This window comes from Scatophagus argus, chromosome 18, assembly GCF_020382885.2.
Source record: "Scatophagus argus isolate fScaArg1 chromosome 18, fScaArg1.pri, whole genome shotgun sequence".
Lineage (NCBI taxonomy): Eukaryota > Metazoa > Chordata > Actinopteri > Scatophagidae > Scatophagus > Scatophagus argus.
The window spans coordinates 16,131,689-16,405,650 of record NC_058510.1 but is presented as its reverse complement, the minus strand read 5'-3'; the positions used below and the strand labels follow the sequence as shown (position 1 = coordinate 16,405,650).

The 273,962-nt window shown below is 41.3% G+C and overlaps 4 protein-coding genes and 15 non-coding genes across 35 annotated transcripts; 17 read left to right on the top strand and 2 right to left on the bottom strand.

The window, feature by feature from the left end:
• Positions 1-30,408: 30,408 nt before the first annotated feature.
• svila (supervillin a) lies at positions 30,409-105,141 on the bottom strand. Of its 15 annotated transcripts, XM_046370691.1 has the most exons (42): positions 105,105-105,141; positions 104,996-105,025; positions 72,084-72,147; positions 70,128-70,219; positions 68,896-68,959; positions 68,645-68,787; positions 67,836-68,553; positions 62,660-63,529; positions 62,026-62,193; positions 61,264-61,298; positions 59,271-59,335; positions 58,579-58,715; positions 57,366-57,461; positions 56,592-56,901; positions 54,654-55,146; positions 52,928-53,111; positions 49,801-49,933; positions 47,503-47,556; positions 46,088-46,168; positions 45,527-45,583; positions 44,607-44,772; positions 43,818-43,901; positions 42,483-42,569; positions 41,059-41,236; positions 40,779-40,951; positions 39,788-39,943; positions 38,686-38,822; positions 37,949-38,093; positions 37,715-37,860; positions 37,368-37,543; positions 36,844-36,997; positions 36,447-36,726; positions 35,201-35,355; positions 34,961-35,066; positions 34,311-34,518; positions 34,053-34,186; positions 33,670-33,825; positions 33,009-33,152; positions 32,600-32,721; positions 32,217-32,372; positions 31,681-31,701; positions 30,409-31,320 (listed from the first exon to the last, which is right to left on the bottom strand). In XM_046370691.1, the coding sequence occupies exons 5-42, from the start codon at positions 68,901-68,903 to the stop codon at positions 31,234-31,236; spliced, it is 6,723 nt and encodes a 2,240-aa protein (XP_046226647.1). In that variant the 5' UTR covers positions 68,904-68,959; positions 70,128-70,219; positions 72,084-72,147; positions 104,996-105,025; positions 105,105-105,141; the 3' UTR covers positions 30,409-31,233. The 15 variants fall into 15 exon arrangements, with proteins under 15 accessions (XP_046226647.1, XP_046226648.1, XP_046226650.1 ...); XM_046370692.1 differs by lacking the exons at positions 104,996-105,025; positions 105,105-105,141 and adding an exon at positions 104,748-104,975; XM_046370694.1 differs by lacking the exons at positions 104,996-105,025; positions 105,105-105,141 and adding an exon at positions 104,490-104,605.
• Positions 105,142-119,882: 14,741 nt separating this feature from the next.
• On the top strand, positions 119,883-119,954 carry trnag-ucc. Its single transcript has one exon. It is a non-coding gene; the product is annotated as a tRNA-Gly (tRNA).
• Positions 119,955-120,426: 472 nt separating this feature from the next.
• trnas-aga lies at positions 120,427-120,508 on the top strand. Its single transcript has one exon. It is a non-coding gene; the product is annotated as a tRNA-Ser (tRNA).
• A 1,200-nt stretch (positions 120,509-121,708) lies between these two features.
• trnaa-ugc lies at positions 121,709-121,780 on the top strand. The gene has a single exon. It is a non-coding gene; the product is annotated as a tRNA-Ala (tRNA).
• Positions 121,781-122,425: 645 nt separating this feature from the next.
• On the top strand, positions 122,426-122,497 carry trnag-ucc. The gene has a single exon. It is a non-coding gene; the product is annotated as a tRNA-Gly (tRNA).
• A 472-nt stretch (positions 122,498-122,969) lies between these two features.
• trnas-aga lies at positions 122,970-123,051 on the top strand. Its single transcript has one exon. It is a non-coding gene; the product is annotated as a tRNA-Ser (tRNA).
• Positions 123,052-123,863: 812 nt separating this feature from the next.
• On the top strand, positions 123,864-123,935 carry trnaa-ugc. Its single transcript has one exon. It is a non-coding gene; the product is annotated as a tRNA-Ala (tRNA).
• Positions 123,936-124,580: 645 nt separating this feature from the next.
• Positions 124,581-124,652, top strand: trnag-ucc. Its single transcript has one exon. It is a non-coding gene; the product is annotated as a tRNA-Gly (tRNA).
• A 473-nt stretch (positions 124,653-125,125) lies between these two features.
• On the top strand, positions 125,126-125,207 carry trnas-aga. The gene has a single exon. It is a non-coding gene; the product is annotated as a tRNA-Ser (tRNA).
• A 1,016-nt stretch (positions 125,208-126,223) lies between these two features.
• Positions 126,224-126,295, top strand: trnag-ucc. The gene has a single exon. It is a non-coding gene; the product is annotated as a tRNA-Gly (tRNA).
• A 462-nt stretch (positions 126,296-126,757) lies between these two features.
• On the top strand, positions 126,758-126,839 carry trnas-aga. Its single transcript has one exon. It is a non-coding gene; the product is annotated as a tRNA-Ser (tRNA).
• Positions 126,840-127,681: 842 nt separating this feature from the next.
• trnaa-ugc lies at positions 127,682-127,753 on the top strand. Its single transcript has one exon. It is a non-coding gene; the product is annotated as a tRNA-Ala (tRNA).
• A 645-nt stretch (positions 127,754-128,398) lies between these two features.
• On the top strand, positions 128,399-128,470 carry trnag-ucc. Its single transcript has one exon. It is a non-coding gene; the product is annotated as a tRNA-Gly (tRNA).
• A 462-nt stretch (positions 128,471-128,932) lies between these two features.
• trnas-aga lies at positions 128,933-129,014 on the top strand. The gene has a single exon. It is a non-coding gene; the product is annotated as a tRNA-Ser (tRNA).
• An 842-nt stretch (positions 129,015-129,856) lies between these two features.
• trnaa-ugc lies at positions 129,857-129,928 on the top strand. The gene has a single exon. It is a non-coding gene; the product is annotated as a tRNA-Ala (tRNA).
• Positions 129,929-130,935: 1,007 nt separating this feature from the next.
• trnag-ucc lies at positions 130,936-131,007 on the top strand. The gene has a single exon. It is a non-coding gene; the product is annotated as a tRNA-Gly (tRNA).
• A 3,360-nt stretch (positions 131,008-134,367) lies between these two features.
• On the bottom strand, positions 134,368-141,957 carry map3k8 (mitogen-activated protein kinase kinase kinase 8). Its single transcript, XM_046371518.1, has 8 exons — positions 141,547-141,957; positions 140,510-140,878; positions 140,219-140,389; positions 138,792-139,053; positions 137,800-137,906; positions 136,864-137,016; positions 135,359-135,605; positions 134,368-135,263 (listed from the first exon to the last, which is right to left on the bottom strand). The coding sequence occupies exons 2-8, from the start codon at positions 140,849-140,851 to the stop codon at positions 135,139-135,141; spliced, it is 1,407 nt and encodes a 468-aa protein (XP_046227474.1). The 5' UTR covers positions 140,852-140,878; positions 141,547-141,957; the 3' UTR covers positions 134,368-135,138.
• Positions 141,958-142,077: 120 nt separating this feature from the next.
• LOC124049633 (mitochondrial poly(A) polymerase) lies at positions 142,078-151,941 on the top strand. Its single transcript, XM_046371517.1, has 9 exons — positions 142,078-142,282; positions 142,907-143,073; positions 143,199-143,432; positions 143,587-143,811; positions 145,023-145,234; positions 146,720-146,946; positions 148,035-148,127; positions 148,209-148,282; positions 150,575-151,941. Exons 1-9 carry the CDS (start codon positions 142,105-142,107, stop codon positions 150,911-150,913), a joined length of 1,749 nt encoding a protein of 582 aa, XP_046227473.1. The 5' UTR covers positions 142,078-142,104; the 3' UTR covers positions 150,914-151,941.
• Positions 151,942-183,209: 31,268 nt separating this feature from the next.
• On the top strand, positions 183,210-202,819 carry jcada (junctional cadherin 5 associated a). Of its 3 annotated transcripts, none has more exons than XM_046371508.1 (5): positions 183,210-183,429; positions 191,892-192,443; positions 194,740-195,681; positions 196,026-199,582; positions 200,548-202,819. In XM_046371508.1, exons 2-5 carry the CDS (start codon positions 192,073-192,075, stop codon positions 200,580-200,582), a joined length of 4,905 nt encoding a protein of 1,634 aa, XP_046227464.1. In that variant the 5' UTR covers positions 183,210-183,429; positions 191,892-192,072; the 3' UTR covers positions 200,583-202,819. The 3 variants fall into 3 exon arrangements, with proteins under 3 accessions (XP_046227464.1, XP_046227465.1, XP_046227466.1); XM_046371509.1 differs by lacking the exon at positions 183,210-183,429 and adding an exon at positions 183,451-183,749; XM_046371510.1 differs by lacking the exon at positions 183,210-183,429 and adding an exon at positions 191,760-191,800.
• The last annotated feature ends 71,143 nt before the right edge of the window (positions 202,820-273,962 follow it).

Sequence of the window (273,962 nt, the reverse complement as noted above, 5' to 3'; positions counted from 1 at the left end):
ACATGTTTCTGTTCAAATCGTACCTGAAATACACTCCATGACTGTTTTTACTCACACTCACTGGCAGGATAGTTTAGCTTGCACCCACACTGGAACCACCTACCTAACAATTCATCAACTACAGTTCTCCCCTTTAGCCGCCAACCTCTCCTGCTGTCTGTGCTCCCTTCCTGGAGCTTGGCAGCGACTGATCAGCCTCTCTGGCCTGCAGCGAGCAGGAAATGGCCTATTGTTCTGAGATAATGTGAAATATAATGTTCCCCTGCACTCTTGGAAGCATTCTGCCCTGACAGCCTCATCACTGTGGGCAACAGTAGGCGCCAAGTATATGAGCACCTGCCAAACAGACGTCCATCAGCGGTGCGGTGATGCTGGTTTACAGCAGAGAGAGGAAAGGGGAATCCCCTGAAGACTTGTGGGAAAACAAGCACCTCTCACACGGCCGTTTCACGAAAACTCACCTCCGCCCACTCAATACAACCTGGGAGATTTTTTATCGTCTTTTGAAGCACACGTGAAAATACAACTCTGAGTGCAACTGAGGTGATGCAAAAAATGAGGGTGAAACTTAGAGCTTCTTCATTGTTCCCGCTGGAAGGAAACAGAGTCAAACACTTACATCACCGACGTGCCTAAGCTCGACAGATTCATTCCCTTAAAATCGGTTCATCAATCCACATGATAAAAGCTACGGCAGGCAAGCCAACCAGAATCACCGTTTGTGAATTCACACTCTCTGAGACACATGCAAGAAATTAGACTGTTTCCACATGCGACCACGCGAGCTGTGCTTCGGAGGGGCCTCGCAGCACAACTCAACATGACGAGGTCCTGCGTTCAGTCAGACATCGAAACTCTCATTGATCATTATAGTACACCGAGGAGCCACACTCTCCCTGCTGTGGAAACAGTGAGGACGTTTGTTTATTTGACTGAATCACAAGCCAAAAACTCATAAATATCCTTGGCAACGGTACAGATTAACAAAGCAGTGAACAGAAGAGCAGAGAAATAGTGAGGAGAGTTCAACATTTTGTAATGGAAACAGAGCAACATTTAAAGGCCTGCAGGCATAGGTTTACACACACAACATGAGTAACCCCAATTTGTCACTCTACTCCTTGCGAGTATAAAGTCAGTAAGGCTCATGCATTAGCAGGTTATTACTGTCATCTTACCTAAACTTAGTTCTTGTGAAGAATAATTGTAGAGCTTGTATTTCAAGTCCTGATGGAATAATAAATGTATCCAAGAAACTTTACTGTGGATTGCAGCTCAATGGCTTGCAGGGCCTAAAAGTTAAAAGGCCATGCTTGTACTTGAGCTAGTGTTTCACCCTTTTCCACAAAGTCTATTCAGCTGTTGTCTGAGATAACGTGTTCTCAGAAACCATGAAGAAATGCTCCTCCAACTTAAACATTTTCAAATAGGATTCTCCGTGAGGTGAAATATGTAGAGGGCGGCATATTCAGGTAATAAAAGGGTGTAAATCTGTCAGATTAGTGACAAAAATGAGAGTGTGTGGGATTAAGGTAAAGCGTGGATGTGGCTCCTTTTGCTTTATTACTCATCTTACATTCAAGGGATCTTTTTTGGAGGAGGTACGCACCTAAATGGATTAAAGTCACAATTCACTCCACGTACAAAACAGACATTTAGGCATATATCCTCTTCGCTGCATCTTTGTGACTATGCTTTGATGTTCAACCAGCCGCCCACTGTGACTTTCTTACAGCTGCTGAATTGTCTGTTCAGCAGCGCTTTGGCTCAGACATTTGGAGGTGCATAACACTGCCATCTATTGTTCTTCCTCTAAAGGCTTTTAGGTTGTGCTTCACACTTGGAATTGTATTGTTTTCAAAGATTAAAGAGGGCTGTCTGTGAGGATCCACTGCATAGGGTTTAAGTTTTTCAAAAGTACTTTCATGCAACAATGCATCTCACCTGGGCTTTATGATTTTGTTTTGGTTTTTTTTTGTTTGTTTTTTGTAATCATACTTTTCTAGGGGTTTATGGGACTTTAACTATTATTTTTTCCATTTTATATTAATTGTTTTTTGTATTTGGACAGGGTTCCATATGTGCAAGTCATTGTTTGTCACATCCTAATGAACCGAAACTTCTAGTTAGGTATCCTCTTTAAAGTTTTTTTAATGTTACTGATGACTTTGTTAATGATCAATAAATAATTTATTAATGTTTTTTCCATTAGTTATGAATTAGCAAAAGGACAATGATTATGTTCCAAGTTGTGAAACATCTGTTGCCTTCACCATGACACTTGTGCTGTCTTGTAGCTAGCTCTTTAGGTCATCAGGAAAACCACTCCAATGGATTGTCTGACTACTCACCTTCTGCAGAGAATCCAGGCCAAAAGCCACTTACAGTATGAACAACTCTGTGTGACAAACTGTGTCACAAACTGTGACTGCAGATGTGACAGAACATCATACAAACCCATTTAAAACAAACTTTGATTCAAGATTTAAAACGTCTATTGTCATATGCCCAGTAAAGAAACAAATTCAATGCACAATGAAATTCTTAGACTAACTTAAGAATAAAAGATAAATGATATTTACGTGATATGTACAAAGAGAATGCAGTGTAATGCAGAACATGTAACACAGAATGTGCAACACTGGTGCCTACTTACAAAACTGCAGACTTGATTCAATAATGGATTTAAAGGGCTGATTGATTCAGAACATGAGGTTTGAACAAATACAAACTAATCCCTCATTTAAACGCCACCTGAAATACATTGTAAGATTTTACTCTTCATTCACAGTGACCCTATTGCTACACTGCAGCAACAAGCCAACGTCTCAGCATTAGCTTTGCATGTGGATTTAACGGCAAAATGCAAAACACATTACTTTCCTGATGCTGTGGTGTAACCATTATTTGTAATGATGTAATGATTATACTGCTAGCAAATACAAATACAGGACACAGTACAGCCTAGTTTACTGCAGTACAATGAGCCCTTCGAAAGCACATTTCAATAATGTTCCCTTTGTGAGTAAGGCACAGACTGTGATATAGAAGACATTAGTAAGTGATTTATTAATCATCAATAAAACTATGGTCATAACTTGAACTAAATCTCGCAATATGGGGTGCCTTATTTAAAGTGTTTCTGTGGTTCACTTGTTAGCAGTCATGGTGAAATAAAAAAAATCACTGAATCCGATGTTTTCATAATGTTCACAAAACGTATTATTCTCACGCTTGCATCTTGAAGCAGAACAATATCACAATTCTCACTAGAATGGACGTAAAAAGGCCACATGTCAGCACACAGGAGCAGGTGAAAGCAAAAGCAGCTCTATAAACCTGTAAACAGACATAAACAACAAAGCCTTGCCTGTCGTAGACCTTCACCGCCTCACACGGTTAACTCGACTATAATTACTGCGTCGTGTACCAGGCTATCTGAGATTACAGAGTGAGTTACACCTGATGCCAAGGGAAAGTACTCCATACTTTAAATATTTAATCAGCCCCTTCACCATGAAGCAAATGAGGCAAGGCAAAAGTAGCTGAGGATTGTCGCGAGGGAGGGGGCTGCCCGTGCTATTTTGTGTACATGCGAACATGAGTGAACTCACACATGAACGTGCATGCACACACACCAGGGAGTTAAGCATGTCATTACCTCGTGATTTTTTTGTTGATAGATTTCTTACCAGTCTCTCATTTCAGGCGAACCTGAGAACCTCTATCACCGTGTGTGTGTTAGGTGTGTGAGTGTGTGTGTGTGTGGGAGGGGATGGGGGGGGATGGGAGTGGTCTCCCCACCTGCCCAGGGTCAGGGCCAGGGCCAAGACTCTGAGGCTCAGCCGCAGCGAGCTGCCGGCCTTGAGGACACAAAGAAGAAATTCTTCTCCACGCTAAGCCATTTAGAGCTCAAACTGCTTCACTTGAGCAACACGGGAAGTGACACAATCAGGCACTAAATCCTGCATGCCTTGTATGTTCAAGTGACCGTGAAATGAACCATCCCTGCAGGTATATTTAAAACAACACACAATATGGTCTGAAGTACAGCTCACAGAGAGGACTTGCCCGAGAGGTGCAACCTGATTTGGGCAGTAAATATAACGAGATGATGTACTGTTCACCTACTCACTTCGTTCACTCAGAAACCATTTCGATGTATTTCACATCTCTTAGAAGATGTCGCTTCAAGTAGCTGATACTAAGTAAAGTACTATGTTTATAATAATAACACACGAGCGAAGTTTTAAATCTACTCCAGCTCTTTCTTAAAATAAAATGAAAGACAGAATAATAGGATGATCCCATAATGTTTCAGGTATGATCCAGAAATGTTTAACAATAGTATTAAGACCCAAGCAAAACATTGTTTGAGATATATAAATCATCCAGTACACAAGTGCAATAGTATTTAATGTTTTTTATCTTGTTTAGTACCAAACATGTAAAATGTAATGTAAAATTATGGCAGTATGAATTTTAAAAGGTTTAGTATAATTACGTTGAGTTATTTATGTGCACACACACAGCAAGCACATGTCAAAATGTTGCTGAATTTGGTGGAATTATAAAAGCCAGACGTGGATCTGAATGAAGAACCGTTTGGGAGAAGAAACAGCCAGCGTTAGCCAGCTCAGCTCACAGAATAGAGCCAGAGTTTCCACCGCTATCACAGACTCTGACTCAAGGGCAGGGTCTGGCTCAGGTGGGCCACCCACTTCTGATCAGAAGGCATTAACATTAAAAAAAAAAGAAAAAAAGAGTATGATGTAGATAAGTCCCAAACAACTGACTCTATGTCAGCGCTGTTGCAAAGTTTAAAAAGGCTTAGTGCATAGTGCGTTAAGCCATTTTCAACCCACTAAATGGAAGGAAAGAAATGTCAGTATTCCACCATCACTGATACATTTCATCACAGTACACTAATTGAGTTCACACCTCAAAAACACATTTAAGTGTGCGTTACCTCTTAAAGTCTGACAGTTTTATGAATTCAAACTGCAACTGGTTGAGTCCCTGTTGTATTTTTTGAACTGTTAAACCTCGGCTGGGCACTGCCAGACCATTCATCTACACCAGGCCTGTGGTTATGTTTTGGGAAAAGATTGTAGTCATGACAAGTAAACTCAAAGCTGCCATCATCACAGCTTAATGCTAATAAATGGCCAAAATCCAAGGTTTCCATGGTGTCTCCCACCCAGATGACATTAAAATATGTGAGCAAAGAAAACTGATGGTGAGAACTCACGATATGTAATGGGTAAAAACACAAATAAGGTATTTACATCATGTATTTCCAGGTTTCTCCCCATTTTGAGTAACAGAGGGGAAATAGCTACACAGTGCTCAGTCATGCCAGGACTGTGCTGACATCACAGGCTGGAAGATGTGCCCGCATAATGATTTCATCACACGTTGACATCACCTCGCACTTCTGTCAGCCCAGAGTGATGTGTCCGATGTCTGACGCCATCCCTGCTGTGTTTACTGGACCACTCTATCTGTCAAGATGACATCAACACGCAGCTTCACTTCCCCGAAAGGTGTGAGTCAGCCGCTTCTGTTTGTTTGATGAGAGGAAAGAAAAAAAAATGTGGATGGCCAATTAAAAAGGCTGGAAATCGAAAAAGGTGGAGCGGTGGATGGTAGTAAATCATGATTACCACACCCTGATGTTTGGCATTTTCATTTTTAATTTTTTTTTTTTTTTTCAAAAAGTTTTGACAAGACTGTTTTATTCCCTCCTTGCCCTCTTGCCCTCTCCTTATTTTTGATCAAAGACAAGTACTGTGCAGCTGATCATCGAAGACTTGGGTAGGAGATCAAAAAGCCTGACCATAGGCCTGGGGGTCTCTGCATGGAACCACACCACCACTGTGAGAGAGGTAAGGGTAAAACATAAGACCATATAGAAAGAAATGCTTTAAAATTTTAATCAAAGGGACCTGTAGTGCTCTTTATCCATATAGATCATCCATCCATAAGAAGATGTATGTTTCCCTCTGCCTCTGTACTGCCCACAACAAGGTCTGTGAATTATCTTTTTTGTGCTCATTTAGTTCCATTATATCCAAGGGAAGGTCTCTTTAGCAAGTATCTCCGAAACTCAGCAACTTACACCAGAAATGATCTAAACAGAGCAGAAGGGGAAGGAAAAATTCAGGTATTTTCTTAGGCAGAACAAGAAAGGTTCAAGTTCGGCCGGTGTGGTCTGCGCAGGGGCTCGATGCCGTCATTAGGCAGTTTCCAATCTGCTGTTAGCACTATTTCTCCTGGCCCGTCCCTTGACAGAGTAAGAGGAGATGGCTGGAGGAGAGTGGTGCTCTTTATGCAGTGGATCAGTTATCGCTGAGCCGAAGAGGCAGAACCGGTGATAGATGCTGCTCCCCAGGAGAGCTGTGGAGCTGATCTTTATGGAGAGAGAGAGAAAGGTGAAGAGTTTAAAAGAAAGAAAGGTGATCTCTGAAGAGCTTAGTCTCTTGAGACTTTCCTCCGCTGGTTGTTTCAGAAGTCACTGTGGGTGGCTCTTTAATATGAGACAATTTATTCGCAGGCAACATGATGTCAAGTACAGTCTGATCAAACATAGAAGTCAGTACCATTGAACTCAGACAGGCCGACTCTTCTCCCATGTCTTCGCCTCTTTCCCTTTGTTTTCCTTAACGTTCTTATTTGTGCCAGTGTGTATGTCAAAAGGAAGAAAGGCGAAGGGTTTGTTTCCGTACAGAAACTCTCTATGATTCATGTTTCCTCTGCTTTGATCTGCGTGCTGTGCACAGCCCCGGGATAAACCATTTCAGGTTGTCTAAACAATTTCCAATCACTGTTTCCATATTTAGGTTCTTATATGGAGGAGAGAAGAGAGGGCCTCGCATGCTAACACACTCCTCTCTGAGCAGCAGGGAGGAGGGGAGAACCTGATTCTATCCATTAAGAGTGAAGGCAGACATTGATTTGTGCAGATGGAACATGTGTGCGCAAACAAACATGCATGTGACCACACAACACACACATCTGCACAACCATATGCCCCGTGAGGTCAGCTTACCGGCAGACCCAGAGCCCCCTGAAAGCACCCACCTCAAAATCTCTCATATCGCTCTCCTAGCACACACACATCTGCTCCCCAGTGCTCTCCTCCCCACCACCACCACCCCCACCACCCAAACCCTCTGTGAAATCAACCCAGGCTCTTATTATTAAACCCCACCCACCCTCTCTCCGTTCACCTTCCCAGTTATAAAGCATCCCACAAAACCCTCAAACAATTCAAAAACCGCAGAGCAAACTAGAACAACACTTCCACTGCACCTATACAGCTCGATCGTGCCGACCAACAGAAAATGCTTTGCGTATATATTTGTGTGTGCGTGTGAGTGTCTGTGTGCTGCATGACATCATTCAGCTGTTCCTCTGAGCAGGACTCCATCCAGCTAAATAATCCAGGCCAGCTCCATAAAGCAGGGAGTGCCGCCACATTCCCCCAGCCATGAAATATCAAGTGGTATTAAGTCACCATAACTGTCAGCCTCCTTCCTTCCTCATGCTTCCTCCTGCACTCACACATGCACAAAGCACTAACACACAATCATCCACACTTAATTTGTTTCAATTTAGCCGACATCCATCTTATGCAAAATGTAAAGGAATTGACAAAGAAACACTACCTGCTGACGTTTTATTCTCTTTCTGTTTGTGCGACAGTATCAGATGTGCAGCGTGCATGCAGCAGGTGGCTCCACATTAACCTTCGGACACAGTCTGAGCAGCACAGCAAAGCACAGCGTGGGGCAGGGATCTGGTTTCGACCCCTCACTCTTCCCTCATCCCTCCATCCCTGCGGACTCCCATTATACGTGACATCAGAGCCTCTCGACAGCTTTGCACAGCTGTGGCCTGACCAGAGCCGAGCAACACCCAGGATCCACCCACTGCATACATCCTCAAATAACAATGCAGGCCACTGGGATTTTGGCATAATGGAGATATTTAAACTTTTTTTTTTATTTTTTGTCATAGTCGTTCAATGCTTTCTTGTCAAAATGAGGCAAACAGGAAGGATTGCGATGATCTATTGAGGACAAGACAATCCAGAGCGAGTGTGGTTGTGAAGAGGTAGAAGAAGTTTGAAATTTTTTGTAAGACGTAGACAGTAACTTCACGTCTTAATACTTTTTTTCACTTCAACAGGTAATACATGCGTATAGAATTCCTTCTACGCACAAGAATTAAAAGAATTTTTCTGAGAATTTGAACTGAATTTGTGCGAGGTCAGTCCTTTCACCACAGTGTTTCTTCTTTTTCTCTTGCGTTTCTGTTTCTTTCACAACCACTGAGGAATGTTAACAGGTGCTGGCTCCACTTTCAATCTGCAAGGAGCGCGGTGGGACAAAGGAACAACTGGCGAGAGCACCTGTTTTCTACCAGGCTGGGAAACTGGATCCCATTCCCAAATCACACTTGAGAGTCAAAAACAAAGCAGCGCTGTCCCTGCCTTTCCTTTTGTCACAGCTGAAGATAAACACAAAGTTTTCATCCAGTTAACCCCTTGCGTTCACTTTGATGCGCAGCCTCTGAATGGTGATGAAGGAGGTTACAGTAGCAGTTCTCGCTTCACACCTTTCCGGGCTGCCCCACAGAGACACCATGTGGTGGCAAATCACAGAAAACATCCCAGCGGGAGCACCAAACACAATTCTTTGCTTAATTTACTGTCTTTTTGAACCATACATCTAACCAAAAACTCAAAAAGCTGCTTGTTAGCTTTAGGGGCACACATATGTTAGGTAAAACACAGTGAGTGAGCTTGAATATCATTCATTCAGAAGGCAGCAAGGACAGAAAATGCTGAAATTTGTCTCAGACATGGCAGAAAAATAAAAGGTTTGACTTAGTTATTGTGACCTTGTGTCATTACTTGTGTGCTTCTGTCCTCTTTGTCTACTTTAGGAAAGATTTTTTGAAAATACTGCTCAAGAGGTGATGCTAAATGCATGTAGTTAGCTCAGTGCTGTTGATCTTGACAATGTCAAGCAGGCCTGTTAGCACATCACGAAAATAATGGCTACGTGAGACTACTACAACCAACGCTTTGAAAACAGAATAAAACTTGTGTTTGGGTGCAGGAGGCCATTCAGAGAGAGCTGGAGTGTGCAGTTAGAAACCAAAAGGTACACGAAGATTTTTCAGAATTTGGAAAAATTGGGATATAACACAGTAAATCAGAGCAGTGAAAAGAATTCTAACAAGTTTCTAGAAAAAAAATGGACAACCACAATAGCCAATAAACTACACAGTGGTTTGAAGCACTGGACGGTCTGTTTTGGACCAACGGTTAGCCGACCCCGGCAGTGTGTTAAACACTGTGTTCACTTGAAAGAAAATCAGTGACATTTCACAACATGAGAAATGACACTGATCAAAATGTCTCCGTTTATAAAATACAGTCTGTATATGCTTATCTGAGCTAAAAGGTGACTGGGCTTGTCAGCTGTCATATGGATTGTCTCTGTTTTATCTCATTATATTGTGATCTTTTTTCTACTCATTATTGCAGTGTCTAAATGTTTGGAACTTTCTTTTTGAGAGGTACTATAAAAAAAGAGGTTTTATATTGTAACCCAGAGAAGTATTTGGGCTCAAATAAAGCGGCAAAGGGCTCACAGCTGGGCAGTGAAATAACTTGAATCAAATAATAATATTTCATGTTTCACAGGAGCCTGAAAAGTGCATTTTGTTGACTTTGAAAAGAAAAGAAAGAAACCTTGAGATCACCTGAGAAGCATAAGGTCAGTCATTCCCCAGAGAGCTATGCAGGAGACAGCTGTTACAGCTAATCTGTCCACACACACACACGTACACACACACACACACACACACACACACAGAAGAAGTCATGACAGGCTGGTTGGATGCTCTTCAGGGCCATAGGTGCTGTAGAGCCATATGGTTGTTCTGGGTCGCCACCTCCATTCAGGGTTCAGAGGTGCCTCATTTCTCATTGACATTAGATTAGACACATTACACTGGGTCTAAGCAGACACAGCCCACCATGACCCTCCCCCCATCCCACTTTCAGTATGCAGCATGCTTTGATTTGATTTGACTATTTACTGTAACCTTCAGCATAGAAGAGCGCATGTCAAAAGGGCTTTCGAAAAGGCTTGAAAAGCCTTCATTGCTGCAGTCCAGGAAATTTGACTTGCTGCAAAGGGAAAGGTAAAATCTCCCAGAAGAGGGATGTGCATAACACTGAGAAGCTCAAGCCCTTTAGTGTGTGCGTGCGTGTGTGTGGCTTGCATGCAGCGAGAACTGGCAGTACATCCTCCTCTGAGGTTAGACATGCTTGATGGAAAATACCCCTCAAACACCTCCAAAATAATTCAACAGTTTCTCCTTCTCCTTCTTCTCTTTTCCGCACTATCTTTGATCTCCCCAACCCAAGGCTTCTCCTGTTCCTGATTCATCTGCCTGTACCTGCTTCTTTACGGCACCACCCTCATGCTGACTCTGTCTCTTTTCACCAAAATTGGATTCAGAGGCCGCTTTATTCACAGAGGGATTGACTTCAATGCCTGTCTTTTTTTCCTCTTCCCCTTCTCCTTCTTTTCTCTCCTGGCAAATGCCACAGTGAGGGGAGAAAAGTGGAGAGAAGTAGCCGGAGGAGGAAGGAGAAGAGCCACTTCTGGATTGCATCTTCATCAGATGTGCCTAGAGATGCTGCTGCGGCTCAGGGCAGCTCTACTGGAAAGCCCTCATCACTTCTCCTCTTTTGAGTCTGCTCACTCCATGTGACCAGTATAAATATTAAAAACAAGTTTTGTGAATAAGATCCTTTTAATCGGAAAGACACATTACAACTCGGAAACACATATCATGCAAAGCAGGGACATGTTTCCTCTGAGGCCTCTTGGGGGTTTTCCTGATTGGAGATGATTGAATGGCACCCTTAGGCAACGCTTTGCATCTCCTGAAGTGGCCCCCATCTCCCTGCTCCTCACCTGAGTAAATAGCCTCTTGTCTGCTGCCAGCTCTTGATTACTACTCTTCTTCCAGGCTGGTGAAGAGAATGGATGGAGGGCAAAGAAGAGAGAACTGTGTGTGTGTGTGTGTGTGTGCATTTATTCCTGTAGTTGTGGGGACAGAAATCTGTTTACACAGTCACATTGTGAGGACCGAAGTTACTTATGGGGACAAAAGGCAAGTCCAACCAATGCAAATCACCAACTTTACCCTTTTTAACTTTATCCCTAACTTTATTGGGGTGAAGAGTTGCTTTAAGGTTAGGTTGAGGTTTGGGTTAGGATTGGGCAAGCAATGTTTATTGTTATGGCTAGATGGTGGTAAAGCCTTCATGAAATGAATGGAAGTCTATGGAATGTCCCCAGAAGTGATGGAACAAGCCTGTGTGTGTGTGTTTGTGTGTGTGGAATAATTAAAACCAGGAGGTGTAGAGAGGCGTCTGTTGCCAACACTCCATCCTTATGAGTGGTCTCCCTAAGCCAGGAGAACATGCTGTGTGTATGTGCTACGTGAGTCAATGAAAATAGTAACGAAAAACAGTTATGTTTTCACTGAACTAAATAAAAAAAAGCATTCCTTTACGCTAACAGTCTGCTTGGAAATGTAACATTATCAATGACTGTGAATGTGGAAATAACAATGACTGAACTTTTAGGTGTCTTTCTTTTGTGTTTTCCCTCAGTGTTCACCAAGGGTTATCACTGTGTGCCTGCTGGTCTCAGTCTAAACCAAAACTATACCTTAACTAAACCTTAGCTTGAAAACCTTAGCTTGAAAACTGAAAATAAAAGCAAGAAGAGTCTCTAAGAGTTTGTTATCTGAACATTCTCCTCATGCATTTTATGAGCAAATTTGTCACTAAAACATCTAAATTCAAGGATGTTATCCATGCTGAACTATTTTAGAATTACAGTGTTGAATAACAGCCAGAAAAGTGTTTTAGCAGAACATTATGATTTCAAAATGAGGATGACCTCTGACCTTTTGGATAGAAAATATCAACACTTTATTTGATCATATTAGACTTTTGTGTGAAAATCTGTCATAATGACCAAACCATCAAAATCTTATCAATTCACCCCTGAGTCCACATGGACATTTGTACCAAATTTGAAGGAATTTTCCTAGCGGTTCCTGAAATATCACGTTCATTAGAATGGGATGGATGAAAATGCATTCACAAGATTAAAATTCACTAATGACAAATTGACCAAAATGACATTTTTTGTTGATTTAAATAAACAATAATCAAATGACTACAATGTGACTATAATATTCAATTTTGTCAAAAGACTAAAACTCAACCAGGTGTCAAAATGAACACTGATTTCTGTGTGTGATAAGAGTTTTTGTGGATCCATCATTTCAAAAGTCAGGGTGGCACCTGAGCACTCCAATACAAGTTTTTGCCACCTGACAGCAGCTAAAATAAACCTCTAGCTTTCAGCTTTCATTTATCTCCCCCAACACTCACCCAGCGCCCAGCTTCCTTCCTCAGTTGTCTAATCACTCTGCACTTTGTTCCAAACTCCTGTAGAGATAAGTTATGCAGCAGCTGCTACATTTTCAGTCCAGAATCTGTATTCAAAACAGGAAAATTACAAAAAAAAAAAAAAAAAAGAAAAAAAAAACCTGTGAAAGACAGCACACACCTGGCCAGGCATCTTCCTTTGAGTATGGCTGAATAAGATCTGTGCTCTGTATAATGGATTCCTTGGCTACCTGTGTGTGCTGATAAACACCAGCAGACACAGGAAACACAGCGGCGGCGGACCGTCAACTCCAACCTGTTCACAACGCCGACCGGCCTCCATCTGTTGCCACTTTTGAAAAGAGCGGCTGAAAAAAAACGTTTGTGTAATTTGGCATGTTCTTTCAAATGGAAATAATCCGCCTGTTTCTCTCTGACGGGAGGCTCCCCTCTGTCGTGGCTTTCAAGGTAAGATTAAGAGGACGTTTTTATCGCGCGGGGTTTAGCTCTCTCTTCCTCTGGTGATTTCTCTGCCTTCATTCTGCCTGTTTGAAATACACAGACAGCCTTTCTGAGCTGCACTCCTTGCCCACTATCAACCTGTGAGGAGGGAACTGTTAAAGTAAAAGCTGTTTCATCTAAAGGAGAAATAAATGAATAAAATTAGATTACAAAGATGCAGCATAAAGAAAAAGAAAACAGCAAACTCCCTGACTATTTCTGCATCCAGTTTTCTGTATGACGTGAATGGAAGGCAGGCTGCAGCACTGCAACTTCAATTCATATTGTTAGAATTTGGATGTGTATATATTAGCGTATTTTCCACAATTTCTGATTCGAAGTTAGCTTCAAATCATTACTGCGAGACACAATGTTGCACCTTTAGAGCAAGAAATGTTGACCTGGAGACATTTTTTCCTCTTCCTGGCTTGAGAACGGGCTGAACAGATTGGAGCTCTGTTGTTTCGGCCAACATGACCAGCAGTGCAAACAAGTGTGACTCAGACAGGACCATATGATAAACACTCTGATCCCACTGATGAGGAAAGTAGAGGTCAAATTCTCTCTCTCTCTCTATGTGTGTGTGTGTAAGGATATATTCTCATTGAGCACACAGGGACACAAAGCGTCATGTCTGCACTAAGTGAACATCCCATCGGAGGCTCTCGGTGCTGACACCACATTAGCATGCCTTTGCCTAGAGCAGCCTCTTACAACAGCCCTGCTTCAGGAAGAGAATCTGTTGTAAGCATTTAATGTTACACTGGATTCTGTGAGCTGACTGAATTTTAACTTTAATATCACTGGAAATGTTCTGACTGTAGTCATGTAGTGTTTACTTGTACAGAAGCTTTTGTCAAAAAGACCCACATTGTAATTAATAGGGTGACAACTTTTAATAGCTGCAATGCCAGACCATAGATACATCACCTGTAAATATTAGATGAACCCATTATTCTGTTTTCTCGTCCATTATTTGAACAATCATTTATAAAAGTAATATATAGGGGCTTCTTTATGGACATTTGTAGTCTAATTGATAGTGCAAACAGAGTTCATCTGTACTGTATTGACAAAAACATATTTAATTTTTTTCAAAGAATACTCCAGCAATAAAGATTGGGAATTCACAACAGGTAGTTGGAAAATATGTTAAGGAAAAAGTTAAAGAATGCATTGCTAAGACAACAAAACAAGCAAAAAAAGTATAATGTCCTCTAGCGCTTTCAAGCTGTCAAGTCGGGATCCATTGATGCATTTTGTTTTTCAGTTGTCTACTGCATGAACATCTGAACCCAATTTTCAAAAAAGTTGGGAAACTGTGGAGAACGAGAGAATGTGATCATTTGCTGTTCCTTTCTGACATAAAATCACATAAAAACAGTACAAAGACAATATATTCAAAGTTTTACTTCATCAGCTTAACTGATTTCTGTAAATGTCTTCTGAAGTCGATACCATCAACATGTGGGACAGGGATGAAGACTGGGAAAGGTGCAACTGGTGTTTCAGAGTGGTGAAGAAGGATTGATTTACAGCAATTTAATGTAAATTTAGCCAAGGGCTTTACCCTGAGTCATATCAAATCTGTACTTGGAATCCAGAAGCGTGTTCCTACACTTTAAGTATGTTTTCTTTAAACGTATGCATGTTACTGAAGTCACAGCGTCTGAGCGCTTCCCAATACATGGTGAGTGTCAGCTCATCCCTGCCTGTCCCCTGGCTTGTGGAACAGGCTACAGTGTGTAATTTTCTCAGACTTGGCAAAGCTCGTCTACAGTCACAAGACATTTAGCTATTTAGTTAAACATTTAAAAGTTCTTAAATACCCGACTACAAGTTCTCTTTACAGCTATGGCCACATTTCTACTAGAACAATGTTATTTCAATAGTTTGACCCTCATCTCATGATATCTGAACATTCCAGAAGTCTGATGGTCAAATCAACAGCCAGCTGTACCTCTGCCAAACATATGGTTTGGAATGCAGGAGGTGCTCGCTGTCATTCACTCATGTCCATTTATCTGCCAGCTGCTGACATTTAGCGGCAAACATCACAGCTTACACTGTTCACACAAATGTAAACACACACAAGAAAGCATTCACACATAGACAAACACTCAAATCTCACACAGCCAAGTGTTCTGTGTGTGGGAGAGCACCGACGTGTCCTGACTCTGTATCACAACCACATGAACCCATAGCAGAACTGCAGCAAGACTGTGGCGGAACAACACACATTCACGCTATGCTTCTCAGAGATTTGGACGAGAACCTGGGCTCCAGCCTGACCCAGTCAGCCGGTTCTGACCGCGCTGCTGAAGCAGTTGGGAAATGGCAGCACTCTACTGTTGAAGCTCCAAGGTGAGACTGGATGCCCGGGAATGGTGATGAAAGGTATGCCTGTTTGTTACAGCTGCGACTTTTCCAAATCTTTTTGCTGTGTTTACTGTAACAATCACATGATGTTAACCCTGATACTTCCTTTTATTACTCAACCGACCAAGATATGCCTCTACTCTGATGAGACGCTCAAAGTCTTTTCTTTACATTTCTGCTTTTCTTTTTTTTATATTGGGAGCTGAAGAGAGAGAAGATGACATGCAGCAAAGGGACCAGGCTGGAAGGCAGGCCTCTGTCTTAATACACAGTACACGCTCGACCAGAGGAGCTAACAGTGCACCAGTCGGTATTTTTGCTCTGATGTGAGGTGATATCTCTGATCGGCCACTTAATTTCTTTCTCAAAAAACTTAAGATGCTTGAACGTCGTTATAAGTCACATTTCCCACCCCATGCAGGACACCATCAGTGCACTGAGCAGCTCCTTCAGCGACAGACTCCTTCACCCCAAATGTGTGAAGGAGAGATATCTTAGGTCCTTCCTTCCTGCTGCTGTCAGATCATTTAACGACCAGCACTGCCCCCAGTAGACCACACACACACACACACAAGCACCATTAAGGATTCATTCACTTTAATACGGTGAAAAACGTCTTAGTAGTATAATAGTAGTAATAATAATTATTATTGTTGTTTTTATCACTATCCACTTGCTGCTGTAACATTGTGAATTTCCATATTATGGGACAATAAAGGAAATCTTATCTTATCTGATCTGATCTATAATGTTTTATGATTGTTGATGTGGTGCATCAGAAAGCATTTTTGTGTGTTTTCTATATGTAGTGATAAAGCATTATGAATGGATTCTAAAATCACTGTGAATGCCCTCATAACTCTAACTCCCTAACTCCCTAACTCTCTATCGATGGCAACTAAATATACACACCAACATAACTTATTCATACAGTTTCATTCTGCACCTAACTGAACTGAAGGTGTTTATTTATGTTGTCTTAGTTTAAAAAGAATGCTAAGAAAAAGCTGATTAGGAACATTATTAGTTGAGACTGCAGCTACAGACAGAACCAGGATGGAAAAACAGGCTTCTTATGGTCTATTGTGTGGTGCCACATTTCACCTTCTGTTCACTGAACAGTTGTTTAACTAAGTGGATTTGGACAAGCATAACACAAAGGTGTATTAGCTCATATTTTGATTGATCAAAATCAAGCCCTGAACTTGTGTGTTCACTCACATATGTTTTCACATTAAAAACTACAGCTGGAACCAGACTTAGACCAACATTTCCAAGCAGTCCTGCCCTTTGGTCCAGCAGCAGTTTTCAAATGAGCCCAGACTAAAAGAACCAAGAAGGCAAAGGCCCCAGAGGTCAGATTCAGGAGAACCCTTAGTGGCCTAAATCTTACAGCTGCGACCCCTGCGTCATTTCATCTCCTTTTTTTATTCATCTCATTTATTTCACGAGATGAAATATCATGAGCAGATAAAATTATACTGAGTGTGATACGCAAAGATTCTCATCTTCAGATTCAGTTGCTGCCAGTTGTTCTTATGAAGATTTCTTTAAACATGTTTGCAATTGACATGAGCAGAAACTGGGCACCAGTCACATGCATTTGTCCAGTCTTTTGTAGGTTTCAGCTTGTCTTCAGGTTTGTCCAAGCTTTGGTGACTTTGAATACGCTGCTGAACTTACTGAACTGTGGCACATTGTTGGATGATATTCTCTGTGACCATGACCAGTGCTGAGGTTGTGGCTTGTAAACAGCTTATGAAAGTCAGTCAACGACAGAAACACAATTAGAATGAGTCTAAACATGCAAACAGACCTGTTCAAAATCAGACTTTTCTTTTTCTTCCTTTTTTCTTTGTTTTCCATCTGTTTCTTGAAAATCCATGGAGGCTTTACAAATGCTGGTTGACTCAGCCTCATGTTAGATGACAGCTTGTCAAGTTGAGTGACAGCAGTGGGTGTGATTTAACTGGTGGACACATGCTCAGAATACGTAAACAAATTGCAAACACACACACACACACACACACACACAATTGCATGCTCATCCTCACCTCTATTACTCCTCACCTTCTGGTCCCTGCAGGACAGTTGGATGTGAGCCTTCATCTTCATCTTGTAAACATACACTCTCACTGTCAGGATAACATGCTTTCCAAATCCATGCTGAGCCTGAACGAATGCACATGGCCTCACAAATGAACACTCACAACACCCCACAGACAGGCGTACAAGAGGACACACATGCGACCCCCACAGAGGAAGTGAGATTAGCTTTTTGCTGCTACTGTAATTCAGTTATCCCTCTCTGCCAGAGGCCAAATGGCGGGCAGGGAGTAGGATTCTGCTGTGTCTGTACTTTGTGCGGCCGGCGGCTTGTTTATCCGTCTCTTACACAGGTGAATGCATTTTTTTCCTGCCTGTCTACTCTACACCTTATCCCCCACTGTCTTCCCACAACCCGAGGACTTCATGGGTGCCCCCTCGCTGTTAAGTTGCCATCTCAAATCTACCATTGTGATGGGTACTTTCTGACATGGTTTCCCCTCAAGAATTTTACCATCAGCATGGTGTGTTCATTCATGCCAACTCTGCTCCCGAATAAGCATCGCAATTGCCGAAACATAAGTCTAAATTGGCAGAAGTGAGGGTTTTGGAGCTAAGGCAGTGGTGGCGACACTGTGACAAGCCCCACCAATGGCTCATAATAAAGTAATTGAGCCAGTGAGTGCCTGATGTGCCAGAGCCCACGTCAGTAATCTGTAACCGCACACGCAAACACACACATACCATCATGAAGTGAGTCATGAGCACACATATGCATGCATGCACACAGTGGGAGGCAGCTTTGGCGCAGTTTAGCCACAATCCAGGGCTTTTCCTCCCTCCGCCTTGGACCCCTTGCCAGGCCAGCATTGGAAAGAGGTCACATTCTCCAAGGTGTGTCTAAACAGAGATGACATGTGGATGTGCTGGCAGGAGCGCCGCTCTCGGCTCCCTACCACTGCATCTCACACCCCTGCCAGAAAAGCAGCCGTGGTTGTTTTCTTTCCTCTCTTTTTTCTTCTCTTTTTCTTCTCTCCCTCCGAAAAGCAGCCCTCTGCCAGTGAAAACAGAATCATTGTTTGTCTTAATGGTTGTTCCATTCCTCAGGTTTATCCTGACTTAAAAATACCAATAAAGTAGAAAACGGGCTTGACAACTGGAATGACGCTCATGTTAATTTGGGTACGCTATTGCTTCTATTGCCTGAGGAGTTCTCTCTGTCATCTTTGATTAAACAGTTTTTTCTACAGACTGACATGTTTGTTGAAATGTATCCCCGTGAATTATTCCCTTCATAACATGACAGCGTAGTATTTTCAGTATGTGATGTATCATTAGATCTTTTCTCGGGGCAAAAATCTAATTATACATTGACAGACAGTTTTAATAACAAATGCATGAATTAGGACAATGTGTTAAGAAAACACACACACACTATTGTGGTTTTCTTCACATAAAAGATTTTTTAAATAATGAGATAGATAAAAAATTTCTTTATGAGTGGATGTTGATACAGGCAAGATTCCTGGTTTCTTCGAGCAGTATGATTTGCGAGCGACAGCTTCCTGTAAAACAGGATGTCTCCATTTAGACTCACCCAAAATACAAGGTGAACAGCACACACTAAAGATTCCCTCCTGACATGCTTTCAGACCTTTAAAAATATTCTGCTTTGATCATGTTCGGCTTCCCAACGTAGTTGTGATGAAATCATGCTTGGGCGTATACGTCTTTAGCTCAGATTTGACTTTAATCTTCACTGAAAACAATTCTAATGGTGTGCTCACATGGAAGCCCTCATTACTTGTGAGTTTGATGGTGGGACATTAGGTGTGAGTTAGCAAACAACGTCACACGAGTGGATTGTCTTCACCAGAGACTCCTACTCACTCTCTTCTTTTCCCCTTCCTTCTCTGTACATTCATGAATTAAAGTAAAATTCCCCTCCAATCAGCAGTCACCAGTGCATAAACACCTACTGCTCGCTGCTGCAGACAGATTGATAGGAGAGAGTGAGGATAAATCTACTTTTTAATCCCAAAAGTTTAAAAGTAAACTCTCAGCTGTCCTCCCGTCGGTAAATGGCTCCAGATAAGAGCAGAATCCAAAGTGACTGCTGGTGTTTATTCCCCAGAAAGTCCGGCCGTCTCCAGAGCTTCCCGGGTCTTGGTAGCTGAGCAGTAGCTGAGCCCCTTGCTTCTGACTGGTCCTCACTACAAAACCCTTTGCAAAGCTCCCCAACACACAAGTTTTTCGCTGAAGTTAAACACTTTCCACTAGTGTGAATAATGCAGATTTTACATATCTGCGTCACAACATTCGCGCTATTCATGCAAACCAGTGAGAATAGGCACGAATTAACGTCTTCACTTTAAACACAACATTAACATACTGTCACCTTTTAAAGGTGATATAGCTAACACTTTAGCAAATAGTAGCGTGCTTATACATTCAGTAGAAATGGAGCAATTCCATTTATTTCGAGATTTATTTCTGTCCACCTGATGACTGTAAGTGCAATAACCACCCTCTCTTTAGCTCTGGTTGAGTCTACTCTAACTCCTAAGTATCAAGACCTGAGCTGCTAATTGTTCCGCTATGTTCACCAGCTAGTGCTTAACTTTACTCACTTAATTTAACTCAGCCGACTGTGCAGATGTTCAACGGATTTCTCATAACTTTTTCCCTAAAAACAACTACAAACTGCTGCTAGAAATCAGGTTAACAGGAGCTGTGAGTTGTGATTAGCTGAAAGATGATAAAGGCTGTCTGAGGGAAAGCGTAGAGTTGTGATAATTTACTGTGGGTTTCTCATTGTGAGGGAGACTTTGTCATGAAAATATTTTAATTATTTATTATTTAGCTTTATTTTGGGTAAAAATGTTGCAGCTTTTTTAATTGTAATAGGGTGAAAATGGCAGGAATATCAACTCATCCTAAATTTTGGGAAATCCTTAATTTCAGGGAGCAAATTAAGCGCTTGCATGGAGAAGTTTTATGACTGTTAAAATGAGTAACATCTTAATTTTTTGCATTTCAAGCTCAACAGTGTTTCTGTGCATCCCTGGCTGATGAGCTTTTTGAAGCTGGCAGTGCAGGATAACAGCTATCTGGTAAATGGAAGTGCGATGACAGATACCCACACTCAGCGGATTGCTCTGGCTTGCATCATTTCGTTTCTTTGGCTGAATTAGTGCTTACTAGGTGGTAATAAAACTGTGAGCTGTAACATTAAGCTCAGGATGAAGAAAGCACCCCTGAGGAATCTATAGTCCTTAAACCCATAGGTGTGTCTACAGGTTCTGGCCAAGACCTGGGTGGGTATCAAGTTCATCACAGGGCTCATCAGATTCGGACCTGGTTTTGATTTACTGCATCTCTGGAAGAGTGTGGGGAACATCACCTGCATATGGTTTACTCTGACAAATCAAACCCAGTTGGGGTGTAAGGGCACAGAGAAAACCAAAATAGGAGCTTTAATCATTTTTATGGTTGGAAGGAGTTTACAGGTTTTAAATGTATAAACTCATGTGGTCTGAACCTCAGGGACTGAGGATAAATCACAGCGGTGATCAGGCTGTGAGAAGGCCACAGCTACAGTTAGCACGACAGGACAGGTAGCATGCGAAGCAGAACACAGAGGTGTGGTCGAGAGGAGGTCACTGGGGACAGCATGAGAGCAGGCAGGCTTGAGTTTAAGTTAGAGTTACTGCACATCTTGCACAGAGCTGCAGTGAGTGGGAAAACTGAAAGATGGAGGATCATTTGATATCTTAACAGTCAATAACGTGGACGAAGTGTTTATGGACTGTCAGTACGCCAACATAAATTATCCGGTGATCGTTACTCTCCTCAGAACAAGATGTAATAAACACTGGAAAGTCAGTCTGGATGTGAAGGCTTCATTTGGCAAATTAAAATCTCAATGTAAAGCTTGTGAAGTAACATTTGTTCTTGGAACAGCTGTGTTATGGTCATGCAAAGTATAACATATGTGTTTTCCTCCAAACTTCCCTGTTATGTAGTATATATACCTGACACTGAGCAGCTTTAACTGAAGTGTTTGTGATGCTGAGCCTGTGGCCATATGTTTGTACATAGCAGCATACTGCACCAGTGTACTATAAGCACAGACATGACAAATTTTAAATTGATGTGAGAATATCAAAAAAGTTGTTGTAGGGAGCATTACAATCAAAACTAAGGCTTAGCTAAAGGCTGTGTCCTTAAATTCATCCTTTGAGCCTTCAGATACTTGGTGCCATAATACACTCAAATTTATGCAATTAAGCCATTAAGTATATGTTATTCCTCAAACTATTTGTTTTGACAAAGTTGTAGAGAACCCCTTTTGAGGGTTTTTTTTTTCTGTTTTTAATTTATAATATCATAGGAGACCAGAAGCAGGATGCAGTATGCAGATAATGATAAAGTTTTTCCTTTGTGTCACAGATGCCGTAAAGTTAAACAGACACAGTGATGAAAGGGACTAAAGGGTTCACTACAGAGAAACTCACTCTTTCATACTGGAGGCTTTTGACCACAGGATGCATTCAGGGTTGGACTCAAATTTGAAAATCATTTCAGCGACTGACTGAGAGAGAGGGGCTTACAGGTGGGTATCAGTACCCATTTGTAGGGAGAGGAAGACTAAGTCTACTAAGCGTACTGACATGACAATACCACAATGTTGATGTTTAGTAGGTAATGGTTACAATATTCGCCATCTTTGTTTAGGATGTTTGCTAATTAGCATTGAATGCAAAGTACAGCAGAGGCTGATAGGAATGTAATTTTGCAGTTATTTGATTGCTGAGATAGTTTATCCACTTGTGAATGTTACTCTCATGACGGAACAACAAGGAAGTGAAAGGATCCCCTTGAGGAACTCAAGAATTCATCCTCTAAGGTGTGTGCATGTCTGTAGAAATAACAGCGGTAACCCATCTGGAACGTGTTGTGATATTTCAGTCTGATCCAAAGTGCTGGGCTGACTGAATGACTGACTGACCTTGGCATCTCTAAAACCACAGCGAGGACGGGACAAAAAGGCGAGAATGAACTAACCTGTGTCTTATATCACATACGGAGCACAGAGCATCTATGAATGCTGATTGCATTCTACAATCTCTTACTTTCTGTAAGCACTTATGTTAACAGAGAAAACTTTGCTTGTCCTGGTAAAACAGTTTTGGAGGACAATTGCAGGTCACAAGCTGTATCAGTCCAGTCAGACTGTGTTGATCCTCCTCTCATCTCTGACTAATTTCATTTAACTATTGACTATTGAAGGTAAGTCCTTATTAGCCTCTTTTATTAACCACTAATTATGCTCCAGACAGCAGCCAGCTGTTTGCACACTGTTGGGGGGGGGGGTGGTGAACTGTGCTGCAACAGTGATGGGAATGTGCTGTTAGGGGCCCCAGGGTTTTCATATTGTCTCCTCATCAGTCTTCACTCTCAGTAAAGAGCAGTTTGGGGACTGGAGTTAAACTAAAGAGAGAAGGCCAGTGTTTTTGTTTCCCCGGCTTTGGGTTTTGGAGAGCACAACAGCGAGTCCTGAGGCTGAGTCACTCTCTCCTCTTGGTTACAGCTTTTTGTGTTTTTGTTTGGATCCCCGAGCGTCTCAAATTATACACCTGACCCTCCTCTTTTCCCCTGCAAACACACACCAAAAACGTTTGATGTCAAGCTCGTTTAAGTTCTGAGCGGCACATGTTTTCTGAATGACACAAGTAACCTCTTCCTGCTTTACAAATCCAAAAATCCACCTCTGGCCAGCTAGTCTAACAGAAATAACTTGTACAGTGAATGGAAAACAACCACAAGTATAACATATGTGAATGGAACTGCATCGCAATTCTCTACAGCTTCCCTACACGCCTCCACCACCACCCAGCAGGCTGTCTGCGGCTCCGCTCTCATCATCACCCACCTGGTTAGCTGCACCATCCCCCACCACCCAAAAAACATCCACTATACTCTGCTCTCCACAGCAGGCTATCAGACCTGGGGTGGGGCCGCAGGATGGAGAAGCGGAGGGGAGGATGGATGAAGGAGGAGGAGGGGGATGGAGGGGAGTGTGTTTGTTGGTGTTGATTAGAGGATCAGAGCCTCTAATGATGCCAGGTGGCAGTGGGAGGGCAGTCTCTTGACTCTGGTCCAAAGACCTCGATTTGGAGGTGTGCTGTGCACTTGGAAGTGTGTAAACACACACACACACACACACACACAGAGTGACACCTAATGGTGAAGTGCGTAGTAGGGGAGCTCCTCTAAAAGGCTACTAAGATACTTTTGACTGATTTGGTGATTGGCAGAATCTTCAAGTACTCAGTTCTTTGCCCTGGATGAAAAGAATAATGTGACTTCTGCTTTAAACTTTTACTCATATTTCACCATAAATACTCATCCTAACCAAGTTTAGAGGATGTAATGTGCTCACGCAATCAGCAAACATTAAGAACGTGATGCCAACATACAGGCCACTAAAATAATCAGCTCTCCCTCAGTACTTATGGTAAGTAAAAGTCAGTCTTGTTCAGCACTGAAACGATCAGCTGATGTTTCTCAGGAGAAAATGAATCACCAATTTTGAAACTCGCACACGAAAAGGTAAAATGTAACTTTATACCGTCTTCTCAATTTCCTTACACTGCTGCACCATACACACAGTCAAGAGCACCCTTACCAACTGCATCCTGGTAGAATAGTGTGTAACAGCTCTGTCCAGTTAAGCACTGCAGAGGGTGTAAAATAACTTACTGCTGCCATTACTTGTACTTACATTACAAATTAACATACTAGTGATACCAGTTTTAGTTTAATAAAAATAAGCATTTGAGCAATTTATAAGGTTCATATTTATAAGACATATGATTTATGAGGATCATTGTAAGTAATACGTTCATTCTTGATATTGAAATAAGCAGTTTTGAATAATCTCAACTCAACACTTTATTTCACTAGTCTGTCATTTCCTAATTACCACTGAAATTTCAAGGAGCGTCTCTTGGTTCTAGCCATAAGAGAAATGGGGACTGTGCTCAGTTGGAAACTTCAAGTTCATGGATTACATTATATTTTTTTGAATTTTTTTTTTGTTGTTGTTTTAGTCAGGGCACTGCAGGTTAGTTCAGCGCAATAACAAATGAATCAGTTAACATTTAACTGGCTTTTAATGAGGCAGTTCTTTAAATTTATGGTCTTTCTGATTTCATATTTTTCCCTATATATAATTAACACCAATTAAATAGTTCCATCGAGAAAAAATTGTAGGAGATAAGTATAAAACTTTGGAGAGTATAGACCTCCAAAATAAAGCACATTGTCTCTCTCTCTCTGTTGTCTCTCTTTGTGCAGTGTATCCATGTAGGTAACTAAGGTTCATCTGCCTATGCTCTGAAGCTGCCTGTTTTGTTTTTCCCCCCAAAGTATTTAATAATGGACCACTCTATGGCAAAAGGAGTAGTTTTACTGTTGAAACTTTGGATTCAAACTTCTCAAGTTACAGCATGAAATAGCATTTTTTTAAACATATCCATGGGTACAGAAGTAATATGTTTAGACTATTTGTGAGCAAAAAAGTAATAAATAATCCACATATTTGTCATAAGCTCAGAGTCTCATCTTGTAGATGCAATTAATAGCTTAAGTTACTAAGTCAACCTTGAGTTTAAGATTATTTTAACAAAAAAATAATTCTTAGTTGCAGTCGTGCCCATAAGTTATGTTTAACTATTATTTTCCATCTCGAGGTTAAGTCCTTCATAAACCTGTGGAATTAAGTCTCAATTTCTGTAGAGCTCACACTGTATTGTGTGGTCTGATGTGCCCCAGGTGGTGCAGAGTCCCCATCCAGCTTTAAAAAAATGACCGTCTGGGTCCACAGTGGACAGGAGACAAAGGAGAGACACAGCAAGTGAGGGGACCTGAGGCACGTGGCTGCGCTCCACATTACATAAATCCACACCACTTTTATGGGCTCCATCGAGGTAGGGATCTAAATCTGAGTTAACAAGCAGAGCTTACCACTAAGAGCCCAGGGCACCAGAAAAGAGGAAAAAAGTCCTCTTTCTGAAATTCATTTCCCATAAATCATCTCGGGCCGGACTCTTTGAAGTAGCTTTCTTAGACTTTGAACAGGAAGTGTGAGGCTTAGAGCTTTTTCCAACCCAAAATGGAAGAGGAGAGGAATCAGGAGTAAAGGAAGAGGAGGGTAAAGGACTCAGATGAGGAGATGAGGAAAGGAGAGGAGAGGAGAGAAAAACCCATATCTCCATTGTGATGCTTAGAGCAAGTGATAATCCACACATAAATAGAAACTCTGAACAAAAAGGAGACACAGCATGCAGAAGAATATGTGCTAAGCCTTCTTTGGACTCTCATTGTTCGCTGCTTGTCATCTTCAGTGGATTGAGGGGAGGAGGAGAGGGGAGGAGTGCTGCTGGGCAGGCACGCCGCCAAATGCAAATATTGTGGAATAAATGGTGCTAAAGCTCAACTGTGCCACTTTGCACCTAAGCCTGTGTTGAATTAACACTGTTATCATAAACAAAACATTATGTTAGTGTGGAAGTGGGCTGAGCGTCGACAGATGGTTAAGAGCATTAGGGAGATACCTGCCAAAGGGTGCCTTTCACCCCCGTTTGGGATATTAAAATTCACTGGCGAGCCATGGCTGCAAAAGCGCCCATGGCATATGGCCCAGTAAATATTGACTGATATTTTAATTACCCTTTGCATAATCTAATAATTAATCACAAACATTACAGTTTCACCTTTTGCTGCTGCTGCTTCAGAGGTGCAGACTCTCTGTGCAGACGCAGTATGATGTGCTGTCACGTACTGATCAAGCATGTAATGTTTTTGTGCAGCTTTATTTCTACTGGCACAGTTGAAGAATTCAGATCCTTCAGCATAAGGAGCAGTACTACAATACATACTACATTATAAAGGAACCTCTGGATTAGTAGTTATAATGCAAAATACCCCCCTTTATTGTGATGAATCATTGTATGCATTATTATTATTACTGGTTATTCAGCAGGATTTAAATGTTGCACATGGCTGAGGGAGAGCTATGTTTTATACACTGCCGGGCAGGTAAATCACAAGTCCATCCATTTTCTATACCGCTTATCCGTCAGGGTCGCGGGGGAGCTGGAGCCTATCCCAGCTGACTACGGGCGAGAGGCGGGGTTCACCCTGGACTGGTCGCCAGTCAATCGCAGGGCCAACACACAAAGACAGACAACCACACACTCTCACACTCACACCTAGGGGCAATTTAGAGTAGCCAATTAACCTAATGTGCATGTTTTTGGTATTGTGGGAGGAAGCCGGAGAACCCGGAGAAAACCCACGCAGGCACAGGGAGAACATGCAAACTCCAGTAAATCACAAGTATTTGGTAGAATTATTTTTCACTTTAAGGTGCACCTCACTAAATAAAACATCTGCAGTTGTAATTGCGACATATTTTATTAGCTTATCACATAATGTTGAATGTAAATCTTGATATCCGCAGTAACTAATAACTGTAAGTCGATTGCCAACGACTACCAAGACAGAATCAACTTCAGCAGTCGGTCTATAACTTTTAAAGCACTGTTGGCCCTTGGCTATATGTCTAACCTACTCTAATCTATTTTGGTGTATAAATGATTCATACTTACGAAAAGTTTTGGAATTGGTCCAGCTGAAATTGCTGTAACATAATCCTTTGTGGCTACTACAACCATCAAAGTTACGTCAACTAAGAGTGCTTTTTACGCCCGCTGAGGTGATCTACTTGACTAAAAACTTTTGGTAAGTATGAATCATGTACACAGAGTTTCTCTTTGACATCCTCTCTAAACAACGTCACCTTACGAAAAGGTTTCAGAGAAGTTAGAGAACTTAGAAGTCTGAGCTAAGAGGAACTCATTATGATTTCCCTATTCTAACAATTTAACTTTAGTCTTTGTTCAACTGTGTTTAACGTGACTCATAAAAGTTTACAAGGGGATTTTGAAATTATTTAAACTAAGGAGTAAAATTTCACGTCTCGCAGGAAATTGATGAGAAAATGGAAACATTTTCTACAAAATAGTCCCTTTGAAAACTGAGTGTTTAAATTTACTTTTAATCACTAGGTGAACTGTACTGAGGCGGAGACAGACATTTCAGTGGTTGAACTGACCCTTTAGCACTTGGCACCATCAGAATCCAAACTCTGAATTCTATTCTGGTAGGGCTTTCAGTGTATTTACTATACATATGAATATAACTACTAGCTTCTCTGTGTGTGAATTTACACACTGAACTGTACAGGCATGTGTGTGTGTGTGTCATGGTGTTTTGCATTCATGTCTTTGCATCCTGTAAAAGGATTGTATCAAAAGAAAAGCTGGCTGGAGCTCAGCAGAGAAACTGGGCTCAGGATCAAAATGGGCTCAGAGATACTACACACACCTGACTGTGTGCACAGCAACATACTGTACGTCCTACTGTCTTCCTGGAGACAGAGAAGGGAGGGATGGAGAGGGTTGCTGGGGGAGGGCTGAAACAAGTTGCACTGAGTGGGTGTGGAGGAGCGGGTGGGCGGATACGCACCGTGCCGCACATCAAACTCCTCACAGGCCAGAGGAGTTCAGAGGAGGCATGTGTAACAGAATAATCCAGCACAGACTCAGAATCCAACAACTTAGCATGCAAGAGAGGGCGAGGAGATGAAAAACAGCCAGAACCACGCAGAGCCCTGCCAAGCTTTTTGGAACAGGCAGCAGCTTCTTCTTCTTTTGTTGCTGTTTCGGGGCAGGCTGTCAGTAAGGCTGTTAAAATATTGAGCAACACTCTAGCAACAGTTGGATGAACAGAAACCTGCTGTGTATATTGTTCTACTGTGATTGCATGAAATTCCCCTCTAATTGCTCTTGTTCCTCAGCACAGGCCAGCGGCTGATATTGAGAACATCTGAGAGCTTTCAGTGCGTGTGTGTGTGTGTGTGTGTGTGTGTGTGTGTGTGTGTGTGTGTGTGAAGTTGGAGGACAGCCTGGAAAATGAGGCTGTGTGGTTTGACAGGTTGGATGGCTGATTGTAGCTTTCACCTGTGTGTATGTGCGAGGTAATTGAGCTTTAACAGAATCCATGCAGCTGCCATGAAGGAGCCATACAGACCTAATAGCAGGTTATTACTGCATATGAAAACCCTGAGGAGCAGTGGTGATCAGTGGTGTTAATAAGAGATACGTCTGCCATCATCTTCCATTCACGTGCTATTTCATGACTGAGCACCACCTTTGGCTTTGTTAGATGTTATCTATGGACCAGTGGTTCCCAAACTTTTTCTGTCACGTCCACTTTGGAAACAAGCCTAAAAATCAAAGGATCTGCACCTCATTCCCCTCCGAACTGACTGTATGCTTGCCAGTAGTGGGGAAACTAACAACTAAAGAAGCCATGTTTAATTTAACTGAAATATTATTATCGAAAACATGAACTGCATATTTTTCCTATAAGTTTCTCTTGAGTTTAAGCAAATGAAAATATAGAAGTTGAACTTTGCCCAAGAGTTTTTAGCAGTGGTGGACAAAGCATTCCGATCCCTTTACACAAGTAAAAACACCACACTGTCATGCTTCATTTAAAGTCCTGAATCAAAATGTTACTTGTGTAAAAGAATTATATATAAAAAAAATTACTTAAAGCATCAAAATTAAAAGTATTCAATTGAGAAAAACAGTTTCTTTAATTATCAGACTGCTAAGAAATTATTTACAGTTGCATCTCGTTGAAATGGAGCCAATTTGAGTTTAGTAGCTTAATTCTTAGTTTAAGTTATAGAGTAGTATGAAAGGGAAATATTCAAGTACAAGTAGCTCAAAACTGTACCCAAGTACTGTACTGAGAAATGTATTTTACATTTCTGAATGTTTATCTTTTAGATTGACATATTGACAGAGTTATGAATAATTAAAAACTAACATCTGAATACTTTTATTCATTTATTGTTCCCTGACTGGCCTTTTTCACAGAAGACATATTGAACTGTCACAGAGAAAAAAAAAAAAAAATCACATGTAAATAATTAAATGAATGATGCCTGAATTTTATTTAGGCGCTTCGGTTTCAGGGTCCTCGTATTGCTGGCTCGGCGTCAGGCCTTGCTGGGACATTTGAATAGAAAGGAGTCATTGTTAATGTTATTAGTAACACCTGTGATTTTCCTGCTATGACGAGTCTCTGCTGTGAAAGAGGATCGGATTTATTCAGCTTTTGTTTCTTGTCCTGCCTGCTAATGTGCACGTACGTTACAATGGCCGTTTGCCTGACAGTAGGGTCTGAGGCAGAATGCACCGTGTCAGGGACTGATGATCTTCCTTTTGGCAACGATACAAGCTACTCCTGTAGTTCCAAACTTATTTGGTTTATGACTCCTTAAATTCAGGCAATGTCTACTTTTGACCCTATTTTTTTTGTCAGTCTTTAACCAAAAATGTTCTTTTTTTCCTCCTGATTCATTTGAATGACAGATACAAATATATTACGTACTGAAATTAAATGCTAAGACAAGCAAAGACAAAAATGAAAAAGAAAGATAATTTGGTGCACTATTGTGTATTTGTGTACTACTAGTTATCTGTTGAGCTTTCAGATTTATGTTGCAGCATCTTGCAGGGGCACTGACCCCAGGTTGAGAACCACCCAGCTATTGTATGTCTTATATTTCTGATTACAATAAGTTCTATTTGTTTACCTCAGAAAAAGAATAGCATGAAAGTTTGACTAGACAATACAGCATATTTAGTGTTTGTGGTAGTGACAGTAATGTGTTGTATGTAATGTTAATGTAACACAGCTTAAAATGACTCTCCATGACTCCAACTGGCCATACGAGTTTCTGTACTATAACGATTCAAAGAGATTATATTTTACTGCCCTCTACTGGATGATGTGCTCATGCTGTGGTCACTATAGTAAATTAAGAAAGGCAACAAAAAATGTTTTGATATCTAACTTTCACGTTTTATTTCTCTAATATTTCTGTATATCACAAAAAGTCTTCAAAATGCAGACTAGGATCTGTATATAAACTGTACACAAAGCAAGGCACTATACACTGTAGGATTTAGAAATCAAATACATTTCGTCATCACTCTTCCTTTAATCTAGCCTGTGCCCTTTCTTCTGACTGAAACAATAATGATGCTAGATGCATCCAAATAAAGCTGCATCGTTTGATTTGTAAATGGCAAACGGTGAACTGTACAGGTGGAGGGAATTTCTAGGATATTTATTAACATAGGAAGAAAATCTCCTCAGCATTCAAGATACAGTTCGTTCCATCATTTTAATTCAGTGAATGTTCCTTTCTTTTTAAATTCATATATGTATTTGATATAAATATAATTTATTTGTAATGCACAAGCATACATGTAAGAATAGTCTGATGTGGAGTGTGCTCAACAGGCTGACAGACCTGCCCCACTCGAACACGTGGCTGCATGGGTTACAGCACTGGCTGTCCTGTATATGGTACAAATGTACAAACATTCACAGAGTGTGACTTTACAGAACTATTAACACTAAGATGTGCATCAGTCTATCTTAAACAAGCAACCACAACAGATAGGAATCAAGTCTGCAGCACGAGAAGCTGCAACACTCCCCCCGCTCCACACCTTCATTACTCCCCTCATCCGTCCTCAAGCCTCCATTACAGGAGAAGCAGCCCCTGAGCCTCCATTGTGTCCAGACGTAAACAAAGGAGGAGACAAAACAACCTGCTGGTGGCTTCTTCCATCAGCTCTGCTCTCTGTTTCCAACTTTCAGAAAAGTCCTTTGGCTTTCTTCAAGTTCACCTGCTTCCAGCCAGGCAAACCTCCGTAGTCCTCTCTGGTCATCTCCAAGGCTTTCTGTGGGAGCAGCCATGCACACCATCAGCACAAAGCAGTCACAATCACATCATAGTTTATCATTCAGAATTTCAAACCAACAAATCCTGGCCTGCTTGCACGGTGGAGAATAAGTAGCCTCTGAGAACACACTCATGCACTGTGAGAGCATAGACACCGTTCTTCACTTCACACCCCAAAATATAGTCTGTTCAGTACACTGTTCACATCGGCTCAGGGATTGTGACTGAACGGCATGCTAAACAAATGTTAGATGTTTTATCGGAGAGGAAAGAAAGTGGATTATGGTAAAGTTGAATGAAGATGCTGTGCAACAGCAGCACTAGTCCGGGTCATCCATGCTCAAGGCAGACGACTCACCTTCCCATAAGCACCTACACCCTGGGGGGGGGGTGGAATGAAGAAAATCAATAAGTTCATAAACAGATGGAGAGACGGCAGAACATGATGACAGAGATTGCGAAAAGAAAGAAGAGAGCAACGAAAATAAGTGAAATCTGAACAAGCTCAAAGATCAATACCTAGCCATACAGTCAGGAAGACCATAAAGCATTTCCCAACAGTAATTTGACTACTACAGGTTATAGGTTGGGGGGGGCACCTTTCAACACCTTTCACATTAAACATGATCAGTTAAGTCATTGTTAATGTAAAAATACTGTATAGTGCAGCATTAAAATCACATGGTTGGAAAATGCCATTCTAATATACCAGAAATAAAATATCACTCAAGTACTGAGATGTTTCATTCCTAAGTGAAACAATCCCTATTTCACAGATGTAATAGCAGTCATCAAGTTAAAATCTAAATGTAGTTGGTTGTGATTTATCAGCGTTAAAAAATAAGCAGGTAGCACCTTTAAAGTAACATCAGCGACATTACAGTGTGTTCTTACTTCAAAGTCCTCATCAGACAGGTAGACCTCCAGACGAAGAGGGTCAACGCCCTCAGGCAGCGGCCGGGCCAGGAGATCTGCCAGGGGGTACGTGGTCTTACACAGCCTGGCCAACACGTCCTCTACTAGGATAATCTGGTTGCACACCTCTGCCTCCTGATAACACACATACACACAAACAAAATGTTTTCAATGCAAAAAGCAGCCCGAGTTGGATGGTAGATATCAAATTTAATTATGGAAATTCAAAAAGGGATAATGTTCTACATCCTGTATCCACGAAAAAAGAAGTCTCTACTGATGTACATACATAAATACACACTAATGGCAGACATGGTGAGCAGCAGTGGTCCCTATCAGAAGATGTAATCAGATCCACACACCCTCTCAGTGATCTCAGCGATGTCCTCTCTGTGCTCCCAGCTGGGGAACATGTTGGTGAAGGTGAGGGGCTCCAGACCAGCGTGGATCAGGTACGCTTTGGGAGGCTTCTTCTCATTCTTTTCTGTGAAACCAAAACAGTAACACATGACCTGTTTTAAAGAAACGCCAAGTGATTTCCCTTTTTTTTTTCTTTAAACATTTTTTTTTGCTAAGCGGTCATTGCTGTAGTGATTTTACACTGCACTTCACATTCATCACTTTCAACAGTGTGAATAATACTCTTGCTTAATGATGTTGTCAACATAACATCAACTGGTTTTGAAAGAAACAGCTCAACACTCAAGCAATAGCAGAGTGGTAAAAGTATTTTATGTCTATAACGATAGAAGGGAGAATGAAGTGGAATACCTTTACAGTACTGCAGCACTGTCTCCATGGCACACTTCCTGTCTGAATCCCAGCGGATTCGGGCTGAGCCGGTGCTTTCGCTGTCCTGAGGCCACCAGCCCTGCCACAGATACACCTCATGGTGGTTGTCCACCAGGAAAAGGGCTGAACATCAGAGGGAGAAACCAAGATGAGGACATCATTTTGAGACTTTCAGCATGAGGACATTAAGTGACTGCTATTTTAGATAAGATAAGGTGAACTTTATTGATCCTGCAGTGGGGAAATTCACTTAAAATAAAGTTCATCTTTATGTGTAGGTGTTGGTTTCAGGTTCACAGGTTGAGGTTAAAAACATACTGGATCATAGATTGATACTCTTGCAGCAATAACAAACACCTTTACCTCCTTAGTAGTTCCAAAACTCTTTTAGATTTTCAAAATGGGCTTTCTAAACTTTTGCCTGCCAAACCCGGCTACAGGAAATACAGTTTACCAGTCCTTATAATATTGCTTTAGAGCTGCTGAGAGATGCTGATATATTGCATATATATTAAGAGAGCTTTACCAGAGCTTCCAATGCACAAATATCAATGTAAGACTAAAACTGGGTGCAGTCAAGGGAAGATAATTGAATATGACAGAAAGCACCCTGTTCACATGTACAGAAAGACGTGTGTACCTGGCTGGGAAGCTGCATAAAGGTCCTCCTGCAGGAAAGGCATCGAGTTGACCTTCGTGGGGTCTCTGGCAGGGTAGAGAAACTCCACGGCGGTAAAATCCCCTGAGCTGCTGCTCAGCTGGTACAGACGTGGTGTGAAGTTAAACCTTCCTGGGTCTGAGGGTCAGAGGTCAACAACACATTTAACCAAGGACACTAGTTATCAACACAATCCACAGCTTTAATTACAACAAATAAAAAAAAAGAGGACCCGTCAGATAGGAGGAACGTATGTGCTCAGCGATAATATTGTTGCTTATTGGGATGACGGCACAACTCCTATTGCAAAAAAAAACCAAAAACGATTTACTGGCCAGCATTGTCAGGCGCTTTGGTTCCCCTACCTTGCAGCATGCAGTCGTACGCTTTCCTGTCCCTCCTGCCGAGGGATTCCCAGAATCCTGCGGGCTCTGCTCCCTCATCACATTCGCGGATGGTCATTTTACTGCTGCTGTGGAGGCCTGTTTCCAGAGGACAGCTGCACAAAGGCAAAGGATGATAACGCAGCATTAGCACCAAGAAGTCACAGTAACACACGACTTTTTTCAATTTCATCTCTAATGTCACTTTAAGTTATGCAGACTGAGTAAGTTTCCACTTACTGCTCTTTTATTTTGTTGGCGGCGGTACGAGCCACCTCCCGTGTGTGTGCCTGAGACTTGCAGCCATGCCACAAGTAGATGAGGGCCTGGCTGACGCTCAGCAGCACCATCGAGACCCTGGAGCGCAGGCTGCTGCAGTGACAGGCCACCTCCAGCAGGTGTCCCTCCACCTCCACTTCTCCCCGTACACAGTACAGACGCCAATCATCTGAAGGGAACCAGAGTATAGCAAGGGATCAGGAAGACGCTCACAAGAGCAAAAGAGTGTGTATTACAGTCAAGAATATTCAGCAGATGCTCCTGTCCAGATAGCTGTGTTCCCCTTGATGTGCAGCTGAGGAAGAGGAGCTTTTTGAGGTGTGGGAACATACAGAGCTCTTAAAGTTCCCCGAGGATGGTTCCTATTCTTAAAATGAAATTCTACTCTAAGCTCCAACACAGGTCTCATATTTATGAGTTGTTATGGGCAGATGATGAGAAGTGATCACGGCTGTAAATAGGGTGTCATTCATTTAGAGCTGACAGGGATCAAGTATAATTCAGACAAATGATGGAGACCTGTTTGCTAATTCAGCCTGTGCAGAAAATGATGCAATAGCAGCAAGGAGCAAACACTGTTTGTGTTGATTGGAGCAGTGATGTGGCTTTACTCTGTGAGTTTTCCTCCTCCTCTTCTCTCTTCCCTGAGTGGACCACCATCCCTCCTTTGAAGCACTGCAGGAAACATGGCGGCTCCTTCCCCTGCTGGACCTGAACCTGCAGAACACAAAATCAAACAGGAGAGGACTGAAGCCTACACAACTCTATGTGCCAAAAATCTAAAAAAGGACGCAAAGTAGATGGTGTGTGTGTGTGTGTGTGTGTGTGTGTGTATGAGGTATTTCATGTACCTGTGCTCCTCGCTCCTCGTCCAGCTCCACCGTCATCAGGGCTGATGTTCCCTTCTCGCTGACGGTGGCATTGCGGCCCTGCCAGAAGAAGTAGCAGCATTTCTCCTTCCCAGCCCCCGCTGTCTTTAGCTGCTCTGGGTTCTGTCTCCTCCCCACTGATGCAAAGAGATTGTTAGACAGATACCCGTGTTTATCCAACATGTGACTCCCACTCACAAAATGTAAAACTGGTGCAACAAGAAACTAATATCTTAAATCAGTTTGCCCCCATTTAAAATGCAGAATGTAACGTTAACTAGACACATTTCTGACTAAACTTCTTAGAAAACCTCTCTGTGCAACTTCTCTTGTGGTTAACTACTCTGATCTGCAATATAGTCGAGCAGAGGCAGTTTAACCACATCTTGAAATAACTGTAAATACCACAGACTGGAGTCTATTCAATCAGTCAGAGGTATTTCAGAGAGGGATCGAAATCGACAGTAACCCACATTAAAAGCGGCATCAGGTTGTGTTGTAACTTGTGAGGAGGAGACAAACTGCAAACAATATTCTCAGTAACATATTCAGTGTGAAGTTTAGACTGATGATCTAAACATGTTCTCTGGAATCACCGATGGGAGAAAAATACCTGTTTTCTGACTGATGTGTCACTGTTCTGAAGCAAGAGACCAGGCAGTGTTAAGAAAATGATGCACTTGAATTAAGTCATCAATGTTTAACAAGTGATTGTGTTAAAAAATAAAAGAGTAAGCTCTAGTGCTGCTGAAATACTATTCATATATGAATAAAAATCACAATTATCCCCTCAAAGATCATCTTATTCTTCTTAGAATTTAAACAGAGGTGAAAGAAGAGCTCAGATGTTGTAGTTATGTAAAAGTACTGATACCACAGTGTAGAAAGACAAGACAAGGGAATGTCATACATTTAATTTAATTAATTTTAACTAAATCTGCAAAAGTAACTTCAGTTGACAAATATGTAACAGAAACTGGAAATACCAAATCAAAGCTCATCAAAAAATAGTGTGATTAGTTACTTTTGCTATCACAGCTGCACCTTGTGATTCACTTAATTACTGATTGCTGCTGTTTCTTTTTCCGATAAATCGATCAGTCAGTAAAATATCAGAGGAAAGTGGAAGAGGCCCGTTACAATAGCCTGGTGCAGAAGTGACATATTAATTACAGCCCAGTGTGTGTGTAAATGATGGTGTCTAGGTGAAAACAGATGACTAACTAACCTGCGGTGCTGACCATGTACTTCCACTTCATCACGTATGTGTCGCCCTCGTGAAACTGGCCGATGCTCTGGCGCGGCAGGCGGCTGTAGTCGAACTCCAGGATGTGCCACACCTCCACCGCCAGCGTGCTGATCTCATAGCTCCGCCACTCCTCTGCCTCCACCAGGCCGTAGCCTCGCCCCACATTGAAGCCGTCCAGTCTGGTGCAGACAGGCCCTTGGAGGACATGCAGCATGAGGGAGGCGTCGTACGCATGGGGCTGATCAGAAGTGGACTGATCCTGGGGTAAAGATTAAAATGAGGGACCTCAGTGTGAGTGATGTTGTTGATGCTGTTTATTATCCTCGGTGCCATGCAGATTCTAGCAATAAGACTTTTCTGAAGTACTTGTTGATACCTTTTGGTCAGTGATGTGGTCGTTGGTGTTTTTTGTGGGACTGGGTGTTTTCCTAGAGTCACTCCAGTCAAGGAACTTCTCTTTGAACAGGGTGGTTTCATTGTGTTGGGTCAGTCTGCCGAACACGGCCCAGTCAGGTCGGCCCTGACCTTTCCTACAGGTGAAGAGGATTCAGTATGTCAACGATATAACACCAATACACTGTATAATTTCTGTTTTTTAAAAAAACAAATTGTAAATACCCCTATGTTTTTACTTGACCCATCTGAACCTTTATTTTGCTATCCTTGTGCTGCTGTGACAATGAGAATTTCCCCACTGCGGGACTAATGAAGGCCTATGTTATCTATCTGAAGAGCATTCAGACCAACCTGACTCAACAGTAATGAGAACTACTGCATACTGTCCAAACTACAGTGTGTGCGAGTCCAGCATGATTTTCCAATGCACCTGTCTACTATGTGTCAATGCTCATCCTGTGAATGATCTGATGTACATGCGCACATGTGAGCATGTTTCCATACTTGGGTATGAGTGGGTTGCATTCTCCAGGGTCGAGCGGATTGATGTCACAGTTTGTGTAGTCGAAAGTGCCGTTCCACAGGTGCTTGGCCAGCTGGAAGGCCACCTTCCTCTGTGCCAGCGTCACTTCCTTTCCATGCCATATGTACATCTCGCTGCCAAAGTCAAACACCAAAACCTGCACACAAACACAGACTGAGATCGTTTTTGTTTTACCAGAAGGCACTACTGTCACCTACACATGGTGGTTTAAAATCCCTGCGTAAAAATAAACACTCTGAATGGTACTGTGACTGATTTAGAGCTTAGCGTTACTGGAGAAATGTTTAAACATGTCAGCTTGTCTGACCTCCTTTGGGTTGAGCAGGGAGCAACGAGGCATCTTAGCCCAAAAATCATCATCTGGAACCAGTTTGTCATCCATTAGGCGGTAAATACAGTTTGTCTCCACGATGGCACCCTCGTACAGCTCATCTTCATCTGGTGTCCCTGCGGCTACAAGAAGAAAGACAAGACACCGCCTTGCATTTCACTGCCTCAGGGACTCTTTCCTATAGGCTGACTTTATGTCAGGTATCCTTACACTGAAAACTTGATTGGCCTCCCAGAATCTTCCAGAAATCCTTGGCATGGCTATGCGTGCTCACACCCTCCTCGATGACTTGGACGTATTTAGCACGGCAACCCAAATCTCTCTTGCCCTGGATGAAGTTTGCCAACTCTGAAGCCTGAAAAAAATGACAGAGAAAATCTTTTGTGACATTACACCAATAAGCAGATGTTCTGTGCTTTGTAATTAATGGCAGACACCATTAGCATAGCTGCCACAATTAGCTGATTAATCAATTAATTGTCAACTATTAAATTAATCGCCAACTATTTTCATAACTGATTCTCTAGTCCTCTGTGACAGTAAACTGAATATATTCAGGTCATGGAATGAAATGAACTTAAATAAGCCCTCATAAATAATGTGGGCCATGGCTTTTTTTTCCACAAATGAGGTCACTGGCTCTTTTCAGTCAATCAAAGGTCATCACATCAGTCTAGCCTTTGAACAATAGCCTTGTTTTCTGTCCACTTCCTGCAACAACACACACACACACACACACACACACACACACACACACACACACACACACTATTTCCTGTGCTGTGTCAACCATTGCTTCCCTCCAGGCTGTGTTTACATCCTGCACATGAAGCCTGCCCTGTATATCATCACCCTTACGTCACCTGTGTTGACCCAAAACTCAAGTCTACCCAAACAAATTTGTTGTCTAACTTTTGGTGTCATTTTGCAGCACGCAAAAGCCGGACCTTGTTCTTCTCAATGACGTTGGCGAACTCTCCAATCCAGACAAAGCAGTGGTGTGGCGTGATGAGTAGGAAACAATCGCCACTGTTCAGCGAGGACGCTCTAGGTTCCACCAGCCTGGTCTGGACGTGCCGCCGGCCTGGTGACACATAAGGAGGGAAAAAATACACACACACACACAGACAGACAAGTGGCTTGTCAGTGACAGATCTGATTATCGCTGTCTGGTCATATGGATTATCATATGCATCATATGTGTTAGACCAGCCGTCACCATTTGAACCTGGACCTGCATCTGTCTTGTCAACTACCCACCTCCACTTCCTTTTAAAAACTTTGACATCTACAGTATTAGGGGCCACAATCCTATTGGCTCCTCAGGTGATCCAAGCAGAAACCAACAGGAGCGATTCTGTCACGGCTGGGACGACTAACCTCTGAATAAAGCAGCACCCCTACTGATGCAGCGAATACTCAGTGGATTACAGAAAGTGGAGGTGGATCAGCCCAGGATAGTGTGAGTTGACCTGAGTGATTTGGAGCCACAGCTGTCACCATCAGACCTGTGGAGGAGGTGCAAAGACCCCAAAATAGACCAACTCTCGTCTCCCGTTTTAGATATCCTTGAAGCAGCATCCTGCAAAGCGTTGTGTAAAGCAGCAGCTATTTTTTTCCCTTCCCTCTTAAACAATTGGATGTAGCTGTTCATAAAGACGCTTTTGGCTCTTTCCCCCCCCCCCCATAGGTGTCGCCAAAGAACAAATTTCAAAGACAGAGAAATGTTTTAAGACCCTTTGTGTCTGAACAGTTTGTTTGTGTACAAGCTGCATCCTTAAATGCTGCGCTCAAGTCCAGTCCAAAAAGTGCAAACTTTTAATATAGAGCAGAGTCAGTTTATTTTTATCTTTACTGTATAAAAATGTGATTACTCTCCATGTTGGACAAATACTGACGTCAAGATCGAGTACTCATACCCATTCCTGCTTGGCACCATTTTCCTCCCAGCACAATGTGCCTGGATGTAAATGCACTGACAAAAATAAGTGTTGTGAGTGCAGGTGCAGCTGTTTGCGCATGTCAGAGGTGCCTGTTTACTCAACTGACCTTTGACCTGTAAGAGCATGAGTTTCTTGTAAGGCACAGCGCTGTTATTGGACATCTGATCGGAGATGTTGACGCTGCGCAGGTTGACGTTGCCGAAGTTCTCCTTGCTGGCCAGACCAGCCAGAGCCACATCAGAGAAACCAGAGTTCTTATTCACTGCAGTGAAACAGACATAACACACAGCATTCAGTCATTACAGTGAGCCCCCATACACAGATGAGACAACAACCAGAGTGTAAATGACCTTTCAAGATCAGCGCTAAATACAGAACACTCCAGACAGTTTGTGTGTTTTTATTGCTATCAGAGGAGATGAAGGAGGAAGTTGTGGGAGTAGCATGACATCAACTTTGTGTCCAGCTTAAAAACAATTCTGAGCTTTTGAGGACTGCTCATTACAATGGCAGGAAACTGACTCCAGTCCAGATATGGGTCAGAAGAAGTCCCAAAGCTTGAGTTATTCACAGCATGAAGACACAGTTTATAGACACTATAATATTACCGACAACTCATTTTGTATCTGACATTGAGATGAAGGTTTTTCTCTCTCTTATTTTACAGTGGAAGCGGGAGCCTTTTGTTTCAAACACTGGTTGTGAACAGCTGAATACATCTTTTAGCCGAAATTACAAAGACAAAACAAAAGCAGACATTTATTGCACTTGATTACCAGTTGTGTTTGCAGGATCACATTTATGAGAGCTCATGCAACTTTTCATAACAAAGAACAGTCTGACACGAAAGTGAAAACAAAATGACAAAAATATGAAATTCCCATGTGACTGGCTAAGATTGGACACTGATTGATAGTTGATACACATTGAGCCAAATTCATGTACAGATTTCACTGTTTAATATTGCTACATCAAGAACTATATTTGGTTTTATTGTGCAAATTTCGAACAGTTTTTGACATGCAGCCTGCCACATGTTGAATCCCTGAGTCTTTCGGTCTCATGCATTTTCCAGGTTCTCATCCATCCTCACTCACTCTTCTCAGCCTTCATCCTCTTGCTCTCCAGCAGGCCGATGTTGAGCCTCTGCTCTGTGTACTCGTGTCTGATGTCCTCTCTGGCAGCCAGTGACTTCAGAGGGTTCCTAGATGCCTGGACGTTACGTGCCGGACGCACTGCTCGCTTATGCTGCACCATCTCTGAGGTCAGTCTGATGAGATTTCAGAGGAGAAGAGGAATGGTCAACGGGGAAAAAAGAAGAGTCTAACAATGGTGATTTAGTCGTGGATGTTAATTTAAAATGACCTGAGAACTTACTTTGGCACCTGGGGGCCGAAGATGGCATCAAAATCTTCGTCTATCTCCACCTTGTTGGTGTTGGTGGGGAGCTCCTCCACTTGGCGGTAGAACTTGGAAAAAGTTTCATCTTCGAGGGTCATTACTTCCTTCACCTTCTTCTCTGTGACTGTGATGGTCGCTTCCGGCAGTCTAGACACTGAGGAGGGACAAGAGGAGGCTGAATCAGGATCATGACAATATCCCAAATTGATCACTGGGCTCATGTGATGCAGAACGTATCTGTTTACTTATGGATAAACGTCAAATTCTGATTTCATTCATAAAGTACATTTTTCTGCCTCTCTAAATGGTAGGTTAGTGTGTTGATTTTGGGGTATGGGTAAATGGGTAAATGAGTCCTGAATCACAGGAGATGTACTGGATGCATTTACTGGACATGATGTATGAGACTAAATCTTACAGACATTTAATGTGATGTGGAAGATGTGTGAAAGCGGACAGAACAGATGTGACAGAAAGAGAGGGAGAGACAGACATGTAGAACAAAGGGCCTTGCAGAAACTGAACTGGAGATGTTGGTATAACAGAATATGCTCAGCATCTTAACCATGATGCTCCACTTGTGTTGCATTTCTGAGAGCACAGACACTCAAAGCATCACGGCTGCGATCCCTTTTTGTCATCCGGATGGTCTGTTACGTATGTGTTCCATAAAGGCTTTATTCAGATCTGATCTGACGGTCACCGCTGGAGAACAGCAGTTCAAATTCTATCACTAAACATCAAGACATTAAGCTGGGACTTTTGCTTCATCCCTGTTTGCTCACATTCTTTATGCAAAGTGTCTTGCTTAAAAAGTACTTGTTAAACATATTAGCAAGGTGATCACTGTGGTTGAATGTGGAAAAGCTGCAGGAAGGTTGCTGGGATCATTTTTGCCTCCAAGAGGAAAACACCTTTTATAGTGTGACCTCAACAACTTAAAACTGGTTCATTCACAGTGTTTAATGGTTTTAATTAATTAAGCTGATTTAGCATGTGGATTTAGTAAGAGATAAGCCATAAGCTATCTATTTACGACAGCACTCCATTTAATCTCTTTCTGCACATGTTTAACTTTGTGTTGCTGTAGTATTTATGTTAATTCAGACTTGTGCAGTGCTGAAAGTGACAAGAAATCTGACCCTCTCCTTACAAGACTGCTGTTGTGACTTTTTTAGTGACTCTGGCACTCAGACATGACATCAACACATGACATCAACACGTTAAATTGCTCTAACATTACATGATATCTGAGGGGGACCTTTTTAAAACACGGGTAACAGTGAGCACAGGTGTCGTTAAGTGCATGCAGTATCTGTCCAGAAAAGGCAACAGTAATTGATTCTCTCATCTGATTCTACATTTAGTGACTTGTAGACGGCATGCCGAACATGACTGACCTTTACTGTTGAGCTTGCCGAGAAAAGACTCCAGTTTATCCAGCTTCATGTCTGACTCCAGGTTCAGATCTGGTACAGCCTTGATCTCTGCACAATCACACACATACACACACACACACAAACACAGCTGTTAGAGCCATACATTTACTGTGTTTGATTTTGGCACAGATCACATTGCTGAACAGGAAGGCAGTTTGAGGTTCTGTTGTTCAGGGTCACACTTCACACAGGCTCACCACTGATGCTGCTGCTGTTGAATAATGACGCTGACAATGAAGTTGATCTGAACATATACAGTATGTTAATGGACACAGCTGTCAGTCACAAGCATTTTAACAGCCACTAAATATGAATTCTTGCAAACATCAGACTCATGCATATATGGCAACAACTGAATACTCTGTGGTTTAGATTCTATTAGGCTTCCATAGCATAATAGAAGACACATTGCAACATCAGCCACGTGACAATTGATGATATTTCTGGTTGGTGACGAAGATGATCAAAGCATTCAGTGCAACACTAAATTAAAAAAAAGGGAATACACCTTCAATATCAGACACCTCGTTCACGTCTTTTAAAAGAGAGGCAAAGACAGTAAGTTGCAAGGTGTTCAAATGAGATCTTACCCACAACACAGGTCAAAACTGTAAATTTATCAGAGTTTTAAATGGACCCACAGAAGAGAACGCACAAGTTTGTGCCATAATCCAAAAATATTATACATGTTTTGCAAAATCTACCTTTTTATTGGAGCTGTCATAACCACAAAAATACAAATGACACAAAGAACCTGATTTGCAAACACATAAATATCACTTTACATGTATTTGTTGTGGTGAAACTGTGTCACATTTGTAAAACATTTAACATTTCTCTGGAACTAAAATTTGTGGCTGCAAAGTAAGTAAACTACATATGATAAAATACATTTTTATGGACAGTAGAAATTTGCGGATTGAGGTACACATTTGTGAATTGTTTTGGGTTACATCTATTAAAGTTCATTAAAAACACAAATTTATAAAGGTCAGCCCAATGGCTCAGAATCAGAAATCATCTGATTCTGACCATCCATCTAAGTACAACATTTCAGTTAATTAACAGTATGCAGAATTTGTTTTGGAAAATGTGTGTCCGGTGACAGTTGGGGGTGTAACAAAGTCATGTCATCAAATCACTAAACCAGTTTGGAGCAGCAGCTGAGCCCTCCAGTCTTCATTAACTCTGCTAAATGAACTGAACGGCTCCGCATGACAGACGCGTGACATAACAGGTAAACAGGGGAAACAAGGCTGTAGTATGAAAAGTAGACATAAGAGGAATAAAACTGACCTTCCAGTGGTTTGGAGATGGCAGGGCTGCTGTTCTTGGGTTTGGATGACACTGGAGATTGGATCGCTGAGGGCGATGCCAGCCCTATGGTATGAGCACAGACAGGCATGAACTTCTAATAACACTGACAATGAAAACATTTTGTGTTGTTCCAGTCACAAGTTGTCAAAGCTGACTAGAGTAATGAAGAAATGCAACACTCTGAACAAAACTGACACGTTTTATTCATTTTTCAAGAACAGTTCTTTTTGAATTTACCAATGTTCCAATGTTACCAATGAGGAAATAATGTGCAGCTGTAGAACAGGTCTCCTTCTGTTGGAATTATGCAGCTAAAAAGAAGTAAACAATCACCAAAACTAGCCAATAACACTCATGTCAAAAGGTAGCTAAAGCCTTCTATGTCAGTCTCTGTTAGCCGTAATCAAAAACACAAACTGAACCTTCCAGCAGCTAGTCTGACCATCTGGCTCAGTTAATAGGAAAAGACTCCAACCATTAAATCACATTCTGCCTGAGCAGAGTCCTCTCACTGGTGTGTCCGGGCCTGATGGAGGGAAAAGTAGAGTCATTTTCCCCCAGACTGCTAACTGAGATGAGGTCCAAGGAGCTGAGACTGCTGTGAACTTAACTCTCTGTAGCTTAATGACTGAATGCAGTGAGAGATGAGGAGAGGGGAAGAGAGGAAGAGAGAGAGAGAGAGAGAGAGAGAGAGAGAGAGAGAGAGAGAGAGAGAGAGAGAGAGAGAGAGGATTGTAGAGAAAGTATTTGTGTTCACTTTCTCATCACCTTTCTTCACCATGCGTGCAGCCACAGTGAACTGGGTGGAGTCGTTGGCAGCTCCATGGCCTTTGGTCTTCCAGGCCTCCTCTTGGGCTACAATCAGCTGTTTCCTCTCCTGGATGGACATGTGAGCCTCAATGCTCTGGCACTCCATCTCAGCCTCAGCTATTCTCTAGGAAAGGAGAGAGAAGTTTCTGTCAATTACATTGAATGATGGACTGAAATTTAAAGGAATAATCCACCTTGAGGTACTTGTGCACTGTAATATATCATCAGGTTGTAACTGAATAACTTCTTGGAACAACTTCTAATCAAGCCCCAGCAGTATTTTTGTTCAAATTTTCATAGAATGACTTGGACTCTGAAAGAGGACAAAAAAATACTTTTTTAGCTCCATTATAGCTTATTTTAAAATATATGGTCACACGACAGCAAATGGAAAAATATACCTAACAGAAGAATAGAAACAGGACAACATCTTACACTGCCACTGGCCGTTTTTAAACACACACAGTGTGTGACAAAGTGCTTAAATGCGGATTTTCCTTTAACAGTGAGGATAACATCAAACAGACAAAGCAGCTGAGCAACACAAGTACACCAAAGTTTGGGTATCCAATACACAAGAAGCACATTAATCCCTGCCTCACATCAAAAACAAACCGTCTCCCAACATCCAAAGGAAAATTGTGATCTTCTTTTCTGCTGGATGCACAGGAGATTAGTGATATTTCAGTGTCACTCATTACGTTAAAATAAAAGAAATGTGTTATGAACAAGTGAGGACAAAGAACGCTGACAGACAAAGTCTTTTAGTGACCAAGGATAACATAAGCTGCTTTGACTGTGTGTGGTCAAAGGCTGCCACTAGGGAGTGGGAGTTGGGCGATTTGTAAGAACACTGCATACAGTATTGACAGGGTCACCTTCCGTCTCCAGGGGTGTCTCTCATCCACCTGCATAGGTCTGGGAGATCTGGTGGCCTTCGCAATCACGAGGGATGGATGAGGAGGGTAAGAAAGGATGAGGATTTAGAGATAAGGATGAAAAGATGGTAGAAACTGTCCAAGTTCTGCACAGGCATTAAAAGCTGCAGGGGCTGCCATGCTGACTTCAAAGTGGCAAAGCTTTTTTTGGATGTTTAGTGAGGATTAAATGGGAGCAGAGTGGCTGTGAAGGACTGCAAAGCACTACTGCTCATTACGTGCCCTTGCCATAATTGTTTAGCCAGCACAGGTGCAGTTGAGGGATAAATAGTGCAGTTTGGGGGTATGGCTGAAGAGCATTTTGGAAAAAGTGACTCCCAAGGTATTTAACAGATTCTCTCCATCAACAAGTGAGTTCAGATCAAATAATGAAGTTGCTTGTTAAAATAATGAGGTTTGTGATTCGTGTAGGCTTACGGAGCTAGATGAAGTAGGCCAGGACGTGGGTAAGCAAGCAAAGGCCAAGCAATGCACGCAGCAAGAGCTGATGCAACTTCCTACCTGGCTGGCTGAACCATCAGGGAAAGAAATATGGAAAGGAGGCTCAGGAGGAGGAGAGAAAGTAGAGGCAAAGACTGGCTCCTACAGAGGCGTGGCCATGGGAGGAGGAAGTAGACACACACATACACACAGAGATCATCAAGTGCACAGCAGGTGCAGGGCAACGGCCAGGATTTTAGAAACACCCAAGTCATGGGCTCCCAGATTTTACCTAAGTACCACTTACCTAAGAAAAGCACTGTGCTAGTATTTAAAGGAGCAAAGATCCAAAGATTTTACATCTGATCATTTTAATAGTGACACTGGGCAGCCTGTGAAAACTGTTGTATGTCATCATAGTAATGATCATTGTAATCTCAGCTGGGGCTTGAAGAGCACAAATTTATCACAGAAATCCAGTGGAACAAACAGGGGGTGTGGATTTAGAGAGAGGTGGGCAATAGATCTTAGGAACTGTGGGATTCAATGTTTTTGGAGCTTTACCCTCACTAGCACCTAAAAGTCATGATATCTAGCCCCCAGTTCCAATATCCACTCTTTATTTACCCACCAGCTCCAGAAAGAAATAGCTGGCTCCACTATCATCATGAGTGAGCTGCAAACTGTGTCATTTGTTGCTTAGTGTAGTGCAAACTGCATGGTGGGTTATTAGAGGAAAACTGCAGAGATGGTCAATGATTCGCAGTGGGTTTGTCGACATGACTGACCCCTTTCACATTTTAGTGTATATAGGAATTTTAACCATTGTTATTATAAAAATACCCATATGTGCAATTTTAATTTGTTTGGGTTTTTTTTTTTTGGTCTAAAAAGTCAAAATATCACACTAAATATCAGCCTTAAAAAATATATCATGTGTATTATGTGTATGTATGTAAGAGGCAGAACAGAGAAGTGTGACAAACAGTTCTGGATGTTCAGATTTTGGAACTGAAATAACATTATAATCCTACTCCAGTTTTTATAAACAGCTCTCATTACCAATAAATATCTCTAGCAAAGTTAGGTTGAAACAAACAAAGATTTAATTTCAGGACTGAATGAGAAACTTTAAACCTTCAGAAATTCCCAAAGGTGGGATTAACTGGAGAAACACACACCAGGAGTACAGCACCATCACCATGACTGTAAAGGGAAACACTCACAGAATACCACCACCAATACCGTCACATGTACACACACACACACTGAATACAAACAGATGTGTGCATGTGTGTTACATCCCATACAGCATGTATTTATCCAGTGAGTGTGTTAGCAGCCAGGAAATGTAGTTAAGGATGCAGAATTTAGATCACTAATCCAATTTAAACACACTTGATAAATACCCCCACAGAGTCTGTGTGTGTGTGTGTGTGTGTGTGTGTGTGTGTGTGTGTGTGTGTGTGATTTCCGCCCTTGCACGCTGGCCTTACCCACAGCTGGTCAGACACAGCAAACTCATCGATCATCATCAGTGCTTCACTGTCCTATAGACAAGCAGCCACAGGAGAGAAGGTACATGTTTTCTGAAGACTTTGTTGTGCCAAAAATAATATTATGGCCAAATGAAAAGACTGACTCTTTAATAGACACGTGTGACGCAGCATTTGGACTTTCTGAACTGATTCTTTCATTTCAAGGCCTTTTAAGCAGCCATGAAACCACTTGTGGAAGATAACTGCAGTATGTGATGTATATGGTGTATTGGTTGATACAGTGAGAGTCTTTATTTGCTCTACTGTGCTTTGTGTCTGCCTGATCTTCAGTATTGCTCTTCTTTGATCTACAATAAGAAACTGATTGAACTGCATTCATCATTTGAACTGGATTTTTCCCTTGATGTGATTAAAACATCATGTGGAAAACATTCAGAAAAGGCGGTTCATAACAGTGTATCAGAACATTCACATAACAGCATCGGAGCATTAACAGCTTCCTGACCTGAAATGAACTGAAAATCCAAAATCAAAAAAAAGTGTTCAGGCAGAGCCGTGGAACCAAGCTGAATAAACTGAGATAAGCAGCTGGAAACAAAAGCAGCCCAGCTGATGTGGATGGTGGCTATTGTGAATATGTCTAAACAGAGAGGTACCATCTCACTCCAAAGCTCCCTGCAAAAACAAACAGCAGATGCCAACACAGAAACCCAGTCAACATGCAGAGGATGATGCAAAGGTTTATTTTTTTAAAAGGACATGGACATGCAAACAGAGACAAAGGCAAACAGAAGAACGAAAGGTTACATGTAACATGCAGACAGTGGAAAGAAAAGCTGAAGCCAGATGAGACAAAATACATAGCCCAGGACAGTTAGTCGACAGTTGTTGTGCACATAAAGCGATCAACTTTTCTTTTAGTAAAAATATACTTTACATCTCAACATGTGTGTAATTTAGGCAAAATTAGTCTTTCAAATTCATCTACTCTGATATTCTCTAATCAAAACAGCTGTAACTAACATACTACAGATATTCCATAGACAAATCTACTGTTCAGATGTTTGGAAGTTTGTCTGAAAATATTCAGATAAAATAATTTGATTAAATTGAAAATTCCTTTTTTTTTTAATTTGCCTGCAAATTATGCATGACAAGTTTAGAATTTCAAATTCCAATTTCACAGTTAAAAATGCTACGATCAAAATGAAATTCAAATTAAACTAAGAATGAAATTGAAATGATAATAACATTAAAATTAAATTAAATAAGAAATTAAGATTTTCAAATTGACAGACAATATACAATTTAAACTTTTAAATTTAAAATTAAATTACAAGCTCAAGTTTAGCATTTTAATTATCTTTATTCCTTATTTGGGCTTTAATGGAATCTCTAAAATGTTTTTATTTGAAATTTGTGTCTTTAATTCTGCATTTTCAAACACAGAAATTATTGATTATCATGATTATGATTATAATCATTGATTAAAATGTTCCGTTATAATGCTTACAGTCAGGAATTATGTGTGCATAAATGAAAAGTTATTGTTCACTTATGCTGAATTCATTTGTTTTAATATTGGCAGTGATACACTTCCATATACATGGAATGGAAACAGTATGCACCATGAAATAATGTATGACCGATCCAGATACAGTATTTATTCTACCGCCATGACTGAAATAAATGCAGATTAACTCTCAATACAGTCCAAACACAAAAACATGCAACAGCAGTTTGACGAAAGAGATACAGACATGGACAATACACAACCTCTCTGTTTAGAGATATCCAAAACTGTTACCATGTGTCTTCGCAAGTTTCTTCTGCAAAACATGGCTGTCATCTTTCTGATATTCCTCAGAGAGTTACATATCACCAAACGAATATCAAAAACATCTCTACATGTTTACGAAGGTTCCTGCCCTCAGACACTGAAACAGGAAATTCTTGCTGCTATAATGTGACACCGTGGATCAAATGAAATTACTGAAGCCTCAGTGGCACATGACCGTCTTAGCACTGCATTCCATTCTCATGGGCTTAAAGTGGTGGTGGAGTGACAGTTAAAAGCAGTCTCCTGGAGGTGTTCATGTATTTGACTTGAAGTTCAGCAGAAAGTAGTTTAAACAACACTCTATAATGTTTGAAACGTGATGTGAATGGAGCACACAGTCCTAACTGCATGATAACTATAATGTAACAGATATGATCTGACATGACAGGCACAGGCCCACTGTCTCAGGCTTGTCTGTTCAGTCAGCAGTGAGTGTGCAGGGATCAGGTTGTTACCTTCGTCTGGAAGCTCTGCTCCACCTCCCAGAGCTGAGCCTGCTGTTCACCTGCGGCAACCTTCACCAGATCCTGCTTCTTATTGATCCTGTTCCTCCAGTCCTTCTCGCCGCTCTTCTTCAACAAAGCCACTCTGACGGAGGGAGAGATAGGGGAAAAACATACGCCATTTCATTACAGGGGAGAAGACATGGTTCAAATATACAACATGCTAAAGCAAGACAATGTGAGATGAATTGTAGGGCCAAACTCAAAAACTAGTTGCCATGACCCAACATAATAAAAACAAAAATGTTGATTTAAAATAACTAACTTGAAATATGCCAAATCCTAATTATTTTATGTGAACTCACCAGTACTCACAACACTGACACCGACATTCAGTCACATGAAGTCAATTTCATTTGTACAGAAGCACATCATGACATAGGTTCCCTCAGGAGGGAGCTGAGTCCATCCTGTACTGCCAAACACATTTTTTCTTAATGAAAAAATGAAATTTAATAAAGGGGTTTAAAAAAAACCAAAAAAAAAAAAAAACCTCTGCCTTATTTTTTCCTATTACTACATTATGTGGCTAATGTACACCCATCAACCACAACACCACAGGCAGGGGTGCAGATTAAACATCTGATTACAATGCAGTTTTACAATGCAGGGAAACCTTTCTGTTCCGTTCTGGCAATCAAATGGATGTTCTCTGACACACACCACCAACAGAAACTATATACATCCATCAATAGCAGCTCCCCTCCCTCCCCCAGCTGGACAAGATTACATTTGAAAAGAGCTGAGGAATGTCTCATGGACCACAACAAGGGCCTGCTGACTCCCGTGATCCCAACATGATTGAGAATCTGTGGGATGCACCAGAATAAGCCAAATCCACTCAGGTTGGAGCTATTTTGGTAGCACCTACAAAATATCAAGCAGGTGGTTTAGATGTTGCGGCTGAACGGTGTAGCTTTACATTTGAGAACAAGGTGTAATATAAGCCTTCTCTGTGCAAAAAAAATTTTATGTGCATGTGTGCTCCAGAATGGCAGTGTGGCAGAATCAGCGTTTCCAAGTCTTAGAAGTAATATGAAAGGTGATTTTTGATTGGCACAAAGTAATAGTAACTTCTATTTGTGCAGTCAGAATGGAGTCAAAGCTGGGAGTCGAAGAAGTTTAGTAGAAAGACTGAAAACAAGGGGAAACAGCCTTGCTCTAACCAAAATCTTACTAATTGACATCTATTTTCTTGATGTGCACAGAAACAGAGAAATAAAAATGACACAATTTCATGTGAAGTCGAATGCAGGAACTTCTGGTGGAGTGACTTCCTGGAGTCTTGGCATCTTTTTTGGATCTCATCAAGCTCTCAGCAAATAGCACATAAACATATTTCACTAAACTATTCCTTTAAGATTAGTAACTTGTATTAAATTTGACTTTTGCAAAGGTTTAACCAATAGGAAATGTTCAAAAAGTCATACTAATCAGTCCATACCATCATCAAATACACATATTAATGTGTAGAGCCGACATAACAGTGCATGAAAAGAAGACAGAGTGCGGGGTTACTGGAAGGGTAACGCTTGTTAAAACGTCAGCTTTGCTTCCCCTGAGCTTTAAAGTCAGCCTGTCACAACTCTGAAGCCAACACAAAACAGGGACGCTGCCACGCGCCCTTGTCTCATCTACAGGACTGTTTACAGTGAAGATAGCAGACACTAAGCAGAGGCAGACTGCATGAAACACAGCAGCTGCTGTTAGGAGGACTGTAAAACTCTGGATCACGGATAAACACACTGGTGACAGCTTAATTACAATTGGACATAAGCATCACTTAGAGATGTCAGTCAGCGTAACCGGAGCTGGGAGAGTGTTCGACACATTTTGGTTTACCAAAGAGTTGAAGCAACAAAAAAAAGGTGCTCCGTTTTAATTTAGCTAAAGTAAATGGTCAGGTTAAACAAAGAGGGAAGAGGGCTATAAGACAAATACTGACTTAAATGAGTTTTAAATGAGGATTACAATATAGTTTGACTAGAACAGACGTTCAATTATTGAGCTCTTGGTTCCAAGTGGGGAGCAGACAAGACCCATAATGGAGGGGTCAGGTTGTTGGCAGTGCCCTTTACCCCTCTCACAGCAGCCCCTCTATGACCCAGTGAGGGGAAGTCCTGTTCACCCCCAGGCGCTCCACATAACACTGACTAGATGTCGCCAGCTGCATATCTGTGATACAGTCTTTGGGAGAGACTCGCAGACATCCTGACACGGTGAAAGAGTGGGATGTGACAGAAAGACTGGAACAGGCAACATACACCCTTTCATACCAGCTTACATGTACGTGTGTGTCGAACCAGCAGATCGTGCTTGTTAACACAACGTGACATAACTGGACTTATGTAACCACTTCATCTGTCAGGGAATCCAATACTGAGCTTCCATGATGGACAAAAAGTACTGCAGTGATTTCATTCACAAAATCAATAACATAGCTCCTCCTCCCTGTAAGAAACACAGAATTTGAAAGTATAGAACTGACTATCACTGATCTGCTGGCTTGTGTTTACCTACAGTAAGAACCGACGGGCACTGTTATAAAAAGCTCCATCGTTATAATGAAATCAAGTTGTGTGGGCACACAAGATTCCTGGCAAAATTCTTATTCCAAAGAATTTTTTATATTTATTTATATATTACTAACTTTTGCAGACTTAAGTTTAGTAGAATTCAAGAGTTTCATGTAAATGTCAACTCTGTCTATTCCATATCCAACATAATGCTGTCAATATTCCACTCTTTGTCCTGGAGAGCATCCAGAACAGTGGATGGATATGAAGTTCTCTAACAACCCAATCTGTTTTGTCCTCATTATCTCATTTCCTGTCTCTGTCTAAACAACATTTCAAACACAGAATAAAAGGGAATCTTCTGTTCCTTCAGCCTTGCCTTTGCTGCCATTACTGATGCAAAAGGAAAGTACTTGAGATGAAACTGATGTAAAAGGCATCCTGAGTAAATGAAAAGACCACTTAAATGGAGGGGGAAAAACACATTCTTGATGCAAGGAAAGCAGAAAACAACCACTCTGCTCACTTAAACGAACACAAGCTAACCACATCAACAGACTCACCTCTCTTTGATGGACATATGTCTGGCCGTCATGATTTCGCTCAGCTCGTCTCCTTGCTCATGCTGGACCAGGCCTCCCGCGTGTCCACTGCCGTCTGGATGCGTGTCCGCCTCTGGAGGCTGACACGCACTCCTGGGCAAACCAGATGCTGCTCTGGATGTTACCGCAGTGGACTCTGGCAGCTCTGCGAGTACGAGCAGACAAGCACACAAAAAGTAGTAAGTAAAATCAATAACATGACGCCAACTACCTTAATGTTAACATGTTCCCACGGTGGATTACATTTTAAATGCCACCGTTTTTCTGCTTAGGAAGGGCTTATGTGAATAAAAAAAGAGGTGTGAAATAGGATTTAAAACACATTGTGTGAACTGATCCAATTATGAAACTCCCTGATGTTCCCTGTTTAAGATACACCCGTCTAAATAACACAATATGACTAAAAATCCAATGACTACCAGGTTTTGCATTACAGTCATCACCCTCGCTGTGGAAAAGTAAGCAGTACCAAAAAGCGTGAGAGTCTTTCATGCTTACCAAGCGGCTCTTATCCATCTGTGAGAAGCAGCACAGATGCTTTTTACAGCTTTAAACCTCGCTGCCACAGCTGTAATCAAATAACCCATGCTGTTTGGTAGGAACACTGAAGCTCACTTGTTGAGGCACTACAGACTGATTTTTGCCTGTGCATCCATACTGCTCCGCTCTGCTCCCACTCCACTGAACAACAACAATCGTCTGGCTGATTCCTGTACTCTCTCTGACAAGTTGCACACTGCTATAAAGCCAATCAAAGTGTTTGGCTCACAGTTACTGCTGCTCAGACACAGAGGAAACCACAGTGTAACATTTTCACAGACGCAGGAAGTGCGGTTGAACAAAAAAACGGTTGTTGACTGTGAAATGAAATTGACAGCATGTTTTTTTCAGGCTTCAAATTTGCTCTTTGAATATTTAAAGTCCTCTTCACTCTTTTCTAAAATTTTGTTCTGTTGAACCCCACGACCACTTACCAAAAATTCTTTGCTCCATATGGTTCATAAAATATAAAATGCATTTGAATAAAGCTTTAAATGCTACTATCTTCATGCTAACATGTTCACTATGCCGATACTAACATTGTAATGTGCACCACAATGTCTGGCATTTGAACGCTTAAAAAACCTGATTTTGTTACGGTATGGTACAAGCACAAAATTATTTGTACTCTTGTGAATAAAATACATGAAAACCTGTGTTTAGTAATAGTAGTATGGCATAACATATGAGTTAAATATTGTGGTATACTATACTACTATATGGTATACTATGCCACGATACAGTAATAGTATTAAAATAGTAATATGGTAAGTTATTGCAGGTATAATATTAACTATGTTCACCCTCTTAGTTTTGTATGTTAGCATGCTAAAATTTAAAGTCTGAAATTCACAGTGGTATCAATTTTAGTCCTAGTGTCTAATTATTTATAGTACACTTCCGTCCCGACTTCTTAAATCTTTTTATCGTATGAATGGGGAAAACCAAAAGTCATGTAAGTAAAGTGTTGTGCTAAACTTTTAAAGACATATTCAAAGTTCAGATGCAGTGCATGGCAAATAAGTAAACAAGACAGAAAGAAATGAAAAAACAATGTGACTCTTAAACAATCACACAGTTCTATAATATGAAGGAAGAAGCAGAAAGTCAGAAGCTCATACAGATCCTTTGTTTCTGCAGTTCTTACCCCCACTGATGGCCCTGCTCTTCTGACTGTCTGGGTACTGTCCTTCTTCCTGCCACTCCAGGGGCATGTGGCTCTCCGAGCTCTGCACAGCTCCCCCCTGTCTGGTCAGCTGCTGCTGCTCCTCCTCCTCCTCGTCCTGTCCCCTCCTCTCTCTTCCAGTCTGGGGCTGTGGCAGAGCGGCCTGCCTGACCGCTCCCTCAGGAGATGGCAGCTTCCGCTTCCCTCCGCCCACATCAGCAACATCAGCCTCCTGGGCAGCGATTCGGTACCTCTGGTGGTCCACGGAGTCCTGGGACCTCCAGGTTAGGCCGTCTGGGTGATGAGTGGGCAGAGACAAGTCAGAGTTGGACGGAAGGAGGGCTTCGACCTGTGCTGTTGCTCTGGTTAGGTGGATGTCTCCGGCGTGGTCAGTGGAGACAGTGCCTCCTGCTCTCAGAGCAGAGGATGATGAAGTAGGGAGCTGTCCAAACCGAGATCCAGTACCATTCTGAAGCTGAGTTGAAAGGAGATAGAAAGAGACAGACGAGGAAAGAAGTGGGTCAGTTTGCCACACAGGCTGAGAAACACTTTGGGAAAACTGCACACAAACGTAGAATTGAGAGGATCGTGCTGACTAATCACTGCCTGCCTGACTCACTGCACTTCCTGAGCATCAAAGCGCAGCCTATCTCGATGGTCTGTTGCAACCCACATCACAAAGCCATGCCTGCAACCCCCGCATGCACAATGCGTTCAGCTGTAGCCAAAAGACATACGCTGGAAATTTAGAACCGTTACTTCACATCAGAGCCATGTGAACTAACCTGACATTTTTGATGAGCAATGAATGAGAAGCAACAGTAAACATCCATGGAAACCACAAAACTGCCGAGAAAAATCTTGCAAAAATTTTTACGTGAATAGAGTCATGTTTCTTTTTGCTTCAATTCTCTGTCATGCTTTCCCTCACTACAACAGTTTCGATGAACCGATGACAAATAGCTGCTTTCAGTCCATGAAGGAGACTTGAAGCCCTTTTGTTCTCCTCTCCTCCACCACAGCAGCCCACAGCCTTCTTATTGACACGGTGGGATGATGAAACCTGAGTCAGACCTTACTCAGGAGCCAGGCCATGCGCTGTACATCCAGAATGAAATCACATCACACATCTCATCAGTGAAGACTCATTTCTGAGAAGAGTGCTCCAGCTGTGTCAGCCTCCACCATCTCAGGTAAATGCATGGTGATTGTTCAGAGGAACCTTACTTGTAGGTGCTCTACCGGGCTGTCACACAGCTCCTGTTCATCCCTGATGTCTATGTCTGAAGACTCCTGGAGCAGAAACACCACATGCTACAATGCATGGCTCATGTAGATTCTCCTTTGATACTTTTATAAACTTATTATTTTATCTTTTTAGTTGACATTCTAACTGATTTTTCCATATTGTAATGTGATTATGGAGACTCTTTTTTGAACCTACTTCATGTCTGTCCAATAATGACAGGCGACGCTCCTTCATTGTACTTTATGTGGACAGAGGATGTTATATGCTGTGCAGACTGTGATGACTTCTCAGCAAATATGTTATTGTATGTCTCACATATTTTGAGACACATAATAAAATTTACATTAACATTGTTTCCTTGGTAATGTCTCAGTGATAAGACTCCAGACAGTCACTATGACTTTCCAAGATGTACAGTAGCTTCAGTGCATCGTGTTTATATTTCGGTATGTATACGGAATAAACAAAGCTATTCCTTAGATATATACGTATATATACGTGTGAGTGTGTGTGTGTATGTATGTATATGCATGAATATATATATTTATATAAACAGGACTGTGTCTTAATTAGAATGAAAGGGAAGTCTGAATAACATTAGATTAAATATAGACCTCCAGTGAAATTCAAGCAGAAAGCCAAGAGTTCTCCAGGATAAAGTTCTCCCCTACCTGCTCCATGTCTCCCAGTGTGATTGGTTGTGTTTGGTAACGAGCATTGGCCCTGCGCTGGCGTGTGTCCCCTCTGGTGCGGGTAACCCTGGTGGGAGGCTGAGCCAGTCTGTTGAACAGTGCCATCTTTTCTGCCAGGCTGAGAGTGCAGAGGTCAGGCTCCTCCTGACCCCGACCCTGGTCCTGGCCCTGACCCTGGCTCTGGTGTTTTCCTTCCATCGTGGACACCTGCTTCTGGGTATCCTGCACCGGCCGGGCCTCCCTCGCCTGCTCTCGAGCTGCCGCGCTCTGCTGTGACGATGCCTGCAGGCTGAGGGCAGGGTGACACCCGAGAGACAAAGAGGCAGGAGAAAAGGACACTTCTGATAAGAATGGGAGGAGCTCATGCAAGTGACCAAGTGGCATGCTGTATGGCAGACAGCACTGTGGAGCTGTGTGCATCTAATGACAATGACATCAGATGAAAGGTTAAACACAGAGCTAAAAACAAGTTGTCACACACACACAGAGTGAGTCATGCCTATGACAAACAAACCTCTTAATAATTCAATTCTGTAGTTTCCTCCAGTCACACAGGAGGGCACCAAAACTCAAATAAACATTAGGACTTTACACTTTCATACACATTCTGTAGAGTAGTACAGACTTGTGAGAACAGCAGTCAGCAGCAGAAAAGAATGCTATGCCGTGTTTAAGAGCAGCGTTCAGTAAAAATTCTGTCATGTTAGTCACATACTGACGGTCAGAGTGAGCGTCCACATCCGTGCCATGTACCTGTATGGTGGGACAGTGCTCCACACGAGAGTGGGGCTGGGGACACGTGCTACAGCAGTGTGAACACTCACTGTTTGTGGCACATGAGTTGGGGCACTACAGTAGCCAGGGATGGGGACAAAGTCACAGAAAGAGTGAGAGAAGTGACAGAGAAGACACAAAGGTGACAGAAGGGAATGAACCATGATTTCCAGAATCAAAAAAATAGTTCATTCAAGCTAAGGGAAAGGTGATGTTCAGGATGCTGAAGTTTAGGAAAGGTGTCCAGAGAGATGGCTGAAGGCTAAATTCCAAGAATTTAACATACAAATTAAATCTTTTTCACACCCAGAGGAGAAAATGTGATGGATATCAGGATGAACATTTAAGAAAATGTCAATACATCATGACCCTTGTGTTTCAAATATTGAAAAGGTAGGTTCAGCCAAATTACAGCAAACATATTGTCTCACTTAACCCTACTGACGTTTACCCATGCATGTTTAACTTATCCATTTCTACCTCAGGTGAATGGAATCTTGTTGACACGGTGCATTGCAAAATTACATAAAAAAAACTAAGCAACCTGTCTTTACAGAGCCAATGTCCCTCATCGCTCTGAATAATCAACAGATTGAGGACAAGATTATATTAGAGTCAGGTCTGTGGGTAATCCTGAGCAATGGCAACATTGTTTGCTGCATGTTGGATTTTCAGAATTTTCAGTTACTTTCAACGCTGTGAGCACCATGAACAAAATCTCATTCACTTCTGCTTTATTGAGGTGAGACAAATCTCAGATCTTTGGAAACGTGGCTAGATACCATGAGGGATGAATGAGAGATAGTTTAATGTAACAGCCAGGATGGCTGTCTCTTAGAGTTAAGAAAATACATCTACACGTACCTGCAAAAATCACTAAGTAAACACTGAATCTCATATTTGGACACAAAACAAAAGGTAAAAATAACAAGCTGTGGCTCTACATGGAATTACATACAATTTCTTAGCAACCAACAGTGGAAGCAGTGAGTCTCTTTTTATGTTAAGCTAAGCTAATTCCCTTGTGGATCAAATGCCACACTTTGCACAAAACTGAAAGCACTATTGATTTTTGTCATCTAACTTAAAACGAAAAACAAAACTAAAAACTACAAAAAAACAAAACAAAACACATTTCTAAAGATGTCAAACTATTCCTTTAAATTCCGAAGAGCGCCTTGTAAAGACTTACGTGGCAGCAATGACTACTTCCTCGGTAGTGACTGGCTGAGTTCTGGATCTGTCTTGTGTCCGTCTTAGTCTCCTGTCCACTGCTGCATTCCTGGACCGTGTTTTAGGGGCTCCACCATCAATGCTCTTCTCCAGTTCCTGGGTGGAAATGTAGGGGTAAACATGGAAAATGACCATAAATCAATGGAATATTGCAGATCACCATAACTCTGATGAGAAGTTCACTCGATTGTTGTTAAGTTCAGTTACAAATAAAAGAGTGATGAAACATGGGCATTACAGACTTTGACAAGAAAATATTTGCATTTGGCGACGTGGGTTTGATGGCTGAACTGGCTTCTGGAGCAGATTAACATATGGCTCAACAAATTAGCATAACAGTGATTAAAGTCAGGTGAATGAGTATGTTAAATTAAAGTATCAACTGATTTGAGCTTATGTAAATGACACTACAGGGTATATGTTTGAGGTCAATTTCACAGATGTGGAGTGAAATGTGTGCCATTAAAATGCTTGTGCTGAAACCAAATCATGAGTATTTCCAAGTTTTCATCTGTAAATCCTCACAGGAATGAAAGGACAGAAAAGCAAAAAAAACCCAAAACAAAATCAGACAGAGTCAATGCCTGCGTCTTTAAATGGAAGCACATTTCTGTAGAAATAAGAGGGGAAAAGGCGACAGTTTGAGCTCACCCTGAAGAGAGAGCGCTTGGCTGCTACGCTCAGCTTGGCCCGTTCATCTAGCTTCTCTTCATCAGCTGCAGAGACAGACACACAGAGGGAAGACGACATGAACACATTAGAAACTTTGGATGTCTTCTGCATAAAAAAGGACCGATATTCAGTGTCCTATTGGAGGGAGAGTTGTTACAAACTCATAATGACCAAATAAACATTATTAAAACTTGTTATTATTAAAGACTATTCCTAAAGATGCCAAATATGTTATAATATACTATGTTGTACGGCTGAATTTAAGAGAAATTAGATGGAATATTTCATACAGATAGAGTGAAGCAACTATAAAAACGGTCTTAAAAAGTCTTAGTGTTTCCTACTCAATGTAAACACGGTATATGTAATTTCAGTAATATGTTACAACCGAAAGGCCAGAAATAGCAATAGTAATTAAGTTGAAGTGAGGCTTATTTTCAGGCCTTGCTCCACAAATAACTTTTTATGGGAAAACCCGACTTTCAAGAAAAAACCTAAACAACCTGTGTTTAGATTCCACAGTTGAGGTGCTCAATTCCTCTGAGGTGCAAATAAATTGCATGTGTTATGTCTCTAAACTATTCAATCTGTTCTGATCTGATCTGATGTTGTTTTTTTCTAAGCTTAAAAAAAAGGTGTAATGCTGTTTAAATCCTCATCATCATGTTTACCTTCATCATTACACAACACCAGCACCATATGGCTTTATAGCTAGGAGCAAACATATACCGGCATCATTGGGGGGGGGGGGGCTGCAGAGCTAGACAGGTGTGAGAGCAATGGCTGCACACACACACACTCACATGCTCTCTTTGCAAGACATATGACATGACATCAGCGGACAACTATTCCCTTTGACTGATGCCGCTGTGCTGAGCCCTGCTCCCCCTAATTCTGGCAATACAGAAAGCGTCCCGGCTGAGTGTGTGCTTATAAGAAGCAGATGAGCTGGTTCTGCCCTTAGCTGCTGTGCTGTTATGCTACTGTGAGCACCAGTAATGACTCTATAAACTTCACTTCAAAATGTTGCACTTTCCTATAAGACCTTAAAAAAGGGAGATTTGAGTCATCTGGCCCCCGCCCTCATTTCTATTCTTGAAGCTCTGATAAAGTCACTGGAAAATCAGACTTTATTCATTTGTGGTTGGATGCAACCATGCAGCTTCAGTCCTGTGTTTTCACTGGCAACAGCAATTACAGCCAGCCTTTTAGCATAGTTAAGTACTGGCCACTGAAAAGCAGATAACAGTGGCTGTCCCACACTGAAACCCTGTGAGTATCATACACCTTTTTATATCACCATGATCTCGTCAACTCAAACAGTAGGTAATATGAGTGAGGCACCACCACCTTAGCACCAAAATAATCAAAGTGCACCACCTTTGTTGACCTGCCATCCCTCATACTGGGGTGGGGGAGTGGTGGTGGTGGTTTCATCACAAAAGACTGATGAAATTCCACTTACTCAAAGAACTGTGGCGGTATCTGTGAATTCTCCTCCAGAGAGTTTTTTCTTACCCTTTAAACAACCTAAAATAACCTTAAATAACCTAAATATATTTTCTTTTGATAGTGTTAAGCCAAAATAACACCATGAAACTAAAAAACATCATCAGCTACAAACAAAACTGCAACACTTTAGTACTGTTAATGCGCCTTCAAACATTATGCAACTGGAAGTCCAAGTCAAATAAGCTCATTGGTCAAACATATACTACAGCCATGCAGATAATTCCACTAAAGCTGGCCGTGCTTAATCAATTACTTCACTAGAGGTTCAGAGGCTACAGTAGTCCAGAGCTTTTGTTTACTTGATGTACATACAGAATGTGCGAAAAATGCTAAATGACTACAACTATGTTCCTCAACAAATAAAATTGCATGGTAATCATTTATTTAATAATTTGTGTATTCTACTCTGAAACTTTTAAATCTTTGCTTAGACAAGTTAGAGGGAAAAAAAACTACTTACCTTCAGTGGAAGCAAGATCTGAGCTCACACAGGACCTTCAAAAGTTCAAAAAGAAAAAGAAAATTAGAAGCTACAAAAAGAAGCTAGTAGTGTCTGTGCAACAATAGGAAAATCAGAAGGAGGTGAGAGGTTAGAGACAGGAAAGGTAAAAGCTAGTCACAGACAGAGGAGGAGAGGAGATGCAGTGACCAGCAGTCATTTCTGCTATGCTGGAAGCGTGACAGCCAGTGTTTAGGAGAAGAAATGAAAAAGGGAAACACAGTCTAGTAAAGCACACTAAGCTGGAGAATTAGATGGCATTACAGAAGTCTGTTCAGTTCCATGGTCTCAGGGAGTGATTACCAACAAAGGCCAATTCATGCTTCCTTGGGTATGGTCACATGTGATGACCACTGCCAAGGCCCAATCAGAGGGACCTTTGGCCTTTAAGCTTCCTTGTTTGCTAATGTTGTTAGAATGAGGGGCGAAATCAAGAAAATAAGTGTGTACATGTGCATTTGTGTGCATGTGACGTCCACTGGCCCGTGGTAAGCTATGGTCCAACTCATGGTATTAATCTTATTATGGACTTACTACATTCTATAGAAGTATTTACTGTACACAAAACAATACATACGTCATGATTAATCTGTATTAGTACACCAAAACCATCAAATATTACAAAATCAACAATATTATGATTGGTCCGACATGCATGATCACACAGATACTTTCCCAGCATTCTTCACTCTCAGCCATGCATTCTTGAGTCGAGAGCAGTACCTATCCATCCCCTGGCGCTCAGCAGAAGTGATGGGCTGCGTCCTAAACCTCTCTGAGGTCTTTCTACTCTCCCCAGGACAGATATACTGCCGGGGCCTGCGCCCCCTGTCCCTCTCCCCTCTCCATGGGGCCTCGTAGCCTGAGGGTGCCCTGTCCCCCTCAAACTCACTGGAGGGGCCACCCAAGGAGAGGGACCAACAGACAGAGTACCCAAAGGGAAAGAGAAAATACAGCATGGTGAGGGAGAGATAGAGAGGGACAGGTAAAAAAAAATGCGGTGTTTAAAAGCCAAAGCGTATGTTTGAATACCCAGTCACAGTCCTGGTTTTGAAAATCAAGTATAAGAGAAGGATCATGCAGATTTATTAGCATTTAAAGCATGCACACATTCACTGGCTACAGGAAGAAAATAAGCAAGTCACAGTGCCAAAAAAACAAACATCATAGGAAGCTTAGTGGTGGGCGATTAACGCATGAATGCAGTTTCTGCAGATTAGAAACTTTGCTTGATGTTAACTTCACTCCAGCCTTAGCTGCATGTTAGTCATTCAGTCGCCAGCTGATGTTAGGTTACAAGCATCAGTACGAGTTCTAGTGAAGCCAGGCAGTGGTAGCATTTTAGTTTTCCACCTACAACTCATTCCTGCGGCTGGGTGGTGGGGTGGTGGTGCTCTCCATGTAGGAATGCCTGAGCTGGGCCACGGACACCCGTGTGTCCTGCTGACTCTCTCGGTTACCGAAACTCTCACCCTCTCTGACCTCTCGGGATTCGTGGGCCTGTTGCTGCAGGCTCTTCTGACTGGGCACCCGTGGATCGCCTGTATCTGTGCTGGAGGTGGAGTGTCCTGGGCCTGTATGTGCCGCTCTAGGCTGGATGTGGGTGGCAGCCACCCCCTTGTGGATATAAATGGCATTTTCTTGCTCTCTGGGTCTGCTCTCTGACGCTTGCAGATGGGAGGCGTGCTCTGTTTCGTCCAGCCTGGGTCTGCCTCTGTGCCCTCCTCTTACGTGCTCCACTACCTCAGTCTCCCTTGCCTGGCTGAGACTCAGTATCCTGGACATCCCTTGCTCCTCTTCTGCCCTGCCTCTGCGTGGGTCCTCTGTGCTCCTCTCCCTGCGGCGGATTTCAGAGGGAAGCACTGCTTTCCTACTCCTGAGAAGACCCTCTGTCTTCACGCCTTCCGAGTCCTCAGTATCTTCCTCGTGAGACTGTTGTTGCTGCTGCCCGGCTTTGAATGTGGGACCAGAAGCCATGGATAGGTAAGTGGGGTAACTGCTAACTTCATGTCCTCCAGGTGGCCCAGCTCGGGTGAGCTGAGCCTGGGGGTGATAGTGGTGACGGGGGTAAGCCTGCTGGGGCCCGGGTGGGTCTGTGTGGTAGTGTGTTGAAGTTTGGTTCTGTTGTTGAAATTGTCTGCGGTACATTGGGGTTTCTGTCACTTTTCCAACCTCTGGGCTCCTCTGGCGGCCCATCTCCCGGGCAAGTCTCTCTCTAACTCTAATTCTTCAGGGAAACAAAGGGCTGGTTAGCATTTTTGCTACATGAATAGACACATATGTCTCTTATACTCATATCTGACTACTCATATAGTAAAATATATAAATCTGGCAAACACATGCTCTAATTTTGATGATTCTCTGAGTGTTTGCTTGTCAGAAGAGAGGAGCTCAGTCTTTCTCTTGTTTAATATAAGACTGGGTACCAAACTACAGTGCTTTTACTTTTATACTTACTTTTACTTTGCTTTTGGTAAGATTTTGAATCCTGAGACACTGAGAAACTTGGCTTATTTCAGAAGATTGTAAGACAAAAATATTCTTGTTCCTGTTTAATCCCTGAATTTATGGGCTTTAAGAAGAGCCAGTATGCATCATGGTTAGGCATGCAATATACATGTATTTTTAGAATAGATTGGGCTACTTAGAAATGCCCTAACTTTGCATGAGTTGTATTATATATGTTGCCGAGGATTCTGTGATTTACACCATGATAAGTCATCCCAAAATTGTAATTTCTGTGTGCACTTTACCCTTGGATATACCCTTGGACAACTACTAGCGGAACTTCCAAACCTGCTGATTAGAATGCAAGATCTGAACATATACAGAGTGTCTCTATTCTATAATTTCAAAGTACTTTTATCAGTGATTGTTACGGACAAATATATTCCCAGAAACTAAATCACACTGAATCTACCATTAAGTGTTTCTACTCTAATTGAAACAAGCTAATTTTAGGATCTGTAACAAAACTCATTTTGTATTAGCACAACATAATAAGTTCCTTCAAACATTTGTTTTCACATATTGGTTAAACTGAACACAGCAACTTGTGCATGGGAAATGAGGAAATGAAGTTTGAAGCAAATGAATGAAGCAAAGGGAACAGGAGCTTGTGGCAATGAGGATGTTCATGATGTGATGCCAGCTGACTCTCAAAGCTCAAATTAGAGGTTCTTAAATATTTGTGTGTTAATCAGCCAAGGACCCAAACTGTAAATGAGGTTTAACTTCTTAAGATGAGAAAAGACAGAGTACAGTAATGTAAGGGGAGAGTTTTTGGTCCTTTCTGGTCAACAATTTAAGAAGCTCTGCTCGTGAAGGTTGATGGTAAGTCCAGCTTAATGGCAACATGGCAGGCGACACTGGGGTGAGACACAACCAGCCTGGGTGTACCTCGAAGGCCAGTTGATGAGGGAATGGGTGTCGCCCTCGGGATCAGTCTGGAGGAACCAATCAGTGCTCAAGTTCGCCCTTGCACTATACCGATGGAAACCCAGTGGGAGACAGTGTGAATGGATGGGCGGGTCATAGACGAGGTTTAGTATTCAGCACTTTTACTCAGAACACACACAAAAACACACACACACACACACACACACACCTAAACCTCTACATTACACAGGCCATTGACTTCACATTGAGCTTGACCAGAGAGCAAACACACTTGGCCACCAGCAGAATCCTGCTAATAATAAGTACAACTCCCTGGTCAGCCATTTCATTGCTATTGTGGTTTTGGGAGAAACATCACACTCACTCAAATATGAACTATATGATTCTTTGTTAATGTATGTTAAATCAAGAGCAATGCCTAGGAAAAAAAAGACAGAATACGTCTGTTGACTGATATTAGATCAGATCTGGCCACAGACTGCACCTATGGAATAAAATGTGTCATCAGCTGAATCACTTTCATTAAAATAGAAACAGACAAACCCCCCAGCCCCCACCACCAGTGCTTCCAAGCTGTACAATTGTTGGCGCGACTGCTGTAAAGACAGTCGGATCGCATTCTGTTTTCAACAAGACAGCGGCAATGGGAAAATGAAGGCTGATTAGTGTTCATGTCAGGTGGCAGACAGAGCTGCATAGTAAATGCCAGTTTTTACAGGGAAAGAGTCTAATCGCTGATGGTTCTAGCCATGACACTATGCAATTAACATTTACTTTACAGCAACAAAAAAACAAAAAACAAAATAAATAGATAAATAAAACTTGTCTGTTGCCAATTCAACAAATTCAGTGAGAATGTCACTTCGTCATGAACACAGACAGAGAGGACAGGTTACAAATGATACTAAGCTTATCCTGTCAGGTAGGGGTTTTACTGCCACGGATCTCGGTCTAACATCCAAGTGAACCTGAATGAATGTGAGCATGACAAGTTATGAGCGCTGATCATGTGGTACGTCACAACAATCTTGAATTTCCCTCAGGATCAATAAAGTATCTATCTATCTCCCTCTCTCTCTCTCTGCAGGACAGGGCAGCCTGGTAGCTGAGTGGTTAAGACACATACCACATAACTCCAGTGTCACCATTTGGATCCCAGCCATGGATCTGTGTCGTGACTGACACATTTTTACAAATAAAGGGGAAAAAAAAATCATGTCACATGTTCTCTTCTTTTGCTTTTAAACGATCAAACTCTTCGCGACAAGCAGTCTCACTTCATCACAACTGCTGACTAACAGAAACACTCTAATAGTAGTAAAAAAGGATGTCCTGAAGGACTGTTCATTAATAAAAATACTTAACTATAGGTCAAGTACTTTTGAAGAATTTTTTTAATGGGGAGATTTTTAATTTTGAGTTTTTCATTTTGTATCTCTTCTCAGGGCACAAATACCCTGAGAAGAGGTACAGGGGACGTTTCCCTTGCTGGTCTTGATCAAGCCCAGCTGTGGGTCAGAGATCTGACAGTGGAGTCACACTGGGATGTCCAGTAACACAACACCGTCCCTGCACTAGAGACTCACACACACACACACACACACACACACAAAGTGTTGAAACCTGAGAGAGGGGCTGAACAGTAAGAGTGGGCGATGTAGACAAGAACATAAGACATGATAGCCTAGACGTATGTAGAATCATCTTCATCTGTTCCCTGGAAACAGACTACAGGGCCAAAGCCTGGTCAAGACCTGGGCTGGGCCAGCTGTTTGTTACATGAGAAATGAAGAAGAGAGCTACATAGCAGAGTGGGTGCTGATACTATCTGAACTATCAGCAGCGGAGCCAAATCACTCATGAGTACTTAACATCTGCAACAGCAATTAATCTATCTCCTCCAGATAAAACCATGAATAAAGACAGCACTTTAGGAAAATAAACATCAGCTGTCTCTAGGGGTCTTTAAACTCGAATAATAAAAAAAGGAAAATATAACTGTCTGAAGCAATATTTTGGGCTACATGTGTCTTATTGTACAGTGTTTCACTGGAAAATGCCAATGACAAGAGTATGACATGCTCAAAGTTATGTAATTAATGGATGTCTAATTCTGTAAGCACTGCAACTGCCAATCAGTCTTTACTGAACAAATTAAAAAATAATTTCAGTTTATTACAACTTGGTCTTATTTGTAGTTGCATGTACTATATTGGGTGCGTATATGGAGATGTTTGCCAGTGCTTAAGGCCAATATGTGAAATTTTGGGCTGCATGCAAACGTTCGGCATACAACAAAATTCACACCACATGAATCCACGTGGTGGAAAGTATAATTTAAACTAATCTCTCTTTGTACAGGAAACTGAGGTACCAGGTGTTGGGTGTCATGAGGCAAAACTACGGGCCCAAGCCAGTCCTCCATGACATGTTCCCCCATGCCATTCTGTCCAGATCCTAAAAAACAACCTGAGTCTCTAAGACAGAAGCCCGAAGTTTACATCATTCAAACAACCTCATTAATAGCTCTTACTAACAAAATACCAACAGCTTGGCCAGCAAAAGCTCCTTTGGGAATTTACAGCAATTTGCTATTCTCAATAGATGCACTTGAAGTCTCTGGAGTACAAACACAAAATACCCACACATTTTGCATTAATCTACCCATGTGTTGAAGCCCGGCTGTAGGTCTTAATGGGACTTGGTCTGGACTTAATCTGAGATTCTTCCAGTTCAGTGTACCTGACCTCATATGAAAGCACATTCCTGCTAACAGGATGACCTTGTGCATATGTGGATAAGAGGAACAGAGATGGAGGGAGGGTGAGACAGTCTGATGGATTACACTGTCACAGCAAGTCCATCTATTAAAGAGAATGATACAGCAGGGTTCTGGCCACATGTAAACCATGTTCAAACCTTGTGTATATGATTTTGGAGGTACCCTGGGGCCTGGACAAGAGAAAGTGAACGGTTTGCTATTGTTATATCAAACACAGAGCAGGGGGGACTGGCTATTTTCACAGAAAGACTTCATATTTACTCTATTTCATAAAGTTTGTGCAACAAGGGAAAGAGACTACCTGGGGGATAAACAGGGATCAAAAAAGGAACAAGTGATCAAGGCCACTCACCCCTGCCTGCTGAGGATGCTGTGGGCCTGCTGCTCGATAAACAGGTCCCCAGGAGACACCCCATGTTTGGGAGAAGAGAGAGAAGGGTGCCTGCTCAGCTTGGGTGAACTGGGTGGCATCCCTGTGACTGAATAGTCCTTGGCAGGCACCCTGGCAGTTGAGGACACATCCATGTATGAGGAAGAGCATGGTGGCTCAGGAGGGACAGCAGCTCTGCGTTGATTCTCCAGGTTCATCAGCCTCTCTCTCTCTGAGAACGAGTCCGCCCTGCTTCGACCCATCTCATAACCAGGGTCAGGATGGCCATGCTGTGGTGCTGTGCGTCCCACTCTTGGGCTAATGGCAGAGGTACTGGTGTAAGAACTCAGGTCCCTCCCTTCCTCTCCCACCAACTCCCCCCTGTTTTGCCTCTCTGAGCCTTCTGACTCCTTCCGGGTGTGAGTGTAGCGGGATGGACAGTCTAAGTCCACCTCCTGATCTAAAGAGATCCCGTAGCGCTCGGCTAGCTGTCTGCGCCGCTCCGCCTTGTAGCGGGCGATGCGTTCTGCCTTAGATTCCAATTCTGGGCCACTGGTGGTGGAGCCTGAACTGTATACAGACTCTGTGTGGATGGAGGACTGAGGATCTGGTTTGCATCTAGCTCTGGACTGGCGCTCTGGAGCCGTCAGCTGCATTTCCGGGCTTTCATATCCCTCTGTACCATATCGCTGGACTGTAACTAGGGGAAGCAAAGAAGACAGAAGTCAGCTATTCCCACAGAAGCACAAAACTAGTTTTAAAAAATTGTCTCGTCGCTGTATTTGTCTCACCACCACAGGGTTCACAGGGGTCTGAGGCTCTGGTGTATCGTGGTGTGTCTTCCTCCAGGAGCCGGTTGGCCACCAAGCTAGGCAACAGAGATGGATGCACCTCACCCTCTATGCCCTCCAACCGCCGAGCAATACGTTCCTTTCTACACACAGACAGGGTAGCACAAGCAATCAGCTTCAGATATGTCATTATCCTCCAAGTTTTCATTATCGAAAATGTCTGCAACGTTTTTATACACGTGTTTTCTCACCTGTTCATTTCCCAATCACTTGTACTTGTGGTAATTCCTTCAAATCGTTTCCTCAATTCAGAGACTAAAGGGAGAATAACAAATATACTGTATTACAAATACAGTTCAGTAGAAAGAAACAAACTGTCTTGGCAGTGCCAACAAACCAAACTGCTATCAGACAATTTTAAACATTTATTTATTTGATCTAAACGGTCTGCAATGTTCTTAATCTGTATTGTCCATTATTGATAGGGTTGTGGTTTCATAGAATTTTATTGAGTTTTCAATCCAGCAGTAAATCTGTCTCCTAAACTGAAGTGAACTGAATTCTTTTGAGTATCTGTTCAATAAAATTATGTTGGCTAAATACCATGGACAGTATAAATAATGGACAGAGCATCCTCATCTGAAAACTGAAGCCAAAACAGAAGCACCTTAAACCCAATGTTCATGCTGTATATTATGGTCTCATTTAGAGTAAAAAGATGATAAAGCAGAGGGTGGTTTCAGGCATGGCAACCTTGTAAGTGACAAGTGGCTTCCACAAGTGTCCTTGGGTTCTCAGCCAGATCCAATCCGGATATCCTCCCCAGCTCCACACTTTCATCCAAATACGTTTACTACTGACTACAGCCATAATGCCAAACTGGAGGCTTCCTAACAATAGTCCACAAACCAATGGGTGATGTCACGGTGGGTTAACACTTTCTACATATCTGTATATCTGAAACGTGTTGTCTGTAGTGAAATATCAGAAATATCAGAGAATTGAAAAATATAACCTGACTCTGCAGCTCCACTCAACTCTACAACGTTATATAGTATCTTATTACTCATCATTTGCTTTTCCAGCTCACAACTTTGCTGTCCTGATTCACTTTCAGTAGTTTTCAGCAATACACTTTAGAAACCTACTGTAACTTAACTGCCCAGCACCAAACAGCAGAGAAAGGTAGCAACTAGCTCATCAATCACCATTCAATGGAACAAACCCCTAAACCTCTATAGAACCATATCTCTTTATTGGACCTACAGTTTAGAGTAAATGGAGCCTGTCAAGAAAGTAGAGTGCAGCCACAAACAACATTTGAGGACTGTGCTTGTAGAAAAACTGGTTTTAGAGAAATCTTGAATTGAATCCACCTGGCAAGGAGGCTGCTGTTGCACAACAGTGATTTTCAAAAAGCCTGGGAAAGTTGACATTGTGAGGGCTGCTTGCAAGCAGGCAGAAATAAAAACCCCTTACTCACCTTTGGGAAGATTGGCCAAGAGACTAACATCTATATCCTTGGTGCTTTTGGCTGGGTCGTCTTTTTCGTCAAAGGAGAATTCTTTCTGGAAGCTGAGGGGTGCAGGAAAAATACCAACTGTTATTGAAACAGGGCCGAGCTGTGGGAAACTGGACTGTTTATAGACAGGCAGTGTAAGCAGTTGTAAAGGGTTCAATGAATGAATCTGAATTTGATCAAACAGTTCATATCATAAAAAAATGCTGCAGGAAGCTGAATCTATTTGAATGGTGTTCAAGAATCTAGTCTGTCAGCAAACAGACTGTGGATGAAACTACATCAACAAACAATTAATCAACTAAAAATACATTTGGATTTAACCTGTAAATTTCATTGTCTTAAATTCCCAAATATTTATCTAGATGGTTTTACCCTCATCACACCCTCTGCTTTACACACATACATAATTACATTTTTCTCTCAGAAACATACTGAAGTAATTTATGGATTTGATTCAAAACCACAGAGTAACAACACAACTATGAAAGTAGTTGTATTGTAAAATAGCTGTAAATAACTGCCAGTAGATTATTCATGTCATAAACAGTCAGGAATTGTGAAAACATGACTTTGCGGTTCTGTCCACTGCAACAACCAGAGAATTGTGAACATACTGATATACACCAATCAGCCACAACAGTAAAACCAATGGCAGGTGAAGAGAGTAACATGGATCATCTCTGTACTTCAATGTTTTACTGGGAAACCTGGCATTCATGTGGATGTTTTGACATGTACCACCCACCTAAACCGCACTGCAGCCCGAGTGTACCTGCTCATGGCGACAGCATGCCCTGATGGCCCCACCTCACAACCTAAAGGATCCCTTTTGTGGCTGACCAGCAGTCTCAAATTAAATCTGCATATTTTTTTTTTAATGAACATCATCCCTCACAGTTGAGGTGGTGACAAATGACGCCTCCTCAGTAAATCATGTTTTTTGCATATTGCTACACCGCACTTTGCTAAGTAAAAACAACACAGAATGTCAATGCATGCACAAAGGGGTGAAAATATGTTAATGTTCTGAGATTTAGAAAATCTCAAATTTAAAATTCTCCCCCCCACCGCCCAAAAAAAATGAAAAAAAAAAAATATCCAAGAATTCTTAAGGCACAGATTGCTTGTTCGCCTGCTGATCACGGTGCAAAAACACTGTTGATCATTTTCTGTTATAGCAGCATCTGTTTTCTTGATGGGAATCTTCCCACATCTACTCCCTACATACACAATATTTTCAAGTCAAAGCCACACCCACACAGCGTGGCTTCAACCTGGTGCCATCGAGAAAACTTACTATGGAGAGGCTAACATGTAGAGCTGGTGGTGAATTTGACACCAAACCAACAACATGATGCTGAGATGCAATCCTACTAATGCTGCAGCAGGGAGCTTGGACACTGACCCCATGCAAGCTTTACCCATTACCTTACTATCTGTTTGTTTCCAAAATCAAAGTATGCACAAACATAAAAGATGTGTTCAGTTTCCATTTCAGTCTATGATAGGGCTTATTCCCGATCTAGAAAACCAGACTTGAATCTGTGTATTGACAAAGAGGTACCACATTCTTTCTCTTAACTGAAAAGTTTAGTTTGTGGGAATAAACACACATTTGATCACACAGTCTTGCTGCTACAGTTTTACTAACTGATGGCTAAAGTTAGCTGGGGGGGTACACTGGTGGCCAGTCAGTGCGACACACACAGACAGGCAATTGCACACACTCGCATGTAGAGTGGCCAGTTCCAATTAACCTAATGTGCATGTTTTTTGGGACTGTGGGAGGAAGCCGGAATACCCAGGGTGGTAGTAAAACAAGACGGCCCACTGAAACTGATGCTGTGTATGTAGTGCTTTACTTGTATGCATTCATTTTCTTTTACAGTATTCAAAAAGATATCTAGCACATCTTACCTCAAAGCTCTCTTCTGTAGTAGTCTGGGATTGTTTAGTTTAATGGGGGTCTCACTCCCAAGTCCTGTGAACAGAAAAAAAGAATGCAACATTTAGCCATGCAACAATGTTCTTTCACCAATTTCAACTTGGAACAGCAGAAGCTTCAGTTTTAACTTTTAATGAACGGACACATACTGCAGCAAGGCACCTTAAGGTGAACCAGTCAGTCTGTGTGCAGGTCCTTGGCACAGAACCACATTAATTAAGTGGACTTCCACAGAGAAAGCAAATGATGTGGAAAAAAATAATCTGCCTGCCCGACTGCATCACATCAAATAATAAGTGATCTGTTTAGTTCAACCCCCATGTCCCTGCCAACCCCTACAAAACAGAAACACAGAAACCACCACTGAAGTTAAGCATCAGTCTGTGTCTTGTGTATGAGGTCATAAGGGTTTGATAGAAGAATGACTGTGTGTATGTCGCCCATGCTGGCGCTATACAGTCTGATCACATGTTAAAGTTACAGTACTGGGACGATGCCAGGAGGAGCCAAGCACACGCTGGGCAGCAGCACCATGCATACAGATAGGGGACATGCATGAGGAGACAGAGAAACCATGCTGTCAAATTCCCTAAAGCTTGCCATTATGAAGCTATGTGATTAAACTCAATTAAGAGTTAACCATCTAACCTAATAAAATCTGGTGTCTATTAGAAAAATGATCAAAGTCAGTAAACAAGGGCAAAATGCGACATAAACACCTGTCTACAGAGAAATACAACCTCATTACCAAAAAAAGGGCATTAATGGGTATTGAGCACTATAAACAGGCCAAAGAATGTGAGTTCTATGGAACATCCCTTTAAAGAATATCTGTCTCTGCCCTGGTTATTGACTCCAAACCTCAAACGTGCGGTTTTGGCTGCCCCCGGACCTCTGAGTGGCCAGAGCAGTGCAATTTCGGGACAAACATGTGGTCCCACTTCCATCCTCTCCGAGTTCACCTCGGGGCTGTGTGACGCCCCCCGACTCCCCCACTGCTCCACCCAAAACCCTAACCTCTCCCTTGAGGCCACCCACCCCTAACCACCCATTCCAGATCTGTTAGTCTTTATTAAGGATGTTTGGGTTGATGCTTTAAATCCCTCCTACTTAAGCAAAACATCATTTGAGAAGAAAGAAGGCTTATTTGGAGAGGGCAGTGTGCCTGGAAGTGTTTGGGGATAGTCATGTATTGTTTCAGCTGGGTAGAATACGGCTGGTGAAAACATGGCTCATTCCTCGCAAGCCTTGAATGATAATCCTGGCTATCTGAGCCGATTCTGTTTTCTTTTGACAGTGAACCAAAGATTAGGTTGACACCATTCTAGCAGATATGTGAAAGTATAAAACAATGTTTAGGTAAATCCTGCACACATACATCCTCTACCAACTGAAACAGCAATACATAATTATGCAGGGATCTCTAATGATTAGCCATGTGTTCACAGTGGAGGAAAATCAAAGTTGATTCTCTGTGAAGACTTGTCTCTCAAAGAACTGAGGTTATGTAGCTGGATTTCCTACTAACACCATATCTGCAACTAAAGAACTCGCTTTGAGAGAACCTCATAAGGCCTGGGCTAACAGAACTTAATACAAAAATTACCATGCAATTATCACATTAACCCTTGAACCTTTTCCTTCTTTTTTGATCTGTTTTCACTCCCTTTATCCACAGGCTTTCAGTATAGTCACTACAAGTCTGGTCTTGGCATGCTGTAGATGTATTCAGAAATTTTGCTTTTTGCATTTTGAGCTTGGGCATGAGTCTCATTTCTGAGTCTGTATTTCCTTACGTTTTGGCAAATCACACCATGAAAAAATCATGCTGCATTACCTCTCTTGTAGTTCCTTTTGTTCCATAACCATGGATATACACACAACAATGAAAAGGGTCACTTTTGATGCTAAAGAAAGCATTTGAATATGATGATAACTCGGAAAGATCGGATGTAATAAAGGAGCATTTATCCTAAATTGATATTTTACATTCTACTGATGGAAACAGGAAGTTACGCCTCTTTTCGCAATGTGTTTATGATGCATTTATGTTAAGCTTTGAATGAAAATGACTCAGAGGAAGTGGCACAAGTTTTTGTCTGGTATATTTTTGCCACTATAACCATTAATCACGGTAACATTTAGGTCACCCTCTATTTTGTAGAAAATTGCAAACGTGGAGCCAAACAGTTACAATGTCCTCACAGCTACTGTAGCTAACTGTGAAGCATAGTGCTTCTACCTTATTGTTAGTTGGTTTTGTGTGCATGTGTGCATGCTTGTGAGGTCAAACCAAATGTGTGAGATGCTTGTTGTTTTCTAAGAAGCAAAAATAAGCAAGCAAGGTGCTGATTTTACAAAAAGTTGAAACTGTATGATGAGTTGTAGCTATAGTAATTGCACTACATTTGTCATTATGCAACCGAGGATCGTTGGAAAGCTGCAGGAAGCTTAGACTCTTTGCCCAAATCAACATGTTTTTACCAGAGCCTGTGTCTCCCAAATCTTTACAATGCAGGTGGCAAGCAAAAACGTTAATATGACCCATACTTCCAAAGGTCAAACAGTTAAGAATAACACCCAAGTTGACAAATAGCAGAATTTCTCTTTAAGCAAGAGTGTGAAACAAAACCAGATGCAACAGTAAAGGTTAATTAGCTGCTAGTGATATAACAAAAGCATCTGTCCCTTGAGGGCAGCAGTCTGAGGCTATTGTCAGATCTAACATATAGAGTTCCACAACCTGGACCTGTATCCCTTTTACACTTCATACAGACTATATGTGGTGGCATGTAGGCCATCAGGGGTGACCCCCTCGGAAAGCCCAAGTGCCTCAATACATTCGTCATTCCAGACACAGGCATAAAAACCTCCACAATGATCACAGATGTGGCAGAGCCTTTGATGCTGGCTGTAATCTACAGAAAAACCATGGCTTCTATAGCCGGGAGGGAATGAGCCAGGAATTCCTCAGCACCATGGCCCGTGTGTGTTGATGAGGCTGTAAAAGCAGCTGACACTGATAAAACATGAAGACAAAAATGATTTCATGATTCAGTGAAGGGTCATTCAAGCGCTGAAGTGAGGAAAGCCTTTTATGTGAAGGTACCAAAGCTGTGAAATCACAGACAACACTGTATAACACTGTCTGTATGGAAACTACATTGTCAATGGGAACACAAATCCCACTTTAACCTGAGGCTCAGGTCAAGTCTCGCATTTATAACACATTGCACATAAATGGGGAACCATTCACAAAAGTCTGGAGTGGATAGCAATGAAGCTACTATACTTACTCCATGTGTTAACACACAAAAACAAACAGTGTGTTAATCAGAGAGGCATCAGGGGCTGAGCATATGTCCGAGCCGAGATACAGGATTAACTTCAATTCTTGGGATTACAGCGAGCCCAAAAGGAAATGTGTTACTCTTTAACTGTCTGCATTACATCACACTATGTGTGTGTGTGTGTGTGTGTGTGTGTGTGTGTGTGTGTGTGTGTGTGTGTGTGTGTGTCCACCTACTCTGCCTTCACCATGTTTGCTGAAAGACTCAAATTGTGCTTTAAGTGTCACTAAGTAAAGCATTAAAAAACAGATGCAGAATCAGAGGTGATTAGGTGATACTGTGGGTACAAACAGCAGACTTATGTGACAAGGACAAGTCAATTAAGTCTTTAACATGAAAAACAAACAGTATACGAGCGGCTCAGTCTCAAATTCAATTCAGAACAATAGAGCAAATAAGTGCTACACTGACACATCAAAACCTTCACACGAACTTCAGTGCTCGCCCTCCTTCCTCCAAAAACCTGCTCATGTAAAAACCTGACACTGTGGGCCACCTGCTGTGGATTCCCAGCCACTTAAGCATGGAGAAGCCAGATCTCAACACTCAGTCGTCACCCAGAAAACATTACAGAAAAGGGTGGGAATGAGAACCATCTCTGAGAAACACACATGGACCTGTAGTCAGTCAGTGGTGCAGAATCATCCATCTAACACAAAGGCTGGATGATATGATATGTAAATTTACCTCAGCAAAGATAAAATATATATACAAGTACCTTTTGATGAATCAGTACTTCTCTCTCATGCTGACTCACGTTTGTTCTGAAAGTATGAAGGGAATTGTGTATGGTCCATATGTCGAACCTGACAATAGCCAGGTCAGACTACAAAGCAATGCAATAAATTTATGTCTTCATGAAATATGTGGTTCTAGAAGCTTGGTGACACAATGACTACTCACAGTTGTGCAGTTGCTAGTTGGCAAACTGCAAACTAGCAATGCATGAGTATGCTCACACAAGTGAGTCACAATAGCTTTCCAAGCTTCTTTCGAACATCTTTGTACTGGTTTACTCACACTGGGACTTTGTTCTCAGGGCTGTGCCTCATTTCATTCAATACAAAGTTGCATACAGAGGTGGGCAATCTGATACATTTAAGATTGACAATGATCTTAATCGCAATCCAATTCTGAAGCATATTGTAAACATCATGGTATTTATTGTCCTCTTGCTTGTGTCCAGACTTCACATAACCACAGTGACTAGCAGATCCATGCTGTGAGAACATGCTGATATGTAATAATAAGAAGAATGTAATAACAATACATGATTCCTCGGATCACGTATTGTATATAATGTAATGTGATTTAAACCTAGCAGTGTGCGTGAGGAAAAGTTTTTGCTGCAAACCTTTGCCATTTTAAATGCTATGTGACAAAACTGTGGGCTGGTTTGAATTACAGCCATTTTATTTATCTTATAATTGTGGTACATTTAGGCCTGTAAAAGATTCATAATGTCAGTAATTCAAAATAAATAAGGATACATATAAGGTTAATATAGTTTGTGATTCAGTCCTAGTGCACACATACACAGCACCTGTAAAGCCTAAGAATAAACCCTTAAATTTTTTTAAAACGGAGTCCAAATAGAAATAGCTTCTTCCCTGAAACAGCCCCCTGCACTGTTCAGAGTCCCTTATCTCTGCTACGTAGTGTCCTTGGAGGCTACAGCTACACTGCAAGGACAGCTGGCTAGAAAGCAGGACAGTGAGCAGAGAGGAAGGGAGTCAGCAGTTTGTTGCCTGCCAACTTCTAAGAGCTCAGATTCACAACTTGATAACCAGAGCAACCCATCCCCAAGCTTTCTTCAAATCTCAGCTCTGACACAAGCTGCAGAGCCCTAAGTTGCTGATCTTACCTTGGCTGCATAACTTGACGTGAGTCAGGTAATTCGAGATCCATGGGTTCCGGTACATTATGGCAAAGAAGTCGGGGGAGAGGGTTAGACAGAAAAAAGGTGAAAGAGATGGAAATAGAGGGTTGAGAGAGCCTGCCTAAAAGGTGATGCAGTTACAAAAAGCAGTCTGTCAGTGCTCTGAGACAGACAGGGAGGGGAGTCAGGTAGCATTAGACAGAGAGAGACACAGGAGGGAGGGAGAGAGGGAGAGAGGGAGAGAGAGAGAGAGAGAGAGAGAGAGAGAGAGAGAGAGAGAGAGAGAGAGAGAGAGAGGCGTCCCAGCCGCAGTGCCGCTACATGTAGAGGTGGTCCTGGCAGGCAAACAGAGGAGTGGTGAAGCTGTTGCTGCTGCAGCTCTGCCCCTTCTAAGATCCACTCCTCCGCTCTGGCCCCTCTTGCTAACCACTAAGGGCTGACCAATGCCCACTACAACAACTTACAGGGCTAAAAGCTGCTCAGCACGGCCTAAGCTCATTAGCCAAGGCAAGCAAATTAGGCCCTGTCTCTACTGCAGATTGAAGAAAAGTGTCCTGCATACTCATAACACAAGGAGCCTGATATGCACAGAGAAGAGAAAAAAAAAGAATGTGTGTGTGTGTGTGGGGTGTGTGTGTGTGTGTGTGTGAGAGAGAGAGAGAGACAGAGAGATAGGAGTGTCCCACGAGAGTGCTGCCTTCCCTTGGCTCGCACAAACGTGAGCAGGATGCCAAAGAAACGGATGCATAACGTCAGAGAAGGAGGGGAGAAAGAGCGCACAGGCAGGGTGGAAATAAAAGTGAGCAGAGGAAGAGGAGAAAGTTAAAATGACCCTCTCAGCCAGATGAGAAATTCCAGTCATCTCTAAGCAGGGATTTAAAAAAAAAAAAAAAAAGCTCAGCACACACTGAGAGAGAGCGGGAAGCGGTTGGAGGTAACAAAGTGTGTGATAGTGAAACAAAGTCAGCAAGAGAAAGACAGAGGGAGCGTGCAAACGGTAATGAGAGAGGCAGAGAACTGGAGTTATGCTTTGTCTTCTTGTGAGTAATGGTAACATTATGCTTAACAATTTGGTTCTTCCTAGAACAGCTGAGAAGAGAGCACAACAGGAAGAAAAACAGGTTGATTTATTTACTGCCCCGCAATTCTCCTTTTAACACACTCATCAAGTGTTTGTGTGTCCCAAAGCGCACATAAAGAGATATTCCATGGTGCATATAAGCCCATTTCCTAGTATGATTACACTCTGAGTGAATGCCAAGAACTGGGCAAAAACAACTGCACACACATACACACGACTAAACTATGCATCAATGTGATGATGACATGCTTATCACTGTACTGAGAGGACACTGCAGGGAGGCTGGCGCAGAGCCCAACGCTGCTTTTCAGACTCTGTTGGGAAAACAGTGAGCGGTATCTTATCTTTTTGTAACATACAGAGCAAAAGCTGTCACCGCCAAACACCTAGGCTTCAGACTAACGCAACTCAGTGACTGCACAAACAGCAATGCGAAGAAGCCTGAGAATGCTACTCCTTTGATGTGATCTTCAGAGCACGCAGTTCTCAGTATTCTTCTAGAGCTCTTGTAAATGTAAGCCAGGTTGTTGGACTGCTTCAAAAACACAAACACAAACCAGGCTTATCACATCATAACATTTGTCAAATCACATAAATCCATCCAGCCCCACCGTCATGAGCCACGCAGGTGTGTTAAGACGCAGCCTGACTGACTGACTGGGGTGTGCAAACTTCAGAGGTGGCAAGTTTGGCTTCTTTTCGTAGATGAGCTCATCTGGCTCAGCATGTGAACTGTACACACACACACACACACACACACACACACACACACACACACACTAAACTTTAAGGGTTCTCTTGATCACTGAATGCAGCCGAGTTGTGTGAGAAGCTGACGTGTGATGTGGACGAGTAGGTGTAACAGGGTAACTTAAGCACTGTTTGTTTGGCCTGGTAAACGCTTAAAGGAACTCTCTGTTATTTCAGTCAGCTGGAGATGTTAAGTAATTCCAGATATTATTTGTCACATACGTAATCTAATAAACTTTTTAAATTATCTCCCTTCAAGCAGCTACCATTTTGTGGTTTTTCTTAAGAGAGTTTTAGTCCATCTCTGAACATCCAACTGCTATTCTAAATAAACAATTTTTTTTAGAGAGTGGTAAATATTTAATAATGCCAAAATGCTCTGTGAAGCACCTTTAATGGCGTAAAATACCATCACTGACGGTCTCCCTCTCAAAGCCGTCATCATCATCTCTTCACCTACCACCTACCATCCACCATCTGGCTGTCTGACTTGTATGTAATGTTTGTTTCTTTGACTCATCTGCTATAGGGATGACATCAGGCCCACAAAACCGCCCGACAGCCTCTAACCTGTTATTAGTAATGATGCATTTTTACTGCCAAGGATGGGCAAGACCTTACAAGTCCCTGCCATGATGCAACACTGCTCTTGTTCTCTAATCTTTGTGGTGGATTGGAGGATTTGTTCTACAGGCCTCTGAGAGAAGAAGAATGCATATAATCAAAGAAGCATGTACAGAAGCAAAAAAAAAATAAACAAATAATAATGAACTGATGGGCTTAAATGAAATGGTATTTATTTGTTGTTTGGCGTGTTCACACTGAGTGATAATTAATAAGTATGCTGCAGCAGGTATGAGGAATGTGAGCATATGTAGTGCTGCATTAAGAGGGATTACTTTTGCTACACATTAGAGCCACACTGCAATGGAAAGGTGCACTTCAGACAAACTGGGCCCTGATATTGATTATGCAATTAAAACCTTAAATAGTGTATATTACATCTAACTTTGGCTGTGAAGTAGAGCTTTCAAACACTTATTCTTACCTATTTAGAAATCTCATTAGACAGAAACCAACCATCCAACAAGGGGACCATCTACTTTGTCTTGAATCTCTGTGCTAACTGATTTAAGTTTGCTTCAGTAAATGCTTACACATTGTCCATAAACTAAGCTAGAATGGTCAGATGAATGAAAGCACAGAGCAGAAAGTGGATCAAAGGTCAATAAGAATGAAAATTGAAGCCATATCTGCTGCCACACTGCAAAACATGATAAAGTTGTGAAGCAGATATGTCCCAGGAAAACTGTAGCCATTTAAGGAGAACTGAGGTCAACATAGGTTCTGAATACTATTACAGTACCAATACATTTTGATTAAAACTGACAACTGACAATAATTTGTGCTGATGTTCAAAGGCTTTAGCGGAGACTTTTTCATGCCAAAACATACAAGCGTTTAGAGTGGGCCCCAAGCTTTTGTTCTTGTCAGCCGCTGAAATATTATTTAGACTGTGGGACACTAAAAGCAACACTGAAACCAAGGATAACAGCATTGAATTCTTAATAGGATTCAACTGAATTGATTATTTAAAAGCACCTCAGGTCTAAGACTAGGAAAAGGCTACATTTTCTGAAATGTCTGAATATGTTACTTCTTTGTGTGCAAAGAACACTTTAAGCTTTTTCACTTGAAGTTGAAGCATTTAAAGGGTCTGAAGTGTCAGTCAAGCAACTGGTGTCATTTACAGTGTTGGAGCTGAAAGCCGTTGAAAATAGCAGTTTCAAGGAGTTTTGTTTTTGGTTTTTTAAGCCCTCTAGGCAGTTGAGTTGAAGAGTAAGAGCTGAGGGCAGCTGAACTTTCAGTTGAAGTATAAGCACTGAAAGCAAGTGAAGTGGAATCACGAAAAGTCAAAGTTTTTGTTCCCCTTTTTAACTCTGTGGAGCACTGAACATGCAAGTAATGAGTTCCTGAGCTAATAGATCAAAGCACTGAACTGTCAGTTGACACAAACACTGAAAACAGTCACTGAAAAATTACTGTTACATGAAAGCAGTTGAACTGTCAATGCTGAAAGCAATGAAAGTTTCAGCTGAAGATGGTTTGAGTGTGTGCACTCAGTATCACCTTGTATGTAAGCGGTCAGATCAGTTGATTTGACTGATTACAGCTTACATTGACTGCTTTAACAAATGTTGATTTGTTAAATAAATTATTAATAACAACAATCATGTCAGTATCGGGCTGATTTACTGGTAAGCTCACATGTAAAACATGAGAAAGTCACCTCCGGTTCTTGACATTAAACAGCACCAAGAGCAAGGCAGGTTATGTTTAATATAATAACAACAGAGCCACACCTCTTCACTAATCATCCCCCCAGATGTTCAGTCTTTCAGAGTGGATGCTATTTCAGCCTGGACAAGCTCACATGTGCAGCCAGTCAGTGGGTCATTATTAGATAAACACTTCCAGACAGTCCATGTTTGCACTTAAAATGACCTCCAGTGCGCAGAGGCATCCCGACAAGTCTGTTAGGAGCAATGTGCTCGATGGTTGCGTCACTTTCACGGCTGAATAATCTTTCAGAAGAGACAATGTTAAGAAATGAAGGAGAAAGAAAAAGGCATCAACGGAGCCTGTCTCTTGCTCTGGGCTCTTTCATAGCTATCTTAGAAATAAAGTTCAGATTTATGGCATCCCCTAGGAAGGATATCCATCTTGTCTGGTGAGAGAGAGAGAGAGAGAGAGAGAGAGAGATGCAGTGCACATGGCCATGATGTCTCTGCAGACAAATAACAGAGTCTGAGTCTCTGCACCACGGCCATAAATTCAAAGGGAGGGAGGGAGGTAGAGAATCAAAGGTAAAGATATTCATGTGCAAACATAAAGGGAGTTAAGGATAAAAACTGAAGCTAAAACTCCATTTGCAATGTTGTTTGAAGTTTTTTTACTAGGCATGATAGGATTTCAGTATGAAGCAAACAGATTCTTCATTGTGCCCTTTGACCTTCAAGGAGTAAAAAATGACGTGTTAAGAAACAAAATCTTGTCAGCATGTCAGTGACAACTCTGTGGATTTGCATATGGAGTTCCTGCCAGGGAGGATTTTTCACAGCGAACTTGAACACTGAATCTGAACTGAGCATCACTTACTGATCACATGTTCATTCCAATTCTGTATCAAACTGCTTTTGGCTATTCCAAGTAGTAAAACTGCAGTGTTTGTTTGGGTCAGTTTCATTTAGGCAGGTGTGAACACTGTTATCCTAACCACATGGCTGCAACAAGACCTCTCGATAAGATGGGTCTTGAGCCAGTTAAAACAGAGCTTTGGTGCTGTTCCTTTATTGTGTAAATACCACAGTGACCCATTACAGAAATAGCAGAAATGTAATATTAGCATGAATGCAATCAAGGAAACTGTCAAATGCATAGTTATGTAAAAATCATTTGGTAGCTATGGTAACAAATCATGTGTCTGCAGGGGTTTTTAACCTTTATACATCAGAAAGTGAGGAGTATGTAAAATAGCTGATGTGTAAGTAGTCGAAGCGTCTGTTGATATGTAGGCCTACTGTGAGTAGTGTAAGCAGCTGAAATGTTAAAGGAGCAGTTCACACAAAACTAAAAACTTATCATTACCATCTACTCACCCATGCCTATGGAAAGTGAGGTCAAGTTTTTTTCATCCACAAAACATTCCTGGATCTTAACAGCAAAACGGTGACGCGACATTTTCATAAGTACGCAAGTGGGTGCGTGCTTGAACGTGCGTACACGCACCATGAGACAAGTTCAACTGAAATTTGCAATCTCTGCATGAGTCAGTGTACACCTGCATCACATAAACAGAAAGAGCTGAAGTTGCTTTATACATGGCTATGAGTATACACTTAGAATCTGGGGTTATGAGAGTAAGGAATGATCTCGTCTAGTACGTATGCATGTTCAACACTGTGACCCACTTCACCCACTTCAGATGGAATTTACACTATCTGTTTTTAACTTAGCAGCTACAGTGAAGATTATAACTCATAAAGGGTGTAAATAAGGTGTTATCAAATCAATTTGCGATCTCGGTGCTTCCAGAGACTTAAAAACAAACAACTAACCATCAATAATTGTGATGGTTGGATAAATCAAATCAAATTTGTTGCAGATACAAGATATATTCATTGCCTAAACTCACAGATAAATATAGATATTTTACAAACTTGCTACCCAAGTCAAAGTTTTACTGTTTCACAAACTTCCTATACTGTAAATGTGTTAACAGAGTTCACTAGCTAGCTTAAGTGTCAGTGGGTATATGTACTATAAATGGGACCCTGAGACCTGCAGGGCCTTTAAGGTGAGATATGACAGACCTCAAACTTCAAGAGACACTCCTGGACAAGAGCTTCAAACCTCATTATCAACTTCCTTTCATAACTGCCTCAAGTCTTTGAAACTTTACAGCTGCACTGCAAATAGACACAGCAAGACAACAGTGACCTTCTTTGGCCATTGTACAGTGTATTAACACCCCAAAATACAAATACCTCAGCATGGCTTTCCCAAAATAAAACAGATAAGAGATCTTAAGTAGGGTCCTTAGTGACTCCAAGGGAAACACTCCCAGAAGTCCAGCAATGTGTGCCTCAGGTCCTATCACAAAGCTTAAATTTGGCCCTGGACATTAGAGCTACCTCAGTTAGACCGAGAGAAGACATTATGATTGCTCCTTTGTCCAAAAATTAATGTCTTTGTATTTACAAAGGAGATTCAGAAAAAACATTCTACCAGCAGTCATTTCTCAACTGTTATCAATCCGATGTTTAATACTATTATGACTTTCCTGCAATACCTTTCAGACTCTAGGATGAGGCTCTCTGATTCCACGGTGCTGACACCAAAAGCTGACATTTGCTATTAACATTCTTTCAGCTATTAAACTTCACCACAGTTACTGCGGTAGGAGCATGCAGTCCAAAAAACTGCAACATACAATGCCAAGAAACATTTTTCACTTTGATTTTAAAAGAATTTTCCTTCTCCTATTGCTGAATGCATGCTAACAGTGAGTGGACTGCACACCTTCCATACCCATAACAACAATTATGATTTATTTATAATTATATAAACCAATATAGCACCATCTGTTCCTCAATGATGATGTGACCCTTGAAGCATGTGATGCACCTTGAAGTTCTGAGGCATGCATCCACACTACCTAACTCAAATGGAGCCTGGGGGAAGATATATTCCCAAGTCAGTGCACACACATACCCAGTTTCCAGCTGTTAAATAGACACACGTGTGTGCTTCAGTGTGATGCACACAGCACATCTGGTCAGGAGAGAGAGCTACACCACCAGAATTCTTCATCGATCCCTCTTGCCAAGGAATTTGTTTCCACCCCTGGGTGCCACGGACACCTTCCCAAGAACTGTCATCCTGAAAGACAGGAATGCTTAAAGAGATGGAGAGACAGTGGTGGAAAGCTTGTGTCTCTCATTTCCTGTCAGAGTCGACACAGCGTGACATGATCCAGCAGACCAGAGGCTGCCATTGGTGAACTGGACCAAATGGAACTGCAGTGATCAGTCCCTGGCAGGATACACCTATTTCCAGAGTACGAACTGGGAACTCAGTTAACTATGAGCTCCACAGTGCAGAATTTCTGCGTTTAACTCTATTATCAATGGCAACAGTTGAGCAGTTAAGAACTTTTGATCAGCCAGAGAAATTGGAATACTTATAAACTGACCTTTGACTCAACCCCTCCCCTCAACAGAGATTGTCATAGCTTAGTAACAGTAAGTATGACAGGCATGTTGCTCTAAGACTAAGCTTTAATGAGTATGAAAGATGGTATCTCTTTTTCAGCCTTTCCTGTACTAAAAGTATAAGAGCAAAAGTGTAAGTAATGGAAAACAGTGTGCTTGTTTGCTCTAACATAAGCTGCAATCATTAGCATGTCTGCCTAACAAGCCTGCTAAATGTAGTAGTAAAAGAGCATTACTTTCAAATCCAAGGAACAGGTTAACCAACATTTCAGCTATACAATTAATACGCTTAAGGTCGACTACAAAGTGTAACATGATCAAATACAGAGAGAGAATTATTGTTATTGAGAGTAATTATGCCGCATGCACCCTGTAACAGTCATATTGTAATATTGATGACTTCTGACTGTGGAAACATACAGGAGGAAAGAGGATGGGAAGGAAGCGGAAGCAAAACCTGCAATTTCAAAATAAAATTTCAAACTTAAGGAATGCATAGATATTTGGAATTATTGTTGGCAGTAAAAACAAAAAAAAGAGATCTTTTTGATCTGGTAAGGTCTGTGTTCTAAAATTATAAATAGTCCCAGGATTTCTTTTTCACCAAACCATACTGATTCCTCCTTACCACAGTTACATGTTAGGGTAAGGTTTTATCAATTGCACATGCCTATCTGTATCTAGACAGACTGTCGACAGACTGAGCACAACCATAGCATTACATGTAATGGTCTGTTCTGTCTCATTTTCTGTCCGTTTCTTCCAGCTACTTTTCATCTATTAAAACGAGTGTCGAAGCTCAGCACTGCAAATGAAATCCATTGTCTGAATAGAAATGACAAGACATTCCAAACCAACAATTCTCAGAAATAATTCTACAAGATGGTCCTGAAAAAACACTTTACATGAAACATGTCACTTTGCCATGGCTGTTCGCGCTCTCCGTTTCTTTGTATGTTGGTGGGTATTCAAATCATGTCTGCCTATCCACAGTCTGTGATACTTCTGAGCCACAGCAGCTTGTCTCACAGCTCTAGTCTGAGGTCAACGCCAAGAGCAGAGACCCCAGCTCAAGTCCTACGAGCTATTAGTGGTTCATCATAAATCACCACTAATTAGATTTTAAACTGAGGCTGGTGGTTTTAAAATAAAGGAAAAGCTGTCATGGAGGAGTAAATATGCACTTAAGACCTACCACGTGAGACCACCAGTACTAAGCCCCCTGCAGGACTTTATTTGTCGAGAGGGCCGGAAACCAGCCAGTACTTCTATTCTAGAATACTACTGGTTTATTGTGTCATTAGTGTGTGGTAATTTGTAATTTAATTTTTTGCATAATAATATTTACATATGTATTAACAATTAGTCAAATGATTTGGGGTAATGTGAAAATGGTGACTTGCAGTGAGGAACCCACAGTGGATTATTACAGCTCTGATATACCTACTGTATACTACCTGCAGACAACTAGCTTGTGAACATAGTGATGCATTTAGGAACTAAAGAGATAGATACGTGTTGACTTTAAATGCATACTACTTTTGCTTTGTGTCAGATTTTAGTACAAAAGGTTAATTTTCACTGCCACATTAGCTATATTAACTTTATCACTGTTATTCACATCCTGCTCTGCAAAAATACATATATATTAATATTATAATATATTAATAGATAGATACTTTATTGATCCTGAGGGAAATTCAATATTAATAGTTATAAAACAAATGTATTAATGGTAATGCACCATAAAAGCACATTATCAACTGGCATGTAGTACTGCAAAAAGTAAATATATAGGTAAATGAAATTAATCAAACAAAACAAACCAGACAGTCAACCTTGGGCCGTTAAGGCCCCTGAGGGACTAAGGATCCAGGGCAGATGTCCACTTTACCTAGTTGATAATCCCGCTCTGTTGGTCAGAAGGAAATATGGAATATGAGGATGTCATCTTGGATTATGTGAAAGTGTGATGGGCATTACATCCAAACGAATCAAGAAATCAATCAGTCAATAGATTCATCAATGCAAACAGCTGTTAGCTGAAGCCTTCTGGCTCAAATGCGAATCTTACACTGTCCTAACTGGCAAAGCCTTGTATAGAGCCAAGTGGGTTGTGACACGCTGTGCACATCAAGCTATAGCAACCGAGCAATAAACAAAACAAATTCTTAGCTCAGTCTAAGCCATATTTAACGTGTCCACCTTGTGTTTGGTTAACCCTGGCTGTTGACAAGAGGACGTGCAGGCTAAATTGAGGCTTTGAACAACAGTGTGAGGCATGTTCAGTCTTGGTGCTTCTAACAGTGAGACGTTAATCCACATTCACTCTGTTGTTGTCTGTGTTCTGAGACCACTGCAAACAAACTGCTGTAGGTCTGTCTCACAATTCCTGGTATCCTAACAACAACTAACTCTGTCTCAACAGGTGAAAAAGCCATCAGAGCATGAACTCAAACCCTCAGAAGATAAATAAAGCACTAACTGTAGCTCTCAATATAATTACCTGGACACAGATAACACAGATACATCAGCACTCAAGACACATGAACACAGTGCTCTTTCTCACTTGAGATCAGCTGCTTTGGATCTGAATGAGTCAAATCACAGAGATTACCCCCAATTGAAAAAGAAAAAAAAAAGTGATAGTGACACAGCCAGGGTGGTAGTCGACCAGTGACAGTGTGTAACAGAAAACCATCACAGCATCAGTGCTCCGCTTCCACTCCTCAGAGCCGGAAATCAGATCAGACCTCAGCCAATTAAGCAACTGTGAACTAGGGCTCGTGTATATTTGGAGGAGATGGCAAAAATAAACCTATCGCTCAGGGCATCGTGATTAAATGATGCATGCATGAGCATACATCTTGAGTTACTATACTAATACCACTTAAACAAGAATGTTACATTATGTTTGAATGGTTTTTTTTCTTGACAATAATCAATCACAGTCCTAAAATAAGGTTTTAAATGGAGACAGAAACAAAATTATAACATGCACTTAGATTGTTGCGTGTTGAGCACAGTGCTAAAATTTAAAGTGAATATGACTAAAGTCTGGGCTTATCAATGGAAAAACTTTTTACAATGTATGGTGTGCATGCGTGTGTGTGTTGCCCTGTTAGGCAGCGCTCTATTTATGTCTGTGTGTCCTGACAGAGTGAGAGCAGGTGCAGCACAATGAACAACTGTAGTCTCCCCCAGCCAGTCACTCACCACTGAATGAATCACACATGGAGGAGCTCAGCAGAAAGAAATCTCACTTAGACCATTCATTGCCTCCATATCACATATAGACATATAATGCACTTACAAAAGGTACAGATACAAGTGAATCAATTCCAGTTGAGAGGTATTTGTTAACATAAATATCTGATCCGGCAACAGATTACTGCCACAAGGAGAGTCTGCTGTGATTTGTTGCCGAGCTGCTTATTGGTCAAAAGAAGATCAGAGAAAATAAACCAAAGCAGTTAATGAAGCACTGCAATTAAATCATGGCCATAATCTAGAACACATTTTCCTGAAAACATACAATGTTTTTCATAAACATTAGGAAGCTATCTGTACTGGCATCAGTCAAACGTTAAAACCTTTAACTGATAACACTATAATAAAGGTAAATTGAAGCACAATGTTTCACCACCACATTCATTCAACAACTCTGACATAATCATGCAATCGGTCACTGAATGAATGTCACATACCTTCTTAAGGTTGGTTATCTTCTCAGAGAGCCATTAAGTCTTCAAGTTGAAATGTTTCAGGTGGGTATAGTAAGAATTTAGATAAAAGATTTTTCTGCTTTGTTCAGAGTCTACTGCTACCATGAAGGTCAGAGCCCTGGAGGCTTGTGCGACAGGACTACTGGAACATAAAGATAGACTGACAGGTCCACAGGCCCTGCCAGCCAACACCCGCCACCCCCAACCCACTTTCTATCTGCAACCCTCCTTTAGAGCAGCATGTGTTGTGGCTGGATTCACAGGGGTGGGCGCTTGGGTGATAAATTTAGAACGGTGCTTTCCCACTACATGAGGGCCAGGTCAGATCAATCCAGTGACGAATGAAGTCCAATGAAGTGGCAGTCATGAGGTCAATCAAACTGGGAGCAGTGGGAAGCCAAGATGAAGGAGGATGAAAATCCTGTCACATTCAAAAGTTATAAATGATGGCATTATATCCATTAAAAGCCACTTTAATTCAAAGAGTATGTTGACATTTATGCACAGAGAACCGTGGGTTTTGTTTTAACCCATGTGTATTCAACTGCTAACACACACTGTACACAAGTTTATCATCATCTTTTTATCTTAAATGCAAGATTATGTGTTTGAGAAACTGCTCATTTCAAATCCAGCTACAGTCTAGAGGCAATTTCATAATTTAGCAATTTAGTCTGAGGATCGTGATTGTAATTAAACAGGTCTTGATACTTTCCGGTCAAATTCTTTAGGTTGAGTTTTGGTTGTAAATCAGTGATCTTAACCTATGTAAATTTATCTAAAACATTAAGGTACAACAAAGATCGAGATGGTCTGATTTTCAGTCCTTATTATGGGTCGAGCTAAAGAAAGGTGGATCCTACAGTTCCCATAATGCAGCTCACCAGGCATCTTCAGTTAGACTTCCTCTGCGTGGTAAATGTTCACAGACAGTTTGTAATTTTTATACTAACAATTTCAGTCAGTTCACTCAACATTCTCCAAGACCAAACTGGAATAACCCTGATGACATCACTGGGGTTGTTTTCTTTGATTTCTCAGGAAACCTCTTTTCAGAGAAAGCTTCCTCCTGATATTATACAACTTTATCACATTTTGTCAATTCTGACAAGTAACTTACGTTTTGTGGATGTTGTTCCGCTTTGAAACCACTGCGGAAAACCCTTACGAAGGAGTTGATCGCCCTAAATCTCTCCAAAATAGATCTCTATCTGCAGGTCTCTGTGGTCAAGTCAGGGGTCAGGGCCTACCCATGCTGACCACATACAAACAAGCTGCGTACCAATTAGAGACAGAAAGGCCTTTGCATAAAAGCTGATGCCTGACATACAACACAACACAACACAATGTAAGATGGTTACCAGCAATCTTGGGAGGTTGGCAAACCACAAGTTCATACTTATGTTGGCCAAGAAGTGTCTGTTGAAGAGTCAGTTATAACACTTGTCCTGATCTATTAGGTTGCTTCTATCAGTATTTACCTGAGTTGGCAGACATGTGGGGTCTTTTTTCCATCAACTGTCGGTGTTTTAAATAAAATGTAATTTAGCCTGTTACTTGCTGGTGACCGGTAGCTCACAGGTCAAGGTCAACCAACAGGAGGTAGGACTGATGATCAGCAGAGACACTAGACCGTCAACAACATGCTGGCTCAGGCTGATTTGTGGCATGGAGGGTATAACCCTGTTTCACACTGGACATCAAACAAAGATATCAAAATTCATAAGCGCTAAAAAGTGAAGACACTTAAACAGTCAGTTCAACAAGCAGACAAACATCTCATTCATCACACCGATTACACTTTCAAGGTTCAAAAGCACACTGAAGGACAACAGTGGACAGATGGGGAGGAAGGAAGGGAATCAAACACACACACAAAGACCCTAAGATAAGGACAGGGCTCTGTTTCAGCTGGCCTCTGAACAAAGGACAAACTGGGCAAATGAGAGAACACTGGGATACTGCCAGTCTAAGAGAAGAAGGGGGGAGGAGGACAGAATCGGGCAGAGATTTTTTAGAATTGTTTTTTTTTTTTGTGGCAAGTGGTCTATTAAAAAAACAAGGTTACAGAATCCTTTAAACTGGTGTGTACTCATAATCATTCAAATACTGCTTTTCACTTTGGCCTGGAGCCTTACAGCAAAGAGCACCATCTAGTGTTGCCAACAAGGCACAACCACAGAGTTCACTCTGACCTCAGTGGTTTCTGGTCTGCAGTGTTGGCTTTGTCAGTCTTAACACCACTTCATTTTTCAAGATATCACACCAACTGATTTGTTTATGGCTGCGTGAAAAGGTAAACCCTAAAACTGATTCATGATTCTTTATTTCAGCTGGTGTAGAAAGCAGGTCAGGGCACACAGCCAAGCTTTGAGGTTCTTCAGCAGGGCCTTTGGACTTTGAATAAGCCTTTGTACTTTGAATAAGCTGAACCCGGGTGAATGCAACAGGGTTCAGCCACTCCGGAGCTAATTAGCAGGGGAGAAACATTAGTTCTTCCAAAGGCAGCAGAGAAATGTCAAAGCAAATGTGATTTCAATTTAGCCCCTTGTTAGGCGAAAGCTGAACGCTGATTGCTAACATGCCCCAACCACACTGAACTGTCAGCACAATGCAGAAAACTGAGGGCAAAAGAACTCTCCTCCTGTTTTTCCATAAACAGTCAGAGACAGACCACAACAATGCCCCGGGATGCCGAAAAACTGGAAATATGCATACTATTAAACCCTCTCCCCTTTCTCACTGCCTTTGATGAGGGTCAGCCAAGCAGACAAACTCACACTCAGCAGCTTTGGCTTAAAGGAGTATTCTGTATGACATGCAGAGTTTTAACACCCGTGAACACGGGCAGGGACAGGCCAGACCAGAGCAGACTGGAACCGTTCAGCCCTGAACCCTTCCAGCAGCATGAGACGCCATTCACACTGAGCACTGAGCATGAACCATCTGCACCAATTAAACAGAGACACAATAAAAGTCGGTTTAAAGTGTTGTGAAAAGAAATAACAGATGTGAAAAAGAACAGCTACAGAAAAAAACAGGTTGAAGAGAGAAATGAGGTTTACTTCAAATAAAAACTTGGAATGATCAACTGTTGCATTTTGACTTTGTGACTTAATTTAATCAATTAGAAATTTAGCTGCAGACTAATTTTCCTGTCACTCAACTAACCAAGCAAATGACTAACTGACTAACTGCTAACAGTCCCAAAACCAATCACACTGAACAAAAGTAAAGAAAGGTTTGTCTTCATCTGAAAAGCAGCCAATCTCCAGTAATGCTCCATCATGTTCACCAGCTAGTCTCTAACTGTGTCTGTCTGCTGTCTGATGATGAGCCAGTAGTGTACAATGTGTTTTTAGAGCTTTTTTTTTTTCAGGCTGCCTGCGTCCATGGAACACGACACTATGAGAGCGGTGAGAGTAAACCGAAACAGTAAAGCTGAGGGCTGGACGGCTAAACGAGCTGAAACTCACTATAAAGCTCTTTCACATAGTCGTTTAATACACTGGTATGTGTTATTTTCACACACATAGGCCCAAAATACACACACACACACACACATGCACAGGCTTTAGTAGAGAGATTTCAGAGTGATAGAAGTTCAATGCCTTGCTCAAGGGCACCTTCACAGTCCACAGGACTTGAGCTGGCACCTCTTCAGCAACCACTTGACACTCTGTACCATGGTATGTGTTGTATGTTCTATAAATACTTATTTCGGCATGCCAATGGCTTTTTTCCATCTCCCTTAATTTCACCTTTGGTTTACAAGAATAGAGAAACTGAAGAATTAAAATGCCTGATTGGTTTCATGTGAATATCTAACACTAGTCCATTTAGACTTTGTGTGGATCTGCTATGATTAGTCCATTAATCAACTAATCAATCAAAAATAAATTGGGTGATAAGTGATTTATTGCTGAAGGAATTTCTCAAGCTAAAATGCCAACCGTATGTTTGTAGCTTCATTTTCTGGTCTCATCCCAATGTGGGAAATTAAATACCTTTGTTTTTGAACTTTTGGTTGGACAAAACAAAACATTTGAAGTTTATTTTCTGATGCTTCATAGAAAATAGACAAGCCTGTTCTGTTCATCTCATCTTGAGCTGTAACTGACACCAAAAAGTAAAAACCTCACTTTGACTTTGAGGCTCTTTTACTCCCATTAATACCACAACAAAGTCAATTCGACCAAGCTATGCTCTTCCAGACTGCATCGTAAGCTTCCAGATGTGCCAGAGTGAGTCTGATCACAGTTTCTTCCTCTTACTAAACATTCTACACACTCATCTTTCTACCTCAGGGGGAGGTTTACCCATGAGCACCTTTTAGTGCGGCACAAGACACAAGATTTCAAAGTGTCATTCTGCTGCCACAAATAGACACCCTCAGAGCACATAAGAGCTTCAGAGAGGGCAGATAAAGAGGTTGGTGGGTGGGAGAGAGAAGAAAAAAGAAATGGAGAGTAGAAGAGTGCACACGAGTATCATAAAAACACAGCACCAGAAATCAAGAAAGTGAAGAGACAGAAAGTAAAGTTTTTTGGGTTTTTTTTCAAAAGCTGAAGCTCTGTTTGCATCATGAGCAGCTTATCTTGACAGAACCCATCAATGACAGCTCCAGGGGACAGATGGAGGGAGTAGAGGGGCTGGAGCTATCAGCTTGTCCAGTATGCCATGACCTACATGTCTAACGGTAGCAAAATTTCTGTTACACAAACCAGACCCCCTTTTCTACCAAAGCCTGTCATCCAGGCTCTCAGCAGATAAATAGGCTTTCAAAGCACATTAATGAGCAGATGCATCCACTGCAGAAAGCAACGAGAGCAGAGCAATATGGGAAAAACAGAGTCTGAGACTGACAAATTAGATGATGGATAAACACGGGACTGTACCTTTCATAGCTCCTTGGCTTCTGGTTGTTATTTGTTGAACAGATTATCTTCAGCAAAAATCAGTATCTGTGGTCAGATCACTTGAGAATCACCAGGAAGGACGAAACAGACAGCAAGGACATAGTTGAGAAGAACAGGACAGGGAACGAGTGAGACTGCCAGAGGGCAGGACTGGAAGAACTAGGAGTCACATGACCAGACTGGAGGCTCACCAGCAACCACGGCCCACAAAACCACAGGGTGGGTTTGGCGGTGACATGAGGGCTGGCCCGTTTAGGCAGTGACAGGCACAGTCAGAGAGTCAGCCTGGCATCGGGGGTGGGTCATCAGGATTTCAGGCACCAATTTATCACAGAGGGAGACGTACACCTGGAGTGTGTCTAACAGCGCTAACAGACATTATGACAGCGATGAATAGAAATGGGAACTCGTCCTAATGAGCTCCAGCGAGGACTGAGGATGAAGAGATGGGAGGGTGTTGGACAGAGTCACTCGGCAGAGATAGGAAGGGGAGCAATTCTTTTTGATTCCTTCCAGCAGCCCTGATGAGTCAAACAGAGGGACAGTAAACCAGAAAAAAAGCAACAGCTCAGAGGCAGAGGGAACAACTTTCCCACATGGCTGAAGAGCAACGGCCGTAACTGACAAATGAAGAGACAAACATTATTCCAGTTCCTGCAGGAGATTCGTGAGCATGCTGCATCACTCAGACAGTTTGAGAGGCAGTTTTCCTCCAGGTCAAAGGCTAACTAGACTGAACTGGTGCTGTGTTATACATCAGACTTCATGGCTGACTAAAAACAACTGAAGTTTTGAAAATACCTGCAAACAGTATACAGGCCAACAGTGACTCTATATGCTGAGATTTTCATGGATTATCTGATAATCAAGATCACACAAGATGATAATTTCTACCAAAATCGCCAAGGTTTCAAGGTTTTCTATGAGCATGTAAAAGCATATAAAAAGTGCCATTACAGAATGGAACAGTAGAACTGCCCTCACTTTCATAAGTACAGTCATTTACAAAACACATTGAAGTTGCATTATACACACACACACATAGCAGATGAGAAGCAACATTAGCATTAATGTGGTGTTGTGTTCCTAGCAGCATGAAGTCTAATATTTTCTCCTTTAACTTTTGATTTTATTTTTGGAAAAATCTGGCTCTAATATACTACATTTAGCAGATGGCTGCTGACGTTGTCTGTCTGCCGTTTGGTGCTAGGCAGGTAGTGTATAGTAGCTTGTTTTTTTTCCAGCATGCTACTGCTGAAAGAAAGGGTCAATCGAAGGATAGTTTTCAAGCCAAAAAAATAAAAAATAAATAAAAATCAAATCAAATCACGGAGCTAAAAGGGCCTGAAAAGGTCTGCTACACAGGGCAATTTCTTCCAGCAAACGTGAGTCTGACACTGTACACTGTATTAGAAAACTGCTCTGATACTTGCTAAAATGTAAGGAAGGAGAAAAACAACAGTTGCGACACTTAAATAGAGGAACCTTCAATATAGTGGTAGAGGAGAACCATGACCACCTGATATATGATGCATAGCAGTTTACCGTCTCTGTCAGACTGAGGCCTCAGGTAAACCTTTTAGGTAAATGGTGAATAAATCTTGCAAAAACATGCAAAAAAAATGGAGTCAAAGACTGGTTTAGACACTGTATATTTACATACAGTACAGGGCTTTTTCAGCAATTTGGCTGAGTCATATTGTTATGTCTACATAAAAATTTGTACAGATATTGTAGCCTAATCAGGCTTTGACATGAGTCCCTGCTACAGGAAATGCTTGCAGCTAATCGGATTTATAATAGATAAAGTGGTAGAGGTGATGTAAGTATTTAGCAGCTGTGTGACTGTGCATCAAGGTTACTGCACGAGGCAGGAGTGCGTGGCTGTAGGTGTGTACGTGTACATGTGTACACAACCACAGTCACACATGCTTACCATCTCAGGCATTCTGTATGAATGCTTTCCTATAAAAGGCAAGCTCCTAGCTCGCACGTGGCACCAGACCAGGGGGCAATGATGAGCAGCACCAGGTGTAGGTGTGTGTTCATGCATGTCTGTCAACTCAAAACAGCTACCCAGTCAGACTTTGTGATGACTCCTCTTTAACTCATCACCCACCTCTCGGGATGAACAGCACCTGGAGCCACCTGATAGCATCCAACACTGTGACCTCACACGATCATCTGCATCAGGGTCTGTTATTTGAATCAGACGTGGGTTAAACGGTATGCTGTAGATATTTTTCATCGGATGAGTAAACCATGTGGCGTACCAGATGGGTGGGGCTAACAGCAGCAGGCTATCAATCAGACGTGACTAAGTAAAATGGATTTCAAATATTTGGATTGAAACAACTGGCACAACTTATTTGCAACCTCTATTTGATTCAATCCTGCAGTCACTGGGAGTATCCTGTTGCAGCATGAGTCATGTCTATCTCATTATGACAGCAACATCCTTCATGAGCACTGGGCATGTAGACAAAAAACACAGCTCAGTTTTAGATTGACAGGTAAATTGTTAGCTTATAAAGAATGTACAGTAGACACACAAAGCACATACGATCCTAATTTATAGAGGGAACAAAGTGGGTGGTTTATTTGCATTGGAGGTGTGTGTGTGTGTGTGTGTGTGTGTGTATAGAGGCTTGAGAAGCTCAGGGGGCTGGGGAGTACATTAAAGCAGGGAGCCCTGAGAAACCTGTCAGCAGAGATTACTCAGCTCAAATGTGCATAGAGCTTACTTTTGTAGTTTTGGTCATGTTACACAACATTTTGTGTAAACAGTTTTGGTCAGATATTTTCATCTTTACTAAATGGAGAATTGTACTTCACAATTCATTCTTTAACTGATCTCAAACAATTTTTATCAGAATCAATATAAATATTAAAAGATGGCGGCTCTTCCTACACTGTACAATCCAAACAACCTCCACCAATCAGACAGTCAGGGCAGCCTGAAAGGAGCCTACGAGATAAAACCCAGGATGAGATGTCACATAACCAGATGCTGCTCATAAAGCTTATTGCAAACATTTTTAAGTTTAATAGCACAGTTTACAGAGACTTCGGGACAATAAAACCATCAGACAGGTTACAATCAGACAGGTTACAAATTTTTGTTTCATCAGATTAACCAATGCATTCCCAACCCGGGGGCCAGGAGCCCCTATGAGGTCACAAGATGATTGAAGGGAATGAAAAACTTAGTGTATTTTTCTGTATTGTTTTCTGACTAATCTCTGAGTTTTGCCCATTTGTGAACTACTGGAAAAGTTTTTATGGCCTTTAAAGTGTGTCAGAAGGGAAATAAAAGTTTAAGCAGTCACAAATTTAGGGATGTAGCGAGCCATTCTATTTGGAGGTAAAACTGAAAGTGAACACACCAGAAATAATTGTAATAATTCCTGAAAAGAGCACTGATCAACCACAGTAAGTGAAATCACCTGTATGGTTTACAATATGTCCACAACCTTAAACCTACTATTTTCATATCTTATAAATCCCAGTGTTGTTATTGTTTTCGCATAAATGCTAACAAAAACACAAGCAGACCTACTTGACCTATGGATACTCAGCTGAGCACAAGAGAGTGGAGAATGGATCCAAGTCCATCAGGGTCCCTGCTAAAGCACTCTAACTCTCATGCTATTAGGCCACTCGAGTCTGTAAGTCTATGTGCGTGTGTGTGTGTAATTGGCAACACACCACCTAATGTGTCAACAGCTGCTGAGGTCTAATCTCTCCAGCATCCAGAAAACAGTGAAAGGTTTGTCCATCTGTGCCAGTGAGGCAGCTGGTTTGTTAATATTAGAAGACCATGTTATCAATGTGAACTGCCTACTTTACTACTGATTTGCTTTGCTCATATAGTTTGATGATAAATGCACCTACACCAAACCTGAAACAAGCCCATCCTCAACGCTAGCAGCAGGATGAGATAATGCACAATACATTTTAGACTAAAGACTACCTTTAGCAAATAGAAGGACAAATGTAGCTGTCTTCTGGCAAAGCCTTCCTCTTGGGTTAGGAACTAAAAACAACTTATGGGCCCCTAAAGGGAAATACTGAAATATGGCTACAATGCTGAGATGCCACTTGATCATTCATATAATAGTTTATCTTATGGGGTATGTGCTCATTTGCTTTTTTTGTTGAGAGTTAAGTGAAAACACGGCTCACACTCTCATATCAGAGGACTGAGAGTCAGTTAGCTTAGTTTAGCTTAGCTTAGCATAAACACTGGAAGGTGGAGACCTAGCTGGCCTCTGTTCAAAGCTTTGTGGTTTTTTCCTGAAAGTTACAATTGTGATTTTTACATTTTCGATTTCTCTGTGAATGGTATAATTAGGTGAGCACTGGAGGCCATGTAGGTGTATTTTATGCTAAGGTTTGCTATGTCAATCAACTCTTTTTCTCTCTAGTGCAGTGTGTAATTTCTGTCTCCCTCTTCTGGCAGTGAAAGTAATTACATAAACACTGTCAATGTCCTTATGTTGTGTTATGCTATCACCACGTTTACAAACCCATTCAGCTCTGGCAAACCAATCATTGATGCTTGCAAAATGAATCACTACCAGTACACCAGCATGAGAAAAAAAAGATTTTTATAAGATTTTTTTTTTTAAACTAGTGGTTTCCAAGCTTTTGCAGCTTGTGACAGTACAGCCATGCCAAATATGGAACATATAGGGTATGAACTCTTGCCCATCCAGCCATTTTCTATACCGCTCTTACTGTCGGGATTGGGGGGGCTGGAGCCTATCCCAGCTGACTACGGGCGAGAGACGGGGTACACCCTGGACTGGTCGCCAGTCGATCACAGGGCCAAAACACATAGACAGACAACCACTCACGCACACACTCACACCTAGGGGCAATGTAGAGTAGCCAATTAAGCTAATGTGCATGTTTCTGTGACTGTGGGAGGAAGCCAGAGAAAACCCTCGCAGGCACAGGGAGAACATACAAACTCCACAGAGAAGGGCTCAGACTGGGATTCAAACCTGGAACCCTCTTGCTATGAGGCGACAGTTCTAACCACTATACAACTCTTGTGTTACAGCCAAAAAAAGCATTTTGTGAGGTCAAAGTGCCATTGGCCTTTGACCACGGAAACCGAAACATCGTTGAGTACATTAAGTGGATATTTTCCTGAAAGATGTAGTTTATGAGAGTTGGACATATGGATGGACAGATGATGCAAAAGCATACTGCCTTTTGCTTTGGCCAGAGCTACTCTCATTGTGACAGGAACAAAGCCATGTTTATATGCATGGCTATAGAGTTGTTTAAGTCCCCTAACTCAACAGAATCCTCTATATATATGTGTGTGTTTATATATATGAAAATATGTACTAAAGCTAGTTCTTATTCGCTATCCAATTAATCATTTGATATATCCTCAGATTTATCCTGTGACCCTTTGGGGGGCCCAACTCCTCACATGGGAACCACTTTATTGCATTATTCAACAACCAGTCTAGTGATACCATAATGTAGATGACATCACTGGACTGACTGATGTTATCTCGGTCACAGGTGCCTTCATTCTGCAGAACCAGCATTTCTGTTTTTACACTTTACATATGTGTACATATGCTAATACTAGAATTTTAAATGCTGAACATGTAGGACGAAGCAGTGTAAAACAAAAATTCGCAGTACAACGTTTTGTGTAAACATGTTAAACTACAGAATGATGTCAGGATATAAAACTTAATGTGGAATTTATGTTGATAAGCCATTTTAAAAACTCTTCATGACTTGAAGTTATTTCATTATCCCATAAAATTATAAAACCCTGACTAAAAATACTAAAACTAGAATGGAGCCATAACTTTAATGACTGTAAAAATTTGCAAAAGTAATATGACCAAAGCGACACAAAACAGGGAGTAAATGACAACACGATAGACCAAAGCTTCATAAAAATAATAACATTGTAAAATCCAAAGACTGCAATATTTATAAAACATGAAAACACACAAACGCACAACCAAAACATAAAGTTGTCACCATGGAGAGGAGTGCTAAGTTAGTCATTGTCTACACAGCCAGGGTCTGCTGTTGATTCACCCCATCATAGCTACAGATGGTGTCACTGACAAATGGTTACCAGTGACTGGTGGGTGTGAACCAACAGAGAGGCCTTGTACAGGTCAGCTCATGTCTGGCTGACCCTAGGAAAGGAAAAGGCTCATATCGCCCCTTGCTACACTATGTCCTCTTGGCTGGACGGGTCTCCCTGTCCCATGAAACATTCTGAAATTCTGAGAAAAGAATCTGTTTTCATGAGGGAAACAAAGAGACTAATATACTTACAACATCACAAGTGAGAAAGAAGAGTTCAATTTTCTTCCTCTGTGAATCCCTGAATGCCACAAGGTCCTGAAAACAAATTAACTAGATCACCTCAGCATGTCAGGGATTTCAACTTCACAACAGCTACAAATCAACAAAACACATTCACACCAAAAATCTGTGAATATGAATGAGTGAACCAAACCTGTACAAAAGCTATTCACATATCAAATGCCTTTCGATTACAGAACAACACTGCAGCATTGTCTCTGTGACCTATATCAGCCTTTACCCACACTACACATGACAGATGCCACACTATGTAAGGTCTGTAAACCCAGCGGCCCCGCAGCCCTGAGTGCAATTAAGTAGTGACTGGAATCCACCACAGACATACAGACAGCAACTCAGCAATTATAGGTGGGCAACATGACAATGTGTTTTCATTTTGCTGCCTCAGAGGGAACTCTGCAAAATCTCATGAATGTCCCCAACGTCACATGAGTCAGTCTCAGCTGGACCTGAAGACTACAAGTCTGAAAATTAAATCTGCGGGTTTGAGTGTGTAGAAAAGGTGTAGCTCTGACTGAACTGTTGGTGGTCAAGTTGCATTGTGGGTAATCTAGGCACAGGGTTTTGACAAGGAAGAAGATTGCGTCTTAAAAAGACAGTGCTGTGGGCTTTCCAGCATCGACTCTGACCATTATTTTTAAGTCTCTTTTGTGATTAGGACAGTGTTCTTTTTCAAATGAGTGAAAATATGTTAGGATTCACATTTAAATCCCAGGTTCTAAATTATGTTGTGTTGTTTTGCAACTCTTTGCACTCCACTGATTGTCTTTTAGCCTGAACACCCCAGTCCTTCATCTTCAAATCTCTTTACCTATCTTCATCTGAATCCTGCTGCAGTTCTTCTAACTGCCAACAGAGGCTGATAAAAGATTTTAAATTACTTAAACCTGCTTTTTCGCCATTATTAGACAGTTCAAAGAAGAGAATCAAACAATACTGAGAGATAGAGCGGAAGCCTTACAACAAAGAACCTGCATCAGATTCAGGTCCAGACTGTTGACTTTACATGGTACACGCCTTAGACCACTGGGCCTCACAGATGCTCTTAAAATAGCAGTTTGGGAAATTTTTATGTGTAGAGAAGGGAACTTGAGGGTAATGCAAGAGCTTGTTTTCACAAACTAGTGACCTGGAACACAATATGTGTAGAGAGCCACAAGGTCACACAGCCATTAAACAGACTGCTGTTCCAGGCTAATAGGCTTTATGTCTTCAGGGTTTGTCTGTTGCTCCAGGTCACAGGAGAACCAAAGTGGAAAAAAATCTACAGAATTCTTTGAAAATGACATTTATCGAGACCTTACTTTTGTTTTTTTTAAAACAATTCTGTATTTACTAGAAATCAACTCTTACCCACAAAGATTTTTTTTCAAGAATATTTATAAGGTTTGAAATTGATTTACTGGCAGTGAACAAAAGAGGTGGGGTTGTTTTGAGGTTTACAGACCCATAAATCATTCCTATTATGCATGTTTTCACTTTGATATCATGGCAACCAAGCCCACCCAAATCACACTTCCAACATATGTCAGCTAATCAGCCTACACTCAGACAAAACCCACACAACACAAGCAGAGACAACATTACAGGTGGAACCACGTTTCCTCACCACCACTGAGCCACGTCTCCCCAGAGGAGAGACTCACTGAGCATCTGCTTCCAATAGCTTCCCTGTCTCCCCCATCCTCCTCTTCCTCCTCCAGCTCTGAGGGGGTCTGTGGGAGACAGTGGACCCACCGGGCTCATATGAGCCCAGAGCCCCAGCTCTCCGGACAAGGGCCCCCAAAACAATGATGTAACACCCAACAGGCTTACGTAACTAACCTCTGTTGGCAATATCTCACTCTGAAACACAGAAGGTGGAGACCCTGGGAACACTCACAACAAAAACTGGACTGTGATCCAGAGTTTGCACACATGCACTCAGACTGCACTTGCACGTACATACAATCACGTAGTGGATGGTCCATACTGTATGTACAGCCAGAGAACAGAAAGACATTTTCACATGCACCTGTTTCTATCGACAAATATCAAACTTTGGCCATGGTGCTGTCCCCCCAACATGCTCACAAAAGGAAAGCTCTACATCGGAGTGGACGTCTGACAGTGCAATCAAAGAGCATCATTTTGAATTGACAAGCTAAGATGTCACAATACTTCTCTCAAGTTTGTTTGATTGCATGTGCCATGAGACACATGATTTGTTTTTTTTTCTGAATTCTTATCTGAAAACCAATCCTAATCTTCCTAAACTGCAAACTGGGACTGAAGCATGAAGAAGCAGGGGAGGCCAGGGACAACTGTAACAACCCATACTACATCAATCAGAACCAAGACATCATGGAACTCATAATGTACGTGGTCTGTGGTGATGTCTCTCGGCTTCCCAAAGGACAAACTGGTGCCTTATTCTTGTCAAAGTTTTTTGAGGTGTGACAGTATTTCTTTTTATTTACAGAATTCTCCATACTGTCTTAACCTTAAATGTCTGTGCATTATAGAGAGTGTAGTAAACAGGCCAGCGGATGGCACTTGTTTCATTGTAAATATAGTTATTCCAAGATCCAGAGTAATCCCACTGTATGGAGCCTCTCACTGCGTAACACATAACATGTTATGGCTTTCATGACTGGGAAAAATTTGAACTACCTACACAATGTATCAAAATGTATCCGCAATAAAGTGTGTTCAATTCAGAACTTAGAAACTCTAGCTAGTAACCATCAGTTGCTTTCCACATAGAGTGGCCTTGAATGATTGAAAAAGATATTTATTCACATTAAGCCTTACAACAAGTCAAGTAAAGCCATGTTTTAGTGCTTTCCGTGCAGTTATCTGATGTGGCTGACCAATCAATCTTTTTTAATATAGTAACTGCACCACCATCACGCATGCACGCGCACACACACACACACACACAGAAGTTTCGTGGGCGAGCAGCTTAACATCACCACTGCACTGCTAATCACCACAGACAATTACAAGTCATACACCAGCCGACAGGTTGAAGGCTTAATTTGATCCCACTCAAGTGGGATCATCCGTCATTATTTCTTTACAGACACACATACAGACACTAATCACCAGCAGCAGCAGCAGCAGCAGCAGCACCGGATACAGCCATCAAAGAACAATGGCTTTTCTCCAAGATGGATGTTTGAGAATGGTGTTCCTTGTTTTTCAGGCTCAGGCTATGCGGGCCTAAAGTTCAGGCTGATAAGTCAACCTTCAACTTAGAATAGGAAATTATTGTTTTCATTAAAACTGGGGCAAAGGCAGCTATTTCCCATGAAGAAGGGACAAAAACTATAAATGCAAAACCTTTTAGATTAAAAATTCCAAGCAAGTAAGTGTCAAAAACTGTACTAAATTCTGATAGGATGTGGATATAACATGAGTAAGACTACAGTATCCAAGAAGGAGAGCATGAGCACAGGAAAAAGTTTTCTGTTGATACTCATGAGAATTCCTGAAAGTTTGTTTAAAAGCATCAATATCATCTCTAGACAGCAGATTCACTGTGAGAAAGTACATACATTGTATCAAAAGTTGGTCTAAGAAACTAATTCAATTAGGACTCACAGTTCTGAGCCGCAGATCTGGGGGAAAAGAGCGAAGTGCAAGAGAAAAGTCTCGATCAGTCTGAAGCCATTGCACTCTCTAGCCATTATAATGGCCAAGTACAAGGTACTCAAGCATCGTCACACTCCCTCTGGATTCACTCATCTCAGATCCTGAAGGTTTGATGGAGGGGAGTGGCTGCTAATTATCTTTACTCTGCACTTCTAAGTGTGCAGCAAAACGTAGAAGCAGCCTTCCTATTTATCCACAGGTTATTTATTTTTGGCAGTTTCTGAGCTCTACCTGCCAATAAGAAGGAAAGAAAAAAAAACCCACTTGAACTGTGTGTTTGCATGTGCTTGTATGAAATTGTGCGATAATTTCAGAAAATGTGCATTTACTCAACTTTCAGCTGCAGTCATATTCAACACTGGCTGCAAAAGATAACACTAATTTACTTGTATGTATGTATTTGCCATACAGTGCTGCAAATCATGGTGATGAGCAGTTCACCAAAAACTATTTGAGCAATCACACTTTTAAGGTGCTTCGCTCAACATCATCGATAGCCTACCTTAAAAGAAGGACTTAAGACCTTTAAGGGGTGTTCAGGATCCTGCGGTAGTGGTAGATTGGACGGTCAGACAACCCCCCCAAGCATTATTTCTCTTAAAAAGAGTTTCAGTTTTAGCATTTGGTTAGCAGCCAATGAAAGCTCATCCCCGGAGCCTTCAGCAGACCAAACATTTAGGGCAAACGGGCTTGCCATTTAAAAAAGTCAATTTTCACATCAGTAAACGCTGCACAGTGTGCAGGATACATGCCGAAATGAAGACAGACTGCACTGAGCAATGTAAGACCTGCAGTCATACATAACATGCTATGTACGCTTGCCGACGAGCATGACAACTTTCAATTACCGGATTTTTCAAAGCAGTTTGGTTGTGTGTTCTCTCACCAAACTGAAGCCCACGCACCGACGCCAACCGACCACGTCCTCTGCTGTATTGGATGTCATGTACAGTGTAATATAATATACATCTGGCACCGTGCAGTGCGTTCAGTGATAATAAAGTAGTCTATTGTGGCCTTGGACCTGGCTCTCTAGTGTCACAAGTTTAAACGCAGAAACATTACTCCACCTTTTACTTTTCTGGCTTACGAGATGGTGTCGCCTAATAAGAACAGTCTCCACCTGTCGAGAGGATGGGCTCACCTGGATGAACGCTGCACTGAATGTTTCGGTGTTCCCCGAGATAAACAGCATGCTCTGTCTTAATATTTCAAGAATTCCGATATCAAGACGTCCTTAAAAGGCACCACCAGGATGGTGCTGCATGTTACCGTGTCGGCAGACTTCGAACTTGTCTCCTGTCTTTCTGCGGCTGTGCGAAAAAGTCCTTCCTCACGTTAGAAAAGGACATGGACCTGAATTCTCCTGCACAAACAGGCAAATCAACTTACCGACGCTGGAAACAACTTCCCCTCTGGTGTCTGTGAAAACACAACCAAACTCTGAGTCTTGTGATATCCAGTAGACGCGCTCATGCACGTAAACTCCACTGTCACTCACCCAAACCCGCTGACTGTTGTAAACTTCTTCGCTTCTGTCAAGTCGACTCTAATAATACAACCAGGTGCCGGTTGAAATTTTCACAATAAAGGTCTAATTGAATCAGGGTAGTGTAGACTTCCTTTATGGAAAACTGTACCCTGACTAAGATTAACTTCTCTTCTTTAAGACAAGGAAGGTGTGTTTTTTTTACTGCATTTTGCACATTGTAGATTATATACTGAATACTGTACTTGATCTGCTTTTATTTTGACGTATGCATTTTTACTTATTATTACAGTCTTACAGTAAACAAAAACTGCACAAAAAATAACTAAACATTAACAAAAAAGGCATAGCCTGAATATAAAAATTACTTGTGCCTTTCTACAAGCTGCTCACTATTTTACGTCATCTTGCACCTGTACAGGAAAAAAAACAGGCTTTTATTTTGAAAGCATGATTCCATTAGTATTGATCTCAATATTCTGGTTGAACTCTTCAGTCTGACTTGACTCAGCTCTTTAAGGAGCTGAATCCTTTTCATTCAACTGCAATGTGTTCATCTGTAGTCAGACAGACCTGAGCCAGCAGCATGTCTCTACTAAGCCTTTACTTTTCATAATAAATCAACCATGTAATATCACTGTCTATTAAATACTCGCCCAACATTCATTTCTCTACACTTAAGGGATCAGTCTCAGTGCAACAGACAAATCAATTTTCAGTCTGCTCTAATGGCAGAGTTAACATTCCACATATCCTGTCCATTAAAACAAGCCCAGATAAACATTCAATTTGACCACAGCTGAAGCTGCTCCTATCTCTGTGACTCCAGCACTTTATATGCCTGTAAAATGCAAAATGCCAGAGGTGAACAGATCACCCTCTGTTGCTGTCAAACCTTATTGAAAGAGAGGAAGCATTATTTGGAGGTTTAGGGCAGAGTATTCTATCACATATGAGTCACTGAGGTGGAAAGGTAACCATGTGACTTTATTAGACTGACTTCTGACTTCACCTCTGCTCTTTGTTCACTTCTCTGAATAGTCCTCACAGTGGTGACTCTCAAAGCATGTTGCTAAGGGGAACAGGCCATTGGCAAACAAATGATCCCCAACCGCAGTCAGAATAGTTGATGAGTCTGTAGTGAACATGAAACTCACCAGAAGCCATATGGAAAACACAGAGGAGGAGTTAATTGGGAGGAGGAGAATGTGGACTTGTAGGTTGGTAACAAGGCCCACGAATTTCAGTCTACAGTCTCCACTGTGGTGATATTCTAAGTTATGCAGCCTTGTGGTTACAAATGTATTCTGTATCTTGGTATCTCAATCATGTGTTGACCATGAAAGATAAAGGGCTCTTTGTTTACAAAATAAGAATCTCATACACAATGCTTTTGTCACTGCTGAGCTGCTACCAAATACCTTTAACAATGCTGAAAAGATGACATTATGCTGTTGAATAGTGCATTCTATAAATGCCATTAGCTGTGAATATGAAAGCTGTGTCATATTAATCACTTATGATTTACTTTATTTACCACCTACAATGACACATTATAATGAAGCATGTTATATCAATGCTTCACTTTACTTAACACATACATTGTTAGCATATGATACTGCATGGACTGTTATAGCATACTGTGAGTGCTTAATGTATTATAAGCCCCATCAGCCAACCTCTGGTTTATAACGATTCAAGAGAACCTTGAACTTCTGTTTCGTTATAACTCATATGTGTAATGTTTTATGACTGTTGATATAGTGCATCAGAAAACACTGTGTGTGTTTATTAGTGTAGTTATTAAACTTTATGAATTTTTAATAATACACTGTGAATGTCTCCATTATAAATACGGCCTATTTTATTTTGTTTTATTTTTGAGAAGTTTGTCCTTTTAAATCAAGGTTCTAAGGATTGCTTTTGTTGCATGTTGTCTAGCTGATAAAGCCTCCCGAGGCAAACTTGGGATTTGTAATACTGGGCTACATGAATAAAACTAATTTTACCAGTAGGTTTACAACAGGCTTTAAAGCAGTTTTAACAAAATATTATTACAACAAGTCATATGAGGTTACATCAGATTTGTGTGTGTTTGTGCACATCCATATGTACACTTTACTATGTGCTTGCATGACTTCTAGGTCAGTGTTTGGTCAGGTATCCCATAATTGCTTCATGGAGTAAAATGAAGGCCAGTAACACAGTAATTTCACTTTCTTGAGCCTGGGATAATAAGTATCATGAGATCCATGTTGTTACTCTGAATATGAGCCCTCTGACAGAAACACAGTCTGTTATGCTCTCTAAACAGGACCAGGTTCTCCAGCACGTCAGGAGTGGTTTGATAACAATTCCATTTGGCACTTTGCAAGAGAAACACATGTGGCTCTAGCAGGCCTTTGAGGTTTTGTCATCGCACACATGGGTTTGGCATATACTGAACAGCGCAGACAACCATGAGGTTCTCAAACATCACATAAAAGAGAGACAGTCTGAGTGAAAGCCATCTGAAAAACATCATAATCGAAGTGCACCGTCGTGTCAAAGCAGAAGAATTAAGAGTCAGTCTGGAATGGTAATGTATCAGTTTAATGTTTATTATTCAGGGTTATTAGCCAGTTACAGAGGGGGAGAGAGGACGGATATTTAAAGATACTGACAGTCTGAAGACCCTAGGATGGACCTTAGCACCTGCCATTTTATTACATCCTATAGTGGGATGTGGGGTTATGAAAGGATGCAGTGAACAATGATTTTAACATACATACTTTTAACATACAAGTTCTCATGTATAAAAACATTCTTAACCTTTCAGTAGTATCAGTTCCATCAATCAATCGATTTCTGCACTACAGCACCACTCAACAGGTGCAGATGGTATTTTTAAACATTAAGTACGGTGAAAACCGATGGAAATGTAATTAGCTTTACTTTATTCTCATGAGCTCATATCATAAACCAAAGAGAAACTGTGACCTAGATGAAAAGTCTGGGGTTCACACAAGTCTATGGGTTTTACCATCTGGTGTTGCTGAATTTTCTACCAGTCCATCAAGTGCTTATTGAAATATTTTATTGGAAACAAGCAAATAAACAAAAACGAAAACCAATCTTTGATCGGTTGGTGGCACAAGATGAAAGGTCAGGTGATTTATCTTCTGGGCACCATTAATATAGGTACCAGATTTAAGGCCATCAGATAGTTAGAGCAATTTTTTAACCCGGGGTCACAAAAACCTTTAAGGTTGGAGGTTAGGGAAATACTGAGGTTATGGCAGCTTAACTATAGATATTATTAAATTTAGCGAATTAAAACACTTGATTAAGGTTAGGGAAAGCTTGTGGTTTGTTTTAATCAAACTATATCTCGGTGTCTCATGCATTAAAGACCCCCTACCATGCTGACCCCAGCTGTGACAATATGCCTCACTACCTAAAGGGCGCACTACTTCCTGCACTGTTACTGGTAGTGGATTTATTTTGTGAGGTAATCGTTCATTATGGAACCGAGCCACCACCCTTTGCTGAATGAAGACCGAGAGACACAGTTATAAGCTAGCAGACTGGACTTCATCTTGAATTGTTTTAGTTACATAAACTTTTTTATTAACAAAGCACTTACATGCCTTCCAAGAAACAGTCCAACATCCAGATGGTTTGTTGGCATATAAAAAGTTCACAAGTTGCTTTAGTTACAAAGTTTCCCATCATGTCTCACTTTTCACAGGTTGTTTCCAAGCTCATTTGACATTTCACAGAGATGCTGGGAAGAAACAGTAATAACATCTTAGTCTTTATATGAAATAATGTTGTTACATAAAATCCATTATCACATGTTGCAGCGCTTACAACAATCCTGTGTAAACTCTCCATGGTGCATCTGATTTTTTCAAAATGACTCTATTTCATGTGTACCAATAAACACAACATCAGTGCCAATGAATAGGGTCAAACAAAAGGATATTTCAAGCAAGCTGTACTTGCCCGAGATGCAAATACTGCCTCCACATGCTCTTTTCACTACTTTTGTTTCCATTCTTGCAAAGCATTCAGTAATATTCCATTTCTCACATGAACATGCTGATGTTTGTGAGGATTCAGATCTACTTTGTGTGGGTTCTGCACTCTTGGCATGGGGTTGTCGCGTCTGTTGAGGCCATTTAACTGTGCCACTCCGCCCCTCGTCTTCTCTGTGACTAGTGTAAGCCACAGTAATGAGGTCGAACTAGCTCTGGATACACTAACAAGCACTCTTTTATTCCATTGTTCTTTATATCTCTGCACAGGCTGGATTGGACTCTGGCATTGTTTACTTTGTAACTATGTTTTCTCCTGCACAGCTGATATTTTGGATCCCTCCCTGCTGTTACTTTTTATTGCCTTTTTGCATTATCTGTATCGATTGTGATCAGCATTATCTTTTGTTTCATTTTATGAGGCAAATGTGTGCCATCAAGTGCTCGTAATGACCCTATGAGAGAAACAGACACAAGAAACAGGTTGTGGGAAAACCTTCTTCATCATGCACATGCTTAATGATGGACTCCGTTAGCCTCAGAGCAGGAAATGGCCTGAAACTCGTCTGCTGAAAATCACAGTTGTCAACAATGCTCCATTTGAGTGTGAGAAAATCCTCACCCACTGCAATCTGTATATTCTCTTTGAATTTACACCATGAACGTGATATTTTTCAAGGCACCACAGTTAAGCAGTTTAGTGTGTTTTTAAAAAAATAAGAACTGAAGATGATACAGTAAACTCAAGATGGATCACCTTGTTCTTTAAAAACACACCTTACAGTATGAGCATTTGGAAATGAACGTAATAAAGGATTGTTGATACCACACATTTTCAGCAGTCTATTTTTACCTTTTGATAATGGCAATTTTTATTAATTTCTATTTTATTTTTTATTGGCAAACACAAATGAATGTGGAAAAGAAAAATAGCAATTTTCATATATGGTAACTTATTTGTAAGTGAAATCTATAAGCAAATGCATTATGTGTAGTTTACATATTTTGTCATATATCAGATTTATGGATGCTGGTCCACAATGAGGTTGCCTCTGGGCCAGATGATGTCCTCGGGTTGCCACCTGAATAGGCCTGGCTTTAAGTGTCAGTTCAGCGGACCAACAGAAAAGGGGCTCAGTTCTCTTTGCTTTCACATTGTGAGTTCATTTGAAAGAGAGCCCAGTTGTTTTTCTGGCCCTTTTCAGCTCTGATGAGACCTCAGTCCTCTTTCTGTATACGCACTACAGTTCTTCTAGAACTCTCAGACCTTTACTGCTTTGGATTATGAGTAACTGTCATTTGGAACAAGGTGGCAGCTGCTATATTTGCCTTATCCATATTGCTGTGGAATGTAGTTAGATTAGCCCATGGACATAAAGAAAACCAAAATGGAATTGCTCGGATTTCACTTGAGCCCAAAAAGCAATGGCAGAGAATGTTATGTTCTCCTCATCACACCTCATCCTCCTCCTCCGCTTTCATCTTTTCATCAGCCATGTTTCTGTTTTCCTTTTCAAGCACAATGTCATGTGATCTACCTACAGCAAGACTAAAGGGCCAAAATTCAGTGGAAAGAAGGCAAAGTAAAACTGGAGTGCTTTTTGTTCCCAATGCACAGGTTAAGCGAACCGCTCAGCAGATTTGAAGCAAAGAGGGGTCTGGTGTGAACACACCCTTGAAGAGACTAAACTGAGAGGCACTTCTCAAACTTAAACTGGTTTATAACTCAAACAGTCTAATTCCAAAATGTTGTTCATTCAGTCATTTATTTACCTTGAACAAAATGGAATAATTAGAATTTGGTGTCTGGCTGCTGTTTGCTCAGAAGAAACTGTTGTTTCTACAATTCTGTTTGTGCAAGGATTAGATATATCTGATAAAACAGGTTCACTACTGTAACGTTGGAGGTGCTGGTAGGTTCATTTTATTTTGGATAGAGCCAGAATGTTTACCCGTGCTGTTAAGTCTAAAACCATGCTAATAAGCTCCGAGTACCAGCTCTGTACTTTATGCTTGGTGTTAAACTTTTCATCTCACACTTTGTAAGAAAACAAATAAAAGCAAACATGGTGGGTGTCTGTCACTGTGGTACTTTGAATGGTCAGCCCTGTAATTCTCACTGGAGGAAAAAGAATAATACTAGGCTCTAACAGCGTGTGTGTGTGTGTGTGCGTGTGTGTGTGTGTGTGTGTGTGGTGACCTTTTCCAGGATGGATGTGATCTTGGCTGGTACAATTTAATTCCAGACTGACCCCATAAATTTCCTGTACGCATTAAATCCTTGCTAATTACAAGTGCATGCTTTCAGTGGCCTCTGGTAACAGTGCTGGCTGGCAACAGAGCTGAACTGTAAAAAAATGGTCAAGTTAACGTGTCATTCAGGCCCAGCGAGGTGGGATTATTTGACTTGTTTCCATGGTAAACCGGTGTTTTATTTCCAGCACTGTGACATTGCACAATAAACCTGTAATGGAGAGACAATTTATTTGTCAAAATGACAAAAATTTGCAAATACAGAAGGTTCTAACTCAACACTGAAGTTAAAACAGTTTTTTAATTTGCATGATTTTTTTTTCTTTTTTTTTTTTAAACTGTCACTGTGTTCCGTTCATGTTTATCTCATGTTGTGATTTTAGAAATACCCAAATTTTCATAACAATGTCAAGAACAACGCCATGTGACCTTGTACCTTCATTTAGTGGAATCAGAAATGGAAAACAGGTGTAAAATTGTGTACCATTGAATTTTTGAAATTGTATGTCAGGGAGATGTTTTTTTTTTCTGGGTTCTGTTTTTCCAAGATTACAACCAGTGAGATATTCACATCTGCAGCTGATTATTGTGAAGTAACAACAAGTTATATGAGATGGTTTGGCTGCAAGCCAGTGCGAATGATATAACACGCAGTAATTTTCACTAAGGTCATGCTTCGTGGATAATCATAGACTTTTGAGCAGTGATTATTGCAGAAAACCCTCCTTTACTTTTAAGCAGTTAATACATATTAAAATTAGGCAAATTCACAATTAAATCAGAATGAATTAAAACAATAAATTTGGGCAAAAAAAAAAAAAAAAGAGAGAAAAAAATAGCTGCTTTTTGTTTTTAACGTGATGCAGCTGCACTTTCTTATACTTTAAGTCTGATCTCATGCAAATGGCCTTGTGGCATTGATTAACTGAACCTTTCAACCTCCATGACCCTGCAGACAAGCCATGATGTATCAATATATCTAATCATACCTCTTGTCCTTTCCAGCGAAAGCAAAGCCACATGGAAAAATGAACAATATTTGGGAAAGCATGTGTGTCTGTGGTTCAAAGGAAAAATAATAACAAATATAAATAATGCAACAGCTAAGCAGGCTGTGCAGATTAGAGAGAGAGAGAGAACAGAAAACAATCTGCTCGTTGCTTACAAGTCGCACTTGTGTTGATGGAAAGCTTTGCACGCGAGAGAGACACGACAAGAGGAAACATGGAATAATGGACTAGGTAACAAGATGAGAACAGGAAAAGATGGGAGGAAACACAAGTGACAGATGGCTAGGCAATCAAATGAGTGTGTGTGTGTTTACAATTATTTCTGAGATCTTCAAAAGTGAGATGATTTCTCTTTTCTAACCTTTTCGGTGGTTAAAGGTGTGTGCACATGGTGAGGGTTAGACTATGACTGTCAAAGACATATAGCTATGCTACAATGTAAGAGGGTGTACATCGGACTTAAAGATCAGACTGACTTGCCATTGTTGTTGCTGAAAATGTACCACAATAAAAGGTTTCATCTCAGTCTATATTGGTAATTACTGATTATTTTTTCCTAATACTTTCAATAAACCCCTCCAGCTGACGTCAGTTTCAGTCATCATGATGCTAGCATGCTTTGAGCAGCTAACTTTAAAAATGAGTTGCTCTGTTTCTGCTGAATGTATAAAGTGTTTGCTAAAACAAGTGTCCATAGCATGTTGGAATGGATTGTCTCATCGTTTTAGGGGGGGCACTAATGTCTGCTATTTTCTGTCTGTATGGATCTCTTTTTGTTCTGTGGCTGTGCTCGGCTCCTCCGCCCGTACATGTGTGAGCATAACTGCATGTGTTTGTCAAACAGACAGCGGCCCACACAAATGAACCACTCTGACTTCTCTGTCGCTGCCACACCGTGTCAGTAACACAGCACCGACTTGGCCTGCCTGTCTGATTGTAGTCTTTCTGTTTGTTGGATTGTCAGATCCAGGGTGGTCCGTACCACCACACTCAACCCACCCTGTCCGCCCTTGTTGTCAGGGGGATTATGCAGATTTAGGAGAACTACCTCACTCCTTCCCTCCTCCTCAGTCCATCCATCCATCCGTCCTGTCTCCATTCTCCTCTCCTCATTCCTCTGTGTTGCCACTCGTGTGTGATAATGCCCTTTCCTCTAATGTCTAAGCGGACTGGCTCTTCTCTAACATAATTCTTTCCGCCTCTGATAAAGGTCAGACCTATTCTATGAGATGCTATTTTCCTAAGCAGACACATTAAGTCGAAGAATATATGAGAACAATACGTTTGCGACACATTTCTGGAAAATGTTTCACCTACACGTAGTGCAGTCTAAATGCTGCCTCTGCTTTTTATAGTCAGTGTTACTGTAAAATATATGAAAGACTGAAAATGCATGATGTTTAAATGCACAAATAACATTGTTATACATATTTAATTAAAAGTGCAATTGCTTATCTTTTTGTCTTTAATAATTCAACATATCTGTCGTTGAATTATGTTTGAATTATACAGTATATTACATGAAAAGGATATACATGTAACAATGTGTATTGTATTTAATTTTATTTGTTTATTTGATTTGTTTTTCTCTCAGTATTGCATACAGTGGAGTTATAATTCTTGAATGCTACAGCTCAAAACAAAATTATTTTAAGTAAAAGAAAGGCTGTGGGGTTTGGGAAAGATTACAGACTTGTGAATGGTCTGATTTACTGGCTGAGAAAATACTGGAGGTCAAGGCTGTCATGGTAACTTAATAGTGACTTAGCCAACACTGACAAAACTTCAATCTTCCAGTTAGAGTTTTAGATGAAAGTACATAGATGAGAAAACAGTATTTTTGCATCTTGATGTTCTTGCGAGAGTTCCCTAATTTCATCTCATTAGACTGTCAAAATGACCACTTTCAGGTTTGCATTTTCAGTCAGTTAAACAGGATCTTATGCCGTTGGGTTTTTTTTTTCTTTTCAGGAGTAGTTTCAAAGCACAGCAGATAGGAACCGTTCATATGATCAACCTGAGGAGTGCTAAGACTGTCAACCCAGGTATTGGCCAGTTATGTGGAAAAGTCCAAATTTTAATGACCACACAGCCACAACTAGTGGAGTTTGCTTATGGTAGGAGTTGGTCAGTGCAGAAGTTCAAATCCAACCCATCTGAATGAATTCAGTGTCCAAGTAGCAGGTTCTGAGTTTCTGTAGTGTCAAGCAAGGGGGAATTAACCTAAATAACATGTTCTGCTGTAAGACACAGTGTCTCTGTGTAGATCTGAGGAGCTCAAATACAACAAAAAAACAATCAAGCAAACATGATAAACCACACCAAAAATTATCCAAACATAAAAATATGTATTAATGCCACATATTTAAAAAACTTGACCATTTTCATTATTATTATTACTTTTCAATCACCATTATAGTATTTTATTCAATTCCTTTTACAATAATATATTACTTTATGTCATTTTAGGCTACATGCAAGCTCTGTCCTATACTTTCAGTTTGATAGACAAGATAAAGCTTTTAAATTAGGATTGTTCTTTTATGCTGTCTGTTTTGTTCATATCATGATTTATTTCCGTGTTATTATTCCTTTATTCAATATTGGACACTTGTGGTGTCCATAGATAAAAAAAATATAGTGTGGTCTTTTCTAATTCATTTGTTTTTATGTTAACCTTGATTACAGAAGATCCTTCAGACATTGTCACATTGTCATTTAAAGTAGGCGTGTATTAACTCAAAGTGTTTGATCACATCCGGCAAGAGTATATATATATATGTGTGTGTGTGTGTGTGTGTGTGTGTGTGTGTGTGTATCCTAAGCAGAATGTCTCTACCATTTTTGGAGGAAAAGTAAAAAGTAGTGACCATTAATTGAGGAAGATATGTCTTACAGTGTTGGGAAACCACAGTATTTTCTTTAAGTTCCTTAAGCGATAACATGTGCCTACACTGAAACTCCAACAGAGGTGCCAGAAGCAAAAGTCAACAGATTAAGTTTTAAAATTTTTTAAATTTGAGTCTAAAGTTTTGACAGGGCAAATCTGAGTGGTCAGTGTACATGAGCAGACTGTGCTGTCACTCTCCAGTTCATCCATAATTCATGGTGCTGAAGGCCTTGTACTGTTTGTAGCCCACTGTTAGCCAAGCTGAATAATTAAAGGCAGAGGTTTCCTCTCCAATGCCATACAGTGTGTACCTTTGTAATTTACATAATCGTATTCGGGTGGAAATACAAAGAGGAAGGTTCTTAAAAAGCAGCTGCTGGCTGTGCAGGACTTGGAAGCCACCATATACTGCTTTCATAAGACTGTGGCAGCTGGTCTTGGTACACAGTATGTTATGTAAAGTTTCTCTGCCGGCCAGGCATTCATGTTGCTCATCTGGGTGTACTTTCCCTAAGTGAGGTAATGTTTTGCAATCCGCTCTCCCAAGACTCTCGGAGCAAATAATTTTGCAATGTCATTTCAAGTGGGGTTGTTTTGTGAGTTTTCATTCCAGAGAATTAAAACAACTCTGTCCTTCGTTTTCTTTGTTTGATCAGTGCCAAATGTTGTCTTCGCTCTGCATTTTCTCCTCTGATCAGTCTGTCCAGCTAATGAAATAATGTGGCTTTCTGCTCTCTCTGAGGCCTTTTCACCAGAGAAACAGACTCTGTGTCGCGTTGCTTAGCCATGATGGAGACCAAACAAAAACAACTCAGCCACATGTGAGAGAAAGGGTGGAGAAGGGGATGATGATGATGATGATGATGTCAGTTACATAGACTGGATAGCCCTTGACCCCTTTTATTGAGATGCTGGAAGCATGCTGCCACATTCCTCATTGGAGAGACCACCACAGCGGTTTAACAACAGCTGGATGTCGGTAGTCAGGAACTGAAACATTGTGGAGAGACACAGCCTCTATCTTTTCTAAACAGAACTACAAAATTCCTGCAGAAGCCTCATCAGTGCTCCCCCAAGTGAAAATAGGACTGCTTGCTGGCCAGGTGTTTGGCAGCCAGAGTGCGTTCTCACCACAAGCTCGCTGATTTTCACTGATTCTCAACCTCCAGATGACACCAGCAATCCCATTCCATTCCACGCCCATGGAGGAGATTTTCAGAATAGGATATTAATGTTTATGAGCGCAAACCTGTAAAGAACGAAGTTTGACTGCATTCCAAGATAAAAGGTTATGATCATTCCTATCCCAGTTCTTCTAGCCCCTTCAGAGTTGAATTGAAATTACCAAATTACAGAAGGAATATCTGCATGTACAGATATGAATGTGCTAAACTGCCATTTGTTTGTGGCGTCCTTTGCCTGCTAGGTCAACAATCCTCAACAAAGGAGCTGTGTGACCCCAGGACAGAGCTTTCCCCTCAGGTCTGTCAAACTTCTGCTGGCATATAACTAAGTGTGTCCACTCTGTACTGTATTGAGAGGAGGGAAGGAGGTGAGAGCAGAGCGAATGCCCCTTTGCCCACCCAAGTTCACTTGTAAATTTAATAAATACATAGAACTAAAAACTACAACTTGCTAAACCTTGCCTGCAATATTTGAACTAGTCTTCACATGGGAATGCATGCATTTCTTTGCATGTGATTATAGTTATGCCTGCACATTATTCATCCCTCACATCCCTTTTTTTTCCTAAAAGGATATTATTGTGAAAAACCCAAATGTAATGTAAATATTTTAGAATGTCAGTTATGAGTTTTCAAATGTATGGATTTTCTTTATCTTTTCTTTTTTATTGTTGTGGGAGAACTCTATGGTTACAGCTTCGAAATTAGATTTTTAAAAACCCTCTTGGATTATCTGGAAAATACGCAGTCACAAAGCTGAAAAGAGAGCTCCTTTTCTTATGAAAAGGTATCTTTAAAAGATATGTGCTTCTCACAGGACAGTGACACTACAAACGTACAAAGAGTCTGATGCAAAGCTGCAGATTAAACCAGCCAACAGTGTATAAAGTAGTTCAAATAAGCTCAGCCTCGAACATAGCAGTAAAATCGAACATACCCATAAATGTAGCAGTGATATTAACCCAGAAGCATTAGATATAACAGTAAACACTGACAGGGAACATTGTAGTACACAACGAGTACTTTTATTTTTCATACTTTAAGTACATTTTGATGATTACATTTACATATTTTAAAGTAAGGCTTTAAGTGCAGAGTTTTTACTTGGAGTGGAATATTTAGTAGTAGGCTACTTTTACTTAAGTAAAGGATCTGAATACTCCAGGCCTGAAACAAAGAAAATGTTATGAGTGAAAGTACACGATTTAAAAGCAATCTTGGGAGACACAACAACAATAAAATAAACATAAAATAATGATCATAATCATCCTTGTATTTTGTCAACCACTCCTCTTAAGGGTCATAAAACACTTGAAATGATCAACTATGTTTATTTAGAATGAATGTGAGAGGCATGCTGGCACTGGACAATCAACCAATAATAAACCCGGGGAAAGAAATGAATGAAATGTGGTTTCAGACTTGTATTATTTCAAAACTTTGCTGAATAAACGAAACAATGTCACCATTAACATGAAGCAATTCCACAAGACAACTAAATCATTTTGATGTCACATAGTTTGAGTCTGTGCCCACAGAGCAACGCAGGTTGACAGGTTTATCGGTTTTGTTCAGGTTTATCCAGTGTAACAGAAAATTGATAATAATATCAAAATGTTATCTGCACAACCAAATTCATCAGCGAATGGTCTTCAAGAAAAGCTCTCAAATCTGCGTTAAAAATGCACCATTACAGAATAAACTGAACGACAATTCTCCTTTTGTTGCAGTAGCCTACACTTAGAGAAGCAGCAGAAGGTTGACATAGCTCTGAATTTATTTGAGAGGAGAAGGATGTACACATAAATGGAGTCAGAGGAAGACAGATAACATCTTCATTCCACAGTCCTGCAAGGTACTCCTCAGTACACATCATCACTCTCTGTCCCTTCTCATGTGTAAGCACTTCATGTAACTTATTCGTGTATTACTTCAAGGTGATTTTTAGAAGCATGTGAACTACTGCCATCATGTGGTCAAATTGTGGAATTAAAACTGACTGGTGCAAATTTTTGATGACCGTCCCGTCTTCTCAAAGAGAACCAAATTCAGTTAAAACCAAGGGAACATTCATTTCATATACATTTATTTCCAAGATCCTTGTTTAAATTGATTACAAAGGCACAATGACAGTTAGAGAAATTGTTATGTTTTTACCTTCACTTCACAATTTGTCAATTATTTATTATTTATAATGTTTATTGTTATGGTTAGGTGGTCCTCGGACCTCCAGGAAATGAATGTAAGTCTATGAAATGCGTGTGTATCTGTCTGCAAAGTTTGTTTTATAGTAAAAAAAAGAGTCAAGATTACATGGCAGTGAGGAGAAGCTGGTAACATTGTGCATTTCTCTCCTGAACAATGGCTACATGGAAGTCTGGGCACTGTGGCAGAGTGCTTGAAGCAACAGATCAGAAGACCATTGGGGTTAGATTCTTTGGAGTTGCAAGGAAAAAAAACAGACACTGTAGAGCTGATTCAGAGAAACTGTAGAGAAATGTAAGGTTGTGGATAACAACGTGGGGATTCAACTGAGTATGTCATCCAGATCGAATGGGTAAATCACTGAGGATTCTCTTTCTCTGTGCTCTCTGTGCAGGTTTGAATCCATCAGACTGTGTCTATTGTAATATGATCAAAGCCTAAACTGAAAAGTAATGTGGTGGTTTTGGAATTCAGCAAAGGCTGGCAAGTTGGCTGGCAGCTGGAAGTAATTTTTACATGCAAATATTTACACATAAGGTCATACTGGATGACAATAAGACATTGTAAGATGCCTCCTCTTTGACCTCCCTCCTCTTCTTGTTGAATTCTTAACATGAACCCCAGATCAGAAGCAAATCATCTCTCCATCATTACTGTAAATCAAATGGAATATTGTAAACATAGTGGATACTGCTCAATGGAAGAATGCATGACCGTTTTTTTTTTGTTTTTTTTATTCAGGGGTGATGAACTATCTATTGTCGTAATGTTCTGTCATGTCTACAACAAACTTGCTTGCATCTTTCATCGCAGAGTCTCTGGTGAGTCACACATGCACCAATACTAAAGAGCATTACTGCCCTTCCAAAAAGATGGATCAGTCAAAGACTGGTCGTACTGGCCTTGCTGCAAGGCCGTTTGAGGACATGGTTTATGTAATCTTTGCATCTAAGACCTGACTACTTTGACCTGTATTATGTCAAAATTCAGGTGCCCGTACTCAAGCAGAAGCAGAGGCTGGACTACGTGGAAGCAGTTTATACAGTCAGTAGTATTGTTACTGTTTCCTACCAGAGAGTGAACAGCAGTTACAGAGCACTCTCTGCTTGTTGATGTACCTCCCCCTTCTTCTCCTCCGCTCCTCCTCCTCTTTTCCCTCCCTCCTCTTCCTTGCTGAATTCCTGCCACAAAGTGCTGAGCATGCAGTGGAATTTCGGAGCCTTTTCAGTGCGATGGTGGTATAGTGGTGAGCATAGCTGCCTTCCAAGCAGTTGACCCGGGTTCGATTCCCGGCCATCGCAAGCGGTTCTGTTTTCCTCTGGGTCAATGCTCATATCACAAAGTGCAATTCCTCGTGTAGGAGGAGAGCTTCATACATGTTCTGTTCAGTTCATGTCACTCTGGTGATTCCTCTAACTGCTCTCTTCCCAGTGCAGATGGGCCGCTTTTTCCTGACATCACGTGAGATTCAAAATGAAACAACTACAAGCCCACCATGTGAAGTAAAGTCGGTAAAAGTTTCTAATCTTGAGTTGTTAATCAGTTCACTGTGGACGCCATGTTATATTCTCAGGTTTTCACTTTTTTCTGATACATTTTGAGTTGCGTACAACGACCTCTGTCTGCTCTGATGCCAGGAGATTGCTCTCTGCTTTGCTTTGTTTTTGTTTGTTTTTGTTTCTTTTTTGTCAATCAGAAGTTCATAGTCAAAGCGCGTCAATACTGACTGCCACTGGTCGACACAGATGAGATGAACACAGCATGTGCAAGCGTGTTGTCGTGGCCGAGTGGTTAAGGCGATGGACTAGAAATCCATTGGGGTCTCCCCGCGCAGGTTCGAATCCTGCCGACAACGATGGCCTCCAGTGGTAGCTGGCCTCAGTGATCAGGCTGGGCTGTAACAAACTGCTGTGCAGTACTCTTTGTGTTGCTGGCTTCATCCAACAATTCTTTGCACCTGTCCAGGTCAGTGACTTACTCGTGCTGATGTCATTGATTTGTTCCACTTCACTCCAATTCACACGAAAGCCATAAGAACAATAGGTCGTTAACTGGTCACACCCAAACTCATGAACAGTGTCACAGCCATTAACCAGTCGTTAGACACAGAGGGGGCGGCACGGTGGTGCAGTGGTTAGCACTGTCGCCTCACAGCAAGAGGGTTCCAGGTTCGAATCCCGGTCTGGGCCCTTCTATGTGGAGTTTGCATGTTCTCCCTGTGCCTGCGTGGGTTTTCTCCGGGTACTCCGGCTTCCTCCCACAATACCAAAAACATGCACATTAGGTTGATTGACTACTCTAAATTGCCCCTAGGTGTGAGTGTGAGAGTGTGTGGCTATTTGTCTTTGTGTGTTGGCCCTGCGATTGACTGGCGACCAGTCCAGGGTGAACCCCGCCTCTCGCCTGTAGTCAGCTGGGATAGGCTCCAGCTCCCCCGCAACCCTGACGGATAAGCGGAATAGAAAATGGATGGATGGATAGACACAGAGGGCCATCACTGGCAGTCAAACTACATAGACAAATTTGCAGGACTATCAGATCCCTTATTTTAGTTAGTTTCACTGAGTCACACCAACTGAGGTATATATATTTGTTCCCCACCAGACAGTTTTTTCAGAACTGATGAAGCTGCTTGGATGAGCAGTGAAACGTCTTCAAGTCAAATCTTCACAAGTCCAGATGCCTTGCTTTACCTCTTTGAGCATTTATGAACTAAAGAGCTGCCAAACATTTGCTTTTGAGGTCGTTAACAGGTTATAAGCCCCTTACGAGCTACTTGATCACGTCATTATGTGTTAATAGGACCATATAAGTGTTGATAAAGGAGTCAGCAGTATTGTTGCTGTTACTTACCAGAGTGAACAGCAGTTACAGAGCTTTCTTTTCTTGCCCATGTGGCTCCCTCTCCCTCTCCCTCTCCCACTGGTCCTCTTTTGCCTCGTTGCTCCTCTTGTTGGAGTCTTGACATGAACCTCTGATCTCGCTGCTGAGAGCTACGATCGGTGTTATTGTTTCTACTTAGTTACTCTAAGTCAACCTCCATGGTGCTTGCACAGGGGATGTAGCTCAGTGGTAGAGCGCATGCTTTGCATGTATGAGGCCCCGGGTTCAATCCCCGGCATCTCCATCATTTGGTTACCTGGAAGAAGTTTCACAGTGAGGGCCTGCTGTGTTCGTAAGTTGGGGCAAATGGCAAGACAGGGGTAGGTGACATAAGGGAAGTCATAGCACTACGTGAAATATGTCTTGTTCAGTGATGCAGATGGTTTTGTTTTTTTATTTGGGAGTGATGAACTATCTATTGTCGTAATGTTCTGTAATCTCTACAACAAACTTGCTTGCATCTTTCATCACAGAGTCTCTGGTGAGTCACACATGCACCAATACTAAAGAGCATTACTGCCCTTCCAAAAAGATGGATCAGTCAAAGAGTGGTCGTACTGGCCTTGCTGCAAGGCCGTTTGAGGACATGGTTTATGTAATCTTAGTATCTAAGACCTGACTACTTTGACCTGTATTATGTCAAAATTCAGGTGCCCGTACTCAAGCAGAAGCAGAGGCTGGACTACGTGGAAGCAGTTTATACAGTCAGTAGTATTGTTACTGTTTCCTACCAGAGAGTGAACAGCAGTTATAGAGCACTCTCTGCTTGTTGATGTACCTCCCCCTTCTTCTCCTCCGCTCCTCCTCCTCTTTTCCCTGCCTCCTCTTTCTTGCTGAATTCCTGCCACAAAGTGCTGAGCATGCAGTGGAATTTCGGTGCCTTTTCAGTGCGATGGTGGTATAGTGGTGAGCATAGCTGCCTTCCAAGCAGTTGACCCGGGTTCGATTCCCGGCCATCGCAAGCGGTTCTGTTTTCCTCTGGGTCAATGCTCATATCACAAAGTGCAATTCCTCGTGTAGGAGGAGAGCTTCATACATGTTCTATTCAGTTCATGTCACTCTGGTGATTCCTCTAACTGCTCTCTTCCCAGTGCAGATGGGCCGCTTTTTCCTGACATCACGTGAGATTCAAAATGAAACAACTACAAGCCCACCATGTGAAGTAAAGTCAGTAAAAGTTTCTAATCTTGAGTTGTTAATCAGTTCACTGTGGACGCCATGTTATATTCTCAGGTTTTCACTTTTTTCTGATACATTTTGAGTTGCGTACAACGACCTCTGTCTGCTCTGATGCCAGGAGATTGCTCTCTGCTTTGCTTTGTTTTTGTTTGTTTTTGTTTCTTTTTTGTCAATCAGAAGTTCATAGTCAAAGCGCGTCAATACTGACTGCCACTGGTCGACACAGATGAGATGAACACAGCATGTGCAAGCGTGTTGTCGTGGCCGAGTGGTTAAGGCGATGGACTAGAAATCCATTGGGGTCTCCCCGCGCAGGTTCGAATCCTGCCGACAACGATGGCCTCCAGTGGTAGCTGGCCTCAGTGATCAGGCTGGGCTGTAACAAACTGCTGTGCAGTACTCTTTGTGTTGCTGGCTTCATCCAACAATTCTTTGCACCTGTCCAGGTCAGTGACTTACTCGTGCTGATGTCATTGATTTGTTCCACTTCACTCCAATTCACACGAAAGCCATAAGAACAATAGGTCGTTAACTGGTCACACCCAAACTCATTAACAGTCGTTAGACACAGAGGGCCATCACTGGCAGTCAAACTACATAGACACATTTGCAGGACTATCAGATCCCTTATTTTAGTTAGTTTCACTGAGTCACACCAACTGAGGTATATATATTTGTTCCCCACCAGACAGTTTTTTCAGAACTGATGAAGCTGCTTGGATGAGCAGTGAAACGTCTTCAAGTCAAATCTTCACAAGTCCAGATGCCTTGCTTTACCTCTTTGAGCATTTATGAACTAAAGAGCTGCCAAACATTTGCTTTTGAGGTCGTTAACAGGTTATAAGCCCCTTACGAGCTACTTGATCACGTCATTATGTGTTAATAGGACCATATAAGTGTTGATAAAGGAGTCAGCAGTATTGTTGCTGTTACTTACCAGAGTGAACAGCAGTTACAGAGCTTTCTTTTCTTGCCCATGTGGCTCCCTCTCCCTCTCCCTCTCCCACTGGTCCTCTTTTGCCTCGTTGCTCCTCTTGTTGGAGTCTTGACATGAACCTCTGATCAGAAGGAGATCGCTGCTGAGAGCTACGATCGGTGTTATTGTTTCTACTTAGTTACTCTAAGTCAACCTCCATGGTGCTTGCACAGGGGATGTAGCTCAGTGGTAGAGCGCATGCTTTGCATGTATGAGGCCCCGGGTTCAATCCCCGGCATCTCCATCATTTGGTTACCTGGAAGAAGTTTCACAGTGAGGGCCTGCTGTGTTCGTAAGTTGGGGCAAATGGCAAGACAGGTGTAGGTGGCGTAAGGGAAGTCATAGGACTATGTGAAATATGTCTTGTTCAGTGATGGAGACGGTTTTGCTTTTTTATTTAGGGGTGATGAACTATCTATTGTCGTAATGTTCTGTCATCTCTACAACAAATTTGCTTGCATCTTTCATCACAGAGTCTCTGGTGAGTCACACATGCACCAATACTAAAGAGCATTACTGCCCTTCCAAAAAGATGGATCAGTCAAAGAGTGGTCGTACTGGCCTTGCTGCAAGGCCGTTTGAGGACATGGTTTATGTAATCTTAGTATCTAAGACCTGACTACTTTGACCTGTATTATGTCAAAATTCAGGTGCCCGTACTCAAGCAGAAGCAGAGGCTGGACTACGTGGAAGCAGTTTATACAGTCAGTAGTATTGTTACTGTTTCCTACCAGAGAGTGAACAGCAGTTACAGAGCACTCTCTGCTTGTTGATGTACCTCCCCCTTCTTCTCCTCCGCTCCTCCTCCTCTTTTCCCTGCCTCCTCTTTCTTGCTGAATTCCTGCCACAAAGTGCTGAGCATGCAGTGGAATTTCGGTGCCTTTTCAGTGCGATGGTGGTATAGTGGTGAGCATAGCTGCCTTCCAAGCAGTTGACCCGGGTTCGATTCCCGGCCATCGCAAGGGGTTCACTTTTTCCTCTGGGTCAATGCTCATATCACAAAGTGCAATTCCTCGTGTAGGAGGAGAGCTTCATACATGTTCTGTTCAGTTCATGTCACTCTGGTGATTCCTCTAACTGCTCTCTTCCCAGTGCAGATGGGCCGCTTTTTCCTCACATCACGTGAGATTCAAAATGAAACAACTACAAGCCCACCATGTGAAGTAAAATCGGTAAAAGTTTCTAATCTTGAGTTGTTAATCAGTTCACTGTGGACGCCATGTTATATTCTCAGGTTTTCACTTTTCTCTGATACATTTTGAGTTGCGTACAACAACCTCTGTCTGCTCTGATGCCAGGAGATTGTTCTCTGCTTTGCTTTGTTTTTGTTTTTTTTTTGTTTTTTTTTGTCGATCAGAAGTTCATAGTCAAAGCGCGTCAATACTGACTGCTACTGGTCGTCACAGATGAGATGAACACAGCATGTGCAAGTGTGTTGTCGTGGCCGAGTGGTTAAGGCGATGGACTAGAAATCCATTGGGGTCTCCCCGCGCAGGTTCGAATCCTGCCGACAACGATGGCCTTCAGTGGTAGCTGGCCTCAGTGATCAGGCTGGGCTGTAACAAACTGCTGTGCAGTACTCTTTGTGTTGCTGGCTTCATCCGACAATTCTTTGCACCTGTCCAGGTCAGTGACTTACTCGTGCTGATGTCATTGATTTGTTCCACTTAACTCCAATTCACAGGAAAGCCATAAGAACAATAGGTTGGTAACTGGTCACACCCAAACTCACCAACAGTCGTTAGACACAGAGGGCCATCACTGGCAGTCAAACGACATAGACAAATTTGCAGGAATATCAGAATCAGAATTCCTTTATTTATCCCTGGAGGGAAATTCTTGTTCTTACAGACATTGCACATGCAGTATTCCCGACCAAGAAAGGAGAAAAGTGCGAAGTATAAAAAATAGGATAAACAATAAAGATAGGATAAACAAAAACTAAAATCTCAAAAAGTACAGGTATTTACAAAAACTGTATTCAAATTTTTTAAGAAAATTTAAAATGCAGGTATGTACATGTGTAGAAAACCAATATATACATTGTATATATAAAGTGAGTGTGCCCATCACAGTGCTGAGTTTAACAGTTTGATGGCGACAGACAGGAATGATTTCCTGTGTCGCTCTGTGGTGCATCGTGGCAGTAAAGAGCATTACTGCTCTTCCAAAAAGATGGATCAGTCAAAGACTGGTCATACTGGCCTTGCTGCAAGGCCGTTTGAGGACATGGTTTATGTAATCTTTGTATCTAAGACCTGACTACTTTGACCTGTATTATGTCAAAATTCAGGTGCCCGTACTCAAGCAGAAGCAGAGGCTGGACTACGTGGAAGCAGTTTATACAGTCAGTAGTATTGTTACTGTTTCCTACCAGAGAGTGAACAGCAGTTACAGAGCACTCTCTGCTTGTTGATGTACCTCCCCCTTCTTCTCCTCCGCTCCTCCTCCTCTTTTCCCTCCCTCCTCTTTCTTGCTGAATTCCTGCCACAAAGTGCTGAGCATGCAGTGGAATTTCGGAGCCTTTTCAGTGCGATGGTGGTATAGTGGTGAGCATAGCTGCCTTCCAAGCAGTTGACCCGGGTTCGATTCCCGGCCATCGCAAGCGGTTCTGTTTTCCTCTGGGTCAATGCTCATATCACAAAGTGCAATTCCTCGTGTAGGAGTAGAGCTTCATACATGTTCTGTTCAGTTCATGTCACTCTGGTGATTCCTCGAACTGCTGTCTTCCCAGTGCAGATGGGCTGCTTTTTCCTCACATCATGTGAGATTCAAAATGAAACAACTACAAGCCCACCATGTGAAGTAAAGTTGGTAAAAGTTTCTAATCTTGAGTTGTTAATCAGTTCACTGTGGACGCCATGTTATATTCTCAGGTTTTCACTTTTTTCTGATACATTTTGAGTTGCGTACAACAAAACCCTGTCTGCTCTGATGCCAGGAGATTGTTCTCTGCTTTGCTTTGTTTTTGTTTTTTTTTGTCGATCAGAAGTTCATAGTCAAAGCGCGTCAATACTGACTGCTACTGGTCGACACAGATGAGATGAACACAGCATGTGCAAGCGTGTTGTCGTGGCCGAGTGGTTAAGGCGATGGACTAGAAATCCATTGGGGTTTCCCCGCGCAGGTTCGAATCCTGCCGACAACGATGGCCTCCAGTGGTAGCTGGCCTCAGTGATCAGGCTGGGCTGTAACAAACTGCTGTGCAGTACTCTTTGTGTTGCTGCCCTCATCCAACAATTCTTTGCACCTGTCCAGGTCAGTGACTTACTTGTGCTGATGTCATTGATTCTCTCCACTTCACTCCAATTCACACGAAAGCCATAAGAACAATAGGTTGGCAACCGGTCACACCCAAACTCACTAACAGTGTCACAGCCATTAGCCAGTCGTTAGACACAGAGGGCCATCACTGGCAGTCAAACTACATAGACAAATTTGCAGGAATATCAGATACCTTGTTCTCGTTAGTTTCACTTAGTCACACCAACTGAGGTATATATATTTGTTCCCCACCAGACAGTTTTTTCAGAACTGATGAAGCTGCTTGGATGAGCAGTGAAATGTCTTCAAGTCAAATCTTCACAAGTCCAGATGCCTTGCTTTACCTCTTTGAGCATTTATGAACTAAAGAGCTGCCAAACATTTGCTGGAGCTGCCAAACATTTGCTTTTAAGGTCGTTAACAGGTTATAAGCCCCTTATGAGGTACTTGATCATGTCAATATGTGTTAATAGGACCATATAAGTGTTGATAAAGGAGTCAGCAGTATTGTTGCTGTTACTTACCAGAGTGAACAGCAGTTACAGAGCTTTCTTTTCTTGCCCATGTGGCTCCCTCTCCCTCTCCCTCTCCCACTGGTCCTCTTTTGCCTCGTTGCTCCTCTTGTTGGAGTCTTGACATGAACCTCTGATCTCGCTGCTGAGAGCTACGATCGGTGTTATTGTTTCTACTTAGTTACTCTAAGTCAACCTACATGGTGCTTGCACAGGGGATGTAGCTCAGTGGTAGAGCGCATGCTTTGCATGTATGAGGCCCCGGGTTCAATCCCCGGCATCTCCATCATTTGGTTACCTGGAAGAAGTTTCACAGTGAGGGCCTGCTGTGTTCGTAAGTTGGGGCAAATGGCAAGACAGGGGTAGGTGACATAAGGGAAGTCATAGCACTACGTGAAATATGTCTTGTTCAGTGATGCAGATGGTTTTGTTTTTTTATTTGGGAGTGATGAACTATCTATTGTCGTAATGTTCTGTCATCTCTACAACAAACTTGCTTGCATCTTTCATCACAGAGTCTCTGGTGAGTCACACATGCACCAATACTAAAGAGCATTACTGCCCTTCCAAAAAGATGGATCAGTCAAAGAGTGGTCGTACTGGTCTTGCTGCAAGGCCGTTTGAGGACATGGTTTATGTAATCTTTGTATCTAAGACCTGACTACTTTGACCTGTATTATGTCAAAATTCAGGTGCCCGTACTCAAGCAGAAGCAGGGGCTGGACTACGTGGAAGCGGTTTATACAGTCAGTAGTATTGTTACTGTTTCCTACCAGAGAGTGAACAGCAGTTATAGAGCACTCTCTGCTTGTTGATGTACCTCCCCCTTCTTCTCCTCCGCTCCTCCTCCTCTTTTCCCTCCCTCCTCTTCCTTGCTGAATTCCTGCCACAAAGTGCTGAGCATGCAGTGGAATTTCAGTGCCTTTTCAGTGCGATGGTGGTATAGTGGTGAGCATAGCTGCCTTCCAAGCAGTTGACCCGGGTTCGATTCCCGGCCATCGCAAGCGGTTCTGTTTTCCTCTGGGTCAATGCTCATATCACAAAGTGCAATTCCTCGTGTAGGAGTAGAGCTTCATACATGTTCTGTTCAGTTCATGTCACTCTGGTGATTCCTCGAACTGCTGTCTTCCCAGTGCAGATGGGCTGCTTTTTCCTCACATCATGTGAGATTCAAAATGAAACAACTACAAGCCCACCATGTGAAGTAAAGTTGGTAAAAGTTTCTAATCTTGAGTTGTTAATCAGTTCACTGTGGACGCCATGTTATATTCTCAGGTTTTCACTTTTTTCTGATACATTTTGAGTTGCGTACAACAAAACCCTGTCTGCTCTGATGCCAGGAGATTGTTCTCTGCTTTGCTTTGTTTTTGTTTTTTTTTGTCGATCAGAAGTTCATAGTCAAAGCGCGTCAATACTGACTGCTACTGGTCGACACAGATGAGATGAACACAGCATGTGCAAGCGTGTTGTCGTGGCCGAGTGGTTAAGGCGATGGACTAGAAATCCATTGGGGTTTCCCCGCGCAGGTTCGAATCCTGCCGACAACGATGGCCTCCAGTGGTAGCTGGCCTCAGTGATCAGGCTGGGCTGTAACAAACTGCTGTGCAGTACTCTTTGTGTTGCTGCCCTCATCCAACAATTCTTTGCACCTGTCCAGGTCAGTGACTTACTTGTGCTGATGTCATTGATTCTCTCCACTTCACTCCAATTCACACGAAAGCCATAAGAACAATAGGTTGGCAACCGGTCACACCCAAACTCACTAACAGTGTCACAGCCATTAGCCAGTCGTTAGACACAGAGGGCCATCACTGGCAGTCAAACTACATAGACAAATTTGCAGGAATATCAGATACCTTGTTCTCGTTAGTTTCACTTAGTCACACCAACTGAGGTATATATATTTGTTCCCCACCAGACAGTTTTTTCAGAACTGATGAAGCTGCTTGGATGAGCAGTGAAATGTCTTCAAGTCAAATCTTCACAAGTCCAGATGCCTTGCTTTACCTCTTTGAGCATTTATGAACTAAAGAGCTGCCAAACATTTGCTGGAGCTGCCAAACATTTGCTTTTAAGGTCGTTAACAGGTTATAAGCCCCTTATGAGGTACTTGATCATGTCAATATGTGTTAATAGGACCATATAAGTGTTGATAAAGGAGTCAGCAGTATTGTTGCTGTTACTTACCAGAGTGAACAGCAGTTACAGAGCTTTCTTTTCTTGCCCATGTGGCTCCCTCTCCCTCTCCCTCTCCCACTGGTCCTCTTTTGCCTCGTTGCTCCTCTTGTTGGAGTCTTGACATGAACCTCTGATCTCGCTGCTGAGAGCTACGATCGGTGTTATTGTTTCTACTTAGTTACTCTAAGTCAACCTACATGGTGCTTGCACAGGGGATGTAGCTCAGTGGTAGAGCGCATGCTTTGCATGTATGAGGCCCCGGGTTCAATCCCCGGCATCTCCATCATTTGGTTACCTGGAAGAAGTTTCACAGTGAGGGCCTGCTGTGTTCGTAAGTTGGGGCAAATGGCAAGACAGGGGTGGGTGACATAAGGGAAGTCATAGCACTACGTGAAATATGTCTTGTTCAGTGATGTACACGGTTTTGTTTTTTGCTTTTTTATTTAGGGGTGATGAACTATCTATTGTCATAATGTTCTGCTATCTCTACAACAAACTTGCTTTGGGGAGGCAGCTGTGGCCTGGAGATTGGAGAAGCGGCTTGTGATCGGAGGGTCACCGGTTCGATTCCCCCACCGGACGGGCAGGAAAAATTTGGGTTTGTGGTGGAGTGATTAATGCGAAAAATGCTCCACCCCACCATTAGCCAGCTGATGTGCCCTTGAGCAAGGCACTTAACCCCCCAATATGCTCCCCGGGCGCTTGATGCTGCCCACTGCTCCTGTGTGTGTTTCACTGCATGTAATTTGCTGGGTGTTGCATGTGTGTGTTCAACTAAGGATGAGTCAAATGCAGAAGACAAATTCAGTGTGTGTATGTAAAAACATTTATACTGTCAATAAAGCTGATTCTTCTTCTTCTTTCATCACAGAGTCTCTGGTGAGTCACACATGCACCAATACTAAAGAGCATTACTGCCCTTCCAAAAAGATGGATCAGTCAAAGAGTGGTCGTACTGGTCTTGCTGCAAGGCCGTTTGAGGACATGGTTTATGTAATCTTTGTATGTAAGACCTGACTACTTTGACCTGTATTATGTCAAAATTCAGGTGCCCGTACTCAAGCAGAAGCAGAGGCTGGACTAAGTGGAAGCAGTTTATACAGTCAGTAGTATTGTTACTGTTTCCTACCAGAGAGTGAACAGCAGTTACAGAGCACTCTCTGCTTGTTGATGTACCTCCCCCTTCTTCTCCTCCGCTCCTCCTCCTCTTTTCCTCCCTCCTCTTCCTTGCTGAATTCCTGCCACAAAGTGCTGAGCATGCAGTGGAATTTCGGTGCTTTCTTTTTCAGTGCGATGGTGGTATAGTGGTGAGCATAGCTGCCTTCCAAGCAGTTGACCCGGGTTCGATTCCCGGCCATCGCAAGCGATTCACTTTTTCTCTGGGTCAAAGATTCTTTATGTTCAAAGTGAGGGCTTTTGACAGATAACACTCGCCAGACTGTGCAGTCTAGGCTTTTAAGGTCGTGCTATAGCTGATTGCCAGATCGCTGACGTGTATTTGTTTCCCCATCCATTACAGATGGTTTCTTATTTTTCCTGGGACAATACTTATTGCAACAAGTACAATTACTTGTGCAGGAGTTGCACTTTCACATTACACATTCCCATTTTACACCAAGTTTGGCCTCAGTTAATGTCACTCAGACTATTAGATCAATTGCTCTCTCAGTACAAAAGCTGGCCATTATGAGATGGAACAGCTATTTTTATAGTGGATAATTTCTTATGTTATTTGTAGTGCAGAAATGTAATATATTTGCCTGTCTAGCTTATTGGGTTTTTAATTTTGAGTTAATGCTCTTTCTATACCATATTTCATACACAACAATTTGCACTTACTGTGATCAATCAGATTCAACACTATACATAGTGTATAAACTCGCAGAAAACTGTAGAAACTAGTGGTTAATTGTCTGTAGATGTTCACCAGTTTAAAGTGAACTTTTATCCATTCATGAGAGTTCTTCCTCAACTCCTAAATAATTTCAGTTACTGTACACAATGTGTTGATAAGGTTCAAGTTGCCTTGTTTCTGTCTGTATGTAGATTTGATTTGCCTTGTTGATTTTGTGGAAGCATATATCTTGACACAAATTTTTCAAACATTGCTGACAATGGACAAACAATTTAAAAAATACCACGATAAATAACCACTAGAATTCATAAGTTATTTTTCTTGTTAAAAACTAAATAATCCATTGGCGTCTCACTTGGCAGCTTTGAGTCCTTCTGATGGAACCAGTCAGGAGAATTGGAGAGACTTCTTATATGAGTAGGGAAACATTTTAATTAATAAAGCTGCAAATCCTACTGTCTTCAATTTAGGACCTCTAAATATTCTGTCACCTTCTGAATTATTCTCAACATTATCTGTTAGTTGTTCAATCAAGTTTATTTTTTTTTTCCAGCACAAGTTTTATGTTCAATACTAACCTTACAATTAGAATCTTAACTTCTATTCCATATGTATCATACACCCATCTAAAGTTGAGGAGGTGCCATCAGATGCTGAATTATAAATCCAAACCTGAGCCTTAAGTACTGTATCTACAGCAGGACATAAATAAAGTAAAGGGTTGTACCTATTCTTAACCACCAGATGCCACTATTTGTCTTTCCCGTTCACTGGGAAACCACTTCCAGCTCAGACTCAGAGGTGGGCCCCTCCACAGCGTGACACCCACTCACATGTGACGCTTTTAGAAAGAGGAAGAGGGGGGCCTGAGTTACAGAAAAAAGAAAAACACTTCACACATTTCAGCCCCTTGAGTTTCCCTGACGCACAATCAGTAGTAGATACTCGCTACTAAATATGAACAAATAAAAGTAATGTAGCAGAGGGCTTCGCTAAAATTTTTTTCATGCCTCATGTATGTGATCTGCCTGCTAGCTGGGAAACCCAGGAAGCCCCAGCAGCTTCCGCTTAAACGTTACTTGGGGCTTTTTTCACTATTGAAAAAACTATTGCTCTTTCCTGCTAACATACTTGTTTTTGTGCATCTTTTCTGGTGTAATTAGCCAGAAAAATATCCTGTTGCACTTAAACACACTAAAATAAAAGTACTTACTGTTTATTATGCTTTCTTAGTGACATACTGTATGTTATAAGATTATTAACACTTATGTGCGTTTTTGTTGTAGTTAACTAAATTATAATGATTTGGCCAATTGAACTTTTGAAAACCCTAGTCTTACAAAGACATTTCTGTCCCTTCTGTCCTGAAATCCTCTGCACAGGAGTAGCACTTAAACCTCTTTTAGATGTCAATAATCATTTATATATAGTGTCCATATCTTGAAAATTAAAAATAAGGTAGTGTGTTGTACTAATGACAGAAAAGTACTGGACTTGAATCAGCTCTTGGAATTGATGACATTAAAGACTAATTCAAGACTAAAATACATGAAAGGGAAAGTTTTTGACACATTTTAGAGGCTGATAATAGGTTTTATATTATTTATTTATTTGTAAAATAAGCAAAATGACTGATAACTATAACTGCCAAATAAAAGTAGTTGTAAATAATATGAAGTACTTTATACTTAGTGTAAAGAAGTATAAATTGGATAAAGCAGTACTACTGGCAGAGGACTAAGAGTTCAGAAAAGATATGACAGTGAAACATTACATTACATTACATTAAGAGGCAGAAGCAGAGAGAATCAAAGTGGTTTATAAAATGGTTTGTGTTTGCGTGTCTTAACTCAGAACAGCAAAACTATTTTAGCCACACTAACAGTGTGACTGCAGGCTTCTGTCACCTGATCAATCCACCACTTTGATCCTCTGACTGAAATATTTCAACAGCTTTTTGATGGATTACCATGAAATTTAATAGGCATTCATAGTCCCCAGAGACTGCCTTTGACAATCACCTGACCTTCCTCTAGCGCCACCATGAGGTTAACATTTGTTTTTTGACTTGAGAGTTTCTGAACCTGTTGGGCAGATTATCAGTTTGCCCAATAGTTTAGTTTATGGCAAAATATAAAACCAACTGACATTTCCACCAGCCTCAGTTGTGCTTTGTGTTTAAAGTTAATTATCAAATGTCAGCATTCTAACTGAACGATATTAAGACACGCAAAAATTTGCTTGTGTAAAGATATTGTGAGTATTGTAGCATGCTGACATTATGATTAAGTTTAAAGCACCACCACTGTGCTCTAGTATAGCCTCACAGAGCAGACAACATGGCTGCAGATTGTTGTTCTAAAATAAACAGTGTCATGTCATGAGACATACAAAGTCCCATAACAAGGTCTATGTGGGTGCTCTAAGTGCACAGGCTGCACTTTCCAGTAGGCAGGCTCTGAGGTCTTTATTTACTTTTAAAGTAAAGAGAGATAGAGGGGAACTCAGCTGTCCCCCACCCACTCCTAACTAACCACCACAACTCATTCTGTCCTTTCCGTTAAAGCACATCACTGATCAAGACTGATGCTTTCTCTTTCAAATAAAAAAAAAATATTTGCATACAGTTTTACAACTGGAAATAATAATATTCAATCAAAAACCTCTTGTTACTTACAGATAGAGTAATAAATACATGTCAGTGCTGCCAATATCAAAGTTTTATAGTCTTGACACTGAGACAAGCAGAAAGAGAAAGAAAGTAGACTAGATGTGAAACATACTGAATCATGAATGTTTAGTTTCTAAGTTGTGAAGTGGGAAATCCAAAATGAACATTCTGTTTAAATTTCTAACTACTTGCAGTACTAAAATATCACAGACCAGTGTGGGATTTTCATTTTATTGCATTTATTGTATGATGATACATTTTCAAAGTTTGGGCAAGTTCTATGCTCAATACTAAAGAAAAGAGAAGTAACATAATTGTATTTTTAGTAAAAAAGCACAGCAGGCCTCATCTCACAGGATGTACAAAACACAAATCAGGCCTCACATGCCTTCCACACAAGCGTAATTTGCACAGTATTGTGATGCTGTTAATATTCCACAGGAATTAGAGAAAGTAAGTCCATAAAGAACTACATATCACACATGTTTGCATGGTGCACACATATTTTAACAGAGAGCTTACACATTTTTAGTGATAAAATAACTTATTTTTACATACAGTTTCATGATGGAAAAAATCAGCACACATTTAATTACCATGTTAACTACCACACTGAAATATAGCATGTACAAGAACCCCAATGATGGGAACTGAGAAATTATACTAATAGCTAACAATTAATACTCACTGATACACAATGCATATCTTCCAGCCACTGTCCTGCAGTGCTGTTGAGTCTCATCAGCCTTATTTCAGCATCAACGCTGAGCTAATTCCATTCATTTCAACCTGTAAACAATTGCAGTTCATCAATAATGTCACCTGCAGCCGTTCACCTGTCTGAACTTTTGATCAGTCCCCCAACAGTGAAGAGTGCGCCATACTTTGAAGCCTAAAAATTAAGTTGATTAAAGTGATTTGGCTTCAGCTTAAGTTCAGCCACATACATAGTGGGGTGTGGATGGTGCTAGCCATATTCCGAAGTGGGGGGGCCTGTCACCAGTTTACAGTAACCCGACAAGGCCCCCAAGTCAATGTACAAGGAGCCCTTTCTCTTCAAGTGGCCAGAGTCCTCAGAGTATAGGGAAGATTCTGCAGTAAAGACACAGGAGTACATGTTTAAATATAAAAATTATCTTATTAATTGCTGGAACTACATTTTCACCAATTAACACCTAGATCCTTACCTTGTGTGGTGTCGTGGTACTGGCTCTGCTGCCGTAGCATGGTGTGGTTGACCTCCTCCAGGGCTGAGTCAAGGCTCCAGCAACGTGGCTGATCTTCCTTGGGCGGGTTGATGGCCTCGTCCTTCAGCAGCTCGGATGCTGAGCTCCGCAGAGCCGGGTTCCTCTCCAGGGCTCGCTCCAGAAAGGAACGCATGGCCAGGCTGCAGTCCTCTGCTATGTCTTCCAAAGGGGGGGCCTGCTTGTGGATCTGTTGGGAAAGAAAGAAGGCAAAATTGGCACAGGAGAGAGTGAGAAAAGACAAAGTTCCAAAGACATTTAAGAGGTCCAAATAACCAGAAACAACAGGCTACGTAGAACTCCCAAGACACCTGTGACCCAATTTTCAGCGTCAGTGAGGACAGGAGCTTGTAACACAAGTCTGGTTATGGTAAAAAGGAACAAAGAAAACTTGTAAAGCTCAGTCTAAAGATGTTACTTATGCAGCCAGCGTTACTTCTCCATGACAGCAGTTTCAAGAGGAAGTGAGTAATTGTCTAAGAACTGATAATCATTTCAAAAACAGATGCAGGACTTCTTGAAAGCAAAGAACCCATGTCATGGAAAATTAAAAAGAAGTAGAGACTGACTAAATGGACCACAGGGCACACACTGCTATCAGTCAAGTTAAATGTGTTTTATGTCACGTCAGTCTAACTTCTGAAAAGGCCACTGGAAAGTGTGTCACTTTTCAGCTACAGCAAGATAAGAGATATCGTCTATATCAAAGTATGCAAGTGCGTAATCATAGCTATGTTTGTTACTCTGTGTGGGTGCAATGCTAAATGCAAAGACTATCAGACTGTCAGATGGATTGAGTTTGGATTTTTCAGGTGGTGTCAGAAAAGAAGCTGGTTTGGAAGTGTTGCTGCAAATAGAAATTGGTCAGGGTAGTGCATCCTTATATAGAACTTTAAGATATTAGATGAGAAATGGTTAGTTTTTTCATTCATGTGTTACTTAAATGTGTAATATATTTTAGAAACATTTTTTGTTATATTTGCCGAAATTCTCTTTACATCTGGACAACAATCAATAAAAAAAATGCTCTGACAAGAAAAAAAGAAAAAAGTCCATATTTGTGTCTGTCACAGACCTGTAATAAGACCATTCAGCCATTTCATTTGGCCCAAGTCTTCCACAGGGACAGGTAGATCTCTTTAACTGCTAAATACGCTACTGTCTTAACTAGTTTTAATGTCAGGGAATCAGCAAATTTTAAATATTAAACAAAATAAGTGTCATGGTAATTAATCCAAAATGTTTGAGAAAGACAAAAATATTAAGCATCAAAATGATGGAAACTGGAGGAAAACTCAGAAGAAAAGGAAAAAAATATCCCCGAAGTCATAGACTTTATCCTCTGAGGACCTTGTATGCCAGATTTCTTTTCATTCAACTATTTAGTAAGAGTTACTTCAATCTTGACCAAAGTGGTGATAAAGATGTGTCTCATAAAAAGTACTCACAATGTAGAGGTAGGACGGGTAGGCAGTGCGTGGGTACCTCTGGACCCATGGGGGACTGCCAGTCTGCATATGAATGATGGTGGTGCCCAGGCTGTAGATGTCTGCCTTGGTGTTATGTCCTCGACACAGAACCAGCTCTGGACTCATATACATCTAAATGAAACAAAGGTAACATAATACAAATTGAATATAATTGCAGATGACAGGGTTTGACAGTGGTTCCTCTTTTTCCTTTAGCTTCCCTTTAAAAGTAATGTATCAATGCTTAACACCAAATAGCAAGCAATCTCTTGTAGTGAAAGGGTTTTTCTGTTTTCAACACACAAGCAGACCTTGCCTTAAAAGTAAACACGAACAGAGTTCATCTCGTTCTCTGCTGGAAACTCCAGGTTACTCTCCCATGTTAATGTAAGTCTGAGCAGTCCCAGTGCATTTGCTAGCTCTGTCACTCTTATTACTGCTGCTTGTCTGGTCTGGGACTTTCCAGAAGCCAAGCCACGAGAGGCCCTGGGTGCATGTGCTAAGACCTATAAAAACTGCCGCAAACAGGTCAAAACATGGGAAGGCTAGGCAGACACAAGATGGGAGAAAAAGCTTGTGAGAAAGCTCTTGGATTAATCCAAAAATTTCCAAAGTACTGATTACATCTGCACTAAAAACCCTAAACACAAGCAGACTATTATTAGCAACACTAAGGTCAATGAGTGCACTGGCTGCTCTGCATTTAAAGCTAAGTCTTCAGACTCATTTCTTTCAATCCCTGAGTCATCAGTCAAGAAGGGTGCTTCCTTTTAGAGGAAAAACACACTCAAGATCAGAAGTAGAAAAAAAAGTATTGATTGGACTTGGATTACGAAAAGCATGAGACGTGGGTTTTATGCATTCATTACAGCCTTTCAGTTGCACACTATAAAACTATCAGGCTCATTTTCTTACCTCTGTACCTCTCAGGTCTCTGGGAATGTATATGTCCTCTGTCATCTGCACTGTTAGGCCAAAGTCCACCAGCACTGCCTTGTCTGACATCAGGACAATGTTGCTGGCTATAGAAAACAGAAAATAACAGTCATGATTCACAGAAGTTGCAGCGTACAATACTTTGTTGTGCAGGTTGGTATTTGAGGTAATATTGGTGGCTTTTCAAACGCACTGGACCGACTTTGTAGTGATTTCAACTGGAAGATGGCCACTGAAGCCTCCCAAGAAGCCAAGGACAGCTTTCAGCAAAGGAATTTGACAGACAATTTAAGGGCAAGCCCTTTCTGAAGTCTCATCGTTGTACTTTAAAAACCACTTAGAGGTTTAATTATATATTTTGATTGAAGGCAGGAAACACTGAGAACCACAGCAACATGTCAGAGGGCCAGGACAGCCATTGTCATAAGTCAACTGCCTTTCTGGACCTTGTATTTAACCCTGAGAATTTATGAGAAGAAGGCTGGAATTTCCAGTCACCCAGCAGCATTCAGGGCATGAGGCGGACAAATGTCTTTGGAGAATGTTTTGATCCTGGCATTGCTGTGGTCAAAGCAATGTGAAACTACATCACTTCAAACATCAGCTGATCCCCACTCACTAACTAGCACATCTTCCTGTAATCTAAGTCATTAGCTAGTACTTTTTCCTGTCACTGCTACTACTGTTACGACACGTCCTCCAAATATATTTGTCAAACCTTGTTTTAAACGTTGTCGGATTTCTGAGAATAATTTATGGCTGCCTGGACAGATTCACCTCATTCCTACTCTGCATTTATGACTCTAGACTTATGCACAAGAACTGTATCCATCTGTGGCTTGCCTTTGATGTAAATAGGGTAAAAAACATTGCATTGTTTCCTGCCCTGTTCGTACTAGTTTATCATGATTCTAAGCTAGTACAAATAGGTCAACGACACTCAAGAAGCGACGTTTTTTTCCTGTTCTTACGTTTGACATCATGATGGATGATGTTGTGTGAGTGCAGGTACTCCAGGCCCCGCAGCACTTGCTTGGTCACCCAGATGATCTCGAACTCCCTCATAGGCCCACAGCTGTCCAGCTTTTCCAGAACGGAGCCGCCCTCTCCAGCCTCCATGAACAGGTGGACTTTCTGGTCATAGAACAGTACACCGTAGAGCTCGGCGATGTTCTCATGGCGGAACCGGGCTTGAAATTCCACATCGGCTGCTTTAAAATGTTCCATCTGGATCTATGGTGATGATAATGATGAGATTCAAGTCAATACCAATAATAGTTTGATATACTGGAAAAAAAACTGCCAACACCTGTAAAACCAGCTGACTGATATGCATACCTTTGTAAAAACAACAGTTTGTGGTTTGTGGGTGGTTATGTGCGGGACATTTTTTTTGACACCAGGGGTACTGGTGTCACTGTGGGTTTGCCTGTCAAGATACTCTAGTTGTCACAGTCAAGTGGCTGCTGTCTGAAGACACCAGAGTGGTGTCAGTAAAGTTAGAGTCAGGAGATGCTAGGCTTAACTTAGCTTAGCTTAGTACACAGAGCATGCCTGGCTCTGTCCAGAATAAAAAATCTGCACCTCTAAAACTCTATATTTAATACTTATATATAATAACACATGAATACATATTTGCTTCATTTTATGTGTAAACAAACAGGTGTGGTTTTAGGGGGATGTTGAGAGGAAAACTATTTATTTATTTATTTATACTAAACAAAGCTAACCAGAGAGAGAGAGTATCTTCTCATGTTGGAGCAAGAAAAGGAACAAGCATTAAAAACATGTTCTTTGCACCCCTTTTTGAATGGTGATTAAATGACACCACTGTAATTTTAGGCTGTCTGCCCACATGGAGGAAATATATTTTAACTCAGATACCAAGCACATATAGTCTTGCAAGTAAGCCTTCTCTCTGTTTTGGTGACAGCCGGTACTATACACTGTGTCAACATAGCATTCTGATGATAACACCACTAGGCAGGAAACTGTCAATATTTTCCATGCAGCAAAGAGTAAACACACTGTTCATCCCCTGCAGTCCACTATCATACAGATAAGAAAATACCAGAATATGTTGTAAAAGTGTTCCAAGAACAATCAGAGCTGAATCCCAACACGCTTATAACTTGATTTTATTATGAATTTGATATTTTCACAAGTTTGAATGGATGTTCTTTTAAGAGAACTCTTCCTGTTATGTTTCTTTTTCTTTAACTTAAAGAGCAAACATAGCAAATGTCATGTTGACATTAACCTTCAACGTACAAAAACAAGAGTAGCTGCCGTGCAAACAAATGCCAAATACTTGGCAGGTGAAGCATTTGGCAGCTAGGGCCTGAGTTTTGAGAAGTCAGCACAGGTGACATTCCAGCCATTGCCCAGCATGACTCACCAGTTTGCAGGCCATTCTCTTCCTGGTGGTGGTGTCCTGAGCCAAGTGGACTTTCCCAAATGAGCCCTTAGGCACGAGGCCAGGGCCGGGATTCTTGTAAGTCAGTTTCCATGGAAACAGAAGCACGTCCATGTTGATCTGGTAGCGTCCCTTTTTAACAACCATGTACTTCTGCAAACAAAGGTCAGTTTAAAAAAAAAGGAAAATACTTCTCATAAAAATAATTAATATGATTGAGGACTCATTTTCATGCACTCAAACATTCAGTCTTATTATGGAGGTGCTTCTCACCTTGTTCAGCAGGACTCCCATCTCTTTGGGCAAGTGCTTCAAGGCTGCTGTCTGCATGTTGGACATCAGGTTGACAAAGGACAGGAGGTCTGTCACAGTCCCATATCGAACACCAGCAACCCCTTCACCATAGTCCTGCTGACTCCCTGGGCCCTCTGATTCCGCTGCCTCCTCGTTCTCATCCATCTCCTCCTGGGAGAGACCTTCCTCCTCAAATGACAAGCCACCTTCTTCCTCCTCCACTTCATCAAGCTGATACAGCGTCTCCGCAGCGTTGATGATGTCCTCTATGTTCATGTGAGCCAACAGCAGTTCTATTCCATTATCGTATTTGTAATCCATCTTAATGCTTGGCGTGTGTTCCTCACTCTGAAATGAAACATCAGGAGGTCAGTTTATGGACATAAGTTTTGTTCAGTTGAGACTTGCCAAGAGATCCTTTCAGTGATCAGTAAGTGAATGACTTAAAAAGCTCATCTGGAACACCGGATACACAGAGACAAGTCACTGAAGCACTTAACTTAGATTCAGCTGGCTAGACACACAGCCTGGGAGGGGCTTCAGAGGCTGTTTTCCAAGAAAATGAAGGGAGTTTCACAATAAAGCTGGGAAGCCCCTCGGAGAGCTTGGACCTTTGTTTTATTTAACATCTCTAAGACACCAAGTGGTGAACATCTGCTTGCCAATTCTTAAAGCTCATTAGCAATCCCTGGGCTGTTAATAGGAACCCAGCATAAACACATTATTCAACACGTCATACACGTGCCGAGTATGTTTCAATAGACAGAAGGATTTCCCTGCCAAGAAAAAATAATGTTAAAATTGAACATATAAGCCACTGTGTTCGATGTCTTCATCACAATCTATAACTGCAAATCCGGAGTACCTTCCTCATGAAAAAATAAGTACAGCAATAATTCGGGATGTTGTACAGATGTGACAACCAATCTCAAAAATTTTGATCTGAAGAGATTATACAGTATGTTGTTGATGTGTCAGATGGAATATGGTGAAAAAGCATGCCACAGGCCACTTACCGTGATCTGTGAATCAGAAGTTTAACGGGTTTGTCGTCTTTCCATTGTGTCTCGAGTGTCCGTCGCTGGCTGACTGAGTGACTGAGTGCGGTCGGATTGTATTTAGGAGGAAGTAAACAGAGGAAGTGCAGTCGACCAGCCCGTGGGTGGTGCAGGGTTTAATGTCAGGTGCCGGAGCTTTACTCTGCGTAGGTTTCGTTTTCCCTTTCTTCTGTTTCTCAAATCAAAAACAAATTTCATGCGGCTCGACTGCTGAAACACAGGATATCACCTTCCACAGAATCGTTGGGTGTTTTCCTACTGTGGGAAAACGTGTTTCTTATTGTAAAAGAAACTCTTCAATTCTTTATCGAAATATAGCACGTTTAAGTTAAATAGATATAACAGAATAGGTCAAAACAAGAAATTCAAATTCTGGTTATAGATGTAACTGTGACAGCTACGATATACAACGAAGAAGTATTACCTACCAAACACATATTTATCATCCATATTTTATTAATCGCCATACTGTGTGTAGTTTGGTTCTTGTCACTTGCCGTAGATTGGACCAAGCGCATGCGCTTTTCCGCTAACATCCCTACAGCAATGGCGTCCTCCATTGCGATGTGCAGGTTACATATGAGGGGAAGGAACAGTCTGGTAAAATACCTTAAGAAAGTCGATACATTTCTTCACAAAAATACTCTAACAAGTGCTGCTGTTCTAGGTGAAGCACTTCGGAAAGACGAAACTGGTTAGTATATGCAGCTGTCAAACAAACCAAGTTAGCCTTCTTACTAGCCATGGTACTAGCTGTCTTCCATAAAGTGATCGACATTTCAAACTTCCTTTAGAAATGCTTATGTTTTGGGTAGCCTTAGGTATGATTCAAAATGGGTAACTCATATAGCCGAAAATGGAAAACTTAAGATATCATTAGAGGTTCGGGAATATTCGGCATTTTTCTTAACCAGTGAATCCCGTGTTAGGAAGATCTTCAAAGGTGATTTTATCTGTCATTTTAACTAAGATTTTATTTTAACAGATGCTGCTTTGTGGGTGATATGTATGCCGAATTGCAGATTTGCTTCTCAAAGTTAATAAAACGTTTTATGTTACAATGCGTGGGCATGATTTGTTCCACGTATGTGCTTAATAGGCAAAGTACTTCTAAGAGTCTTAAGTTTTTGTATGAAGTTTGGCGTTGAGTTGCTGGACTATTGGAAGACCACACTCTCCAATAGCTAATGCTGCTTACTACAACAACGTTATGCTTATTAACTAACTAACTGCACAAGGATGAACAATAGCAATAAATTAATGTCTTACTCAAAGTAAAACTAGATTACTGACAAATATTTATCTTCTTTGTTGACAGATGAAAAGGATGGACGTAAATCTTTACATGCTGTCCAGGAAGAGAGACAAGGGCAGGCAGAGAGATCTGTTCTCATTGGCTGCCCCCCTAAAACCTCTGAGAAAAGGTTTCTCAAGCATTTATCAAGACATGGAGATATCAGCAAATGCTTCTTTTATGAAAGCTATGTACGTAAATGACCAAGGTCCTTTGTTAAATAAACAATGTTACAAGGTCCGTGTATGGCATTCTTCAATGACATACTAGGATTTAGCTTGATGATGGAAATGTTTGTATGGGTGTTATTCTCCAGGGAGTATATGCTGTAGTGGAATTTGCCAGACTGGACAGTGTTGCATCATTGCTTGAAGAGGCAGCCATTCCTAACTCCAGCCATGAAGCTGTGGTGCCTTTTAAGTCAAGACTGCTGTCACTGAAGAACCTTGGTTCGGTGGACTCGCCAAACCAGCAGTCAGGCCATCAGTGCCAGCCCCAAACTGCTATTCCAATCAGCCAGCTCACACAGAGCCTGTCCAGAAAGGAAAGTGTAAGTGATTACAGATTTACAGTTTAGATTACAGAACTAATCCAGTAGCTTGAATTCAACTTTAAAGACAAAAACCCCATGTGAAAGTCTATAAAGCAGGTATTTTCCTCAAGAACTGTATTGATTGTGGCCTGTCTTATCTTTCCCCCTTTAGATAGAGCATCAGATAACCTCCCTGACAGAAGCTTATCAGCTAACAGAGGAGAACACTCGACTGCGCTTCCTCGTCTGCTCTCTGCTCAAGGACATTGCCTCTGCTTATTTCCCAGAATGCTCCATCAAGCCATTTGGCTCATCAGTGAATGGCTTTGGAAAGCTGGGCTGTGATCTCGACATGATTCTGGACCTGGACAACATCAGCGGGAGAAAAACAAACATGGTAACAATGGGAGTTTGGGTTTGTAGGTGTCTTGAGGTTGATTTATTAAAATCAAAACCATGACCTGACCGGGGATCAACCAATTTCAGTATTAACCATGCTTTAAAATGTCATAGTTTTGACAGATCAGTAATTTGTTTGTAAATAAATGATGGCTATTCATGAAGATACTCAGTTATCCACATCATGGTTATCCATGTGGAGTTGAATAAAGGCGACTGGTCATATATTCCTCAAGATGTTTCACCTCTCATCCAAGAGGAAGCTGTTATATCTAATTTAAAATCCTCATATGATTTTATGCATTCTGAGTGTTGTGAAATACATTATTATTGTGAAGTCTATAAGACTATAATCATTCCATCAATCATCATTCTATCAATATTGCGTCCCAAGAGCTGACTGGGGATAGTTACATTAATATTTCTTTACATAACATTTTCAGTTTACAAAACAGAAAGTAGTGCTTGAAACTACTAACTACTATGAAACAGGGGCGATACATCTGTCATTAAAAAATTTGTACATTTGATTTTTGGTTCTTGGGTACATTAATTTGGGCCACGCTGAGCACAAACAACAAAGCTTTCCATTTACAACAGCTAAGCCTGTTCACAAAAGTGAAACAGCTACTGTTTGCCGTTGCCAGACTCATTTGCCACCATTTGAGTCTTCTAAGTTCTGCGGAGTGGAACTGAAGACAGCTGTGAAAGGCAAGAGCAAAAGGGTTTTCAAAAATATTACAGACTTACGTGCCTGTTTATTGATGCTTTTAAAAATTATCCTGGTAAAGGATTTGCATCAGTTAAGTTATGGCTGCAAAAAAAATGAAACATTTTTCCATGAAACAGGGAAAAAAAATGCCAGTGAAGGTTTTAATAATCAACACATAATCCATGTCTAAGCAATATGAAAATGATAGCTAGTTGGATTAGCAAAATTGAGCAGTTCATGCACAGTACCCAGGTACACTAAATACGTTCCAAGATGGTGCTGCCTCCATAATGAGTTTACTCTATAGTGACCAGTAAATGTAGATTTCAGATATGTTATCATTGATGGGTGCTGTTTTACTTTTATGACACTACTTTGAAGGGCACAGCATTAATTGGGAATTTGGAAAGCTTTGGTGTAAAATAAATCTAGTTCATTCAGTCACAAATAGTGTATGATGTAGGATCATTAATCATCTCTAAACTCTCTGTGTGCAGCCAAAATCAGGTCTGTCCCTGGAGTACCAGCTGAAGAGGGCCAACTCCGAGCGGGCTGTCACCCAGAGCATCCTGTCTGTCATCGGGGAGTGTTTGGACCAATTTGGGCCAGGGTGTGTTGGGGTGCAGAAGATTCTTAATGCACGATGTCCCCTGCTCCGGTTTGCCCATCAGCCCTCAGGTTTTCAGTGTGACCTCACTGCCAACAACAGGTATTCATCCTGTACACATATATTATAAGACCATAGCCTACTTCTCATACACTGACAGTGTGAACAATTATTTGTCACGGCTCTGTTGTTTCAGTGTCAATTTTTTTTAAAGGATGCGTCAGTTTCATAGTTGTTGTTCAGAGTTGTAAGGTCAGTCATATTTCAAAATGTCAAAATGGAGTTGGTCATATATCTGTTGCTTCACAGAAACTGCTAGTTCTATGTTGTCTTACATATCTTTCGGCCACACTGGCGTTGCAAAAGCCCCAAACAGAAACCAGATTCTGGCAGGAAGTGCTGTGATGGTTCAGTTGCTAACTGCTGCAGTGAAACTGAACAGGAGGACCAAAGAGGGGGCTTGTTTGTGTTTCACTTCTTCCCTTCCAACCTCATTGGTGTTATTGTGTTCTTTGCTGATGGTGTAACACACCTGCTAACGTACAGGCAAACCACACTAGAGATTCTAAGGAAATGGAGATGGACCGCCCACACAGTAGATGTGAGGGGGACTTTTCTCAAATCGTGCTCCACAATCTCTGAAGCACAGCACTTTCCTGCCTTGTGTGTGTGTGAAAGAGTGAGTGTGTGTTCCAGGCTGCTCTCTACTGGTGGTTTTGCTGTGATTGTAGTTTCACGGAAACTTCTCATTTACATGATACGTTTTACTTTATGAACTCAGGAGGCTGTGAAGTGTTGTAATCAGTTTGAATTTCAGTTCTGTGGGAACAGTATTTAATACACATTGATGACATTTTATCAAAGTACTACAGTGGGCAGATAAAGTGCAAACAAAGTAGTGACTCAGCTCTCGTCCAGTGGAAAAAGGATTTTCACATAGGAGAGTTATCATGCTAAATGAGTGCATAAATGCAGACATGGAGGACACAAAACTTGATCTGGCATCAAGAGGTTAACGCTGATGCTTTTCTAAAAATATGTACTGTACAAAACAATAATGGGATGCTTACATCATAGGTAAAGAACATTGAAAACCTCTTCTTTAGTTGCTGTTCCCCATTGTGAGATTAATAAAGGATTATGTTATGTTAAATATCCAAGATAACGCTGAAACACAGCTGCTGCCAAAGTCTATTTTTTGTTTATTTTATGTATTGATGAAAAAGCTTGAGGCATGTCAGCATGGTTATTGACATTGTTATGTCATCAAAAGCTAAAAGTAAAAGTTGAACAGTGTGTAGGATATGATTTTATTTTGTGCAATGAACTGCCTTGTTTAATATTTGATGTTTCTGTTGTTATAGATGTGGATTACCTGTTTAACTGCTCCCCACACGAACAGTTTTATCCAAACAGTCACTGAAAGTCATTCTGGATAACAGAACAAGCTAAGAATGCTCCCAGAGAACTGTATTGCTGCCGCATGCACTGAAGGTGTCCACATCTAAAATAAACAGCCACAGCCAAGCTCCAAGACAACAGGGAGCTCAGCGGAACAGTAGTAAAAATACTGTATGTTCTCCACAGGGTGGCAATCAAGAGCACAGAGCTGCTCTACCTGTATGGAGAGTTGGACCCGCGAGTGCGTTTTCTGGTGTTCACTGTGCGCTGTTGGGCCCGAACTCACGGTATCACCAGCAGCATTCCTGGGGCCTGGATCACCAATTTCTCCCTCACTGTCATGGTGCTCTTCTTCCTGCAGAAGAGGAATCCCCCGATTATCCCCACCCTGGACCACCTAAAGAACCTGGCAGGTACCACTCAGCACCACCTCTCTCTCACCCCAGAGTACCTTTGTTATTATGTGTGATCAACTTTTGTATTGTTTTTTTTTTCTACATCCTTCACAGATACACTGTGGAGGTCTGGCATGACAAGGTCACAGTGTCATATAGCAAAACGTGCATATAATGTTCCCTCGGTTTGTAATATGACAATACGCATACTATTAGAGATTATACAAATGTGTTTGTCCTTGTAGATTTTGCTCCAACTCCCTAATGCTTCTTTGACCTGTCCTCGCCTTTATAAATATAACTGTAACCAAGAGAAGCATTTCAAATTCAGGTGTGACCCTGGTGCATTGGCACCAACCCAAAGTACCAAGCATGTCCTTCATCAAAAGTCCTGGAGTGTCTGCAGTTGTGTTATTTTGTTTCTGCAAACCCAGTGGCTTTCATTTTGGCTCTTTAGATGACACTAGAGCATACCGTACCTTCTTTCATTGCATAAATCTTTAATTAATGTCTTGTGTTATAATGCGAACCACCAACACACCACACAGTCTGCCTGTGAGTCCTCTGCAGCTACTCCATCTCTGTCACCTCCCTCTCCCTGTCACCTTGGCCGCCTGATAATTGCCTTCCAAAAGCAATTTACCCCCTCCCTCCTCCACCTCCTCTTCCTCTGCCCCGTTTAGCGCAGACTCTATCACACAGAGTGCTTACAGGACAATAAAAGGTCCATCACTCTGGGAAGGTCGATGACCCCCGCCTCCTCCGGACACACACTCGAGCATGCATTCGGCTATTTAAACAGTGGTGTAACATATAGACATACAGAAGCACACGCACACCACCAGTCTCATCCCGGCGTAGAAGACCGTAACAAGGGCACAGCTGGAGAAATAAACCAGCCACACAAGGACGTGATCCATGCTCTCTCTTCTTTGACCACCTTCGTATGCATACATGTCCATGCGCCGGCCTCTCTCCTTCTGTTCTTCTCTCCCCTGTTTCCTCCCCATGAACGTACTGACACCATCTATCTATGTCTTGTTTATGGCTATCATAGGCCTGTTAAGGCAGTCATTTAACTTGTATCCCTGTTCTTGTCCTACAAGGTCCCGAGGACAAGAGTGTGGTAGAGGGGAACGACTGCACGTTTGTCAGCGACTTCAGCAAAATCCAGCTCCAGAACAACACAGAAACACTAGGTGAGCTTGAGGGGCTACAATTCAGTTTGATAGATGACAGTGTTTCATTGCGGCTAATCAACTTTTCTTGCTTTGTCTCAGAGAATCTGCTGCATGACTTTTTTGAGTTCTATGCCAAGTTTGCCTTCAGTAAGATGTCCATAAATATCAGAAAGGTATGTATGATTTGATTGATCATATATGAAATTTCGTGTAACCAAAGAATGACAATTTCCTTTTTCTTTTGATAACTTAGTTAATCTTAAAGTTTAAATATTATGACAATATATTAAATGACAAAGTCAAAAAGATGCGGTAATGTGAATATGATCACCTCTAGTGCTGAACTAAATAAGACCTCCATGTTAGTTTAAAAGGTGGTATGTTAATGTATTGCTCAACAAGTCAGTTATGGCAGGTTTAAGTGCAAATTGCAGACATCATAAATGTGATTTATGTAATAATCACAAAGTGTTTCATTTCTGTAACACTTTCAATACAGTACAAGTCTGACTTGAATGTAGTCAAATTAGCATAAAGGTGCAGCAGCACAAGGTGAGATATTTAGATACACGCAGAAGAAATGAAACATTGTAATGCATTTAACAAACAAACCAGGAAACACTGAGCTTATTTTAAGTTCCCTGATACAGTGCTTCCTTCAGAGAATAACTTTTCAGCTCACCAAACCACTTCCTTTATGCATCAGGTTCCAAATATCTTAGAAGCATTGTCGCTCTATCAGTAGATTTCCTGTAATGTTAGAATGAATTCATAAGGAACATTCAAGTCTGAATGACAAGAAACCATCACTTAAACAGATAGATGAAAACAGCAATGTTCCACATCCAAAAATGGCTTTAGCCTCTTTCTTGTGGAAAGGCTTAAACAGGGCACTAGATGCTGTTGTTGTCTGAAACTATTTTTGCAAATAAAGCTGAACCAGTAAATAGAATGTGTATATCGGCTGATATTAGCTTTTTTTTTTTTAAGATACTTTAAGTCGAATCTGTCATAAGAAATCTCAGTACAGACATGACATGGATTTGTCAACATTAATTTGTTTATCTGTCATAGTACTAACCTGAATATTCTCAAATTTTGGAGACCCTGATGAAATATCTGTGTAGGAAATACCTCAGATATCCAGCACCAGTCAGATTCCACTCACCTGCTACCTGCATAGGTTTTACTCTGGCTTTCATAACCAAACAGAAACCAGAACAAAAAGAAAACTCTAATTAGAAAGAGTTTCAGCACTGAAGGAAACCATGTTCAGCCTCCTTTCAACCTTTCCTCCCAGCCACAGTGCTGAGCTCCAGCAGAGAAATGTGTTAATAATAAAAGCAGTGTTTGGTAGATGGCGTCTTCCCACATATGTCCTTGTCATATGTGATTGATGCTGGCAACATGGGACCCGGCGCCATAGAGCTGGGATCCCAACTAGGAGCTTCATTAAGCTAAGTGTAAACAAATGCATCTTTATTTTATTTAGATCCATATTCAATCTGTTGGTGTCTGTTTGTGCCTCTTTTCATACGCCTGAGAGGCTTCCACTGTGCAAATTCTTTAAAGTAAAATGGAGGGAAAGATCAAGCCTAAAGGGTAGTAAATCTGTTTCCATGTCACACTGCATCTAACATCAGAGTGTTCAGAGCTAATTTTCTCTCTCTCTCTAGCTGTCTGTTAATCATCTATTACTTTTGGCCCAAGAAATGTAGTTGATAAAGTAGGTGTTAGGCTTTGGTGGCACGTCGTGTGAGATGCAGGGACTTTGCTAGTGCTTTGAATTTAATGAATTGATGCCTCTGGGAAAGAGACCCCTCAACCTAATATATGAGACTAATATCAAGTTTGACAGGGCTGAGGAAGCCTGCAGGTAGACTGTGGCCATGACCCATGCCTACAGGCTTTCACCAGTGGGGCAACAGCCATAAATCTGCTTTCCTGTGCTACAATTCTCTGCTCTGACTGATGGCTTTATGTTGCCATCTTCTGTCCCTCCCGCCCCTTTACTGTCAGGGCTTAGGCAGGATCCTGCATGCACAGTATTATAGTAGGTTCTTGACTTCTCTCTGACCTGGATTTGACCGTGACTGCTAGACAGAGGTACAGATCATACACGCTTCCCTTGCTAACACATTTGGTGTGCATAGCAGGCTTACATTATCAGTCCAGCACATACCTGTCATTTTTTTTGTTCCCTTTTGTAATTTATTCTCACTTTGCATGACTCAAGCCAAAATGTATTCCAGAGCCATGTCCATACCCCTTCCTTTCCCATCTGCTAGCCTGTGGAGAGGTGTTCCGGTCAGCTGCAGATGCCCCAGATAGAGCAGAAAAGTGCTTAAAACCAGGACTAAGATAAATGGACCATTACATACCGTACATACAGGACTGCACTTGTGGCCGCTGCTACTTGCGAATACGTTTTCATCTGCCAGCATTGTCCCCTTCCCTCTCTCCAGGGCAAAGAGCAGAACAAGCCGGAGGTAGCCCCGCTGCACATCCAGAACCCGTTCGAAACCTCTCTGAATGTCAGCAAGAACGTCAACACCACACAGCTAGACCGCTTTGTGGCTTTGTGTCAGGAGAGCTCGTGGCTGCTCCATCAGAGCCAGACCACCCCACCCAAAGGTCATAAACAAGGCAACAATCCTACACCTTGGGGACTTGCTACCCTCCTCCTGCCCTCCCAGGTGGCAGGGATCAAAAGTCAGAAGAAAAAGAGACGGGGGCCGGCAACTGAGAGGATCAAGAGCTTGCTGGAATCTTTGAAGAATAACAGTAAGCCAGAGAAAAGCTAAGACTCTTTGGAGATCTCAAAAATCAGCTCCATCCTCTTACCTTTGCTTTAACTCATTCATTGGTGGACACCTTCTGGTATTTTTAACCGGTGCCACACCAAGAAGTGAAGAGCAGCCTCTGCAATGGACTGTAGTTCCAAACATGGACACCAGAGGGTGTTACTGAGGAGTGTGTATGCATATGTCTGGGACCTTGAATAGTGGAGTGATTGTTCTTTACTGTAGATTTGGCTTCACTGTTGTAATTAAAGCAAATACTCATCAAAGTCCTGTCGAATGCGCATATAGGAGCTAAGACTTGACATTCACGAGTTCATTTAATGCAAAATCCATTGTCCATGGATATTTTAATTTACACTCATAACCAACCACATCTGTTTACACCTCACACAGAATTACTGTGGATATATTTTTTGTATTAATGTAATAATACAAATGGAATAATCAAGATTTTATTACAAACATTGGGTCTGCCTGTTATGAAACTTGACAAAAGGAAGTAAAAGGGTTTCAGATGCATCCAAATTATAAACAAATTCAATACTAATAGTTAAATAGTTAAAAGGAATGCAGAGAGAAATATGATAAAAAAAAAAAACCCAAACCATTCCTTTGCCCCAAATAACTTGTCAACGTAAATTAAAGAGCGTTTTTTTTTCACTCTGTTTATCACTGACTCTCTCATTTCAGTTTTCTGACTTCTGATTATACCAGAGCAAATGGAGGGATTTAGGCACCTTAATTACCTGCAATGGAGCAAGTGAACTAATCATCAATACTAGATAATAGTGTTGTAGTATAAATGTGTGTGTGTGTGTGTGTGTGTGTGTGTGTGTGTGTGTGCCCACCTGTGTTTTCAAGTAAGCTAGCGCTCCACACAGTCATTCAGTAGGCTACTCCAATTTAATGCATGTCTCAGTTTGAGGAAAATTTGAAGTTGGGGAAAATACCATGTAGATAAATGATTAAACTTGCACAAAGACCAAAAACAAAAAAATAAAAATGTCAACTTATTGGTGTTAAAAGAAGAAGTGTATAATTCTTTATACATTGCATTTTAGCCATTGGACCAATAGAATTGTCAAAGGATTCACTTTTGATTCATATGATAACCTTTTAGTGCCTATTGAATTGAACTGAAATTTTGTTGCTTTCACGGCTCTACAAGCTGTCACTTAAAAGAATACAAAGAACCATTTCAACAGCCTTTCCCTAAATGTTACATCTGGATTAAAGTTTTTGGCAGCAAATGATATAAAAAGAGTGACATAATGGTGCTAGCATGTAATTTATTTAGGAGTAGTCAGCCCATCAGTTTGATCACCCATTTCGCTGGAACCGAGAGCCAGTTATGTGTTGAAGTCTGCAGAATGAATTGACCTCTCTGACCTCTCTGAAAACCCACTGATTGATATATCATGTTAAATATATGAAAAGAGACATGGTGCTTTTACTTGTCTCAATTCAGTTTCCAGATTATAATGCCTATATCCGCTGATCACATTGTTTGAAATCTGGACAGCCAGGAGTCAAAACACAAAAAAGATCATTCAACTTATTTTTTATTTTATTTTTTTTTCCACAAGTTGCATAACTGGAGTGTGTGTATGTGTCTGTCAGATAGAGGGGAAAAAAGCCCTTAGGATGCATGTGTTAAGAGTGCATCTGCAGGTTCACATCCTATGAGAGTGCCTGATTGTTTGTGTATGCGTGTTTCGGGCCCAGGGGACGGTGTTTGAGGAGTGGGAAGTGTGCAGCCCACAGCTGTTTTTCCACTCATTGCCGTGGGAGGTCAGGAGGGTGAGAGGATAGACTTTTAACTACCTATCTCTCCCATCCTACCCCATGTTCCACCCTTTGCCCCCGGGGGCCCAGCTTGGATGGAGGGAAAGTGTGAGGCAGAAGGGAACTCATACTGCCTCACACCCACACCCGGTTTTGAACTTCACATGCTGTCCCTGCCTCTTCTCTTCAGGCTTACGTTTCTCTTTCATATTCAATGTGACTCTCTTTCTATCACTGTTATCTCTTTCCTCTCAAAGTGGCAGTGTTCTTTGAGGTTTGCACAGTTTGTTTATTTCCATGAGTTAGTTTCTGACTGCTGGATCTGCTCTGGTGGAGCAACAGAGTAGTTATGAAATGAGGTGGTTAGAGAATCATCGGGTGGGGAAATCAACACCTCAGGAGAATTTGATGAAATAGGACTGCTGGGTGTTGTAGGGTTCATTTGAAGGAGCTAGAAGTCAGTGCTGTGGATCTTCTAAGTTGCGTGTGGTGGTTTAGAATGTGCTGTGCTGTTTCTTTTTATTTATAGAGCAGTCTTTGATTGTGTTCTCTCCATTTATTGAACAGTTTATAGGGGTAATTACAGGGATAGATAGAAACTGTAGTCACTTGCCAAAAGGTTCACAAGTCAGTGTCAAGGTTAATCATATTTTTTGTAGCTCATGTGCACCATTGCAGTGTCAAGGTTTTATATGACCATCTTCAAGTGAAGTCCGCAAAGGGACCAAGGTTGCATTTGGTTAATCTGCCCAGCAGTGACCTTCCTCCAGGGTGTTTGCAGGCGGCACACTGTGGGCTCTGATTTATTAGGAAAACTGACGAAAAGTCCAAGATGGATTGGCTCTCTCTCAGGAAGTTCAGGTTCAGCTGGGCGATGGCCAGAGTTTATGTTGCTGCCTTTTTCTTGGCTCCTAATGTGCCTTCAGAGCCTTAAAGAATGTAAAAAAGGTGGCCTGAGGGTTTTAAAAACATGGGAGGGATTTGAGGAACCACAGTGAGGGAGGAAAAGTAGGGGAAACAACTAGAAATGAAAAAGATTATGGCATGCATTTAAGCTTGAATTCCCCCTAAAAATAAAGTCTTGTCCAGCTTCTTTCACAGACTGCTGTTAGCATTTGAGGAAAAGGGTTTAGCTCCTGGAGAACATGGTGTTTGATGTGGAGGCCTTATCAGTTGGAGCACTTTCAGAAGTTATTTTATCAATCCATCTGATCACCACACCACTCCTTGTACTTACCTCCGCTGACTAAACAAAGCCCTAATAGCAGTGCGAAGAACTTAATCTCAAAACAACTTCCTCCTGCAGTTCCACGTATTGTCCCTGTAACATTGTAAGGGGTCATTACGCTGGTTTCCGTGGTTGAGGGACAAGCGAACTGGGGGACCCAACAACCTTATTCCCAAGTTTTCAAGTCATCAGTGCAATGGTTGACTTTCCATTAGGATGCAGTGAGAAGGAGCGGGGAGCGATGGAATGCACTTGCTTTACTGCGAGGCCCCTAAGAGTATCAATATGTATCTCTGACTGCAGAGTTTCTCCTGCGTAAGTGCAGAGGTGTGTACTGGCTGAAAAATATGGTTACTGAAAACAACATTCAAGTGACCTCAGTCAAAATACAGCATCACTACATGTCTTCATGTCCCTCAACAATGAAAACAGGAGGTAAACTATTGGCAACCAGCTTGTTGGTTAAACTATGTGTTCATGCTGTATAGGAATTCCTGGGACTGTACCCACCAACACCACCATTGTTTCAGTGTAGGACGCATGGCTTCCTAATTGGACCCTGGCACAGAGTTAGTAGCAACCAAAGCCTCTTGAGTATCAGCGACTGTGGTGGTTTGCACATTTTTTCTCTCACTAGACAGTAGAGAGGGTACTTTCATTCAGCACTGGCCAGATCAGGCACCCGTTAAAGATGAACTGTCACATGGGTACACCACACATTGTAATCAGGACATGGGTGGGTATCCATGGAAATGCACTTTTGTCACCCCCCATTCTCCTGGGTACCTTTACTCTGTGACTGGAGAATGCTTGTTGGATGCCACATACGGTATATGGATGTGATGCAAGTCCCCAAGAGCTCAGGCTGCCACATTTCTACCATCACACATGCTTTATTGTTTTGTCAAAGCTGCCACTGTGAGACGAAGAGGCTGAAACACATCTGATGCAGCCCACAGTATTTAGATATAAGGTTGACAGTTAAGTTCTTCCTTGAACTGAGCATAAGAAGGGTAATACAGCTTTGTAAGTTCCTAATAATTTCCAAGGTAGACTTATGGGTAAAAATGAATAGTAATCGTATTTTAATAATTATAAGAGAATTATACTGACAACATAGAAACAGTGTTCACTTTACACATTTTCATGAATGAATTCCAATGCCAGTGTAACCTAGAGACTCATCACTGTAGGCTTTTATGTATATAGATATGCAAAGATAATTTACATTGTATGACTATATACTAAGTTCAAAATAACATAGTCCCAACCAGGAAACCTAGGAATTACTGTGAGACTATCTGGAAATTTTTAGTCAAAATTTCTCAAAATGTATCTGTGAAATGAACTCTTACCTTAATTAGATTTGTTTTTAGGTGAAATTACCTTTTATTGTGTTTTACAAACTTACAGACTTCTACAAGCTAGCATCCAGTGGTTTATAGTAAGGACAGTCTGTTACAAAGATGTGTGCAGGCATTAGAAGAGTTAAATCACAGATTTTGAGAATGAAGTTGTAATAGTTTGAAAAAATGTAATAATATTATTAGACTAACGTTGTTTATAATGAAGATACAGGGTTGAACATATCCCAGCTCATCTTGGGCAAGAAAAAGAAATGTCCTTTATCTCAAAAGATGACGACTTTGAGCTCATTAAATGTCAGTCATATTTTTTATGAAATTGAACTTCATTCGATCAACTTCATGGCTTTTGATGTAATCACCATTAAAATAGAAGGCAACTCTCATAAATTCTTACAGAATTTTAACTCATCCAATGTTAGTTAAACTGCCTTCATTTGCAAAACAAATTGAAAACAAATTCATGAAACCTCAGTGATATGGGAAGTGGGTAAAATGTACTGTGGATATAACCCTCTGTCCACTTTGTCCACTGTGTAATATGCAGACCCTGATCTAAGCATAAGGCTATTTCAGAGACTGTAGGACCAGAAAGGGGGTTGAGAGTACAGTGTTAGAGCTGTAGAAATAATAACGTTGGCCCTTTGCTGGGGGGTTGATCACTAACAATCTCCCTCCTCATCCTCATGAGCCAGATTTCTCCTCCCTTTTCTATAAGAGCTTAATCTACAGTCTGCACTGCAGCCAGAGAAGGCCTTATCAGCTGTGGGAGAGCCTGCATGTCAGCTCCAGCCTTGGCTCCCTTCACTGAACAGGCCTTGCACAGTAGATATACACTCTTATGGACATGCATATGTGCATCCACAAGGCTAATTCAAGTTCACACTCAGCTCTGGGAGCTACAGCAGTGTTTCAGGGGGATTCAGAAGGTATGAAGGCTACAGAATATATAAATAGTATCACCTTCAGATTGCTGAGTAGTTCACAGCATTGCTCTGTCAGTCCATCTGCTGCTTTGGTTCAGACTAAAATATCACAATAAATAAATAATACAGATGTTTATGTCCCCCTCACGTTGAATTAAATTGTAATTACTTTGGTGATCCCTCACCTTTTTCCTAGTGCCATAGGTCAGGTCAAAGCTTCACTTTGACATTATTTTGGATTATTAACTAAATATTGACCAAACACCTGCACGACAGCTGTCGGCCTACTTTGTGTTTTCCTTTCACCCATCCGTTTTCTATCCTGCTTATGCATCAGGGTTTGTCCAGAGGTGACAGTGTTAACCACTGCACCACCATGCCACCTACTTTGTTTGTCTTCTAATAATTAAATGTTAGCATGCTAACTTGCTAAACTAAGATGGTGAACATGGTAACATGTCTTAACACACAGCTAATGCTCTGCATCAACATCACCATGTTGTCATTGTCATAGTTCACGTTAGCCGTGTTGAACATACAGAAAGTAACTAACATGCAGTCTCCGGCATCATGAAGCTATGGCATATGGCACTCAGCATGTCAACTCTGTTGACTGGACAGTTGTGTGCTGGAGTAGCAGAATAGTTGTGTTTGCAGCTTTTTATAATGCAGCACCCAATGATGAAACTATTTTATCATAATAATGATGCCTGTGCTGGCAAGCCTGCTTAGCATTGCTGTCCCATATCTGGACACTATCATCACTCTACTACTGCAGCGGAGTATGGACAACTTTATGTTTCTGTTTCCGTGGGCATTAAAAGGAGTGCATCTGGCTCTTGCTTCACTGATGCATGCATTGCATAAATTTAAACTTTTGTCAACTTTATCCTGCAGTGCCAATGGGCACCTTTTTACTCTCTGTCACTCAGTGGTCAATGTTGTGCTGCAATACAAGGAAAAATACACGATGAAGAGCAGCTGATCACTGTCCCAGCTTTTGCGTCCGTAAGTGTGAACGACTCTTTAATCTTGTGTCTTCTTCTTTCCTATCTTTCTGACCATCCAGTTCTTTGACTCTGAAACGCCTCATCTTAGCATCCAAAAATTCTATGAGAAGGCCGTTCATTGTGCAAATTCTCAAACACTGAGTTGTGCTGCAGCACAGAAATTATGCATGTGCACATGTTAAATGGGTGACATACCCCTTATAACCCCTTTCTTTTCAGGCCAGACTCATTTCTGTGTTTGGGTTCCTTTGGCTTCCATCCATTTAAACGTAATAGCATTCATTCCAGGAAATCATAAAGATACAATTCAGTCTCTGTTTTTATAATCAGAAACTAGGGGCTCCTCTTTTTTCTATTATTTTTCCAATCAAAGCCGCAGTATTTCATTGCCTCTCAGTGTAGAAGATTGTTTTCCTTTAGCGGTATTGCTCATACAGTGTAGACTGTGACCTCCACGCATTTCACTTATATGGAAAACATTTCTCTCCCTCTACTCCTCCATGCACAATTAATTTCAGATGTCACTTGTAGGTGGCTGGTGAATTCCTGAAATACTGGACTGTTTCTTTTTTTTCTCCACCTTACTGTATTCCAGTAAGTACAAATTGGAGAGCTGTGCATCAGAAGAAATGACAGAAATTAAAAGGGACAGACTGAAAACAAGCATGCTGCTGCTGCCCCACAGAGGGACTTATTCAAAATGCCATGCTCAACTTGAAGCTACATTTGACATTATTTTGGTTGCCACCCCATCCAGAGCCACAGAGACAGGGCAGCCAGATGTCCATGCTGCCTGATAAAGTCAGACAGCAGTAACCACAGAAAAGTTTTCACTTTTATCTCTTTATGAATGCAATCAATTATTTTACAATGTAATACATTTAAATATATTGTTGGCCCAAAGTCAGCTATATTGTTTAACTGTCCACACGTTAGATTTAACAAAATTTTAAACAAGCTAAACAGCTGTTAACCTAAACCTAGCCTTAAGCTAACATTTTCGTGAACTTGGAAATGGTTTAACCATCTGACCATGTGACAAATTATCCACTGGAGAGCCCGGACAGCAACCGTGCTGACCCACTGGCTGATATAAATTAAAACCAAGTGAGGTTAAATCAAACAACTCTCTGAAGCACAGGTTTCGACCTGCAGAGGGCAGTCACATATTTATGACACAAAACATAAAAATTCAAATACTTGCACTAAAATGTCAAGATTTGGACCTGCATAGGTTAGGAACACTATTAAATATTTATTTATTTATTATAGATTTTCAGCAGCAAAAAGTGGTTTAGGGGTTTACTTGGTCTTTTAAAATAGCTTTATTATGTGACTCTATTACACCTTAATCTGGCTTTGCTGCTTCAACTTTGTACTTGGCTAGTTTTGAGCTGCTTTCTTGTAACTGCACAGCTAATATGCTGATTTCTATGGAATATAATTTTGATATTCAGATCATAACTCAAATCTGACTAACTAATCCATTAATGTCCCTAAAAAAGGGAAGATGCTACAAGGAAAGAACGGAAACAAGCACTGAACTTGGTGGGCTCAGTTCAGGACAGTATAGATGTGAGGGTGGAAGGCACAAAGACAGCTCTGTGTTTCAGCACGAGCTTCGAGTGGCTCCGCTGGCAAGCACACACAGATCAGCACTGTGTGTAGTCCAAGGAACTCAGTGTTCAGTCACACCCCCACGATGTCACATGAACTCCATCCAGATGTGTTGAGAGTGCACCAAGAGAGGGGAATCACATTTTTATGCAAACAAGAAGCAAAAATAGGCCAAGCGCTCTGTATCTCTGTTAGCACAGCATCACTACAAGAGTCTGTAACTGTCACAGAGAAGAAGTCTACGCCCGATATTTATCTCCGCAGCTAAAATTGGCCGTACAGATCTTGTATCACCTCTTGCACTCTGACATGTAAAATCTACACAGAGAAGTTGGATAAATATAGACCCTGAACTAACTATGGAGGTATCCATACTTAGAATCAACCCAAATTTCTAAATACATCTGAAAAAACCTTCTAAACCTGCTTGTGTCAGACATCACCAGTCCTAGCCTCAAACAGCTCCTGATGCCTGCCATCGGCACAACAGGATTGAGGTTAGCTGTGCAGGAATAAGAGAAAGAGAACAAACATAAACTCATTCTCAGGAGTATTATCCTATTTTTGCGGCACATTTCAATTTATCTCTCCCTTCGCCTCCACCTCTGATTTCCTCAAGATCAGGGAGAATAGTAGAAAAGGCAGAGATGAAACAAGATTTAGCGCTTCTCCTCTCTTCTTTCCGTCTAACCCCCTTTCCCACCGTCTCCCACCTTCCTCGTTGGCTCCAATTAAACTGGCCCTGGTTCCTCTTGCGTAATAAAACCCTAATAACCCCCCCTATCAGCTTCCTGTGCAAGTTCATGGTGTGGTTAATGAAGCTGCTATCAGCTCACAGAGCGGGACAAGGTCTTATTAGAGTCAATGGAATGTGGCAAGGCCCACTGGATCAGAGACTCTCAGCTCATTAAAGAGCATCTGTAGCAGCCCACTCACTGTACATGGGAGAATGACTACCTGATTGGGTGATAGACTAACTGGCTGACTGGCCGACCAGACTGATTGACCTGTGCTTTTTTAATGTGTCCACTTTCTCTGAATGTGTCTTGTTTACTTTGCTTTCTGTTTGTAATTTCTAGCAAGGGAATGGGCCAAAATAATCACCTAGTTAGACTGACAAACAAGAAACCTCAAAGAGTTATTTTTGTTTGCTTGTTTTTTTGTTATTTTTTTTTTTTTTACTTTATTAAAGGCCTTTGTGTAGATCTTTAGTTGACTAAAGCCAAGTCAAGCTGATAACATAGATTTTGGATTTTGGTTGGAAAAGAGGAGATATTACTTTACCTGCAAGTTATTGAAATTAAAAATATATAGATTCCACACATACATTAGCCAAAAAAATTTGAAATGACCTCTTGCACATTCTACCAGCTGTGTATAATCTGCATTTCTTGGTGGCAGCGTAACAAGCAACAACAAACATCCTACTACATCCAGCAGAAACAGAGCAGCATTAGCTTTCAGTTCCAGTGGCTAATGTAAATCCTGTTAGTTCTGTTTGGTTTCTACCAGCTCTCGGTGGAAATATGTGGTTTTAACTGCTTCACCATGCTTACCAGCTTTCATTAACCATGTTTGTCCGCCAATTCCCTAATAATTCTGTGTAAAGAGTGTATGGAGGGTGTATCAGAGACTTTTCACTGGAAACGGTTGCTGGCTAGAGCTGGAACTGCTGATGTAAGCAGTGATTGTTTTCCATAAAACCGAACCAATGAGCTGAAAGTTGCTAAAATGCTCCATAGAGCTGAAGGGAGCTGCAGAGTTAGGTGATAATTCAGTGTGGGTTTGCCAGTATAAGTGACCCCTTCCACATTATACATAGTGATTTGATCTATTGTCATATAAACATATTGATTATGCAACTTTGAAATCATTCTATTGTATACTACTGTATTTGGCAAATGGATGAGTCAGTTGCATCGGCTGATTTAAAATGTCCTTCATTGCCCTGTCTGTGCACACCTTGAGATGGCTAGTAAACCATGAAAAGTGGGACTGAAATGTGATTTGCAGTTCCCTATTTCCTTGAATACCTTTCAACAATTGGGTATGAAAATGTCATTTTGAGTTACTGTACATATGAAGGGCTAATAACAGAAAGTGTAAGCTTATTTTTCTAGTATGGGAAAAGTGAGTCATGTCAATCACTTCGAACATGTACTGTTGCAGTACAACAGTGCATAGTGAGTGGATGATAAAGTCTGTGGAGACTTTGCTATCTGGATTATCAACTGTTGAATTGTTGAACAGTCTTTTGGAAGGTGAATTATTCCTCTAAGTCTCTCAAGCTGCACAGTAATACCCAAACAGTTCAGAAAACTAGTGCAGGAACATTGCACTTTAAAGATTATGCCCCAGCAATGAATCACTCACTGAATCACTCATTGTTTTATATGCTTAGTATTATTGCCGTAAACCCTTAAATACAGCTATAATATCAATATTCTTTAACATTTTACTCTATGTGCTGCTGTGTTTAATAGTAGCAGTCAATCTTGTGCCTTATTCAACCTTGCATGCTCCCCTTAAGCAAAGTCAATAGGTCACAGAAAGGTTTTGAGGGACCAGCCTTTCATGTGAAACAAACCTATTAACCAGCCTATTATTGTTCTTTTCAGTCCTTGGCTTTATGTTGTGTTTATGCTTTGCATGTCTAATACCTTTTGGGCAGGTAGCCCTTTGCATAAGGAAGCATCCCTTCATCCCATCATCCACCCAAAAAGGGCCCCTGAAATAGGGTATCACTGTCAGAGAGTTCGGAAGAGACCAGTGTTGGTAAAGACATTGCATTTCTGCTGCTACTGGGACAGAAATGGACAGAGAGGCTGGAAAATGAAGGGAGAAGAAGAGGGTTGAAGATTAGATGAGAAATGAGAGAGGGGATCGGAGCCTGACGGGGGGCCCGGGACAGACAGACCTTTCCTCTAAAGGGATTCATTATGGTAACACGATAGCTCTGTCTGGGATAATGGAGCGGAGAGGAGAGGAAGAGGCCATGCGGGTGAGGGCCGAGAGCAGCATGATGTTGATGCCTTTTTCCTGGACGGAGGCCGTTCTCCACAAAAATCCAGCCTCAAATACTCTGTAACAAGAGCTGTGTTGTGGTTCAGAGAAAACCCAAAAAGCCGTTGTGTTGGGGATGGAGGGTTTGTATGAATTCAGCTGATGTTGGGGCAGATAGGAGTCCTTGGAAATCAGTTAGTCTCTGAATGTTGCTGTGCACTGAAAGCTAAATCGCCACAGCAGGAAAAACATTTGCTTATTTCAAGGAATGGAACACCTAAAATAGATTATTTTTCTTATCATGTTTCATTATCCTTCCACTTGCATTGATGTGAAAAAAGGCAATTCTCTAAAGGTATTTATTCCCAGTTTTCTATGATAAGAATGTGAATCCAGAGCCATATTTGCATTTGCTCTCATTTTCAACAGAAAGTAGGAGCTGAGTGCAGGGCGTGCCTTCCTCTGCTGTGTTTAGGTAGCAGGCGTGGGGGTAAAGAGACACAGGTCATAAGCCTCTATACTCCAGCAGCAGGTTTCAATTCTCCACAAGCGAGGCGGGTTAACGTATGCAGACACAAATATGTGAATTTGGTCAGGTTTATTTTCTTTTGATTAAATAGGCATTTGTGGCATGTGCAGCCGGGCTTGAGTCTCTATAATGCCTTTATACTCTGAGCTCTCGCTGAGGATCTGAATGATGTGAGTGAGAGGGAAGCTGGAGAAGGAAAGCCACAGTGGAGGAAGGTGGTAGCAAACTCCTCTCCTGTATTTCCTCTGACATCTTTGCCCTCTTTTCCATCGTCTTCTCCTGAGAGGTCTGGCATGAAATTCCACACATGCCTTTAATTTGGAATAAGGCAGCTCAGGAGTGAAGTTATCTTACTGCTGTGGAATTTTCCACTCTTGCCTCTGACATGAGCCCAGGAGCAATTGAGCAAAAAGACAAGTAGGGTGTATTATTGGATTGGAAAAGAGGGGCAATGGTTGTCTGTGAAAGAAAGCAAATGCAACACTTGCCGCTGTTTGTTCAGTCCATTGTTTGCAGGGGAGGGTGAGCGAGAGTGGCAGCTTGGAAAGATAATGATGAGAAGATTAGAGGTGAAGGGGGGATAAACACCGTTGTCCTCTCTGGAGCCTTTTTGCTAAAAGGACAACAAGTACTGGGGAAGAATTAAAAGTGGATGGATATAAGAATATTATCTTAACCTAGTTAACCTCTGATCATTGTCTTATCCCCTCTCACTCATTTAGAAAATGTTTGCTCATCACCCCTCACATGATTGGTTGAATCTCAACTGAGTCATGCCTTTTAATAGGCTTCCCAGCCCTAACGAAATAATGACCACTGTTACATAAAAACGCTAAAGACAGAATTTTCAGTCCATTTCCATCTCACCCATCCTCCACTGGGAAATCTGCGAGCCATAAGTAACCAAATCACTGAATGCGTGATGGATCCACAGGATCTGTGTTTGACCGCCTGGCCTGCTTTTGGTTTTGGTTTCTGCTCCTTTTGTCTAACTGCTGCAGAACGTACTGGTTTATAAAAAGAACAGTGATGGAAGGCCTTTGAAGTTTTCTTTGAGAAATTGCGTAGAGGAGTGGGGAAACAGTTGGGTCCCTTCTATTTCTACTTGAAATAGTAATTATGCTTACGCTTTGATATTTTGGAATACGGGGAGCACACATTCAAGCTTCCTATTCTCAGAGCTGTAATAGAGAGAAAATTTTCTCAATCTCCTGAATAATAACCACACTGATGTTCTGGAAAGATCTTTATTCCAAAGTGACTCTAGAGAGGCACGCTGCTTTATGTTTCTCCCAAAATCCGAGAGAAAACCTCCTTTTCAAGCACTAATTGATATGGAAATCTAATGACGAGCTTCTTCATCTCTCCCTCACTAAATGGCACAATGCCTGCAGCACAGCTAAATAGAGATTTCACAAATTAGCATGAAATATAGGTTACGCTCAGGCCCTGCTCTAGTTTCTGTTTGTCCAGGTCATAATCTTAGAGCAGCTCTAAAATATACTGGATCCACAAAAGGGATTCTGTCTTGACTGATATATATATTACAAATAGGAAGGAGATCCTCAGGGTGCAACAACACTTTGGCAGTCAGTCATCTTCTCCGTCATCTGTTGTCAGGAAAACGAATGACTGTGCTGCAAAGAGCTATTAACAGGAAGCGAAGAGAGTATGACTCTTGCACTAGTTTGTTACATGAAACCCACCCTTGCTGTCTGGCCAACTCCTGCTCTCCACCCTGTGCTGCAAATGAAAACATGGGTGTGTCCTGGAGAAAGAAGGAAGGAAGGAAGGAAGGAAGAAAAAGCCCTCTCTTTTCCTGAATTTCCTCTGGTTATTGAAGATATCCAGACATTTAAAAGAACCTCACAGAGCAGTGCGATGACAAGCCATTTTTTTTCATCATGTATGATCATGGAGAGAGAGTGGGAGACAGAGAATGGGATGACAGTATGAAAGGAAACTGAATACAGTAAAGGACTGAATGAAAGTGAGAGAGGGAGAGAAAAAGAACAGGCAGATAGAGGAATAGTTGAGGGTAAAGGCTGAAGACAGCCTTTCAGGCAGGAGAGGTGAGCAGCCCATTGCAGTGGGCTGTCTGGGCCTGCTGTTAGCTCACTAAGCCTGTGTCCTCTCTCTGAACTCAATCAACAACTGCATTAGACATCAAATGATGAACGGAGGAGGAAGGAGTGGATACTTTTGGATATGGGATGGGTAGTGGGTGTGATACTACTATTTTTTTCTTTTTTTGTGAATAGGAAGTTTAATGTCAGACTGGTTGACACCAAAATCATCCATCTGCCGCTAAAGAGTTGCTTTGGTGTTCTGTGCTGTGAAAAAAACACAGTACAGATAATAATAATATAAAACCCTTATGGTAGCTGCAGTAGATTAAAAAAAAGTCAGGGTTCAAAAACTACATCCTATTTGGAAGGTATGCAAAGAAAATACAGAAAATGTTTTTTGTTTGACCTTGGAGCTTCATTAGGATGGTAAAGTTTCTTTTTAAAACTTTCAGACAGCAGTCAGTTTGTTTCATTTGTGTGGCGGCTCAGTTGTTTTTTTATTTAACGTTTCATGTCCTCAGAATTGTCTTTGATGGCCTGTGGTGATCAAGGCCAGCGGTGTGGTCAAACAAGCTTGTCCAGCAACTTCATTCTCTGACTCGAATACAGTGTCACTGACAAATTGCCAGCATTTTTTATTTGAGCATTTGCAGTGCACATATTTCAGTTCCCTTCATATTGTAGCTTTAGTGTATAAAACATCTGTTTGAAAACCTTGTAACCCAAATCGGTTCAAGCTCAAGGGATGGCATATAAATGCAAAATTAAAAGACATTTTGAGTGTCATTTTATGCATATCTAGCTTCACTTATCATTACATGAACATAACCACAATAATATGGTTTCAGTCTTTCTGTATATCATAGCCCTTATGTATTTTCCTAACAATAGCTACAGCAGATGTTAAAAATGTGGTTAAAGCAAAACAAAAACCATGTGCTGTATCAGACGCCATGTGCTCCAGCAGCTGGTTCCAGCTGTGTTGTGGTGCAAAGTGATGATCAGGTGGTTGATTGATGTGTGAAACCAAAATGGCAAATGCCATAAACTGGCGCATGATGCCACAGATGCTTACAGAAAGGTATTTCACGACAAATAAGCCGCAAAAATCGAAACTTATGGTACCATATCTATTGTCTCTACTGCTTATACGGGAACATAATGCAAACTGGCAGAATTATTTTTTACCCCACAAAAGTTACATCTTGGACCACAGCTCCATAGGCCTCCATTCATTCTGGACTACCTCATGATCGCTCCCTCATGTAACTAGGAGAAAGTGAAAGTGGGAGTTCTCCTATTAGAAGTTCTCTGGTTACGTTAAGGAAAAAGACTTGAAACAAGTTTACTTACGCTATGTATGTCCTGAAATTAACTGAATTTTAAAAACTAAAAAATTAAAAAAGATTATTACTAATAGGTAAAAACACTTTTGGGTTCACATGGAACTTGAACCCTGCCCACCCACTCACCTGACTTCTTTCATACATAGAATTTCTCACTGTTTATACTACATCGATTGATAATATTTTCTCTATGATATTTGTTCCTGAAATGACACCAGAAAAACATCATGTGAACAAAAGTGAGACCAGACTGCCCAAATCCACTTTCATCTACTTGTATGTTCATTCCCTTTGTTTTTTATTAATTTTTTTTTTTTGAACTAAAAATGGGCTGAAAACCATCAAAGTAAACTGTAAAAAAGTAAATTTGATTGCTGAAACTGTCTTCCTTTGAGGAGACTTACCACTCTGCTGACCTTTAAATGTTGATTCAGACAGTGGAAAAGGGACAACGTGATATGTGAGAGGCAAGCAGACTGAGGAGAAATGGCAGGATTTAGTGAAAGCATGTGGTCTAAGGAGTGAGGGACTTGAACACTTGAATATCTCTGGGCAATTCTAAAACATACTCTGAACCAGAAATGAAGTCTTTAGGCACCCAGACTCACTAAACTACACCATTCATCCTGCAGTGTGACATCCATCCAGAATCTGGCTCCTGATCCATCCAGCGAATGAAGATGAAGAAGCACTCTGCTGTGAGCGATACGAAGACAGCCGTCGTCGTTTTTGGAGGCCAAAGTTACCCAGTGTGAACTTCGCTGGTTCAGTCCAGACTGGGCCTGCTGATCCATGCTCTGGCTGTCTCACCAGACCCTCGCTGCTCGCCTGCCTGCTGGGTTTCCTGTGCTACAGAAAGAGAGTTAGAGCAGGAGGCGGGTGGCAGGCAGCCAGCAGCCAGGAGCATGTGTGAGCAATCTGTAGAGCCAGGCCGGTCGAGGAGGGTGAGTGTGTGTGTGTGTGTATGTGTGTGGAGGCTGAGGCTGTTGCGTGTTTGCAGGGGTGGGGAGGGGTTGACATACCTGCTCTGTGTAATCACATCTTAATCACACTTCCCCATGTCGCTCTGCCTTTACTTAAATGCAGTCTTCCAGTAGAAAGCTTGTGATGAGAGGTTTCAGTATGAGGTGAAGTCTGCTGCCAGTCACGTCAGTCTATTTTTCGTTTATCTGTGCAAGGAAAGATTCTCCTCGAATTTCATTTGATTTCCACGTAGAACACAAAATGTACAAAATCTGGGTTTCTCTCCGGAGGACACTGTTTGTTTTTCTAAGGCCTGAATTAGTGTGAAGTGCACTATTGCACAAGCATGCAAACCAGCAACCCTGATCCTTCAGGGTCCATCCCAACCAACACCACCCCCAAGGCCTGGCAAGCCTCTGAGCCCTGACCTATGAAAGTGACCGCACAGCCCTCTGAGATTAACCTCTAACCTCTGTCTTCGCTAATATTTGACCGTCGTCCAACCCCCACAGACACACAACAGTGTCCCATTCAGATGATGGACTCCTTGGCCCCTCGTTAGACAGACAGCCAGTGTTGGGCTCATGTTCAGGCTAGACCAAACATTGCACTTCAGATTGCTACCCTGAGACGCACTGTACAGTTTACTCCAGCATGCACGAGCTGCAGTGTTTGAGACATGACTCTGCTCTGTTTGTCCCACAGCAATTTATTAGTATAATTTCCTCTCTACTTCTGGGACAACAAACTCCCTTCACTTCATAACTTAGCAGACCCACGGATTGGTTTTCCCCCAAATAGAGAGCACCAACGGACTGTTTGTTGTGGACGGCTGAGAGACAGAGGAGCTTGTCAGGGACTGGTACTTTGTTTACGGAAATGCTTTTTTCAATCACATGGATGCTGAATGAAGCATATGGCCGGCAATGTGCACTGGGCACAAGTCAGCCTGTATGTAAGTAATGTGTAGAGTTGTTTTCCAGGAAGATGATTACTGCATCGGCCCAAAACAACACACTCCTTCCACGGACCTACATGGTAGCCTATTAAACTGACATGACAAATGGAATCTCTTTGCTCTACAAATAATCAGCATGTGGGTGTAAACTCAAAAGTTCATGTTATAATTATGATGGATGCCTTTTGGTACTGTACTTCTTCTGTCAGCCCTCAAAGGCAAAAAATGCTTATTGACGGAACCATGCTGTCTAGAAGTCTCGTATTTTTAGTTTGTTATCGGGTTTGTTTTGGAGTGCTATCACAAAGAGGTGTTATCAGTTTTCCCCTCCTGTTATCTCTTGGAATGTGGCTCGTCATTGGCTGAGATCCCACAGAGACGGGATGGGTGTGTCCCCCACCAGAGAGGCTGTCCAGAGAGAGTGAGGACGATGCAGAAATCAAGAAGTGGCATTGATATCTGAATGTAGAGGCTGACCCCACAGAGTCTTTAATTAACCAACATTCTTATTAATCTATTGAATGACAGACACTTACAACAGAGTGTACCATCAGTTTGTGATGCTCAGTGCAAGTACAGTCCCCCAACACAACACCCACCATCACCACCTGCAGATCACACTAAACAGTTTGTAAAACTTTGATGAATTTCTCCACATGTATTTAATTCCACTCTTCAAACATTTTTGTAACTTATTTATTCAAAGCATCAGTGCAGATTTCTTTAACTGCTGAGGATAAAATTCTGCCGAGGATTTTATTGAATTTCTTTTCAAATACATATTTTACATATTTTTCTTAGTTTTAAAAAGTCATTGAGTTATTTTAATATGGTCTAATATTGCCATCTTCCCCAGAAGATAACACTACGTGTGTCTTTAAAGCTGCTCTTCCATTTAAATTAATTTCTTGACCACTTGGGAGAAATGGAACAAACTGTTGATGACATATTATCACCTCATAAAGTTGATGCATCAAACTTGGTAGTAAACAGTTGCGTGTTTACATATGAGGCTATGTTACACTGCAGTTTCAGTTTATCACAAATCTGATCTGTTAGCCTCGGCTCTTCACATTTATCTTTGTATGTGACTAGTATCTGATCACTGTGATCAGATCTGAACCACATCCCATATTCACATCAAGCGTGCTGCCGAACAACAGAAAATGTCATAGACACACCAGTACATCATCACAATGAATAAAATAGTGGTGCAGGCATTCACTTGTTGAATTGTTTGCTAACAGCAGTGTGATGACAGTTTGACTGATGGCAAGAAGGCAGATTTCCTGTTTTTCAGCTGTCGTTGCTGTGATCCTCCATATTTGTCTTTGTCTACCACTGGTGACATTTGATGAATAATGATGTAACAGTGATGCAAATCAGAGATGAAAATAGATAGATTCCACGTGATTTGTGCTGTTCACACTGGCGTGAAATGATCTGAGTCACATATGAGAAAAAAAAAATCACATTTAGGCCATTTTTGCCTGCAATGTGTGAACATAACATAGGAGACACAGAGAAATGTTAGAATTAATTTGAAGTCGTGTTTGTGTTCTTGTCCAATCTTGACTCTTCTTTTAGCTCAGATTTTGATTCCTACCACTTCAGAGGGAAATACCTGGCTGATAAAAAATCTAGATTGTAAATGGTGCACTATGCTCTGTTCACCATTTGGTCTCTACATGTGTCTGTTTGCATTTCAGTGCTGGGTAAGTAGTGCATTGTGAACAGTTGCTAGTTGCTGATGAGAACATGGAGACTGAATTAGAGCACTTGATTTGTAGGCAGTGAAACCAAAACTATGAGCTCAAAGATGCTAAAACTCACTGTGAGGCTGACAGGAGACGCAGAGCCGGGTGGTAATTCTGCATAGTAGAGTCTTCACTGTAAGTGACATCTTCAATGAAAGGAATTTTTTGAATGTTACTATGAAATGAAAATAACAATCAGTGCAGGCTTAAATTTTCAAATGGATAACTGTTCCTCAGGTTTCTGAAATCCCCAAATTCCTTGAAAAAATGCTGAGCGTAGCTGTGTGAGGTTGTGAAGAGCTGTGATTCTTGGTCCAAGCAACATGTTGTGCATCGCATTAGGGTTTACTGATGTCACAGCTGGTTGACAAACCTGAACGTCTGCCTCTTTTAACATGAATTTCTCTTTTTTCAAATATTATACTTTGGTGTTAAATGGTGACTGAACAAAGAGGATCTTTGATCAATCTATATTGATTAAAACAGATTGAGCCCAGAAATAGATCACCAAAAGCTGTTTCTATTTATGGATTCTTCTTTTAATACATTATCTAACCCGCAGGTGTCCAAATATTCATTATTGCCTTACATAAAAACAACTGAATTATTCTCCATGAAGCAGCGTTATCACAAAATCTGCCTCACTGCTGACCTCTACACCAAACCACTTGGGTCAATATTGTCATAGCCGTCTTTTACCTATCAGCAAGGCTGATGCAGCTCGATGGTAAAACCCTGTAATACCCGCTAACTGAAGGAGGGTGGGGAGGTGGTAAAAAGCAACCGGTAAATGGGCCCTCCAAAGGGTCCTGCAACGTTGGTGGTCCACCCTGCCTCAGATTTTATGGCACAATCTAGTCAGTGCTTTCTGGGCTTTCTTGGACAGCAAAAGGGGAAAGTAGAAGTGGAATGCTATAATGTTTTACATGTGGGAAAGCACTCTGATGTGTATGAAGGTCTATTCTTATACTGTTAAACAATGATGGGACTACTTCTGACATGGGGCCGGCTGTTGTGGGATGACTGCCTTTATGTGAAATGAAACACCAAGATGAAGAACAAGGGGAAGAAGAAGAGGAGGGAAAAATAGTTGGTAATGCTAAATAAGTGGAGTGTGTAGCTGCTACATTATACATCATCCTATCTCCCCTTGGCTACATGGCTGCCTTGTGTCCCTGACTCCCACCACTGTCCCTGAGCTGCAGCTGGACTACAGATTACTGCTGTTTACAGAGGAAGAGGGAGGTGGTGGAGGTGGCTGGTTGGATAGTTGATTACTGGCTTCAGATCACAGGTTGTGTGCATACAAACCTCAGAGCAAAACAGGCTGTGCCAGGCAGCTCCTGCTCTGCCCTGCAACATGAGCAAGCTCTTCACCTGCATTGCTCCATTCACACTTTCATCCACGCACACATCACTGCTTTCAGGAACAGAGGGTTGCTAATCTCACTACCAGAGAGGAGGGGAAAGTGTGCAAAATGGAGATTTTTTACAGCTGTGAAAAGTAGAAGAAGAAGAAGAAGAATCACTTTATTGGCAGTATTTCTTTTTTTACATACACACACTGAATTCGTATTCTGCATTTGACCCATCCTTAGTTGAACACACACACGCAACACCCTGAACACACACATGCAACACCCACATGTGTGAAAAGGTATTTCACACATTGCATTTGTTAAAATTATATTCTTGCCATTCTTCAAACGTGAGTTGCGGTTTCAAGCATCCCAGTAAGGGACTACAACAACAGGATGAAGATCATTTTGAGTTTTGCAGGGCCTGTCAGTTATTAATAAAACATTTTCCCTGATGCCCATTAAGTGCATTGTATAGGAAAGCCCATTCTCCATACATTTAATGAATTTCAAATGACTAATTCATGTGCGTTAAATATGTTCGTATTTAGATCTCACAGTGATGATCAGTCAGGTCCTGCAGAGTGACTACACCAAATCGTGATGTGCTGAGACTACCTTCACCATCGCTATGAGACAGGGAAATTTAAACCACCAGAGGTCAGCAAAAACTCCATATTCAGCTGTAGTTTAGTTTCTCTTTAATGTGGAACATATTAGTCAGTGTCCAAACTGCTCTTATGGCATTTAGGAGGCATTCTAATCGTCTACGGGGGCAGCAAAGGGGGGTTGGGGGGTGTCAGGACTGGCTGAGGCAAGTCTAGGCATGCTTGTAACAACAGCAGGACAGAACTCACCAAAGACAGAGGGGACTACACACAAGAAGTTGGAAAGATTTGTTTGGCATGTTATATAAACACAAACACAACAACACATATAAATACCAAAAATGTGGTATTTCTTGGATGAGAGGTCAATGAAATGCCCCCACTCAAAAGGGGTGGACATTGGAGAGCCTCTCAAAGTAAAACAAGGTTTATTTGTGACCAAAATCCAACAGCTTGCATGGTTTAATAAACAACAGATCAGATAATACCCCAAACCATTAACAAAGGATATAAAAATGGCTTATACAATACATACAACTCTGAATAATATTAATTAACTAAACACTATAGGCATCAGCCTATAGCTGTTCATTAAATGGTGAATACTTAAATCTAATGGCAAAAATTACAACTGGCTGTAGATGTACTACTGCATTTAGCAGGACTCCATAAATCTGAGCATTTGCTGTAAATCACTCATCACAGCCTGTTCTGTTATATCCCTCCACCACAGTACATTATGTAACCTAGCGCTACCTCCCAGAGTCTGTACAATACGTGTTAGGAACAACATACTGTGCAGTACATGTTCACCCAATAGAACAAATGAACTCATCAGATAGTGAAGCACCTAGATGTATTTGCATAGTAATGAAGCACCATGTCCTTTTAATGCTTTAAGATCCATTTATATTAATAGCAATCATGTCAAGTATGTGGACTTGGACATGTGTGCTAATTATTGCATTAATTTGCTGAATTGATGACTTCTGGCATGATGGATTCCATTTAATACATTATGGTGATTAGAATTAGAATGGTGGGCAGCTCAAGTGCCTCTAAGTTATACTGCAGAGCTGAATAGGAATATTTTAACACAAATTTCATTTATCCCAATTAACTTGGGCAAAGATAACACTGAATATACACCCAACAAAGCTAAAGAGGGAAGGGTTCAGCTTGAGGTTGGAGCAGTTTGAGCAGCAGTAATTCACAGCTACATCTGTATTCAACAGCCTTAGTCTTATGGCTCTCAGTAAACGCTGGAAGAATGATTCAATGATGATGCACAGTGTTTGACCGTGCATGCTGTCTCCAGTCTGCGTCAATGGACTCAGTGAACTGGGCAATTGCTGATAATGTTAATAAATGAGTTTGCTGAATGTCAGTGTTGGGCACTGTGTGCATATGCAGTCTCGTTGTAGGAGGTCCAGACAATGTTGATTGGAAGCAAGGCTAATCATGTGGGGCTCACTGCACAATGGAGCATCCTGATTCACTCCCAGAACTTCCTGCTGTCCCCTGTCACGTTGTTTACATGAACACAAACTAGTGGTGAGGAGCAGTCGGCCAGACACATCAATTATAAATCTGACACACGCTGCAGCCTCCCCAGCTCCATCCTACAGCAAGCAGCGCCGGAGCAAAAATAATGAGGCAGGGAATGGGCCCCTGAGAGTTGTGGACTGAGCCTTTAACTACATCCTTGAACGACTCCTCGCCACAGACCTCCAGCGTTGCACAGAACAGGATAGAGAGGTTAGATTCCACTCAGGATCAACATGCTGAAAAACAACAAACGCTTTTAGTCCTTTTGGCTCAACTTCTGTGCTCAGTCTTTAGCTCTCTTACATTGGAGCCCAGCAAAAACAACACCGTGTCATATTTCCCTCACCCAAAGTGATTTAACGTTTAATTGATCCCGAAAAAGGCCAGTGGTTTTGTTTTGATACACTCACGACACACCTCTCCCACTTTCTCTTCCCCAGTGCTGTACCTCCCTAGGTCTTTATGTTTATTTCTTTATGTTTTATTGTTTTTATTGTCTCTTTTGGCTTAGTTTCTCTCAAAGTTTTGCATCAGATCAGGCAACATTTGCCAAGAACTCCAAATAATATTTAGTGGAGCAGGACACACAGGTAAACCTTTTAAGTATGATGGAACTTATGTAATGTTATCAGAAGTGCTCCTGATGCCATCGGCTCCCAGGCAGAAACCACCTATTAAAGTAAAGTAAGAAGTTTGTAAGAAATATGAGTTGTTTTCTGCATCTAGTAAAAGTTTTCTGTGCTATAGGCAAGGCCAGAGAGTATGTGGAACAGCTGGGTGTAGGAATGGGTGCAGATAGGCTGACACTATAATTAGTCACTGGAAGGTTTCCGTGAAAAGCTAACAGTGGCCGCTGTGAGTCCTCAGGGTGGAGGAAGAGAGTTCCTTCAACCCTGAACAACATGTCAAATGAGGGAGTGAACCTGCAGAGGAATCCCAACCATGTCTGCTCTGTGTGTGTGTGTGTGTGCGCACACTCTTCATCAACCTTTGTTGCTCATCCATCTCTCACGCCTGTTTGCCCCCTAAGAGCGAATCATCCCGCTAATGTCTCTTCTGGGATGGGTGGATGTCGCTCTGTGTATTTGTGCACATGCTGACCTGTGTGCTTGAATGATAATGGAGAAGCTGTGCACTTGAGAGAAAATCAGAACTTTTGCGTGTATATTTTATCTGTAAAAACCAACCGGTACAAAAAGGGTTGCAGTTTTAGTTCAATAAACATGTTATCATCACCCTCAGCTATTTTGGAATTCCATTTTAGTTTTGATAGGAAAGACTTTACAGACATTCTGCAATCCTGTGGTTTTGGTCAGTTTCAGTGTTCCCTCTCTGCCTCTTGTTAACTGAACTGCTGCTCTGCTTCCCTGCTGAACAATGAATAAGGAGAGGCCCTGTTTAGTGGACTCAATGGAGAGGTTTTCTCAGACAGTATCAGCTTTACAGCTGGCTCAAGTGGGTTTTTGTTTTTGTCCTCTCTCCACTCTCTCGAGTGCCTTAGTGACTCCAGTGAAGGCGAGCAGAGACCCCGTCTGTGGCTCCAGCTGTGAGTTATCTCATTCTTTGTCAGTGGTCCCTGCTGGACTTTGTAGGGGGAGGAGAGTTAATTGGGGGTTGATGGGTAGAGATGGGTGCCTGGTACTGGTCAGGGCAGGACTTGAGTAAACCTCCCAGCACACAGACCATCAGCTTTAAAATGTTTGGTTAATTGAGTTTGAATTGATTTTTTTTATTATTTATTTATTTTGCTTTGCTTCTGATGGTCAGCCTGTAAGCAGTTTTTATTCAATATGATTTCTGCCTTAACCCCAACAGAGAAGTGAAACTGGAATTTTAGAGATTTGTTCTAAGAAAAAATATCAAAATAACAAAATGGAGTAAAATCAGCCTCCGAATATGGTCAACCCTAAACCACATTCTTCCTCAGTATATGTCATGCAGTTCCACTGTTTATGTCAGGATAAAATAATAATTAAAACAAGAATAAGATTGTTTTTTGACAAATTTTACTTTGCTTTGTAGTGCAGACAATCAATATTTTCAGCATAATAATAATGGTAATGTGATGTGGTAAATATAATATGATAAATATGACAACAATGTGACATAAATGTGCTTCCATCCACCTGTATGTACATGCAATTTTGGTATAAGAAAAGCTGAAAGGAAACACTAAAAAATCTTGAATTTTTGCAAAATAGTGCTTGGCTATAAGTAGCAATAGAAACATACTAAGAGAATAATTCATGATACATGAAACATGTGGATTACACATCCTCTAAACATGCTGAGGAGATAAAAAAAATAGCAGCAGACAAAAACATGAGATTTGTGGAGTGAGGAGACTGTAATATTTCTCAAATTAATCTATGAAATGAACATAAATGCCATATTTCAAACATATATTCTGGATGGCTTTCCACTGTATGAATTCTGACACGCTAAGGATAAGCAGTTTAGAAAATGGATGGATGGATTTTCTGTAAATTTGGTGAACATTTGCTCTTCATTTGAACATAAAGCTATCTTCTAGGATTTCCACATTTACCTTAACAGAGTGAACAAATGAAACAGGAACTTTGCAGTTTTGTTGTAACAAGTCTGTGTGACATTAGGACTTCAGCTGTGAATGGAATATGATTTATAAAATGCAGAAAATTCACATTTCAAAATTTCTGACACAACATCTTGGTTTTTCTGGAACAAAACCAGCCATTTTTATAGAAACTATTTATTTGGTCAATAATGGTTCCAAGGAAAACTATGATACTATTTTCTGTGGATTTTTTAGAATGACACATTCTCTGGAAGGATACACTGGTGTTGAATTTTCTCCAAACAGACAACAGAAATACAGAATAACAAGCTCTTTAGTTATTCTGCAGTCACCTTTTTATTATCCACTACTTAGCCTTCAGTAATGCACTTTCTCTGCATTGTCAGACTGGTAATTAAACTAGCTGTGGTGTAATTACACATTACTGCAATCTTGCAAAAACTTTTTGCAGATTGGAAACATTGGGCTGTCTACACGATAAGTCTGTATTTTCCCTCTGGCGCTCTTCCATCCCTCTTCCCTCACTTTTCCATGTCTGGCTTACTGGGGCTGTCTGAGTGTCTGCTGCACTCCAGTCAGATCCCATGAGAAATTGGGGACAGCCTGTATTCTGATCGAGTGTGTGTGTGCACGCGCATGTGTGTGTGTGTGTGTGTGAGTGAGTGAAAGAGTGTGTACTGGGGTTGTGTATTTTGCTATATAACAGCCTAGTGATACTGGGCTAGTGAAAGGAGGAGTGCAAACAACACACTCGGATGGCAAAATACACACAGAGCGTTTCACTGAGTCGTCTACCGAGGCTGGCGAACATTTTCTCAAAGAGTAATCCATCTGAATGCACATACTCCGAGTAGATGTGTCATCCAAATGATACGTGTGGTGAAATGAATGAACATAAAGATTGATGAAGGACTGTCTTGTGCGGTGGGATTCATTATCCCGGCTGCAGACGGCTAATGCGTATTGGATCGCCGTGACTCTGCTATTACGCCCCTATATTTCATCTGTACAAGCACAGAGGACGACAGCCGTCAATCACGGCGACTTTCTCACGCGGTGAACAGCACGAGTAAGTCAGTGTGACTGATGTGTAGTGTACTGATGTCATCTCTGGCATGAGCAGCCCTGATGTGGACACATCAAATTAGCCATGATGTCTGCATGAAAGCACTTATATCTGAATGACTCATAGACCAAACAGAGGTTAAAAATCTTGTCCATAGGCACCTCATGTCCTGACTTCACAAACATCTGTATCTTATCTAATTCTAATGATGGAAGACATTCCCTTTCACTCAAACAGTGTGACATGACACAGGGAGAGCATCAGACAAGTGCCCTGTGCTTCATCAGTTCTCCTGTGGATTACAAGTCTGATCTGATGCGTCCATCCTGGTGTGCCTTTGAGCAAAAGCACGAAAGAGCTGATCACCCTGAGCCTCAGCAAAAGACTCAGAGGAAAAATGAAAACAAGAAGTTGGAGTTTAGTGACCTTGCAGACTCCTTAAGGAGATATCAGGCTGGCAACAGCAGAATAGAGGGGTGGATTAATTTCATTTACCAATTAGCATGAAGAGAGAATGGGGGTATCATTACTTCATTGGTTCCACTCCCATAAATTATTTCACCACTTTTAAACAAGCAGCTTAAACCAGATTAAATGAAGTCTTAGTAAAGCAAGAGGAAAGGCTGACGAGGTCCATGGCCAGATGGCTCACTGTTTTGCAGTGCTTGGCTAAATATCTGAGATTCACTGAAACAAGCAATTAACTGCAAGGATTGTATTGATGCAAACAGCTTCCTAAGTGCACTGCGGTCTCTTTTTTTTCCCCCAAGCCATGCCCAGAGGTCCTTCTATTGACAGGAAGCTGCTTCAGGGAATTTCTTAAGGCAAATAAACATTGTAACAAATGTTAGAAACAGCTTTGGTGATATACAGTGCCTGCATTCTTGACATAACACAATCATGACCCACAGAAACAGAAATTAGTCCAGAGTGCGATGTAGCTATAGGACATACATACTTATTTTCAGATAGAAAATATTTCTTGTCCCTCTTTCACACTGCAAATGTAAAATGTTAAGAACTTCAACTTTTTTTTTTTTGGCGAACCCCCACAACAGATGGCCTTAAGTACCCATTCAGTGACACCTTCTGTCATGTTCCAAATGGGTTTGGAATTGACATTACATTCATTTACATTACATTGACATTAAACTGGATGTTGTTTAACATCATTTAATAAATAAAACACACAAGGTAAAGTGATCCCGCAGCAGTCTGACTTTTCTCATTGGCTCTGGTGAAGTTCAGTTGAACTACTACACCTTGGGAGTGGCAGAAGCTGCATTTCAGCCACTGGCCCATTATTTTTTAGATATTGTCTTCAGCTTGCCTTGCCTTCAGATATGCCTTAGGAGGCTGATAAACAGTGTCTCTGTTACATAGGTTGTCTTCCAAAAACCATTGACAAGTTTGTTTTTATATTGTGCAAAGTTAGTGTAACAACTGGATTACATGTACCCATGGTTATGAATTATTGCTTACTGCTTTGTGGAATTGTTGTAAGACATTCTTGTTGTTCACTGAGTAGAAGTAGCCAGGTTTTGGGAAAATGAGGACAACATTAAAGTGAAATACAACTTTAAATTACTAAATAAAAAACTACTGGAATATATGGATCATGGCTTGCACATTTCTGATGCAATTATTATATTATCTTTGCATGTTGAGGCTTATTACCAGCTGGGAAGATTGACTATATTAATTTGATTTACTAATTGATTGTACCTTTCTGTTTTATATAGAAGCCTTGGGTCAAAGACTTAATTTCTTTCTTTCTGTATTAAAAGTGTCTAATATTTTAGTTGATAATGTGCTTAATGGTGCATATTCACAAAAATTTATTTAGCTAATGCAGATCTGAGATGGATAAGATGGGTACTTAATTCTTGCCCCATGGCCCAGCAGCGAGGTGCTCCAGCCCTGGTGGGTGGATATTTCATCTAAAAAGGTAGATAATAAAAACAGGTAGATGAACATGCAGTTCCCAAAAGAAACTCACAATACGAACATAGTTGTCTTCATGAATTCCAATCAAGGTGGATCAAAGTGAATCTCTGCATCAACACGAGGCAGCTGTTCACACCATGGGTTCAGAGGTGAGGGGGCTTTACATGATCCTCGTGTGTTGAGAGTGGCCTGCATGCCCTCTTCCCCACAGATCTCTTACCTTATAACAATAACCACAATCCATGGCTGGACCAAAACACAGAAAAATTCCTGGTCGGCTCCTCAGATCTCCTGAGCAGATGCCCGTGGGTGGTGTGATACCGCGAGGGAGGCTCAGACCTCATACAGTCAAGAGCTCTTCACATCTGTCCTGAGTTACGGTAGGCACTTTACTCCGTCAAAACCCAGCTGTTTAGGGATTTGCTTTGTTGGTGTAGAGCTGGTTTGATCACGGCTGGGTTATGTGGAGAAAGGCCTTAAAATCATATTTGAGAAGAGTCAGTGCTTCTGTGTGTGTGAGCATAGGACTGTATGTGTTAATGCCTTGAATATCATTGCTGTTCCCCCCAAAATTCGCTCTGCTGTCTCAGCTAGTTGCCGACCAACTGCTATGGGATTGCATCCCAGAAAAATAAAAGCTTTCCGGAGGAAGAAACTGAGTAGATTAGATAACCAGTGTTGGGATATGATGGAATGACCTCACTCCTTCTCAGTAGATTTCAAAAGTAATCGTCTTGTAGCATGTGATGGGTGAATAACATGTTTTGTTTTCAAATGAATTTCGTATTTTGTTATAGACAGACAACAGTGTTACCGAGCAGTAAACAGGGAGCACATGCTCATGATCACCGCCCAAATGTTGACAATGGTTTCCTGCTGTTGATTCACAGTTTCATTCAAGGCGTCATGAAGGGTGGAGGAATGTAACACTGAATCAATTTGTGTTTACGTTACACTGTGGTGCAATTGTTTGGGTTCAGGGCAGCTCCTGTGGCTCTGTGAGATAGATTCAGCAGAGGATGCAGTGACCACTGGTTACTCTGGTGTTCTTAAAATAATCCTAATTATAGGTCTGCAGATGGATTCTGATGGGAAATGGACAATTTTGTTCCATGAGGCCCACAAATGTGCACTTATTATAGTCGAGCCAAGTTTAGCACATTCTTTTTGTATGAAAGAGCATCCAGCTCTTGAAATTAGCTTGATAGACTAGGAGCAGCACAAAATCGTTGTTTGGCATTTGGCACTTTTTGAGAGCAAGCCATCATGATTATGTTAAATAAAATCCATCTGGAAATGGTTTCGCTGCCCCTGAATCTTTCCAAAGGCCTCATAGGTTTTCTTTTTTGTTGTCAAGAATAAAGTTTAAATTATCATCGTTTATTGGTCAGAAGAAAACTCAAAACAAATGCTGAGACAGGAACCTTTGAGCCAGCTACTGGGTGACTGGTAGCTGTAAATTAGACTGATAACAGAAAGGATGGTGTTTGCCAGGTGGCACCGTCACACCCGCATGGTAATCTGTCTGGCCCATGCCAAGCTTTAAAAGGTGGCCCCACTTGCTACATTAGGATTGCTACAATTGCAGCCTTCCAAAGCCCATTACCTGCTGATCTATTTAAAGCTACTGTAGCAAGCCTCTTTCCACAGCAACCTTTGCTGTGAACCTCACCTCAGTAGAGGCAACATACACAACATAACATACACACTGATTGGACATAATGAAGGGGATGTGTAGTCTATTGGGTCAAGGCTGTAGTTACAGTTGAGGAGACTGAGTTTATGTTCGTTGTTTTCTTTCTCATTTTTCCTGTAATTTGGGAGTTTTAGCAACCTACAGTGGGTGTTTGTGTTTGGTCTTTTAAAGGTTCCCTCCGGTATTTTGCATACTTTAAATTTGACTGCTTAATATTAGGCACAAAAAGTTCCCTACCGCTGAATAGGTAATTAAAATAAAGAGAAAATACAGTATCAGACATGCTACTGATAAATTATTATATTGAATACAGACAACATCTAAATGAACTGAATATTTTAAAATGCATGGTTAATGATCAATTTCGGCAAAACCTAAAGATGAAAATGTTTTCAGACAATTAACTGATTATCTGGCCATGGAAAATACACTTAACTGTTTACTTGACAGGGTATAAATGAGAAGATGGATGCCATGCTGTCTTGTTTGTTTTGTTTATTAAATATGAAGCTACAGCTAGGAGATGGTTAGTTTAGCTTAGCATCATATGAAGGTAACAAAATTTGGCCACTGGCACCTCAAAAGCTCATAAATAATGTTATATATTTAATCCTCTAAAAAATAAATATCATAAGGACGACAAGTTGTTGTTCCAAGGGACGCCATGTGATAGACAAATTCCTTTCCCAGATGCAGTGTACTGTTAGGTGGAATATTTTACATTCGGACTGAGTGAGTAACTTCCCTGTTTCTAATCTTTATGCTGGAAGAATAGACTATATACGAGAGTGGTAGCAATCTTACTATCTAAACTTTAGGAGGAACACAAATAAGCATGCTTCCTTCAGAAGTATTCCTTTTAATTTGTACCAAGCACGAAGGAGGAGATGTAAACAAATCCAGACGGGACGAGAATTTTGAAACTTTGAAACAATTCAAATACAGTTTGTGCAAAATGGCCTTCAACTCTATCAAGATGTCCTGGATATTTGTTTTCATGCACACAAAATGTGGCAATAAAATTGCCCAGACTCAGCTTCTGTAATTTTCTGCTCTGTAAGAGATCCAGCTACCACCCAATATATTTTGCCACTCTTAAGATTCATGTATTCGTGTTAGCATTTTCTCCCAGTTTGGTGTTGCTCACTGACTAGAGGAGCAGTGAGATATCCACCTAACACCCCACCACCACCACCACCCACCACCCCCCACTACACACACACTGATCTACAGAGTCAAGATGTTAGACCAGAGTTCTGGGCAGCGACAACTACAGCAGCCCACAGTGGGCAGTGCTCCTCACCAAGCTCACAAACGCTCAAACTCAAAACCGCAACTGGCAGTTAGACGGTGACATCAGCGTCTCTGCACCACATTTTACTGCACTGCATATGAGCTGCATATGTAAGGCACAACTGAAAACAGACATGGCAACTGTGTTTCGTGCAGCACAGCACAGGCAGTGTGCACTTTGTGAACACAGAGCGCAGCAGAAGTGTTGACCTTCAGTGATAATGAGCAGATTCCAGTAAGTCACAGGCCAAATTAAATGATATGCCTTTTCCAAGCTACTGTAACACAGCGGTTACACTGTCTCATATCACTCCCATTGTTCTTGTCAGGTTCCTTTCACTTTTCTCAGTTTCTCCATGCCTTAACATGTCATGTAGTACAAATTCAAAACCTCTGCTACCTCAGTGCTTCATTCTGTTGGGCAAACTGTGTACAAGCACCATGGGGAAGTACAACACCACTCTCTCCATGACTTTATTAAGCCATTATGGATGTTTTTCTCCACAGGATATGTGAAGTCAAGAACCGGAACAATGGATAGCTTTACAGGAAGGGAGCTAATGATTGAGCTGGTAATTCAAAGTTGCCTTGGTTCAATGTAAACATGATTATTATTCGCCAAGGGGACATGTTAACAGCTGTGATCAGGCAAAGTGATTGTTACAAATGAAGTATTTCAATGCTCAGATACTGTAGTCAACTGAAATGATTTCCACTGTGGGAATACTCAAACCAGGGCCGACAAAAGCCTACCAGCCTCTCTTAGTGTCAGGGGAATTCAGTTATATGCAACATCTGTGTCAATATTATGGAGGTTTTCGGGTTCTCTGTTCTTTTTAAGAGGTCCAAAGGGTGTACAACTGCTCTGAAGGCCTGGAGCCAGATGGGTATAAAGTAGGTTTTGGCAAAGTTTACAGGAGAACCAAAGCAAAAAACATTTGATTAACTGCTGTAAGTAGTGTTTTATAATAACAATGTTATACCCAGTGAAGCAGCTGCAGATACACGTAGAGAGTGTACTTTCACTTTCTTTGTTTAGGGCCCTACTAATGATTGTTTTCATTATCGGTTAATCTACTGATTATTTTCTTCAATTAAAAGATTAATTGTTTCATTGCTAAAACATCAGTTAACAGTGAAGATGCACAACACAATTTGATAGAGCCCAAATGATGTCAACAAATGTTGACTTTCCCAGCTGACAGTTCAAAGCCCATAGATACTCATATTATTTCTCCACAAGGCCAAGAAAAGCTGTCATTTGAGAGCAACAAACATCTCAAAAAAGTGTGGAATATTAACTTGAAATTCGACTTGAATAATTCATCAGTCATCCGAAATGTTGCATATTAATTTTCAGCTGATTGACTAATTGTTGAAGCTCTGCATATAAAGGAGACAAATTTGGGAGGATAGAAAAATACATCATCATGTATTTTCTTACAGTTGAAGGGTCAGATTACAGTAGCTTTAAGATTACAATAGCGTCTGTGCATCAAACAAACAAAAGGCATACAATTATGGATGTGTGGAGGTGATGGTCAACTCAAAAACATTTTTTCAAAGTAGTTAACCTTCATAGGCTGATGTTAATCATTGTGATTGCCATATAATTACAGTAGGTTATGTGAATTACATACCCATTAAATTTCTGAATAGACAGACAGATAGACTGCATGAGTTTGATTACTTTGAAATGCTGAGTGTGATTTGACCTTAACGCTGAGCGGCATCCAGCTGCCTCCCCTGGAGAAGAGGGATGTTTCCTCAGTGCTGTGCTGTAGTGTAGAGGGGCTGTTCCCTCGGCAGATCCCAGCTCAGTCCGTCCAGAGCAGCGGCGCGGATGAGCGCTGGGGACTAGGCGGCAACACAACGACGCATTTCACAGGTAAGAGTGGTCCCAGGTCGAGTCGTACACCGCTTTTAACCCAGGCAGTCGTCGGACTTCTGTTTTTTTTTCTTTGTCTTTTTTTTTCTCCACATTTCGCGACACATGCGATCGACAGAGGCGGCTGAGAGCAGCTGCTGTGAGAAACAGACAGAGGTGGAGAGTCGCATCTGCTCTGTCTTCAACATTTCCAGCGGTCCTTCAACTTACAGTCAAGACAGCCACCTCGGCACTCTCCTGCCCGGCTGTCCCTGCCACCTCTGCCGAGATTAGAGGATTTAAGACGACAGTGTGGTACTTTCAGGACGCGACATTAGAAGGTGAAGGAGTGGGAGGATGGCGGTCTTCATTTATTTATTTATTTATTTTAGTTGAAACGTGTGTGGTGGCGACTGGCACTGTTTGCGGACGCAGTCCTATCAGTTGAAGGTTAAAGATTGCTGATGAAGCTAGCCGGGCTAGCGTTAGCCCCGTTATGTGTGGTTCTCTGTTGTGGAAGAGAGGCCAAACTCCGTCCAAATTACGCAGTGTTATGCGTTCTAGCTTACGAACAGAGATTTATAATGAGAAGAACACTAATTAAGGACTTAAGCGAAACAGTGCAGCCGTGGCTTGTATTCGGTGAACATTCTGTAGTGCTTTACTTAAATACAATTTGAAGTTGTAGGATTGCTTTGCCTTTATTTTCCTCAGCGGTATTCCGTTCACAATGTACTGTGATGGATGATAGTTGCAGCTGGAGTTCTGAAACAGAGGTATTATTGATACACAGTCTGTATTGGGTCATAAAGCCGCCGAATTTAATCAAAGACCTCTGCTGATCCGTATAAGGTATTAAGTCTTTAGACAGGTATGCGTTTGTTGCTTAGTGTAACGAAACCTTAAACGGACAGATGTTTTAACGGAATTTGGCTTGGTTTCTCCCTGCGTCTCTCAACTGCGCGCATTAGGGCTAGGCTAGTAGCTGCTACGGCAGCAACCTGCAAGGAATCAGCGGGGCTAGCATCATGCCAAGCCTGTCAATCATTTCATAACGACATGATGACGACATCTGGGTTCAGCACTGTGTAGCTCGCAGTCCTAGTCGGATGTTTAGGAAGACCAAATGGTGAGGGAAATTAGCTGCAAGGAGCTTTTGCCAAACGGTATGCCAAGTTTAGGCTGCTTTGATGTTTGCATGTTGTCACTTTGTCACACCTGCTGTTTGCATGATGATGGCTGCTGCTTGACCTCTCTTCTCCTTCCCCCATGCAGCCTCCTGCACACACTGCCTCATAACGTTGCATGATTGTGCTGTCAGAACAGTTATCCAGCCGTTTAGCTGAAACTATTAGGATAAATAGTGCCTAAGATTTACATTTTAATATTGAACGCTGGACTTTGCAGGTTTTTACAGTGTAGTAATATTTAATAGTCCTACAAGACTGAATGGATAGAACTCTTGCTGCGCTGCTCTGCTCTTTAATCATACCTCTCATTATGTCATAGTGTTAGGAATTTCCAAATGGCTTTAATTTTAGAAGGTCTTGCGCATAAATTGTCACTGTCACTGAGGGACCTCTTAAGGCCAGACTGCCAATTCAAGATTCACCTGATGTGTTAAAGTTCAAGATTGTGCTGTCATTTGGTTATGACGATGCTGTTGCAGTGAACAAATGGAGTACGATCATCTGAAGTATGGGTGTTTTCAGTCCCACAGCATTTGAACAACTCACTCCTATTAGTGCTGGTCTATCATTGCCTCAGGTCTGATTGTTTTGGTAGTGTTGTTTATTATGGAAGTACATTGCCCAGCAGTGATCCGTTCCTTCTTGCAAAGACCTTTCATAGCTCAGCGAGCTTGCATCAAAAGCTGCTAGTAAATGTCAGTAAAGAAGCATTTTCGAGACAATGTGGAGTGGATTTGCTGCAGCTGACAATTGAAATGACAAAATACTGCAGAACATAGCACCAGCTAATGTGCATTTTCACAGGAAAAGGTAAGAAAAATCTTAAGTGTGTGTGCATTTGCACATGTGTGTTATGTGGTAGGTCTCTCACACATCCTTAAGACTGGGATGGTGTGTGAACACAAGGCCCTGCTAGATGCCCTGGGGGTGGGGCTGGGTGGGGGTATGATGGGATGGGGAGTGTATTAAGAAGGGAAGCAGCTCATTAATTCCTTCCAGCAGCGGAGGAAAGGGTTGGTCAGCGAAAGTGGAGGGACCCTCCACGACCATGAGATGAGTCATACCAGTTCAACTTTCAGGAGTGGTCCAAACAGCCAGAGATAAGTGTGGGCTGGGATGACTTCCTGGTGTTGCAGGCAGTCTAGTTATCCTGGGGCTAGACTTTCCCTGTCCAGCAATTGTGTGTGCGCTAGTCGACAGTCTTCCTCTCTCTGTCGATCTTCTTTATCTCTAGGCCAAGTACATCAAGAAATTAGTTTTTCAGCCATTGGGTAGCGATAACCGAAGCCTTTGAAAGCCATCTGATGTTTGCCTGGCTACAGGGATCCCCTCTGAGGTCATGTGTGATGTCACATATGATGTCAGAGCAGAGGTGGTGCAGGCAGGAGGAAGGAGACTGCTGGATAAAACCAGCCAGAAACATGTGAAAGCCACTGACATCTGCCAGTGTGCCTCTCAGAGCGAGAACGCAGGACCGTGTATCTGAGGCCTGAAATGCACGATCATCATAGATATTGTTATGAGCTGGATGCCATCCGGTGAATATTCATGTGTTTGGCAGATGGCTGGCCTGCCTGCTTTGTGATTTCTGTGTGTCAGTTTTAAGCCAGCGTTCAGTTGAAGCCCTTGAGATAACCCTGACCATTCATTTCATGTGTTTATATAGCAGTTTTCCACATTCATCATGACAACATTAAGTTATATTGTGTGGGTGAGCCTTTTCATCCCACCTGTAATCTGCATCACAGTCATCTGTCAGCATAATTATACTGTTACATCCTACTGGCACATCCTACCAGCTTTCTTATATCATGTTTATTTATATATGTTATATTTGTGCTGTGCTTTGCTTTCCTGATGAAGGGTAGTGTCTTGGTATGTTTATGTTGTTTTGTACCTTTCCCTCTCTAATACCGAGAGGCATGCGGAGTCCATCTGATTAGCAGAAAGCCAGAGCGTGCTAACCCTTTGATCACTGTGTTTCTGGCTGATAAACCATGCCACTGTCATCTCTAGCAAACCCTGGACCTTGACAAACACTAATTACCACGAAGCCAGTTTGGCATGCTCAGAAACAGCATGGGTTGGGAATAGTTCAGTACAGGTGAAGCCTACTGTGTTTCTGAACAGTGCCTCAGTGGATTAGCCTGCCTAATAACTTCTCTTTTATGTTTTTCTTCTTTCCCTCATATGAAATGATCATTTGCAAGTGCTGGCAAACGCTGGAGCTGTGGTGTTTTGGAGTAAATGCGTAACCCTGAATCTTCCTCTACATATGCATTCAGTTGAAGGAAATCGCATGACGTCAGATCGCAACATTTCAGCTGAACTGAGCTAATCCTTCATTACAATGGAAAATGAGTCTGTTGATATAATTACCCTCACATTGTCAGTGTCTTACTTCTTGCTGCACAGCCTTGACTTGTGCATTAATGAGCTATTAGCTATACCGCTCTTGTGTGTAAGCCAGTTGTAATTTTCTGTGGGTTGAAATGCCGATACTGCACTAGACAAATGTTTGGCTGTACTAGTTTTTGACCTTCTGAAATGAATCAGAACCAGACCATACTGTTTCAGATCGTGATGTGTTGGAATATGGTGGAATAAAAACAACCCCACTCCCCACCACCACCACCACCCCTCATCCCATCCTGCCTTTGATTTCGTTGCCAGTGGAGTCTGACTGTAATAAGTTTTGGACCGAGGCAATGCGGTGAGAATATCTTAGCGGCCCACATGCTATTGTCTGTGAGCTGCCATTCACAAAAGCAAAACAACTGTTGCCATGGGATATGCTCAACAAAATAACACAAGTGGGTGTTTTTTTGGCTAAACCTTTCTGCATGAGCTAATTGAATCACAATGCCTGATGCTACTCTCTGTACCAGGAGGGCGTGGATGCTGAGGAAGCACATGGTTTGCAGCGTGGTGATGATCCCTCTTTTGTAAACATCATCCTGCTGTTGCTACTATCATTTCAGCAGATGTCCACTTGATAGCTTACAAACCTGATTTTAAAACTTTTTTTTTTTTCACTGTTGTATCATAATTGCTCTAACCTATAGCTGCATGACTCCTGATCCCTACGGTATCTTTCTGATGGATGGCGAGGGTCCAGAGGGCAGATAGCTCCCCTGATAATATGCCTACACTCTATGTTGCTGAGTTACAGTCTACCTGAAGTGGAGAACATTATGCCTTCTAGAGGTCAGCATGGGGTAAAATATGGCCTGAGGTTGTTTGACTGTTTATTCTTCTGGCCCCAGCCAAAAGCAGCCCTCTGATTTCTTTCCCCGGGACAAACAGGAGCCTGCAGAGAGCCTGATTGGAAACATTTGCGACACCGTCATCTCTCCTCCGTCCCCACAGCGATGCACTTCCTCAGGAAGAGAGACGGCCCTTCTGCTGGACACAGTGATGTCACATAGATAAACAATCTGCGGATTGCTGTTTGCAGAATGTGATGGGCTGTCATCCCTGAGAAACCCCTGTGCGTGCACAGTCCTAACAGATGCAGGCCAGAGACTAGCCAAGTACACACCCACTCGGGTCAGTTATAGATCCAAGGAGACTGGGAACAATGTGGTGGAGAGGTGCGGCTCTTGTGGAATATTTTAGGAAGCAGGCTAATCGTCTTTTTGGTTCCAGGCTCTGGTGTATGAGATTTCTTTTGTTGTGGTGTTTTTATGCTGGAGACTGTTAAATCCAGATTTGCTTTTGTCTTCACTTTTTGAAGGAAAGTTCTATTTTAACACGTCTGTGTCTTCTTCAGGACAACATTAATACACTGTTACTTAATTTGTTTTGACCAGAGGGTATAAAATCTGTTTCTTTACTTTATACATGTTATGCAGTGTATTCTTCATGCTTACTATGTATAAAGTCTATTTACATAATCTGCAATACATGCCTACAATCTTGACTGTTTTCTAGCACCCTCTACCTCTGCAGTTCTGTCATCCCCGAGGCCTGATCTAGGTCTCTGTCCTGCATTGTCTGCCACCAATGCTGTCCCTCTGCTTCCCTTCCTCCCCACCTCCCCGCCATGCCCTCATCTCAGTTGGTCCATGAATAAGGAGCTGACACCAAACTGTCAACCTGCAAACCGTCATGCCCCTGCAGCTTGCTGCCGGTGTAGCCACCAGTATGGGCACACGCCCCCCACCCCATGCAGCTAAAAAAAATGCTTGTATTTGTTTTTACTTAACAAGCCATGCCCTTGACAAAAGTTCACTTGACCTCAAAAGTGGTGGTCTTCCATGTTTCAACGTGCACTAAATGAAAATGCTGTTACCGTAGTAGTGCTGATCAGAGAAAATGTGGAGGCTGGTGTGAGGGTTGTCTGTAGGGAAATGCCTGCCCTCATGTGGTTCTCTTTATTTTTAGCTTACTTTGCAGCATATGTTATCCATAAACTCTATCATTAATTTCTCTCTTTGAGTGAGGCGTGTCATTAAAATGCAGCAGATATGCACTTTTTTTTTGGTTGCCAGATTCAAGAGCCTGCGCTGCCTGTCTTTTTTCACACTAGAAGGCATTGTGGTGAAACACAATGTTGTTGTGTTTAGGGGGATGAAAGCCAGCCATTGTTGCATACCGTTGCTTGAATCTGAGGTTTTATTTGATATAAAATGGGTAATTCCATTGCATAACAGCATTAGCAGCATTTAAACTGAGCTTGTCATAGGAGGGAAGGAGTGGGGGTGGGGTACTGGTAAGGGTAGTGAATGAGGGTAGGTCACTTTACAGGAGGAAATCCTCACTTTTACTGATAATAGAGATAATCCTCATTTAGTGATGACACCAAGAGCAGTAGCCTCAGATTAAAGGTTTAGCGAGATGAGACAGCATATGGACGTGCAGTTAAGACAGGTTAATGTGCAGATGTCATAACAAAAGTGAATTATCATATTAATAAACATAGCTCTTGACCTCAGGCTTACTTAATTAAGCCTATGCATGGCCAAAGGGATAGGGTTCATCTACAGGAAAGGAAGGGAAGTGATACTGATCTGACTGTTGGTCTTGAAGTCTTTGGCCTGGTATGGATATGGATTTCTCTACCACTGTAGTGAAACCTAATGTTTGTTCTCACGTCAAAGTATAGAATAAAATGTATACTCCCTAGAAAAAACATATAGAAGAAGAAAATCTTGTTTATCAGATGAATGTCGTTTGTTGTGACAAATGGCCACAAATATTACCATTTTTAATTCCATTTTGCTGGTATTTACAGTATTTCAGACACTGTGTGACTTATTGAACATAGTCACTGGCCTGCTGCCCAGTCCAGTTGCTCAGTTCAACTATAGTTCATAAAATAACAGTCCATGAAAAAGTACAAACCAAAACCCATTTGCTGCATCGATATTGTTCACAAGAACCTCCTCACCAAACTCAGAACTAGCCTCTTCTTGAGGAGATTACTCAAAACACAAATGGAAAGAGTTAAACTCAACTAAAGTAATAACTGGGTAAGCGCCAAGAGTCAATCCTCCAAAACTAACAGGTTTAAGGTTTCAAATGAAAAAGATAATCGTATTAGAGAGCCAGACATACAAAGGGAGCGGCATTTCACGGTCTTGGATCCTGTTAATCACCTAGTAGGCTATCCTAGGGTTCAGGTGCAAGGAGGAGGGAGGAAACAGGAGGAAATAGAATAGGGTAGTGATTGTGCCCTCTGAGTCAAGACTTCATTCATAGTTGGATTTATGCATCTCTGTGGGACTTTCATGGCTAAAGAAATGCTAAGAAGCAAAACAAATACTAATCTGTTTGCAGCTGAATACATTTCGATGAGGCTGTGTTGGCCGTATGTTTCTTTCTGAAACAATTTGTCTCTGCCATTAAACAGTCATCGTGTGATTGGCTTTTAAACTATCTGAACACCATTAGATTCTGGCAATGATTCTCATTGTCTGATTCTCATACTACTCTTCCTGAAGAGTACTGAATGAGTGAACTGCAACAGCATCTGTCCTGTTGACAAGACGGCAAGCACGACTTCATCAAGGGCATTACATCATGAGCAGATGTACTGGGTATTATCAGTTCAGTTCCTCATCAGCCCTTGATACCAATACATATCTATCTATCTATCTATCTATCTATCTATCTATCTATCTATCTATCTATCTATCTATCTATCTATCTATCTACCTATCTATCTATCTATCTATCTATCTATATCTATTAGTTTGTTAGTTATTAATTGTGTTGTCCATAAAATATGCAAAAACATGAGAAGTTCCCATCACAGTTTCCCAGAGGCCAAGGTGACTTCCTGGATTGCATGTTTTGTTCAACCAATACTCAAATCCACAACTATATTTAACCAATGATCGTAGCATGTGACATCATTAGTTCAGATCCTTTCAGTTCTGATATTCTATAATTTTTGTAGTGATTTGAATTCTGTAATTCATGGATGTACCATATCATATATGCAGAAACTTTTACATCACCTCAAGCAGAAAAACAAGAGGAGAGCCAAAAATCCAGTGAAGAGCACAACAGCTATTCTGAAGTTTTTAACCCAAAATATTTTACAGTATTTTGTCATATTGTCAAGAAAGTCATTATCATAGAAAGAAAATGGTCATATTGTTTTAGGAGTATATTGCTGTATTTTTTTTAAGGATTCAGAAATGATTGCAAAATGTTTGGAGTGTTCAAACCAACATGAAATTTTTTTAGGGCATATAGCTCATCCTTTTAAACTATAGCCAGAAAATGCTTCTGGGATGAAGAAAAGGTGTCGAAAGAAAGGATGTAGCCTCACTGATGCAAAACATAAGCAGTGGTTGGCTGCTAACAGATACCTTACAGTCACTGTAGAGAAGTCTACAGGGAGCCCACTGTAAACAGTGACATTTCAGTGCAGCACCAGCAGCTTTCTCAAATTCTTGTCGTTACTGATCATCGTGCTGTTGAGGGTTATTTTTGAGGTTTTGTTGTTTACCTACTTGTGCTCCTCAGTTCTGGATGCGGACGGGTTTGGTGCCGGTGATCTCCGAGTGAGATGGAAAGAGGGTTGTTGCTAGGAGGACTGGAGAAGAGAGAAGGGAGGGACAGGCTGCTGGGAAGGCGGGTGATCTCAGTTTTGTCGTGGCGGCTTCGAATTTGAGTTCTGGTTTTTTTTTGTTTTTTTTTTTTTCATCCCCTCAACTGTCCATGGGACCCTTGACAAAAACTGGACACGGGTAGCAGAGATAAAGGTTTTATCATCACCTTCTTTTCTCTGTCTGTTTTGTTGTCTCTTCATGTCGCCCCCCTCTTTCTTTTTTTTCCCAGTGATGGCCTCAGCTGCGCAGCTGTGCCGGTGATCCTGCCGCTGCACGTAGGGGGGAAGAAGCAGAGACGCCTTGACAACCGACCTACCTTCCTCTCTCTGGAAAAAAAAAACAAAAACAAAAAAAAAAACACAGTCAGAGGAGGAGAAAACGAAAACACACCAGCATAAACAAATGCGACCATGTACAGCGTGGAGGACCTCCTCATCTCTCATGGATACAAGCTGCCCAAGCATACCACCTCCTCCTCCACCCCTACCCCAGCCCCCGCATCCTCGTCCCGACAGGCTCCCTTGTGTTCACCACCCTCCTACAGCAAACATCATGAAGTCTTAGAGAACATGCCCGGCCCCAGGACAGTGAACGGCTATGAAAGAGGGCCTGGGGTGCCCTATGGGAATGGTGGTGGGACCAGGCAGCCCCAAGCATATGGCAGTAGCTGTCCTAACAACAATAACGAACCCAGGGACAGGAGCCAGTCCAGGCGGGATGGTGAGAACCGGAGCCAAATTGACACCCACTCCTTGGGAGAGTCGCTGACCTCAGACAGTGGGTAAGACATAGTCTGTGCTGTACCTTGAGACCAGCTCTATTCTGAATGTGGTTGTCCTAAACCTTCAGTGATAAATGACTAATTTTTTATTGCTATGGTGTTTTAATGGAATAGTATAATGAAATTAGATAAGTGATCATGGAGCTCTGCAAGGGTAGCTTTAATTGAACCTCCTAACACTGACGCCCAGTCCCCTTGCAATCTCTCTCTCTTTCCTCTCATGTCATCATTGTTTCCCTCTATCCTCCTCTTCCCAATCAAGTCTTGGGTAGGGGAGGAGGGATAATGTGTGCTCGGGTCTTAATCTGTCACATGGGACCTTGGAGTCGTAATCAAAACAGCTTTTGGGCAAACCTATGTGCCCCATATGAGCGTGCCCAGTCTTACACACACCCAGGATGCCAGGTTTTTCGGCATACCCTCTTCCTCATTCTTTCCCCAAACATAACAAAAAAAGCTTAACTGACTTCCTCTGTTTCACAAGTATTATCCCTACTCCTGCATTATAATGCATATCCCATCAATAATACAGGATTTATATAGGGTTTATTTAAATATGCATATGCAGTGTAGGCTATATTTAGCTTGGTCTGGAGTTATGCAATTGAAACCCTCTCGAGTAGGGACTGTCAGAGCATATGATATTTCCAGAGATATCGCCAGGCTGCAGCCAATCTGTTTTTTCCTGAAAATAGGATTGTTTACTTTGCCTATTTGCACCAGTTAGGGGGGAAGGGGGTTAGTGTGCTGTAACTGAGACAAAGTCAATACAGCTGTTCTCATATCCACACAATTAAGTAGGCTTGTCAGACTTTTTCGATTTTTCCTTACATTTTGTTTGGCTGACTTTCTTTTTTCTCCCCTAATCCCCATTGCCACCAGCCAGTGACAGAGCATCTGAAAATAGTGAAATGACCTTGAATAATGTCAGTGCTTGTGTTCGTGTTTTTATCACTTTGGTTTTATTCTTTGAGACCAGTAATCCGCATTTTCATGTCGCTGCTCTGCCAGTGCTATCAGAGCATTCTGTTGGGAATGTGGGAATTGCTAAGACATATGTTCTGTGTGTTGTTTGTTCATCCCTCTTTTTTTCCCTCTCTTCCAAATCCGTTTTGCCTGGCAGCTTTAGTTTAGATAAGAAACAGGCCTATCTTGGCACTCCCATTAGACAGTGCTACTTTGACCCAATTAGACTAATGATGGTAACTCATCTTACATGAAATGCCCTCAAATTTAGCAGATTGACATGGCTAGCCCCCTTCCTTCAGCAAACATCTCTGGTCAGCGATGATCATGGATAGAAATGTCAAGGACGCTCAGTGGCCTCAGCCTTGAGGGGGTGTTCACATGTGCTCGCGTCTTGTTTGCCCTGTCAGTCAGTCAGTCACTTCACAAATAGCCTGAAATGATCAGGCTGTATGCAGAGACCCATTTTGTCCTGTTGTAGCTCATCAGGTCTGCCATCAGACATCTTCTCAGAGATGTGGTAGGGTTTTTGTGAAATGCAGCTCATTTTCTCAGATTAAAAGCTAAAGGACAGTGCAATGGAGAGATTGTCAGTGAAACGTCCTCGAAATTGTGGATCTGTCTTGAAGGACATTCGGTGCCAACAGCCACAGTGTGTCATTGTGTAATGTGTTGTGTGTCATTGTGTCCCATAGAAAATCACAGTTAACAGACATTACACTGCTACTCATGGTCATCTGTCTCCATCTAGTGGTAGATGCTGTCATTTTCTTTAATTTGCCCATATTGCATATTGTGGTTATTTAGTATCCCTTTGATGCCCCCCCCCCTTTTTGTTTGGTTTAATGCTTCTGAACAATTGTATTTCAGTGTTTTGAATGCTTTGAATGAATGTTTCAAAGTGCTTAGCTTTGTGTTGTAGCCTACTAAATTGTATTGGCTCATCTCTACCATCTCAGTCTGATTCTGTTTCAAATACTTGAAACAAACTAGTTCATATGAAGTAATCTGAGCAAGTCTGAATACATAAGTGTTTATAGTGATAGATGATAATCCAAGGCTGGTTGAACTGCCTGGTGTCATAGATCAAATGCAGAAATAGTGGCAGGCACTTTTGGCCAGTCTCTTATGGAAGGAATTCATAGAGAAATAATTTCAAACTCTGCTCACCCCTGCACACTTGGCCAGTTGTTATGTTAACTGGGCTTGCTTGTCAGATTTGGAGAGTAACAAAAAGCCAACTCTGATGTCATAAAGGTGTATTCAGCCATCCATCAAGCACTTCACTAGAAGCATACCAATGCCTTTATTTGTGTGTGTTTCTTCAAAGGTTCTGTGATGGCACCAGAGGCCCTCAGTCACAGTCCAAGGATGTGTCCTACTGGAGAAGGAGAGGCCAAGATTTCACTGTGCTGCTGGACTATGCTGACTTCAGAGAGTCCCATGGTGGAGGACAGGGGGGTTGCCGCATGCCGGAGGGGTCTCAACAAGCAAGAGGCCAAGAGTTGTCTGCAGAGGAGCGTCAGAGGGTAGCTCAGGAGAGACAGCGATGGGCAGCCCAGGCCCAGGCGCAGACGCAAGCTCAGGCCCAGGTCCAGGCTCAAGCACGTTCTAGAGAGAGGGAAGCTGCTCTCCATCAGTGGAGGATGGCAACTGAGAGGAAGTGCCAGAGCTTGGGGACAGATGAGTGGCGTCCCGCTGTGAGCTTTGGCCGCCAGCTATCACAGAGTGAGGGTGAGCGCTGGACACAGGAGCAGCAGCGGCTCCATGCCAGGACACCAGAGGGCATGGTAGTCCACCCCAGGACCAAAGCCAAGTCCCAGTCCCTGCCGAGGATGCTGCAGCCTGAGAGCCTGCAGTATGTGGACATAGCCTTGTCTGGTCAGGAACTGTACAGGCGGGTTAATGGCCACCCTCTGTCACACCACGACCTTTATAGGGCAACCCGTTGGCCAGAGAATGGCAGGCCAGCTAGTGCCAACCAACTCTCAATGACACCAAAGGCCCGCTTCACCCGACCCCCCAGACCTCCCTCATATGAGATGCACCAGCAGATCAGGGGAAGCTGTGAGGTGCTGTCTGGGAGAGACTCAGTGATTCCCCAGGCCAGGGACAGAACACCACTTCCCATAACAAGGACAGGTGACCCCCAACTGGACTATTTTGCACAGGAATCTGGACCTCCAGGATACATCCCTCCTCCATCATATAAAAGAGCTCCTATAATGGGAGGGGGGCGCCGGGGATATGGTGAAATTACTGTTGACTACAGGTAAATTGCTTTTATTAAACTAATAAATTAGTGCTGAGTTTCTAAGAGCCAAACCATGTTTGTACATTTTTATTATTTAGTATATAATATATAGTATATAATAGTATAAACAGTATATACTGTATATATATATATATATAAAAAAATATAAATATCCCAGAGTTGCAAGATGTATAGATTATCTATATATACAAAGGTTTTCAAGAAATTTTCTACAAAAATATTTGTAAGGATGTGCAGGAATCCACAAACTATTACTGAATATTAAACTGTAATTTAGTAATAGATTCCCTCGTTGTCATTGTTACTTAGATAAAATGCAACTGTGTTATTTTTACTCCTAGGTACAAAGGGGGTGTGTACCAGCAGATTCAAATGGCTCCAGATGGATCTCACTGGTTCACGAGACATCCAGCAAGCTCCTGGCCAGATCCCCAGAGAGAAAGGTGTGTGTCTGGACAGAAGCAGCTTTACCCAGTGTATACTACCCAGGAGCGTCCGGGTGGAGCGATCCAATATATCCCCTTTGATGACCCCCGCATCCGCCATATTTCCTCAGCCCTGGGTGGCAACTCCTTGACGGACGCTGACAAGATCCGCCACATCCGCAACGAGCTTCCCAGCGTCACCGTGTCGGAACCTGCATCTGACGACAGTGCCTTTTTGCCCCCGCCATTGGGGCCTTTCATCGCTGCCAAATTGGCCGATGATGCTAACCAGACATCTTCTAGCGACTTAGACAATGACAATAACAGGTGGCACAGTGATTTGCACAAAGAGACTGTCGATAACTTCCCAGCGACTGACCAAAACTGCAACAACAGATATCCCAAAAATCAACGTCCTCCTCCATCTCCCTCTTCAGCCTTCCAGGCATCATTAGTAAGGACTTCTTCACACCGAGGGTCTAGCTCAGATCAGGTCTTTGCAGAAACCATCACCCAAGTGAAGAAAATTGTCCCAGATTCAGGGCCAGAAAACAACAGGAACACCAAGAGAAGAGTGAGTGAGACCATCTTCTGCCTTGTTTCTGTTCCTGTTCACACACCGGCTAACATTAACAAAGACTTAGCAGCAGATCAGAACAACAATGAGACAATACCAAGCCTGACTGTCACCAACACAGACACTTTTGCTGTTGGCCTCAAAGAGAGCCTGAATGTAAGGAGCAAGTCGGTGAATGAGATGCCCATCAAACCCCACTACTCTCACTTTCACACCAGCAGCACATCCTCAATAAGGAACTACAAGAGGGCCCCTCTAAGGAAGGAGATTATAGATGCGTGGGCACTTCAAGCCAATGAAGACAAAGAGTTGTGCTATGCCGGGTCCTGGCCTGGAAACCAATACCGAAACCAGGAAACCCAAACTGGCTCGCCTTTAACAGTGGTGAAAAGTCCAGAACCCCAGAGTCCTCCCAGGCGACAACATCCAGCTCAGTCTGTCTCAGACACAGCCACAGACAGTGGTCAGGGGACGGACACTAGTTCCTCTTATGGTTACCCTATGGCAGGCCAGAAAAACCTTCATCTCTCTAGTAACAGCGCCTTCTCTCGTCTCAACCTCAGCCCAACACAGTTGTCATCACCACAAACCTCACAACACGACCCATCCTCCCCTTCAAAGGCCCGGGATCAGGGGAACCAGCAGCCATTGTCTCCTAGGAAGAGCACCTCTAGTCCCCCGGAGAGTGCCGAGCAAGTGGCCTTTGGTCAGTTTCTCTTAAAGCCAGTGAACCGACGACCCTGTGATGCCATTGGTGAACTGGAAAGCATTAATAAGGAAATGGAAGACACAATCAGCAAGAGGCCCATTGTTGGTCAGTGCATTGATGATCTTCATGGTGTCAGTAAGAGATTAGACCAGTTTAAATCAGGAGCACATTTCACTGTTGGTCCAGAACCAGGCAGGGAGGCAATTAGTCTTCCTCCAATGCACATAGAAAAACCCAACAAGATAAAAGTCAGATCAAAATCTTTTGCCTCTACTGCTGATCTAGACTCCATGGACATGTTGAGTGCTTTCTCCAGGCCACAGGCCAACAACATACCACCAACAAATGAGCTATCCAAACTCCACAACCAAGGCCCCAAAGACATTTGCCTTCTGCCTTCACTACCGCCACACAATGAATCAAACCAGCTCTATAGACAGGACATCCCGGTCCCACAAGAGTCGTTGCTGAGGGATGTAGGATTAACAGTGTACACAGAGACTCCTGGTGGACCTGGGGAGCCAGTGCAACGCTCACTCTCAGTCCCATCTCCACTTGATCATAAGGAGCTTAGTCAGTCAGTGCAACTGTTGTGGGAGAGCAGAACAGCATTTCCTAAAAACAGCAGTAGCCCTGAGCACAATTCAAATAAAGAGCTTCAAGCTGAGTTAGAGACTGACAATAAAGCTAAATCAGAAAATGCTTTGCCATTCAGAGGTGAGGTAGGTAGGAGATCACCTCAGAAGGAGGGTTTAGCACATATCAACAGGTTGACCAGGGAGGTTTCTTTTGTCTTTGAGAATGATGATGGTGATAAGAGATGCACCATCTCTGAGCCTCTAAGCTATAAGAATGAGTCAACCATAGCAGATAAGCACCTTGAAAACTTACTGATTCAGGAGAAAGCCTATTCTTTACCTGCAGAGGACCTCAGCAACCTTTATGAGGTCAAATGTGCTAAAGGTATCCCTGAAAATGAGTCCATTGAGCAGAGGGCTGCCAGAATCCTGGGGATATCCGTCCCAGTGGAAGCCTTGGGTGTGACTGATAAACAGTCAGAAGACAGCCAGGGCAATAAGGATACTACCGTAAGTGAGAAAGTACAAAGCCAAGGCAGAGAGAAACAGCAGGTGGTAGGAGAGTGTGAGCAAGTTAAAGAAGAGACCCTGATTGTCCAGGGAGCAGAGACAGGGGATGTCAAGGAGATGGAATCAGGAGTGGACCACAAAGAGGGAGACATACAAAAGCACAGCAGCAACCACAGTGATGGTGAAGACAGCGAGGATCCTGATGTTCAGTCCCTAGTGGTATTGGACCTGCCTGAGTTTCCACCCAGTAAGCTTCCCCTATCCTTGCCTGTCACCCCTGATGAGAAGCTATCATTTAGCGTGTGCAGTATCGAGAAGAGGGGGCGAGGTGGAGCATGCAAACTAATTGAATCCCTGCAAGGTAAGCTAAACTCTTCTGCTTCTTCATCTGCTGCATCTCTGGGCAGGTCCTCCACAGACAGAATGGCCCGTCTGAAAGAGCTAGACTCAGTGTCCCGAATAAGACGCCTCAGTCTCAAAGGTTCAGACTCTGAGGAGAAGGATGGTGCTAGAGAGCAGGGTGAAGTTCAGGAAAACACTAAGGGGAAAGTTATGGATCAGCAAGATGAGGAACAGGATAATAAACTGGAGGAAGAGGCACAGAAGGAGGAGGAACACTCTGATGAACATAAAAATGCACATGAAATACAAGACAAGTTGGAAGGTCCTGAAGACAGTTGGGAAACTAACGAAGAAGAAAATGAGCAGTTATGTGAGGAAGAGCAAAGACAAGAGGATGAGGCAGAACAGATGAATGTTGAGATTGCACTAAAAGCAGAAAATGAAGGAACTACAGAAGTAGATTTGGAATTAAAAACAGAAGAGCCGGAAGAGGAGGTGGAGGTGAAAACTGAAGAAAAGCCTGTGGAGAAAGTAGTAGATGAACAGAATAGAGCAGAGGTCAATAGAGATGAGCTGACAGAATGCGCTGAGGGAGAAAAGTTGCCCAAACCAAAGCAACGCACCAAGCTCCAGAAGCCTCCTTTGCTTCCGAAACCTCGCAGTGTTCCCAAGAGAGAAATAACACTGCCACTCAGCTTCAGCAGTGGGACCTGTGGCCCCTCGAATATAGAGGATGAAGAGATGCTCTCTGTCTCAGGTGGGTATGAAGGAATGAAGAGGTCACCCTTTTATTGGCTTATCGTTCCGTGAGCATCATACTATATTAGCTATGTACGAATGGGTATGCTGTTGATTGCCATTCTTTTGTTAGAGAGATACTTGAACTTTATGGAAAATATTATTTGCGTTCTTTCACAATCAGTACTAATCTCATGGCTTTGCATTAAGTGCTTGTGAGTGGGTACTATACCTGCTTGATTTGAGGAAAATCTGTTATGTGAATAAGAAGGATGATATGACCCCAAACATTGCTAAACTTCTGCCCACTGAATAGAGAAATGAACTAACACATTTTGAACATTTTTTTATTGAAGAAATTGCATGTGTATACTGTGCTGGGACTTTTTTAAGTACATTTTGCTGATTATACTTAGATATTTTTACTTAAGTAAGACTTTTTGTGCAGGATTTGTACTAATAGTGATATATTTTCACAATGTGGTATTAGTTTTACTTTTACTTAAGTAGATCTGAGGTGGATCTGAATGTTCCTTCAACAACTGCCAGCTGGTGTTCTGTGTATCCAGGAGACCTAACAAACATGTTGAATACATGTCCTTCCTCATAAAGTATTTTTTTAAGTATTTTAAATCCTATATTTTTTGTCCATGTTTACTTTTAACACTCCTCTAACTCCCTGCCTTTGCTGACACAATGCTGTGTTTCTTGCCTTGTCACCACCACCTATAGATCACTGCAATAGTGTGAAACCATTGACAGGGCAATGCATTGTGTCACCCATCTGCATATTTAAGTGTTTGGTGCATGTACAATGTAAACAAAACTGAGAAACACTCTTAAAAAAAACTGTTCTGTAGTGTCACAAGTGGTCAGAGATGCCGCAGAGAACCTTTAATTTCCACCTTTTCAGGGACAAATAATACTGTTCTGACCTATTTTGGATTGGGTTTCATCTTGTTTCTTTCTCACTTGTCTCATCAGACTCCTACGACCCCAGTCGAGTGGAGAGAGTGTAACCTCTGACACTGCCTTCACCACAGTGGAAACCCGTTTTACTCAAGTTAACAGCTTTTTCCGACAACAAAGTCTTTCATCTCACCTCACGGCTTAGTCAGCTGTGACCCCTCCGATATTGTTATACATTACTTGTCACAGAACTCATTGTCCTGGTGCTGCGAGAGCATTTTTACAGCCAAATAAAGGCACTGTTGGTGCCAATTCTCCAGGCCTTTCAACCTTGTCTTTTCCATCCTCTCCACCTCTCAAAAAGTTAATTAGCTCAAACAAGCGGACTTACTCCTTATGTAGTTGTCTTGTTTTGCTTTTGAAAAAAATGCATGTCATTATTCCCGTCCACACTGGGGCTCCTTCTTGAGCTTGGGTGTTGAAATATGAATGTAACAGTGCTTCTGCTCAACAAACAACAAGAAATGTAACAAAACAAGAAAACAAGAAGGCAAAAGTATTGCATCACAATCAGTATTAACCTACACCAAATGTAAATAAGAAAGAATTATAAGATTTTATTAAGGATATGATAAATCAATTTAAGACATTTAATTGTTGGAGAAATGTATATTTTCTTATCTGTGTTAAGAAAAGACTAGATTTTTGGAAGTGTAGTCTATGGGTGTATTACTAATGAAACTCTGTGCTCTTTATTCTTATACTTGTGTGATAGAGAATGTACTCAGAAAGCCTGGATTGCGATGAGAAACACTGTGGTCCTTGAATAGTTTCACTCAAGAGCAATATAGTTGTCATATACGAGACGTTTGTGACATGACTGAGTAGTACGTCTCCATTTCAAGGAGCTGATCGCATTTAAATGTCTGCTTTAAAGCTCCATCTTTTGGTAGAAGTGTTAGATTTGCACTACTGAGATTATTGGCTTTATGATGCCAGCGAGCCCATGATAATCTCTTCAAATACTCAGAGATTACAAATGGAAGGATTCTTGTTCACACTTACCCTCCCTGTTGGTGCCACTAGTCTCAGCATCAGCAATCAACATGTATCAGAATCGCCTGATTTCAGTGTTATTTTTGTTCATCCTCATACTGTCAAATGGCAAATTTATATTTTGTGGCATTATTATTTTATTTAACAGTGGAGTTTTTCTTTGTTCATATCTTAGTTTGTATGTGATTTCAGAAGTGCTTTTATTTTGCAGAAAATGATAGATGTAGCTATATGGAACGCAGTGTGCCTTGTACACACTGTTTCTGTGGAGAACTTCATTTGTTTGTAACAAGCCTGGCTTTATGATTTACCAATCCTGTTTTAAACTGGACATCAGTAAATTATTTTACTTAAATAAAAACAGAAAATTGTTTTGGCAATAATAATAAAGTTTAGCTGAAGAAGCTTAACATCGATACTGTACAGGACATTGCTGTTGGGATACTAATCGCAGTATCTGTTCAATAATTTAATGTTGACATATCAGTCCTTTATAAGTTGTGGGCATAACTGGCAATTGGTTTACACTCACTTCACTTATGGGATAGCAATACAAGAAATTAAAAAGTATACCAAACCAACCTTTATGCTATGCATTGGACATCTACATTTACTGAGTTTAGTACAATGATTCAAAGCTAAAACTGCAACTTCTGGATTGCTTGTTTGACCCTGTCGCTCTTTGATCCAGCTGTATTTGATGTTGAACCCGTTGGATCTGGTTGTAGACTCGCATGGAAGTGGCTGTGACACCCAAGTTGATCATGCGAGGTTTTGTCTTTGTCCTGTTACCAGCTCAGTACCCGTACCTCTGTGTTCCAGGTAATGTGTTATCTGGTTGTTCTCGTACGTCTTTTTGTACTGCAAGTTCTTTGTAACATGATATAGACTATTGGTGCACATCTTGCTTTGATATTTTCTATTTTCATACAGAAGTATGTACAGCTTCTTTTGTATGCACAACATTTTTTTTTTCCTCTTTTTGTGCATGAAATGTGTAAGAAGTCACAGAGAAAAGGTGTATTTGCATATAATTGCATTTGGTACTATATAGTCTATCCAATAAACAACTGTTATTTTTCATATATAATGTATATTTTATTTTCAAAAAGTTATGCTACATATTTAAAACAGAACAAGGTATTTTTAGATTATTGTGAAAAGGGAACTGTTTGTGAAGGCGCAATATTTGTCTATATTTGAAATCATCTTTAAAATGATCAGAAATAGACAAGTGTGTGCTATTGTACAGTACTGCAGAGTATTCATAAATAAAAGTCTTTGCATGAAATAGTTTGTGATTTTGTTATGTTCATGAATATCTGGACAGTTATTCATATGTTTAATAATAATAATAATGATGCCTGAAAACTAAGGAACTACATACTGAATGGATTTCCATGGCCATGTTCACATATTGGGGGGTGCAGGGCACGACTTTGGTTTTGGATCCAACCTACCCCAGCAGTGTGAGTTGCATTACAGTCCCATTGCCTCCAAGTTCCTGTAAAGTGTAGTTTGCACAAAAGACCACACTTTGCAGCTTCGTAGATGCCCCGAGGCTCGGATATTCTATGCAGCGTTTGCATGTTCTCCCCGTGCCTGTGTAGGTTTTCTCTGGGTACTCTGGCTTCCTCCCACAATCTCAAAAAACGTGAACATTAGCTTAATTGACTACTCTACATTGCCCCTAGATCTGAGTGTATGAGTGGGTGTGATTATCTGTCTTTGTGTGTCAGCCCTGTGATTGACTGGTGACCAGTCCAGGGTGTACCCCACTTCTCACCTGGTGTCAACAAGTACAGAAAATGGATGGATGGATATCTTTTTTTTTTTTTCTATTTCTATTTGTGTGTCATCTGGAGAAAGAAGAAAGGAGCACAAGAGAAGTATAATTCTGACCTCTGTGACCACTCTCTAGTCTACTCAATGAACACTGACTTGATTAGATACAAACACATATGAATGATTTACAGTAGTAATTGAGGACTAAGATAACTCTCATACTGTGCTCAACCTCTGCTAGTTTTATGTCTGTAAGGTCTTTACTGCAGTGTGTCAATTACAGTGTGGCTGTGGGGAGCTATAATTGCTTGTGGAAGCAGTGGCCACATTATCAATCGATCAAAGAGAGTAATTTGTAAAACCTATATAATTAAATAGTGAACCAATGGAAGCATGCGAATAAGAACTCATTCGAACACGCACAGGGCAACCCAAACAGATTTCGTATCCATTGCCTCAAACATTGGGTCACAACAACTCACTATCAGTTAACCTCAAGGATATGTGTAACTAATGTATGGAGTGACGTTGTGCAGTGTCATGTCACAATGACGTACCACAGATCTCATGGTTTCATTAATCTAACGTGACATAAAAAATGGGGAGAGGCACTTTTTGCTGTTGGGGGATGGCTGCATCAGCAGACTGTTCGTTTTTATGGGCCAGAGCCTGAAGTAAATCTACTCAAATGACGAAGTTTTGCAAGCTCGTGCAGCTTTTGTCCGGGCCATATGAGGTGAGCTACAGTATTTGTATGAGAAGAAGTATGTCTGTTAAGTTTTTGTGTCTGCTGCCCTTTCAAGAAACTGGACTGCAGCTCAGCTCTGCCTCAAACCTCCTTCTTTTAAGTCCAGCTGCTATAGTCTACTACCATCCTGACACTGCATTTTGTAATACCTTGTTAAACACATTTCAAAGCTGCTGTAAGTCCAGACGGTCTTTGATATATTTTAGCCTCATGTTCAGAATGTCATTATCAGAATGTTCAGCAGGGTGTCTGAGAGAGCTGTATTTGCTTTCACCAGCAGATGGTGGCATTTGCCTGTGAAACATTTTTTTTCCATCATCACCTAAGGCACTAGATATTAAATGATAGTACCAGTATGTGTGTGTGTGTTTGTGTGTATTTCTGTAGTTGTGGGGACAAAAATCTGTTAATACAGTCACATTGTATGGACCTGCCTTACTCCCATCTTACTTTTGGTAACAAAAGTCCTCACAACATTCATTATAAATATAAATCATTAGTGTTAGGATTAGGCAAGATTTTTATTGTTATGGTTAGGCGGTGGTTAAGCCTCCAGGAAATTAATGTAAACCTATGTAATGTCCACAAAAGTGATGGAAACAAGACTGTGTGTGTGTGTGTGTGTGTGTGTACGTGTGTGGCCCAGTGATTGAGCTGTCCCAGACATGGTATGTATGAGTCCCTCCACATGACATCCTTCATGCAAGTTTGACTCTGTATGCTCATCTGTGTGGATGCTGGTGTGAAAGCTTGTCAGAATCTGTGTAAGTCTGTGTGTGTGTTCAAAGCCTTATAATCTCATCCTGGACTGACAGTGGATTCCAGCCGCTCACAATAAGGTCTTTGTGGTGAGTGTGGAGCCGGGAGAGACCATGGAGAGTTAGTGCGTACATTGTGCTGACTTACCTGCCTACATGTGTCTGTGGATAACCTGTAGCACACTTGCTTGAGTGTTGCTGTGCATACTGGCTAAGATTAACCATGTTTAAACCTTTGAGGATTAAGTGGTTTTAAAATGTTCTGAAATGTTCACCTTAAATGAACATTAAAGCTCATAATTACTTGTTTAAAATGAAAGTCTTACAATTGCAACAAAGGTTAAAAAATACAAATTATTCAAAAGTTTGTCTAAAAATGTTCACAACAAAAAAATCTTCAGGCCATATGAAGCGGCTCTGGTTGCTCTTTATATTCCAGCCTAAGTTGCTCCATCATCACATACAAATATGGATGCTGAGCAGGACCTGTTCTCCTCTGCCAAGCCAACAAAGCTGAGTCTGTATTATGCTGAAACTGTCCAATTTGGCGCAGTGGCAGTGCAGTCCCAGCATGAGTGCAGCATATTCAGCTGCTGACATTTGCATGATGCTCTGCCATAAAGACACCTTCCAAAACAGGGCAGTTGCACTGACACTGGAAATTCTACAGCTGTGAGCGCATTTAAGACAGTCATCTTTCTGTTTACGGCTTAATTCAAAAGACCGTTGTGTGGACTTTATCAGATGTTATATGCACATACTTCACTAAGTCTGTTTATTTGCTCTCAACCCTTGGACTATTAAGTGTGTTTGTGTACACTTAATGTTTTGTGCTTTTGAAAGAGGGTGTGTTCATAACAGCATTTAGCATGTGTTTGCATCACTGTACTTTTGCATTTGTGTGCATGTGTGTGTGCAGCGTCACTGTGCATACCTATTCATCTTTTGTTTGACTTGGCCACCATGGCCTCCTGCTGTTCGCCTGTTTGTGTTACCCTCCACTGAGCTGAGACTTGGACCTGCAGCACAGCAAGAATGACGAAGGAGGACATGACACATATTCTCTGAAGCAAGTTGCCCCACACTTTTTGGCGCTGTGTGGCTCTGGCTGCGGGCCTGTGGGCAGGGATCTGTGCCCAGTGGGGAGGCTGGGGGGCTGGATGCAGTTTCATCCCTTGAGAACGGGTGGACTGGTAAATTTTAACTTAGTAGAACCCAAGTTGTTCCTAATAAACTGCCTGTGTTCCAACATCCATCACGCACAGAGAGACTCACTATGTGAACTATATGTCTGCTGTGCATGACAATGAAATCCAAGTCCAGACTTCAGCCCAGAAGAATAAGCCGATACTCTGGCCAAGTTTGCACCATGAATGATGAGTAGGAATATTTGGGGGAAGTGAAAGTAAAACATGTAGTGAACTACAAACAACCTAGATTTCGTGGTCTTACCACAGAAATGCTGCTTGTTTTCAGATGAAGCAATCCTGGCTTGGAATGGCCTCTGTGTTCAAAATTTGACTCTACACCCAGGGGAAAGGCAGCCATAGAAACATTATTTTACTGCCCTTTCACCATGATAGAAGCAGTCAAAGCAGCACACAAATATTCAATTAAATGAAAACAAACTGAAGAAACTTTTAGCACCAGAGTATTTTTCTGTGTCACATTCAAAGACACATAAAAAACACTGACATCAACCCTCTGTAAGGACTTAGTTTGTGGTTTTAGCTGACTTTCCTCTCGACGTGCCACTGTGTAGAAGATTGTATGTTGTCATTGGCAATAACTGGGGTAAAGACTTCAGAGCCTCTCCGGTGACAAAATGGTGACTGTCATATTGCAAAGCCAATAATCTGGATGCCTTTAAAGCCAGTAAAAATTAGAAAATGGATCCTTTGTGAGTGGCACCACAGTTTCACAATACAGTGATACTTAGACAAATTGCAAACAATCTCTCAAAGAATGCATCACACTAGTGGCGGTCACACATGGCGGTCCTTGATACATGACATTCTCACTTCTCCTTCTGTATGATAACATTTTCAAAAGAAACTAGTCATTTTTGACACTTTATCAGGACTACTTAAAAAGCTTTCATAAACACAATGTCAGATACCTTCAGCCTAGACTTGAGTTTGCCAGCTGCTGTCAGGTATACCTTTCCCCACTCACCACAAAGACCTCATCTGGAAGGACGCTGACAGTAGCGGAGGCGGGAGTTATTTTATTGTGGTCTACACTGACAGTGGTATGGCGCCTGAGATCATAGACCAGTATGGACTCCATCTTTATCACATTACTAACCCCTGTGGTGTAGGTGCTTCTGCTCTGTGGATGCTTTACCATTGCAGAACCCACGAAACTTTCCTCTGCTAAATGCAACCAAAACGGTCACTATTCCACTGACCCCACTGGAACCCCCTCTGAGTTGGATATCAAGCTAAAATAACTGCTAACACAAAGCAGGGTCACTCTCATGGCTGATTACTGTAGGGGCCCAGTGGCTTGAATCCTCACATCAGGCTGATAACCATTGGAGTTAATTCAACATCCTGGCTTGGGAAGAAGCAAAACAATGGTGTTGTGAAGTCTCCAATACAAACTAGGCATAGCAAAAGCCACAGTGGAGATTCATGTGACTGTCTGATGTTGGCAGATCCACATCATCTATAAACAGCTGACACAGATTTGTATAGAAACTGATACTTTCTCACTGTGGCGCCATCTAGTGGTAGTATATAAAACTCTCTGGCAGACAGCAACACACACAGATAATCCCTTATCTAGCTGAGACAGGGAAATTGATATCAGTGAATTAAATGTAGCATATCATGCATTGATTTTTCATTTGTTCTCTAATGTTTTAGTTAACAAAACCTCTCAGTTGTGACTTGAAATTTTTTTCTCAGGAAATGATGAAAACTCAAACAGAACTAAAAGCTGAGTTACTGAGATTTTACCACTGTTTAATATTTCCAAATGCAACTATCAGGAACAATACTGAATAATAATAAATTCCTGAATAATGTGCAGCTTTAAGCTTTTTTTGTAGCCACAGTTAATTCCCAAAGGCCAGCCCCAATGCACTGATGAGAAAAGAAAATTTACCATCCATTGCTATGTTCTGGAAAGAGCAATGAATGTGATTCAGTGTTTTTACTTGGCCAAACATCCAGTCATACTTAAACTTCCCTGCATCAGCTCACATTGTTTATCTAGCTTTAATCATCCGCTGTTTTATATTAGAGATAGTTAGCTTTATGACTTCCTTTGCATTCCTCTCTGAAACTCAAACCTCAAGCCTGAAACTCCCCAACTACTCTACTTCTCCCTCGCTCCCATGAAAATCTACAGAGCCAGTATGCCAACTCTCTATTTATTCTCCACTATATGATCCGGAGTGTAAGTCTTGTCTGTGTAAATACAGGTGAAATGAGAGATCTGCCTGAAGGAGGGGAATATAGTTTAGATTTAACAAGACATGCCATGGTTATTTTATAGTCTCTTTAACTTTAATCCTTATTCCAGAGGACTTGGCACACATCTAAGCTTTCAAGCACTGGCCAGTGAATTTTGTTGATATAAGCACTAAATCTCAATTAACAACAAGAAAGCATATTAGATGGCTCTTGAGGAGATTTATCTTCTATAGTGGCCAGGCTTAGGGAATGGAGAAGGAGTATTAGGGAGGAATGAATATGGAGTCTAAACACACTTTACATGTTACAGCTCTGCTAGCTCACTACAGCACCTGTAGTGTTTTCTTACTGATTTATCAGTAAGTACTGGTGGTGAGAAAAACCTCTAATGCTAGTACAATAAACAAAAGCCTCCCCCTTGCAACAGTCCTTCTGTTTTGCTTTGTACGCTTACTTGACTACAGCACTGAGTTTGTGAGTTTGGCTTCTTTCAAAATCTATTAATCCCCCACATCCCTCAAACCAAATTGGAAATGATGAATATGCTAGCAACACAAACTGACTCTGCAGCCGGATGAACTGCTTTTATAATGACCACATTCCATAAAAGAAAATCCTGGCATTAAATCCTGTTTAAGATTTGTTTAAAAGGGATTTTCATGTATTGTAAGTATCTCAGCAGCTAACATAGCTGACTGCATATTCATTATGTCAGTACCTTGACGGGGTTGCATCAGCTATTAGTAGAGACACTGAGTTTGTGAGTAAAGTCCTTCTTATGTTCTTACGATCTATAGGTCAGTTCCAAATTAACAATTTAATAAATTGGACTGCTTCTTTAAAATTTCACATCTTAGCTAGTGAAGACTTTGATCATGTGTAAAGCATGGTCTTGGGAACATTTGTGGTGCCACTCAGTCAGCAGCAATAGTAAAGAAAGAAAGAAACTCTAGTATCACAAGCTGTAGCATAACATCTAAAACATCACAGTTTTAGATGAAAATGATGTAAAACTTCACTGCATCTCTTTGTTAATGCACAACTTATATATGTTTATATCTGCATGCACGGAAAAACAAGAGTTTCAGAGTTATAGTACTAATACACTTGAGAAAAGCGGAAAACATTGGATAATACTGCCCCGTATTGTGAAATGTAATTGAAATTCTTTCCACTTCACGTCATTATCAAACAGGATTTCTCGGTCAGATGTCTTGACCATAGTCCATGTTAGGCTACCTATGTTTTTGAAACTAATGTTAGCTTTGTTAGTCGGCAGTTAGCTATACAACACTTAGAGTTAAATGATTTAGGCGTAAATTACTAACAGCTGGTCTAATTGGCAGCTGATCTCTGAGCTGAATCATTGACTATAAGTGAGCAGCATCTCCTTGTCAGAGGATAAATGAGCATTCAGACTTACGCTGACCCTTGAACTCACAACAAGGTGGTGCCTTTTCATTCTTTTCAGACAGCAAGCATTCACATGAGGCGGGGGACTGAACACTTTCAGAGCCTATATCCTTCTTCCAGCTGTGATTTTCTGTCTCTCCATTCGCCCTCCTGCCATTCTCTGTTCTCCCTGTGAGGGCCTGGACAAACCGCTGGTTCTCTAACGCAGAGGCCACCACCCTGACAAAGCACACAAGCCAAGAATGACTTCAAAGGCAGTTGCTTGTGGGCATTTCATGGATGTGCTTTTTCAGCCAGCTAAAGCCTGCTTTGTATTTGTCTTTTTAATTTCATTTTCCCCTTCAGAAACATAATGCTTAAATATTTTACTCTGAACCAGCTGAGTAGCTTATTGGCTGCAGCTATGTCGATGTGATGTGATATGAAGACCATATAAACGTTTATCCGAAGGCACCTGAACTTGCTTGAGGTTCTTGAAGACCTTTCACCTCTCATCAAAAAGGCTTCTTCATTTCTGACTGAACTGGTGGGGAGTACCTGAGATTTAGCTTCTTGTGGTGTAATTAACATTCACGTAAACGTTTAGATAAACCATGACCTGGATGGCTGATCATCTCTCAGTTAGATCTGAAGGATAGCAACTATCCTCCTCAAACCTTGGTTGGCAGTTATTTTTTTCCCATTTCTTTATCCATCAACAGATGGAAAGGTTGACAGTTTTCAATATGAATTATCAAATTCTATACTCAAAATATTGTACACTGAAAAAAAGCATTATGTTAAAACCATTTGTGGAGTAATATGTGGTATGTTGTGATGTGTTTCATTCTGATGGACTCACATCAATGCAATCTCTGGGTGTTTTTAAAGTCAAAAACTAAAGTACTTTTTGAGTGTAGTGTATTAAATAGATATCTAACAACAGCAGTGTAGTGGATCATGCTGCATGAGTGGCTATGGACATTTTCAAACAAACTTTTCCCCATGTTTCATTGGATTGTAGCTGATTGTAGCCTTCAAGCTGACCGCAGCTGACATCCACATGGTGGATGGTATTTTTGATTCTCAAAAAACACACATTCAGTCTATTGTTCCTTAAAAATGCTCAGTGGGAGATAAACACTGTGAACTATCAACTGTGCATGTGTTGTCTCGCTCGGCCTGTTCTGACCTTCACTTTGCCTTTCTGGACCAAACTCACATACTTCTTTGCTCGTGTCTGTTTGCATGGCAAAGGAACTCTTTTATTGACTTCGAAGAGTGTAAAAGTGCGTTTGACCTAAGAAAAAAAGAAAAGAGAAAAAGAGACTATGAAAAGTGAAAAGCTGAACAGCAGTGCACAGAGTACAAAATCAAATGAGTGAAAAGCATGTGGATTTATATCAGTCCTGCATGCTTTTTCTGACTTGCTTGAAGGTGTATGGGTCTGTTTGTTTTTCTATGTGCTTCTACACAAGTATGTAGCGACTGTTTGCATTTGCGTGTGTGTGATCCTAATCATTACTCTGTCTCCCTTGCTCCGGTCTGTCCGGCATGTTTGCTTTGTGCTGACATATGAAGCCTTGGCCATTTATCTGCACCTTAACTAGACACACAGGCCTTTAGGAATCTGTGTGGGAGAGGACAGTCCTGAGCTAACAGGCTCTTCTTCCACCGTCATCTCTGTTTACTTGCTATTGTTCACAGCTTCTGTGTGGAGATGAAGAGAAGCAAATGATTTATGTGTGTAGTGACAACAACAAGTGTTTGGGTTGCAGTGGCGCCAATACTCTTCTTTATCGTGTGGAATCGGCTGAAGCCCAGAGGCGCTGACTCTATACCAGGTTTATTTATGGAAACTTTCACAAAATGCGTAACTACGAATAAAAGCTGTTTATTCTTGGATTATTCGCTGACATGGTCAATTTCCAAATTGTGAAGCATAGGGAAATTTAAGGACAGACTGATTTTACAGGCAAATGAGTTATTTTTTCTCTTTTGGAAAAGACAGGCATCATTTTTTAATGAAGTCAAGTCTCCCACTAGCTGACTCTCTTCTCCTGCTTTTATCCCCCCCTTCCCTTTTCATATGCTGCATCTGATATTGTTGATGTTGTTTTTCTTTCTTTCTTCCTGAAAAATGAATAGTGGCTCTGTCACGTCAGGGAGTGTGGGGTTCTGGGTTGTCTCCTTCCTGTTGCCTGTCTTATCTCGTAGCCCGATCCTGGCCTGGCCTGCTGCGGTGTCAGGCCCCTGCTCGCTCACCCCCTCTGTGGAGATAGGCAGAGTGGGGGGTTGGTCTGTAGTGCCCTCATCTTTCATATTCATCTCCCTGAGAGTTTAGAGCAAAGGCAGGAAGTTCCTACCAGCTCACTGAAATCATAAAGGGACTCTACTGGGTATAAAGAGTTTGGTTAAGATACAAGATGGGGAAGAATGGGGGGCAGGGGTGGGTGGGTGAGGGCTTTTACTTGAGGCCCCACCATGAGGTCCTCATTTGTTCCCAGGGCCATTACTGTGACAGACTGTTTCTAATCACTGACAGATTAGGTTTACTTAAGGATTTATGTTATTCCCTTAGCTGAAACATATAAACACCACTGATGCTTTTCCACCACCCTGCTGTTATAAATTAATGCTGCCTGCTGCTGCCACAGGACTGACTTTAAGCATGCTGAAAAAGTATGATTTTCTAAACTTGGTGCAGGAAAAGAATGCTTTAATTCCTTCCCAAAGACATGGAATGAACAGCAGGGCAGCTCTGATCCTTTGTGCTACCTGTGCTGGGTTTGCCCCTACTCACTCTGTCCTCTCTTCAGGAAACTCAACACCCCATTAAGAAGTGGTATTCGAGTCAGGAGAGGTCCACTGCCACTGGGTGGTGCAATGTGAAAGGGAAGTTGCTCATGTAACTATAAGTGTGTCTGTTTGTCTGTCTGTCCTCTAAATATCTTGAGAAACATCTCTCTAATCTATTTCCCACTTAGTGGCTGTGTCCAAGCGTGTGCAGTGACGAATTTGGCTCAATTTGGACATGTGACTCAGTAGATAGATAGACAGATAGATAGATACTTCATTGATCCTGGGGGAAATTCAAGATTCAGTATTCATTCAGTATTTCAGTATCAATGATAGTTGAATAACCAAGCAACCAGCCTCCCGTACAGCACGGGGGAAGGGGCATCAGGACTTGATTCAGCTCAGTGAATGACACACACAGACGAGACATGAGGCAAACAGGAACAAAAATAAGTGAGTCAGACAAAAGTTATTGCACAGGGCACACTCAAAGAAGAGAAAACTAGATAATGAAAATGAAGTTTACAATATTGGGCTATCAGTGAGGGACACTAAGCAGTAAAATGAATGCTGTAGACAGCATATCGCTCTCTCCAAAGCCACCACACCCCAATTTTCTAAATGTTGCTTGAATCTCCCCGTGTTAAAAGTAATTTCTGCACTGCTGCTATGCTAATGTAATGTTGCATCCTAAGTCTTCTTATGCTGCTGTTTTACTGTTTCATACGCAATTTTCTATATGAGTGAAAATGGATCCCAGACAAACCAAAATGACAGCAAAAGGAAAAGTCAACAGCTGATTAGCACATACATTCTGTGCCTGTGTGAGCATTGATACTCTCCATACCAGCAGGTGGCAATAGTCTGTGTTTAACATACTAAAAGGGAAACCTGTGCTTTTAATAATCTGAAAAGAGACACTAAGTAAACATCTTTAACACTATATAATGTTATAAGCAGACACAAAGCAGATTTGCATGTATGCTTCATTTTTCAGATTTTATATGATTGCATCATTTACTAACCATTTATTTACCACTTATGGATGCTTTAATGGAGTTATATAAAAAACAAAAATGTCCTTATACAGTGTATGTTTGTGAGAGTGTGTGAGAAACTATAAATGGAATTTAATTATATTATTTGTAAATGCTATATAGGCAGGGTAAAAAAACTATTCTGTTTCTGTTTCTCAAAAAAGAAACAAACAAAACTACTATAACTAAAGTTATTTAAAACAGAACAACATTTAATAAACATAGGTGCTCTTTGGAGTTATGTAAAGTTATTTGCTTGAAAGGTCATGATAGTAAGCCCTGCATTTATGGTTTTCAAAAAAACCTTGAAAGATATTAGAAAATTTAATTTATAAAATCTGCAATATTTTGTATCTACATTATTGCATTCTGTGTAGTCTTAAAAGGTCTTAACTAACTAACCCTAAGTGAACCAGGAGAATTCTCAGAAAATTCTGAGTTACAGAGCAACAGCGCATTCAAATAAGATATAAAATTGCAGGTCATAGAGACGACTTTACCAGTGTGTTACGACACAACACACTTACACAGATTTCAAATCTCCATATTGAAATTTTGTGTCTCTGCCCATCCTGTGCAACGCTGTCCCTGTCCTGGGGATCTGCCCCAGGCAAACTGCAACTCTTCAGATCTCTTTAATTACATGCCTGAGCCTCATGTACAGAAGAGCTGCACAGCATGGAAGCCGCCCAAGCCTTTCAATAATCAAAAGAGAAAATGGCATCATCCTTCCTCCTCTGCTTCTACAGCAACAACAATGATTTAGAGAAGAGCAAAAAGGGGTATTATTTTTCCAGGCTTTGCTAGTCCTGCTGAATAATAACTTTCCAAGAGGAAATGATAAACATATGAAGCAATTACACAATATGAGAAGTTCAACTTAATTCAGAGTTCCTGCTTTCAAGTTTTTGGTGCTGGATCAGAGTTGTTATTTTCAGTTTGCATCCGGACATGCATTGGAAGTGAATGTTGTGAGCTGAGCTCAGTGACAGCAGTGGGAGATATATCATTATTACTATTGTGAATTTATGCTACAGTTCTCCTCTCTTTCTTTGAACTCATCTTTGGCTTTTTTCGTATTGTTTGAACCACACAACATAGAGGCCAAAGTTCATTAGTGAGCTGGCCTCTAATTCATGTTTTTCAAATTAGGAAGAACTTTGGCTGACCTCCCACCCACCTGCATGTGGACATTTTTAATTAATACATTCTGGTTTTCCATAGGTCTGTTTGTCCTGAAAAAAAAAAGAGAGACGAAACGTGGCATCCCGGGCGGGTTGGTATCCGGACTAAGGTTTGGCATGGTGCTCAGCAAAACCACAGATATTCCCCAGCCTTCCATCTCCTCTTCTTTCTTGTCAACAGCACATCCTTCCCCCTCCAGGCGCTCACACAATCACACACTCCTAGCGGGGCTTTAGTTAACAGTGTGGCACATTCACCACATAGTAATCTTTGCACTGGGGCTGTGACCTCCCTTGACAATCCTGTACTCTGCCTTTTCTTTAGGCGTGAGGAGGGTCACAACGCTCTAACAGAGAAGACTGTCTTCCATGCACACATGTGAGTACACACAGAGCTGTTTGTCTCACTTATACATGCAAACAAGTGCAGTCTATGTGAGTCTATATTCCACACTGGATAGATTTATAGTGTGTGCTTTCCCAAGCAAAACCAGGAGGGTCTTCTTCACGTCATTCATTCAGTCTCTCTACCAGAAGTATTTCAGTCTGACTAATTTAGTCTAATTTAAGTTTTTAAATAAGTTTTCACACTGTCAGCACTAAATGTACTCAAGATACAATGTTTCAGTCAGCTCTTTGTCAGACATGATGTTTGTTTGCAAACTTACAAAACGGAAAAAAAAAAAATAAAACAACCAAAGAGGGGTACAATCACAAACACCTGACACCAAAAAACATCAAAATTCTACTAATAAAAACCATGTAAGAATGAAATAATCACTTTTTTTTTATTTATTTATTTATTTATTTATTTTCCAGTGAATTATTAGGTAAATAGTAACAACATTGCACAGCAGGCCATGTGTTTTAATACACTACTAGGCAGTGACAGTAGTCAGTCTGGACTCACTGACTTTAGAGCCATGCAACCATGCCAGCTGGGCAGTCATTCCCCATGCAAACACTTCATGAACAAATTTTGGTGATTTTATAAATTAATAAATGATTAAAGATGTGCATTGGTTGCAGTGTTTTCTAAGTACTACAGACCACCACCGGTACATGTTTTAACAAGCCCAGATCATCTCAGGGGGTTTGCTTTAGTCATTGGTATGCCTGTTGAACATGTCCTGGGCATAGCTGCTAACACACCGTATATCGTCCATACACAACTCACACGTAGCCAACCTTGACAGTTGGACAGGGTGCGGGGGTTGGGTCAGAGGCAGACACAGTGGTCCTCATTGAGGTGTTGTGATAAAAATCAGCCAAGAAGGCTGGGACTTGGAGAAAACGTAGAATTACTTGCGTTTGATCTGCATGACTACAGGAAACCACTGTGTTGTGTATAACATTATTCAACCACTGTCAATCCCAATACACTGTAGTGGTTTCTTTCATAAAGGCTGGTTTATGCATCTCACAGAGGAAGCAGAGAGAAAGAGGAGATTCATGAGTACTGGGGATACACAGAAACAAGTCAAGTTGCCCCTTGTGAGGAAACAGTGGGGGAAGGTACTAAAAACATGGCAGCCAGGAACTCTGCTGACTTACTCGCATCCTGAAGGCCAGGTTATTGTGCTGAGAATACAGAGCAGAGGATACGTGTATTTTTGGATGCATCAATTCCAGTGATCTTCAGTTGGTGTGTTGAGGACAGTAAATGCAACTTAGTGTGGCTTGAACAGGAGTCCAACCAAAACACATATCAGAGACAAGGGGACAATCACATCCCAGAGTCCCCTCGCTTCCTGTTTACTTTCAGCCAAGGGGTACCAAAGCTGTGTGTGTGTGTGTGTGTGTGTTTGTGTGTGTGTGTGTGATTTGAGGAGGATGTTTGGCTTGGTAATGGATTTTATTAACATTGAGAGGAAACAAGTTTAAATGGCTCTTGGGAAACATGTTTAGACCCAGAGAGTGGGCTGCTATTTGAAGATAAAGTCTCTTTGTTTGTAAGACATCATGGACACATTGCTGAGACTGTAGTAATGCTGCTGATTCAGCAAGGTGGAGACGAGGATATTTGTGAGTGCTGAGGTATGGCTATTGCACAAGAACAGAGGATGGGATAAGTATAGTGTATAGTGTTAGCATAGTGGTGAGCTTGTCACTTAAAAAAAAAAAAGTATTTTAAAGCAACATTGACTTTAAACCCTGAACAGACAAAGAGAGCCTACAGCAAAAGCCACAGAAGCTTTTTGAATGAGTACCCATTCATGTGAGTATGTGTCTCTTTATGTATTTTTGTGTGGTTTTGTGTGCCGTGTTGTGTCCAAAGGATAAATTACATGAACATACTGTCTCAATCACAATAAATATTATGTTGTATATTTGATTTGTTTCCAGCATTCTGACATTGCCTTGTTGGTACCAAGCACCACCCCCCCAAGGCTTAATATTTAGGTGTATGTGTGGGTGAAGTCCAAGTCAAAAATCATATTAAGCATATTATTAATACTTCCTTTCATATAGTCTGTGCATCCACCAGGCAGGATTTTACAAAAGAGCATCTTACAGAACTGACCATGCACACCCACCACAACATTAACACCGCTGGCAGGTCAAGTGAATAATATCAATCATCTGTAGCACAATGCAATGTTCTTTGGGGAAACCTTGGGTTCTAGCAATCATGTGGATGTTCTTTGACACACACCACCCACTTAAACATTGTAGACCAGATACTCCATTATTTAGGTGGGTGATGATAGTCATTTATAACCACTGTGACTACACAATGGTTATAAATGAGGCCACTGGTCTTTCGAATTGTGTGTTGACCCATGTACAACCCTGTGTGAAATATAAACACACTTTGCCCAATCATTTTCTGACTAATATTCAATTGGAAACAGCACACAGGAAATATATTTAATGTCGACTTTATTGACTCTTGTAAATATATGCCACCGTTTTCTCTTAATCTTTAACATGCATCGGTTGCTTAAAGCTGTGCACACACAAGACTCGGAACACAAACTTGATTGCAGAACAAATTTTAGAGAAAACAATGAATTCTGTGAACCACAACTAGCAGACGAACTGATTGGATCTGTCCAGCTCCTGAGTCTTCAACTCCAAGGCTCTCAGGTTGGTTTGTTACACTGGCTGCCTTTCCTGTTGACATGCAGTAAAACACGGTGGAAGTTACTTGGCTCAGCACCTCCAGTTACCATGTGCTGACAGCTGATTAATTCATGCCCTTGTAATAGGTTGACCTATCTGCACGTAAAACAGTTGAAAAGATTTATGCAGGCTGAATCACTGGGACTGATGTTTGGTTACGGTGAGAAATACAGTGTGTGTCTGTGTCTGTGCCTGTGTGTGTGTGTGTGTGTTAAAACAGATCAAGGTTGATTTTATGCTTGTTGAGGAGGATCATATGTGTGGCTGGATGCTGATACATACACGGGCCACCCTCAGTTCTCAGCTGTGCAGATATTCTAGACCTGTTCTGGCAACATCAAACCAAAAGAGTGGCGTTGTGTTACAGTGCATGGTAAGTTTTCCACATGCAAGGAAACAAACCAAAGGAGATGTATAGGATCCTCATACTGTCTATACTGGCTCTGTATCATGATGTTGTATTTTTTTTCTTTTTCCCATTAGCTCCCATTTCTGTTTGGGTGACTACTTTGCTTCAGCGAAGATAGAAAGACAGATAAAAAGACCAGTTGATTTACAGACATGACGGCTCTGTCATTAGCAAGAGACACATGGTGATAGAAGTGACAGCATTAATAACAAAACAATGACCCCCATCCCATACAGATGTTGATCTGCCAAATGAAATGGAAAGAACATGCACGATGGACAGGAAACAGTGTGCCAGGAGGAGGAGGAGGATCACACACCAAATGGCAAAACAGTGCAAGGAAACAATGAAAAGTCTGAAATTCTAATAATGGATCACAACACATAATGAAAATCAATCCAAAAACAACAAAGTAGTTTCTCACTTTTTGGGGCCAGCAACTGGCAAAAGACAACTGCAAAGACAAAACCCAAAGCTTTAACAAGCATTTGTGGCCAAGATAAAAGCAACAAAAATTACATTTATTTGTTATTAAACTAACGAGAAACGTATTGCAATGTAAAACCTGAATTAAATTTGATATTAACATGAGGAAACATATTACAATCAAATAATAATGAAATATTAGCTGACAATATTTTAGTGGTTATGCACAGCATGTGGTAAAGGAAATGCTGTGGTTTTGGTTAAATATTAAGTATATAATATAAAAAATCAACAGTGACTTGACACATTTTCACTTCTTTACTTTTGCTTTACTGCCATTTACTGAAAGTGTCCTTCTCTAAACTGACTGAAGTGCTTTTTGACAGCTGCACACTTTTCTTACATTCTTATATTTTTTGCCATAGGATGTGATCTCTGCTCTCTGATGTCAAAGTCTTGGACTTTGCTCTGCTCTATAAAATCTAAACTTCCCTTTTTAAAGAATGTTGCCACTGAACATAATTCAGGCCGCAATTCCATTTCTGTTTTGGAAAAAAGTTCTGTCATTCATTTTGTAGGGAGCAAATTTTTTCAGAAAGACAAACTAAAATAAAGAAATTACTGAATTTATTCAAACAATAATAATATTTCATAAAAATTCAAGCCACTTTAGTCAGTCTTACAAAATGTATTCCTGAAAATAATGAACTCATTCAACATGGTTTCTAATTAGACCAAATGACAAATTACAAAAAAACATTTAAAAACCCCCAAATAAATGCATCATGTAATGTTGTACTAGTAAGACTTCATAAAACCTTTATTTATTTTATGTTTTACCTAGAGAGGAAAGGGCGTCTACTTCAGATTCTCACTTAATATACACTCATGCAACGTTGACATGATGACCTTTGACCCACGTACCCCTTCCCTCCTTCTTCCACTACCTTCAGTCTGCCAGGGGAATGTGGGGCCCTCAGTCCTCCTGTCTGTCCACTGCCTCCAGAGGGGGTAGTTTCAGTATGGATTTGAACAGCTGGCACTCCATCTCTCGCCTAACGTCCACACACACACACACACACCTTCTTCAGAAAGTCATGCTCCTGAGTGATGGAGTCAGCTGGGCTTGTCTCAAAGGGTAAAAGCACCTTCCCAAGCGAGTCAGTGGGGGTCTCCCCTGTTTTTCTCCCAGCCCTCCCAGTCCTTAAATAAGGCCTTTCTCTAGGTGTCAGAAGGAGATGGGATTGGGGCCCCTGAGGGGAGGTCAGGGTCACAGACAAAAGAAAGTTTCAGTTTTCTGAACATTTGGATACTTTTGAGCTGCAAGCTCTATTAAGAATGACTAATGTTTAATTGAAAGTGAATTGACAGTGTAAGTGTGACTTGCTGAAGAGAGAAAAATACAACATTTCTGTCCACCTTCACACAGAGACACAGACCATCCTCCCCGGCCTCCAGCTCCTAGGAGTTGGTGAACTTGCTCTGTTTTATTAGTTGTAAGGCATTCATCACATAAAGGAAGCAGTGACCTTTTCAAATTCCTACCTGTGATTAAATACCAGAAACAGTATTTCAGGATTCCAGCGAAAACACACACACACACACATAGGTCAAGTTATTAACATACAGAGAGGAGGCAGATGACAGTCTATCTCAGAAGTCTCTATGCAGCAGGACAGGACTTGTTGAGAAGGCATCATTACGAGGTTAATGGCAGCCATTAGTTTTACTGGCACACAAAGAACAGCATATTAAAAGTGATATGGGCTAATGCCTCAGACTCTGGGCCAGTTTAATTAAGAATACTGTTCAGGGAGGAAGTCATACTGAGGTGGAAAATAGGATTATAATGCTAAAGAAAGCAAAAAAGGAATTGCAGTGTAGGCAAATGTCAAGGATTAAAGTAAAAAACACAGTGAGTGTTTTGGGGACATAACTTTCCCACACAGGCATGCACACACACCCAAAATGCTCACACACTTTCCCTTTCTCAGTCTGTCGTAGGAGTTATTATTAAACATTTTTCACAACCGCGTGTTTCCACACAAAGGGCGGTTTGTCTGCGTCGTGTTTGCTCAGTTCATTAAAATAGATGCTGCACTAAAGTGATCAAACCCCTTCGTTCGCCCTCTAAATCTAAGTAGGCACTCTAAAAATATTTAATATGCACCATCAGCGCAAAACCAACAAGCCAATTCTCAGCCTCTCTCTCTGCCTGCACTTTAAAACAACACACACAGACGCTGTGGAATGCGACCATATCTCCCCAATAAATCCTGCCTTTTGAATTTTCTGCGATGCCTCACTTCGAAAAATGCCTTCTCTGCATGGAATGTCACTCAGTGTTTGCCTTGCTCGTATGAGACCAATATTCCTTAAACAAAAACCAACCAAAAAAAAAAAATGAATACAGACATTGTTCTGCAGAGGGAGAGTGAGAGAGGGAGAAAAGGGCCAATAATGTTGGTGTTGTGTTGGCCCAGATCTCCCTTTTGCCATGTGAGACTTTATCTTCTTCCTTCATCAGGCGAAGTCTGCTCTGGGTTATTATTGCTGACCTCTTTGTGCTTTGGAGAGAAAGCTTTTAACCCTTCTATAATTTCCAGATAGTGTACATCATGATTTAACCGAGCACATACAGGTTTATCCATGGGGTTTGACTTATGAACATTACTGGCAAGAGACCCCACCACTTTTTGACACTGCAGCTTTTCTTATAAATGCTTTCTACTAGTGTAAATACTTCTACAGCAGTGGGCTTTACACTGGAGGGTGATTAATCCCATGGTTTCCATATGACCAAATTAAAAGCTCACTGCTCAGCCTTGTGTGGAGAAATAAGCAAAAACATCCGTGTTCTGCCCGACCTGAAAACAAACCCGACATTCATAATATCTACAAAATAAACGACCCTTTCCCTCTGAACTCTGGGGGAGTCATGTACAGTGTAACATAATCTGCATTCAAAGCGCCAGACACACAGTCCTTTGCTCTGTCCCTCAGCGGTGCCTTCCTTCTCAACTCCTCAAAAAAAAAAAAATGACACACACCCAGAGCAGCACTGTCATCCCCTTGTCCTGTTCTCACCCCCAGCCCCAACTCTTCATCCCCCAACACCGCCACCCAACTCTGCCTGTCCTTTCATCCGAAGAAAGTGCCCATTGTGAGGGTAGATTGTTGTAAAAGAGGGGTGTAGCTGTGCCCGGTTGGTGGGTGCTGGGTATCTGTCTCGGAAAAGAAAGCACTGCAGCTTCTTGTGATTTCAAGCTCTTTGGTTAAGTACTCAAAGGATGCTTGTATCATATCTTAGTTATCTCAGAAAATATTGTGTTGTAGAGAGAAGTGGAGAACAGTTGCAAGGAATGAGCAAACAATTTTTTTCCTGTCAATACTGAATACTAGATGGTCTTGAGATGCTTGCTTTGGATATTATTGTAAGTACACTTGTAACCTAAATGATGCACAAGAATGTTTTTCCCCCCCCTTTTTTAATTTTCCCTCTGGAAAATCCTCTTCAGCAGGGCACACAAAGCCTGTCTTCAACATGGAGAGGAAGGAAGCTGTGGGAGACTGGAATACCAAGGCTCTCCGCGTCAGAGATTGAGAATGGAAAGTCTTTACGATCCTCACCAAGGCACTGGTATGGCATTGACAGAGTGTTTGTGAGCACAGTGGTGTCTAAGCACTTACTGTAGGAAACACTGTAGTATCTTGGCTGTAGCATGTTGACATAATGATGACTGGCCATGTTTCCATGACCCCGACACTGCTGTCACATCAACCCTTTCCACACCACCTCCAGGTGGCCCGTAAGGATATTGATTGACAGTGATTCAGATTTTAAGTATAGCTCTGTGTTTTAATCTCTATTCATGTCTTCTGAGTACAGTTCTATCCTTTCCCCATGTAGTCCAGACTGAGATGCCATTGTTTCCTTTCCTTGCACTGTGTTTTATTCCTGGTGGTCCCAGGCCAGAGCACGACCACTTCAGGATGGAGAAGAGTATTCTCTTTGAAGTTGGGCAGCTCTGAAAAGAGGCCCGACTTCTCCTGAGTGACAGAGCCCGCCTGCCTGGCAGACATTAAATAGACAGGTCGCCCCATTCCTACAGTGATATTTCAAGCCCTTTCCCCCCTTACCCCCTTTCTTTTTGGACCCCTCAATCCACCCTTCCACATCAAACTTGAACTTTTTTTGTGAGCTTGTAATCAAAACCAGGCAGCCTGTAACAGAAGTGAGTTGTTTGGGCTACAGGCGTGCTGCTGGGGTCAAAGGGCATGTAGGTTTTGAACCCCCCTTTGTGGGAAGGAACTGGCCCCAAATGAACAGGGATAAAGGATTAAAAGATGAGAGAAAGAGGATAGTGTGGAGGGGGTGTTGAGCCAAATTCAAGTTATGTACAAAGTGACAGAATGTGCCCATTCAAAATAGTAGAAGAGAAAGATAAGAATCTGGATAAGAATCCAAGATTTTACTTCTTCCGGTATTTGTTTTTTCAATCTACCAATAAAGGTTTTGTGTGACCTTAGTGGCACATACTGAAATGATGACTCATGTAAAGGCCTTAAAAAACAATGATTTCACCATGGGATGTTGCAGCGTACATTCAGCCAAACAGCACTCATGTCACTGACTTTTGTGGATGGGAAAACTAACATTGGAGGGAAAAGAAAACACACTCATCCTCAAATTAAACCTTTCAGAAAACTTTATGAGGAGTTTCTTAAGAGACTCCATACTGCATGATGCATCCTCATGTCCTTCAAGTGCTAGTGAGTAAACATAACCATACTGTCCTTAGGTCTTTGTTTGTTCGACTCGTTAAAACATGACATTTATTAGCTTGGTCTTCATTTTCATTGGGGCTTTTAGGTCCATTAGTCTCTTAAGTTGCCCCTTTATATGTCTGAAACTGTTTATCTAACTATGCAGACTAGGGCAGACATAGGGAAGGGCAGGGAGGGGGGAGATTAAACACGGCATGCCGAAACTAGTCACTCAGCAGTCTATCAGTGTCAAGCCATCCAGTCTGAAATGTCTGAGTAAGACTTTTGGCTGTGATGAACCCAACCCTCTCATCGACTTCAATCTCTACAAACACTGGCTGGTTACGTTCACTAGTCCTCTAATTGGTAATTTGCCTAATGGATGTGAACTCAAGCGTCTATAGTTATCTTGGCCTCGAGGGACAAAGAAAGTAGAGGGGTGGAGGTCACACTGGAGACCCCCCCTCAGGGGAATTTCTGCTCTGTCTGAGCACTTTACAGGATTATTTAGGTTAACTTTCATCTCCGTTGCTGGGGCTAGGAGCTTGCAGAGTGCTCTGACCTTATGACCTCCACCTCTGTTCCTTTCTCTCTCTTTTAGGAAAATTCCAACATGTGAAGTACCTCTCCTAACCGCACTCTTATAAGTATCATTCTAGCTAAGCTCACCGCCTGGTTTGCCTTCCAGCCACAAGTTGGGGTGTCATTACCAGAGTAAGAACCCTCAAGGTCAAGTTTGCACAATTGCCTTTATTGGGGAAACTAAGAGGTTTGTCTGTTGGAAGGGAGGACTGTATTTCTGTGGGACATTACGGCTGATGATAGCAGGATGCTCGTGTCAGTTATTCTTTTTTTCTGGGATCAGAAAAGTCCCAACAAGACATTGTAAAAGGTTAGTCTGGATGTTACATTAACTTGTTAACATATGGATATAATCAAGTTGAAATTAACTTGGCAGAAACACTTTACATGTACACATATACTCAATACAAATTCTAAATTTCCACAGTTAAGTGCAGTAAATGTGATGCTAGATTTCGTTTAAGTGCATCTTGGTATAAAATGTTTCCTGAAGCGTAGGGAGAAGCACAGTCACCTAATGACCTGGATAAATGTTGAGATTGCCATGCAGCTCCTTCACGCAAATTTCCCACCACTTACGTCCTTATGAGGGAATGTAATTGTATTTTGGCTGGGCCTTTCAGCATGTGTATCAGATATTGAATTGGCATGGGAAGATGAGGGCTGGTGGGAGGTCCCTAGAGGGCTGAGCTGGAGGATTTCTGGGGACAGAATGGAACGATCATGGCTATCATTGTCCAGGAACAGGATCTCAGTATATTTTAAATTAACGAGAGTAGATGATGACCAATTTGATCCATGGTGACTGAAAATTTCATATCAGCTGAGTGTCTGAAAATTGTTCATTGTGATGAGGTTGATAAATGCAGTGAAAAAAGAGGGACTGAAACAGTGAAGGTTGAAGAACAAGCAAATAGTACTGATAATGTTTATCAGTAGCAGCAATAGCTTCATTTTTTTCTCAATGCCCTTATATTGTGAATGCATCAGTAAGTTTATTATGCATATTAAATTGATTCTAATCAAGTAGCTCTTAAATTCAAAAAAAAAAAGAAAAAAAGATGAAACAAAAAACTCTCAGTCTACATGTCTAATGCACTCAGCTGAATCCTAAGATGGATAAGGAACTACATGTTGTATTTCCAAATATTAAAGTTTCCAAATATGGCCAAATGTTTCCTGTATAATGGTATGCACAAGCCATCTAGAATATTTCAATTTTATGAGGGATTATGAAAAACCTTTGTGACAAAGCAATCTCACCTCAAGGACCATTTATTAGTTGGTATGGAGCCTCCATTATAGATCATGGATCATGGCTCAGAGAAAATGAATTTCCATGACCTCCTTTGAAAACTCCCTTCCCTGAGAAAGATCACATACTGCAATCAAAACCTCCCAAACTGTTATGAAATGGACCTACAAGTGAGATTGTTGTCAATGGCTGCCAGGAATGAACTTTTACCCATGACTCTATCTCCAGTTTCAATATTTCACACAGTATGAACAACCTGATAGACTGTAAAAAATAATGTTGTTGTTTTTTTGTTTTTTTTGCCACTGAATTTACTAAAGAAGAATTACAAGGGGGGGTCAAAGGGTTACTCAAAGTTAAATGGACTCAGATTGATACTTGTTCATTCTGGTAGCTCATAATGGTAGTTTGCCATCACATCAGTGAGAATCACACAGAGAGTCAACAGAATGGTTGAGTGTGTAGTTGTAGATTTTCTCTGATAAGTATCAAAAAAACCTGGCTCCAGTGTCCAGCTGCCTGCTTCTTATTTTCCAAATGCTACACCCACCAATGGGAAAGTAATAATTGTCCATGTGTAGGTTTTTCATGGTAAATGAAATAATGAGCAAGTAGTAGGAGACAGGGCCCCTCTTTCCAGCACACAACTGGGAGTTGGAGTCAGACTTGGCCCTGTTGCCAGGATACCAGGCTGACCCCCTGTGGGTGGCAGTGTTCATTGGTCAGTCTGTGGTTGAGAGAAAGAGAAAAGGGAGGCAGAGCACGAGTGCTGATCAAAGTTTAGCCAGTGTCCTGCTGCTCTCCAAATAAATTCCCCCACCGCTGGGCTCTCAGTGCCAGCCTTGTTTCAATAAGTCTCCCTTATTGTACACACAGCCAGGGGTCTTTGAGCTAAGCCATTCACTGTGAGCTTCCCACAGGATTACATATCTAAATATATGATGTGAGAACAGTTACTGCAGCTTGTGTGAGTGTGTGTATCTGCCATGTGTGTGTTTGTACACGAGTGAGAAATGTTTAGTGATTCTGTTAAATTAACCAGAGCTGAAGAGGATCAGAATGTTGAAGGCCCCAACTCATACTGGCTGCTCTTGAATTAGTGGGAATTTACCAGTGATCCCACTGAGCACCTACTGTGCGTAACTTCAGCCATAGTGTTGTCAGTAAACTATAAATCTTTCACTGTAAGAAAAAGTTGTCCAGTGTTTCTTTGTTCATAAGATTTCTTTTACGGTAACACAGTGCTACATGAGTGAGTCCTAAACCTGGAAACTAGTTGTCATTTTTGCACCGCAGGTTCCCTCATTTTATGACTGTTATGCCAACTGATTGTTTATTGCCTGAAGTAAAGTCTGAGGTTGAACCAAATTTTTGTTCTACAACATAAAATGCATCAGGAATTGGGTTAGTTGCGGATTTTGAAGCTTGTACATGTCTTAAAAAAGACTGTTGCTAATAAGTGGCCAAATGAGACTACAGCGGTCTAGAAGGACATTAAACATTATCATGCTGAACATCTACTCCCAAGTCCACCTTTATAGCCTTGTTGTGTTTTTACTCATGCTTTTGCAAACTATTTGGACTCAAACTTTCCAACTTGTAGATTTATCCATGCATAGCATGTATATAGTATAGTAGGAGGATTAGTGGTGGTGATGTTGAAATCATGTGACCGTGGTGTGGTTCGTTTATAGTCTAACATAAGCGTTGTACTTCAGGCAATTGCATTTATGCTTTGAAAATCATAAAAGTGGTGGTGTTTTGGCATGTTGTATTTATTAAGGTTATCTTGCTGAAAAAAAAATGTGTAAGTATCACGAACATTTCTTTGCCACAGAGTTAAATTTCTACAATAATGCAACAGCTAATGGAAAAATACCTCTAGCCTTTTGTTGAGGGAACTATGGCAATGCTAAGTTCTGGGCTGGGCTACAAAAATATGTCATGTTTTACTGATATTTTGATGAATACTCTTGTCTGCAATTTTGCAGGAGGGAGATGAAAGGATTTAATATCAGGTTCTAGACTGACAGGTTATAGACGGGTCCAGAAGTATGCAGCAAAAATACATCCTCCAACAGCTCAGACTTGTTTACATTTTCTCTCTTGTTCTAAATCTTCATTGTACCTATTGTGATGGAAATAAGGTATATGATCCTCTATGGTTTGACCAGGGCAGCATGGTGGTGCAGTGGTTAGTGCTGTTGCCTCACAGCAAGAGGGTTCCAGGTTCGAATCCCTGTCTGGGCTCTTCTGTGTGGAGTTTGCATGTTCTCCTTGTGATATGAGTGGGATTTCCGGTAGGTACTCCGACTTTCTCCCACAATCCCAAAAACACGCACACCCCCGCGCGACCCTGACGGATAAGCGATATAGAAAATGGATGGATGGATGGTTTGATCATGATTCAAGGTTTGTCTAAAGGGTTTCCCAAAAACCTCAATTACTGCCGGTTCACACATGTCAATTACACAGAAATCTTCTCACCTAACCTCTGGTCAGAAGACAAACAGGATTTTTTCCCCAAATGTGCAAGTTCTCCTTGAACATTTCTTAAGGAACCTGTGGCTCTAGATGGCAAAGTCAGTATTATTCCCTACTCAGTAGGAAAGGTATGTTGCTGATACCACTGCATGCCTGGATGGGTGTTCATATGATGGGGGTTTGAACTTCTTGGGTTTCTAAACGGCAGACAACACTGTAGATATGGGTCCAGACTAATAGGCGGTTGGGGTTTCTACTGTCAAGCCTGATGGAAGCCAAACGCTGCGGTGAGTAATTTCATAAATATAGTGGCAGGTGGGACTTGTTGGACATGCCTACTCTCTCCTTTACAAATGGTGGGTAATGTTCCTGACCTCCTCACCCCACCGGGGGCCTCGGCAGCTGGAGCGCCTCAACCTATGCAACCCATATCATTGACTCCCTTGTGTGTGTACTGTGTGTGTATATGAATGTGCATTTGTGCCTGTCTGTGTATATAAATTGTCACATGGCCACCTGAGTTTTCCTTTATCCCAGCCCATTTTTCAGCTCCGCCACACACAGTCTCTAGTACGTACAGATGTATCCCTCCCATTCACAAGAAACTTTCAAACTGAATGTGTTGCATTAGCATCATGGTATAACTTCCTATCTACAATTCAAAACAAAATCAGCTTTGTTCAGTTTGTAAAGCTGCGTTTTCAACTACTATTTATGGTGACACTCATGTTGTCAAGTTGTGCCTCTGTAGTAGAGGATCAGTCACACTACCACTTGGTATAAACATGTCAGGATGAGGTGGGGTGAGGAGATCCAGGGCTACTACAGAGGTTTGTGTGGACAGTGGGGGACTCTGCCACGCTGCCCTAAGCAAGGTTGTCAAAGATAGAGACACAAATCAAGTCTGAAATCAAACCATACTTAGGGAGACAAGATACTAGAGGTCTGAAGCTGCCATAATGGGAACATAAAGGTGACATAGGCTGAAACAGTGTGGAATGTGTTGTCCTTGACCATCAGGAGACAAGATATGAGTCTGAGTGCTGCTGCTGCTATCGTAACGTCATGTCTTAGAGGCGGCGAGCGGGGAGGAGAGGCAGGAGGTCAGGCGTCATGGTGATACAGCACAGGATACCGTCATGTCTGCAGCTGCTGTGTGGTGAAGAAGATGAAGAAAGATGAAAAGAAAGGGTGTTGAGGGAACAGAAGTGCCATACATAAAAAAGTATTACTGAGAAAGACTAACAGCAAAGGGAGACAACAGAAATAGTAAGACAACATGCTGGAAGCACAGAATAACAACAAGGGAACAGAGAGTGTATTCTGAACACTCCCAGAGGCTGTGGCCAGATTGCCGTGTGTAATAAGATGTTATAGCAAATGGCTAATGCATACCTCATGTGGAGAGGGACAGAGGGACAGAGTGTCTCCATATCCTCAGGCCACAGGGGCTGACTCATTAAAGCAAGTGTCCCCCACTGAAGATATTAGTGTTCTTTGATGTGGCCAGGGGCTCCACATCAGCCACGAGCGTACAGATAAACTCCCAATCTCTGCCTGCTAAAAGCCTCTCTTGTCTGGGTCAGGGAGTGCAGGGCTGCAGGGGAAGCTGGGGGAGGCAGTCCGGCTGTGATACGAGGGGGAGTTGCAGGGAATTAAACTGTGAAGGTAGGAAGTTCTGCTCATCCTGCTACCTCAGAGTGTGAATGCGCTTAACGCAATGTGTGGTGCTATGTGGTGGTCAAGAAACACAACGACGAATGTTTTCAGTGTGGGAAAAACATTTAAATTCTTCCTTTAAGTTAAGTAGCACCATCAAAGTGATAAAACAATTCAAATAATACAAGTAAGCATTTAGTTTTATTGTTTTCAGATGAGGGATGAAAACTAACAAAGACCTTCAAATGCCACTCTGGCAGCATGCTGACAGATGTTGAGCCTTTCCCAACTTCTACACAACTTCATCTGTGGCGGCAAAGTCCAGAAAATCAACATGTGTACATATATTTGGGCTTCCTGTTTCTCCCTCTAACAAAGATGTGAACAGACAAGGACCTTCCTCTTTTCACAGAGCAGTTAGGAGTCCACAGAGACATCTCTGTGAGAAAAGCATGTCCAGCCAATGTTTTGGTTTGGCCAAGCATTTCCAATTCCTTTTTTGGCTTCCGATTCATTTCCAGTTGGAATATTATTTAATGATTTTGAAAAATTCAGCAGACATCATGAAATTATATTAAAAACAAAGGAAATGTTTTATCCCTGGGATTTGTGATGAAGGGAAAGCTGGAGTGTGTGTATTACTGTTTGAGCCCATAATCAGCTACTTGTGAATTTACTTTGCAGAATGTTTGCACCAACTATGGTTCTCTAAAGAGTAACTGAACGTCCTGTGCCGTCCTGCGGTGCCTTAACCTCTCGCCTTGCTGTGGTGATGTCTAAGTGTACTCCAGAACCCTGTGGCATCACTGTAGTGTTTGGTCACACATGGAGCAGAAACTTTCAAAACTTTCAACCTGAGAGAGCAAAATGCTACTTTTGCTGTTAAGTCACTTTTAAATATGAGATATTTCGGTATTTGTGCTTTCTGAGCTCTCGACATTAACATGAAATGGGCAGGGATGTGTGGAAAAAACAGTGATGTCAGGTAGTTACATACCACTCAGAACTGAATAACACAAAAATCAAAGTTTTTGTGCGATGACAGTTAATTAGATGTGTGCTTCTGCAAAGCAGATACTGTCAATTTAGACCACTTACCAATATCTAATTTATTACTGTGTTTTCTCCTGTAATTTTAAGAATGAATGTTGCTTTAGTTGTCACACCTGTTTAATGTCACAGAGAGCACCTGAAAACAGATTTTGATATTCACTGTCATTGTCCAAACAAAAATATGAATTCACAAATAGTAATAGTGCCTTTATTGAATTCAGTATACTGAGAGATTTGCAGCTGTAGCCTCAGTGTGGTACGTACGCAGACCGAGAGAGTCTCAGAGTACCGCAAACTGACAAAACACAAGCAAATGAGGAAATCAGTTTGCCATCTTATGCACATATGCAGACACATACCACAACCAAATAGACACCTGTACTGCAATATAGCACTAATATGGGACATGAACACGAAAACAGAATGGTGACATATTTTCACTTTGTGAAATTGATATAGCAAACACATTAACAAAAAATACCCGAGATGTGGCACAGTTTACACATACAGCAGACACAGAGAACCTTAGCATTCACTTGGAGTCACTCGTCACTTAATCAATTTAAGTCCAATAATAACTTCTTTTATCTCTGTTTTAAACTACATCATGTTTAAAGGAGCAGCCCTCTTATTACTTACAGTTGGTACTAATGGCTGGTTACCTATTTATAGTGTGTTTTTGTTCATGTGCTTCCAGGTATGTCTCCTGTGAATGTATATGCTCCTATGATTCAAAAATTGCCACTGATTTTGCATAGCCAGATACTCAGAGGCTCTCCAACTGTTTGTTTGTCAGTATATCCTGTTTCTCTCCACCAAGCTGTTACCCAAGAACCTGCCAACATGTCTGGAAAACACATAAACACAGTCCCCTGCAGCCAGCATCACTGATGTCATAGCTGTGTCCTACAGCAGACTGGACAGAGGTCACAATAGCCTGTTTAGTCTGGTCATTTTGGACATGAAAGACTTGGTCATCTCTGAGGTCACAAAGATAACAGGTCAGCCTGCCAAAAGCTGACTTCATGGTTTGAAAATGAACACGTTAACACATACATGTGGAGCTGATTTTTGCTTTCTAACAAAGCAACAGAGAAATTTGTTGACAAAACTCGTCGAGCTCTGACAGATATTTGTTCAACAAAATATGTTTAATTCATGCTCTGCTGCCTGCTCTCCTGAAAGAGCTCCCAGCAGGCATGTCATCATTTGACAGTTCATGACCTGGCCAAATAAACCTGCACACTCTTGATCTTACTGGTGAAAGGATAATCGCAACCAGGCTCAAGTTTTTATTTATACACACGAGGAATGCTTTCCCAGTGACACATGCAGTTCATCTCTCTGTCCTGACGGTGGCAGTCATGAGTGGACTCTGCATCAGAAAGCCTGTGAGGAAATGAAAGGGGCTTTCTCAGCCTCCATATCAGTTTTGGAGAATGTGTACAAAATAGAGCGCCAGCAGCTTTGCAGTTTGACAGTCCAGACATCTCTTTGGCTAACTGCTGCAGCTCATATCAGATTTTCTTCAGAGTGGCTGTATCAAAATCCATTCCTGTTCTGTATTCACTGAACTAAAATAAATAGCATGTAATGACTTTATTTTCACATTCATTCCACTCTGAATTGTCATTCAAGCACAAACAGAAACTCTTAAAGGCTGCTTTATCTTTGTAAATTCTGAGCATGTCAACAGAAACAAAACAAAACAAAAAAGAAACAAATTACAGCATAATTTATCCAACTAGCATCAGGTCCACATCTCCAGTTTCCTGCCTGAGCTGGGAGGCTAATCGATCAAAGGCTGGCTAATCCTCACTCTGTGTCCAGTCTCACACAGTGTGAAACAGTCAGCACTCAGGAGGTTTATCAAGGAAGAGATGACCTCCAACCCTGAACTGACTGCAGGTCTGGAGACAGGAAAAGGTCAGGGGGTCGTAACAGAACTCATTCACAGTATTCACGGGGGGGGGATCACAGGGTGGTCTAGTGCTGTGTTTCTGTGAGCCTCCAGTAGCCAAACAGCCACTGTATGAGAAACCAGACAGGTTCCAGGCGGCAGCAGAATCATAGCAGATATCAAGTTTGTTGAGAGTCTAGACAGTGAAGTATGTGCCTCTGAGAACTCAATCTACCCTGATGTGTTATCTAACAATGCTAATGTTTATTGTGAACACTGTGTAGCCAACAGAGTTTATAGGCATTGCAACTTCCTATCATCTACAGAATACATGGGGTACAGCTTACTTAATTAAAGGCATCTGAAATATACTCAGACAGTATAACAATGAAAAATGTGGGAGATCCCACAACTTATCCTGCACCCTCAGTTTTTATCTTGCCTGTCAGTGAAAAAAAATGTCTTATATACTTGGAACTTCCCTAAAACCAATCAAGTTTTGGTGTTCAAAAAAGTTCTGTTCAATTGCAAGTAAAAGCAAGGAGCCTTAATTATTTATATTAATAAATGGATATTGACAGCATTTACATCAATTATATTATGTTGTGTTATGCAATTTTACTAAATGTATGTGCATATTTTACACAGAAAGAAAGTATATTTAGGCATATTAGCTCTTAGTAAAAGTCTGACAGCCTATGTAGTCCATCTGTGCTACAGTGTTTTGTTTTGTCTGAAAATATTCCAGTTAGGTTTCTTCTCTAAAGGTACTTTGAGCTAAATGCTAACATCAGCATGCTAACAATATTTAACAGGTGCAATGTTTACTATATTCACCCAATATTTAATTTAATTAGCACTAACACCATACTTATGACCAAATACCTGCAAAGTATTAGACAAAGCAAAAGTAAAGGGATCAATATTGTCATTATTTTCTGCGCCAGATTTCATGGCAATCAATCCAGTAGTCAACAACAATAAACACATTTCACAATAATCAAAATTTGTCAAAACACCGGTGTTGCTGGAGAAAAAGTCCAGAGATCTCCTTGTCTCCCTGTCTGTGCCAAATTTCCCGCCAGTCTATCTAGACAGTAAGGTACTACGACGTAGACCAAATACTGACTTCAAAAGCCACAAACAGAGAGCCCTACAATCCAGCTCTTTCAGAACGGGATATTTCAGTCTCCCTCTCGTGACAACAAGGTGAGTGAGGCACAAAAGCCTGCGCACGCACCACAAAACATCAACTCATAAAGAGATGCATTATCATGGCAGCACACAGCCTGACTTTGAAAGGAAGGGTAAAGGTATCAGTTGAAAAGTGTGATCAAACTTTGTCATCCAGCCAAGGCCTACGCTTTTTTGTGTGCTACAGTATCAAAGTGACATGGTGTAGGATCATCAGAAAGCATCGGCTTTGATCTGCTGATGACTCGGTGTCCGCAGAGCTCAGCGGCTGACCTTTCATCCGGCCCAGAACCTGGGATTCACTCTGACTTCAGTAATAAGATGATTAACAATAATAACCCCCCAAGAGAATGGGCAGGAGTGTGTTTGTCTCTGTGTGTGTGTGTGTCTATGTATATGTGTGTGTGTGAGCTGATGTGTTTCTGTTCTGCAGCCTCATTTTCTCTTCTTTCACTCACATCGTCGCCCCACTTAAAATTCTCTCTCTGCATTTCATCCAGACATGACAGTTTCTTTGACACAATCTGCAAACATCATCCCTCCCTAACATAAGAGGACCTCACTGACTGGTGCATGTCCTCTATCAGGTCAGGAGTACAGACTCTGCTACTACACTACAAAGTATTATTATATCATTAATATATACAATACATCACTTTCTTTCTGTTCAGTTGCGTACTGATTTGAAAAGTGATAAGAAGCGAGATTCAGCCAAACTGACAGAACAACAGATTTTTTTCCCACCTAAGTGCAGAAAACATCAAGTCATTCTTGTAGTGGGACATTATGTTACATTATTGTTATTATGCTTACATTAATGGCTAACTGGCAAATGCAGAAATTCTGCGTTTTTCAAAGTGTCTACATTCGCTTGGCAAAATAAGAAAACAACTTAATCACCAGTTTGTGGCACATGTGCATAACTGAAGTGCCATCTTATCAGCAGAAATATTCATTTTGGGCCAGTGCCAATATTTCATTTTAAAGCCTTTTTTGGCTAATTGCATGCCAATATTATTGTGTATAAGCTAAGTTATCCAGCAACTGGCCCTAACATTACCATATAAACCTGTCTGCAGGAAAGAACTTAAGTAAAGACAAATTATTCTTTTTAAAGGTAAAGTGTAATGGCCAGTTTTAGCAACTGGCTCAACTCCTCCCAGTAAGGGAAAACTGTTACTGACCCAGGAAAAAAGGCAAATAATATTTAATCAGCATATTTAATGAAATGGTCATGTTTCTGTAAAAAAAAAAATCAAAAATTTTACAGTGCTCCCATTTGAGAAAATAATGTAATTTGAAAAATATGAATAGCATGTGATTTGACTAAGAAGCTCATTTATTCTCTGATTGTCATCTGCAAACAGACCTTAGATGTACAAACCTTCGGGACATCCAGTTTATTTTCACTGTCTGCTCCACAGTCCAAAGCTCAGATGGGGATCATGATTGGCTGAAAACAGAAGCCATGGAGGGAGGAAGTGTTTGCTTTTTTGGGACACTGTGCAAACACATTAGGACACCATTAAAGTAAGCCTTCTTGGAAAGGAACAAAGAAAAGATGTGTGAAGCGTTTGCTCGACGTTGAGATGTTGTTCATTATTAGCCGAGGACATGAGGAAGCAACGAAGTCAGACAGCTGAAGCTGAAGCTTCCACTGCTCAGGGATGACTGCACTTTGTTGAAACTGGGCCATGGACTGTTCTCTTCACTGTATCACCTCTGCACTTGGACACACAGGCTCATTACAGTCTGTGTGCCTGTGCTTGTGTTACGTACGTATTTACTGCTAGGCTGCGAGGAACGAAAAGAGACCTTCATTTTGGATCTAGGCTTGCTTGACCACTCACCACAAGAACTGTGGGTAAATATATATCCATAAGAGCTGCTACCCTTTAGTCTGCTGGCCCCGGGGACTTAATGAAATAGATGCTGGAGGCCCCCTCTACAACCAGCAGACTGAGGCCCAGGGCTCAAATTATAATCAGCCTCAGTTTACACTTTGTTTGTTGTGGGGCAATTAGGCCGTCCGAGCTCAGACAATGCGGTTATACTTTCCTGCAGCAAATGGCCTGCATCTTGTGTCCCAACACTGCCAAGAAAACCCTCAAATAACAACGGAGAGAGAAGGAGAGAGAGATGTGGCTTCTGTGGGTCTTGCCTAAGAACAGGCCTCAACATGGCAGCATGTTTGTCAGCAGTGACGATCAGATATGGCCTCATTTCCCTGGAAACCACCTCCAGCCACCCTCTCCTCACACGGATTTGGATTTTTTTTTTTCCCCATACTGTTTTTTTTTTTATCCTTCTCTTTCTCCCAAGGTTTTGATTGACTTACGCAAAGTATTAGTCTGCGCTTTCCAATCTCTCCCGATTTCCGATTCAGAGATTACAAGCAGAGGAAGAGAAGGCTCAGCTGTCAGATTAAACGATATGATGCACAGGCTCAGAATTTCTTTTTGCTTTACTTTCTTTCAGAACACACATTGTTATCCTGGACTGGAATTTATGAGATGTTTGCTCTCATACGGTACTGATTTACTATCTGTGTGATACAGCAACTTGGCAGATGCTCAAGTCCCCTGATTGTATCTGGTATGACACATACACAGCACACAATATTTGTCAAAACATGTGGCCTTCATGCATTCTTTCCTCCCTCTTTCCCTGCCTTCCTTTTCGTATCAACCCCACTACCACCACCTTCTTCCCCTCCATCCTTTTCTCTTTCTTGAATCCTGGATCAGAAGCACGAAGGCCACACAAAACACACAGAGACAGACAGAAAGATTTTTTATCAGTAAGATCCTACAGTCAGATGTCTATGTATGTAGATTAAAATACAAACTAGAACAAATGTGTCTAATCCTGCTGTGGAATGTGATGGCATGTTCAAGAAGCCGACATCCTCCAACAGAAAAAAGGAGAGGGACAAATCGAGAGATATCGGTGTATCTCCAGAGATGCTGTCACGCTATGGCCGGGCTCAGCTTCTCCCCACAAAACACAAAAGGATTAGTGGCATGGATCCTCAAAGGATTGAAGCATGCGCTGGTATTTCAGTTGTGCTGGCTACTTGGCAGACTTTTCAAGCTACTGATTAGGTTATGTGAAGATAGTGGGAGGCCTTGTTGGTCACAAAGGATTTGTTTGCAAGCTCAGTGTCTGCAGGAAGTAAATGGGATACAATTGCAGTACTGGTGAGAACTCAAGTCAGATGCCAGTCATGAAACTGAACTTCAACTCGAATTTGAGACCAATGGCTTGCAATGTCACTTGGGCTTTAGCTTTTTGACTGAGAATTACTCACATCCTCCTGAGGCCTATGAAATATTAGAAATCACGCAATGATGAATTGCTGTTGAAGACAACTCCCATGATCCTGTGCTACTTCACTATATCATCAGACTACTCCTTTTGTTTTCATTGTTTTGAATAAGAGCCCTTGGCGCCAGAAGTTATATATTGCATGTTTAACTTAAAACTTGTTGGTTTTGTTGGTGGGCTTGAGGAGATGCTACACCCCAGTAAGGTGCCATCTTGGGTGTTCCCTGCTCCCTGAGGCCTGTGGTGGCTGGGTGGGGACTCGCTATGGGACACTTGCCACAGGACACTGTGTCTTTGCTGTTCCCCTTTCACTTACATTAATCAGACCCACATGGAGACAATTTGGGGCCACATTTTCTCATTTATACACACACACACACACACACACGGCATAAGGATTCACATACTATCCTAGGCCAGGCAACTCAAGGTCACATCACATATATGTTCGTATAAAGAAGCAGACCATACCACTGTAATTGCACAGGGGTAGTTTTGGAAAGCTATACATTTATAACCTGTACAACCAAACGCTGTGGTTTTCTGATGAAAACGGTTGCCTCTGAAGAAATGCATGCATGTGCTCAAAAAAGTGTGTTTATACAGTAACAAGCAGTGAAACAGGATACAGCGCTGCGAGGCCACAGGTCCCCACTAGGAAGAAAGTTGATTTATTAAAGGGGCAAGTGACTTCAACGTGTGGAAAATATCCTTTTTTCAGCCTTGTTTGCTGGACAAAGAGTCACTGTGAATGTGAAGTGTTTTTGCCGTGAGGAAACGGCGCTCTCATAAAGCTCTCAAGACAGACAGCTATTTGATTTAATTAAATGAAAAATCCATTTAACGGTCATCCAATTCTCTGTGTCCATTCATAAAACTGTGGCTTGCTGAGCACTTGCATTTTATTCAAGAAGAAGAACAGACCTGCCTGGAAATGGTTCCACTCATTTGTGTGTGTGTGTGTGTGTGTGTGTGCTTTGCATCTATTAAGGGATTTGCTCATGTGCTCGAACACATGACAAACATTCTTATGAAAGGTTCTGGATTTTCCCTCTAAATCTTGCTCACATACACTTTAGTGTCAAATGTGAGAGGTGTTTGATTCTTGGATTCTCAAGTCCTACGAAACACAGTATCTTGCTATCAATCCTCATTTTGTCTGTGTAACAATAACAAGCTATCAAAAGCATTCAACAGTTCTCAATATCCCCATGGTTGCGGTTCTTCCAGTATTTGGCATACCTCTCTCCCTCTCCCCCAGACCAGATCCCACAGTCTCATTACAGAGGCAGGGGCCAGAGTCTGCCATTATCCCAGTCCCTTCTTATTACCCAGCCAATTATTCCCACTGTGAAGACAAAGTGAGACAGGAAATTAAGTAAACGCAGTGCAGTGGTCGAAAATGAATGGCTTTTGATTGAGGCCGCCGTTTTTGTTGTTTATGGCGCCTGTCCACTTAGTTGTCTTTTCCATCACTTGGATGCTGTGTCAGCACTGTCACGCACTGTGTTTACTGGAGTTAGACTGCCTTTATAGATGCAGTTTGCTGAATGGAGAAACAATGGACACATGATAGTCTACTGCACACAAATACAGTATATAAGGTACAGTTACTCATTCTCAATATATCTCGAATCCTGTGACTATGAATTAAAATCATTTACTTTGTTCTTGTTTTCTCAGTGGGTATCTCAATGGACCGTTTACATCAATAAATGTAAATGAGAAGAAAATAAAATACTGTAAGCACAAGATTGTTGAGAAAATGATGACCTAAAGTTAAGTGTTAAGTACAAAACAGCTGTTTTTCCTCATTGATGGAAATATCGAGGGATTTCTTTTTTTCATTTTTTTGTGGTCTGGACGATATCTTGATATCGGATTTGTCATAACTTCAGCCAGCAGCCATCACTAACTGCCAAGTGACTTGGACAGCCAGCAGATCAGACAGATTATCTCCAGTCTCTAAAGACAGAGGGGGGAAAGAATGAATCTACACAAGACTTTTGTTTCATAACATTTTATTCTGAGAGATACAAGATTGCCAGAGTACATACACACTGTTTGTCACAACTGATTATCAATGAATAAAAGCTGTAGGGTTTAGACAAGGAAGCTTTGGGGAAACCTTACTTGTAACACATGGTCATACATACTCCAGAGTATCTACAGCCAACATGAAAGTGATACAGTATATATGCATTTTTAAGTCATACACAACACAGTAACTTGAGTGTAGTGTCAGTCCTTAGTTCCTCTGTCCGTAGAGCTAACAGAATTTAACGGTTAACAATATTCTCGTGTTACCTAAGGCTCCAAGATGTATTCATTTTGAACACTGCATATTTTTACCATACATGTTTTAATTACAGTTTGCACAGTCAAAAAAATACACATACTCTCCATACAAACATACACGCACACCCAAAATTTGTACACTTGTAATTTGTATGTTTTTTAACAACCATAACCGGATGTCTTAATGTATTACACTGTCTTGTGCCTAACTGTGTGTGTACTGTGAATATCTTTGCATATTTTTATTTTATTTTACTTGTGTGTAGTCTTCTGCATAGCACCATGTAGCATCCTGGAGGCACACTGTTTCATAGCTGTAATAACAAATAAAAGCTCTTTGCATCCTTCAATCCTTGAGTTAGGGCTTATGCTGCTATAGACTTAGACTGCTGGGGGATCTCCCATGATGCACAGAGCTTCTTTCTGCTGCAAGAAAACTGTTGAATTTACAGGGGAAGCTGTGAGATAATACGTACATCTGTACAAATGGGTTCTGATGGCTGTTATGACAGTATAAGCACTTTAAAATAGCATTTAGAATAGATGTGATGGAAATAATTATAAGAGTATTCTGATATAAAGAGAGAAACACAGAATTACAGTAGTTTGTGTGTGTGTGCAGTGAAATGTAACTTCGATGTTTACTTTCCATTAAAGGGGAAATGTGAGCATAACTGTCTCTCAATTCAAATTAAAAAGCATTTAATCCAAAAGTAAATGACTCGTGATGCTTTTCTTGGAATGGTCTTACAACTGAAATAAGTGCCTCTGATTACCAGTAATGAGTTTGGGATAGACTTTCCAACATTCTTCACACAAAATGTATCACATCATAAGCTAATGCGGTAAAAGGCTCACCAAGGTGATTATGCAAGAAAAATTGTTGGATAAACAACTGAACCTAGCAAACCAAATCACATTTTGTCCAACTCCCTCACTTCCTCTAACCCCATCGCTAATGAAAATATCCCCCACCATCACCGCCATCACTGCTTGCTGGAAACTCAATGACAGCATTACACTCTGCAGCTCTGTCTAGTCAAGTTCTTGGCTCTTGTTTTTCCAAATGAGTCAGTGGGCACAGCTGCTCAAGTCTTGTTTAAGCCTCAAGTATGCAACAGCCAAATGTTGTTCTGTGCTTCTGGAACCTAGAAAGATAAAGGAAGAATTTTTGCATTAGAAGAACAAGTTGCAGTGATCAGTGAGGGTTGATGCCCTCCTGTGCAAACATTAACAGCCTGGTCTTCTTCCCTTCCCCGTTTACTTACATGTCACATTAACTTTCAGGCTCCACTGGTGGTCTCTCTCGGTTAACAAATTAGCAAGGAAATGCGCTGCTTTCACCTTCCACCGGGATCCAGTGTGCGCTTGACAATACATGCAGTTACCAGGGAAATATGATATCCAAACAAACCGAAGGGAAGTGTTGACTCAGGATATTGCTAATGTTTTATGTTAGCCAACACAAGCCCCTGTCTGTCCAGGCTGAGGAATACACAGCAGCCTATCAGCAGGAGAGTGATCTCCAAAGCCTGACAACTGCATAGACTTTTAATAGTGCAACAAGCATCACCCAAAAGAGATGCGCACTTCCTGTCCCACAAAGGCACTCATATGAAATGAAACTTTGTCGCTGCCAGACCATTTGTTAATGCATTAGGCATATGTTCTTATCATCAGACAGCACACACACTGTTGTTCGAGATAAAGTCCACCATCAGCAACGCCTCCACCACGTCCTGTCTCCTCTATGGACTGTCTTTCCCTCTCTGTAATGTCACTATCACACTTCATTCAGAAGATAACAGGATGTGTAGTTGTGTGTAAAGTAATGTGAAAAGTAATCTACTTTTCAGTCTGAATATGGCCTCGTAAGTTCGAGAAAATGCTCACACCTCTGATCGAGAGACCTCACATTTGACCTCATACCTCTTTTTTTTTTAATCAAACCTTTAGCAGACATTAAAGCAAATCATCAGCATCCTGATTTTGCCATTACATCAGGTTTCCAGTACTCACCAGGCCAGAAATCATTAATTCATGAAATCCACAAGGTTGTTTATTTTTACATTTGACGATTTTTATGCAACAATATTTGAAGTTAATCTGCTAGCAGAACACCAATAAATAATTTCTATTTCAATTCAGTTTATTTATGTAGCACCAAATCACAACAAGTTATCTCATGACACTTTCCACTTAGAGCAGGTCTAGACCAAACTCTTTAATTTTGTGATACAGAGAATCCAACAGAGCAAGCACTTGGCGACTGTGGCGAGGAAAAACTGCCTTTCAGAAGGCAGAAACCTTGAAACAGACCCCGGCTCAATGTGGTTGGTTCAGACATCAGGATGAATTGCGTTGACCCTCTGACTTCTCATTTAGTACCATCATCAGGTCAAATGTTACCATCTTACCCTACATACTCTAAAACCCTTTAAATGGTCCACTGATTTTTTTATTTATCTTGTTTGTTCACTTGAGCCTTGTCCCTGTTAAATTTACAAGAAGATAAATGAATGTGTCACCTTTAATGAACGTCTCTGCTGCACAGAAGAGTTGAATGTACAGCTCAGGTCTGAAACTGTCCTGAAACATTTGGTGGAACTGAACATGTACAGATGCATTTATAGGTCTGAGACCTTATCTTGTATTTGGTCAACTCAGGAAAATGATGCACGTTGTCTGTTTCAACTCTATCTCCACAGGTAACTTCACTCAGAGATAGAGAGAGAAAGACTGAGTCTGCACAGAAAGTGTTTTGCTCGGGGAATGGTGTTGTTAACACAAACTCTGGACTTCTTTGCTATCTATTGCTAACTATCAGAGCATTGTGTTTGCTTTGGCTTGTATGCAGGCAGCAAACACATGATGTGAAAAGCAGGCCAGCAAGTCACACACACAGATGGTGAGCCATGTCTTTCAGTGGCACAATCTCTTTGGTAAATCTCTGGACTGCTGTTATCCTTCACACCTGGTAAGACAGCCAATTAAAGTACACACAGATGTCAGCCAGCTCGGCGCTTCTGGCTGGATGAAGATCTATCAATATAACAGAAGCTGTTTGTGTTTTCAGGGCAAATTTGCCCTTTCAAGTGTTTGTGAGGGTAAATAGGATGTACTTTAACGATGCCCTTTTTTTCGTGAATAAACCTCGTTTACGAGATTGGGAAATAGGCAATGGAAACTCAAACATAAAACAGAAGTTTTTTAGTAGCTGCTCCCTCACACACTCACACACGAGTTATACACACACACACACAAGAGTAAGTGTTCACCTCACCACTAACAGTAAAGACACATGGGATCAAATATATGCAGCAGTGAAGACACACAAGAATTTCACATAATGTGAACTCAGTCACTCCACCACAAACACACACACACACACACACTCACAGACCGACCAATAACATTAAAAAAGTGAAGACAATGGAGTGAGTCTCCAGCCGGGTCCACTGAATGACACACAGGGCTATAATTCCCTGCATTTCAGAGAGGCTTTCCAAGCCATACTGACGTCTCTGAGACTGGAGCGAGAAGAGTAATGGCCAGTGTTTACCACCACAAACTTCCCCGTCACTATAGGACTGACTCTATATGTAGCACAGAGTAGCTAAGCAGATGAGGCAGCTTCATTTCTCCACTACTCCATGGGGACAAATGGGGAGAACTGGGAGTGAGAGAACAAGGCAGAGCAAGACAGAAACAGAGAAGGAGAGACGGCACTGTGTTAGAACAACTCCACTTATGCTGAGATGATTCTTGTACTTGCCCTCCCCGACCACCACCACCACCAACACCACCACCACCCCGCCTCCCTTAGCGGACACTGGTGCCAAACTGCCGGGTCGCGGTGGCGAGGGCGCATGTGGTGTATGTCTGCGTGCCTGTGTCTGTGTGTAACTGTGTGTTTGGAATGAAGATGCAGAGCCAGGGCATACCTTAGGGCTATTAGTTCAGTCCTTGTCTACCTCAGCAGAACACAGCATTAATTGGACACAGTAGCTGTGAGATCACAGCAGCCCCAACCAATTTGTAAAATGAGGAAATTGCCTGTCTTGTCATTCCAGGGCTCACGTTTGCTGTGGAAGCTGTGTTTATAAGGGTAAAGGGAAGGGATAATGTCTAGCATATGAGCTGAAATGGGCCCTCATAAGGGTAGTAAAGAGAAAAACACACAATTACAAACATTTCCGCATGCACAAGTATACCATTAGAGTTTCAACCAGAATTAGAGCTCATGACACACTCTCCTTCTGATATTATTATTCAGCAGTATATACTTTGGAGGAAACATTTGAGTGCTCTGTTTTTTCTGTATGTGAGCTTTAATTTAAATATTAACACAAAATAAAATAAGGCTCTTGGTTATGAACATATTATATTGCATTGTATTGTATTGTATTGTACCATGCTGTGTTTATTGACTTGTCTATACTGTTATTGCACTGTTGTATTTAGTATTTGTCTCTCATTTTAAATGGGTGTATTTTTGGTTCATTTTCTATTTCTATTATTATTTTTTGTACTTAATGTGTGTGCTCCTTTATGTAGCACCATGTAGCATCCTGGAGAAGCGTTGTTTCATTGCTCTATGTGCTACACATACATTGCTGTAATGACAAATAAAAACTCCTTGTATCCTTGGATTTGTTTCATGTAAATACTGTGCCACAGATGAATGTTAAATGTTTTTTTAAACGGTTTTTGACCACAGGTAATGCTATGGAGAAATATTTTGATGAGCTGTGTACAAAGCACCACTGGGTTCAGAAGAGAGAATAATAGAGCCATGTGTACATGTCCATGTCTGTATCTAACTTTTAATGCATTTAGAATTTTTTTAAAACACACACACACACGCACACACACCTGTATATGTGTCATACGATAACAACTCTGTGTTCAATGCAGTTCAGTTTTCATTATAATCATGTTAATATTAATTTGACTGAAATTTATTTCTATATGTGCAGACACATGTGGCCATTAAGAACACATCATGGAGCTGAAAAATTATACTTGTTCATAATTTGGAGTCTTACACATCCAGAAAATGCTCATTTGTGAGCAAAGTTTATGAATCAAAGAGCATAGCTGATTAGCCACATGCAAACCAAGAGCACAGATGTTTTTCTCAGCTGCCCCCTCAGCAGCTGATGCTCTGTCTTCAAACACACTGAAAGTCATCATGAATCCAGAATTTTGGACATGACCCAAAATAGACCCGTAGAAAATCTTCCTGAAACTGACAGACATGCATTTGACAGACTGAGAGAGAGACCCAATCCGAAAGGGACCTGAGAACAGTCAGCACTGGCCCTTAATAGATAGATAATTAGCCCTGATGCAAAATGAAGAGAATGACTCAAAGAAGAGACAGACCAGCAGTGAACATATACATGAATGATGACTCAATTGTACATATTGATACAAATACCTAAGTCCAATGGCAATAAGGTTGGCTCAATGCCGTGTTTATAAATGTATTAACATGATGGAGTGGAAGGAGTGAGAGTTAGTGACCATCAGAAAAATATAATCATTATTTGTCATCCACTTATTTGGTAATGTTTGTGTATGGAAAAACATTTTCTTACTGGGCCAGTGAGAATCATGCAGTCCACAGTTCAGGTTGTGGCTTCTCTCAGGTCAGTTACTTGGATCCCAAATGACCTATAAAGAGCAGGAGGACATGTGAACGCTGGAGATGTGATACACAGTCCTGCTGATGCTGATGGTGGCAGTAATGTGTGAGGAAATGTAGTGATGTACTAGCAGGTGTTGGACAGCAACCATACAAATGCAAGTTTTAAAATCCATCCATTTTCTATACCGCTTATCCGTCAGGGTCGCGGGGGAGCTGGAGCCTATCCCAGCTGACTACGGGCGAGAGGCAGGGTTCACCCTGGACTGGTCGCCAGTCAATCGCAGGGCCAACACACAAAGACAGACAACCACACACTCTCACACTCACACCTAGGGGCAATTTAGAGTAGCCAATTAACCTAATGTGCATGTTTTTGGTATTGTGGGAGGAAGCCGGAGAACCCGGAGAAAACCCACACAGGCACAGGAAGAACATGCAAACTCCACATAGAAGGGCCCAGACCGGGATTCGAACCTGGAACCCTCTTGCTATGAGGCGACAGTGCTAACCACTGCACCACCGTGCCGCCCTCAAGTTTTAAAATATTCTGATTATATTCTGCTCTGATTATACAGATTGTTTTGTTTATGCTATTTGCCATGCAGTATTTGTTTTTTATCTTTAAATCTTTTACTTTGTCTTTCGGTGTTTATTGTTATGCACCAAAATACAAAGACAACTTCCTTTTATATGAAATCCTTCACACAAGTAAACCTCATTCTGATTCTGACAAAGAAGGAAAAGCACTGAAATTATTTGTCAGGCTTCAAGGAAAACATAACTATCATTATAAACAAAGATCTCCACAGGACAACTTTAATTTCTCTGCAAAATATTTCACAGGGGAGTATAAAGTTTTTAAGAGGGAAATAGGATATTCCATACTTTCATGTATGAAAACCAGCACATGTGCTTTCAATGCACATGTGGGTTTTCTCCTGTGACTCCCTTTGTACAGGCCGTCACAAACACTATATTCTGTTCTCATGGACTTATTTCTCAGAGAACACTGAAGTAGCTGTAACACTGCTTGATGGAATTTGATGTTTCCTGTGTCCAAAAGCCACAAAGTGCTGAAACTGTACCCAAGTGAGCACTCTACACGTTTGTATAAACTATGTATACTTTCAAAATGTCTGGCTGCAAAGCTGAAATGACCCCACTTTCCACTCTAAACAATGGCTGAAATAGAAAAGCGTTATCCACATTAAACTGAACTTTCCGTCATAAAAAGGCAAGTCTTTGTTTTCCATGGTTCCTGTGGTGAATGTGGAGGCCTGCGCCCAGTTGTATGAAGATGAATGAGTCAGTGCAATGATGGCAACTGGGGTAGAAACACTGCAGCTCTCTTGAGTTCATCTATTCATCCGCCTGTGCATCCTTGCTTCCTCCCCGTCCATCCCACACATGCTCATCAGGCATGCCTAAGAGCACAAGAGCCTCCCCCAAATCCTCATTTCCTTACCCAGAGGAACTCTCTCTCCTCCCTCTGACTCCCTTTCCTCTGCGGCGGACAGGCTGCGGTCATCAGCGGTGTGTGTGTTCCTAATTCTCTGCCTCTGTGGCCAGGAAGGCTTCTTGGAGCCTTGCCTGGACATTTGTGATTCATCAGTGAGTTTGGTTGTTGCCTTTGTTCTTAACGCCGCTGGTGCAAAGGGTCCAGTAAAACGCTGATGACGCACTGCTTTGCTGTGCTCTGGGCGTCCCCCCCCCAATTCCACAGTCTTCACTGTAACCTCCCAAAAACTTCACTGGACCTCTGCTTCCTCGTGGTCCTCTCACATGCCACTCCCTCCCACCCGCACAAACAAACAAACACTCAATCCCACATATCCGCTAACAAAAACCCTCAGTGGGAGAAAGCAAAAAGAGGAACTACTTTATTTCACATTTCACAAGAACAAATTACAGTCCTATTTCCCCTCAGCTGAGTTAGTAAATCTCTCTCCTCATTCCCTCATGGCGCCTCCTCCCCTCTTCTCATCCATCATCACCACCTCTGGTTTTGTGTGATTTTCCTTCATTACCTCTTCAGTTAGTAAATAAAACCTTGAGGAGTTGCAGTCCATATGGAGCCAAAAATGTATCTTGGGATCTGTACTTCTGCATAATGTGCGTGTTCCTCAGTGTGCTTTACATCAACACAACAGTGCATGTGTGGCATATTCCAGCATGTGTGGTTGCAGTCAAGTGCAGGACAGCTGACAGAAATGCAACAGAGAGCCCCGTCGCACATCAGTCATCATAAATCAACAGTCCAGCTCACAGTGTGAGAGAGTGAGAGCAGAGGGAGCTGCAGGAAGGTGTGCTATCAATCTCACTCATGTGACTCATTGTGCATGGTGCTGATGAAATTCATCACTTGAAGGAAAATAAAACTATGAATGAAAATCTACTCCGATTGTCAGGAAAGAATCCAGGTCCCGGCAAAATTATGATAAAAGGCAGCAGCAACAGACCATAATGAACTATGTATGGCATAAAATTGGAGCTGAGGCTTATTCTCACCTATGGATGAAACGGAATAAAATCAGCTCCTCGTGGACAGCGAGCTGCATGAGAAAGGATGTAGCTTGATATCCATGACCAAGTGTGTTACAGTAAGGTGCTGTACTCAATTAAAAAAAAAAAAAATAATAATAATTGGCGACACAACACTAAACTTAGTGTGATTCATACAAAGTAGGTTTCACATTATTGTTTAGCAGTTTCAGCAAGTTTTAACCTGCTCTGAGCACTTGTGTAGAGTCCTCTCACATCAATAGAGTCACATAACAAAATAAATAAATGCTAGCCAAACCTGTAGCAGGAAAATCATTGCACACATGTCCAGAAGGTTGATTGAAAATGAATATATTATTTTATAATCATTTTACAATTTCAACCATGATATGGTTTGTTTGCTTTTCTTGTAATTTTTCTCGTTACCACCCTTGGTCTATGTAATTGCCCTCAATATCTTTGGTCCAATTCCAAACTACATATCAGAGGTAGACCGCACTGATAAGATGATCAATGTATTGGTATTGGCAAAAGTCAACTCCAAGAGTAGTCATTGGCTATGCAACCTCCTCCAGGAAACTGGAATTACTGACTTTGATGAAAAATAATAGCATAAAAAAATAAAATTGTTATATAAGGTCTCTCTCTTTGTCTACGTCTGAAGAATCAAATATAGTGTCAGCGTCACATTGACAGTGAGTTGAGTCAACAAATGGCAACAAAAGCCAGAGTTTCCACCCCATACCAACATACTGATTTGAGGAAACAATATGGCTCCTGAAGCCTCCCTGAGGAGTTGTCTGAAGTCACTACTGCTCAAAAACTCACAGTAGAAATGTTTTTGCAAAAATAACTAAAGCATTAGTGAAGCATTTTGGCGAGAACATAGATTTATGTCAGTGTGACTGTGAAATGTAATGCTTGGCTGCTACGTTTGCCCAGAAATAGCTAAAGACCAACTTTCAGCCTGTCCTTCTCTGTCATGTTTTTTCTATCTATATGGTGCACCTGTCCTTGGGTCCATTCTGCTTTACTTAGTTCAACAGTTTCTCACAAAGTCTGAAGTATGTATTTTATTTATTTATTTTTTTTCCAGGGTGACAGGGGTGATATCATCCTACTGATTTGCTGACTGCTTTTTCCTGCCCCAAACTATTGTTATGATATTGGCTGTCACTGGACCTTTGCTACATATGAAATATATGTAGTACATACTAAGTATCATACTATTCATACACAAGAAATCAGCATTGCTTCTCAAAGCCATCTGACCACCACCACCTGTTTAGAATTAGTATGTAATATGGAATCAGGACACAGATAGCGTTAGTCACTGAGTGAAGTAAAAGTCCCAGAGGTAACTATCCTTTTCACTTTCTGCATAGACATTGACTTCTTGAGTGGGCATGAAACTGAATCATCAGAACAAATGATGAGCAACTGTGTAAGAAAGCATCTGCTCCTTTGATTAAAAATTCATAGGAACAAAAGTGACTTGTCGGACTATGAAGGAAGCGAATGAAGGAGGTGGGCAACATCGAGGTAGACTGATGATAATAACAGTGTTCATACATGTAAGAGCCTCTGTGAGTGAAAGAAAAATGTCTAAAATATTTATATGTAACTCACTTGGAAGTGGATGTACTGTACAGGATAGATTTGGTTGACTGACTAAAATTGGTTTAGGGTGCTGACACCAGGGTCCATCTGGACCACAGTCACCTTGTTTTCTCATGCTTTAGATTAAATGAACTTTTTTGCTAAATTTTCACTGACATACTATGTTCATGTAAAATATTTCCGTGGTATGGATAGAAGACGTTAGAGTTATATGCTATGTTTGGCTTGAAACTTATTTTACTGTCCTTGATGGATAGTGTTTATGTTTTGCATGCATTATTTGCCCATACAGTAATTGCAGAATAAAATACCACATTTTATTTAGTGGCTTTTTCTGTTACAGGAAATTAGCTTTTGAATTGACCAAACACTTCCTCCGCCATAACGGCTTACTCTAGGACAACGTATTTACTTGACTGAGGCTATTAAGGGGCCTCTTTCTTTGACTCCCTCTCTCTCTGCCACCCTCATGTAGGTCTCTCTGTTTGAAGGGAACTAGAGGGCCTTGTGGATCATGTAAATCACTTCCACTCTATTTGGGTCAAGCTGTGTGACAAGGAAATTGATTTTTCCTTCTTGTTTCTTTTAGAATCAATTGCATTACTCGGGTTGTGTAGCAGAATGTATAACCTTTATGATTTTTTTTTTTTTTGCCTTTAAAAAATAGAGATTCTTCCAATAACATGACAGAGCAATGGTTTTGAGTCCCCAATTTGGAACTGGACTATTGGTTTAACATTTTGGTCATACATTTCTCTTTGTAAATGTTTCCAGACAAAATAGAGTTGGTGCATAAGACATGTAATATGACCAGTCAGGAATTTATGAATGAATGACTTTTTCTGAGATATGCACATGTGCTGAATTTATCAAACCAAAAAAACTTCATTATAATGGATTCAAGTCCAGATCAGCAAGAGTAGGAAGTAGCATATTTGTAAGTCCTGCAATTCATAATGAATAGCACCTTTGCTTGTATTTATATCAGTATATCAATAATATGGAATGCATTTTATATTATTTCACAACAACTTTGGACAACAAGTGTTCATTAACATCCTGCAAATCCACCCAATAGAAATACATTCTAATCGAGTGGACTGGCTACACTTGGTTGACTTTTGAGTCACAGACTAGTGACTTACTTTGAATAATGCGCTTACAAACAGTAACCGAAATATTCCACATATTATACCTTTAAGTGTCGCTCTTAACTCAGCAAAATACATACCAATCGAGCCTTTCCCTACCAAGCTACAGTTGCTAAGCTATGAATGGACAGTCACTGTTCGAGGGAGGGGTTTGCGTGAATGGTCAGTGAACAAAGGTCCAACAGCACGATTTGTGATCTGTTGTGATCACTGTGTACCTTCCTGTGTGAATTCTCCTTGTTCCAAAAACTTAAAGTTCAGACATTCACATTACAGGTCCATTACATGCCATCTAGCTCCGTGAGAAGCCTCAGGCAGGACCATGCTCATCCCCATCCCTGGCAAAGACCCACCTTTGTCTCATAATTGAATGCGAGACAATAGGCAGGGTTATTATCTCAATTTTTAACCCCCACCCCCAGACACACACACACACACACACACACACACACACACACACACACACACATACACACACTCCCCTCTCTCTGCAAACTTCCCAGAAGTCCCTCAGTCATAAGTGTCCTCTGCCAATAGAGCAGGGAATTTTCCCCCCGTCTCTAACAAAGGTGTCCCGTCACTCAGGTTTGCCACTTATCAAATCAAACATGGCACATAAAATGGTTGTCTTTGTCCGTGGGCTATGTGTGTGGGAGAATAACAGAGGATTATTCATGTTGCTGTGGGGTGAGGCGGTGTAAGGAAGGAGGGATTTTCTACCATTACAGTAGACTAGCTAACCATAATCAAAATAACAAGGCTGATTTACTTTACTTATGTGTCTGCTTTCTTTACACAGTGCTGTCAGGACTGTCACTGATAGCATCCACTTTTGACTGACTGTCTAATACACTGCAAACATCTTAACCATCCATGTGAACTTTTAGTATACTGTATTCTATTCAGTGCTGTATGCAATTGTGTTTAAAGAAATCCTGCCAATGTAAAGAGGAATCAGAAGTAAGGCAAACCACTAAACCAGTGTCAAGAGCACTTTAACAATAACAAAGGAAAAAATCCGTCTTGGCTGATTCAGATTTTTAAGGAACTAATTCAAGACTTAGTACTTACTTTTAAAGATTTATATTCTGTGTCATGTAGACATCAGAATACCTTCTCTTTCTAGCTTCCAAATAAATATAAAATAAATAAATAAATCCAAATAAATGTGTTTTTACCACTGAATTGGTGACTGAAACTGAAAGGCATATATTGTTGAACTGACCAGAAAAAAGGAAAAGAAAGAAGCAAGTAAATTTGCAAAAAAAAAAAAGATGAAGAACAGGGAATTGAGGCGCCTGCTGATGACCTTTCTGAACTGTGCAATGTGGAAAAGATTGGAGAGAAGAAAAAACTCCAACATACTGTAAATCCAGTGTAAGGGGCCATTCTCTTTCTGTTTCTGTGTCTCTTTCTCCCTCTTTCTCTTCTCACATGCCGGCCCCTGTTCTGGCAGTGTTGGAAAATGTCAGGCCATGGACTGGCAGAAGATGAAGGGTTGTGGGAGGGAGGAGGGGTGGTTGAGGCAGGGGCGGAAGAACAACTTCTCTGAGGTTTTCAGATACCATATTTGTCTAACATTTCTACCCATTTTGAACAAGTTCAGTCATAGTTCATGAAACAGAGCACCTCCATTTACCGGTCTCCTTTTACAATCTGGTGTTTTTTGCATGGGGTCTCACGCACACACATACAGGCAGGCAGAGAGAGTATGTGTACACAAGATGAATGCACCTACTTAGGATTATTTCAGCAGCTTTGACATGTAAAAATCAGATCTCACTTGTCTAACATCTACATAGTCTGTACTAATCAACATTTCTTAAATTACCAGTGCATCAATTTGCTATGTAATGTTAAATGTGTTGCACACTGTAGTTGATCCTTTTAACTTCTTTTAGCAATTTGTTTTGGTCTCCAGCTTTCATGCATTTCTCTCACCAACCTATTTTCAGCAACAGTAAGCAGCTATTTTCAATCAAAAAGCTCTGATAAACCTGTTGTACAGTACCTGCCCTAGCTGTGCATGCAGACAGACAAAGAGCCAAATATTTCCTTTTGAGATTGCTTGAAACCAAAATGGATCTAAAAGAAGTGTGTACCAGGTAGTCAGAAAAACTTTTTCAGTATGTCAGTGTTGTTTTTCTGCATTTTTTTAGCTATATTTTTTTCATATATATGAATATGAATGAAATATGCAATATGAAGTTTGTGGAATTTTAACTTCTTTTGATTTTCTTTCTTGTCATTAGTAAAAAAATGATAAAAAAAAACAAAATTATATGTCAAATTTGTGCATACATGTCCTGTATGTATCAGCTGTGCAGATTTTAACCCCAGTCTTGCAGATACACAAACATTTTTATCTTGATTGATGCATTCTGCTGATTTATGCTTTTAATTAAAGCCTTGCCACTGGCACAGAGGTTAATCCAGTGTGCGTTGATGTGGCGCTGCAGCGCATGATCCATCTGGAAGATTTGATCATTCCAGAAGGGAGCATATATCAAGGGAGAGACAGAAGGACCAAAGATAGGTAAGAAGACAGGGAGTTTGAAAGACCTAAACACAGACATCGAAACAGGGATGAGATTGAGGGGAGGGCACTGTTTCTGTTTATGACCAGGGTGAGCAAAGGGGAGCAGAGGTGGGTGGGGGCAGAGACATGGATCAGAGGCACTGACGCCTTCAGACAACAATACACTGTTTCCCCTGTAATCCTGTGATTCATCAGGCTCAATGGAAGACACTTGATAGCAGATGATAATGAAACTTCAACCCCAGACAGCCTGGCTGCCAGGGGCTTTTCCTCACCAGGCCAACCGCTACTTAATGCATACTGTCTGACCGGACTCTTCGCCTTTCATTTGCAATCACTGACACAGGGTGGTTCTGCCAAGCGATGAGCTCATTCGGTCCTTAGGGGAGTCATTTTTAAATCTACTGGTATCATCTCATTTCAGAAGTGAAGGTGTACTTGACTAAGGCTGAGATTGTCACTATTGGAGTCAATCTCAAGCTGTTGCAAGAAAGTGTCAATATAAATAGAAGTCAGCAAAGTGAAACTCCACTCGTCAAAAGCGGATGCAGGGCAGCAAATCGCTGTGTCTGAAGGAGGGAACTGAGCAGGCACTTATGGCAACATCACTAAAGCCGGCAAACGGGCAGGCAAATGAAATACATTATTGTGCAGGTTTTGGGTTTCAAATTTGGCAGTACCAGCTGGGTGGCAGCCCTGCCACTTTTTCTTTGAAATTCAAACTATACTTTAAACTTAAGAAAAACATAAATATTCACTTTGTAATCATCTGTCCAAATTCAATCATTTTAATGTATTTACAGTCTCTACCTTGCAGTACAGGGGTTGTTCATCTGACCCAGTAAATAGGGCTAGAGTTGTTTTCCTCACTAATGCAAAATGGAGAAAGCTAAGAATGTAATGTTCAGAAGCATTCAGTTTCATAAGTGGAAAAATTATGAGTAACAATACAACTTCTTGCTAACTTCAATCAGTCTTATGTGCTTTAGTTGACAAGCTAAAGTTAGCTAAATATTAGCATGTCCCTATGCTATGTAGCTTGTGTTGAAATTAAGTTAAAAGAAAGACATGTTAGTTCAAATCACAAATTCTAAGGTAGAGATGGAAGACATGACAGATCCCCAAAAGTGAAGGCAATATATTTTGATTGCGCGCCCTGGAGGCTGGCTGCAGTATAGGTCATAAATCCCCACCCCCCCACCCCTGCATGTCGGCGCTTGGGCCAAACTAAAAAAGTACAATAGTCAAATAAATTTTTTTCAAAAAATCCTGTCCTGTCATTTTGGGTAGCTCTTATAAAGCTGATGTATGTTTAATTGTTCAGTTTGCTAACAAGTTTGGTTTTCATTAGTTATATATGATAATAATTCATAAAACATAAAAAATGTTTTGCAGACATTTACATGTTCACAGTGTTGTTAACTTAACTTGGTTAACTTGTTGTTAACCTCGCTTAAGTTCACTGGCTGTCGCCAACACATACGATGGCAAACTGATTTATGTGATGTTTCCTCACTGCAGCTTTCATGCTTGGCCTTGTGGAAGCCCATAAAGTTGCTTTTACACCGAATAAATGTCAGCCAAATTATGGAAACAACGGCAGCCACAGGTAGTTAATACAATGAGAATGCTTACTGCTGTTTAGTCATCAGTTCTTTAACATCAGCAGGGGAAAAGTGAGGAGCACAGCGAGGGGTCGACTCCCCCCAGCGATGTGTGTGGCGGCATTAGTGCTAGAGGCGTCCAAGTTTCGCTCCATTCTGCACAAGGGGGATGTGAGGGTTTTGCCAGAGCTTTTTCACGGTGAGAGACCGTTCCAGTACAATGAAAGTAATATGTGTAGGTGGGGGGAGGGTCAGGGGAAATATAAATCTGCTGTTGCTTAAGCTCCTTCAGGGAAAATCCATTGTTTTCCTGTGATGCCTGCTGACGATGGGACTTACACACACATATGCACATGTTCACACATACAAACACACACATACAGGTTCATGCAACATACAAGTCTGGTGAGAAATGTGTTAACGTATATGGCACGTGCACTCAAACACAAATATGTACACACAGAACTAAAATGCAGCCTAGCAGAGTGTGGTGTGGTCATGAGGCGTTTGGCTGAAGCTTCACAATGATTCTGGTCAAATCTGGTTCAGTTCTGAAACTCAAGCCCTTCTCTAAATGTCTCAGCAGTCTTGCTGACTCTCCTCTTCGAATGTCTTACAGTGCCCCTCCCTTCCATTTAATGCACCACCACCACCACAACTCTCAGTTCAATATACACTGATAGGGGTACTGGTGAAAATGCAAGTTATAATTGTATTATAACTTATCTTAGAGAATTTGAGTATTTTGAATTTCAAAAAGATACTGGACCTTGAGATCATTCTTTCCTCCCTTGTACAGCCTACTCACTTTGTTTTCCTTTTTGTTTCTTTGTAATGTGTATATCTGCATAAGTAGCTTTAGTTCTTAAATTCCTCAAATGTGCTTTACACATCCAACCAGCTATTTCAATAATCAGTTTGCCTCATTACCATTCAGTGGGCACATTTTACATGTTTACACTCAGGTATGTAGATTTGATATCAGGAATGAAGTGATGCAATGAAGTCTGCCTGTCTAACAAAACAATGAGAATAGCTCTAATCATGGAAATTATACTGCTTAATTGATGGGATAATGGCATATTTATATAACCAGAAAACACAAACACTAATAGTTTTTAAATTACCACATAAAATCATAGTGTATTTTCAATAGAATAACAAAACAGCACAGTGCAAATTAAAAGATATATCTGAAGCAATAATTAAACTCCATTTTAAAGTCAATTAATGTTTAATGACAAGTTGAAGCTTAATGTTTCTTGAGGTAAATAAAGAATTCATGACAAAGCAAAGCATATCGTGTTTCAGATAAATTTTCATAAAACTATTTTCAGCCATGAAATGTAAGAAACTGTCACACTGTACAACAGCGAAATGATCCTCTGCTCTGTCATCAAACTGTAAACCCCAGCTGACTGTGAAGCTCTGACGCAAACATGCTCAGTCACATTGGAGGATTATCTGTGAGATCGAGAGTTACTGCCCAACTCGCAGTACAATACTGCTCTTATACCAGGCTCCTGGCATTTAACCCATTTGTGCCCAAAATTTTCTCAAAGTTTACATAATGACAAGTTACATATGACCATCTCATAGAGTCATAGATGAGCATGTTTTACATTTATTTTCTCAATTTTGTGTTCTGTTATATAGATTTTTTTGAATGAATGAATGACAGCTATAGATAGTACATAGTACATACCTTATAGTCAGTACTGTCCAATTGTTACACCTTAAAACCACTATTTGTATCTGTCTATGTGCAAGTAAGGTACAACAGTTATTTTGTGTTACATGTACAAAGAATTGTTTGTGAAACCCTGAACACAGGAAGTTATTAAAAGGCTGCACTCTTGTTTATCTGACTGAAATGTGAATTTATTTGAGCTATGGTACATCATACTAGCATAACAAATGAGCAAGCAATGCAGCCTGGACAACATGGACATTTTTTTTTTTCTTAAGAACATTTCCTAAGTTGTCTACTTGCATATTAATAATACATAAAACATAACATTTAGAAATGCATTTGTAAGCGGAAAATCATCATTCATCACAATCATGTACTTTGTCAAATATATTACTGATGTGCTTTAATGGGTTAACATGCACCCCTTCTTTCTGCAGTGAGCAAAAAATTGGCCTCTGCGCTGATGGTTAAAGAGGAAAAGGGTTTTCAACAATGTTAAGCTTCCTACAATCATCAACGATTTATCAGATGCAAACATTTTGGATGAGGTTAACAATAAGCCCTTAATTGAGGGGATATCCTGACATGAGTTAGTGAAGCCACCAGATTTCACAGGCATGTAAAGCTGGTTAAACGAAGTCTGACACTTCATGTGATGGCAGCCATTTTGGGTCATGGAGGATGCCTCTTTTCTCTGTGCTCACCAAACTGCCCTGTGGCTTTTAATGCAACTGCCTAGTGTGCTCTGATAGAACCATGTCAGGGATGTCGGGTGACAGAGGTTAAAACCGCGGCATGTTTACCCAATCTGGGGCCAAATCTTCTCTTCCTAAGGATAAGACTGAAGAGGGGAAGCCTGCCAGGAGCTGCGGCTCCTCCATACAGACTTCATTCCAGTCAGGACTGGAAACGAGACCACCAATTATTTTTATTCTGGGTGATTTGGGTTTCTTGGGGTTAGAATAGAGGAGGGGGGGGAGGAGCTTCTTAAATTGGCTAAATATAAATCCATGGAAGTATGCATTCTGTATCATTGCACAGATCTTTGTCTCTTTGTTTATTTTCTAACTACCCTTATGTCCTTTTTTTAAATCTGTCTGTTTTAACAGCTAACAAGTGTGTGTGCCTTTTTAGCCTGAGAAGTCAGAACTAGCTGCATGTAATCTTCTTTTTTCCTTTTTCCATGAGAGACGCTGAGGTGTCTGTCCGAGGAGAGTGTTTTGCTGACTGCAGTCCTGTCAAGGGACAAACCAGGATGTGCCTGGGAGAGGCCAGAACAGCTTCTTGCCTCAAGGCAAGGAGGGATAGAAGGAGGAAGGGAGGGCTGAAAGAGAGGTGTGTTTACTGTTGGTTTTGCCGTTGGCCCATCAGTAAACAGGAAAAGGGCTGTTCTGTTGAGCCAAAGCATTCATTAAAGCCACTGTTCAGTCCTGTCCAGGACGGTGTGGGGGATTTCCTGCACTCGATTAGTCAAGTGGCAGAGGGAGACAACACTAAAGGAAGAGAGGGAAGAAATGATCGGGGCACTGCCAGGTGTCCACTAGCACCACCACTAGAACTGGTGCCATCTTGGTCCCCACCCCCTGTCACTCCCTGACCCAGGCTGGGTGCCACAGCCAAGTTTCCAACAAAGATCTACATCCTCAATCTGGCACTTAACTACTATTACATATGAATGAAAACATAGGTACAAGTAATGCCAGTGCTGACATATAAATGACTGAATTTTAAAAATCTGAACCACTCACTGTAAATCATCAAGAGACTTCTCTCTAAACCTTATGTAAATGACCTCGTGCTCATGAATCCTGACAGTTAACGCATGATGCAATGGCTAAAGTGGTGCCTTCATTTTTCCATACCTACAGGAAAGTGACAGGCTGGTGGGCCTGTGGAGCATAATATGGAGCTGGTTATAGTACCAATTTGCAAGAAATACAGCTTAGTTTACATCCGAGTGTATTAAGAATGGAATAAGAAGGACAGAATGCAAAGAGAAATAAAAAAAAATATATATACCCTCTATATAATGATTGTTAAGCAAGGCTTGGGTAGATATCTTTGATTAGAGGAACACTTCATAGCACATATGCAGTTTTTAATGTAAAGACTCCTCCATGATTTACACAGTGTCAGCTACACTTATGCATGTTGTGCAGGATCAATAGATATCTTGTAAAAAAAAAAAATACAATTATAAATGCAGCCAAACTAAAGAAAGATTACAATGCTGACATTGGAGGTAGTATGAGATCTCTTGGTATTGTAAGCATTGTAAATGCACCTATCTCACTGTAATCTTTTGTTCTCTATCAGAAAGTGGTTTATAGGAGAAGATACTTGTCTTGCCCTTTTGATCTCTCTTCCTGTGATATTAAAGCAACAGGAAGATAAAAAGCAGCTTCAGCAGCCTCAAAACTGTTACACATTTGATATGTTGTATTTGTGATTCCTAATCAGCACAATCAATATTATCTTCAGTCTTCAGTGTTAGCCTTTTTTTAAAAAAAAATCATGCTTTCTACAGATTCTGTGCCTGGAGACTACAATACAGTGAAAGGTTAGGGAAAGTGTAACTATGGCTAAAGTATATTTAGGAGTAGGCAACTAAAAGACATAAGGACAGTGAAAGATCATCTCCATGGTTTGTAAAATGGCAAACCTTAATGTGTGGTCTCCTGTATAAAAGCCACACATACTACTAAACTACTTTCCCATCCATCATCTTGACCTATACACACTACCTTTCTTGTTACAAAAAGCGTACACCACTTTTTGCATTGGCCCTGATTTGGACAGAATTCTGAGGGGCACCCAACTATAAGCAGTTTAGGAGAGCATGGTCCAACAGTGTGTCTCGCTTTCAGTCTATCCACGCCAGCCGTGTAGTTGATAGATGGTTGCCAACAATTTCAAGTGCATTACTACCACCATTTTGACTGGAGTTGGACCTATCATGATAATCATCTGGGGCAGGAAAGACCGGACAGATGCAATCATTTTTAATATGGCTATTGTAGACACATAACACATGGGTAGCTAAGAGGGCATGGATCACATTTGGATTTTAGGACAAGTATAAATGGAATGTATTTTCTAGTTCCCATAACACATGCATGAATGCAAGGCAAAAAAAAACACATTTTGCAAAAAAAACAGAATATACATGTTTTCAACATGTATTTCTTACACTTAAATCTTAAATCTAATCTAATTACAGTCTTATGGAAACATATAGTCGTTCATGATGGCAATCTTAACTCACATACAAGCAAAACAAAAACTGTTTTTATGCTGTTTTTCATGGGTAAAAAGGTGAGTTCAGGTTCAAGCTATTACTCAGACTGACTTCCTCTATTCAATCTGTGTAAGTCAAAACGGAGAAAATGTTGATAAGAAGCACACATAGCTGTTCATAATTTTAAGCTTTGACTTCAGGCTTTTGGTCTTCAGTCTGAGGTTGGAGGACACTGTGTGCCATGTACATGGTGTGTACATAGTAAGAATTGTGCCAGTGCACATTTGTGGGTTGATGCACACAGAGATGCATATGTCTGAAGGTAGCAACTATCCTAATCAGGTTTGACGGGTCTGGAGATAAATGCTCCCTGCACTGAGGTGTTACTGAGCTTCTGCAGACTTCAGCAGCAGCCAGCATCCTGCTTCCTCTTCTCTCTGCCTACTCCTCCTCTGCATGCTCCTTCAACCCCCCCCCCCCCTCTCCTGTCCAGCACTCCACACTCCTACACCTCTATCTCTTCCACTTTCTACATCTATCCTATCTGCCTTCTTTTGCCTCTCTGTTTCTACTCTTTTGCTTCTCACCTTTGTCTACCACTCTGCTCTTTATCTCAGCCTCTTACTTTGTGCCTCACATCATGCACACAGGAATTCACTGTGGTCTATCTCTGGCCTCAACCACACAATCAAAGACAGCACAATTTATTCAATATGCCTGTTGTTTTGCTACTATTGTTGTTTTAAAATACGGTATAATCACAGTGCTGATCCAGCTGTATGTAGGGGTCCTTCCTTTCCATCCTGTTCTCTAGATCATCATCCACTGCGACCTCTAAATTAGCACTTAAGTCTCAGACAAGGTTTGCATGGACATGTCATATGAAGAAAAAGGATCTTTTGGTGGGAAGACCATATCCTGGAAGTACGCTTCGAGCACAGAACTCATTGCCTACTGAAACAGCTGCTGTGGCTTCTTAACCAAAAGAATGATGAAACTGAAGCGGGAGAAAAGGGGAGAGAGAGAGAGAGAGTGAGAGAATCCTCCAAAAGAATCGCCTCATCCCAGCAGAACAGGGGCTACGAGGCCTGACGTTTGCAACAATGCCAAGAGGAGATGATAGGCCACAGTAAAACCAGTCTGAAGCATCTAATTTAGGAGCCCTGGATGGCTCACAAAATACCGAGAGGGAAAGGAGAATAGCTCCCGGCCCGACATGGAAACTGTCTGGTGTGAGTCAGAGCCAGTTAAAACAAACATGAAAATAATTGACGTTGCCTCGCTGTTAGACAGCTATGATTGGTGTTTGCGCTGTGACTGTGAACGTGTTTGAGCGGCATTATGGTTGGCTGTCATATCTCCCTGTCTGTAATGACACTATAGTGTCTGCTGAGTTGCTGTTATCGGCAGGTCTCCAGACTGTTACACTCCTATAACCCGCCGAGCTAATTAGCTGAGCCCCACTGGAGGAATGGGAGGATGTCTCCTTGGCACTGTGTGATGCTTTCCACTTCCTGTTTGCACTCCCTCACTTCCCTTCACTCAGGGACATCTGGGAAACACATTCAAAGTAGTCCTGCTGCCACCAAGTAAACCACATAGTAAGTGCAAACACACACCAGCGGCAGAAGAAGCTCAATCTCTTTCTTGTCTCTTGTGCTCATATACAAGCATGCTTCTCTTCTCTTCTCTTCTCTTCTCTTCTCTTCTCTTCTCTTCTCTTCTCTTCTCTTCTCTTCTCTTCTCTTTCCACGAGGTCCAAGGCTATTATCCCACTGACTGCTGACCTGTGGTGCCGGCTGACAGAGAGGTCAGAGAGGATAGTGATAGGAACGGAGATGAGGCAGAAAAGTGGCAGACCAGGTCAAACCATGGGGACTAGAGGCCCCAGGGATGGGAAGAAGGGAGAGCTCTTAACAAGACTGCCAGAGGGGTGAAGCTGGGGTTTCTAACAAGACTGGCTGCGGTGATGGGTCAGCTCCCAAAGGACATGAGTGCACACACTAAAAGTAAGGGTTCAACTGGTTAGGCTGGTGAAGTCTGTGAAACTGCTGAAACTCATGCACGTGAAATCATAATTATTTGCCTTAGAATCAGTTGGGCGCAGGGAACCCTAAATAAATCAAGGTATTTGCAATCTTGTCAAATTAACACAAATTTCACCAGCTCTTGTTTTAGTTTTTTTAAAGGCTTGATACCAGTCGCTGCTGTTATCCACATAAAAATAATTTAATTTAGAACTGCTTTCACATGCCAGAGTCAAACAAACACCACGCCTCAAACTCTTCAAACAAATTCTGTTGTGAACTGGTGGGAAGATCTTTGTCTCTGTCTTTCTCCTCAATATTATATTACATGTAACATTATATTACATATATTTATATTTTGTTTTGTGTGTATTAATATGACCACAACTTGTCCAAAACTTGTTGCATTCATTTTGGAAAAGTCACTGCAATTTCAGTGTTCTGGGCAAAAGATATTCAAACAGATATTTAAACTTGATACTAGGTGCTCTGTGCTACTCTCTGCAATGCAGAAACAGTATTCCCAGATACACACACACACACACATACACACATACACACACACATACACCACCACCACCACACCCTGTTTTGTCATCCAATAAACCTACCACAGCTCTCTTGTTCCCTCACCTCTGGAAAACTGCCACGTGATCAAATACAAAAATCCACAAACTGATAACGAAACCACATACATATACTGTCATCATAAATTATCTGTACATCAGATAACTTTTTGCACGATTGTGTGATTGTAATTTTACAAATCCTTTACAAATACTTAAACATAAACATGACATCAATACGGCAATAATACAATAATGTCAGCTCAGCTTTTTAGTATCCAACAGACATCACCATGTTCAGATAGCTGAAAATAGGCATGGGGGACACATTCCTTCCCTGTGTTGTGAATATGATAATTGAGAGTCTAATTGCAGCTCGGTGCCAGAGAGTACTGGCCTGCTTCTGCATTTACTCTTAGTGTATCTAATCAGCTCCCTGCAAGTCTGGTCTATCTGAGGGCTATTGCTGAATAACAGACTGGTTAACCACTGGCTCCATGCACCACATGGAGACAGATTAGATTTATACACACTCCCTGCATCGCTACCCGGACATATTCTGGCCACAGTATTGTGCTTGTCATCTTAGTCTACTTCCTGAATCACAGTCTGGATATGAGGAATATTTTCTCCCAGTACTTCCTTCTTAGTAAGACAGGATTCTGGCAAAGGTTCAGCATCATTTGCTCCAGTGCATTATCTCTTAATGAGAGCCAGCAGCAGGAGTGATTAATGGGTTCTTTAAACTCAAATTTAAAACAAGTGGAAGCAGAATGAGGAGTCAGGAGCTGGAGTGGCTTACGTGTTGATGTTAACAGGCTGCTGTAAATCAGAGCAATATAAAGTGGAATGTGGGTCAATGGGATGATTGTCTTTATGCCACCTCCAGTCACTTGAAGAGCAGTCAAGCAGTGCAGGCTTCGTTAGATCACTGACTTCTGCTCGCGAGTTCTGTCTTCAGGGTCACAGCACCAGCCAGTGTGTGTCTGGGGTTAAAAGGAGAAATTTTCCCAGTTAAGGCTTTTAGAAACAGAAAATACTGATAGACATCACATTCTGTTTTTCATATTATGGTCTATAGTGTTGATATATATATATAGCAAAACATTAAAACCAGTCACTGAAATCAAAGAAAAAAACATATCCTTTATACTGTGTACTGCTTCTTAAAATATGGTTCAACTGTCGTAATAGTTATCACATAAAAGCTGTATTTTCATTCACTTATCTTAACTGTGGTGTTTTTACTCGCACATTCCAGTTTAGGATGTGAATGGAACTGTGCTGCATTACTTTTCCATTCACTTCAAGTGGACAAGCACAGTGTTAGGAGTCGTTTCTCAGTCAGAATGTTTTATATTAGACAGTCACAGCAGGGTCTTGCACTTCTTCATCTGTGAAATGTCCTTGTGCTTGAGGGTTTTGTGAATTTCTTTGATATATTTATGAGGTATGATGGGGGTGGCAGTGGGGTACATGTGTGGTGATGGCTGAGAGGTATTTCTTCTGGTTTTTACTCATTTCTGGACACTGAAACGTCTGTTCTACCTCAACAAATTTATCAGCTGGTCCGCTTTACTCCGCTTTTTTAAACATTTGATCCAGTGTGCCAGTTGCAATAATTTTAAACACTCAGTTGACATCTGTAGAGTTTTTCTGGGCACACGCTCAGGGTGTGCCCTCACAGGAGGCATTTGGTTTCAGCAGTTGTTCTTTCATGTCAAAAGAAAATGAAAACTAGAAAATCAAATTCCATCATTTTCATTCAGAAAAATACTGGGCTAATACCGTAAATCAGTATAACGTAGAGTAAAAACACATGGATAGTGTGACACATCCCATTTTAACAAAGTGCTGGACAGAATGAACAACTTAATAATGATGTAAAGTCGAGATGAAATGAGAAATGTCTTTTTAACCCTTTTAGATCATATTGTACCCCTACCTAACAATAATTTGGCTATTAGATTTGAAATGTCTTGTGTTGACATTTTGGCCTGAGAGTGGAAGAAACATCAGGCAGTCATCCAGAACAATGCAACAGTACAATTATATTTATAAATAAATTCGAATTATAAATCTCAGAAGTAGTAGTCAAAACATCCCACAAAGCACCAACACGGACGTGTTTTTCACTTATATTCAACAGTTCAGGAACAACACAAAGTACAATAGGCAATGAATAGGCACTTAAGAAGCTTCAAATAGGGTACAAGGCTGCCAAGGTGCTGTAACAGACGCTCCTCAGTGTTCCCTACATGTCAGTTAGTCAGTTATTTATTCCTCTGTGTGCCTTCCTGTGACTGAACAAAGCATGTTGATGCAGGTTATCTTGGGGTGAAAGGCAATTCTGAAATTGCAAGAGAGCTACCTCTGAACAGTTGCTTCTGAAAAAGTTCAATTACAGGACTGAAGATAACCTAAAGATAAAATTAACTTTGAGATGTACAAAAAAGGAAAAGGATGGACGAAGTCTGTTTGATGTATATATGAAGGTCTTGTCCATGTACTTGCACACATAATACACACAGACTTGCTCCCCCACCCCCCCAGAGAGCAGTTTCATTTGAGAAGAGCTGTGATGGGAGAGGAGATAACAGATATCTCGGGATGAGGAAGAAGCTGCTGATGACTGGCCATCCCAACACGTCTCAACACGCTCTGTCTACACTCCCTTACAAGCCATTGATCAAATTTCATCCCTAACTTTTTTTTTGATTCTCACTTTAATCTAAGTGAAACATTTTCTTAGTACTGTGTGATATTCTACTACATTCAAGAACAGCTAGTGTAAAAAAGAAAACCTCTGAAGCATCCAATTGTAAACGAAAATGATTTTAGGTTTTCATTCAAGAATGAATGACTTGTGACACTTCAGTCTCTATTGTCTGTATTTGTCTGAGTGTGTCTGTCTGTGTGAGACATGTGGCGCTTGGTGACTGGATTGGAGGCAGCAGTTGGTGCAGATTTTTCTTTCCCCTGGAGCAGAGTGTGGTGGGGAGGTGAGTTGAGATTTGGGACTGGGGGGAGTTGGGGGTACACAAGTAGAAAGCAGGGACCCAGTGGCTCCCTCTGTGAACAGACAAGAAGGCGAGGGCGGCAATTCCCAGTGCCCACCACCCTCCAACGCCCCTTTACCGCTCGTTGTAACTCTACCCCAGAGATAACCATCACACCCTGGGCCTTCAGCGAGCCCCTCCGGCCCCCCCGTTGCTCCGGGGTCACCGAGGAGGGGGGGACACTTTCACATCAATGCGAGCCTGTCTGGAGGCCTTGCATAACTCTGCAGGAGCCGATAACTGACTCACACATTTACACCGTCTTTGTTTTAAAGCCTGCTTGCCTTGTTCATGGTAACCCCTAGAAAAAGCCTGTAAATGCAGTGTCAATGTTTAAATGAGGAACTGAGAGGTTTGCCCGCACATCACAAAGCAGTAGTTATCATTGTCTGTGATTATTTGTTATTGTTGCTACAGGATCACACAACAATGAAAATGAGTCTTGGTGAGAAAATTGTTGGAGTAATTGGGCTAATGTGGAGGGGAGGCTTTCTTTGATCAGGTTTTTATCACACTCTCACTGACATTAGGACAGTGGATGTTTGCATCAATTACATGTCATGTGGGTCCAAATCTAAATATTTGTCTGAGCCGACCCTCATTATACATCAGAGAGGGACTTTTCCAAAAAAGCCACGGTATCTAAAAATATATCAGGTGTATTAGTGTGGTCGGGAGAGCACTTCAGAGCTGAGTGGTACTCACACTGAGCTGAGCTGAGCATGGTGCTGTCACTCCTGCTGTTCCTTGCAAACACTTAAACCCTCAAAAGAAACACACACTGGCAGGCACGCAGGCACCCTGAGCAACGTATCATGTGGTTTGTCTGACTTATAATCCAAAGACAAACCTATAAATGCCACTAAGTCAAACTCATAACTGACACACACTTACAGAAGGAACTGCTTTCTGTTCAATTACAGTGCACCAAACTGGTTTTCATTTCAACTTCTCAGAACAAATAAAATTGTCTGCTGAGACTGCTGTGGTGCAGATGAGCTCAGTTCATGCAGTATGACTATCTGTGGGGTCAACTGTTGATTCCATAATTAAAATGAGCCAATTGACAAAACACCTCAAGGTCCATTTAGGACACAGATCACAGGAAATGCCTACAAAAAGGCGTTGTTGGAAGCACGGTTTTGTGATTGGGTTCTGGGGATCCTTCTCTAAATGCACACTAGCTAACATTGCAAAGGCAGCAGTTAGCCAAGCAGCCTGTCATGGGATGTCTATCCCTAATATATGTACTCCTGCTGCCTCCCGCCACTTTATAATTTCCAATAGTTTTTGGTTCTTCTTGATAAGATTGTTTGATGATGATGAAGCAATCCATTTTCATCACGCTCATGTTGGCGTATCAAACAGTTTACTCAAATAAATACATCTGTAAAGAGATGTGTCATGAGCCCACATGAGCTGGCAGTTGGGGAAGCTAATGATTGGATCAACTCACAACTGAGAAAAACAGCAGCAGAATGAAAGACATCAGAAAGACATCTGTTTTAACAACTGATGTTTCCAAGCTCAATAATGAACTTTAAAATTCGAAGGGGTTCAAGGAAAATACTCTTAACAAAGTCAATAAACTATGACGTTTGATTTTCATGAACCACTCAGTGATATGTAAGTCTTGAATATGTGAAATGCACACGGTATTTGGCGGGTGAGCTAAGGTGTGTGGTCACTCTGACAATACACTCACACACACACACATATGCACACACAGGGAGTGACAGCAGATTGTTTGCCTACAACTGGTAATTGCTTTAGTTCCCTGCGTTAAAAGCAATAAAGCCTTATCTTTAGGTAAATAAAGCTGAACCATTACCACCAAGGAGCACCGTAAATATTTCTCAATTATCAATAATCCAGCTGGGAGGCGTCCAATATGCATCCATGTCCCTCTATATCATCATAAAACTAAAGCTATAGCAACTAATAGCTGCTGGATAAGACAGACCTGCATTCCTTTCCTCTTAGAGCTCCTTCCTCTTAGAAGGGAGGGAAACAAGGATCATTTGCAGAATGAAATATAATGTTGAGCTGAAAATGCTCATTCCGCGCTCATAAACACATGCCTTGTTCATACACACTTGATCACACCCTCCCTCCCTCTCTCTCTCTCTCTCTCTCTCCCTCCCTCTCTCTCTCTCTCTCCCTCTCTCTCTCTCCAGGCTGAATGGACAGTGAACCACTCAAAGGGATATCAGGTTTCTGTTTGTGTTGGTTCCATTGTGTCCTACACGGGATGGTCGTGTAATTGCTCAGGAACAATACACAGTGAGTTGGCTGAATAAACGCCACGCTGGTTTGAATTGCAGACCCTTTATGTTTACATCACACTGTTGACTTGCAGTTGAAGCCGGGATTCAGATTGTAAACAGGCTCAGTCAGAAAGCAACAAAAACCGCAGAGGAGTGCTGACTCTGGACTGCCAGCTCATCTAATGCAATAATAATGTTTTCTCTCAAAAGAATCCTGCTGTTGCTACATTTGAAAAACTCCCCTCGTTATTGTTGGACTTGATCTGACCTTTTGGGTTTTCTCACTGGAAATAGATACGTTCCTGCCTTTTGAAAACAGCTGAATTTACGTTTGAAATTCCAACCATGATGAAGTTTGTGGTAGTTGAAAGTTGACTAAATATGAATATGGATGGTGCAGAACAACAACAGTATATTTGAAGCAGTGGCACTCCACCAGCATGTTCTGTATAAATACGACATGTTTACGTCCAGTGGGGATTAACTGAACAATTTGGTCTTCAGGACAATGAGCATTTCGGGAAATACTTACCAATCAGAAATTGTGAAACATCCAGGGCTTGCCACTGGAATGCCATGCAGCGTCACAAATTTAGAAAAAAGCACTTTTATAAAGTAATGTCTAATGTTTCTATGCCAGAGAGATCCGACAAAAGACTCTGAAAATGGGAAAAGGTTATCACGGCAGAATCTGGTAAATGTATTAGGTAAACAAAGCAGATGTTTACAATAAAAGAGATTAATTAAAATAAAAAAATAAATAAATAAATATTTTTTTGCAACCTACATAAAAATCTACTAAGTGCCTGAATCCTCCTGTGAATGTTTTGGTCAAGACTTATTGACAAAGATTGGATTAAAATTTTGTGCAAACATACATGGTCCTCAAAGGAGGAATCACAATAACTTTGACTTTGCAATTTCACCTTGTTCAATAATACCTGCAAACTTTTCCATCAGCCATGGCTATACTTTGTTTTAGTGCTAATTAGAGGACCTTAACAAGCTAACATTTTAAAATAAATTAGTGAAGGTAAAAGTTAAATGTACCTAACAACAGCCTGTTAGCATTGTCACTATGAGCAGGCCAATGAGACTATTTAGTTCAAAATAAAGTAAAATTCTTTAAAATCAATAAAATTACAAATTGCAAAAATGAAAAGAATGGTGGCAAAAATTGTGTCAGAAACATTTTAGCCTCACCAACTAAGTAACATATTAGCATTAGGTAAGTGCAGAAAATGTATTAACTGGTTTCAAATGCTTTTCATATGGTTTTCTAAACTTTTGGCACTCAGTTAGCTCTTCAACATGGCAACTCCCATCTGCTAGGCTAAAACCAAACACAAAGCAATTATTATTGACTCATTTCTGCACTCCACCTCCTAATAAAAAATGCTGTAAACAGAAGTACAGAAGTGCACACAACATACACATCATCTCTGTATACACCTATAGATTTTTACATCCAACCTTTTGCACATTTGCAGTTTCTCTTTGATACCTTTTGAATTCTTTCTGAGAGTCAGTGTGAGCTTGCAGCGGCAGCATTTTTATTTATTTAATTTTTTTTTTCTGTAGATGTCACAGTAAGGTTTAATTGCTGCATGAATCATGCTTGTTCTGCATTCCCAGGGCTGTGTATTAAATGCTTCATTAGACGAGCCAAGTGAACATGAGTTTCCAAAATCCCTCCTTGCCCTCTCACCCCCCAGGCGCTGGAGTGTGGGTGTGATGTCTGCTTCTGGCTACACGCCCACTTGGGTCATATGAACAGACAAAGACAAAGTGCATGTGTGTGTGTGTGTGTGGAGAAAAACTTCTAATTGTTTATTCCTTTTCCTACATGTCAGGAACTCATTGACTCAAAGGTTTTAATTTTGTATTAAAGCTATTAAAAGGTTGGGTAAGCTGTGGTATCCTTTGTTCCTGGGGAAGTACCGTCCCCGGATTCTCCTCAGGCGCTTACTGTACTACTGCAACTGTACACATGTACAGCTTTATGCCTTCATTTGTATTGACTGCTGATGTGAGCCACCTTGGGAGTGTTTTCAGAGATGGTATTGAGCAACCGTCAAAAATGATTTCTATTATGTATCCTTGCCTCTCGTTAGTGCAAATCACCATTTGCAGCACATCTTTGCCAGTTGTAACATGTACAGATGCAACCATAGTTCACACACAGTGAAGAAATGCTACTGTGCGTTAGACACCATTATATTACAAGCCAAACCATGAACACAATTAGAAATATATTCGCTACAATAGCATCCTCCTTTAAGCAGGCGGCAAAAATGTCAGAAATGAGATTTTAGAAATTATCGAAGTTGTAAACTTTGTGTTATTATTTTGAGTATAAATAGAACTGTGAGCAAACTAAGCAAAACATTTCACTGTGTTGGCAGCATTGTTGGTGGCCTAAATTGAGATACATAATTACACTTTATTTGTGCTCTGTAATATACAATAAAGATGTTAATTAGACCCACCCTGAAATATTTCTGAGACGAAAGTCAGACTAAACAAACCTCTTCCATCCATTTTGATAACAGGGAGCATGTAATCAAGTTTATATAATTTAAATTAAACTGTTATAAAGGCCCGACATTTTCATGCGGTCCTTCATACCCATGAAGGCACGCAGGCTGATGTGACTGCCAATTTTATTGGCCTACAGCAGAGCAGAGTGCAAACTCAACACCTTCTGAAGTTCAGCTTTTATTTTACCACAGAGTTGAGCAAGATCCTCTTAGTTTAGCTGTAAACTGGAGAGTTGGGGAGTGTGGACACAGCAAAAACACATTATTTTTAGTTAGCATATGGGTTTAGAGTTGGCAATCTTGGTCTGTCGCTCAGTCTACCACTTTGGTTAAATATCTCCACAACTATTGGATGTAGTGCCATATAATTGTGTAGCTACAGGCACTTGTGGTGCTCAGAGGATGATTCCTGATCACGTTGTTGAGCTCATCATCAGGTCAAAATTTCTATGTGAATTTGTTCAAAACTAAAGATGTTCCCTTGACCTTCACACTGACTTTGCTGCCAATTAGTAAACGTTGGCCTGTTAACACACTAAGCTAATGACATTCCTGTCATGTCCAGCTTTTTCCTTAGCCAAAATTGGTAAATGCGGGAATGTTAACACACTAAACAAAGATGTTGAAAACACTACTTATCGTTATCATTTTGGGCATGTTGCCATAGTAGCATTGGCATTTAGCTCAAAGCTCATGCCTCACAGAGCAGCTAGCACGGCTATATTTAAATCTTTCAGCTTTCCGCTCAACTATTACTGTTCCCCCTTGTTATTGTATTGTTATTGTTCCGCTCTAAACGAAATACAACCACTGTTCTCCAAAATGTGTCCCAGGAAAACCCTCAAAATCATAATGCTTTAATGAAATGACTGTAGTCCTACTGCAGGTTAAATTATTACTATATCTATAATTTTAGAAATATTGTTACCTAACTTAGCTTATGACACCTTTTCTATGCAAAAGTCCATGTGTTGCTTCTTTTGTTTTGTCTCACCCCAAACGATCACACACTCACATGCACACACATACAGACACACACAGACAGCCAGCTGACTGTGGCAGACTGAGGGGCTGGGGCCGGTGGTTGTGTTGGTGCCTGGGGTCCTGGCGGGTTTGTTTGTGGTTTGTTTGCTGGGGTGGTTGGGGGGTGAGAGGTTTACCCACAGCGCTCTCTCTGGCACCAGCCTGTCCCGAAGGAGAAAAACCAGCCTCTGTTCCTAGACGGATGCTGCCACTTTGGGGATGTGGCAGGATGGATATGTGAGAGGAATACAGCAGAGGTATATGAAATGGGACAGTTGGTCACATTCAGTAATTAGAACATAGTCACCGCAATCCACAAAGGGTTACTTTTTTAACACGCACTGTGATGAGTGAGATTAAATGAGAATACTGATGTTCTGTCATTGAAATACTTTTAACAAATTGTTAATGGTTTTAATTTGATAAAGTCAAACTGAAACTTCACAAAGGGGTCAAGTTCTCATAGGAAGACACACATATATATTATATTAGAATATGGACAGAAGGCAATAGGTCTCATCATCTGGACAGCACGAATCACATTTTATACTCTCAAAAATCAATATCACCCCCTTCCAAATTCGAGTATTTATGAGACTTTAGTTGAATATATGTTGGTCATGGTAAAATTACTAACCTTAGTTGCATATTTCCAAGGCGAACACAACCCTCTGACATTATCAGAGTGCTGCTCCTGTGCTTCTTTCATAAATCCCTTTGGTTCTTCAGAGGTATGCCAAGTTTCCAATTTGAAGTTAGTACAATTGAGCAAAATTCTCAGTAAAACCTCAATGTGTGAATGTGTGTGTGTTTGTGTAACTGCAGCCATTATCCACTTGGTCTGCCTCCATCATGAGTGATTATTGCGTTTCCTAAGAGAACCAGACAGAGCTCCACAAAATGGGCTTCGTCATAATTGTCTCCTAACATGCCGAGGCCAGCAGTCAGCTTCAAAATATAAATAAGCTCTAATAATGGCTTTGAAAACACAGTGAGTTACAAAATCGACTTATCATGGAGAGAGATCATATGGACTGCAGCTGAGACAGCAGCAGAAGGAAAGAGAGAGAGAGAGAAAGTGAGCGCAAGGGAAAGTGGGAAAGTGAGAACAAGGGACAGACATCCAACAAGAGAAAAAATGAGCAAAAGTAAGAGTGCAAACAAGGAAGTAGCAGACAGAAAGAGCTTGTATAGGATGACAGCCAAGCAGTAAACATTAATTTATATTCCAAGGAGCCTTGATTCACTTCTTTTTTTGCCTCCTCTCCTCTCCTAATAGGAGCCACCTTTATATTAAACGCTCTTTTTTTTCCTCTGTTGCCCTGAATGTGTTCTGTCAAGTCAGCCCTGCAGTCACAAATCAATCTACAGAGGAATCTACTGAATATTCAACTTACGTTTTCTACAAAGCAAGCCCTCAGTTTGTTGAAGAACTGGAAATATGACTCATGTATTAACAAGGTTTTAGAGAAGAAATATCACGTGTGAAAATGAGTCAGAGAGCAGTTTAGCTTAACCAAGGCCATAATTATTATGATTTATAACATAAAATTGGACCAAAAGCATCACTGTGACTGTTTGCTCAGTACTTTGTCATGTTACAGGACTTTCATGTTTTAATGACAGAAACTTGTTCTTTAAGGTTTGAATCAAAGTTGTTTCATCTCGTTATTCCATCTTAATTATTCAGCACAGAAAGTGAAAAAAGTCACGTGTGACCACAAAAACTGGACCATCGGTGGCTTAAATGGGTTGGTATCAGGTAAGCTGAACTCAGTCAGTAGATGTTGCTGATGCCTCATCTTTGATGGCCTACCAGAACGTAGGGTGTTCCATAAGGCTCAATCCTTGTACCTTTTATTTATTATGTATTATTTACAGATTATTGTCATGTCATGACTATTGTAATCAATTATTGTACTGGAATCTAATTGTAAGTATTCAAAGTTAAGTCAACAAACAATTTTGACTTCAATTAGTACAAAACACAGCTGCGTAGGTTTCACATTTATTACATATCCTCTTTTCACTGCTTACCGGTCAGTTTCGGAGTTTGATTTTACTGTAAAGTATTTCATGGGCTGTCTGAATTGCTGTTCTATTACAAACCAGAATGCACCCTCAGATCCTCAGGCAGGGCCATTCCTGAACCCCAGCTCAGGATTTTCTCATGGTAGATGTCACGCATTGTGTTTTGTCTTTTGGTTTTGGAGTCTATGCGCCATGTTTCATGCTTGTCTTGTCATGTGTATTTGTTTCTAGTAAATAGTTTGCGGCTGTTTCAACGTAAAAATGTAAATGAATTTGCAGCCTTACATATTTGAGTTAACTTAACCTGAATAACGAGTTCAGTCTTTTTTTCTTTTTTGAAAGCAATTGCTCATCTAAAGATAAAATGACATGTGAATGAATTATTATACACATATATACACCCTATACACACACATTTGATTTTCTCTAGTATTTCCTCTCTACAGAAACAATACAAAAGGCTCATAGTGAATTGTGGAGTGTAAGAGGACAGAGATGGAATTCAATACCAACCTTAGCCATGGTTTGCAAAAATTCTCATGATTGTGAAAAATAAATAAATAAATAACCATGACTTATCTTAAAATGTATTAAAGATATACAGTTTGTTGCTATGGTTTCTTCAAGTTACGAAAAACATGGTTCCCACAAAAATGTTTACATTCATCTAACTCATTATTTCACGTCAAGTTTAAGTTTGAAGAACTCCTGTTCATGAGTACTGATGTACTCGGAACATAAAACCTGGAAACTTTAAGGTGCATTCACTGATGAGGAAAGATTAGCTGATTCCATAAAATTCTTGTATGATTTTGCATGTGAATTTGCTTTGATGATCAATGAGGTGTCAGTATTACATAAATGAATGAATTATGTACAATTCCCAAACAAAATGCCAAGGAGTACTAAAGTGGTCAGTGCAGAGAAAATCAGAGGAAACTTGGGGAGCTAATATGGTTGACAGAGTTTACCAAGTGGCCATGTGAGCAGTCACTGGTTACACTTCTGATGTAATCAGGCAGCTTTGGATATCCCTGCCTCAGGATGTGAAGCTTTTAAATTAAATAACAGATGGCAGATTCACTTCTCAATTTTTTTTAAAGCCTTGATTAGTGTTATCACTGTGCTATATAAGTTCTAATAGGTTTTGTTTATTTCCATCTTTCTATCTAATTTCATTGATTGAATCTGTTGACTGCCGTGCCTGCAGTTCAAAGAACCCAGCGTCCTGACAGTTTGGAAAAGGCGGATCAAAGTTGTTACTTTGGGATGAACTGAATGAAATCAGTCACAAAGAGTCATCATTTGATGCACCT

Bases quoted from the DNA above. Each gene is read 5' to 3' on its own strand.
- map3k8 (XM_046371518.1), bottom strand. From the start codon at position 140,851: ATGGATTACAAATACGATAATGGAATAGAACTGCTGTTGGCTCACATG. The intron at 139,054-140,218 runs GTGAGTCATGCT...TCATCACCATAG, and splicing joins AGAGAATGGCCTGCAAACTG to ATCCAGATGGAACATTTTAA. The intron at 135,264-135,358 runs GTAAGGATCTAG...TCTTTACTGCAG, and splicing joins GTACCACGACACCACACAAG to AATCTTCCCTATACTCTGAG.
- LOC124049633 (XM_046371517.1), top strand. From the start codon at position 142,105: ATGCGCTTTTCCGCTAACATCCCTACAGCAATGGCGTCCTCCATTGCG. The intron at 142,283-142,906 runs GTTAGTATATGC...CTTTGTTGACAG, and splicing joins ACTTCGGAAAGACGAAACTG to ATGAAAAGGATGGACGTAAA. The intron at 146,947-148,034 runs GTACCACTCAGC...TTGTCCTACAAG, and splicing joins CCACCTAAAGAACCTGGCAG to GTCCCGAGGACAAGAGTGTG.
- svila (XM_046370682.1), bottom strand. From the start codon at position 77,383: ATGTACCGGAACCCATGGATCTCGAATTACCTGACTCACGTCAAGTTA. The intron at 36,727-36,843 runs GTATCAACAAGT...TCTTTACCCCAG, and splicing joins ACCACATCACTGACCAAAAG to GATCAGTCCACTTCTGATCA. The intron at 31,321-31,680 runs GTGAGTCGTCTG...CTGCTCCCACAG, and splicing joins GTGTAGGTGCTTATGGGAAG to AAAGCCTTGGAGATGACCAG.
- jcada (XM_046371508.1), top strand. From the start codon at position 192,073: ATGTACAGCGTGGAGGACCTCCTCATCTCTCATGGATACAAGCTGCCC. The intron at 195,682-196,025 runs GTAAATTGCTTT...TTTTACTCCTAG, and splicing joins GAAATTACTGTTGACTACAG to GTACAAAGGGGGTGTGTACC. The intron at 199,583-200,547 runs GTGGGTATGAAG...TTGTCTCATCAG, and splicing joins AGAGATGCTCTCTGTCTCAG to ACTCCTACGACCCCAGTCGA.